Source organism: Rattus rattus, chromosome 12 (assembly GCF_011064425.1).
Source record: "Rattus rattus isolate New Zealand chromosome 12, Rrattus_CSIRO_v1, whole genome shotgun sequence".
NCBI lineage: Eukaryota > Metazoa > Chordata > Mammalia > Rodentia > Muridae > Rattus > Rattus rattus.
This window is the reverse complement of record NC_046165.1, coordinates 47,027,863-47,300,484: the sequence shown is the minus strand read 5'-3', so window position 1 is coordinate 47,300,484 and position 272,622 is coordinate 47,027,863. Positions and strand designations below refer to the sequence as shown.

The window sequence follows — 272,622 nt, the reverse complement described above, 5'->3', positions numbered from 1 at the left end:
TATGTTATTTTTTCTTATATAACACATATAGAACTGTTCTATATTAGGCTCTTTTCTGTTATTGTAACAAAATGCCAGAATCCTAGTACTTTTACAGAAAACAAATTCATTTAGGTCTCAACCTTGGTAGAAAGTCAAAACAGCACAACTCCTGCTCAGGTTGAGGATTCCTTACAGTTTCCTCTCATGGTGGGTAGCCTCATGGTGGGAACAGATTGTATTGTCAAATACCAAGTCAAGGAGCCACTGGGGATGAATTGAGCCCTGAGGAGAGCTATGGGTCTCTTCTGAGCGTATATCACTGAAGAGATAAGGGCCTGCCACTAGGTCTTGTCTCTTAAAGGCCGTATGACCTCAGCATCACCACAGCAAAGACAAAGCTGCTGGCAGACACATTCAAGTCCTGGCAAACTGGGACAATGTTTTCCTCATGTAGATTCAGTCTCAAACCCTTTAGTGTAAGCATCCTCTTATGATTATGTTTTCCTTGTTTTCCTCTCTTTAGAGGTGGTTCCAGTTCCCGGAGAACCTAAATCACCTTGTTGGCAGGGATGGGACTCCTGGGTCAAGTGCCATTGTTTAAACCTTCGTGACGTCCACAGAAGTGTACTCCAACTGGTCTCAAGCATCATCTGGTTGTGCTGTACCTGCAGTAACTCGCTGCAGTTATGGTTGAGGTAAAATGTTCTGTTTTTAATCATGCCTCTTCACATCCAGTCACTTGTCTGGTTATTTGATTTGGACAACCACAAATCCCCTCACCCATTCCACTCTCGTTTTGGGTGTGCTTGCCAGCTTCCATCTGACTGAGAACTGTTGTTCTGTCCTTGTGTTCAGCTACTCTGATGTCTGCTACAAACTGACTCTTCCGTGGTTCTTCCTGCTTTGAGAGACTCAGCAAATTGTGTCTTTCTCAAAGCTACAGTCTTCCAGAGCTGTGACTTGTGGGTATTATTTCTGCTGTGGACTTTAAGCATCCTAGTATGGAGCTCAAAACCAGCAAGGGGCCTCCTTGTTCTCAGCAGCATCTGCCCTGAGCCTGCTAGGTGCTTCTACCTAAATGATTAGAGCCATGTAATAAATGCAAGAAAACAGTGGGAGGGAAAGAAACCTGCAATTACTTCCTCACAATATTAACTTTCAAAATATGTACTCTCTGGGCAAATTAGAGTTAACCAATGTGAACAGACTGGTATTTTCTTGAAAACCCAATTTTAGTAACAATAGAGGTTCCAGATTGCACGTATTAAAGGCAGTCATGACAGATATCCAGATGCTTTTATGGCTGATATAAATGACTCGGACATATTATCTTTAGACCAAGTCTCTTCCAGGCAATTGACAACTGCTGCTATTTTCCAATACACTGCATATCTGAAATAACACAAGCAAAAGCAAGATGCCAAGTGAACATAGTATTATCTCTGATTTATAGGTGGGCAAACACAGCTTCACACAAGACTTGCATAAGATATCATTGCACAGTTCAATAGGGACAGAGTTGAAGCTCAAAGTCCCAGTATATGTGCATGGTACTACAAGAAAATGATTAAGTAAACTTCAACTTAACTGTAATAGGCAATAGTATTTTTGTCTATATCATTTTGATAGACTATGGGAATAAAATAAATTTAACCAAAATTTTTATGGTTAAGACAGAACAGGCACAGAAAAGCACAAGTAACACTGCATGAGGGCCAGCCTCTGGAAAACATCTGGGTTAAGGAAAATAGCATTCAGTTTACAGATGTTGCTTTGCAGCCTTTTAAAGTTCACTTGGGAGATGCTACTCATACAAACATAGAATGGACTGTTCATCCATATGTACTGAGGGCCCATGCCAATAGGCCTTGGGACTGTCACATTGAGAGTCTATCAATTCAGGACTAATTGTAATTTGCTAGACCCTTATTTTTCAGTTGCTCATTAAGTATTGTTACTATTTTAATTTTCATTAATCAAGCTAATGATTGCCAAAGCTAATGATCAGAAACTAAATGTCACATGTCTGTCACAAATAACCCCTGCTATCTGAATATGTAATGCATTTCTAACAGCATCATTTTTGTCCTTTGCTGATAAATTTGGTAATGTCAAATGAAGACAGGTTTTCTAAATCACATTAGCTAAAGTATGACACTTTCTCTTTAGTATTATTGAATCCCAACCAAAACCAAAACCAAAAAAAAAAATTTGTATCAGATACTCATAGAAGAATAGATCCATCTACCATATAGCTAAGAAAAAGATGCTACACATTACTTTTTATTTTTTGTAATAGTACCTTGAAGTGGTAGCCATGAGCTCTAGCTCTGTAGAAAAAGGGAAATAGCACATGATTTGCTAATGACAGGGTTGCTATTTTCATAATCTTGGAAAGACAGAAACAAAGTAATGAGACTTCAACCGCCTCATTAATGAGAGGATACACTTCAAATGCAAAACCAGAGTTTTTGAGATAAATACTTTTTAAAAGGTTTCTTCTCTAGTATTCTTGGGCATAAAAATCATGTCAAAATTTGAACAAAAACCTTAAATTACAGAAATTCCCAGTACTGCTAGTGCACACAGTACAGATAGTTAAGAGGTAGTGCTAACACTCTGTCAACTAAGATAAATGTGCAAATATGTTTTAAATGTGAATAAAATACAGCACCTGCTTCATCTACTATTTGTGTCCTCTCAGCATGGCTTTATACAGGATAGACATACAGCCCTGGAAGAGGAGCTTCTGAGAGATGTTTCAGAGTGGTTATTCCTTGATTCTATAGTTCTTTGTTTATTTTACATAGAAAAACACAGCAGCTTTGACTTATAAATTTATTTTGTCTTCTTTCTTTTGGAGCTTTTTCTTCTTCAATTTTTATTAAATTAGGTTTTTCATATTTACATTTCAAATGTTATTCCCCTTCCCAGTTTCCTGTTCATCAGCCCCCTAGCCTCTCCCTCTCCCCTTCTATATGGGTGTTCTCCTCCCCATCCTCTCCCCATTACTCCCCAACAATACCCTACACTGGAGGTCCAACCTTGGCAGGACCAAGGGCTTCCCCATCCATTGGTGTCCTTACAAGGCTATTCACTGCTACCTATGCAGTTGGAGCCCAGGGTCAGTCCATGTATAGTCTTTGGGTAGTAGTTTAGTCCCTGGAAGCCTTGGTTGGTTGGCATTGTTGTTCATATGGGGTCTCAGGCCCCTACAGCTCCTTCAGACATTTCTCTAATTCCTCCAACAGGGGTTCCGTTCTTGGTCCAGTGGTTTGCTGCTGGCATTCACCTCTGTATTTAACATGTTCTGGCTATGTCTCTTAGGAGAGATCTACATCCGGTTCCTGTCAGCCTGCACTTCTTAGCTTCATTCATCTTATCTAGTTTTGGTGGCTGTATAAATATGGGCCACATGTGGGGCAGGCTCTGAATGACTGTTCTTTCAGTCTCTGCTCCAAACTTTGCCTCCCTATCCCCTCCTATGGGATAGGATACTTTTGTTCCCTCTTAAAGAAGGAGTGAAGCATCCACATTTTGGTCATCCCTCTTGAGTTTCATGTGGTCTGTGCATCTTGGGTAATTTGAGCATTTGGTCTAATAGCCACTTACCAGTGAGTGCATACCATGTGTGTTTTTCTGTGATTGGGTTACCTCACTCAGGATGATACTTTCCAGTTCCATCCATTTGCCTATGAATTTCATGAAGCCATTGTTTTTGATAGCTGAGTAATATTCCATTGTGTAGATGTACCACATTTTCTGTATCCATTCCTCTGTTGAAGGGGATCTGGGTTCTTTCCACCTTCTGCCTATTATAAATAAGGCTGCTATGAACATAGTGGAGCATGTGTCTTTGTTATATGTTGGAGCATCTTTTGGGTATATGCCCAAGAGAGGTATAGCTGGGTCCTGAGGTAGTTCAATGTCCAATTTTCTGAGGAACCTCCAGACTGATTACCAGAATGGTTGTACCAGTCTGCAATCCCACCAACAATGGAGGAGTGTCCCTCTTTCTCCACATCCTTGCCAGCATCTTCTGTTGTCTGAGTTTTTGATCTTAGCCGTTCTCACTGGTGTGAGGTAGAATCTCAGGGTTGTTTTGATTTGTATTTCCCTTATGACTAAAGATGTTGAACATTTCTTTAGGTGCTTCTCAGCCATTCGATATTCCTCAGCTGTGAATTCTTTGTTTAGCTTTGTACCCCATTTTTCAATAGGGTTATTTGATTCTCTGGAGTCTAACTTTGTGAGTTCTTTGTATATTTTGGATATAAGCCCTCTGTCTGTTGTAGGATTGGTAAAGATCTTTTCCCAATCTGTTGGTTGCCGTTTTGTCCTAACCACAGTGTCCTTTGCCTTACAGAAGCTTTGCAGCTTTATAAGATCCCATTTGTTGATTCTTGATCTTAGAGCATAAACCATTGGTGTTTTGTTCAGGAAATTTTCTCCAGTGCCCATGTGTTCAAGACTCTTCCCCACTTTCTCTTTGATTAGGTTGAGTTTGTCTGGTGTGATGTGGATGTTCTTGATCCACTAGGACTTAAGCTTTGTACAGGGTGATAAGCATGGATCGATCTGCATTCTTCTACATGCTGACCTCCAGTTGAACCAGCATCATTTGCTGAAAATGCTATCTTTTTTCCATTGGATGGTTTTGGCTCCTTTGTCAAAAATCAAGTGCCCATAGGTGTGTGGGTTAATTTCTGAGTTTTCAGTTCTATTCCACTGGTCTATCTGTCTGTCTCTGTACCAATACCATGCAGTTTTTATCACTATTGCTCTGTAATACTGCTTGAGTTCAGGGATAGTGATTCCCCCTGAAGTCCTTTTATTATTGAGGATAGTTTTAGCTATCCTGGGTTTTTTGTTATTCCAGATGAATTTGGAAATTGTTCTTTCTATCTCTATGAAGAATTGGATTGGAATTTTGATGGGGATTGCATTGAATCTGTAGATTGCTTTTGGTAAAATGGCCATTTTTACTATATTAATCCTGCCGATTCATGAGCATGTGAAATTTCTCCATCTTCTGAGATTTTCTTCAGTTTGTTTCTTCAGAGGCTTGAAGTTCTTATCATACAGATCTTTCACTTGCTTGTTCAAAGTCACACTGAGGTATTTTTATATTATTTGGGACTATTATGAAGGGTGTTGTTTCCCTAATTTCTTTCTCGGCTTGTTTCTCTTTTGTGTAGAGGAAGGCTACTGATTTATTTGAGTTAATTTTATACCCAGCCACTGTGCTGAAGTTGTTTATCAGCTTTAGTAGTTCTCTGGTGGAACTTTTGGGATCACTTAAATATACTATCATATCATCTGCAAATAGTGATATTTTGACTTCTTCTTTACCAATCTGTATCCCCTTGATCTCCTTTTCTTGTCTGATTGCTCTGGCTAGAACTTCAAGAACTATATTGAATAAGTAGGGAGAGAGTAGGCAGCCTTGTCTAGTCCCCGATTTTAGTGGGATTGCTTCAAGTTTCTCTCCATTTAGTTTAATGTTAGCAACTGGTTTGCTGTATATGGCTTTTACTATGTTTAGGTATGGGCCTTGAATTCCTATTCTTTCCAGGACTTTTATCATGAAGGGGTGTTGAATTTTGTCAAATGCTTTCTCAGCATCTAATGAAATGATCATGTGATTTTTATCTTTCAGTTTGTTTATATAGTGGATTACGTTAATGGTTTTCTGTATTTTAAACCATCCCTGCATACCTGGGATGAAGCCTACTTGATCATGATGGATGATAGTTGTGATGTGTTCTTAGATTCGGTTTGCAAGAATTTTATTGTGTATTTTTTGCATGGATATTCATAAGGGAATTGGTCTGAAGTTCTCTTGCTTCTGTTGGGTCTTTGTGTGGTTTGGGTGTAAGAGTAATTGTGGCTTCATAGAAGGAATTTGGTAGTGCTCTGTCTTGTTTCAAGTTTGTGGAGTAGTTTGGAGAGAATTGGTATGAGGTCTTCTATGAAGGTCTGATAGAATTCTGCACTGAACTCGTCTGGTCCCGGGCTGTGTTTTGGTTGGGAAACTTTTAATAACTGCTTCTATTTCTTTAGGAGTTATGGGGTTGTTTAATTGGTTTATCTGTTCCTTATTTAACTTTGATACCTGGTATTTGTCCAGAAAATTGTCTGGACAGATTTTTGAGTTTTGTTGAATACAGGCTTTTGTAGTAGGATCTGATGACTTTTTTAATTTCCTCTGATTCTGTAGTTATGTCTCCCTTTTCATTTCTGATTTTGTTAATTTGGACACACTCTCTGTGTCCTCTCGTTAGTCTGGCTAATGGTTTACCTATCTTGTTGATTTTCTCAAAGAACCAGCTTTTTGTTCTGTTGATTCTTTCTATAGTCCTTTTTGTTTCTACTTGGTTGATTTCAGCTCTGAGTTTGATTATTTCCTGCCTTCTACTCCTCCTGGGTGTATTTGCTTCTTTTTGTTCTAGAGCTTTTAGGTGTGCTGTCAAGCTGCTGACATATGCTCTTTCCTTTTTCTTTCTGCAGGTACTCAGCGCTATGAGTTTTCCTCTTAACACAGCTTTCATTGTGTCCCATAAGGTTGGGTATGTTGTACCTTCATTTTCATCAAATTCTAAGAAATCTTTAATTGCTTTCTTTATTTCTTCCTTCACCAAGTTATTATTGAGTAGAATATTGTTCAACTTCCATGTGTATGTGGGCGTTCTGTCCTTGTTGTTGTTATTGAAGACCAGCCTTTGTCTGTGATGGTCTGATAGGATGCATGGAATTATTCCTATTTTTCTGTATCTGGTAAGGCCTGGTTTGTGACTGATTATATGGACAATTTTGGAGAAGGTACCATGAAGTGGTGAGAAGAAGGTATATCCTTTTGTTTTAAGATGGAATGTTCTATAAATATCTGTTAAGTTCATTTGGTTCATAACTTCTGTTAGTCTCTCTATGTCACTGTTTAATTTCTGTTTCCATGATCTGTCCCTTGATGAGCGTGGGGTTTTGAAATCTCGTACTATTATTGTGCAAGGTGCAATGTGTGCTTTGAGCTTTAGTAAGGTTTCTTTTATGTATGTAGGTGCCATTGTATTTGGAGCCTAGATATTTAGGATTGAGAGTTCATCTTGGTGGATTTTTCCTTTGATGAATATGAAGTGTCCTTCATTATCTTTTTAAAATACTTTTGGTTGAAAGTTGATTTTATTTGATATTAGAATGGCTACTCCAGCTTGCTTCTCTTCAGACCATTTGATTGGAAAGTGGTTTTCCAGCCTTTTACTCTGAGGTAGTTTCTGTCTTAGGTAGTGTCTGTCTTTGTCTCTGAGGTGTGTTTCCTGTAGGCGGCAAAAGGCTGGGTCCTCATTACATGTCCAGTTTGTTAATCTGTGTCTTTTTATTCGGTAATTGAGTCCATTGATGTTGAGAGATATTAAGGAATAGTGATTGTTGCTTCCTGTTATCTTCGTATTTAGAGGTGAGATTATGTTTGTGTGCTTGTCTTCTCTTTGTTTTGTTGCAAAACAATTAGTTTTTTGCTTTTTTCTAGGGTGTAGTTTACCTCCGTGTGTTGGGTTTTCCATTTATTATCCTTTGTAGGCCTGCATTTGTAGAAAGATATTGTGTAAACTTGGTTTTGTCATGGAATACCTTGGTTTCTCCCTTGATGTTAATTGATAGTTTTGGTGGATGTAGTAGCCTGGGCTGGCATTTGTGTTCTCTTAGGGTCTGTATGACATCTGGCCAGCATCTTCTGGCTTTCATAGCCTCTGGTGAGAAGTCTGATGTAATTCTGATAGGTCTGCTTTATATGTTACTTGACATTTTGCCCTTACTGCTTTTAATATTCTTTGTTTGATTTGTACATTTAGTGTTTTGACTATTATGTGACGGGAGGAATTTTTCTTCTAGTCCAATCTATTTGGAGTTCTGTAGGCTTCTTGTATGTTTATGGGCATCTCTTTTTCTAGGTTAGGGAAGTTTTCTTCTATGATTTTGTAGAAGATATTTACTGACCCCGTAAGTTGGGAGTCTTCACTCTCTTCTATACCTATTATCCTTAGATTTGATTTTCTTATCGTTTCCTGGATTTCCTGTATGTTTTGGGCTAGGAACTTTTTCCGTTTTACATTATCTTTGACAGTTGTGTTGATGTTTTCTATGGAATCTTCTGCTCATGAGATTCTCTCTTCTATCTCTTGTATTCTGTTGGTGATGCTCACATCTATGACTCCTCATCTCTTCCCTGAGTTTTCTATCTCCAGGGTTATCTCCCTTTGTGCTTTGTTTATTGTTTCTATTTCTGTTTATAATTTGTTGATGGTTTTGTTCATTTCCTTCTCCTGTTTGGTTGTTTTTTTCCAGTAGTTCTTTAAGGGATTTTTGTGTTTCCTTTTTACTTGTTTACTTGTGTTGTCCTGTAATTCCTTAAGGGAGTTATTTATGACCTTCTTAAAGTCCTCCATAATCATGATAAAGTGTGATTTTTAAATCTTGATCTTGCTTTTCCGGTGTGTTTGGATATCCAGTGTTTGCTTTGGTGGGAGAACTAGGTTCTGATGATGCCAAATAGTCTTGATTTTTGTTGTTTGGGTTCCTGCACTTGTCTCTTGCCATCAGGTTGTCTCTGGTGTTACCTGTTCTTGCTGTTTCTAATGGTGGCTTGACCTTCCTGTGGGCCTGTGTGCCAGCACTCCTGTAGATCTGTTTTCCTGTTTTCTTTCAGCCAGTTATGGGAACAGAGTGTTCTGCTCTCAGGCATGTAGTCAATCCTGGCAGCTGGCATTCAGCTCTCCCTCCGTGAGGGCAGCAACCAGAAGGAAGGGTCCCGCCCCTACTGCTCCTAGGTTCCTGTGTACAGGGAACACAGGTGGTGCTAGGCATTTTCCTCTTGAGTTGGGAATGTGAGCAGAGAGCAGTCTCCTCTGGGTTCTGAGGGGTTTCTGCACCTCTGAGGGTTTAGCTCTCCCCCCTAACCCCACGGGATTTGGGTGTAGGGAGTTCTTTGACCTGTTCAGTTTAGATCCAGGCACAGATCTGGACTGTGGGGTTCCTGAAACTTGACTGCTCCTATACTCCTGTGCCCAGAGGCACTATGCAGTTTCCTCTTGGGCCAGGGATATGGGCAAAGGTGGGCAGAAGTGGCAGTCTGTCCTGCCCTGCAGTCTCAGGATTGCCCACACTTCTGGGTGATCAGCTCTCTCACCCACGGGATTTGGGAGCAGGGAGCTGTGGGCCGGGATCAGAGAAGTTCGGGCTATGGCAAGCTATTTTGTCTTCTAAGACAACAACTTTAAGTAGCCCACGCAGAGATGTACCAGATGTCAATACATCTACTTGGCTGAAAATATTTTCTCTTCATGTTATCACGGTACAACTGCTCTTAACAGTCTTCCTTTAGGCGAGGTTTTTCTGAGGACCCTTCCATCCCTCATATGCACTTTGTTTTTACTTTGCCAGACCATTAGATCACTTTCATTTTAGTTTGTGGGCCACACATTCCATTCTCAGAAACATTCTCTCACACACATTCTCAGAAAGCATCATCTTTTTATAGCCTTTCATTCGATTATTTCTCCTAGTCTCAATATAATCTATGCAGGTTCTTAATGATTAGTTTAACTCCTCCATACCTTTTTGTTTGCTTGGGTCTAAAACAGCACTTCCACACTCAGGCCTTGCCGGTTTCTGCCCAGCAGCCATAATTCGCAGTCTTCGGGTTAAGTTCTCCTTTTGGTACTCTGAAGCTTCACAGAGAGTTAGATCTCAAACACTGCAAGCACTGTCGTCATTTACAGCTGGTGTGGGCAGTGGAAGGTACCTCGACTTGAGGTGCTTCTCAGAGGAAAGCTGAATCACTGGAATAGGGTCAATGCTCTTCCCAGATCCCAGCAGCTCTGCTCTGATCCTTCTGAGCAGCCCCCACCCAATCCGTGCTCCTTTGCCTCTGGTTGCTCTTGCCTGAGACTTTCTTAGGAAGGATTTTACCCCAAGAAGCACTTTCCTGCAGCTTCGAATCTTTCTTCCTTCCCAGTCTTGCTTCTCTCACTGATTACTCCTGGGAAGGCCTCAAGAACAAATCACTACTCAAGAATTTTCATCTCAGGGTTGACTGTGGGGAATCCCAAGCTAAGTCACCTTGCAAAAATAATATCACACTGAAACCTCTATTTTTTTCAAAGCAGACTTGTTCTGTTCCTATGTATCCCTCCCCCAGGTCAGCTTCATTCACAACAGGAAAAAAGAAGATGAAGAAACAAGAAAATCATGTGGAACCCTGGAAATCTAATCACTGGCCTGCTGTTATCTGGTGTGATTTTAATATGATTTATTTATTTTAAGTAAAAAGGCAAGCTGACAGGCATTAACAGTATTATATGTAATTAATATATCAATGGAAGTATACTATTAGCTTTCAAAATAATCACTATTTCATTATCATTTTTAATATTAATGTCCTAAAGAAGTACCATGTTGTGACAGACAATAAATTAAATAGGTAGCTCTTGACCCTGAAACTCTAAGGTAAAAGCTTTAGTGTAGTTTCAACTGTGACAAGGTCACATGACTGTAGATAGATTTGTTAGAAAATTCATACAAGCATTTTTACAAAAAGGCAGTATTTAGGGAAAATATTCCTACTCCATTCTGTCTAGATGACAAAGTAAAACATGCACTCTCTCCGACACTGTGTCCTCATGTTCGCACGCTGGTTCTGTCTTCCCTACCATTTGAAATCAGTATTCGCTACTCCCAAAGCTTGGCTCTTCCATCCATAGCTCAGGAACACTAGAGTAACAATCTGGTGCTATCAAGAACAATGAACTCAGCAAGACACAGGAAATATGGATCTGTAGAGCAGAACTTCAAAAAATACCACAGCCAGGGCAACCAATATCATAGTGACAGACAACAACTCACAACACCTTTATCAATATTTATTGCCAACAGTACCGGATACATTATTGATATTCTTACGTCAAAATTTAATGTTAGAAATAATTTATCAATAATAATTTTTAGTGCTGTAGGAATGATTTTTTATCACTATATCAAGTCAATATAACCTTTGCACTTCTAAACCACAAAAAACTAATATTGCTAGTACCCAAAACCTCATGACATATATAGAGTTTAAAATTACATAATATCTATAATATACAATATAATTTTAAACTACTTCCTTACTAAGATTTCTCAAAATCTGTGGTGTATGTATATATATAAGTTAAAATTAGATCATATATATTAAATATATAGACTTTATAACAATTATACATGTAACATGGTAAAATTTTAAACTATTAACAATGTCACACAGAAGTGGAGAGCAGAAATGAGAATACACCTTGACTATGGAATTAGTTATGTGACCTAAAATGGAAGGCAGACTAATGTGAAGTATGCTTAAAACAGAACTGATGGAGAAGACATCCACACAGTTTTCTCATTACTCCCTCATGTTGTACCTTCTCTGTGTTAGGAAACTGTAGAAATAGATACAGCACATAACACACACACACACACACACACACACACACACACACACACAGTGGGGGAGGGAGAAACAGAGGGAGAAAACACTCAGTTAAATATAAACTATTCCTATTAACAGAAGCATTAGCCAAGCCTTTTTTGATGTTGGAAACACAGAATAAGAAGCAACTATTATGACACAGAGGTGACTTTTGAAGCTGTTTCAAGGAAGGCATAGATATCAGGCACAGAACAAGTGCTCTGATGTATGGTAGAAGAATGGATGAGCATCATAACCAGCCTATGGGTCAACTCATCTTGTTCCACAAATCCCCCAGCATTCCTCTGTGGCCTCTCCTCACCCAAATCTTACTGCTAATACTGAAGAGGTTTCAAATAAAGATTGAGTATACAATGCTTCTTCAATAAAGAAAGTAAAATACATTTTATGAGCAAATAGTAAACACTTAAAAACCTGTCAGCAGCCTGCCCTGCCATTCTCATTGTATCCTTTTCTACCCAACAAATAAAGCCTATAATTCAACCAAAACAATATTCTAGCTCTTGCATAAGCCATGTTCTCACAAACTATTCCCTGCCTGAAATTACTTTCCCTGCCACCTAGGGGTCAACCCCAACTCAGCCTTTGGGATCAAATCAATGATTACATCTACTATAAAGCTGAATTGCCATTTAGCAAGGCTCAAGTTCTCCACAATTTCACAGTTTAGAATTACCTGGAAATCTATATCATGATTTTGGGATAAAAATAACTGGACTACAGCCTAGAGAATTGATGTAGCCTTCTTGTTTGGAGTGGGTTAAGAAAATTTAAACCCTAAAATATTGTGCTTCACTAAAGATATTCTGGACTTTGCAGTGTAATGCTAAATAGACGGTAACACCCAAGACTCTGGGAGGCTCTGGGTTCCACCCTTAGTAACACACACACACACACACACACACACACACACACACACACACACAAAGAATGTGAAATCCAATCTCATCTACTTTCAAAGTCTACTTTTATATTTTTAGACCAAATTTTATGAACATTTACCAGTATAAAATGTCTCAGAAGAATGCCTCTTAAGAGAGTGAAATGACACTTGCTGGTAGCTCTAGTGAGATACGTGTGCTTAGAAAACCACAGGATACACATTTTATATTTCTTCATTATAAACACTTTGAAGCATGCTTTGAAGGGAATTTATTTAGGGAAAATGTAGGCACAGTACTTCATCCTTTCAAAGAGAAAACTGCAATGAACTCTGAAAATACTAGGAACAAACAGGACATTAGGGGAGTAAAAAGGAAGTTATTAAAAGTGGTAGTTGTAGTGGAATAGAATTGAAGACCCAGGGCACTCAAGTAGCAGGTCCCCTGAAGTCCAGACACCGCCTGGACCTGAAGGGAACTGGTCATCAGTTCTCTGCACCCAAATCCTGTGGGAGGGAGAGCTAAACCTTCAGAGGGGCAGACATGCCTGGGAAGCCAGAAGAGACTACACTCTGGCCACATTTCTGACTCTAGAGGAAAACAGCTAACTCCATCTGGGACCCTGGTGCATGGGGGCCCCAGGAAAAGGCAGCAAGGCCCTCCTGGTTGCTGCCCTCAAGGAGAGCTCAAAAGCAGCCCCCCAAGAGCCACTTCAGCCGAGGGACTACAGGTAAGACCAACTTTTTTGCTCCAAGCGACCTGCATGTTGGACTCAGGACACAGGCCCACAGGAACAGCTGAAGACCAGTAGACAGGAAAGACTACATGCCTGAAAGCAGAACACTCTGTTCCCATAACTGGCTAAAAGAAAACAGGAAAATAGGTCTACAGCACTCCTGACACACAGGCCTATAGGACGGTCTAGCCACTGTCAGAAATAGCAGAACAAGGTAACACCAGAGACAACCTGATAGCGAGAGGCAAGCACAGGAACCCAAGCAACAGAAACAAAGAGTACATGGCATCATCAGAGCCCAATTCTCCCACCAAAGCAAACACTGAATCCAAACACACCAGAAAAGCAAGATCTAGATTTAAAATCACATTTGATCATGATGATGGAGGACTTCAAAAAAGACATAAAGAATCCCTTAGAGAAATGGAGGAAAACGTAAATAAACAAGTAGAAGTGTATAGAGAGAGATCACAAAAATCCCTGAAAGAATTCCAGGAAACACAATCAAACAGGTGAAAGAATTAAAAATGGAAATAGAAACAATAAAGAAAGCACAAAGGGAGACAACCCTGGATATAGAAAACCAAAGGAAGAGACAAGGAACCGTAGATACAAGTATCACCAACAGAATACAAGAGTTAGAGGAGAGAATCTCAGGAGCAGAAGATTCCATAGGAGTCATCGACACAACTGTCAAAGATAATGTAAACGGAAAAAGCTACTGGTCCAAAACATACAGGAAATCCAGGACTCAATGAGAAGATCAAACCTAAGGATAATAGGTATAGAAGAGAGTGAAGACTCCCAGCTCAAAGGACCAGTAAATATCTTCAACAAAATCATAGAAGAAAACTTCCCTAACCTAAAGAAACAGATGCCCATAAACATACAAGAAGCCTACAGAACTCCAAATAGATTGGAACAGAAAAGAAACTCCTCCCGTCACATAATAGTCAAAACACTAAATGCACAAAATGAAAAAAGAATATTAAAAGCAGTAAGGGAAAAAGGTCAAGTAACATATAAAGGCAGACCTATCAGAATTATACCAGACTTCTCACCAGAGACTGTGAAAGCCAGAAGATCCTAGACAGATGTCATACAGACCCTAAGAGAACACAAATGCCAGCCCAGGTTACTGTATCCTGCAAAACTCTCAATTAACATAGATGGAGAAACCAAGATATTCGGTGACAAAACTAAATTTACACAATATCTTCCTACAAATCCAGCCCTACAAAGGATAATAAATGGTAAAGCCCAACATAAAGAGGCAAGCTACACCCTAGAAAAAGCAAGAAACTAATCGTCTTGGCAACAAAACAAAGAGAAGAAAAGCACACAAACATAATCTTACATCCAAATATGAATATAACAGGAAGCAACAATCACTATTCCTTAATATCTCTCAACATCAATGGACTCAACTCCCCAATAAAAAGACATAGATTAACAAACTGAATACACAATGAGGACCCTGCATTCTGCTGTCTACAGGAAACACACCTCAGAGACAAAGACAGACACTACCTCAGAGTGAAAGGCTGGAAAACAACTTTCCAAGCAAATGGTCTGAAGAAGCAAGCTGGAGTAGCCATTCTAATATCGAATAAAATCGATTTTCAACTAAAAGTCATCAAAAAAGATAAGGAAGGACACTTCATATTCATCAAAGGAAAAATCCACCTAGATGAACTCTCAATCTTAATATCTATGCTCCAAATACAAGGGCACCTACATACATAAAAGAAACCTTACTAAAGCTCAAAGCACACATTGTACCTCACACAATAATAGTGGGAGATTTCAACACCTCACTCTCATCAATGGACAGATCCTGGAAACAGAAATTAAACAGAGACATAGAGAAACTAACAGAAGTCATGAACCAAATGGACTTAACAGATATTTATAGAACATTCTACCCTAAAACAAAAGGATATACATTCTTCTTACCACCTCATGGTACAAAATTGATCATATAATTGGTCATAAAACAGGCCTCAATAGATACAGAAAGATAGAAATAATCCCATGCATCCTATCAGACCACCACGGGCTAAAGCTGGTCTTCAACAACAATAAGGGAAGAACGCCCACATATACATGGAAGTTGAACAATGCCCTACTCAACGATAACCTGGTCAAGGAAGAAATAAAGAAAGAAATTAGACTTTTTAGAATTTAATGAAAATGAAGGTACAATATACCCAACCTTATGGGACACAATGAAAGCTGTGCTAAGAGGAAAACTCATAGCTCTGAGTGCCTGCAGAAAGAAACAGGAGAGAGCATATATCAGCAGCTTGACAGCACACCTAAAAGCTCTAGAACAAAAAGAAGCAAATACACCCAGGAGGAGTAGAAGGCAGGAAATAATCAAACTCAGGGCTGAAATCAACCAAGTAGAAACAAAAAGGACTATAGAAAGAATCAACAGAACCAAAAGTTGGTTCTTTGAGAAAATCAACAAGATAGATAAACCATTAGCCAGAGTAACGAGAGGACACAGAGAGTATGTCCAAATTAACAAAATCAGAAATGAAAAGGGAGACATAACTACAGAATCTGAGGAAATTCAAAAAATCATCAGATCCTACTACAAAAGCCTATATTCAACAAAACTTGAAAATCTGCAGGAAATGGACAACTTCCTAGACAGATACCGGGTACTGAAGTTAAATCAGGAACAGATAAACCATTTAAACAACCCCATAACTCCTAACAAAATAGAAGCAGTCATTAAAGGTCTCCCAACCAAAAAGAGCCCAGGTACATATGGGTTCAGTGAAGAATTCTATCAGACCTTCATAGAAGACCTCATACCAATACTATCCAAAGTATTCCACAAAATTGAAACAGATGGAGCGCTACCAAATTCCTTCTATGAAGCCACAATTACTCTTACACCCAAACCACACAAAGACCCAATGGAAGTAAGAGAACTTCAGACCAATTTCCCTTATGAATATCGATGCAAAATTACTCAATAAAATTCTGGCACAAGAGCATATCAAAACAATCGTACACCGTGATCAAGTAGTCTTCATCCCAGGCATTCAGGGATGGTTTAATATACGGAAAACCATCAATGTAATCCATTATATAAACAAACTGAAAGAACAAAACCACATGACCATTTCATTAGATGCTGAGAAAGCATTTGACAAAATTCAACACCCCTTCATGATAAAAGTCCTGGAAAGAATAGGAATTCAAGGCCCATACCTAAACATAGTAAAACCCATATACAGCAAACCAGTAGCTAATACTAAACTAAATGGAGAGAAACTTGAAGCAATCCCACTAAAATCAGGGACTAGACAAGGCTGTGTCCACTCTCTTCCGACTTACTCAATATAGTTCTCAAAGTTCTAGGCAGAACAATCAGACAACAAAAGGAGATCAAAGGGATACAGGTTGGAAAAGAAGTCAAAATATCACTATTTGCAGATGATATGATAGTATATTTAAGTGTTCCCAAAAGTTCTTTCTACCAGAAAACTACTAAACCTGATAAACACCTTCACCAAAGTGGCTGGGTATAAAATTAACTCAAATAAATCAATAGCCTTCTTCTACACAAAAGAGAAACAAGCCGAGAAAGAAATTAGGGAAATGACACCCTTCATAATAGTCCTAAATAATATAAAATACCTTAGTGTGACTTTAACTAAGCAAGTGAAAGATCTGTATGATAAGAACTTCAAGCCTCTGAGGAAAGAAATTGAAGAAGATCTCCGAAGATGGAAAGATCTCCCATGCTCATGGATTAGCAGGATTAATATAGTAAAAATGGCCATTTTACCAAAAGCAATCTACAGATTCAATGCAATCCCCATCAAAATACCAATCCAATTCTTCAGAGATTTAGAACAATTTCCAAATTCATCTGGAATAACAAATAGCTAAAACTATCCTCAACAATAAAAGGACTTCAGGGGGAATCACTATCCCTGGATTCAAGCAGTATTACAGAGCAATAGTGATAAAAACTGCATGGTATTGGTACAGAGACAGACAGATAGACAAGTGGAATAGAATTCATTAGAATTCAAGACCCAGAAATGAACCCACACACCTATGATCACTTGATTTTTGACAAAGGAGCCAAAACCATCCAATGGAAAAAAGATAGCATTTTCAGCAAATGGTGCTGGTTCAACTGGAGGTCAGCATGAGAAGAATGCAGATCGATCCATGCTTATCACCCTGTACAAAGCTTAAGTCCAAGGGATCAAGGACCTCCACATCAAACCAGATACACTCAAACTAATAGAAGAAAAAAAAAATGGGGAAGCATCTCGAACACATGGGCACTGGAGAAAATTTCCTGAACAAAACACCAATGGTTTATGCTCTAAGATCAAGAGACACATGGGTTCTCATAAAACTGCAAAGCTTCTGTAAGGCAAAGGACACTGTGGTTAGGACAAAATGGCAACCAACAGATTGGGAAAAGATCTTTACCAATCCTACAACAGATAGAGGGCTTATATCCAAAATATACACAGAACTCAAGAAGTTAGACTGCAGGAAGACAAATAACCCTAATAAAAATGGGGTTCAGAGCTAAACAAAGAATTGATAGCTGAGGAATGCCGAATGGCTGAGAAACACCTAAAGAAATGTTCAACATCTTAGTCATAAGGGAAATACAAATCAAAACAACACTGAGATTCTACCTCACACCAGTGAGAATGGCTAAGATCAAAAACTCAGGTGACAGCAGATGCTGCCGAGGATGTGGAGAAAGAGGAACACTCCTCCATTGTTGGTGGGATTGCAGACTGGTACAACCATTCTGGAAATCAGTCTGGAGGTTTCTCAGAAAATTGGACATTGAACTACCTCAGGACTCAGCTATACCTCTCTTGGGCATATACCCAAAAGATGCCCCAACATATAACAAAGACACATGCTCCAGTATGTTCATCGCAGCCTTATTTATAATAGCCAGAAGCTGGAAAGAACCCCGATGCCCTTCAACAGAGGAATGGATACAGAAATGTGGTACATCTACACAATGGAATACTACTCAGCTATCAAAAACAATGACTTTATGAAATTCATAGACAAATGGATGGAACTGGAAAATATCATCCTGAGTGAGCTAACCCAATCACAGAAAAATACACATGGTATGCACTCATTGATAAGTGGATATTAGCCCAAATGCTTGAATTACCCTAGATGCCTAGAACAAATGAAACTCAAGTTGGATGATCAAAATGCGAATGCTTCACTCCTTCTTTAAAAGGGCAACAAGAATACTCTTAGGAGGGGATAGGGAGGCAAAGTTTAGAACAGAGGCAGAAGGAACACCCATTCAGAGCCTGCCCCACATGTGGCCCATACATATACAGCCACCAAACTAGATGAGATGGATGAAGCAAAGATGTGCAGGCTATCAGGACCGGATGTAGATCTCTCCTGAGAGACACAGCCAGAATACGGCAAATACATATGTGAATGCCAGCAGAAAACCACTGAACTGAGAACGGGACCCCCATTGAAGGAATCAGAGAAAGGACTGAAAGAGCTGAAGGGACTTGAGACCCCATATGAACAACAATGCCAAGCAACCAGAGCTTCCAGGGATTAAGCCACTACCCAAAGACTATACATGGACCGACCCTGGGCTCCAACCTCATAGGTAGCAATGAATAGCCTAGTAAGAGCACCAGTGGAAGGGGAAGCCCTTGGTCCTGCCAAGACTGAACCCCCATTGATTGTGATTATTGGTAGGAGGGTGGTAATGGGGGGAGGAAGGGGAGGGGAACACCCATATAGTAGGGGAGGAGGACGGGTTAGGGGGATGTTGTCCTGGAAACCGGGAAAGGGAATAACATTTGAAATGTTAATAAGAAATACCCAATTTAATAAAGATGGAAAAAAAACATAGTTTTTCAGAAAAAAAGTGGTAGTTGTGAGCTTTCTCTGAATATAATGTATATATTAACCATAAAGTAATGAATATTTCATATGACTCCATCAAGTGTCATGTTTTACTATGTTTCCATATACATAGGAATAATATGGAATTTAACTATAATTCTAATACATTTTTTCCATGTGACATAATTTATATATTTTCTAATTACATCTGTAGCAAAAACAATATTCCAGAAATTAGCCTTCTGTGCCAATTGCATTATTCTTACACCCTGAAAATAACTCATTCTATTACTTTTAAATATGCTTAATCTCTTCTGCAAATAGCAATATTCCATTAGCTAATGGTTTGAGGGTTGGGGTACTTTTTCTGAGTTTAGACTCTAGCAGAAGCCTTAACTATGTTCATTGAGCCTTGGAGACTAATTGTCTGTACAGAGGGATTTTGAGGCTTTCATTAGGATGTGTCCCAGATGTGTGAATTTTCAAATGCACTGTAGTATTATAGCTGCTATAATCACGGATCTCTGATGAATTATATGCACAGCAAGATGGAAAAGCAATGACTAACCAATCAGTAAGCCACACTATACTATGGCTATGTACTAACTATATACTATATTCCATATGGTAACTATATAATAACACATATATATAATTACTATTACCTATGTAATTGCTAATATATCTGAATTTAAACTTTAACACTATTAATATGGTGGGCATAAATAAAGTCCAAATATTACATATGTAAATAAAGAGCTATAAATATTGACAAAATATGAACTCATCAAGTGAGTGAAAAGGAAAAGGAGATTATAAAACATCCTGAATATATTATGAATAATATATATTCTACTTACTTTTACTAAAAACATGACTTTAAATTGTATTTTAAAGAGCTAGGAATTTAGGCCATTTGTAAGGTTTTTTTCTCTTGGTTGAATTTTCCCAATTTTTCTACCACACTATGTATGATATAACTTCTAGCATTTCTACCACATAAACTATGCCTCTTTAGATATATGTGGCCTTGACATTATCCTATGAAAGATGGAAACAAAAAGCACTTAAAATGTAGTCTGATCAGCCAAGTATGGGTATTATCTCTTCTTGGATTTCTATTAATATATCCCAAGGTTACCAGGTTTTTTTGGTAACCCTCTCATGTTGTTCCCCAACAGGTCATTTTGGCTTACATAGGGTTAACATTTTCCTGGCCCATAGAAGCCTTTGCTGCCCTGTGAAAATCTTACCAGCTCACCTTAGACATTTTGGAAGAGCAAATGGGGTAAAATCTTTGAGAATGTAATTTGGTTTAGGATAATGACTATTGTGATTTGAAATTAAATGTTGTAAATAGTAAAATACAGTTTAAGGATATTCTTTTTATTAAATTATTTTATTTATTTACATTCCAAAAGTTGCCCCCCCTTCCCTGTCCCTCCTCCCTGAGTTCTTCACCTGATTACCCCTCCCCCCAACCTTTGAGAATATGCTCCCCACCCCCATCCCACCTCACCCCCACCAGCACCCTCTTCCCTGGGGCATCAAGTTTCCAGAGGATTAAGCACATCCTCTCCCACTGAGGCCATGCAAGGCAGTCCTCTGCTACACAGGTGCTGGGGCCATGAACCAGCCCGTGTGTGCACCTTGGTTTCTTGCTTAGTCCCTGGGATTTCTGAGGAGTCTGGGTTAGTTGATACTGTTCTTTCTGTGGGTTGTGTCGCCCTCAGCTCTGTCAGACCTTCTCTAACTCCTCCATGTGAGCCCCCAGCCTCAGTCCAAAGGTTGGCTGTAAGTACCTGCCTTTGTCTCAGTCAGTCACTGGAGGAGCCTCTCAGAGGACAGCTGTGCCAGGCTCCTGTTTGCATGTACAACATGGCCTCAGAAATTGGGTCAGGATTTGGTGTGCACACAAGGGATGGATCCCAAGTTGGGCTGGTCACTCAGTGACTTTTCTTTCAGACTCTGTTCCCTTTTTGTCCCTGTATTTCCTTTAGACAGGAACAATTCTGGGTTAAAAAAATTGAAGATGGGTGGGTGGCCCCATCCTTCCACTGGGGTGCCATGTCTATCTACTGGAGGCAGTCTCTTCAGATTCTATCTCCCCACTGTTGGACAGATCAGATGACATCCCCGTCAAGTTCTGGTATCCTCTCACATCCCAGGTCTCTGGGATTTTCTATAGGTGCCCCCTTTCCCAGCTACCCACCACTGCTGCATATTTTGATTCATTCTCCTGGCCTTCTGGGTGTCCCTCCATCCCTCCTGTCTCTCCTCATACTTGATCCTGTCCCTCCTTTTCCCCTCCCCCACCACCTCTCACACCCAGGTTCCTCCCTCCCTCTGCCTCCCATGATTCTTTTGTTCCCATTCTAAGTGGGTTTCAGATATTCACACTTGGGTCTTCCTTCTTGTTAAGCTTCCTACAGTCTGTGAGTTAAATGGTGGGTATTCTGAACTTTTTGGCTAATACCCACTTAACGGTACATAGCCTGTGTGTGCTTTTAAGTCTGGGTTACCTCACTCAGGATAATTTCTAGTTCCATCCATTTGCCTGGAAAATTCATAATGTCCTCATTTTTAATAGTTGAATAGTATTCCATTGTGTAAATGAACCATATTTCTGTATTCATTCTTCAGTTGAGGTACATCTGAGTTGTTTCCAGCTTCTGTTTATTACAAATAAGGCAGCTATAAACATAGTAGAGGAAGTCTTTGTGGGGTGGCTGAGCATCTGTTGGGTACGTCCGCAGGAGTGGTATACCTGGGTCTTCAGGTAGAGCTATTTCCAATTTTCTGAGGAACCACCAGATTGATTTCCACAGTGGTTGTACGAGTTTGCAGTCCCACAGCAATGGAGAAGTATTCCTCTTTCTCCACATCTTCACCAGCATGTACTGTTCTTGAGTTTTTGATCATAGCCATTCTGTTTGGTATAAGGTGGAATCTCGAGTCATTTTGATTTGTATTTCCCTGATGACTAAATTGTTGAACATTTCTTTAAGTGCTTCTCAGCCATTCAAGACTCCTCTGTTGAGACTGCTCTGTTTAGCTTTTTACTCCATTTTTAAATTGGGGTATTCGTTGTTGTTTTTATTAGTTTTGTTTTTTGCTTTGCTTTGTTTTGTTTTTGTTGTTTTTGTTTTTGTTTGTAGTCTAACTTCTTGAGATCTTTGAATATTTTGGATATTAGCCCTCTATGGAGTGTAGGGTTAGTGAAGGTTTTTCCCCCCAATCTGTAGGTTGCTGTTTTGTCCTATTGACAGTATTGCCTTACAGAAGCTTTTCAGTTTCATGAGGTACCTACCATTGATCAATTATTGATCTTTGAGTGTGAGCCATTGGTGCTCTGTTCAGGAAATTTCCTCCTGTGTCCATGTGTTCAAGGCCGTTTCCCACTTTCTCTTTTCTAAGATTCATTGTATCTGGTTTTATATGGAGGTCCTTGATCTACTTGAACTTGAGCTTTGTACAAAAGAATAAATATGGATCAATATGCATTCTTCTAGAAAATGTAGTTTTATTATATAACATGTTCAGAGATGTTACATATACAGAGAGAGAACTCTTCCAAAAGAGTCATCGTGAAAGCTAACATTTGCTGAGCATTATCATGTGCTACAATGATATTATGAGGTAGACAATAAATATTCCCAGTTCAGAGAGGAGAAACTGCTTTATTTGCTGTGGTAGCCAGGTCTGATGTCACAGACCTGTAATCTCAACTACACGGAGGCTGAGGCAGGAAGATCTTCTGTTCTTGGCTTTCCTGGACTACAGAAAGCTTTCAAAGCCAGCCTGCGCAACTTAGTGAAGCCCAAAGTAAATGGAGGTCTGGTGGGTACAGTCCAATTGTTAGATCACTTCCCTTGCATGATCAAAAGTCTAGGTTCAACCACCAGTATGGCCAAAAAAATTTTTTTTGCCTTATCTACTCTTTAGTTAGATGGAAACATGCTTCCTATAAGAGGAACACAATTCATACTTTATTCTTTCACCTTAATTTCCAGTTTTCAGATAATATGATCATGTTCCAACAACCTACACGTATAATATGTCATAGTTTTAAAACATCATATGACCTCATTAATTTTATAGACTTGGCATTTTAACCAATGAGATGATGATGGTGATGATGATGATGACAACAGCGACAACAATGATTAATGTTCAAGTAGCCCTGTCTTTGACCAGTGAGGGCTTTTCCCAAGTTGCTTCTATGGTCACTGGATATGACCTCAAACTCTCCATATTTGACTTGTGTTAAGGAGTTGACAAGTTGTATAAGACATACCGTCCAGCGTCCTTGCCTCTGATATGCAGTCAGCCATTTTACTATGGCGCTCCTTAAGAAACAGAATTTAGAAACCATGAATGACCACTAAAGGGTGTCCATTAAAATAATTTATCAGTACTCCTAGCATCTTTCAGAAGGCAGATGTGGGAGACATCAGCATCTTGGGACTGAATCTTGTATTTATAAGGAAGGGAGGACATGGGCCTTGAATCTCCACATTCATGTTACAGTTGTGCTGGAATTATCACCCCAATTTGAAACTCTAAGCTGCCAACAATTACTCTTTTTCCCCTTTCTCCCCAAAGCCTCTGGAACCCAGCCTTGAACTTGCATTGGCATGAGTCTTACTGTGCTAGGAACACCTTATAAATAGAACCATCTACTGCTTGGCCTGTCTCATGTAGCATGACATTTTCAAGGCTTACATGTGCATTCGAATTCCCTTCCTCTTTAAGGCCGAATATGATCATATACCACATTTTACTTACCCGCTCATATATTGATGGACCCTAGGTTACTTCTGTGTTTTAGCCATTGGATACAATGTCCCTAATGAACATGGAGGTGCAAACATTTCCTTGAGCCCTGACTCCAACCATGGTTATATGTCTGTATGTGCCCCTCCCCCAGTTCACGTGTTGGAAACTCAGGCTCCAATGCGACATTGTAGAGGGAACATTTAGATGATGAGAACACTGTACTTATATGAGGATTAAAGGCCTTATAAAAAGGAGTGTCGTGAGTGGGCGAGGGCAGAGAGGTCTTTCTTGTGTCCTACTTTTGGGCTATGTGAGAATACAATCAAGATCCCTGGCCTTTATCTTGGTCTTCCTAGATACCAAGACTGCAAAACAAACAGTATTTCTTTGTTAAATTATCTAGTCTCAAGTATCATTGTAACACAAAGCAGACTGGAATACCAAGAAGTGCAGTGTACTCATCCTATGCTAGAAGATTCCCACAGGGTGTGCGTTGTTTTCTAAGGACCTACTATACCTTCCCTGCACTGGCTGCACCATTCATACTCCCACCAGACAACAATGTCTCTGGGTTCTCCACACCTCACCCACATTTATCTTCCTATGGCAGCCATCTTCATGAGTATGACACAGGATCTCATTGTGGTCCTGATTTATATCTCCCAAGTTGTGTTCCACAGCTTAAGAAGTGGCAGTTGGCTGTCTGCATCTGATAGACCCTGGGTTGCTTCTGTGATTTAGCCACTGAGCGCAGTGCTGCTGTGCACATGGATGTACAGAGTTGTTGGAGTTCTGGCTTTCAGAAGAGAAGCTTTGAGATGCAGTATTTGTTGTAGTTTCCTTTGAAGAAATGTATGTTCAAATTCTTTACCTATTTAAAAAATCAGGATGCTTTGCCATTGTTACTGCATTCTTACTAAGGAAAGTGATTTTTTTTTAATGTTTTCTCTCATTCTATAGTTGCCTTTCGCTTTGTTCATTGAATCCTCTGACATACCAAAATTTGAAATGTTTGTAATGTTCAATTCACCTATTTCTTATTTCTGTGCTTAGGTGTTATATCCAAGAAATCTTTTCCAATCTTTTTGCACAAAGCTAAGTTTGTATTAGTTTTTTTTTTTTCCTGAGACAAAGTTTCTCTGTGTAGCCCTGGCTGTTCTTGAACTATCTCTGTGGACCAGGCTGGCCTTGAACTCACAGAGATCCTCCTTCCTCTGCCTCCTGAAGGCTGGGATTTAAGGCATGTGCCACCACTACCCAAATATTTAGTTCCTTTTCCATGACTGGAGTAACATTAGAAGAGCTTACTGTGGGCTTACGTTTTCAGGTTAGAGTTTATGATGATGAAGCAAGCGGCAGTACAGGCAGCAGCTCACAGCTCACACTGAACCATAAGCAGGAGACAGAGAGCTCTAACTCGAAATGGTGCACAGCCTTTGCAAAGCTGGTCCCCCAGTAGCATACTTCCTCCAGCAAAGCCAGGCCACATCATCCTCTCCAAATAGCCACCAACTGCAGACCAGGCCTTCACATGCCTAAGACTTAAGGGGATCCTCTCATTGTAACCACCCTAGAGTTTGTCTGTCTTATACTTAGACCTTTCTTTCATTTGGAATTTATTTTTGTATGAAGTCTAAACTTAATCTGTGCATCTGTCGAGGTCATTTTCTCGGAACTATTTGTGAAAAGGCTGTCTTTTCCTTAGTAAATGTTCTTGGCACCCTTGCCCAAGTTCATGCACCTTTGAACAAGTTTCTTAATATTTACCTGGCCTCAGACTTTTCAAATCTGTAAAGCATGAGCCAGCCAGGGCTACCTAACAAGACCATGCCTCAAAAATACAAATCTGTAGAAATAAAATAGAATTTGTTACATGAAGTTATAATTTTAAATATGATAATGAGTATGAAAACTTGTACTAAAACTTTAATATTAATCACTGATGTTGCCTGCCACTAATCTACAACTTGTAAATGAAATTACAAAAGTAAAGAGAAATCAAATCAAGTCACATAACTAGTATGTGTCAGAACTGGAATTAAAACCCAAGCCATAATCTATTTTCATTTCAAAATTCCCAACTTTCCATCTCTTTAGTAAAAAGCAAGGATTGCTTGATGCTGACCTTAGAAATGTCTAGTGTAGATTACACTTGTGTTCACAGAACACTTTGATGAATAGGAACAGTGGTATTTAAACAAGGATTTTTGTATTTAGAACATGGTGCATGGGCTCCTCCCTAGCATGGTTTGGAATATTTTAGAGCTGAGGAGTCAGATAAGGCATAGTCTCAGAAGGGGCCACTGCATGAGTCACCAAGGTCTGTGGCTGGCAGTGGAGCAGAAGCACTGTGTGTGACCTAGTAGTGAGTGTCTTCCAACAGCACCAAAGTGGTACAGCTGGTCAGGGGTAGACAAGACAAGGCAGGCCTCTGACACACAGGAGCTGGGAAGCGCTGGCACAGGGGAATGGGTGGGGTAGACAGTGGGGAGCATTGATCCCTCAGGCCTTACGTTTCCATAACGGGAAGAGAATGTCCACACTTCTCCTCAGGAATGGAAACTACGCTGCCAGCTTATCTCTAATCTGCCTTTTTTATCTCCAGTAGAAGAGTGATTTATTTCTGTAGGGTTGTACGAAGGCTTAGCTTAGCCCGTGACTCTTCTGTAAGGCAGCCTGTACACTGAGTGCATTCTGGGCTGTTATTGTCAGAAAAAATTCAATATAACAAGGCTTTTGACCAAATATCTATCAACATGCTCCCCAGTCAACTTTGTCAGTAACAGAGTTAATATTCTGATTTCTAGTTCATTTTTAATAAATGAGACAGGGAACAAAAGGTTAGGAATAAAACAATTACTTATGGGTTAGCAAGATGTATCAGGAAAAAGACTTATTAGAGCGTGAGCTATCTGACCACAAAGGTGTTACTTAAATACTTACTCAGAGGAATGCTTATGGTAGCCTGTTCTTTCTTTGAACAACGTGAGCTCCGGAAACCCATCTGGAAGGTCATGATAATGTTGTCTCTCTTCTCCCCTCTGCATATTTAGGTGTCTTCCAAATGACCACTTCCCATCTCCTTTGGCTCCTCCTCTGGCCTGGTGATGCTGCATAGATTTCCTGCTGGAGTCTTTTCACTTTGACAGACCCCAGAGATGACTGTCTGGCTCTCCCCCAGTACACTCTTGGTACTTGAAGGCTCTCAGATCAGTGACACATTCGCTGGCCTACATTGCCATAGTTGTAGAACAAGTTGATTTCCCCTCCCCATCAAGAAGCTGAAAGAAGGATTTTCTTTTTCCCCTCCTTCTTTCTGTCTTTTACAAGTGCATGTATCTAAGGCTGGCCTTGACTCTTTACGTAGCAGAGGATGATCTTAACTCTGAATTCTCTTAAATCCATCTCCCATGTGCTGGGATTACGGGCATGAACAATCAACGTATTAGAGCCAGGGATTGATCCCCAATGTGTTATGCACACCAATGAACAGCAAACCAACTGCTGAGCGAGCGACACTCCTAGCCTTGAAGGGATGTTTCTAGCCAGTTTATAACCTTAAAAATTATGAGAGCCAACAAAGAAAATCTAGTTTTTCATGCAGGTACTTAAGAATAAATATTTTGTGTTTGTTTCTTTTTGTGGTACTGGGGATTGAACACATGCTAAACAACAGCTCTGCCACTAAGCTGTGTCCAAGCCTTTTTTGTATTTTTAAATTTGGGGACAGGGTCTAGGTTGCCTAAACTGGTCTTGTCTTCCTCCTGTAGCTGATGCAGTCAGCCTCCTGAGTAGTCTGGATTGCAGGACAACACCACTGGACCCATCTTAGAATTTTCTCTATGGGGTAGAGTGAAATGGCTTCCTCTTTTCTCATCCTAAGCTCATTCTTTTCTCCTCCATTCCTGCGGCCCCTCTTACCCCCTTTATTTCCTATCACTTCATCAGTAGTCTGAAAACTTCAAGTCACTGTTAGTTACTAATTGTCACAAAGCTGGCTCTGCTCACCAGGTATATTCTAGACTTTCCCTTGTCCTTGTAATGGCTGCAGAGGATCATCATGTCTTGATAGCTACTTCCTGTTCCCTTGATCTTCTCTGGAGGGAAAAAATCTGGGCATTTATCCAGTATTAATAACAGTTGTGAAGAAGCAAGAATCCACACCTAGAAGCATATTATGCAACTGTGTCACTGCCTTCCATTTTGTCTCTCAATAGCTGTCAAGTGCTACTGTGTCAACCGCAAAGAGCTAAGAGAACCAACCACACAAATCAACCCGTGAATTAAAAAGAAAGCTGCAGGTCGGGGACCTCTGTCGAACCCCACACCCATGCCTCCTGTCTTTTGCTCCTTCTGACTTACCAAATCTTTTTGATTTTTTTCAGTTACACATTTCTGAAACCTTAGAATGGCAACAAAATACAAACCTAGAAAATTCTGACAAAATTATTCTTAAAATAGAAAGATATAAAGAATAAAGCAGGTGGAAGAAATGGCTCTCCTTGGCTTGCACAAGTAGACGTTGGGAGCGTGGAATGGTCCTTTGACTTTAGGTCAGTAGTTGATGTACCTGCCCAAGACACATCCTTCAGTTAGTTAGGAATTCCTCTACAATTGTTTGCAAAGTTCCCTGTGCACTAATGGGTTAACGGCCTGGTCAGTGAGATTGGCAAATAAAAATGTTCATTCTTTGAATGATTCAAAAACACATTTTATAAACAAATTATGCCTTCTAAACTAGCTAATTTTTACTGATAAACTAGATGTTAGACATGTAGATTTTATGCTATTATCATTCCCATTGATTACCGACCAAAATATTAGTGTTCTAGTAGTGTTGAATGCAATTAAGCGATTTCAAATTATATAGGAGGGTACTCTTTCTTAATGTGAGTCATTTTATCCTAATGAATCCATTATACACACATTTATTTGCCATTCACATATACCCCAGACACTTTATGTACTAGGCAAGATATAGCGGGAGGCTGAGAGCTATCCCACGCTATTGTACTCGATGGAAATTCACATCTAAAATCCTGGCAATGGCGCAAAATGGGCAGTAACCCAGTTTGACACAATCACTGGCCTCATCATGGGCTGGGCAGGACATCTGAGTGGGTGAGTGTGGAGGAAAGGCTCTAAATTCTGTCCAACTCACATTCCCCTAAAAAAAAAAAAAGAATCTCATCTCCTAACTTTCATTTTACCAACAGTAGATGTTGTCTGAAATGCTTTGGAAGACAGGGAATGTGGGCAGAAAGTCTCAAGGTTGTGTTTTAGTGGGACTTTCTCTTTCACACCAGTTTATAATTTATACATTAACTAGGCAAGTTCATTAACGTGTTTTGGGAATCTCAAACCTTGAAACTTTAAAGTAGCCAAGGACTCTAGTTATTTCCAGAAGATGTCAAAAGTAGGTCAGAGTGTAAGTGTATTGTTCATCGTGTTTATATAATTTATTTTATTTTATTTCAGGCAGTCCATGTCCCTGTTTGATTTTTGTAAATAACTGAACTCACATGTATTAATTTTTAACATGCAAACCTTCAGCTGGGATTGTGGGCCGAGTGTGAGGGAAAGGCAAAATAGGATCCCTTGACAGAGCACAATGTAAATCAGAAAGTAGAGTGTTTTCCATTTTCATGGGTAATTAGGATTACCCAGAAATGTTTAAAACATTAAGTCCTTGGCAAACTTACAGGCCAAATAACTCGAACTTGTTTAGGGAACCTGAACATGACCACTTTACAAAGTTATGTTTCTAATGCATAGCCAGAGCAGAGATCCACTGCACCAGATACGCTGGCCATTCGGTAGAAGGCGTGGCTATGACTTTGAGACACCATGAAGAATGGGCAGAGCATGTTCAAAGAATGAGATTGACTGACAGGTCTATGGAAGGGAAAGTCAGCTGGGCCATCCTGAGGAGTAGAAGAGGCTGCCGGATCTCCAAGTAAGAAAGGTTTGGTGTGGAAAGGGACTATGCCTGTCACCTGAGACATTTCCCCTTTGTGACTCTGCAGTGACAAATCTTCCAAAGACACAAAAGTCCTGCATGTTTCTAACTTACTACTTTGCACTGTTTCCAGGACTTTCGTTGTGTACTGAGTACAGTAGCAGGGGCTGGCTTTCAGGCTGTCACTCTGTCTTGCCTAGTTCACAAAGTGGAGAATGGCTAATCAATGCTAGCGAGCATGCTGACAAATTGTTGTTAATAAATTATGTCTGAGAGGAGATGTGAGGGATAAAGTCACATCACATGAGCTAATATTTACTGTGTACTTGTATGTGAGTTATTGGAAGATACAAATGGAAGACAGTTCCTATCTCTAATAAGAATATGTCCATTGGGTTGGAAAGCATCAATGTAAAGTGAATAATAATGCTCATGGTGTATTCTTTCCCAGATTACCCCGTGTGTGTGTGTGTCTGTGTGTGTGTGTGTGTGTGTGGTGTGTGAGTGAGTAAGTGTGTGCAGTGTGTGTTTGTGTGATGTGTGTGTGTGTGCAGTGTATGTGTTTGTGTGGTTTGTGTGTGTCGTGTGTGTATGTGTGTGTAGTGTGTGTGTGCAGTGTGTGTGTGTAGTGTGTGTGTGTGTGTGCGCGCGCGCGTGTGCGTGTATTTGTATGTGTGCACATGTAAAGGTTAGTTGACAATCTCAGGTGACATTATATGTGCCTCTCTTTTTTCTTTTGAGACAGTATTTTGTCAGCCTGGATCTCTGCCTCCCCAAATCTTCACACAAATCTTGAAGACTGCAAATCTTCACACAACTTGAGAGCTACTTTAAAGTGGTCTGTGACCATGTTCTAGCCCAGAAGGTATGTGTTATGACTTTGGAGAGAGGATGTTAGTACGGATACGCTTGACAGTGTGCTCACATGGATGAACTAGCTGTATATAGAGGTGCCCTTGGCCCTGGGGATGAGCACCTTTGCTACCGTAAGGAGAAGTTAGAGATACACCTGTTTTGCTGTCTTTCAGTGTATGCACCTATGTTTCCTAGGACAGTAGAAGTGGCCAGTTCCAATAGACCAATAGAGGGGGCTCTCTGCCACAAAGGAGCTTTTGTAGGCAGGGGACACGTTATCTGAAGAAGGCGATGTAAGTTTGAAAACACAGAATTGGATGCAGACCGGCCTGTCTACTGGCGGATAGCAGTGCATGACAACGTGATGTTTGGGTTTCCAGACTTTACCTGCTACCCTGTGGGCTCCAGTTAATTAAAAGCTGGCATTCTTAAAGAGATTAGTTGCCACAAAATATTCCCATCAAGATTGGGAATGAAAGGAATCAGCTGATAGGGAATGAAAGAAGTTTGTAGATGAGGAGTCTGTAAGGGCTGTACCTGGCCATGAGGACAGGCAGGTCTTGGCTGGGGAGTCAGCCAACAGATCTCGCTCGCCATGCTTCCTGGTCCAAGGACTGCCTTTGGAGACACATTCTGAAGAGTCCCTAGAACTGCAGCTGACCACGATGGAGACACCCCAGGATGGCCTGGCAGGTTCCTACTGGCTCAGACTCCCTGACATGGAGCCTGGGGACGCACAATGCTTTAGAGGACAGAGAGGCATGATGCACTAAGAAGGGCTTGGATATTACAAATTCCTCATTTCAGTGAACTCCCAAGGTGAAGCTGACACCAAGGCCCACAGCCAGAGAAGTGCTGTCCGCGGTGTTGAATGAGTCCTCTTGAGCATGAGTGTGATGACAGCAGGTAGAGACAGGCAGGTGCCCCAGCACATAGAGTTCCCCCATGAAGAGAGCTGGTGATGATACAGCCAGGTCTGCTATGATGCAAATATGGTTTTAACACAACTCTCAGGGGTCACATGTTATGAGCTTGGTCCCTTACATGGCGTTGTTGGAAAGTATCAAAGCCTTTAACAGATGAGCAACTCAAGAAGCCACTGGTATCCAAATCAGGTCTCTAGAATGGGTTGATACTGGTCCTGACAAACGTCCAACTGATCTTGTTGAAAGCAACATACAAGAAAAGAGCACAGGGCACCCATGTGCTCTCTGATGCCCCCATGATGACGACATCTACTATGGTGTTGCCTAGCCAAGGGGGAGTTAACAAGAGAGTAAACCAATGGAGTCATCTGCTTACAACACTGAGCTCAATGGACACGTTTACTTCATGAGCTCCCCAGGTAAGGTGTCTTACAGTGCAAGGAAGAAACACAAACAGCCAACAACTTGACTGACAGAAACTCTTCTTCTAACAGGGGGTGGTGTAGACTGAGACTTTCTGCATAGCTGAGGCTCCCTCACCAGGAATGCTTCTCCTTCCCATTTTCCTTGAAAAGAAAGGCTTTTTTTTGGGGGGGGGGTGCTGGATGTGGATCACACTAAGGTTAGAGATGCGACTCTTCAGCTCAGCAGATGGAATGGATTACTCCAGAAACCTGTGGGGATTTCTCTCAAGTTTTACCTGGTGATGCCTCTATGCAGGACAATGGAGTTTCCTTTTAGAAAGGGTTTCTAAAACATTACAGGGAAGTTCCTTCAAAGCAATTGTTCCATTTTTATTGCTCATTTCTTTTAGAATGTATTTATAAGAAACAAACACAGGAAAATGATCTTTAAGTAGTTTGAAATCTTCATGGATAGTAACAAATGTGTTTCCCCATATATAGATTACACATGGACACCATTAGATCATCTGGGAAAAAAAAAGTCGAAGTTACAGTCCAGTAGATGGCACTGTTTACTTCTTTTTACAAACTCAGAGTCGTCTGATAGTCCCTAAACTATTTGTTTTCAAAAATGGTATAGACCTACCCGGCCTTTCTTTTTAAAAAGCATTATTTACAAGAATCCCAATCATTACGTCTTTTCTGGATCCAAACTCGGCTACTCTGTCACAGTTTATTAACTAGAGATGTACTTAAGAGATATTAATCTTGTCTGAGGGCAGAAAGCATTAAACTTGATCATTTCTCTCTCACTGTTTCTAGAACAGCTGTCTTCTCCTCCTCCATCATCCCCCCCCCACACAAACACACCCCCACACTGCAGATGCCAGCTTAGAGAGAAGCCAAACGTGACTTTCAGGCCAGAACTGAACTCGGGCTTAAAGAAAATAGTTTGTGCTGAGATCACACCCAGCCACTCTTGAACATTATCTTGGAAACTTTAGAAGATGTTTATGAACCTGTTCCTGACAGCGCCAGATCTCATGGAAAGCAATTTACATTGGCTGTGGGCAGGACCTTGAGATCAGAAGGGACCAGGGATGAGCTTTGGAGTTTGAGTCTCAGCTCTAGTTGAGGTAGTCCAGGGTCTGGTAGTTAACTTCTCTGGAAAGCAGTTTTAGCACGTTTATAATTGTTATAGTACCCACTAAATCAGAGAGATTCGATATGCCACATATATATACTTAATAATTATGTATTATATAATTAATATAATTAATATTATGTATATTCAGCAGATACTCACTAATTGGCACTTGGCATTTTACTTTATTATACAAGTTTCATCTTCAATTGTCAGATTTGTCTTATATACAACGTTCCTCCAGAACATCATAAACTCCATCACTTCCACCAACAATAGTTTACTTCTAACTCTCCTTCAAGCTCTAAGCATTGCTAATTCTCTGAATTAGTTTTCTCATCATTAGCATCAAACCTATATTTTTAAGCTTCCTGGGCTTTAGTGGCCCAGGGAGGCAATTCAGTGAGCGTCATTTGCTGCTGAAGGTTAGAGCAGCTGTAGGCTGTGATCTTCCACTCAGCTGCCAATACTAATTTAATACAGAGAGGTGAACATATGGATAAAATGGGAGCACACTGTCTATTTTCTCATCCTGGCTTAAGATTATGAAAATTGTGTATTGTCTACAAAAGCTTGTATTCCTAGTTAGTTTCCCAACATGAGGGTACTAAATACATCAAACCGCCAATATATTCTACTATGAATTAAAATTTTATTATCTATCAGTATTCAACTTGATTAAAATTCAGAAGCAGAGCAGAAAGATTAATACAATGAACTGGAATATCCAGAAGCAAGGGTGGAAGCACATAGTGGAAAAAAATTCACCCTAACAACAACTTGAATTTTCTATATTTATCCGTGAGTATTTGCTTCACTTGGCTGTCAATTTTAATTGGCCTGCAACACACTGTGGTTCTAATATATTCAGAATTTCAATTGTTATCTTTTCCGTTTATTATAGTATCCCCAAATGCGGTCTATTCTTCACGAATAATAAAGGTTTCTCTTATTATAGGAATAAATAGCTTATTAAATCGACTGCTAGTTTTTATACGCAGTGACACCATTCTTCAGAGGTGCAAAAAGAGGGAACCTGTCTCCTTTACAAATTGTGTTTACTTTCTAAGAGCAACAATGATTTATAAAGGTTAGCCCATGGCTAATTAAGATGCTGTAAAGGTTAAAACAAAGACAGGTGTATACCAAAATGTCAGGAGCTTGCCACTGGTACTCATCTCTCCCCAGGGCCACTGTGTTTGGATGTCAAGACCAGTGTTAAAAAGAAAGATGCTGGAGCTGGGTAATTGGGGGGTGGGGGTGGGGTCACTGGATCCCTTTGTTCTTCTTTCCAGTATGGCCCCATTGGATAAATCCCCCTGCTTTCTGCTATGAAAGAGAGACAAAGAAAAAAGGAAGGAAGGAAGGAAGGAGAGAAGGAAGAAAGGAAGGAAGGAGGGAATATTCTCTCCTCTCCCCAACCCTCTGCTACACACAAGTATGTGTCTGTAAAATGTTGATGGTTCTAGAATTCGAGGCCTCAGAATATACCAGATAGAGCATAGCCCTGAGGGAAAGCTAGATCTGAATCCTAAGCAGATTTTAATGTTTATTTCTTTTCTTACATTAGCAACTTATTCCACCTTTCCAAATCAGAGCTTTGCCATCAATAAAAAAAATTAGATTAGTAATGCATGCCCTAGAGGAAGTGCTTGATGTATTTTATCATAATGACTAAAGATTGGAGATGTTTGACACTTGATTAAAAATTAACTAAAAGCAAAAATGGGCCTTAAAATCTGCATTTTAACAAGAAACTAGTTGGTAACAATTATTTCTTAAAGACTTTTTGAAGAAAAAGAAAAACAGAATCATTTGACAAATCATGTGTCTGTGCTCTTAAAGTTTAGCGGAAATGACATGGTTGAAAATATGAAATATCGTGAAATATGTCAGTAGAACACCAGTACACATTGTTAAGCGGCACTGTTTGCAAGCCAGGCACGTGTGCAACCCTATTAATAAAATGAGCTCAGACACACCACAAGTAAGCCAGCAAACATTACTCCATGCTCTATTTTAATAGAATTGGCTGATATTAATGAATTCAGATTTATTTATGCTACTATAAATTTATGCAGCATACATTACATATATGCCTTATGTGCGTATATGCTCGTGCATGCATATATCTATTGTTACTGTCACTGTCCACAAATTTCAACTGACAGGTGGCTAGTCAGTGTATGGTGACTAACAGGAAAGAGAAGTAAATATAAAGCATTTAAGGGGGGCAAAGAGGTGAAAGTTCCAGGCTGTTTCCCTGGCCTGATTCGATATGGGAAACTACTAGAATCCTCAGATGACTTTATTAAAGGAGTAATACACTTGAGCTACCATATCAGCACTGGCTGAATTAGCAAATTTAGGGCTGTACATTTTATAGTTTTTGGAAACATTATGTGGGCATGTCCTAAAGCCTTTGCTTCAGTAAGATTTTTGTCTGAGAGAAATGATTTTATAGATGACTTGTCAGTTTTCCTGGGGAGCAAACAGCAGAACGGAGCACAGGAGTGCCATGGACCCATAATGCATGTTGTGGGAGGGGCTTTGAGTGGCGGCAGGTGGGCAACTCAACGCAGAGTCTGAGAAACGACTCTGTGAGTTCAGTTTCCTCCATGCACTATTTTGAACAAAAAAAGCTTATCTGAATGCTACCCAAAAAGCAGCTCAAAAGAGATAACATGTACAAAAAGCATGCACAGAATGTGGGCCTGCTCCCCACATGGCTGGACATGTAGAACATATGCGGTTATCTGATTTGGGCACAATCGAGGATGGTAGAGCATTCTTACCAGCTAATAGGTGAACGTCAGCAACATCTAGTGTAGCTGACAAGGCTCCTGACAGTTTCCCGACACATCTGTGAAAGCCACTGGGAATGCCAGGACAGTCTTATACCTTTAACCATTTGTAACTTTCCTATTACAAAAGTTCAATGTGTCTGTCCAATACCCTTTGACGTTCACTGCAATACACAGCTGTCTCTCAGTGCTGCTGTACCTCTAGCAGAAGCAGTGGGCGTGGACAAGTATAATGGTCCCCTCATTATAGAGCACATGTGTTCTGAGATTGGTATCTGGGGTTTTCTGGGTAACAGAGAAGATTCAACAATAAACACCTGACACATTTTCTTAATGAAGTGAGAAGCTTAACTATAATTTAATAGCTCTTGCGTTTATCACATGCATTTTGCAAATTAAAATTAAGTTTGTTAGGACAATGGCCATGTATGTAAGCCAGTGGTTTTCAACCTGTGGGTACAGGAGTTGCCTAAGACCATTGGAAAACACAGATATTTACATTACAGTTCATAACGGTAGCAAAATTACAGTTATGAAGTAGCCGCGAAAATAATTTTATGGTTTTGGGGTCACCACAACATGAGGAGCTTTACTAAAGAGTTATAGCATTAAGAAGGTCAAGAACCACTTACCTAACCTATCAGCCACAGGTAGCAACACGTTGGGAATGACAGGCCTAGGAGGCGGTATTGAAAACTGACATTGTGAGTTTCATTAGATGCGGCAGAAACTTAATAGGTGGGGCTTTGGGGGATTGGGTGGCAGCCTAGTTGACGAGGATGTGAAAGCTTGCTATGGCTTCAGTAATTACTTCTTGAATCTTCCGACTTGATCATCATATTGATTGATTGAGCAACTATTTTCTAAGCGCTCGCTGTGAGCCAGGGTCAAAGTTAGATGGTGTCATATAAAAGCAACTAATGTATCTGCTTCTTGGCGGGTTCAAGACCCACAAGTACTAACTGAGGTTTCTGCCATACTGGTTAGGGGGAGTTATAATTTTCTGTCTCCTCTACCCATGGTGCCGGCTTGCCACAGGCCCTTGGGCAAGGCATTAACCATTACTTGCAGTTTTTGCTTTGGTTAAGGAAAGATAACAGCAGAACTGTCCATTCTGTCTGTCTGTCTGTCTGTCTGTCTATCTAATCTATCTACCTACTTATGTATCTATCTAATCTATCTATCTATCTATCTATCTATCTATCTATCTATCTATCTATCTATCAACACTATGATACACAAATGAGATAACTAATGTGGAAATTGCACAGTATCCATTTCCTTTTCTCCTTACAATAGATAGGAAGCCATTTCCACCTAGTCACCTCACATGGATGCTGGTATTTCTGAGCATTTATTGAACAACAATGCTCTCTCCTTGATTTACAGATAGAATCAGACAGAGCTCCTGCCCTGTGGTTTAAACTGGGAAAACATGCATGATAAAAATACTCAAAGAAGACAAATGCTGGCAGTGATCACTGATGTATCTATAGCAGATCTAAATGCTCTTCGAAGGCCATGTGCATTTCCCCCAGTCCTTAGGACATTTGCTCGGTGTGCATAAATACTCACACACATGATATAGACCCAGAAGAGATTAAAATCGAAGAGGATTAAGAGGAGATAAGGCTGAGTAGAGTGAAGGGTGTGAGACATGGGCCAGGAGATTCTCACTGATGAGTTCACACCTTGTTATCTGCCTCACATGTTAGTGAGTCTGAAATGGGGGTACACTGATGTAAGTGTGAGATGCACAGAAACTCGCCTTGCAATTGGGCTTCTTTTCTCAGACACTGTATCAAGTTGCTCAGCTTGTAATCACTTGTGATACTGTTATTTAGCATTAAACATACAAATATTCAATATTCTATTAACCGAAGCAACATTCCCAGATATGCCTGTATCTATACAGTGTCTTAGCTTTTATAAAATACTTTATGATAGCAATTTAATCACCAGAACAACTTTTAGAGAGGGGGATTGCCATCTTCTCCAGTCTGAAACTGTAAATGTTGGGGTAGGGGTTGGATAATAATTCAAAAGTAAGACTGAGAGGAAATGGATCGTGGCTGAACCCCAACTTGTGCCTTTTCCTCCTCTGGTCACATAACTCTATCAGAGTCTCACATAAAACCCTGCCATAAAGGAGAGGAGTCTGGAAATTAAATGTAAGAGTACATTTAGCACATGGGTTGAATTTTGAAATGTCATCCCTCTCGCCTCCCTTCCTAGTCTAGCGCAGGAATTTACAAGTCAGGTCCATTGGCTTCCAGAGAAGAAGGTCTAGTGGGATGCTTCCCAGGGCTGGTGGATTGTGACTCTATGTGAGCTTCTCTCCCAACATGATTGGCATGCCCAGAAGAGTGCCTTGGCGTGGCTCACCCTAAGAATTCCAAGGCATTTATTGTTAGCAGCGATGCTATGACGTGCACCTGGAGAAGAAGGTAGGAATGGCTTTAGAGACAAATGAGACAAAGTCATAGCTGATATTTCAGTTTCAAGAGTTACATAGGATTCTTAGAAATTTAATAATGATAGGCTAGCTGGATAAGACACAAACACATCCAATTAATTCAGCCTGGCTATCAACAAAACCTCAGTATCTCCTGATTTCAGCTTCGAGTCTTTAAACTAGATTACTGCACATCCCCTTTGCCAGAGTCTGGGTAAGAGACAATGACAACTACTGGAGAAAAGCAAAGCCCAAAATACCCTGTTGGGTGTAGACTAGCCTTCCAGGCTCCATTTATTTTTTTCTCTTTCTTTACAGTAAGAACAAAATCTCTAACAAATGGGAGATCTTATACTACAATAAGAATGAAATCTGTTTCTCCTCTTCTGGACTAGTGCTGCTATTCTGGAAATCTAAAATGTAAATCGCTCCACAAAGCAGCTGCTAAGGGCTAATTTCCATTCAAGTTTCAGTGGGTTTTTTTTTCCATCTATAATTGTCATAGGACGAAACTACTGAAATGCCCATGGATTAATACTACCAAAATATACCCCTATTACATCACTGTCTGGAGTTTCTATTCTATAGCATCAGAAAATTATCTGTCTAGAAAGGGTCATGACTAAGACTTGCACACTGCGAACGCACATGCGCATGCACACACACATACACACATATTTTAAATTTAGATTCCTTATGTGGTACTTCACAGAATGTGATGTTACTTCTTTTACGTCTAAAACATTATGGTTCCTATAATATGAAACTCGCTGAGTGATCATGGGTGATCATCACTATATGGCTTAGTCTAGAGTTTTGCAGTTTTAATACACTAAAGACCTGTGTCTTCCCAAGAGAAGGATTCCTAGTAGTTGACCTCTTAGGAGACTTACAGTGTGGTGGAGGGATAGAGGGGCAGGAATTGGACAGAAGGCAGAGGGAAGATGTGTACCTTCCCTGCTTGACTGTTCTCTTTCATATCTTGATCTATCTGAAAAATTAAATCCAGTAACATTTCCATTCTTCAGATTGCAGGTTACACACAGGATGTATGCAAAGGGAGATCATTATGATAAATAAATGGTCTCAGGTTCATTCAGTAGAATCCTTTTTGAGTAGAGAGGTAGCAAGTCAGGCTGATATAGTGAGGGAGAGAGATGACATTGAAGGAATACAGCATCTAGGCAAGTGAGAAGAGGGGTAGACACCACACCCGCTCACATACTTTAGGTTCGTGCCAACACTAGGAAGTGAAGACATGCTGAAGATTGTCTCATGTCTATACGGAATACACGGACACACGGACACGAAGTTATTCCTATTTTCAGATGAGAAAACTGAGGGTTGGTGAGGGTCAGAAACTTGCTCGAGTTCACATCCTGTAATACAAATCCAGTCCAGACTGATGATGATTGATTTTTTTCCCACTTTCATGCCTAACTTACCACTGAATATAAAGGTCTATTCTGGAGGCTGTGCGGATTAGGGTGAAGTGTATACAGTGGACTTTAGAACAACCACTGAAGTAGTTAAATAATAAAAACCCTTAATTTTAAAATTTTAAATTTCGCTTGAATTTACTCTATATCCTTTCTACCTCTTTCCCCCTCCAACTCGTTTATCTTCCCAGTCCTTCTCAAATTCATGACTTTTAAAAGTATTACTGTGATATATTATGTATGTAATCACATATATTATCTGCTGGTCTATTTAGTGTTGCTCCTATGTGTATGTGTTTAAGGCTGACCATTTGAGACTAGGTATCCTATTAGAGGACTTGTTCCTGGAAAAGACTGAATTAATCTCTTTCTCTCTCTCTCTCTCAGGAGAAACTAATTTTTTTTTTATCATTATAGTCAAATATGGTTTCATCATATTAAAGCCTGATTTTTTAAACAATGTTATCAAAGGGCATGGAAGTAAGTGGACTCTTTGTGCTTTCTGTTACCCAAATATCACAGAGGAAGGGTTTTTTTCTATGGCTTCTCACTGCTCTTGGACTTGGTTCTGAATCACTTGGCCTCGTTCTTTTTAACAAATATTCTATCTCTGCCCTGATCTTACTACTCAGCTTTAGTGACATAAATTCTTTCCAAAAAGCCTTTGGTTTGTCACTCTGAGACCCTTTCCACTCTGACATGGATGGATCTGTGCAAACCAACATGAAGCGCTCAACATAAGAAAGAAGAAAGATGCTTGGTTATCTGCCAGGGATTCAGGATTCAGGAAATTCAGGAAATCAAATTCTTTGATTCAGTACACATGACTAGTTTCTCTGATTAAGGCACAGCTGTGCCATCAATTCTTTGGCCTTTCTTTTGTATTTTAGCACCCACCAAAACTTTTCTGTGCATATTGTTATCCCTTGTATACAATTTCCAAGATACATTGTTTCACCACTTTTATATGCTATTCTATGAATTATATGAATGCAGTTCAGGATGACAGCTTACTTGCTAAAAACTCTCATCATCTACAGTATAGGGTGAATAGTCAGTTGACAGACGACACTGCTCTAGTGGTTTTGAGTGGGATTCTCCCCTATATTTTTGGCATTTGAATACTTGTTCCTCAGTTTGTGGCAGTGTTTGGGAAGGATTAGGGGGTGTGGCTTAGATGGAGGGCGTTTCACTGGCTTTCATCTTTCAAGAGCCACACCCAACTTCCAGTGCACTCTTTCTGCTTCCTGTTTGTGGTTTGAAACGTTGATCTCTCAGTTGCTGTGTCAGCCACCTGCTCCCTTCCTTTCACCATCATGGATTGTCAGCCTTCTAATAAAGCCAAATAACTCTTCCACAGGTCCCTCAGCCATGGCATTTTATGGGAAAGTGACCAAGACAACTCCTGTAGAGAATCCCGCCTGGTTTTCCTTCCTCCCCTCCCCACTTCTTGTCTCCCAGCAGTTGTTTAGCTCTCATTTTCAGAAAGGCAGCCAGATTTGTAGAGTGGGATGCTATGGCTTGAGGTGTCTTTATTTCGGGGACCTCTTGCCATCTATGCAATGAGCAAATTGCCAAAACTATAAACCTTGCTGCACTTTTTATTAAATACAATATTTTCCTGGGAAAAAAACAGAACAAATCAACTGCAAAAGGAGGCAGGTCCATTGGAATTTTAGCTGCCATTTGCATTAATGATTAAGGACCCTTTGCCGCCTCTCTCCATTTTGCCTGCAGCCACTGACATAATACATGTATTTAAATAATTCGCCACCCCTGAGCCAAATGTCTGCAGACCTAATAGATGGTGACTCCAGCAAGCACCCTGGTTACTTATTGAAATCAAGACTCTTTCCTGCTCATTCAGGGAATGCAACCCAAGTCCAAGGTTAGAGCTGGACCTGCTTTGGGGGGTGGAGGTTAAGTAATGCAAAGTATCCACAGAATGGCCAGAGGCCAAGGAGCACAGCTTGTGATTCCAGAATACGTCATCAAGGTAAAGTTAAACTTGTAGAAAACCATTAAGAAGGGCTCGTTGTGAGAAATGGTGAAAGCAGAGGCATAAAGAGGTAAGGTTTCAAGGATACCCAATTAAAATCCCATTTCCAAGGACTTGCTCAAGTAAGAAGTCCATCTTGAAAAAGAAAAAATTAGTGGGCATTTTAAGCTTTCTATTAATGTGTTTAACTTTTTTCTTTCTAATATGATAACATATAATGACTGCTGTTTTACTTAAATGACATTTAAAGAAAACAAATATAAACACATGTCTGTAGGTAAGGATAAACATTAAAATATGAAACATGATTGGCCCCTAAGAGGTCATGCTTCCACTTTTTTCCTATATATTTTTGTATTGATTACTTCTTTCTCCCATCGAGCACATCTGTGGGTAATGAACAGCTATTTTTTTTAAAGAAAGGAACTTTAAACATTGATATTAATCTGGAAAATGAATATCTATTAAATTGGGGGCCAAAATATCACTGGGGAACTAGAATCTGTATAATAGAGGGAAAAAGCTACAGTAATTAAAAACAGATGAACAGAAAAGCTTAGACTTTTGCAATAGTAGCAGAATTTACAGAATTACAGCACCTCTAGAATTACGGAATCTGCAAGTTCCTGCATGTGTCATTTTCTGCCAACTTTTGGGTTGTGGCAGTTTTCTTAAAATATCCTTGGAAAGGACTCCCAGAAGCCATCAACCCCATTCAGTGACAGTCCCGTTAAAGGTGCCACACTTGCTTCAGGAGCTTCTCAATCATGTCTGTCTTCCAAGTTTCTGCCACACACTTGCTGTGGAGCCAGTATTCTATAATGCCAGGGAACCCACCTCATGTCGCTTCATGTAATTTTCCTAACAAACCAATGAGGAAGGCGCTAGCCAGCTCGTGCAGCCTTGGCAACAGCATCACAGTAGGTGAAGAGTCTGAGGTCCCATGGCGGGTCACTGGTGGAAATGGGATTTCGATTTGAATCCCGTGCCATGTTCACGGTACACTAAGACTACCTCTAAAACAGTCAAAGGACCATCATGACAGTCCCCACTCCCGACACTCAACCTCCGAAGCCTATAGGAAGGCAGATTCTGTAAGTGTTCCATACACGGCTGGTTGGGCTTTCAACAGCTCTGACTGTGTAGCTCTGTTAATGCTACCCTTATACATGAGCATGAGAGGCATCCTCATTAAACTCTCTCCTCTGCTGGGAATTCCTCTTTTTATTAATTACTTGGAAATTCTATTCTTAAAAGTTACATTAACTGAAAATATTTCTGTGTTACTAAGTGAAAATAAATCGGGCAGGCAAAACATCAGGTTTCTGAAGGTCCTCGGCAGTACCGTCTATATGAAAATAATCCAGGAATGGATTTTTGGGTCTTCAGAGGTACATTTTAAAAAATGTTTGATGATACTACAAATCCTTTGACGGGTTAATACAAGCTGTATCATGTTCTCATCTATTCCACTCTGCCTAGGGATCCTCAGATAGGTAATCCATAGCTGTCCCTGTCCACAACATCCATTCTAACTTCCCAGCGATTTTCTTCGCACCTTCCGTTTAAGTTCAGATTATAGCAACGGCCCAGAAGTGGTGGCCATTTAAATTCATACTGTGAGGGAGTGTGCATGTGGAAATATGAGTATAGACTTGGCCACTAATGTTCAATCATTGACCAAATGGCCTACTTAACAACAGCTTCATTAATTCTCATTGGTAATTCAGATAGAAGTTTATTTGCTGCACGTGGCCTAAGTGATGCATTTTGCATATGTCCACTTACTGGTTTTTTTTTTCTTCTTTTAATTCTTAAGAATAATGGGAGTTGAACCGAATGCCTTAAAGGCAAAGCACCTCCCTTTCCTTGCTAACAAAGTGAGAAAAGCAGACGTGATTCTGTAGCACTCAATAAGCACTGATCTGTTTGTGCATCTCCTATGGACAAGTAAGTCACTAGATTGAAGCAAATCTCAAAGAGATAAAACAGCTGAAAACTGAGAGGAGAAAGAAAGATCCACTAAGTCAACAAGGAAAGCGCAGGCTTTGTTTGAATGAATTTTAAAGTGAGGTTTAATGAGTTATAAGTGCATAATTATATATACACACATACAATCTATTTATATATAATAAAATTTATCCTTTTGGTGTAAGAAGACAGGATGAGAGACTGGTAACCCCCAATTTGCCTTCCTTTAGCCATCATTCGACAATATGTAGTAAAAGGGCCCACGTTAAGTGTGGAACTTCCGCCTCCCCTTCAGAAAGTGTTTCCAGAGCTTCCTGACATTCAAACGTTGCTTTTCTTGGAGAAAGACTCCTGGTAGCTTCAGGGGATCTGTAACTCCAGAAAGCATTAGGATGCCCGGCGTAGCACGCCAACTGTACCGAAGAGCGGCACTGATGGCCAAAACAGAAACTTCTCCACTTTGGCTTCCAATAAGCTGTGACTTCCTCTCTGTTCTTTTTTTTTCCTTGTGGGATTTTTTGTTTTGTTTTGTTTTTAAGTTTCCTCATGATGTCTAACATCTGGTCAGAATTAAGTTACGACAGTAGTTTCTGTAATAAGACTAGGCTAATCCTAACAGTGTAGTATGACCCAGGTGACTTGAGCCCACTCCTTGTTCAAGGCTCCACTCTGCACCCAGCGGGCCCTGGATTTTCCATGCTGGTCCGGTTTTTTGTTTTTTTGTTTGTTTGTTTGTTTTTAATCATTTATAACTCAAGTGGACTAAGTGGTCTGGGACCTAATTCTAAGGGAAGTTACCTATATCCTTATCCTTATGCAAGCTCACAGCCACTAAAACCACAGCAGTATTTCAGTCCCTGACTTCTCCCTAAAGAGAATTTGGGGCACTGTGCTCCTAGCAGGAGGAGCTGACTTTGAAATTTACAGAACATCTTCTTGCCCTAATCTGCTGGTCTATAGGAGGTGGGGCCTTTGGGTTTCATATATGTATGAGAGAGAGAGAGAGAGAGAGAGAGAGAGAGAGAGAGAGAGAGAGAGAGAGAGAGGGGAGATATATGAATCAGGCGGTGTCTGTTCTCAGATGTTCCATCACAGCTCTGTGTTTCTAAGGTTAATGTTTGAAAGTTTTATGGCAATTATAGGAAAATGAGAGGAGCCATTATATTAAGGATTCTTTCTTCTTTTCAGGAATGAGTCTCTTTGCTGTGGTCTGTTCTTGCCTACTATCACTGTCTTGGTGGTGAAAGGAGATTTGAAGAAGTCTCCGCTTTGAGAGCATTCTTCCACTCTGGTAGGTAAGGCAATATAAACACTTGAAAACTGTCTTGGAAGACTTTGCCTTACGTCCGTGGGCTAGTTTGGCTGTCAGGGGTCCAGTCTGCATATTCGTTCCCAAGTTTTAGAAATTCTTTTCAAGGCAATGTCTTAAATATCTAACTTTCCCATTTAACCAAACATTGAGAGTTCCAAGATCACAGCGAATGTCTCTTATGAAGACTGTAAACAGAATGGCAGTGAAGCCATTGAAAGGGACCCCCTAAGTCAGAACAACATGGGGCTGGAGAGATGGCTTGGTGGTTAGGAGCAGTAACTGATCTTCCAGAGGTCCCGAGTTCAATTCCCAGCAGCCACATGGTGGCTCACAACCATTTGTAATGAGATCTGATGCTCTTCTCTGGTGTGTCTGAGGGACAGCTACAGGGTAGTCATATACATTAAAAATAAATAAATCTTTTTAAAAATGAATTTGGAGGCACCCAGATGAATCCTCTTTAATTTTCACTTTATTTCAGTTATATAGTTCACAGCTGTGGTATGACTGGCAAGAGTGGTAGCTCATGGAAAAGCCTGAGTTCAAAGGAATTGAAATTGAGCGTGGAATGTGAAATCGAGGACTCCTGCTTCTAAGAAGACTGGAAATACTTGATTGAAGGAAGCGATCCTGCAGTAGCAGCAGAATTAGCAATCCCCAGTGACCTTGTAAAGTATGTACGGGCCAGTGTTTAGCACCTGGTGTTCCTGACAAGAAAAAAACTGGCTTCTGACCAGCTTCTGGAGGCAGACAATCACTTACCATCTCCTTTCCTATCCTTTACTGCAGAAGAGAGTGTGCAAACTGCTAAGTACCTGTGACTCTGTGACTCGGTGACTAGGACATTTTTTGAGAGGTTAGGTGTCCCCAGGAACACAGCACCAAGTTCCTGAGTACTCTTAGCATGAATCTTTTGGTAAATTTGCACAATGGGCCAGTATCCTCTTATTTTCTTTCTTTGCACTGGGGCCCTGGCAGCCAGAGGGGAAAATAGCCGTTCACACAGGGAACTGGCCTAAGTTTAAATCAAGCAAGCCTAGTGGGATGGTAATGACATTCCCAGCATCCACGGTTCTGCCTTCAGGATATGTGAAGCTAGAAAACAATGTCATTCATTCAACATTTATAGAGAGCACACAATGTACAGTGGCACCGCGCAAGTACTGGAGGGCAGGCAAAGTGCAAAACCTAACCCCCTCATGAGGGTTCCTGCCAGGAAGAGCATGTCAACTGTAACACAGACCTTGCACTTTTGGGAAGAATTCTTGGGTGGATAAAGTCTGCTTACTTAAGATAAGCATGGAAAAATATACCAACAGCTCCATGTACCTTTTAGGAATAGGACTGATAAGTGGGGTTTTAACCATATTTTCTAAGGTGTTAGTGCGCTAGGAGATTAAGGTGTTCTCAGTTTACTTTGCATTACTTGTATATCTGGACAGTTGGCAGAATCTTAATAAAGAGAAGGCCAGCACTTCTATGTGAAAGTGGTTAACTTTGAGGGAAAGTGGCTTCCAAGGAAAACAAAAAGGTAACATTTTCATCTAACTTGATCCCAACCACCACTGAAGTATCCTAACACCCTGGGCACACCCTCTGTGCCCAGGTTCAACCTTAGCGCCAGATTGAGCAGTGCACCTCAGTATCCTGGAGTCTACTGCAAGTACATAGTTCCCTGCATCCTGGGTCTCCTGCCTGGCGCCTTCAAGGTCGCCATGGCAACCATGGGGTACCAAGACCAGTCCCAGAACGTCCAGCCTAGAAATCCAAACTGGCAGCGGTGGCACGAGCGAGTCACCTCAGCTCCTCCCCCGAGGGGATTGCGCGATCCTCTGCCTTGGGCGCTACTTGTGTAGCATCAGTGGCCGAGCGCTCCGCGGGCCCCAGACCGGCCGGGATCCTGAGCACGAGCGCGCCACGCCGCCTTCTCATCTGGTTTCTCTGCGGGGCCCGCAGCTCCTCCGGGCCAGACAGGCGTCCCATCCTTCCAAGGCTTTACGGATTTCCGGGGGCGACGAATTTTGCCTCGGTCCCTACGAGCATCTCTCCGCTTCGCTCCCCCGCCCCTCGCGACTCCCCCCACCCCTGGGCGCGCGCGCGCACACTCACTCACACTCGCAGGCGCGCGTGCGCACGCCCGCGCGCCCCGAGCCGCGGAGTCTCCAGCGCCCCTGAGCAGATCCCACTCTCCCGGGCGCTGCTACTCACACAGGCTTCTAGCCGCCACGGGGCGTCCTCTGTCTGCGGCAGCGGTGGCGGCGCGAGCGGAGGCTGCAGTCTAGCCCGGTCTGACTGCTCTGCGCCCTGGACAGAGTCCGGCAGAAGCGGGATCGGGAGGAGAAGCCGAGGCGAGGAGGAGCCGCGCCGCGCCCGGCGCTCGCTTGCCTCGAATCCCCGCACCGCGGCCCCAGGTAAGCGGCTCCGCGGCCCGCAGCATCCCTGGGGCGTAGGGACTCGCCGCCTAGGAGGGGTTCCCGGTCCCGCCCCCGAGGCGGCCGGGGAACAAGGCACGGAGGGGAGTGGGCGAGGGGGGAGGGGAGCGGAGCTGGAGGTAAGACTGGAAGGCGGCGGTGTGGGGGAGCCCCCTGCGCCCTTCCCCGACGCTCCCCGGGCTCCCGCACTTTTACGAGCCGGGGGTGCCCGGCGCCCCACACAGATGTTCTCCGTTCTTTTTATCGCTGGCCCGCCAGTGTCTGCTCGGGCTCCGCGCCTACCACGCACCAACCGCCTCCCCTGCACCTTGGACAGCGCATCCCGCCTCTCGCCTTCCAGGGACCGCACCCGGGACCCTGCCCTGCCCGCGCAGCCCTCCGGTTGTTCCCTTCTTTCCACACTGTCCTCCTCCTGTCTTGCATAGCATCTCCCCGCCTTGGCGTTCTCCACTCTGGCGCGGGCCAGAAACTTTCCTCTCTGCCCGATCTGCGCGAGGTACTATTGTTGTTATTTGTGTCTTTCCCTCTCTGCTGGAACTGGACACAAGGACAGGTCTTCCTCTGCGGGCGATTGCCTGCCTTGCCCAGTCCAAGACCGCACTGGGCAGCGGGACTTGGACACCCGACCGGCGCCTCGGCAGCTAGACGCCCGCGGGTTCCCCGCCTCTCTGGACACGTGCACTCCTCCCACGGACCCGGCCCCTCCCGGACCACCCTATGTCCTCCCCCTGCATGGCCACTGCCACCCCATAGGTTGGACACCCGGGATCGCGGGCTCTGATTGGCTGATCATATAACCCCGCCTCCTCGGAGGGGGTGGTTCTGGAGTGTTGTGGTTGTCATCCCGCAGCGAGCACATGGGGGAAGTGGGGTCGACAGGTGGGGAAGCCCAGCTCTGTGGCATAGGCATCCCCATGTATGTAACTGTAGTTCCTTCAGCTTGCACCCTTCACTTTACTCCCTCTCCTGCAGTCTCCCACTGTTATAACATTAAAATATTTTAAATTTTGTTGAGATTATGTTTGTTCAGTGGTAGCGATTTTTAAAAGCTTTAGGAGAATGCCGGAAACGAATGCACAAGAGATTCATGACAAACTGGGCTGCAATTTGAGTTTGGTTCTTTGGGGGAAGTAATGAAGAGTCATTAAGGGATATGAAGAAGGTGGAGAAAGGAGAAAGGAGAAAGGAAATGGATTGATGGCAGAGACGGTTGCTTATGAACCCAAAGAAGGAAGTGGTGGGTCTTTTGTAGGTTGCGACGTGAAAAAGTCCCTGGAGCTCTAGCGGGAGGCAGCTGCATTCTGCGGAAGACTGCTCTCTGGAAAAGTAGTAATTTTGTCTACTACTTAGGTCGTGATTAACACACTTTGCTTTTGTTTTGCTAGCGTTGCACTCTTGATAGTAGACTTATAGTAATAATGTCCGCGCACGTAATGGATATTGATTATTCTGCTTTCTTGTAATATGCAGATTTGCTAATGGTAATGAATTTCATCCCTCTAGAGGGAAGCATTAGTTAAAGTGCTTTTGAAATATGGTGAGACAAGACGGATGGGCACTGTGTAAAATCTAGAGACTGTCCTGACATTGTGCAGTGCCATTCCAGAAATCTGTACAAATGACTTTTATTTCTCTTCATTTCAAAGCCTGATTGCCTCTGGCATTTTCGAGCCCTAATTCCTACAGGCTGTTTTGATGTTGTGTCTGAACATCTTAAGAATATTGTAATTCTCATCTTTGTAACCTTGTCAATGCAAAGCAAGCGGCAAGGGATGCAGGGTAATGTTGACAGTTTTATAGTGAGTACACCATGTGTCATTTCATCTGTAAGCTGGTGAAATATGCAAAAGGAACATGGCAGGGCTGTAATTATCCAGGGACCCAGATCCTAACCAAATGAGAGTCATTCGAGGCTATTCCAGGGAGAGCAATTCAATTATGTTTAAGACGAAAACATTTTAAAGATTCCTATGTGTAAAGGGTACCACTAGTTGAATGGTCTTTGAACACATTGGTAGCACATGTTAAGTAAAATGGCTCCTTTAATAAGTGAGATGATTCAAAGGAGCTGACAAAGCTTCCCAATTTTTCCATTATATAAATAGGAAGAAGAGCCTTGCTCTCTGGAAGGCTTCACAATCAAGGGACAAGGCTTGACGCATCTGATACATCTGAAGTCATTGCCGTTGCTGAGAAAATGATTCTGACTGTGTTTTTATTTCTCTAGTTCATGCTCTGATTTTCTCACATGGCTTTAGATGCTGGCTGCAGGCCGACGAAATTTATATGTGTGTAGACTGGAAAAGAATGTGTGTGATAGCACAAACATATATGAGTATTGCAAAATAAATATTTATGTTTGCACGCAGTTATAAACTGATACATATAATTTTAGGGTACAGGCAATGCATTTATATTCATATATACATTATTGTCGGCCTCAGAAATTTTGCTCATCTCTTCTTGTCCAAAAGGTGGCCCTGTTTAAAACTGTAAAAACATTATCAGCAGTAGAATTGGCCAATAGATCACAGAAACAGACAATAGTATTTTGTTGCCTGGCAACCACCTACTGTGGATGAGAAACAGAGAAGTGACAGCTGCTTGCACATCCCAGTCCTCAACTGTGGCCAGGGGCATCGAAGCCCTCCAGGACACATATCTGCAAGTTTTACTTCAGACAGATGAACCCATCTCTTTAAAAAATGCCAGTAACGTAATTTTGAATTCTTTGGCTGTAATAAGAACTCTGAGGTGATGAAATGAAGCAGTTCATTTCTATTACCCCCTTTTAAGCCTGGTGTAAACAGAAAAACCAGAGTGGGAGGGAGGTGTATAACCTGCGCATTCTTCCTTTTAGAATCATTAAACATCGCAAGCACACGTTCACCGCTGCCAGGTGCTCTTAGGATGTTATAAAAGCTTGAGTTAGGTCCGTGATACCTAAGTAGATGGCAGCCTTTTACTGCTAAAAGCCAAGTAGAGAGAAACGCTCTCTAGCTTAGCCATTTAATTCTGAGCATTACTGAGGCACAGGAGGGATGCCACAGCCTGGTGACAGCCCACAGGGTAGCTTGCTTCCCTGGGATCCCCTGGGATGAAATTCCTTGATGATTTTCTCCCATTTCTCCTCCAAATTATTGGTTCTTTGTTCTTTTTTTTCCCCATTGGAATTTGTGGCCGGGATTAAATCAGGATACTTAGAAAGTACATAGTAATTACAAGTGAAGACCAGGATGGACACACTAGGCTAGGTAGGCTGTGGGCTGAGATGCGCTGCACACAGTTTAGTCTGCATTCAGCCCCATGGGCCCGCCTCCTTCCCACCACCTGCAGGCTCTGTGCCTTGCTAATTGTTTATAGTTCAGAACAATCTTTAATACTCTCCTATTCTGTGTGAGCATCCTAGTGTGTGTACATGCATGTACACGTGTGTGTGCGTGGGGGGGCACATGTACCTTTGTGTACAGGGTCATTCTCAAGCATAGGCGGATGTTGTTCTATTTACCCAAGTACTCTCCACTTTATTTTCTGAGACAGGGCCTCTTGGTGGACTCAGGCTTGCTGATTAGGCTAGACAGGCTGGCCCAGGAGCCCAAGTCCCAGGGGCACACTTGCCACCACATCCCCAGTGCCGGGACTACAAGGACCCACCATTTTAAAAACATTTTTAAATCTCTCTCTCTCTCTCTCTCTCTCTCTCTCTCTCTCTCTCTCTCTCTCTCTCTCTCTCTCTCTCTCCAACAAATTCAGGTCATTCTGCTTGTTCAGCAAATAACTCACCAACTACATTATCTTGTCAGTCCCCACGACATTTTTGACAGTGGTGAGATTCAAGATTGTGTTGGTCAGTTTGTCTTTCTGCAAGAATTCAGATATTACAGGCAAGCTGACAGATGACAGTAGCTGCCTTTCCTACATCGTAAGTGATCTAGGGCCTTTGGCGAAGAGGGAACTGGTTGCAGTGTGTCATATCCACGTCAGGGCTCTAGCAAAGCCATCTTTCCGGGTTCTACATGTTGGTGGAGGGCAAGTCTCTGCAGCTCTAATACAAGTTCTTCCCGAACTCAGCAACGATCGTGAGCATATCATCGGTGCAAACTTAGTCCACTTATCACGTCTAGCATTTCTACTAACTTAGGAACTGTCTGGTATACACGGCACGTTTGGAGGGTCTTCATGCTAGTAAAGGATCTCTATTCCCTCAGCCTGTTGCTGATGAGAACAGTAAACTTTTATAACACAACCCCCGGTAGAGGGATCAAGGTGGACAATTGGGGGAGCGACGTAGTGACAGTATTAAGTGCCATGGAAGAGGCATTTTCACCAGAAAACTTGCAGACTTGCAGGGCATGAATTGATTTGCAGCATGTTTAACCTAGCTCTGGAAGCCTGCTAGTAATGTGTTCTAGCCAGGGAGACTTTCAAACAGTATAATAGCTTGGCACATTTCAACTGAACTTCACTGATACAAAACATTTTCCATTGTCTGAGCATAGTTTGTCCAGGGCACGTACTTGTTTTGGAACTTCGAACATTAATCTGAATTTCAAGGTCATTTAAGGTGAGAAAAATTGTGAACCATTTATAAATGCATTTGCATAGTGTGATGTTAAATACTTGATAGCCACACACATTTCATCTGCTGGAATCTTGGAATTTTTGTCTCCTTCTATTTTCTTAGAGAAGATAATGTGTTTATAGGTACAAAGAGATCATACATGACACTTTATACCTCTTTCTTTTGCTGTTTCTATCCTTGTGATAGAATACAGCTAGTCAGTTTGCTATTTTCTTTTTAATGTGGTGAAGAGATGGTTTAAATAAAAGATGTTTACAGTTTCAATTTCCTTATGCCACCTTCTGCTCTTAGAACCCATAAACTCTCACCCACCCAGATGGGATTATTACAAAAACAAACAAGTAAATGCATAATCTGCCCGCCATTGTCACCCTCCAGGCTAGGCAGCCAAGCATCTCTTCCCAGTCTTAGGGATGTTTTTACCTCTGCAGAAGGATAAGTGCATATGGATTGAAAGGTCTATGACTCTTGTGGGCAGAACTAGTATTTGACTAGAAGATATGTGTGTGGTCATATTTGAAGTGAGGATTGTAGCAGGAAATAGTAAGAAGGATTTTCCATCCCATGCTAAGCCAGGCACCGGCAGGCCATGTGGCACCAGTGGGGTGTTCTCATCTCAGTAGACTCTCTGACCCTTTGCTCTCAAAATGTCTCCACCCCACTTACTAAGTTCCCTTGGTGAGTCGCTACCACACCAGCCACATGCATCCAAATTCCACATGCCCTGTACCTTTCTCTTGAACTCAGTTGAGTCGCCGTGTGAAGGAAAACACCACACAAACTTAGTTTAGAATCAACAGGTGACTCAACCGCTGGGCACAGCTACTAACATCATAATTAGTAAGCCATACTAAGTTAAATCCTCCGGTCGCAGATCCATCTAACATCCGGCTAACACCTCAAATCCATCTAACTGTGGGCCTCAGTCTCTTTTCTCCTTTCTTCCTCCTTCCTACCTGGAAGTCCCGCCTACTCCTCGACCAGTGATTGGTCCCCTGAAATCTTTATTCATTAGGGGAAGATCCATACTTATTCAAAAATTGGGGAGTTTTTCCCAGCTTTTTTGATAATACAACCCACTGTAGCACCTGGAACAGCATTCAAGACCTGCAGCACGGACTGGCAGGTGGAAGATGGGCCATTCGCCTTCCTTTTTTCTCCTTGTCACAATGCAAATATTTCAGTCATTCTCCTTAGGATATAGAGAAGACATGACTGTGATTTACTAGTAGCTTTTCTATTAAAATAATCTGAGATAGCTAACTTAGCCAGTGATAATTTGGAATATACCTCCCGCCAGAGTAAATAGCCAGGATTATTGATTTCACACAAATACAGCTATCCCTAGGGTAGAGCAGCTCTTTAAGGGCCCTCAGCGGCATAACAAAGGTTCTGGCTGTAAGTCCGAAGGAATACCTTATTTAGTTGGCACTGGAGGGTGAAGCTTTCGAGCTCCAGGGTAATTATCCAGACTGGAATGCGGCCAAGGGTTGGTGGCCAACATCTCAAATGGTGGGGAGAGAGCCATGGATGAGGTCTTTAGTGACTACAAGTGACTCAAGCCTGCGCTTTTGTCTCAGTTGCAAGGTGACACCTTGTGCATTTCGAATGCCTCAGAAGCCATTGTGCACCTGGGGGATAGAGCCCAGAGTCACTATCCAGATGCCCTTTGAGAAAGACCTTTATCCTGAGGAACCTTGGTGCTGGAGAGTGGATGAGGACCCTAGCCCAAGTTCTAATTGCTCAGGCCTTCACTTTCTCACTGCTTAGCTGTTTGCCTCCTAAGTAGGATTTTATTCCTGTCCGCATGTCAGTGAGTCTCTGTTAACACACAAGCTGATGGTTAAAGTATAGGTCGAGCATCCCTAGTCAGAGAGTTCATAGTCCACAAGGAGAAAATCCCACACCTGACTGACACCACGGGGTGGGGTTGGGTTGCTCTCAGGATGTGGGGTAAAGTTTCCTTCCGGCTACATGGATATAAAACATAACTGAATTTTATGTTTGGGTCTCATCCTTAAGATGTCTCATTATATGTATGTAAATTCACAATAATATTAAAAACTTCTGGTCCTGATTAGTTTGGATGGTGGATTTCAACCTAGGCCTTTTAGGCATAAGATACTCACTTATACATATTAGTGAGCAGTAGACATTTGTCTGGTCCTAGTAGTGAAATTGTACCTACTATTTTAGTAGGTAAGGGCCATTGTTTCTTTTTGGTCTAGGAGCGCCTTCAGTACCGTCGAGATTATTTCTTCTACAGACATTTACTGAGCACTTACTATATGAACAGTACTGCACTTATTATATGAACAGTACTGCACTTACTATATGAACAGTATTGCACTTACTATATGAACAGTACCGCACTTACTATATGAACAGTACCGCACTTACTATATGAACAGTACCACACTTCCACACTTTTTTTTTTTTTTTTTGGTTTTTTTTTTTTCCGGAGCTGGGGACCGAACCCAGGGCCTTGCGCTCGCTAGGCAAGCGCTTTACCACTGAGCTAAATCCCCAACCCCAGTACCACACTTACTATATGAACTGTACTGCACTTACTATATGAACAGTACTGCACTTACTATATGAACAGTACTGCACTTACTATATGAACAGTACTGCACTTACTATATGAACAGTACCGCATTTACTATATGAACAGTACTGCACTTACTATATGAACAGTACCACACTTACTATATGAACAGTACTGCATTTGGCCCTGGGGTTTATAGTGACTCTTAATACATCATTCCAGCTGTTTGGAGAGAACATTTTTACGTCTAGAAAATTGCACCAATTCATTGTGGTCTTTAGAGGAGTTGACAGGGCCCATCAAAGGTTTTGAACTTTAGTGGGATCTGTAGGCCCACCTCAAACCTGCCTGTTCAGAGAACTCTCCGGATGTGCTTGTCACGCATCAATTTGCAGATCCTACCAATGTGCAGGGGCAGTAGACGGAGTAAGCTTTATATCCAGTGTCATACACTGCATGCTCCTGTACTGGCTTACAGAATTCTTCTGTAAAGTTCTCCTACTCTCTACCTGAGGCTGTTTCCTCTCATGTACTGGATAGCTTGGTAGTGCCCTCTAGTAAACGGCCTCCAGAGACAAAGCCGAGCTTTGTTGTACCCCAGACCATGATGTCCATGATAGTCACAATGGATACTCTGTCCTGTGTCCTGGAGTTCCACCATGACACTGCTCCTCAGTAACCCAGGGACGCTGCCTGTTAACCTAGGGACTAGTGGCTGTGTCACTTCTACTAGTTTCCGCTAGGATCCTTTCCTACACAAGTAGCTTGTATCAGTTCCGTTCCAAGGCCTACTTCTGTGGAGACCCACACAGGACATAGCAGAACCCGTCTTGTTTCCCATGTGTTTATTTTTTACCTTGATGCAAGTTTGGGAGCTCAGTGTTGGGTGATAGAGCCCTCCTGAAGGCTATGCATGGATCTCAGTTTAGATTTGGAGCTTGGTAAGATCACCCTGGCAGATGTGTAGGTAATAGACTAATGGGAGAAGGACTGGGGGCATGGCGACCAGGTGAGAAGTAGCCCTGCCCTGGCAAGCAGCAGTAAGCACTTGTACAACGCTGGTAAGGAGCTCCTAGTCTGCTGTGGAGATGCAGGAGAAGGTAGGAGATGCAGTTTAATAGATGCTGCCCAGAAAAGTCAGCACCACCCAGACACCTGCGACATGTAGTGAGTTAGCTCACGACCATGCCCGAGGGAAGCTTCAGTCTTCCACCCTGGCCTGTGCCCCTGCTCTGCCCATCAGACTCAACAGCCCAGAAATGGCTGGGACTCTTTCTGTCTAGCTTCTAAGCACACTCGGGCTCTCGAGAGTTAAATTGTACAATTCAGGCATAAATAAAAGAAGACAAAAAGATAAATTGCTGAGTATAAATAATTCACCATTAGGTCATTAAAGGAGGAACATTAGATTTTACAGGAAGGACTTGGAGAGGCATAGAGAACAGTCGGAGAGATCTTTGACACATACTCATGTTGTGATGAATAGTGACTTTCTTTCTCCCTCGCTTGTGGCCAAGAAGTGATGTTCCTCCAGCATCAGGTTCTGGGCGAGGAACATGGCTGCTGTACTGTGTCTATTGTTCTCTCCATCTGACAGCAGATACTTTAGCTAAGTGAGTGAGAAGTAGCCGGGGTGGGGCTGGCTTTCCTCTTTTTGTTCTGCATCACGCCCAGCTCCCAACTGCAGTTTCTCTTGCCAGTGTTTAGTCCACAAGCTCCCAATGGAGATCAAGGGCTACTGAGACCGAGAGAAAGAAAGCGTAAATCCATAAAGGGAACTGTTTTGAATTAAATGCTTAATTATGAAACGAGCGAGTTAGAGCTTGTTAGATGATATGAAGTAAGATAAGGTAGGCTTCTAATTAGTATTGTGTGAATACTAATATTCTGCCTCTGTCTGAGGTAAGCTGAATAATCAAACAAGGGCAGCCTATCACCACCCTTTTCCCCCTTTTCTAAAGTGCCATTGAGTCAATGACAAACAGAGACCAAATTATGAAAAGCTAAAGAATAGGTCTGCAAAGAGCTTACCGGTATATGACTATCATGGAGAACAAATCGGTAGGACAGCAAAAAGTGAGCATCGTAGAGGACAGGGGCACTATGGGAGAAAGACAATGAAATACAAGAGGCCTTGCTCGTGGAGAATGTTGCACATATGTGGCTGGTGTTTGAATTCAATTATGCCTTTCACTTTAAGGTAACAGCGGGTTCACTACAGAGATCTTAGGTGTCTCTTAGCCAGATCCTGCAAGGTCAAAATCTTGTCAAAGCAGAGCATACAGTGTAGTCTTCCAGGCAGGGTGCTGTGTTAGTGTAATCTTGTACTGAGACTTCACACGGCTTTCTTATTCCCATGTGCTTGTATGACGCTCATTCCTTTGTCATTGGTTGTCTAGAGGTTGCTACATAGACAGGGCTGGCTGGCCTCAATAGTCAAGACCTTCCGTCTCTTCTGCCTCTTTTAGTGTTGCTATAAGAGTTGTGCACCGCCACTCGAAACTCAACATTGATTTTTAAAAGTCAGACCTTTTTTCACTCTAGAATTTTAGTCACTTGTCTGGTCTAGTCCTGGCTAAAGTGTAACAGGAGAAAGGTTGATATAGAGTAAGACCCCTTGGTGCCTTCCCACCCTGGGATTCTGGGGAGTGGCTTCAGGAGCCACCTGAACACATCAGGGATGCCAATTGCAGTGGCCTTGTTTGCTCCTGTGGCCAGTGCATGGCCCTAAGAAGGCTTCTGAAATGTTTGTCATAGAAGCTTGCTCGTGGAAACCCATCAGGATGCCTCTTCTTTTACTAGTACGTCTGTCCTTCCCTCTCCAGCCAGGTACCATACTCCATGTCTTTTCCTCCTCTTCTCTGTTTAAGAAGGCACTCACTCCTGCGGGCTACCTTTTCAAACTTCCAAGCCAGCAGGTGGGGAGCAGAAGTGAGATCAGCAAATCCACGTTTATTTCTGCTTTGGGCAGCATCCCTGATGGCAGCGTCCCTGAGCTGAAGCAGCCAATTCAGTCATGCTTCCACATGCGTTCTCTCAATCACACATGGAACTGCCGGTACAGAGCCTTTACCTTGTCTTCGGTACAATAAGATTCTTTGCATGCTACCGAAAGTGAAATGGAGACATCGAGCCAGCCGCAATCCACAGCCTTTGATCTACAGCGACTACAGTGACAATGATGCCCGACTGCCTGCAAGACATCTACACTAGTGCAGTGGTGGCCCAAAGCTTGTGGAAGTAATCAGCCAATATTTGATTTCACTCCATGAGATGGAACCCATATCTGACACTGTTGGGTGACTAAGAACCTAAAACTAGACAGCCTAGGGGACTTAGTGATAAAATGATTCCCAGTGATATTCTGCTGTCCTCAGAGTTCAGCACATTGTACAGTCATTGTCAGAGAAGTTGTTTCCTGTGGCAGAGAGAAACAAATACAGAGACCCACAGTCAGACATTACTCAGAGAGGGAGAGACCTTGGAACTCTCAGCCCTAAATAGGATGTCTCCATCAAATTCCTCCCCTGAGAGTTCAGGGAACTCTGCAGAAAAGGAGGCAGAAAGACTGTAAGAGCTAGAGGTGACAGAGGACACCAAGAAAACAGGCTGCAAATCAACACGTGCAAAGCTGGTGAACTCAGGGACTGAGGCAGCACGCACAGGGGTTCCTCTGTGTTCACTTTACAGCTCCCAGTTTAGCGCTTCTGTGGGATTCCTGAGTGCGAATGGACAGGTCTCTGATTCTCGTGTCTTCTCCTGGACTCTCTCCCTTCTATTGAGTTATCTTGTTCAACTTTGATGTGATGTCTTTTTAAAGTATACTTTGTAAAAAATGAACGAATGAACATTTAGCCACTAGGGTAAAGGTTAACAACGAAGTTTTTGTTTGTACCTGTTGGAAGAGTGGAGTGATACTGGGTCTATCAACCACTCCAGGGCAGACCTCATGTTCAGGAGTAGTTGACCAACATATAATGGGCTTCATAGTTGTTTGAATGTTTGTTTGGTGTTTTAGGTTTTTTTTTTATTTTTATGTGCCTTTATTTGGTTATAGTTTTTTCTTTTTTATTGGATTTTATTTCATTTACATTTCAAATGTTTTTCCCTTTCCCGGTTTCCCAGACATAAGCCCCCTATCCCATCTCCCTCCCCTTCTTCAATTAGGGTGTGCCCCTCCCCATCCCCTCCCCTTCCCCCTCACATTCCCCTACACTGGGGGTCCAACCTTGGCAGGACCAAGGGCTTCTCCTTCCATTGGTGCCCGACATGGTCATCCTTTGCTACATATTCAGTTGGAGCCATGGTATTTGGGTAGTGGTTTAGTCCCTGGGAGCTCTGGTTGGTTGGCCTGGTTGTTCTTATGGAGTTGCAAACCCCTTCAGCTCTTTCAATCCTCTCTTTAATTCCTCCAGTGTGGGATCCATTCTCAGTTCAATGGTTTGCTGCTAACATTCGCCTCTGTATTTGTCATATGCTAGCTGTGTCTCTCAGGAGACATCTATATCTGGTTTCTGTCAGCATGCCCTTCTTAGCTTCATCAATCTTATCTAGTTTTTGTGGCTCTCTCTATGTATGGGGCACATGTGAGGCAGGATCTGAATGGCCGTTCCTTCAGTCTCTGCTCCAAACTTTGCCTCCATATCCCCTCCTATGAATATTTTCGGCCCTTTTAATAAGGAGTAAAGCATCCACACTTTGGTCATCCTTATTCTTGAGCTTCCTGTGGTCTGTGGATTGCATCTTGGGTAATTCGAGCTTTTGGGCTAATATCCACTTATCAGTGAGTACATACCATGTGTGTTTTTCTGTGACTGGGTTACCTCACTCAAGATATTTTCTAGCTCAATCCATTTGCCTATGATTTCACGAAGTCATTGTTTTTGATAGCTGTGTAGTACTCCATTGTGTAGATGTACCACATTTTCTGTATCCATTCCTCTGTTGAAGGGCATCTGGGTTCTTTCCAGCTAGTTTTTTCTTTTCTCTTCTTTTCTTTTCTTTTCTTTTTTTTTTTTTTTGTCTTCTTGGTTTTAGGAGGTTTTACTGTTTCATTGGATTTTTGGGTTTTTGAGAAAGTACTTAGAGTGGAGTGAATAGGGAGGGGAGAGGGTCTAGAGGGACCTGGGATGGGAAGACTATGATCAATATTTAAATATTGCCTTAAATAATAAACAATTAATTAAAAGCCTCTCCAGACCAGCTGAAGGCTTGACACCCTGCACGCCTGTCATCTGAATAAGCAGCTTTCTCTTGTTTCCTCAGTGGGGAAATTTTGAAGCGATTTATTTCCCTAGGTAGACATCCCTCAGTTCTATAAAACATGGAGACAGTGCAAATCTGATAATCCTGTGTTCATATCCACACTGCTGTTCCCCACAGGTCCACCCCTTTCCTGGCCCTCAGTACTTAGTTTCAAAGTACCAGCTTCTCTTCATCGAGTAATTTGGCATTCTGGCAGTTTCTTTCCAGTGTCTGTTACTGTCTCTCCCCATTACCCCCACCCCTGCTAGTCTTTCCTTCTGCCAGGATTCTTTCGGACTGCACGTCTGTGAAAAACCCTTGGCATATCAACATGCTGGTTCATGACTCACTCGTGTGAGTATTCCTGGGCTTAGGGTCACACCTCTGCCACATCTGGGTTCACATGTGCTGGCATTGCACTTCTTTGTATCAAGATGTGTCTTATTTGTTTCTGTCAGACTCCACCATGTCTCTCCTGTAGAAGTGTGTGTGTGTGTGTGTGTGTGTGTGTGTGTGTGTGTGTGTGTGTGTGTGTGTCTATAACAACGCAGTGGGCAAGAATGAAGGTACGGATGCCTTGGAGAGAAGGGAACTAGGAACAAGGAGACTCCAACTGTAAAGAAAGTTACAAAGGCACATGAGGGGCCACCAAAGCTGGGACTGTAGTGTACTCACACTACCTTGAGGCAGGGGCCACAAAAGAGTGTCTTGGCATCCTGATAGAAGTTATTGGGGCAGTGACTGCTCAGGCCTACCTCCCCTGCAAATGCAGTCTTACTGTTTGCCAACACGCTGGTTCTTGAGCAGGTTTGTCCATTCTCTAGGGCTCCAAGTCAAAGACAGGGTTGGGTGTTAAGCCCCTTTACATAAAGAGATTGAGATACCTCCGATGAGATGCTCACAGGGGCATGAGAATCATCTCACGTGCTCTGTCCTTAGATGCCAGAAGCAGCCCACTGCCCTGCAGCCTGCATGGTGGATATTCTTAGAGTTAACAGTTATCTACATTGTCACCAGCCATACAGATGTGAGACGTAGAAAAACGCAAAACTTCCATAAAATAGTTAAAGGGTTGAAAGATGGCTTTTGGACCAGGCACTGAATGTGGCCTCCTTGTCTCATGGTGGGCACAGGGCTCGGGAGTGTTTTGTGGGATGGGCACATGGTTGTGAACACAGATGGATCACTTCGGAACCCGCCTGCAAGGCTACTTGCTTGCCTCTGCTCTCCATAACGATAGGAAGTGGTGAGTGCTGGGCTGTAGGTTGTGGATTAGGTGGCTCTGGGTGAGCTGACAGTGGAAAAGAAATAAGCTTATTTCAGATGAGCATAAGCTTCAAGGCAAGTAATTAAGACACACTTCAGCTTCATGGGAAAATTAGGATTCTAGTTAATACAAGTGCCGGGCTGGGAAGAGGCGAGTCACCCGCTCACCTGTAATCAACGAGCAACTGTTTAGTAACAAAACATCAATTACGCTTGCGCTGGTGTGGCTTTCTCCGCATTCTCTTTCTCCTTCATCTCAGACATGACTGAGTGCAGACTCCCTTTCCCTCTGTGACACTCTATGCACCTTTCTCGAAGACAGCCATGCCTATGTGAGAGAAAATACAGCTTCTTGTGCCATCCCCCTACGCCCCATTGTCTTGCCCATTCCACGTGTGTCTTTCTGCAGAGATGCACACTCACTTTCACGGCTACACAGTTCCATGCACTGCTGAGGGGACAGAGATTTCAAGTGGCCATCTCTCAGTTTTTGAGGCTCAGCTTTGACACATAACAGACAGTAGTAGGTGTTTGGAAGTCGGAGAGTCCACTGTTTCTGTTTATTGGTCAAAGTACTCACATTGTTGGGTGTTGAGTAGACCCTAAGTAGTTTCCGATTCTTAACAGCTGCTCATCAGAGTATTATTTTTTGACCCATGCATTTTAAATCCCGCACAGCATCCTGACCTAGCTCGATATTCCTTTTTGGGTAGGGATTTAATGCTTTTGGAGAAAAGCACGCTAGAGAGTCAGGGTGCCACAGGAATAGGTAGCTATCGTGCCAGATTCACACCAGATGCTGAGAGCACAGTCGTGAACAAAATAATCATTATTCCTTGCTTCCTGGGAGTCCATGGCTTCCTGGAAATGACATTAAACAAACAAACACAAAATAATTATATAATTGGAACCCATGATAATACTTGGAAAAGACCTGGTTTCTCTGCAAGAGAAATAAGGAGGGTGTCCGGGTCAGGAGAGCTGTTTCTGGGGGGAGTAATTTATAAATGAATGCCTGCAGGGAAGTCACGATTATCCAGGTAGGGAGTCCAGTGTGCGCTGCCCAGAAAGAGCTTAGTTTTTGGAAACTAAAAAATGGCCAGTCAGCATTGCTGGGCACCAGATATTGAGGGTGGACGGTGCCTAATGAGATTGGCAGTGCCTTCTGCTCTGTGGCATGAACTTAAGTCTTACGTTTAGTGTGCCAGGGAGACATTCAGACGATGTTGCTTTCCCTTATTTTTAAATGGAGATAAAACTCGTGTTAAGAGAATGAATCATTTGGAAATGAACAACACGGTTGTCTGTGGTACACTTGAGGTTGTGAAAGTACCCCATGTACTTCTTCCAAAGCATTTCACCTTCGTGCCGGGGAACCCGGAACTCAACAGTGACCAGAGGAGTTGAAGGGAAGCACTGAGGACTGGTGTCAGTCCACAGGACCTCTCTGGCAAGTTCACCGAGGGGTCAGCAGGGGAAGGACTGAAAGCAAGAGAACCAAGTTGGAGATTGATTTATGGAGTCCAGGGATAAATGATCATGGGCCCCAGAACAGGACACAGGAATAATGACTGTAGATAGAGGTGATCCAAGACAGGGTCACACAATCAAGGCTGATTATCTGTAAGGGATCGAACTGTTGTAATTATGTATGTCACTTTCCCAAAGGGCGCTCTCGAGCCCTACTCAGGCCTGTCTGGAATATCTGGTGAAACTATGGTCACCTGAGTCCACCTCAGACTCCTGATGCAGAAGGGTGGATGATAATTCCAGGAGTCTTACTGCAGTGAAGACGTGGGGACCAGCTCATTCCTTACTGAAGATTAAAAGTGGCCAACTGCCCATCTCTTTGGGACCGAATCAGTACTGGGTACAAAATAGGCAAAGGCATAATCACACCTAAACTTAGAATTCTGTGTGGGAGGAGTGATGCGCTTTAACTTGACCCCAAAGCTAAATATGCAAGACAAATGGATGGTTAGGTAGAATTTATTTTTGAACTCTTCCCCCCAGACCACTTTGATTCTCCCAGAATGCAACGGTGACTGAAAGGATAAATACAGTATAGCAATTTATTGTAGAAGAAACATTAGTGGCGGGAATTAACTTGTAAAACTTTTACCTTATCCCTGTAAAATTCCTGTTACTTTAAGGAAATGTTCATACCAATAAACTGATTTTAGAAGCTGGGGTTCTCTAGACTATCTGTTGGAGATCTTAGAAGCTATAGTAAAATTCACCAATAAACAAATCACAGTTGTTACCATGCCTTCTGTTTTCTGTTTGTCCTCAGTGGATTTTTCCCAATCCAGATCAAGCCTGCAACACTCAGTTGTCTGGAGGCTAATGGTGTTCAGAAATCTTTGAAATAATCATTCCCCAACAATTTATCAAATATGCCCAATGATAACTTTAGAAGTGAAACTCAGAGAGAGAGAGGGGAGAGACAGAGAGAGAGAGAGAGAGAGAGAGAGAGAGAGAGAGAGAGACAGACAGACAGACAGACAGACACAGACACACACACAGAGAGCATGTGGTCCCTTGGTTTGCTTGAAACCATTACCCTGGGAAGGCTTAAGTGACTGAAATAAAGATTTGCATCTTGTGGACACCTTAGGGGTTTGCCTAAGGAAGAGCGTGGCCACCCGGCCTCCTTCAGGGATAAGCTGACCTTCTCTGCCCAGTATATTGCCCTGCAAACAGCTGCCCTTTGCAGCTTTAAGTGACCTCCATAGTCCTTGGTCTTCTGGACACGGTGTCTCATTGTTCTGTGTATGCTGCTGTCTTTCTGTGTGAGGCTTCCTATATGAGAAGCTCCCTTTCCCAAAGAGGACACTTCCCTTTGGTCAGTGTTATTTCCAGTCCCTGGAGAGATGGAGAGACACTTGGAAACCTGGTTATGTCTGTTTTTCCCACATGTGTGCATTCAGCTCTGAGAGAGGTTCCATTGCTTCCTCATAGACCTTTATAGAGGAATAATATTTTGAGTGCCTGGCTAGTTTCTTTGTTATTTCTGTCTCCTGGAACATTTAAGTTTAGAGGGATTTTGGAGGCAAAGCTGTCCATTTATTTTGTCATACAGACAGAATCAGTAAGTACCCAGGTTATTTTCAAGTTTAATTTTCTCTTCACAAAATGCATGTCTTTATCAAATCAAATAAAATACTGTAGAAGATGCAGGAAGAATAGACTATTTCTCAGAAACCCCAGAGACAGCCATTGTTGACACTTTAGAAAAATTCTCCCCTTAGTGCCTCTGACTCTGCTGTGTGGAGGTGGGCGGGAGTGGGTGGGGTGTATGGGATTTACACCCCCTATGAACACTATGTACAAATAACATTGTAAACAAATTTTGATTTATAGGCTAGTCTACAGTCTTCTGTTTTTTCTAGTAAAATGCAGGCTTCATTTCAGATGTTAAGTAAAACATATATAATATTTGTATTTTTAATGATTGAATACTGGATGTTTTTTGTGCTAGTTTTATGTCAACTTGACACAAGATACAGTAACTGGAGGGGAGGGATCCTCAACTGAGAAAATACCTCCATAAATCAGGCTGTAGGCAAGCCTATAGGGTATTTTCATAATTAGTGATTGATGGGGAGGGCTCCAGGTCATTGTGGGCAAAGGCATCCCTGAGCAGGTGGTCCTGGGTTCTGTAAGAAAGCAGGGCGAGTTAAGCCATGAGGAGCAAGCCAGGAAGCAGCACCCCTCCATGGCCTCGCTCCCAGTTTCCAGCTTCCAGATTCCTACCCCGCTTGAGTTCCTGTCATGACTTACTTCAATGATGAACAGTGATGTGGAAGTGTAATCCAAATAAACCCTTTCCTTTCCAACTTTGTTTTGGTCATGGCATTTCATTGCAACAAAAGTAACCATAACCAGGACACCTTTCATGGTAAGAAGCAATTCTTGTGTCAAACTGGCATAATAATGATAATCTATTGAAAAATTCTACTGCGGTAATTTGGATTTTGAATGTTCCTCAAAAGTCCACCAGGTGCTAAAACATGGCTGCTTTCATTGCTGGTGAGTGGAGGAAGCTGGATAAAGTGTGGGTTCTTGCTTCTACTGCGTTGTGTTCCACGGTGCCCCTTCAACTTTAAAATTGAAACTACTAATCACACCTCGCTTTCTTGCATTCTAACTGATGGCAGAGAGAGGATGCAATATTGAGTTTCAAACAAAAAAGGCAGCAGCAAAACGGTCCACCTGAGAATTGCTGTTGAAATGTTTGGCGTTGCAAAGGGCTCGAATGAAGTACAACACAGACGGGAGACAGGGAGGTTAGCTCAACGGAGATGAGGACAGGCTTGCCTGCAGACAATGACTCTGAGTTGTGACTGTGCATAGGCAAGAATCTGGAAAGAGGCCAAGGCATACAAATAGACAAGATAAGAGGCCATGATAGAACACCTTATCTTATAGGTGTTCAAAAACTATAAATATGCTAAAGAAATACTAATAATTGCCAAGATAGAAAGGTTCATCATGCATCATTCAAGCATGCTCACCTCTGTGACAGAAAATTCGATTACAGGGTAGAGAATGGTAGAGTTTGAAAGGTGTTTGCACTTGTCTGCTGTTTTTAATTGGATCAAGTATGCTAGAATGACGTGGATTTAGCATATCCAACTCAATCAAAATGAGACAGAGGAACAGCATAGCTTATACATAAAGGACACCTTAGAAGAGGAAAAGGGGAAGCTTGCGTCGCCTGAAAAAGGAAGAAGAGGAGGAGGAGTTGGAGGAGGAGGAGTTGGAGGAGGAGGAGGAGGAGGAGGAGGAGGAGGAGGAGGAGGAGAAGGAGGAGGAGAAGAAGGAGAAGGAGAAGGAGAAGGAGAAGGAGAAGGAGAAGGAGAAGAAGGAGAAGAAGGGCTTCAAGCAGTTTCATAACACATCCGGGCCCTCTGACATGTAGAACATGGAAAATTTCTTTGCCAGCATGGGCCAAGAGCTGTGCCCCAGCTCTCTCCGCCTCCCTCGCCCATTCCATCTCTAATCGCTGGATGCCAGGTGGAGCCGGAGGGCACTGACAGATTGAGTGGTCCCGGTGAGTCTCAGATTGCATCTGGCAGCAAGTGCCTCGTTCTCCACAGGCACCCGTTGGCTGCTACACACGGCCTGTGTAGTGGTCTCGGCCATCGGACAGCTGATTCTGAGCCATGGGGGAGAGCACAGAGCTTTGGCGAGTGCTGTATATGGCAGACCCTGCTCACTGTTAAGGGCTTCAGGGGGATCTTGAGAGCATTCTTTCCCACTGACGCCTGATGAACCCATTACAGAGTGTTTGCTTGTAGTGTCTCCTTAGTCGCCTTTACTGAGAATGGACTCCCTCGGCCAACTGCACTGATCCTTGGAAACTTTCCCTTAATGCACGCTCTGCACTTTTCTGTCCTAGGCTCCAGGCAACTGCAGCCTGTCCCTTTAGCCAGTTGCTGGGAATAGCTGTGAGCACAGATGCTGCTGTGGCCTTTAATAAAAGGCAGCCAAATAGATGCAGAGTAAAGTTGAGCTTCCTGGGTGCTTCCAGTCCCAGTGTTAAAACAACATGGGGACAGAGCAGAACTTGAGCTCGCGTGCTGCAGTGGTCTTTGGTGTCCAATGGGTACATCCTCATCTCGTTATCAGAGATGCCGTTACAGACTCCCAGAGCTCCAAGTTTGTGCCCACATCTCTTTAGTCTCCAAATCTTAGCATGAAATCTTTAGTACCCCAGGAAAGCTAAATTAATGGTGAGTCAGAGTAATTAAGGCAGAGTAAATAATCTCCAAGGTTCTCACTCCCCCGTGAAACTAATTTCAAATCGCATCCTTCATGTGTTAAAAATAGTTCTCTGCTAATTCAAGATGCCCATGCACTGTGCTGGTGAAGTGCACTCCAGTTCTGTTGAAAGGATACAGATTACAGAGTTATTTTCAATTGGGCACTTTTTTTTTTCCCAAGAGAGGCATTCATTTTGGCACCAGGAAAGCGTGGATCTCTAGGGGTGAGCCGAGAGTTGAACACAACCGATGGGCCAATGAGCTTACCGTGACTTGTCGCTGGAACATCCTCTTCCTCCTTCTAGGGAACTTAAGTTAATAAGAACACCTTTCTGTCCATTGGTGAGGTTCATTCAACTTCTGCAGGGGTTTTGATTAGCCCCAGCTTGACCTTGTCTACTCATTTAGAAAATAAGTATCCAGGCCCCACCCCCACCCCTGGGGATGGTTCTGTCAGTAAAGAACCCACTGTACAAGCATGAGACACTCTGTTTGGGTCCACAGAACCTGCCTAAAAGCCGGGCTTGGAAACGCATTTGTAACCTCAGCACTGGATATAAGGTAATACATATATACAGTACATCTCTATATCTCTATTTATCTATTTCTATCTATCATCCATCCATCTATCCATTTATCTATCTATCTATCCATCCATCCGCCCATCTATCTATCTATCTATCTATCTATCTATCTATCTATCTATCTATCTATCTATCTATCTATCTATCTATCTATCTATCTATGGATCCTTAGAGCCCTTTGACCAGTTAGCCCAGCTAAATCACTGAGCTCCAGGTTTAATGAGAAACTCTGCCTCAAAAAATAAGGTTGACAGCAACTGAGGAAGACATTTGACATCCATCTCTAGCCTCCACATGTATACTGCATGCACAAATGTTCATACACACACACACACACACACACACACACACACACACAGTCCCAAATGAGTCTATATTTTGCTCCAGTGAGCAATGGGAATGTTGGCATTGGAACATACTTTTTGTAGGTGCCCAAAAATCCTCATGAGCTACAAGTCCACCACTGCCTCCTTGTTCGTGTTTTAGAGGTCAGCGCCCAGAAGCACATCTCATGGATGGGTGAGACATGTGCATTGCCCTGTTGTCTTGGAGCCTGAAGGGCTGGGTGAAGGCTGGCATGACCTGCTTCTTCCGGTGGGTGGAACTCTCCAGGGTGTGCAGCTGTGGTCTTGATCAAGTGAGCAAACTTTCTCTTTCTTTGTCAGAGTCTCAGACATGAGAGCTACCCATGGAAGGGAGCTTTGATGCATTTCTTATTCGTACCGATTCCTAGCTTCGGCACCAGTTCACCTCGGAGAAGGTGAAGCGCCTCCTCTTTTAAATTTCTCGTTCCAACAAAACCTAAAGCAAGCGTAGATACGGGACATGTTCAGGGGATACTAACTCCTTTGGGGCAGGCGAAGACAGTAGACGCTGTAAGCTACGGCTTCTTAACATCTCTGTAGACATCACAACCATTGTGTGCATTTGCACAGTGCCTGGAAGTGGAACCGTGTCATTCTTTTATTGTCACCAATGAAGTGGGCACTACCCCTTCCATTTCAAGGGAGATGACGATGCCCTTCATTGATTCATGTGTTTATATCATACATATTTACCGTGAATGCTCCCTCATGTTATAGGAGACTAGACTGTACAATGACGACCTTGTCCTCTGGGAGCCTGCAGGCAACAGGAGGGAATGGACAGCCGTGAGGAACAGCAGCAGCAAGCCGTCAGTTACAGGATGTTAGAAGTGTTCACACAAGAGCGGGAGACTGATGCTCACCAGGGAAGGTGGACTGCCATTTATAGAAGTTAAGCCTGGCTCCAAAGGGGCTCTCGTGTAAACAAAATCTGAGACACAGCGGCGATGGGTACTGTGTGGGCAGAGTAGGATGAAGTAGCCAGGACACCGGGGACCTGAGAAAGGCCAGGGTGGGGAAATTTGGAAAGGTCATGAAGCTTATAGGGGACAGAACCTGGAAGGGACAGTATTTTCTGCGCCCCGGTTGATGAGTCTCCTTTATCGTAGGGTCTTCATGTAGCCCCCCCACTACATCGCGAGTCCATTCTATACAGACGCATTGATGCATGTGACACGTAGGGATTTCACCTGACACACTTATCCCATTTAGCCAGAGGCATGAGCTTGTAGTTTGGTCAGCGTAAGCCTCTGTGTGTCTCTACGGATTAGTTCAGGCACTGTGAGGAGGGCTGGACCTGAGTGTGCTCAGCTGAGTGGGGAATTTTTGGGGCAGGTAAAGCAGGTGTAACTGTAGCCATCCATAAATAGGTGGCTTGTTTCCGCATGCCCTCCCCTGATTTTGAGGTCTCTTAGGTTATCTGTATTTGGTGCCGAGAAATACAAATACTTGAGTAATTAATTTGAAGGTGATGTGTTTGAGCCGATTCTGCTGGTTAAAAATAAGGTTTGGCCCACAGAGATGAAGAAGTGCTAGAGATAAGTGAGAACAAGGTAAGGAAACTGTGGGGAGGGGAGGTCCAGCATGCTAGCTGTTAGCCGAGATCATGGCTTAAAAGCAGGCACTTTCCTTGGGTCTTGTACACTGTATGCGGTGTAAAGAACAAACCTTTCCATTTTTTTTCCCCACTGAGAGCCATGATGTTATCTCTGTAATTGAAAATAATCTTCTAAGGTTGCTCTTTAACTGGGTTTACACAATCCTCTTTCAAATCAGCTGTTATCTGCCCTTACATTTCACAGTAAATGCTGCTGTCTGCACAGCCCCTGCTAACAAGAAGATCAAGTGTAACTCTTGTTGTTTGGAAGCAAGCATTGCCTCTGTAATTATCCCGGCCGGCTCTTGGCTGTGCTGTGGGGAGTGGGTTCCTTTCTGAGCATGTGCGACCGACCGGGGCTTCAGGATTGAGTGGAAGTCCCAGATGACGGCAGTGTCGGCTCTCTTGGCTGCCTTAAGGATTTCTGTAACTCTCCCAAGCCCTTTTGTAGCTTTATGGTTAGACATATTTTCATAGCTGCTTCAAGGTTGTTGCTGGGGTTAGGGCGGCGAGGTAGGTTTTGGGAAATTTTTTCTTTAACTTTAGCAGACGACACATAGATGAGAGTACTACGTTCCCTGTTTATGCCTCCACTGACCTCATTTCAGCAAAGCTAGAAGAAACACCATGCTTATTAAGCCGCACCAGACAGGCTCTGGATAAATGGTGGTGAAGGAGGCCACCATTAAGGTGCGCTGCCAGGGAGCACTGTGCAGAGAGGGGGACGTTCCTCTGGGATTCAAGAGCGCACCATGTTTTTGGCTGCTGAGGATACAGATTCTCCAAGAATCTCACATGTCTGTATAATACTGTAAGTCTTCCTAGACAGCACTCACATGTCACTGCTGTTATAGCACTTCAGTTGCATGATTAAGTTTTAAAGGGACTTTAATTCTCACTCAGCAGCCTGTTTAGTGCATTCTCATCAAGCCATAGCTACCGATTGCTCACTTCCTTAAGGAAGATGCCAGTCAACAGCCACGTCAAGATAACGGTGCATCAAATCCTGCTCAAGTCAGAGCACCAGGCTGGGGTGTCACCGGAAGTTCCTGGCGGGTGTTGCTAATGACACTTTGGGACATGGTTTGAGGATGGAGGGAAGGACAGAATGGGAGGCAGACACTGAGGGAACGAGTGGGTTCTCAGGTTTCGGTTGGGATGTTTGACTCGGCGCTGTTGTAGACTGAATATTTGGGTCTCATTACTATTTCTCAACATCGTGGGTAAATAGTAATGGTGCCTTTAGGGCACTGATCGAAAGTTTGGAAGTGATTAGGTTATAAGGGTAGAACCTTCATGGGTGAGGTTAGTACCCTTTTCGAAGAGATCCAGGAGAACACCTTCAGCCCTCCCATCTTGTGAGGATCCAATACAAAGGTCACATCTGGGGTCCAGGAAGTAGGCCTTCACCAGACACTGGCCATGTTGGTACCTTCTCCTTTGACTTCTTAGCCTATTGAACTATAAGAAACGAATTGCTCATGTATGTAAGTATCTATACACTATTCCCTTGTAGCAGGGCAGGCTAAGAGAGAGCCCAGCTTTTCCACTTGACACCTGTGTGACCCCCTCCAGCAGTCAAACCTAAACATCCTTGGGTGAGAAATAACAGGTTCAAATCAAACACAAATGGCCCGAAATGAATTTTGTACAGATCTGAGAAAAGATTCATTTAGTACATGTGCATTGCTAATAAACAATGGGTTTATGAGCCACCTTAAAACTAAATACTTAGCCATTTTAGGCGATCTATGGCCTTGATTAATGCCATTAGTGGGATTAATTGAGAATTGATTGGCTCGCTCAGACACCGTCCCAATCACATTAACAAAAATATTATTCCATAAATACTTCATGTTGCACATCAGAAGCTACTTACCGGGGTGTGCTCTTTAAAGGAAAAGCTGATGTGTGTTCCACCTCTGTGGAATAGCATCGTTATGACCAGGAAGCACTAAGAGAGTGTACCTCCTGCTTGATTCCCACAGCTGGCTGCCAACAGGGCCGCCTCAGGGCTGTAGGACTCCACTGGAGTATTTACCTCCATCTGGGAAGTGCACGCTGCCAGCTCACATCTGTGGGAGGCAGGGGCCCACGCTGCGCCTGTGTCTTCCCTCTGTGTCATGTACACAGCAGCTCCCTGCTTCCTTGTATCACCACTCTGAAGACTTGCAGGAGCAATCTTAGTTCAGTTCCAATTTTTACACCATGGTTAATGGGACTCCCAGAAAGAAACTCAAATCTGATGTTAAAGGGCGGTTTCTGTCCCTCGTCTTTCGGATACCACAGAAAAGTGAGACTTGGGGGTGCTTTAGAATCCCCCCAACCTGCATATTCCTCTGTTGAAGACATAGGGAGGGACTGAAGGGTCCTCCTTTATTGCTTGTCCAGAAGAACTAAAGAGAGTATCCTGTCAGAGGAGAGATAGACGCCTTGGTACTCAAGTTTAAATACATTGTCCCACGGCTGCTTTAATTTAGAAGTTTCTCACTTGACGGAGATGAGGCCAGCGGAATATGACACAGCTCAACAGCCGTGTCTGTCTCAAACACACCCATTCACGCTGTGTTATTCTTCAACGTGTGCCAAGAAGTCCAGCTTTTATTAGACATTTGGTGAAGAAAAAAAGCACAAAGGGAGGACGTGCACGCAGTAGCTTTGCCAGAATTGTCAGTCTGACCCAGAGAAGGGCGGAAATGAACGCCTGCACTTTCCAGATGCACGCCTGGATTGCTCTAGTTGTCTCATTTCTCCGTTTCCCTGACCACTTGGAATGCCATTCTCAATTCCTTCCCTGTAGGATTTGGAGTATGTTGCCTCTGGAGGGCAGAAAGTGTCAGAGGCTTCGCTTACAGTATCAAGAACATTGTGGTCACTGGAGTCCCGCAATGCAATAGATACAAATTGGGGTTGGGGGTGGGGCTCAGGGTCCGGTGACAGAGGAAGGCAGTCCTAGCGGAACTGAATTCATCTAGAAACCATTCACTTGGTGGCACCTTTGCAGGGAAACGGCGAAAGCGAATGTGCAGGCGTGGACCCTGGAGCAGACCGTGTCGTTTCTGCGCAGGTGTGCAGGGTGTGTGCTGTGCTGTCGGGGAACGGTGCATCCTTCACCACAGAATGAGAAGTACCGAGTTATTCCATTGCCTTCAAGCCATTGCAAGGTGTTAGAGGGGGTAAAAAGTCCATCTGGTGATGTAGACAGATGGGAAGACTTCCTTTATGAAGTTTTAAATACTTTCTACACATTTTGGTACAGAGTAAAGATAGTTTTCTTCAGAATAAAAACATCTTTACATTTTTTTTAGCTTATTTCTGAAGAATTTGCTTTCCTTGCCTCAATTTCTCATCTGAGAAAAAATTAGATTTCTAATCTGCAAGTTTTATTTCCTGGAAAGAAAACTAGGCTAGAGGGAGGAAGACCCCCAGGCTCTCTCTGTGACTTGCAGCATTTGGGTGCTCTGGGTCTCAGTATTTTCCTTTATCTCAGTGACTTAGGAGAAGTGACACAATTGGACAAATGTCTAAGCCTTCCCTGTCCTAGAAAGTATGCATAACCATATCTGTAATTGGCGTTAAGGCTCGCCGCCAGACAGGTGGTTCTTGTTTTCTCTGCTTTGTGATATTTGTACTTCCCCACCAAAGCCCAATACCCCTTTTCTACTGAGAACGTTATCCGGAAATCCCACACACTTGAACTTTGTTTCAGGCAAGGGGGTCTCTAAATGTTAAGCTTGTATATCGTAATGCCTGTTGGTTGGGTCCCCTTGGAAATACTCATTTTTACTCTTGCGTATGGGCCACAGGGTAGCTAAAGAGAGCAGCTCTGACTAGGGGAATGCCAGATGCATCAGGTAGTGTGGACAGTGCCCAGGGGGAGCATGGGCCCTAAGGCAACAGTGCCTCACTGAGCTAGGGGTATTTCATGTTGGGTCAAACATGCTGCTATGCACCCTGGGCAACATGGATTGGTGCAGAGGATGTGACAGATGGCATTACGGGGCATCAGAGAGAGCTCTGCTCCTCTGCATACATCAGGTTGGTTCAAAGCCTTCTCAGCATGTATATGTAGTGTTAACATTCATAGCAACTACCGGGGATACCGGGATCAGCGCAAATTATAATCATGTGTGTATTATGGTGATACAAGACAGCATATAGTAGGTTGCCTTTCAGATGGGTTTGATTCTTAGAAGTGTAAAATAAAGTTCCAAGCAAATGTGATATATTCTAGCTTTGTAGAAAATACACTTCACCAGGTCAGGCCACTTGTTCAGGGTAGCAGATAAACGAAGGGATTTTTTTTCCACTTCTAAAATGGCCAACAAGGAGAAATAAAAAACAAGACTAGACCGGACAAACTCTGTGCATGTCCCTGATGTACATTTGCAGGGCAGAGTCATACAGTAGCTTTTGAGTACACGTCTCCATGTCACTGGATTTCACCATAGCCTCTCTGTAACAAAACCTGTTCATTGTGCACGTTGTGATAAGTAAGCACCTCTGTGTTTATCCTGATTGAATTTAAGGCTTGTGAAGTCAAGGTGGTCTCCCTCTGGCTTTCAGTGATAGCGTTAACATCTAAGATAGTGCCTGGCACAGAGAAGATGCTTGGTGATTTTCTGTTGAGTGATTGGTGGGTGGGTGCGTGGATGGATGGGTGGATGGATGGATACGTGAATGAATGGATGGATATGTGGATGGATAGATGGATGGATGGATGGGTGGGTGGATGGGTGGATGGGTGGATGGATGGATGGATGGGTGGATGGGTGGATGGGTGGATGGATGGGTGGATGGGTGAATGGATGGATGGAAGCAGCATTGTCTTCACCCTGGATAAAGACAGCATCCACTACCTTGCAGTGTTAGCCTTTGATATGAAGTTTAACAGTGGTGTGTTATTCCCCAAGATAGTCGTGTCTCCATCACAATGAGTTTAAGAAAAAAGACATTTCTCTTATTTTTATCTTTTGAGACAGGATTTCTCTGTGTCCCCCTGGCTGTCCTGGAACTCTCTGTAGACCAGGCTGGCCTCGAACTCAGAGATCTGCCTGCCTATGCCTCCTGAGTGCTGGGATTAAAGGTGTTCATCTCCACCACCCGGCCCAAAAGAAGACAATTTTGAAGCACTGAGATTGTTTCAGTAGCAGGAGGGGTGAAAAGTTTAAAGGAGTTATTAAGTTGTGCGACTCTGAGATTCTGTGGTTTAAATATACATGCAATAATCTATCACTGGCATATTAGAGTCTGATCAGCCCCAAGCTCCAGTGTCCATTACTTCCTGACATGTGACTTTGTTTCAGTCTGTAGCTTCTTGAAAGATAGAGTTGGTTTTCTCAGTGCTCTGGTCTTTGAGCAAACAGGGTCCTTTCCCTCCTTCTCAGTGTGTTCCCTAGTTAGCATCCTGCACCACAAGCCGCTCTTGCTCCATCACTGTTAGGCCCCAAAGATTCACCTGTTCTTAAATAGGTTTTAAAATTTTAGTTAGACTATGCCCATTTGCTCTCCTTTTTGATTGCTACTCATGGTGTCTACACTAATACCTATTTGTTCCCCAAGAATGTGGTAAATATTTCATTTAGTCATCTTATCTTAGTCCTGTTAAAAGTACTATCTGTTTTATGGATGAGAACACTGGGGCTTAGGGTGGGTCAGTAACTTTCTCAGAGCCCTCCAGGTAGAGTTTCAAATCAACTCTTCTTTAAGATAACTGTACAGTCACAATCAATTAAAGATGCGGAAATATCCTGAATCCTTTTCTTACAGTCTCCAAAGATACAGTGTGAAATCACAGTCAGGTGCTGGCACAGTTCCGTCAGAAGGCTTTCTCCCGTTACCTTCCAATGCCACACCCATCTCTCCATCTTCCTGCCCTTCTTGAACCACATGATCCTTGCAACCTTGTCTTCTAATTTTCTCTATTCCAGGATGTCACATAAATATGCTTTGTAATCTTTGGGATTGGCCTTTAAAAAAAACCGAACTCAGCATCACTCTCTGATTACTCCTGAAAATTGTAATATGTATCCATAATTTATTTCATTTTATTGCTGAACAGTCCAGGGACGATAACGATGATGGTGGTGGTGGTGGTGGTGATGATGATGATGATGGTGATGATGGTGATGATGATGATTTATGACCTCAGGGAGGAGGCAAGTGTGAGAGGGTTTAGAAGTTCCCAGCAGTACTCAGGCCTGCCAAGTTACTAACACAGCAACCTGGAAAGAGGAGCCAGGCTTGGGAGACTTCGACATTACATCCTCTGACTCTAATTTGGTATGTTTCCCCTGGCATCTGCCTTTCTCTGTCTTTCATTTTAGTGTCATTATTTTAGTGATAATCATCTGGCTACAGGAATCCCACTGAAAATGCTCACACTCCACCTGAACTCCTATCACTTAAGGAAGAGCCTTGCAGTTCCTGGGCAATATGAGACAGGGGAATGACTTGCACTCTGGGGTTCTCAACCATAGTTTTCTTTCTTTTGTGTCCTGAAAAGACAGGAACCTAGTTATGTGATGAGAAGAGGACCACATGACCACTGGATTTGCTTGTGTGGGGAACACATGCAGCAAAGAGTGGTGTATTGAATAGTTCAGCAAGCATCTTCCATAGAGGCAACCAGAGCAGCAGTGCATGCAGGTATGCGGGAAGTCAGCATGGGGTGCTGCGGAGGCTTGTGAGCCTGGAACCAAAGAGTACCCACTCGAACTGCAAGGAAGTAGACAGAGAATATACTCAGAGCCTTAGTCCTGTTTCTGAAATGGCAGGTCTAGATTCCTATACAGGAAGTATGGTCATAATAGAATAAGAAAAATAAGCAGAGCCCAACTGATAGCAAAGCGCAAGACATGCCGGTCTTAAAGCACAAAGCATGCTGGTCTTAAAACAAAGCGCAAGGCATGCTGGTCTTAAAACAAAGCGCAAGGCATGCTGGTCTTAAAGCACAAGGCATGCTGGTCTTAAAACAAAGCGCAAGGCATGCTGGTCTTAAAAAAAAAAGCACAAAGCATGCTGGTCCTCCTAGAATGCATCAGTTGTGGTGAGGGATTGCATTACTGTACATTTCAGAAACCATTACCGGAGGGACCATACACAATCAATCTTTAAAGTTTTCCCAGATCACTTGGCTTATGGGCTTAAAGGCTCACTCAGACCATCAAAGGCGCAGACATAGAATAGTGGAGGCAGTCTTTCTGCTCATCTTTCCTCCGGCAAATGTGTTCCCACAGCATACTTTTTCCTGAGAGTGGTTGTGATCAACTTTCTTTGTCTCCTAAGGCATTGAGATGTTAATCTTAATTCTTATTTCCAGTGTCCTCTGGCTGGGTTGCAAGATACAATATCAATATATAAAAATCAATTGTGTTACTATATACTAGCAGTGAACAATCAGGCGCTGAAATAAAAAATGCCATTTTACAATAGCACCAAGACTATGAAATACTTAGTAATAAATCTAATAAAAGATTGCAGCTGGGGTTTGTACCTCAGCAGGAGGATTCGGCTAAGCATCCAGAGGCGCTGCTTCCATTCCCTGGCAGTGCCGAAGGAAAGAGTGGGAAACCTGTACACAGAACCACACAGTATTTACTTTGGGGGAAGTTAATGAAACTCTAAATTAATGAGACAGCACAACATGTGCATGGCCAGAAGGCACAAAATTGTTATGATGCCTGGTTTCCCTAAATGGATATATAGAATTTGTACATTCCAGGAGGTTTTGCTCTCCCAATGATGAATCTGAACGGCCATTTGGAAATAGAAAGAATCCAGAGCCCCCCCAGACAGCTTTGGAGAAGGTAGGAAATGCGGAAGGCTGAGTCTCTGACCTTAGGCCTTACTGCTCTGAAGCAGCAGTAATCAAAAGAGCTTGGTACTGGCGTCTTAATAGACAGACAGACAGCAGAACAGAAGAGAGAACCAGAAATAGGCCCACAACTTTACAAACTGAGTTTAGACTAAAGATGTAGAGACAGTTTGGAAAGGTTTATTTAACTAATGAAATGAGTAAGTTTCATGTAAGATTGAAAAGTTGAGCATAGAAATAAACTAAGACATGATTATAAGACTTAAAACTGTAACTCTAATAGAAGACAGCACATGCTTTGCTGGGTCAGACAAAGATTTCTTAGATATAACCCAACTGAACAATCAATTATAAAACAAGTCGAAACATCACCAAATATTTTCAGGTTGGGGGGGGTGGAGCTTATGTGTCTGATTTTGCAATTCAGAATATTAAATCACTCTCAAATTTTAGCAAGAAAACAACCCATGAAAATGGGCAAATGATTTGAATAGATACATTGCTAAGGAAGAAATATGGGTGTCACACGTGCACAGGAGAAGCCGCTGAGTAGAGTCAGTCGTTAGGGAAGTGCAAATGAAAGCTCTGTGGAAATCATACAATAGACACATAGAGAGGCTGAGATTAAAACAAACCCTACTCAATGTTGACAGGTCTATAGAGGAAATAGAACTTTCTCTCGAGTGCTGCTAGTAGTAATGGAAATTGCCATGTTCATTTTCGAACACGGATTAGCAGTTTCCTGCAAAGGAAACATGTACCTGTCACCTGATCTCCCGTTTCTACATATGTACTCCAGGGGAAAGAGAACTTGCCTGTATGAACACTTATACGTGACTCTTCGTAGCAGTGTCCTCGATAATATCTGCAAACCTCAGTCAACCCCACTGCCCATCAACATGGAAAAGGTTAATGTGTAGCAGTAAACCCACATCCGAAGACCCCAGCAATTAAAGGATTCCACGCAACAATGCGGATGAAACTAAAAGAAAAAAATTGCCCAAAATATGAAGGCTACCTACAGTATGCCTTCATATCGTCTGAAATGATGATAACCTGTAATATTAGTAAGGAAGTCAGAGGCTTGTGTGGGAGTGGGGAAGGGCAGAGGGGTGGATAACAAAGAGAACTGACGGCTTCCGATGGTGGCTGTGTTCATTATCGTGGCTGTTGTGATGGTCTCACAGGAAAACACACTTGGGAAATTTTAGGAAAACCTACACTTTGAAGTGGGAGTTTTGTTGTGTTTGTGCTATTTTTCCAAAGAGCTGTTAAAATTGGTACTGTCAAACGCCGTGGCGGCCAGGAGACCACAAGTGCACTAGGGCTTTGTGTAGGTGCTCCCCTTACAGCTTTGCAGTGGAAATGGCAGTGGCTCAACTGAGAAGGCTGAGCGAGCAGCATTGTTGACACTGGCACAAAGATAAGATGCTCCAGGCACAGAAGCAGTGCGCGGAGGTTGAGGCAGTGATGGAGGTGGGTGAAGCCAGAGAAGCGGAGAGGGGCCAGACTTCACAGTTCATCCTGTCATCCTGAAGTGTGAGGATATCAGCCCACGGGCACAGGAGAGCTGCTAAAGCGTGCATCGGAAGAGTGTCAGGTTACGTATATGTTCCAGATTATTCTCACGCAATATTCATGATGAGTAAATAAAAACAAGATTTTAATTAAGCATATTTCCATCTATAAATATTTCACTTGAAAACTTCTTATGTAATTATTTTGTTTGAATGGAACTCCAAAGAAACTCGTATGGACAATGATGCACCAAATGCCAGCCCCATAGCTGCAGGCCTGTGGATCTACAGTCTTGGTTCTCCTGGCCGCCTCTGACCTCAGTGACATAGAGGGCACATTTTTCAGTCCTCCCCCAGTAGCCTTTTGTCACAAGTTTTCAGGTCAGAGATCTTACCCAAATCTGAATTGTGAAGGCGCTCTGCGCAGAACCACATCAGAAAGGAGCTGAGGAGCAAGCTGGGCCCCCTGGAGGGTTGGAAACCATCTCAATGTGGTTGGATTCCAGTGCTGCAAGCTCTGTCCCTAGGGTGCTGTGCAAAGTGCCCTGTAGCTCTGGAAGCCAGCATTGCAAAGCGCTTCATCCCTGAGCTTGGATGATGCAATTGGGCACCATTACAGATGCTGGCGTTACAGTGCAGGCATGGCCACTGCAGAATGGAGCCCTCCGATGGGTCACATCTGCCCGTCTCCACCCTGACTACTCTACTGCCTGCTTGTGCACTAAATCTGTGCTGTGCCAAATTCTCCACTTAATTTCCTTACAAGATACAAAGCTTCATGTATCTCTCTCTCTCTCGGGATTGGCCTTTTAGCCATGTGTATTGTAAAACAGTATCTGCAAAGGACACCTCTCTATACATCTGGGAGAAACATAAAGACTTCTTAAGATTCATCACCTTTTAATTGTAATTTTAAAAAAAAATCAGATCTAGTGTGTGGATGTTTGGTGATTTCCGGGTATGATGATGAGTGTAATGGAATTTTACAGTGTGTTGGAATTTTCGAGGTATATAATTTTTGAATATCCATTATCTTATATATTAAGAGAAGTGGAGACCACACACAGCAAACACTTTTGCATTTGTAAAGCTATAAAGCAACAAAGCAACAAGAGCTAAAAGCTGAACCTGTGAAGTAACAGCGAGGATGTCTTCACGCCATGATTTTGCCATGACAATGTAATTATTCAAATACCTGAAAACTTGGAGAAACAAAGTGTGTCTTACCACTGTTTTTTACTGTTATTTTTTACCTCAGAAAAATGACATCATCAGCCTCATCCTCAGAGACCAGTGGTTAGCACAGGTTTAAATTAAGTCACACCCACTAATTGCTGATTGAGGGGGAGGGCTTGTCCCCTGCTGGCAGCCAGCTGAGGCTCTGCTCCTGTTGTGTTGATGCACAGGACCTTGCTGTTGTCAGGAAGTCCAACCTCCCCATGGTTCCTTTCTCCAAGGTGAGTTCCAGCAAGGGAGAACATCAACATCAAGTGTTTTCCTGGAAATAGTATCACTTAAACAACTGACTCCACTTCCTGTATGCTAAATATCCAATCACATTCTGGTTCAAGAAAGGTGAAGACATTGTTCGTAACTTGGTGGGATAATGACTGTTATAATAACTCCCATTGCAATAATAATAATAATAATAATAATAATAATAATAATAATAATAATAATAATAATAACAATAAAGTGCTGTGTACCAGGCACTTTTCCATGTCCTTTCCACATGCTTACTAATTTGAACCTCGTAACAGCCCTGGGAGGAAAAGACTCCTGTTTGCCTGATGATGTGTGATGTGAATTATTACCTCAGAGAAATTAAGTCATGGAGCTTGGAAGTGGAAGAGTTAAATTCAAACCCACGCAGTCTGTGGTTAAGACTTGGTGTTCAGAAGCAATCTGCTGATTGCCTCTCACAGTAGACTCTCATAAACAAACAGTAGTGAAAACACTCTACGTGAAGACTCAAGTGGCATTAGCAACTAGAACAGTGGTGCTGTGATGAGAATTGAGTGTCCACAGCGTGGATTTGGTGCCGGGTACTTTGCAGGTACTGTACAGTGCTCCGTGTGTATTGTTTTGTCCTCATGTTGGTTGGTCCTCATCACATAGACACATCTGGGAAGTGGACTCTTAATGGAAGGAGCAAACCCCCCTCCCTCATAAGATTGGCCTGTAGGCAAGTGTGTGCAGTACTGTTTTGATTAATGACTGATTAGTCGAAGCTGGAGGTCCCAGCTCACAGCGGGGTGGTGACACCCCTGCGCAGGTGGTCCAGGGTTATTATAAGGAAGCCAGCTGAGCAAACCTGGAGAACAAGCCAGTGAACGGTATTTCCTCATGGCCTGTGCCTGAGTTCCTGCCTCCAGTTTCCTACCTTGAGTTCCTGCTCTGATGTCAATGATGGAGCCTCAGAGCTGGAAGGTGAAATAAACCTCTTCTTCCCCAGGTCGCTTTTGGCCGGCGTGTGTTTTAATCACAACAATATTTATTTCACCACGCAAATTACTGTCCATCATGGAGAGAAGTCAGAGAGACTATGAAGGAACGCCGCTTACTGGTTTGCTTTTAATGGCTTGATCAACCTCCCTTTTTATACGGCTCAAGACTACCACCCTGCTCCAGAGGACTGGGCCTTCCACATCTATTATGAATTAAGAAAACACACTTCAGACTTGCCTACAGGCAATCTGGTGGGGACGATGTTTTAATTGAGTTTCCTCTTCCCAAATCACTCTAGCCTGTGTCAAGTTGATAAAAAGCCAACCAGGATAGGGGCGTATTATCATCCTCGTTGTGTAAAGGAGAAAGCAAGGGTTACAGTGGTGAGTTAATAATTTTGATTTAGGGCTCAAACCCAAATCCTCAACAAAAATGTTTCTTTAAAACCCTATGGTAAAAAGTAATAAAAATAACTCAAGTCAGACTATTGTATGAGCAAGTTGCCTATTTTGAAATATAAATTGTCCAATTAGGTTTGAACTTTATAAATATGCAAAAATATATACTGTAGTTCTATATACATAAATTCTGTATATCCTATATGTATATATATCAGAATGTTTTGAATTCATAAGCAGTGCTTTCTTTTCACATCTTAAATGTTGTAAATAATGGCCTTGGTGACTTCAATGCTTGGACCGTCCTGTCAGGAGTTAGGGTTCTTAGCCTCTTGTGCCATGGCTGCTGGAATCTGTGGCCACTTCCTCAGAGTGACATATATATATATATATATATATATATATATATATATATATATATATATGTTGAATAGGGAGAGAAAATGAAATAGTTATTAAACATTAAAACATTTGTATCACAGCAACATATGTTCCTTTTCTGTTAGTGCGTGTTAGATCTTGTGGTCAGCATACTAACCCCCATAACAGTGCTGAACCTAGAGACTATTCTGACATGCTCACAAGAACTGCAGTGAGATATGAAAATATCCATGGCTTGTGCTGGCGACAAACGTACCCGTGCGCCTAATACTGCCATGGATGCTTTGTTGTCTGGGATCATAATTGGAATTCCAACCTGGGTTTAAGTGCTTCCATGAATTCTATCCATGGGTCTCCTCAAGCTTACAGGACAGTTTAACCAACTCTGGCTGGCACTGCTTAGTCTAACGTATTTCAGGGCAAGGTGTGCGTCTTGGTGCGCTCTTTGCATTTGGATCTTCATAACGTTGGTGTCAACCTTCTGAGTGGCTTTGGAGTCCCTTACTGCATGTGGCTCTTGAGGCCAAAGGGTGCCCCAGGACTGATGACACAGAAGTATTCTCTGCCCGGGTTGATGGGACCTGCCTGCTCATGAATTATAAAAATGCAGCCCAGCTCATCACTGGAGCTTCTGTTTCTGAGAGAAGGCACTAGGTACTGTACATACTTTAAAGATGGGATGGGATACGCTGACCAGGAGGCTTGCTTCGCACAGCAGTAACAATGGTAGCGGTTTGGCAGAGGTGTTGAGGTGAAGAGGAATTACAAATTAAGTCACAGATTAATTACAAATTAAAAGCGGGGAATAGATGCCTTTCTTCACCCCCTTGTACATTTATAGTATCTTATGCTGCCGTAGCATGCTGATCTATGGATCCAGAAGCATTATGGAATATCTGCTTCTTGTCAAAAATCAAGCCGTCATCGATCTATCCCTGGACTCTCACAATTCTTTGAACTCTACCTGCTTGTCCAGAGGAGCAGCCTAGGGCACGGTGATATGATGTGGCTGCCGGGGGAAGAGGCAACCATTTGCATCTTATATCACTGGTACTGCTTACTTTTGCCACCACTTCCAACCCTCTGTCCTGGAGGGGCAGACCCAGTAACTAAATGGTTTAGCTGTTCCATTTCCAGGCAGCATCTGGGACACTGACTTGACTAACACGATCTATAAAAATGGTAATTTTTCAACAGAAATTTGATAAACTTGTTAAGGGTAGATTAAGTGTATCCTGGAGTTTGGGTTGCTGTCCAGAAGGAAGAAAGTGATTTTCAGGTTAATGGATTTGGAGGCAGATTTCTTTGCGTTTGACTGGCTTTTGATAAATTGATCATACAGTAGGAGTTCTCTCAGAAATTCTCTGTCTGCTCCTGTCTTTCTGCTGTGCTGTTTTTGTCGCTGTTGTCCATTACTTTTTAGGCTCACTTCTTTTTTAACCATCTACTTCCTCTTTCAGAAGTCCTCTGTCACATATTCTCACATCATTGTGCTTTTGTGCATAGTGAAATATTTTCTCTTGTGTCAGACAGTGTTCTTGTGCCTGCTTCGAGTTGTCGTGATTGGCTAATTGCTACCTTGCTTAGAAACTACCCTTCTAGCATTACAAACATTGCTATGAGTACATATCTTCTAAACTCTTATAATTATTAAAAAAATGTATGTATGTGCTCGTGCATGCCTGTTGGCGTGTATGTATCTATCGCTCTCTCTCTCTCTTTCTCTCTCTCTCTCTCTCTCTCTCTCTCTCTCTCTCTCTCTCTCTCTGTGTGTGTGTGTGTGTGTGTCTACATTAATGTTAAAGCAAATTTCAAAAGAAAGTGATTATGACCACAATTCTATTATTTACATCCCATGGCTATGATTTCTAAATATTATCTGCCGCATTCTACCTTTTGTGTGCCTGGATTTATGTCTGTATCATTTGTATCTTGCTGTCCACATTTACCATGTTGTAAGCACTTTCCCACATTGATACATTCTCTTGATGTCTTTAATGGGGCTATACCGATGCTTTGGCTGATTCTGTTGCTGGCTACTCATGGTTGTTACTCTATGGCTTGTCTCCATGGTGCCTCACCATTTCACGTGCCCAGTTTTCCTCTCCTCTTAGTACAACATCTCTCTCTCTCTCAAGAAGCTTTCTTTTCCTTTGCTCTTGGAAAAAACCTCTCCAGATGCTGTGGGCACCTTGCCAGCCCCTCTGCGAGGGCTCAAGACCCCGTGCACGCTACTGGTTGTAAGTGCATGATGATCATTTGTGAGTGTGAGTGTGCAGAGTGTTCTTGCACTAGCAACTGTCTTCACATCGCAGTTCCTCTGCAAATTCTGCCTTCTGGAGAAAGCACAAGCCCTCTATAACGTTAAGACGGCCGGCCGTTGTAGATGGAATTTATACCCACAGCCATTCAGGCAGCCTGTGAGGTAGACAGTTCAGCACCAAGGAGAGTGACTGTTGCTCCAACTTGGGTTCAAGGTCAGGGGAGGATTTACTGTTTAGGCCTCTGTGGTGCTGTTGGCAAGATGTACTCTCTCCATAATAGATGAAAAGCCAAGCCCTGAATAAGCAAGCTTTAATAATGGTGAGAGCACTCTTAGAGCCGTGCACTGAGGAAATATTAAAGTTCACACTCCTGTAGCTTAGGCCTAATTGAAGCAAACAGTACTCATATTTACCTCCGGGTTGTTTGTTTTAATATCAATTCCTGGAGTGCTTCATCGCATGTCACCCAGCCCTTCACACACAACTGCTTAGCAGTCCATTCCAGTGTCCTGCCTGCTTTGTGTCTTTCTTCCAGGCCGGAGGACAGATTTACGGTTTCCTTTGTGTGCCTTGGAAATCCTCGGAGTGGCATCCTCGCCCCCTTTCCCGTGTACATCCCAGTGCTGGAAGGCACAGCCTCCTCATTAGCTGTTGGTTCACTGGGGAAGAAATGACTTCAGGGACTTATTAGGGTGAGCTAAACCCTTTTTGTCTGTTTCTATAACAGGTTCTTAGAACCATGACAACGGTGCCCAGAACCTGTTTTCCGAGAAGCCCTGGAGTCTCAGGCTTTTACTGGAAGGGAACATTAGCGCGTGCCCTTCCTCGTGCCCTATGGGCTGAGATTTTCACTGAGATGGAAACATTCTCAGGGACAGAAAGGAGTGGAGAGTGCTTTGTTCAGGGGTGAGAAAAGAACCTAATACAGACAAGGGATCCACAGTTCCGGGACTCATTTATTTCTTTCCTGTCTGTGGCAGCCCCTGCCTGGCACCCCCACACCCTGCCTGAGCCAGAGGAGGGCAGTAAATCTCTTCAAGGGACACTAGAGCTGCAGGGCTTCTACCAGTGTCCTGGGATGAGCTCCTGGGCTGTGCCCTGACCATCTTCTCGAGGGCTTTAATAGAGCTTGAGGATTTATGTTGAGAGCCCCCCTGGGATGGACCTATTAGAAAATGTAGCACAAAGGATGCTTAGAGAGTTTCTGAGTTAATAGAAAACATAAGACTCTGTCTTCCATTAGACCTTGGAGTGGAGCATGATGGGAGGGTGCCTGCATCCCACTTGCCCTCTGGTCTCTTCTCTGTGCTTACTGTTTAGTTACTTGTTTGCCATTTTGTTTCTAAGGAGCAGCGATAGCATTAAAGTACATTCCTCAATCGAGATTATTAAGGTAGCCTCCTGATTACCTCTTCAGCTCTCCCTTCTCTCTCCCCAAGCTGTCTGTCGCCAGCAGCCAAAGAGATCATGCCTTTCACTGACAGAAAGAAATCAGAGTGTGTCCAACCTCAAAACTCCAGCTGTCAGCTTGAAATTCTTCCTGAGACACCGTAGCAGTTACTTTTCTGTTGTGGTAACAAAACATTGTAGACAAGGCATTTGTAGGGGGAAGAATTCATTTGCGGGTTATAGTTCCGGAGAGGCAAGAGTCTACCAGGCAGGAAGCGGCAGATGTGGCGGCGGGAACAGAAGCTGGGCGCTCTCACATCTTCAGACGCAAGCATGAAGCAGAGAGAGCAAACTAGAAACAGCCTTTTACTCTCAACTCCTTCTTCCAGCAAGGCCACACTAAACTTTGAACACTGACCAAGCGTTCAAATGCCTGAGACCATGGGAGACATTCTCACTCAAACCACCACACACATTCACATCCGGTCTCTCAGATGAAGCTCGAAGTTCAACTTGTGGAACATTTAGAATCTTAGCCCCTCCCCATCACTCTCCCATCCTCCCTAGGGAGCCAGCACTGTCATCACGCCTCACAGGGAGTGGTAGTTAATTGTCTGTGCTAACTTGACTAGGCCATTGGTGTCCAATTAACTGTCAAGGTATTTACCAGGAAAATTCTCTCTGCCTGATACTTCTTGTCTCCCACCCTGGACCACTGTTAGGTCCTTTTGTGCTCAGGCCTTTGGGTTTACTGGGCCTGTATTACTGGCTTTTCTTGGGGGCGGAGGGGGTCAGCAACTTAACTAGAATGTTATAGTATCAGCCTGTCATGAAGGAAAGGATGTTTGTCTGTTGTTGATTACTAGCATATCCCTACCACAGTGAAGAACCCTGGCAGAAAACAAGCACAGGGAGAATATTTGTTGAATGAATGGGTTGTGTAAGAAGGCAGTGAACAGCTGGTGTCAATTCATCTACTTTGTTGGAACTGGGGAAACTATGACAGACGCGGAAAACAATATAGACTCAAAAATGTGCCCTTGTAGACTGGTGAGCACAGTCCATAAAGGGGCAGCCCTATTTCACCGTGATGGCGGAGATTGGGACCCTGGGTGCTAGCTGAAAAACAGCTTTGAACTGAAGTGGAGGAGAAGGGGCGCTTAAGCAGAGGCGGGCAGAGTTTACCACACTGGTTCTCGGCAGTAGTAATTGAAGCAAGTGCTAAGCTGAGTTGCTGATCCTTGAAACTACCAAGAATACATGAGAGTTTCAGAACCTTTGGGACAAAGTATCATCTACATATGCTCGCTCTAACGAGATACCGCAAGAAGGAATCGTTCACACAGAACCCAGGGAGAATGAGCCGCCATCTTGCTATCTCTCTCCAGCATGAACTTCCTTTGTTTTGTTTTGTTTTTTCTAATACATCTTAATACACAATTCAAAGGCTAGTGGTTGTAAAACACTCCTGTCTGAGAAGCAGTTATTAAAAATGTTGTTTCTTTTCAAATGTGTTTGAGACATGGGGTATATAATAGAGATGACGTCAGCCCTGCCTATTAACCTTTGTAATTATAAGAACTAGCTCTAATGTGTATACAGCAGGAGAAAGGCAGCTTACCTTAGAAGAGATACTTTAGAATGAGATGCCTGTCTTCATGTCATGTTAAAGAGGTTTTCTATAAATGATTATGTGGTCTATATAATTGGCTACATTTATGCCTGTAATGTTGAATAAAAACTGCTTAAAGACTTTTACATGTAAAAGACTAGGGCCAAATTTAGAAAATTGCTGTCTTCTTGGTGGTTTCCTATATTGTGTACTCTTGGGGACTAGGTAAAAGGGCTTTTAACAAGAAATGGTGCGATGTTTTTAATGGTTTACGATTATATTTGGAAAAATAACATCTTTAGAACAGCATTTCCCTAGCCATTTCACCTAAAATACACAGAATTTGTAAAGAAGCTAATTATGATGATCAGTTCAGGCCTAAAGTCGAAATCCTTCCAAAGGAACAGAATACCGATTTAAAAGCGTAGTCGCCATTTTCTTCCTGAACTGGATTAAGTGAAGCTGAGTGCCTGGCCTATGTGGGGTGTGGGAAAGAATGAGAATCCGACCTCATATCTGCCTGCGTCTACTGTGTAAGGCTCCACTGTGTGTTCAGTAGGACTGGAAAATTTGATATACATGGATTTTAAATAATAAAAGTCAAATAGATTTAAGGTATCCACCAATTACGGTGTTTGTGATGACGCCTATGTTTACTCAGACGTCTAGCCTAGTTTCCTTCCTTATTGAGTGAGTCATTACATGTACTTACGGTAAGTATGCATTCTAGGTAAAGCGTGTAGCTTGTGCCAGAGAGTGTTGTCCGTGGCTGGAGAGATTAGCCCTGAGGAAGTCTGCCTCTCTATTGGAGCAGTTCTGCAAAGAGCTCCGCCACTCGGCTTGGGTCCTTGTTCCTAATGCTTGAGATGTGTGAGCCTCTATTACATTTGGAGCCACTGGGTCCAGAGTGGTATATATTCCCATTAGCATCCAGGAAAGAGCAAACGTGGAGGACCTTGGAAAGCAGAAATACCAATTTAACTTATTATTCCAAAGTTGATCCTTGATTCTGGAGGTGTCTCGACTTTATTACACACATCGTTGACTTGATATTGGAAAGCACAAGATACAACAGGGAATGCATTTGCTGGTCAGTATTTTTTTTTTAAGTATAAAACTGGCTTCCACTGAAATCTGCAGTCTGCAGAATGGATTAGGCCCGGGTTTAGGAATATACCTTCTGGTTCACTTGATTCATCCTACTTCAAGTTGTCTGTATTAAGGCTCGTCAAAGTGGTATTTCAGGAGTGAGGTGCAGGAGGACTTTTGGGGTGGGAAGTTAACAGCCTGTTTCATCTCTCTTCGTCTTAAATCTGGCCTCCTTGTTGTCTCCATGACTGAATATTACAATGTTCAAATCCACTGAAGTTGGAAAGGCGTGGTATGGGACCGTGGTGGTGGTGACTAACATGAATTGTATACATGTATGAAATACTCAAAGAATAAATAAATACATTTTAAAGTATTAATTTAAGTGGTACAAAGTATTTCTCCAGATAAAATGTAGCACTTGAGTTTGTCCACAACTGTTTGAGCAGGAACTTATGACAATTTTCCCAGAAAGCGTAATCATCAGATATGGGTCTGCAGTCACACGAGATAGAACACTTTTATTCCTGGCATCAAGTTAGGGCACGTGTATCATAGTATTTCTGAAAATCAGTAAAAGTTTTTCATCCGGAGAATTGTTTAGACTCATCTCATGCTAGTTTTCAAAAGAGAATTCTTAGTTTCGGCACACTAGACACATATCCTGGTGTGTAGCCTTTTCAGAGGGAGTGTGCAAGGCAGCGTGCTTTCTGTGCTGACAGATTTTGATGAGTTTCATTGTCACAACGTGAGAAAAATGCAAGAATTTTTACAATCAAGCTCTTCATGTCTTGTGGCCTACATTAATAATTAAAAGATCAATAAATGCACCATAGCAGAAGTTTCTACACAAGTATAAATGTGTACAATTGAATCAATAAGGTTCATTAAACGATGTTCCCTGCAACCAAGCTGACTGAGAGCACGCGGAGTGGAGTTTTAAAAAGAAAAAAAATCAATAAAAGGAGGGCAATGGAAGAAGTCAGTCCTGCAGATGGGTTTCCATCCTCCTCCTCTTCTACTCAGTCTATGGTGCTCCTCTTCTGAGAAGTTAGGAAGCACCAGCCTTCCAGGAGCCCTGCTGTGCTCAGAGCAAAGCGTACAGCAGGCCAATGTTTTAAGCTTCGACTTTCAGTAACCTTTCTGTGTGTCTGCCTGTGTCCGTGCATGCATATGTGTGTGTGTGTGTGTGTGTGTGTGTGTGTGTGTGTGTGTGTGTTTGCATGTGCACACATGTGTATGCCATAGCATGTGCACACATGTGTATGCCATAACAGGCACATAGAAATCAAAGTCAGACTTCAAATGTCAGTTCTGTCAGTTCTGTCCTTCCTCCATTAGGGTCTCAAGGATTGAACTTGGGTCAGTCAGTTGCAAGTGCTGTTGTTACCCATTGAACCATCTTGGCCCACGTTGAATATTTTGACTTAAATGATAATTTTTTTTCTTCCCCATATTCTTCCTTCCTCCCCCTCTTTTTTCTCTACTTCCTCTGAAACAAATCTGGTTTTAGCTGGGATGTTTGAAGAATATTACAATCAACAATGCCCTTCCCCCCTCTTAAAGACTGAGCATCTTGTGAATTGTAGTTTTATGGAAATGCTGCCCAGGGCATGGTTGGCAGTGGTGTCTCACAGGTGTATCATCAGCACAATTTTCTTATCTGTAAAATTAAGCTTCAGAGATCTTTAAAAATATAAATAACAGCAAATTCTCAGATCTCGTCATCTAGAATATTCCCCCATTCCTGTGACCATATCCCATGTTCCAAACCTCGTGAACGAGCACCCCCTTCATGCCGCATTTTTAATTGCTCTTTTTTCTTTTTCTTTTCCTTCTGTTTTCTCACTCTCTGGTGATATCATTAAACGACAGTTACTATCTATGTACTCATACCCACAGAGTTAAAAACAGGTTCCCGTGGGTTCTGTGGGTCTTAGCGTTCTAAAAGCCACACAGCAAGGGTCTGAGGTTGACCACTGGCACTCTTGGACTTGTCTCACTGCTTCCTTAGGAGGGAAGGCAGGGTGACGTCCTAACTCCCAACCTCACCTTCAGGCCTGAAAGAGTTGAATGGCATTAGATCTTTCTGTCTTTCATTTGATGGTGGATATAATGTCTAATATGGAAGACCCTGAGCATCCTGGGAGATAGTCCACCCGTCTGGAGCGATTTCAGTGATGTTTTGCCTGAAGGTAAGTGACATGGAGAGCCAATTCTTGGACTGATTTTCTGAGGGTTCCTCTTAAATGAGGTGGTTTCAAACAGCAAAGAAGTGTCCCCACAGTTTTGGAGGCGCTGGGCCTGAAGTCAGGTTTGCAGGGCCATGCTTCTCTTGTCACTTAAAGGAGGGAATGCTTGCTTCCTCCTGCTGGTTTTCTGTACACCTTGGCCATCCTTGGCTGTGCTGCAACCCTTGAGTCCCTGACTCCATCCCCGCAAGACATTCTGTCCACTGTCTTTTCTCAGAATGGCATCAGTCCTGTTAGGACCTGCCTAATGACCTCACTTCAACTGCATCTTAAAAGACTATTTCCAAATACAGTCAGATCCAAAGGAACTGGACGTCAGGGGTCAACGTATTTTAGGGGGGAAGACAGTTCAACTGATAAAATTTTCTGAAATTTTTTCCCCATGTTGAAGATGTAGGAAGTCTTTGTGTGAGAGGGTCAGCGGCAGGATCAGCAATCCCAGCAGTATATTTGGCAAACAATTTGTCTGTACAAGATAAAGCGAGAAAGCTTTTTAAGAGAGTGCTTTCGGTGCCTTGAAAACCTGGGTATTCGTTTTTCTTTGGAGCATCCAGACAAAGTCAAGGCTAAATCGCCACATCGGGTAGGGCTTACTCTAATGCCTTTTGATGCTTCTGACATGTTTGTAAAGCCCAGGATACGTCTGTGCATAGAGGTTATTATCTCCTAGTTCTTTGTGTGGAAAATAACTGAGACGACGGTGCCCTCCAATAGCACAGTCACTGTGCCTGCTATGAAGTGGTGACCATTAGGGCTCGGCACTGCTTCTGCCGCAGAAGGCATTTTAGATACAATTTACTGTACTTTTTCTTATTGTTATCTCCCCAAGTAGTTGGTACACAATTATTTGAAATATATGAAATCTTTACTTTTTTGTTTTGCAATCCCATAATACTTAGACCTCGGCGGGGTGGCTCTGTGAAGACATGAACATGTATCTTTCAGTCATGAATTAAGAATGCCAGAGAGGGACAAGACCCAGCTCGGAATTAGCCCAGGCACTCTCTTTTTCCTCCAAGTGACAGTGCAATTAGGTATAATTCATATCCGAGATGTGAGCTGTGACTGTCTGCAGTGTGGACCATGGCTTCCTCACATCTGTAGCAGATGGACAGGTAGGGAACCTGTTTACTCCTGCTTTCCTGGGGCAGAGCAAGGGCAGAGAGTATTCAGTGGCTGTTAACAGCCAACGCTCAGAAACTTCGTCGGCCGGTACCACTGCCTGGCACGATTCCCTCTCTGAACTTTCTGGGTCTATCCTATCAATTCTTGGGATTTGTGTTTGAGAAAATCTTGTAGCAAGAGTTAACAGGGAACACATTTCAGTACCCGTTCACTTTAATAGGAAGTATATTGCCTTTTTTTTTTTTTACAGGATAGCTCGTGCTATTGGTTCCTATTGAACATGAATTCAGTTTTACGTTTAAAAAAAAAACCGTAGGTGGCTGATTGGGAAGTCACTTTTCTGATGCATACATTTTAATGACTTAGCATAAAAATGAAGCTAATTGCTTGAGAATTCAGTTATAGAGGCTTAAATTGTTTATACGTCAATTTCAAATAGTGGTCTTCGGTAATAAGGATTTGAGGTTACAACCTTCTGAGTAAACTGAGTGGGATAACCACACATTCAGTGTCATTGTGTCCTTAGTCATAGGGAGTGTGGGAAGCCAGTCTCAAAGTCATAAAATAGAGGAGCATCCCAGAGTTCACCTTGTCCATCTGATTTCAGGCAGCTCTGTCCCGTGGCTGGGCGAGGCTGCATGAGACGAGCTGAGAATGTGCGTTTTGGAGTCTGCGACTGCAAGGGGCATCAAGAGGGCCTGGCAGGGCTACAGGCTTTTAAAATTATCTTCAGATTACAAATGGCTCCTGTAAGGTTTGAAGTGAATTCTGATGCCGTTAATATTGATTTTAATTTTCTCTCCCCTTTCCTTCTCTGCTTGGGATAAAATGTTAATTAACTCTCACCTGTGAAACCCGCATGACTCACGGTGCTTGTTTAATTTAGATTACAAACCCACGGGGCAAGATTCCTTTCTTTCCTCTGCAGTCCTAGGGGCCCCAAAGGCAGAAGCGCTTGTTCTTGTGCATTGTAACAGTCCTGCTGCTCTGCCAGGGTGCTGTGTTCCCGGTGTTTACAGAGAAGTGAACAGCTCACGTGCGTGTCTTGTTTTACTTTTTTATTTTAAGCTGGAAAATATTTTATTTTGCTTTAGGCTGGTTAGACGGTGGCTTCATAAGGAACACCAAGCTAGATACTAAACCGAAGTGGAGTTTGAATGCATTTTGAATTACGTTATTCTGAGCCAAAAGCAACTGCACCTTTCAGATAACGTTTACTTTAAACATTTCCAATCTCCTTTCACTCCAGGGTAGTTAGGAGTCTCCCCACACTGGCCCCCTACTTTATTCCCTAAGAAAAGAGACAAACAGGACTGGTGTCGAACTTAACATGGCTTGGCTGAGGATAGGCATCATGGAGGGAGGACAGGTGGCTATAATATTTTTCTTAGACATATCTTTAGCAGGAAGTTTGTAAAAGAAAAAAACCCAGTCATTTAGTATAGTATGGAGCATGACTTAGAAGGGAGGCACAAATGAAAATAATTCATTCCAAAAAACCCCCCAAAACACTCTTTTTTGAAATATCTCAGCAGAGAAAAACCTCTTTATTTAAGACAGACTTGGAAAGGCCAGCCAAATTAATGAAGTTAAAATAAGAGTAATTTGGAGCGTGTAGTAATTTGAAGTGATTATCCAGGGCCATTACCTAGAACTTGGCTGAGTCCCGTGGCATGGAGAGGAACCCAGAGAGAATGCGTTTGTCATCTCCCCTTCTATTCTACAGAAGAACGGCACCTTCTATTCACCCAGGAAGCAGACTGTGCTAATGCACTCTGCTAGCAACTGGCCAAGCAGGTGAGTCACGGCCCCAGGGATGAGATGGGCCAGACAGAAGGGCTGAAGCTACACTGAAGATCAACAGCAGGCCCGGGGGCACAGGCACACTGACTGAGGAGACAGAAGCTTCCAGGGCAGGTATCGCCAAGTTGAATTCTACAGGATGATGCGGGATGAGGAGCAAAATCCCTCGGTGACTGAAGGGAGAGACTAGAAGATGGGGAGTCCGCCCATGCTGATGGATTAGAAAAGCTAATCATTGAAAATGACCTTTCTACCAAAAGCAATCTACAGATTAGATGTCACCCCACTCCAGATTCCAGGGTCACCCTTCAAAGACAGAAAAGCAATCTAAAAATGCATGTGGTTTGGCTTTTCTGTCTTTTTGTTTCTACAGTCGGCTCCTCAAGTCGAGAGGACACCCTTGACATTGTAACTCGGTTTCATTTGCCTTCCCATTAATTTTGAAAACTTGATTCTGCTTTGAATGAAATATGGGCTTTGTAGCAGTGGAGGGAAGACTCATGACAGAGAATACTCAGTGGTCTTAAGCTCGCCTTACATGCTTTCCTTTGCTACTGCGAATTGAATCTAGGACCTCGAGCCTATGAGCACTTGCTCTGCTCTGAGTCACACCCCGCACCACCAGGATTCTTTGATTAAGGGTGGTTTTTAATGCCAGTTTATTTTTAATATATATATTTACCACGCAGAATGCTACAGAAAAGTCTTAATAAATAGTTGAAAAATATGAGGTTACTAGCTACTAAGGTATTTGAATATCTTTATTTTTGCACACCATATAAGAGTTAAATATTTTAAGTGCTAAGTGTGTTGACATTAGGCATGTTTCTTCTTCATAAAAATGCAAGGGAAATGTTAGCTTAGACCTAGTTAAATTATCCAAAATGCCACATTTTCAGAGTAGGAGTACCTACGTTTTCTATAATTTAATCAGAAGATTGGTATTTTAATCTGTGTTAAATAGATACTTGGTTCAGATTCATAGGTCATCTTAGCATATGTAATTGTATACAGAATATATATAAGGTGAATGTGATCTGGGTTATATGAATACAGAATACAGAACAGTAGATTTCTTGTTCTTCATTTAGCCATTTCTTGAGGGAAAGCCTTAGGCAAAGCAGGTGGCCTCCCTGGGCCTTAGTTCTCTCATGTAAATAAAGGAAAGGGAGAGAAGGGGAGAGAGTGAACTAAGTCACAGAATTTGTGGTTATTATTCCTTTAGAAATTGAGTCTTGACACTTAATGGAAGCTCACTGTGGTAACGCAATATATAGAGATGAGGTGTAAGGTTAAGTTAGGGTAGACAATAGTATGGCTGTTTTAGCATCGATTATTTTCATGTCTCTGAATTTCATCTTCTAGCCTAGTGGGTCTCAACCTATGGGTCATGACCCCTTTGCAGGTCACATATCAGATACCCTGCATATCAGATATTTACATTACAATTTATCAAGTAGCAAAATTTACAGTTATGGAGTAGCAATGAGAGTAATTTTGTGGTTAGGGGTCACCACAACATGAAGAATTATATTAAAGGGTCACAGCATTAGAGAGGTTGAGAACCACTGTTCTAGCCAGCTAGAAATAAGCTACCACCTCACCTTAGTTAGAAAAGTTATAATAAAAAGTAAAATGACAATGCTGGTGAGGGTGCGTAGACACGCCCATGCAGCACGGGTAGGGACGTCACTGGTCTAGTCTCCTTGTGAACAGTTGGGGATGCCCCAAGTAACTAAGGAGCAGGCTGTTACAGGATCCGAAAGCTCTACCACTGGATGCATATCCAAAGAAGCAAAGCCGTTAGACCAGAGAGATGCTCCCGTTCTCGTGTCTTCTGAGCTATCAGTAAAGTAGGGAACCAGCCCAAATGTCCGTTCATGCATGTGTGTATCGAGAAAAGAGCGAGAGTACCAGAAAGAACGAAAGCCTTATTTGCCACAATATCCATGTTGGAATGGGGGCTCAGTTACTGTCAGCATAATAAGTCATAGAATGGTAAATGGTTCCTGTGCTTGAACTCATGTTTTGAAACTAAAAAGTTTATCTTACAGAGGAACAGAGTGGACCTCTGGCCATTAGATCCTGGTGGGGGTGAGTAGGAAAACACAGAAAGAGGGAGGACCTCTTTCTGGCTCTTTATCATAGCAGGGAAACTATTGACTAAAATAATTGGTGTGTTATATTCAAACCGAGTGAATGAACCCGAGGAGGAGTAATCAGGAGCTCAGCTGGCTAAGGAAAGGCAGAATCTCGTCTCTTCCTTCCCAGTCGCTTAGAGTGTGTGCGTGTGTGCGTGTGTGCGTGTGTGCGTGTGTGCGTGTGTGTGCTGTATGCAAGTGTGTGTTTTCTCACATGCCCATGCATGTACGTGTATGTATGTATGTGAGTTTTTGTGTCTTCATGAGTTGGTCAGAGGTCAGCTTCAGGCGTGGATCCTTGGGAGCTGTCTACCGTGTATGTTTTGAGGCAGAGGCTCCAGAGTTTCACTGGAGCCTGGGGCTTGATGATCAGGATAGGTTGACTGGCTAGCAGGCCAACAAGCCAAGTCTTCGCCTCCCGAAACTCCAGGAAGGGGATGGCTGTTGGTGTCATAGCACACTGCCCCATGGACTGGAATAGGTGTCTGTGTGTCACATAGAGGCCCAGTGCCCTCACCGTGCAGAAGAGGGCATTGCATCCTCAGACACTGGAGGTTCAGACAGTTGCCAGCTGCCATGTGGGTGCTTTGAATCAAACCTTGATCCCCGGGCAGAGCAGCCAGTGTTCTTTAACTGTCTAGCCATCTCTCCAGCCCCTCACTGAATTTCTCAATGACACTACATACCTTCCGTTTACCATTTGAGAGAACAGACATTTGCTTCTCTGCCTTTTGGCCAAGATCAAGTATAAAATTATTTTTCACAAATATGCATGACTGAATTGTAAATGGGGCTCATTTTCCCCCTGGCCTGTTTTGTAGAACAAGTGTTAGTGACCCATTACCCTAGAGGAATTAATAGTCACATAAATATTGAGAAGTCCTTCGTGTTCTGTTCTCTTAGACTTTCTCAAATCATGTATATGCTCCAAAAACTTCAGTTGTAAACTTTTTTTAAAAGCTCATGAATAATACCTGGAAGTGGTAGCACACACCTTTAATCCCAGCACTTAGTGGGCAGAGGCGGGCCAGCCTGGTCTGTAGAGTTTGTTCCAGGACAGGCAGGGTAAATAGCGAAACCATGTCTCAAAAAACAAAACAAAAATGAAAACAACAAACAACAACGAAAACAAAGCAAATAAATAAAAAGTTTAAAAATGAATTCATGTGATTTTTATTTTTTTCCATAATCTATTACCATCCTAAAGAGTTCATAGTTTACATGTTAGAAAACACATCCCATAGTTTGAGCTGTTCAGGTGCTCTCCGAGGCCTGGGTAGGGGGGTAGAGGGGTTAAATTCGAGGAGAAATTCACAGCAGTGACTCATGCATGTATCAACCCCAATGGATGTCTTCATTCAAGGCCTGGAACACAAGCCATGACACCAAGCTGCACCACCACCACCACCACCACCACCACCACCACCCCCTCCCCATCCATCACTACCTTCCACAGTATTATATCCCTGCAAAGCCTTTTCCCTGGATATATACTGTCAGGTTTGTCCTTACCATCCAGGAGATGTCTCAGGCTGCCGAAAGTGCTTTCTGTTAAACCTGACAAGCTGGAATCCATCCCTAGCATCCCATGGGAAGGAGAGAACCATCTCTCACGTGTGTGCTGCCGAATACACACATGCACGCACACACACACACACACACACACACACACACACACACACACACACACACACACACTAACTGTAATAAATACAAACCCTGTGAGTCAGCCTTTCACCAGTTTTCTTTGTTCTGAGATGAAGCCCGGAAGAAGCCAGCCCTGTGGCCGTCCGTGGATGTTAGTCTGGTCTGATTCATAGGCTCCGTGTCTCCTCACACCTCCTACCCCTTCCTTACGTTTCTCTGGGGACAAAAAGGTAAAGAAAGACCAAAGAAGAGTGGCGGAGGGGAAAGCTGGGTTATTAAAGCCCAGAGGGCGTTAGATTTCAGCATCTGGCACCGTGCTCTTTAGTACGCTAGAAAACCTTACATTTTTCTGTAGTTGAAAATTCTGCATAGGAGTTTTGGGTTCAGACATAAAATGGTTAGGAACTGGTTATTTGTATATTCATCTAACCTTTAAAACACTGATTTATTTAGCATCAGGGACTCGATGGGCAAACACTATATACAATATATATGTATTATAACTTCATTAGTAAATTCATACTTAAAACTTTCAAAAGTTGATATTATTTTATGTGGTTTCCAATATTTGATTAATGATGGTGACATTAGGGAGAGCGGGGAAGAGTGCAGAGGGACTACCTGGTACTTTTACACAGCCATCACTTGATTGAAATTTCCTTTTGTCAGACTTCTGCCAGCCTTTCTTCTCCATGCTCGGCTTCAGTAGGCACATGCGAACTTCAGAGCTTCCTTTTGCTGTTGCCTTCTGTTCTTGCCTTTGGCTCTGTTGATCTCGGGGAAGCTCGGGTTTAAGCAAACTTGTTAGAACAACTTGTAATGAGTTCCGGCTTGGCTGTGTTGTCTGTCTGCCAATAGAGAACATAAATTGTCTCCATTTTTATTTAGGTCTACCTTGTGTCCAGGATGGAGACTAGTCCAATCTGGGATGCCCCTACAAAGGCAGGTTCAGATGGATAAGTATTACCTCTAATTGCTGGATTCAGAGGAAGGCATTGTTCTTCAATTCCCAGCTTGTTTAATAGATGTGCTGAGGAATTTGCTCTCGAATGGCTACAAAGAGTATGTAATTTAAGTCCAATCGTAGGGTGCAGGGGCATTTGCCATTAGTGTGCAGTCCAAGGTAGTGTTATGTGCTCCAGGAAGTAGCTTGAAAGCGTTGACATGTATGACAGGTAGGAAACAGCCTAGAAGGGCAGGGAGCTTGTTTCTGTAAGACTTTGGCTGATAGACAAACATCAACCTCTTCTACCTAAAGACAGACATTTCTTGTAGGTGAGGTGGCACTGAGGCAGATACCAGCCACTGAGCCTGATGACCAACCCCACACTGTAGAAGGAAAGAGACAACTCCTGTGAGTTACCTTCCACATCTTCATGTACACCAAAGCATTTGCACTCAGGAACACAGGGACACGTAGGTACATGCCTATGCACACATGTGTACTCACACACGAAATGAAAAGTTGTAAAAGTTCCTGGATTTAAGAGATACATGTATTCATATCTGACCCCAGTAGGATTTCTGCCTCTCCCACTGAGACCAGTTATCCTGCCCTTGCACATTTGTTGAGTGAGGTAGGTGCTGGGCAAGTGTAGCAGTTCATTCAAGCTCATGTGTGATAGACCTGTCACGGAATGGGAAAATTTAAAACTTACAGAACAGTTTGAAATATCAGTGTTCTTTGTCGTCTTGTTGCGTGCTTCTTCTGTTTTGCTTTTTTCCTCTCAACTTTAGGCCATGCCTTTTCCCTTTTTGCACCCATATGTGATTTTCTTGAAAAAGTATTATTATAGTGCACTCCTATAATCGTAGCGGGCATCTTGGAAGGTTAGAGCATGGAAGTTGCTGTCTATCGCTGAGGGCTGGTGCTGAGCACCAAGGAGCTGAGGAGGAACAGCAGAGAGCATCAGCTTCACTCCTCTGTGGAAAGCTCTTGTGAAACATACATGTGTCACAGGAGACAAAACATACGTCCTTGTTTATGCAGTTCTTGCTGCCTAACTTCTGGGAGAGGAGCATGGTGTTGGCTGAGGCCTGGTGAGTTCTTTTGAGCTTTATGCTTGGACTACCTCCCCGCCGGATTTACGCATGTTCACCTGTGCATGCCCACGTGTACAGACACATTCACACCAACATATAAATTAAATGACATGCCTCTGTACTGCCTTTTAAAGTCAAGTCATGGGGCAGGGGATAGGGCTTAGTGGGTGACATGACTTGCTGCTCTTCTACAGGACCTGCCCTGGGCATCCATGTCTGGTAGCTAGCTGACCACTGCATGGAGCGCCAGCTCCAAAGGGTTGGGGTGCTCTTTTGGACTCCATGGGCACTTGGATTTGTATGCGGGCATACCCACAGACAGACCCATAAATAGACATATAATTAAAAATAATAAAAGGCTGGAGAAATGGCTCAATGGTTTGGAGGCAGGGACTTAGTGCTCTTATCTGGTCTCTGGGGGCAACCACACACATGACATACAGTTAGACAGAAAAAAACCAAACACATATTCATAATAAAAATTAGAAATGCTATTCACAGAGGGGGTCAGGGAGGTGACTCAGTGATTCAGAGCAGTGTGTTCTTGCAGTAGTCTTAGGCTCAGTTTCTAGCATCCACATCAGGATCCCATAATTCTTGCTACAGACAATCTGACACCTTCTTCTGATCTTTGTGGGCATGAGGCAGGTAGGTGGTACACATACATGTATGCAGGCACTCACACCTACACATGAAATCAAAATGTATATAAATAACTAAAAGAAGTGTTAAATAAATGCCAATCATAAAATCAATAGTTTATTCTTTCATTCAAAAGTCAGAATGGTCCAGATGTGCTAAGTGAACATTTAGAGAGGTGTACAGTTCATCCCCATGATAATTGAATTTTCTGTAAGGAAGGTCATTTATCGTACCTTTGTCTGGCCAGACATGTCTGATCCCTCACCTATCCAATCTACCCACGCTCCCATGACGAGATCAATAGGTCCACTTCTCTCCGCATTTCTACAAATGTCATGATGTCCTTCACACCTGAGTAGGATTCTGACAACACCATCTGTACTTTCGTTAGACATTCATCAGTTAATACAAACCCAGCCTCACTCGAATTTGGAGCCATTGTGAATAGTGTAGCCATGAACATGACGGTGCAAGAGACACACTGTTGTGTTGCCTTAAAGTTCTCCAGGTGTGAAATCAGGAGTGGAATACTTGGTCACAGGGGAGTCCTAGTTTGAGTTTGATTAGGAACCTCCATATTATCCTCTGTAGTGGCTGCACCTGCTTACATTCCCATCATGGTGTGTGTGTGTGTGCACACACACTCCTACACCACCAATACTTCCACTCACTAGCATTCGCTACTTACTTCCTTGATGCTACCCATTCTGACAGGAGTGAGACAGAATCTAAAACCAGTTGTAATCTGCACCGTCTTCATGACTAAGGATGTTGAACACTTTCTTAAACACTTACTGCCCATATATATTCCATCTTTTAAAAAGTATTCATGTGTGTGTGCGCGCGCGTGCACACGTATGCATAGGAATGTCCACATGTGGCTATGTGATTGTGGAGTCACCTGCAGACACTAGAAGAAGGCACCAGATCCTGGGAGCTGCCTGACGTTGGTGCTGGGAACTGAACTCTGGCTCCTGCAGGAACGGTACCTTCTCTTAACCATGGAGCCAAGTCCAAGGCCTCTTTCCTTTTTCTTTTGAGATCTGTCTATTAAGTTCGCTAATGCACTTATCTATGGAATGTTTGGGGGCTTTTGTACTTAATGTTTAGGATTTTAAAATTAGAATCCAGCTGTTATCTCTCGTTGGATATGTAGTTGGTAAAGGCTGTCTCCTTCCTGATGCTGGCTCTCCCTCTGCTGATGGTTTCCTTTGCTGCATGGGAGACTTTAATTCACTGCTGTCCCGTTTGTCAATTCTGAGACCTATTTTCTATGCTGTTTGAGTCCTTTGCAGAACATTATTTTTGCCTCTGCCCAAATCTTCAATTGATTTACTTTGAGATATTAGCACAGGCAATGTCTTTGACTGGAACTGGAAGTCAGTATATCAAGTTAAGTAACCTAGACTCAGTAAAAAATAGCACATTGTTTTTTCTTACTTTTGCAATATAGATTGTGTGTGTGTGTGTGTGTGTGTGTGTGTGTGTGTGTGTGTGTGAGAGAGAGAGAGAGAGAGAGAGAGAGAGAGAGAGAGAGATACTATAGTTGAAAGGGACTTGAAATGGAAAAAAAGTGGTCAACAAGCTGAAGGGCCCAAGTGAGGGACACCTTAGTCCCACTTGGGAGGAGAAAAAGCAACTACAAAGGGGGAGGACAGGGAGGGATGGGAATGGGGTTGGGGAGAGGGGAATATGATCTGGTATTGGGTGGGGAAAGGACTGAAAGCCAAAAAAAAAAAAAAAAAAAAAAACAGGTGATCTCTGGAGGAAGGAGGTTTGGAGGACCTTCTAGAATGTACCAGAGACCTAGGAAGTAAGAGATCCTTATGACTCAAAGGGGGAGACCCTAGATGAAATGCCTTATAGTGGGGAGAGGGAACTTATTGAACCCACTTGCAACAGAAAGACAAGGCATCAAGTGAGGGATGGGGTTGCTATCCCACAGTGAAAGCTCTGACACATAATTCTTCCTGTTTGAAAGAACTGCAGTGATGGAAATGGAGAAGAGCCTGAGGAAAAGAAGATCCGGTGACAGGGACAAAGGGATCCAGCTCAAGGGGAGGCCCCAAGACCTGGCACCAATACTGAGGCTATGGGGCCCTCACAAAGAGGGACCTATCATGTCTGCCCTCCAAAAGACCCAACAAGCAGCTGAGTCAGATGCAGATGTGCACCCAACCAATGGACAGAAGCTGCTGACCCCTCTGGTTGAATGAGGGAAAAGCTGGAGGAAGCTGAGGAGGAGAGCATCCTTGTAGGAGGACCAGCAGTCACAATTAACCTGGATCCCCAAGATCTCTCAGACTCTGGATCACCAGCCAGGCAGAGAATATGTGCCTAACCCTCAAGAGGCTGGAGGCCCCCAGGGAGGTTAGCTGTCTGGTGGGGTGGGTGGGGTGAGGCATCCTTGTGGAGACAGGGGGTGGGGGAGGACGTATGTGGAACAGTCAGAGGATAGCCTGAGAGGGGAATAAAATCTGGAGTGAAAAATTAAATAAATAAAAAAAAAGAAAAAAGAAAGATGGAGGAGGAAAAGGAGGGTCCCAACGCAGATGACATGAGAGCAGGAGGGACTCCTTTTGCATTTTGAGGAAGGAAAAGGACCAACAGGACAGGGAACGGGAATTGGGCAGAGTAGCTGGGATTAATATCAACTAAGTTAGTGAGACATGTGAATTATCCCAATGAACATGCGTTTGTCTGCTATCTTAATAAGACCGGGGGTAAGGTCGGTTTCCTGTGGGTGTGCTTCGTGCTGCCCCACTTGCAGCCCTGCAGACTTGTGCTGACTGACAGACTTCTTCCATGGGACTATGGAGAAGCTACGTGTGTGCAAATTGCATGTATGGCGTGCGGAGGGCTCTCTTGGGAGAAAAGGTAAGACTGAGCTCCGGAGGGACAGACAGACAGAAGGAAGAAAGGAAGGGTGGATTAGTTGAACATAAATTGGGACGGCTCTGCATTCCTTAGGTTCATGTTAGTCTTTAGTTGAATCGCCTCCAAGTTCTCCTGCTGGAATCCATTACTGAGGCGTTCCTCACCACTTTCCATCCGGTCTGTGCTTCTTTCTTCCCATCTCCTGTGTTCCCACTGTTGTGCTTGTGCAGGCAAAGCAGAAACACAAAGAGGTTGCACAGACACAGTGCTTCACCTTTGTGGTATGATCCCACTGCCAGGGACAGAGGAGTGCCCAGGGGTTGGGGAACTCCCTTCCCTTCTGTCAGTGCTGGAACCACCAATGGAACAGATAGATGCCAAGGAGCCGGCAAGGAAGCAGCTAATAAGAGGTGGGGCGTGTGGAGGAGGCCAGGCCTGCTACAGCAAGCACTGGAGGCAGCCCGTGGGCAGGAACAGGGCCACTCCCGTTTGTCAGCCACATGTGCTTCCTTTCATGTGTAAAAGCCTTTTGCACACATTTGATTTATTTAATTGAAAGGAACTGATGGAGAAGCAAAGCCGACAGTTCCATCTGGGCAGTAACATAAGAAACATGAAAAATGGACCCCAGGAATATTTTCCTGGTGTTCACAACATTATTTAAAAGATCTAATGTGATGTCATGTATGATTTATGTGGTATGGGTGTTTTCCAGCTGCGTTTGAAGCAGATAGGTATTAGAGTGTAATATATTACGTTGCTTCAAGTATCAAAACTGCTCTGGTGATGTGAAGAGATAAGGTGTTGTAGTGCTGATCAGATAGCTCGGAATAACTGTCTGCAGTAGTAAGGCTTATATTGGGACATTTTTATCCTAATGAAATATTCAGGATTCTCACTTGCTTCCTCCTTGTAGCTTGAGGGTTTCCTCTAACTCTTTCTCTTATTCATTTCCTGTCTCCCTCTCTCCTTCCCTCCCTCTCCCCTTGTCTGTCTCACTCTTTGTCTCTGTCTCTGTCTCTCCTGTGTGTGTGTGTGTGTGTGTGTGTGTGTGTGTGTGTGTGTGTGTGTGTGTTTCTCAAGGCACCTGTATAGGTGCTTTAATATCATCACCAATATGAAGGAGAGGCACAGACAGCCTGGGATCCCATTTGGAGCTATGATGTCATTTCCTTTTTAATTTTAAGTATCTTCAGTGTCTCTCACTTATTTGTCCGTGCTTTCCTTTATTTGAAAAAAAAATGTGTTTCCAAGGCACGTGTGCTCATGGAGTACTTTGTCGGGCAGAAGATTAAGAGTTTAAAGCGCTTTTAGGAACAGCAGAGTCGTCTGTCTTCCAGTTCTTAATTTTCAGTTGGAATTTGCGATGATGTCATCTTGATGTAATCCCAACAGGGAGCGTGCGCTGCACTTCCGCAGCTCCCAAGTAAGCTTTAGAGACCGGGAACATTTAGGCGATCATCGCAGCTTTGCTTGCAAGGATCTTGCTTTGAGTTGTGTTCTGAGCTTCAGTGCTGGAGAAGTGCACAGTAGCCCAACCGAGAGGTTCTCACGCACCTGCTACACTTCAGCGCCCAAATGTGCCTTTCCTAGATGGAGCATCAGGATGCTTCACCATTTAAAAAAAATGCACAACATGTCTTTCTGCAGGACAAAGATGCTCCTGACAGGCCTGTACCCCCTTTGGCCTGCTGAGGTAGGGGCTGAGGTCCAGGTTCAGTGATCCTGGAGACTGAGTTCAGGAGCCTGGCTTCCTTTCTGTGGAGGAGCACAAATGGGGAACGCTGGCAATTCATACTCTAGGGGGAAAACCCAGCCAAATACCTTTCCCTCCTCGCCTTTTTAAAGGTTCCCTTTTATAGTGATGTCATCGTCCTGGGCAGACACAGCGTGTCTTTTAGGTTTCCTCGTGGTCCAGATGGATGCTGCCGTGTTTGTGTGAAAAGGAGGATGCTATTTGGGGAGTGTTTCACATTCAGACTGGGATTTGTAATCATTCTCGTTTCTTTTTAGCATTTGGGTAAGATGTGCCCAGTTTCTCTGAGTCTTGGAATTTGAACTGAATGCAGCAGAAGGGACATGCTTTTGTGATCACGGACAAATGAATATTCCTCAGTCCCCTCAGGAGCTGTGTGTGTGTACACGACGGTGCGTGTGAAGTGCTCTCACAGTGTCTAGAGCGTGAGAAGCACCACATAACATCAACCGATGTTACTGTTGCTACCTCACGTCCAGTCTCTATCTGGCACTACATCTCCCTTCAAGCTGGTTTTCAGTATATGTTCATTATCTCCAGGGACAAACACGATTTATGTATTTCTAGACAGGTCTGTATTTGCTTCTTTGGGAATTCTTGTTCCTGTTGGTCTTTCTTCCATTAGTCACTAAGGTTTCTAAGAATTTGAGACAAGGGTCATCTTGGCTGCCTCTGCAGTGCTGGGATTATAGTACTCATTACAGTACCTTACCATGCCCAGGCCCCTACTGCACCCTCACAGAGCACCACTGAGTACTTCCCCAGCTCGACACTGCATTCCACGTGTGTGTGTGTGCACATGTGTGGACAGAGGCTGGGTGTTTCCCCATTCATTCCTCACTGTATCTGCTGAGGTGGTCTCTGACTAGGCCCAGAGGTGAGTGACTTGGCTAGACTGGCTAAGCAACGACTCCCAGAGATCCCCCTGCCTCTGCTTCCCCAGGACTGGGATTATAGATATGTGTTGCCACTGTGCCTAGCCTTTTATGAGTGGGCTGAGTATTGAACTCAAGTCCTCATCCTTGCACAGCAAGCACTTTCCCAGATGAACTATCACCCCACCCCACCCCACCCTACACTTACTCTTAAAATTATGCCCTGTCTGTGAAACACATTGAACTCCTGGTCCTTGTTATGGGTGTGCCTCTTGGGATTTTCTTAGCTCCTTCAGGTCATGCATAGATGAGGTCATCCCTTATCTAGCCACTCTTCTGGAGATACCTGGTTACATTTTTAAACATTAGCACGTACATAGAGCAAGCATATTTCCAAATTGCTTTTTACCCCACCATCTTTTGTAGTACTTTATTATCTATATTTTCCAAAAGGGAAAATTGAGACTCACTGCCCGTTCCCTCCTGTTCAATCACACAGCTGCTGCTGACACAGTTGGAACCAAGTACCTTCTGATGGGCTCTTGTCTATGTCCCTGTCTAAATTCAATCCTATAGCTGTATAGCTATGGTACATCCACCTTGGCACAGAAAAGGGGACAGCTTCTTAATCGTTTGGTATGCACTGTATCCTCCTGTAGCTAACGAACACTGAAAGTTGAGCGAGCACAAAATAGTAGCATGTGCTGCAGTCTCTGTAGCTCTGCGCTTGAAGCGGACGCCCGGTGTTCCGAGCCAGCCCGTGTTAGGGCCAGCTCACTAGTGCCTTTGCCGGGTCTGAAACTGTGGGGGCTCACGGAGTCTTCTCAGACTCTTTGTTTATGGTAGGCTTTTATAAATTTAATCCTTTTGTTCATCAGTATAATTCAAGCTAGAGAAGAATTTAAATCCTAAGTAATGACTTTGAAATTGTTTCAAATGAATGTAGGGGGCTCTAAACTTGTAGATGGAATTCCAAAGCTGATGCAATGAGAACACTGTACTGTATCATCAGTCGTTTTTATTTCACTTAATGGGATGTCCACACTCTACCTGCTTTTTTCTGCTTTGATACAAAAAGGAAAGTGAAATGTGAGCGGCCCCGCCTTTCTGCTGTGCTCTCTGGGACAAGCAGTTAGCTACTATTTAGAATGTAGTTGTCTGTCCTTTTCTCCGTGTGACAAGCAAGTTCTAGCTCAAATGGGAGGCACCCTCTCAGGGCTGTCAGTGTGCTTACTCTTCCTCACTCACACAATGCCCACATGCCTTGGAACTCTATTGTTGTGGGACACTGAGAAATCCACATGCAAACAACGTAGAAAGGAATGGTGGATGCGTGAGCTCCAGAGTCCTCTGATCACCACACGTTCCTGTGTCCTGACAGACCACAGTCATGTAGCACACATTTGAGAGGATGATGGCGGAGCATAACCAAGAGTGGACCACTGGAGGGTGGGGCTCTGCGTGGCTGTGTAAGTCACGTCTACCAGGCATCCCTGCCTCGTGGAAGACCAGTTAGGCATTTCAGGTTGAGCGTCCCTAACTCAAAAATCAGAAATTTGAAATGTCCTGAAGTAGAAAACATTTTCAGTGCTAACATGAGAACACAAGTGGAAAGATTTTATACCTGACTCGATGTGACAGGCCGTAGTCAAAATATAAGCACGCTAAAAATATTATAAGCCATTTCAGGTATGCATATGTGATACATAAATGAGTTTCATGTTCAGACTTGATTTTCATTCCGAGATGTCCCATTACGTGAATGCAAATGTTAGAATGTCTGAAAGAGTGCAAACTTCAACACGCTCCTCTGTAGCACTTATTAGTGATAACCAAGCCGTCCCAGGAAGATAGAACTGAGCCATAATTAAGGGTCTGGACCTCTGGGAAGGTTTTGAGGTGAGAGTGATGTTTCAGTAGGCAGTAAGGGAGATTGTTCATAAAGATGGGGCATTGAAAGGGCTCCCGCATGAGAGACAACCTGTGCTATCCCCAGAGGGAGACCAGGGCAGACCAGGTGGGTTCACAGAGCAGCTGCAGTCCGGGGCAGCCTGGGCAAAGAGAACGTGGTCTGGATATAGATCCTTTCCTGTGTTTATCTACTGTGTGCAGCCTGAGGATGTTGAGTAAGGCCCTTGCTTCCTCCTTCTTATTTATATTGATTAGGGTCTATAAATCTACAGACACAGTCCTGAGAGAAACATCAGGTTTATATATGCGATCTTTCAATAATAACCTTGGTAATTTATATTAACTTCAGACAATTTCCCCCCAAAATGAAACACTATTAATTCTCAGTCTCACTTTTAGAATGCTTACAGTTAGGCAGATAAATCTTGATTTCTGTTTTCAAGGGTGTCGCCTTGAGGAGGAGATTAGGCGTACCTGATGCACGTTCTTTCCTTTCTATGTGAACTTGGGAATGTTGCCCTCTGGTCTCAGAAGCAGCATGCAAGTTCTGGTATGTTCTCTGTCAGCCCGAGAGAGGCCACAGTTAGCTTACTCATCTGGATAGGCTGCAAATTGGGAAGGAGTATAGTCCACGAGGTGGTAGATTCTGTGGCCAAAGGAAGCAAGGACTTTAGTATGTTGGCTGGTCTCTAGGGTGCTGCATGCTTTGTTTATATGGTACGTGGTCCTCCAAACCTAGTAAGCTACATTAGGCTCTGACGGTCGCTTCTCTGCTTCTGTGGCAGTGTGGGGGTGTGTTAATGTTAGGCTTGACTGTGGGTGCCTTATGACTTAGTACATTTATGATGTCTTCCTTTTGTACCCGTGAGCTTCATGTGTTTTGGCCCTGTAGCCACTGCATTGTGATCTCTAGGATAGGAAGAAGCCAGGCTCCACATTAGCCACTCAGCTCTGAGGTAAACACAGGGGCAGCTGGAGAGCAAGGCAGAGCCTCAGAAAATGAAGCTCATGAGAATGGGTGCTGGTGTGAGTGTGTGTGTGTGTGTACGTGTGTGTACATGCACTACAATTCAATGAGAAGTATGAGAATAGTCTTACCACTGGGTGGCTTAGAAACCCTTTGTGGAAATCTTTATCCGACATTGATCTTGTCTTGAAGACAGAGCTCCTGTGGCCTAAACTCCACCCTTGAGAACCCACCTCCAAAATTCATGGCACTGGAACTGAAATATGTAATACATGAATTAGGAGGAAAAATTCAGACCATAACTTTTTGATCCCAGAACTCAAACTGTATTTCCTTCTGCTGCCCCATTGGCCCTATCTCTTAACTTCTTCCAGCATCAAATTTCCCTGCTGCTGTGAGTCTGAACCAAACAGGTTACATTCCTCTGACCAGGCTTACAGCAGACAGTCCCTTCTGACAAGGGCAAATAGGAAAGGGAAAGAGAGGATTGCAGGTACCATGTAAGCCTTAAACCTTGAAAATAATCCTGGAGTCGGTTTCTCGGCTTCTAGGTACACAAGGGTGTGGATTGGTCCCTGGAGGCCCCAAGTAGCTGTTTAGTGCAACCCAAACTTCGGTTTTCAGACTGAAATTCCATGTCTTCAGCTTCCCAAGGCTGATATTGCACACTGGTATCTCTACATTTTGGGGGGGGTCTTGGGGTAGCTCTTGAGTGATAAATGCCTGCAAATTAGCACCCCAAGGATTCTGCCAAGATTCCACATGATCCACTTGAGCCAGTATGATGGGACATCCAAAGAGTATGATGCTGAGATTTGACTGCCTTGAGCAGAGAGCCTAAGACCCCATAAATTCCCTGTACCCCTTCCTTGAAATTGCTGTGCTCCAAGGCCCTGCCTCCCCAGACTTAGGTTGGGCACAACGCCCCTTTTTCCCTATCCCTGCTGAACAGTGTATGTCTCTTCTCTCTGGGTTAACCCATGCTTCCACTGCGTGCTTGGATATGCACTTGGGTTTTCTCCCTTATCAGTAGGCCATTTTGCTTACATGACCTAACTGAGATCTTCTAAACTTCCGTCTTCTCCTTCCACGTTTGTAAATATCATCTTTAAATCATTCTTTATCTTCTACTGTTTCACTAGAAGTCATTAAAGATACAGCACAGCACCTACCTTGAATGGTCTGAGATTTCTTCTCCTCACTCCCTTGGTTCACCACTCTGAACTCCGCCTACCCCTGCAGTCCTAGTCACACATACATGACTCAGCCAAGACCTTTGCCACACTATGACAGGAATGATGATCCCTTCAGTTCCCAATACTCGCCCTCCATCCCTTCTGAGCCCTCATCAGCGTGATCTGTTCATATTTCCGTCAGTATTCCCACAAGCACGTGGGGGATCACTAGGATGACGATAGATTTTCACCGGAAATCCCTTGTCTTCTTACTGGTCTCAGCAGCAGCATCCCAGATGTTTGATTCCCAGAAATCCTGGACTTTTTCAGCATCCACTTCAAAACTACGTCAGCCTCTGCCCAGCATCAACCTCCAAAGCTGCTTCTGCATTTTTAGCCCATAGAGCTACACCCCACTTCTGTAGAAATAGTTTGGTCTTAATCTGTTTATGATGTGAAGGGAAATATCTAGCTTTGAGTAGTTTATAAGGAGGAGACATTGCTCACAAGAATAGAGGCTGGGAAGCCTGAGAAGGTGGCTCTGGCATGTGGTGAGGGCTGACACGGCAGACAACGGAAGGGCACGCATGTGAGGGTGGACTTGCAAGGCCTTTAAATAGTAGTATTAATCCAGTAAACTCGTCCTCCACAGCCTCACTTCCCACCACTGTTGCATTGGGTATTACAATTCAAACACATGAATTTTACATTTCTTTGTTACCACAGCTTTCTGTTAACTCGTGGACAGAATCCTATACAATATCAACCTATGTGGGACACGACCTACATCTTTATTTTTATATAGTATTTTGCAGCTTTCAATACAGGGGTCTTTCATGTTTGTCACACTTTTTCCTTCTTAACATCTGAAAATGCTGTTGTAAATGGTATTATTTCAGATGTATACAGCGACTGACTGGTGGTATATAGGCACAGATGTGACTTTTTTGAACAGAAGCCTGCACCTACTTATGCCATATCTTCATAAATGTTATAAGTGGACAATATTTGAACGTACATTTAACATCCTTACCTTCAGAACATCACCGCTTAGCGAAAGACACTGTAGGGCATTGGTTTTTGGTCCTGGTGGTCACATGGTCAATTGAATGGCTTGCTATCACAGCCCAGCCTCATAAGGAACTTGGGGAAAATGACACAAATCCAAGTCCTGTTTGTCCTGAGCTCTGATTGTTGCTGTCTTGCTGTACCATTTGAGAGTTGGAAAATTATCAGGACAAATATCTGTTTACTTTTATATCCTCTAGTATTGCCAAATAAATTTCATACGCATGCGCGCGCACGTGTGAGTGTGTGTGTGTGTGTGTGTGTGTATGTGTGTGTGTGTGTGTGTTTGTGCCTTAAATTTTCCTCTCTCAGCAACTTTGATGGTTTGCTGCTGGAGAAAAGGAACAGCCAAAACTAGTTTTGCTTGTTGGCTTGTTCTCTTAAGCCCGTCTGGGATGGCTGTGAAGAAATGGGAAGCGGGGGTCCTTTCTGACGGCAGGGGGAGTGCCTGGAGGATAGAGGTGTTCACAGTGACAGAATAGGATCCATAAATGGCTTTCACGTAGTCTTGGGTCCCACGTCCTTCCCACGTCTTCTGTGTTCTTTGTAGGTTTTCATTCATGACTTTGCTAATATTCGTCTACCTAATGTTTTAAGTGTAGAATGTAGAAATGGCTTTGCGTTTTGGGTTAAATACTGCACATCCCTGGGAAACTATTTTTTAACTCTTTTTGCTAGTCTTGGTTTGCAAATGCTTTGTTAGGAACTCTCTACCGTTCTGTGAGTTATACTGATTTGCAATTTTCCTTTCTCCCAGTGCTGCTGCCGTGCGGGAGTATTGGGGTAATAATAGAATTGCTGGATCATGCCTTTTCTTCTTTTTTGATTTATTTCCAAGAATCGAGATTGGGCTTGCTGGTCTTTTTGTTGTTTGCCTTTTTTTCTATTTCATTTCTTCTTCTTTGTCTTACTGCTTCCTTTCTCCTTAGCTTGACAGCATAAATCAGTGACACTAAGCCTTTCTAATTTCCTAAGTCTTAAAAACATCTTCTGATCATTACCTTAGGTATTTTGACACATTTTAATATATTACTAGTGCTCAGTTCTGTGTTTAACTTTGGTTTATGACTTCTGTTTTAACCCTTGGGTGATTTCCCAATATTTGGCACATTGCATTAAACTTCTGAGCTATGTTACTGATTTATTTAAAAGATTTATGAGCAGATAATATGCTTTATATGCTTTGAGTTTCTCTCTGACTGTTTTATGTTCACATGTATGATCTATTAAATTTTCTTCTTAACATAATATTTTTATTTTAAAAGCTCTTTTGTGGTGGGACTAGAGAGGAGCCTGGGTGCTCAAGCACTTTTGCAGAAGGCCCAGGTTTGGTTCCCAGCCCCCAGGGCAGATGGCTTACAACTGCCCGTAAGTCCAGTTCCAGGAGATCCTATGCCATCTTTTGACTTCAACAGGCACCCATAGATCTCTCTCTCTCTCTCTCTCTCTCTCTCTCTCTCTCTCTCTCTCTCACACACACACACAAAACACACACAAAACTTTTTATTCATTTATAACGCACATATGTGTATAATGTTCTTTGATCAAAGACTTCCACCTCCATTACCTTCTCTACTCCCTTCTCCCTTCCACCAAAGCCCATCTGCTCATGTCACTGCCTTCAGCTCCTTCCATGTGTTTTCCTTGTGTGTGAGTGAGAGCCATTGGCTTTAGTTAGAGCTGGCTGTATGAGCAGGGGTCAGGGGCTCTTTTCCTTGAGTGGGAGATACGTTCCAGTAGCTATGCTACCGAATCCTTTCAAGTTTGTTTTTTATATCAGTTCTATTTTGCTGAGGTAATATCCTACACATCTGAATCAGTTTTAGTAGGCAATGTTACCGGGGGACTCAGGGTTCGCCTTTGAGGTTCTTAGTCTCCTTAATAAGAGAATGAAAAAGCAGACCCTGAAGGAAACTGGATGACTATTTTTAAAGAGTGAAAGAAAAACGAGAGCAGGGAAGGTGTAAACTGTGCAGCTAGGAGGAAGAAAGGGATAGAGAGGGGAAGAGAGCTGTGTCTTTTGAGTTAAGGTTGAAGGAGAGAGGGGCATATCCTTCAATCAAGTTTGGCAAGCAGCTGTAGAAAGGGTTGTGTTTATGGTCCAGTGTGACCTTTCAGAATCAGGGAGAAACCCTTACCATGTCAAGGAAAACAGGGCAGAATCCAAAAAAGGAAAAAAAGGAAAAGAAAAAATTGTGCTTTTTGAGGTAGAACTCAGAAAAGATAGGCGGGCTTAGAGCTGTGCTGCCCAGTGGGAGCTCTGTAAACAAGTACGGGAAGGGAAGGTCTGCGAGGTGTAAGTGCGTTGTCCTACGAGGGGATAATTCTTCTTTCCCGTGTCTGCCACGGGAAACCCATTACGATATATTCTAACCTAAAATTAGTGAAAAGATTAAAACAAGCATTAATTAATTATATAAAAATAAGTAATGTGGCCAGGTTAATACTTTAAAAGGGTAGACTTCGACAAGTAGTTCTAGAAATAAATAAATGTTACTTTACAGTGATAAAGAGTTTTTACTGTAGTTACAACACCATTTCCTTTACACAGTATAGCAATCCAAAACACGTATGCCCGAGAGTTTTAATTTATGGTAAAAACTGGCAAAAATGCGATTTTAAACCTTCCTTTCGAGGGAAGTGACAAAACAATATGGACACAGTGGATCTCCACAATGCTCAGTAGCTAGACAGGGAAGAAGCCTTGGAGGGCACTGAGGGTGGACTCCTCCCTCATGGCCAGCCTCTCACCTCAGCTTCCCTAGTAACACCAGGAAGGGAACCATAGTCCCTCCTCAGGATTTCAAGTGTCATAGGAAGAGGTGGAACTAGAGGGACTCTGTTGAGCCCCACTAAAGGAAAACGCATTGCTCCTGGTCAAGGAAATCTGTGACTGCTGGCTTTGGTAGAAACATCACATTCTGGGCTACTCCAAAATTTACAGCATTAAATATGGTTGGCTCCTCCCCTCTTTCGAGAGCAAGTCCAACTGGGCTTGCCAATCATTCTGCCTTGAGGTCACTCCTAGGGAAGGAAAGCTGATTCACCTGAAAAATCAGGTTTAAAAATCGTATATCGTAATGGGTTTCACCGTGGCATCTTCATTCATGTGTGTCATGCCTTTCCTTCTTTTCCTCTCCAGAACCTTCCTCCTCCAACTGTTCACATGTTTCTCCATGGTGAACCTCCTTCTGTCTTCCTATGCTGCAGATTCCGCTACTGTATTTCCTACCTCTCTTAAGATTTCTTCCTGCATTCCTGTTATCTCCTTTCTAGTTCTGTGTCTCACGTACACATACACACACATAATACACATATAAATACACGCCTAATTTTCAATGCAGGTGCATCATGTGAGGGCAGACAGCGCTGTTGGGTGTGTTTCTTATTTCGATTAGCGTGAGGGTTTCCAGACGCATGCATTCTCATTCATATGTTGATTTCATCATCTTTATGGCTTCAGAAAGTTTCATTGTGTCTCTGTGTCATGTTTCCTTATTCATTCAACTATTGGCAGATATCTAGCTTGGTTTCCTCTTCTGGCATTCATATGTATATATACATACATACATACATACATATTTGCATACATACTCCTCCTATCTTGAGTCACCTAACATTCATTTTCCAGACTGTGTAGCTGGCTCTTGACTGTGTATAGTATAACAATCTCTGTTTTATAGTTGTGGTGTTTCCTAGACATAGTTAAAATAACTACTGAAATTTTTCTTTTATAAAATTTAAAAAAATCTTATTTTTTAAAGACAAATCTATTATTTATTTAATATATATTAGTGGTCTGTGTGCATGAATACCTGTTTGCCAGAAGAGGGAATCATATCTAATTATAGACGGTTATGAGCCACCATGTGGTTGCTGGGACTTGAACTCTGGACCTCTGGAAGAGCAGCCAGTGCTCTGAACCGCTGAGCCATCTCTCCAGCTCCTTGAAGTTTTCCTTTAAGTGTGCAGCCTGTGGATTTGGTTCCCGTTCACCCCTTGTTCTTATTTAGAATGATGTTATCTGGGGGCTGTTTTCTATTTACTGCCTCCCCCCACCCTTGTTTCTCTTTTCACAAAATTTACTTTTGCTTAAAGAATATTCATTCCATTTTAATATTCTGTATGATCCTCCTTCACTTAAGATACTCTTATCTTTTAATATCTTTCCCTTTGTAACTTCATCCAATTATTATCTAGAATCTTCCTTATAAAAACAATCACCTACTCTTTGATGTTTCGTCATCTCTGCCGTCTTGGTAGTTTAGAATTTTAGTTCTTTGTTACAGAAGACAATTCTATAAAGTTTGAGCATGGGTCACCGAGTTTATTTTAGCTTACTATTCTGTTTCATATTGGATAATGCTTGCTTTATATAATGTTTCACTAGACTCAGAGCTGCTGTTAAAAATAAAAGGTGCGAACCTAATAAAGAGATCGCTCTAGGGGAGGGATGGGAGAAAAGTAGTGAACAGTGTTTGGCTGCTGGTGGGTTGTTTTTGGTTTTGGTTTTTGCCATGATGTGTGTGTGTGTGTGTGTGTGTATGTGTGTGTACATTATGGGAAAATAAATCTAGGTTCTTAACTCTGAATATCTCATCTGTTTGTTATTTTGCATTAAGATTGGTCAGCCGCTCAGTAAAAATCTATCAGAAAAGACAATTTAGATTTTTCTATAGGACTGAGGAACAGGTCCCTTATGGACCTTCTGTCAACAGAGAGGAAGACAGATAATGCAGTACTCTCCGCGCGTCCTAAAGAAACAGCCAAGCACAGTTCTGGGGCTGCCTGTGTTTGTGGCCTCAGAAGTAATGTCCACTCAAGGTCTTGGCCGGACTCCTAGTTACCTAGAGTTGCATGGGTAAGCAAGGCCGAAGTATGCCATAAGGAGGAAAGGCTGGGATGGACGAAGGGCTTATTTCACTTGTGCTCCTATAAAAGAGGGATTCTGTACACTATGCCCAGGGACTGGAGGCATATGGAGAGAACACTACATACTTCTCTCCGCCTCACCATACACCCCTCCTCAGGTCTCAGGTTACCCATGGTAGGCAGTTCCTTTCTCCTGTTAGAGCAAAATACTTTGGCCTTGGTGATTTATGCAACAGAAATTTGTTGCCCACAGTCAGAGGCTAGCCCTTCTGTGACTGACAGCAGCACCTGTACTGTCCCTTGAGAACCCGTTTCTCCTAGATGATATCTTGTCTCTGTTTCATACACAGAAGGGGTAAAGGCGCATCCCTGATCTCTACCTCTCAATACTCAGTTCCAACATACGAAGTTGGCTGGGGTGGGGGCGCAGACAGAGCAAAGCGTCCCGTGAGATCACGCTCTCCATCTCCAGGCTTGCTGGTCAGTAGTTTCCTGTCTGTGCCTGTCTGTGTCAGGCTTAGTCTGAAGAACAGCATTAGCCGACTGTTTTAGCAGCAGATAAAAAGCTCCAATCTGATTTCCTTCCTACAGCAATGGAGAATGACCCAAGAGCTGTAAACTTAAATAATTTCATCTACAAAAAGAAAAGAAAACGAAAAAACAAGCTCTCTTCTCTTTGGAGCTGGGATGAGTAAAGCGCTCATAATTCTGTTCCCTGGGGGTTGGCTCTGTTTGTCCTCTAAATTGGTTTGCAACTTATAAAGAATATTATTACCGATCCTTTAAGACGCCTATATACTCTCATATTATGCTGATCAAATGTTAGCAATATTTTGATATCAGTATCAGTGAAAAGAACATAAGTGAGTCCGTGATGTCTTATGTTTTATACCCACCTACCTGGCTAGATATATAGATCTCTGTCTGTACATATTACAACTTAGACCTAAGAGGAGTTAGGCTGAGTGAAAAAAATCTAGTCTCAGTAAGTTTCATAGTGAATAAAACTTATTATTGAATTGACAGTCTAATTTTCCAGGACTTTGGGAACTATGTAAGATGGGGAAACTGAAAAATACTATACATGGACATCTATACTATTTTTGCAACTTCCCTTGAATTGATAATTATCTCAAAATAAAATGTTTAAAAACATATACAGGCATTGACAATTTCAAGTAAGATTTAATAAGTCAGGGGATGAACTGAAGCCCAGAAAGCTGACATGCTGGAGGACCCTTTTTAGGAATAAATTTGGTCTCTGTTTAAGTCACGATACAAATAATTTAGGAACCCCCCTAGACTGTTCATTCAATAATACCAAAGTTCCATTGGTTTCTTCTAGAAGATTGTTCATGCAAATCAAAACCTTTAAGTTCTTCTGCTGCTAATGAGAATGAGATGGGCTTGTTAACTGCCTTGCTGTTTGCCTTAAAATCTGAGACTTAAGAAACTAAAATTCGTGTGTGTGTGTGTGTGTGTGTGTGTGTGTGTGTGTACATACATTCTCATTTAGTAGTGGCTCTAATAAACATCAAGATTCCTTCTATAAACAACTTGGCAGTTCAGCCGTGCAAACCATGGTTACTGTCTGTAATTCCTCTTTTCTGTGTGGGTGTGACCTGCCTGTCTTCACTCCCTAGCAGCATTGTAGGCTCCAAACCCTAAATATTCAAGATACGAACTGCGTTTTTCATTCTTGAAATCTCTCTATGCAAACCCAGTAGCATTTGAAAGCTAATCTCCCTGTGTGCAGAGTAATTACAGCAGAGTAAATAATCTCCAGTGTTCGGATTCCCTTTGGAAATGGTCTAATATCTTATCTTTCAAAACTAGTTTTCAGTGCGTCCAAAAGGACTAAGAAATTTCCTTAGTATTCAGAAAAGGAGTAACTTGAAGAATAAATACTCCAGAGTCTCTCTCCAGCCACTGCGATTGTCTGGGGACATTTCCTCAGCCTATGAAAAGCAAGCTCTCTGTTCCTTTCCTTTTACCTAGCCTAGGGAGAGAGAGAGAGAGAGAGAGAGAGAGAGAGAGAGAGAGAGAGAGAGAGAGAGAGAGAGAGAGAGAGAGAGAGAGAGAGAGAGAGAGAGAGAGAGAGAGAGGGAGAGGAGGGGGGGGGGGGGAGGAAGGGAGGGGGGGGGAGGGAGGAGGAGAGGGAGGAGGAGAGAGAGACAGACACACACAGAGACAGAAACATGCAGAGAGAAAAACACATAGAGAGAAATAGAGATAGAGAAACAGACAGCCAGACAGAGAGAGACATACAGAGACAAATAGAAAGAGTGTCATAGAGAGAGAGACAGATATAGAGAGAGACACAGAGAGAGAGTCCTTTGTATAGCCCACATTTCAATTAAGAATATGTGAATTGAATCAGAATTTTTTGTGGGCACAAAACATGATGTTTGTGGCTTGTGAATCATTCTGTGGACAACTTTTCTTTCTCTTAAATCATTTCTATAACAAAAACTCCAATATTACAGTAAGGGCTACCCAGCTTCCTACAGCACATCATGTAGAAGCCTGAGTGATCACAAAGATGATTATGTCCTGGGATTCATGTGCATGTGAGGGGGGTTATGGTGCACACTATACACATGCACATGACATGTACATGTGGGCCAGAGGGTAAACACTGGGTGTCATTCTTCAGGGCACAGCTACCGTGTTTTTTTTTAATTTTTATCTTAACCAAGTCCTTGCACTGGGACGTGTTTACCAATTAGACTCTGGATTGGTCGGTGAGCCCAGGAGATCTGCCTGTGTCTATCTCCCAAGTCCCGGATTTACAAACACGTGATATCATGCCTAGCTTTCTACATGGATTCTGGGGATCAAACTCAGTGCCCTGTGCTTGCACAATAAATGGCTTACGCACTAAGCCATCTCCTCCACCACTTCACTGGAATTTAAAAACATGTTTATTGATTGACTGGTTGATTATATGTGATCATATGTATGTGTATATGTTCACATGCCTGCTTGCTGTGGTGCCCCTGTTGAGCTTAGAGGACAGTTTTTGAGAGTATGTGCTCTCCTTTTATCATTTACCCTTGGATCAAACCCAGGGTGTCAGGTTTGGTGATAAATGCCTTCACTGGCTGAACCATCTTGCCGGGTCCCCTGCAGGGGTTTTCCAACATCCACACGGCCTGTGATGTGTGTCCCAGTGTTCATACAGGTTGCAGGAGGAGTCCTTTCGATGTTATTACCCACATTCTATGGCAGCCAGTGCCCAGGCTGAATTCTTTGCTTATTTATCTGAAATGTTGCATGCCAGGCCTCAAAGTACCAAAGCAGTTCTTGGCTGTCTCAGCTCTGAGCTTGTTTTTCTCATGGGCTCTGTACAGTGTATGGCTGGAAGCTGTGGACTTCAACTAACTTTGGAGCTAGAAGGAGAGCCTCTCAGCCTCCGTGACTCATGTTCTTTCCATAGCAGGACTGTCAGGAGACATGTTGTTTGGAACAAACACATCTTTCATGAAGTGTGCAGAAGACTAGACGTGCACTGCTCACAGTTTTCAGCCTGTTGCAGATCAAGATGTGAAGAACGAAAAGTGTAGACTGCAGTGTTTTATTTGATCATGGTGTTAAGATTTTTTTTTTTGCTCTGACTTTTCCCTCAATAAAATAGGAGTAGAAAACAACTATTCATGCCTCCAATGTTGTATTTCAGTTACATTTTAGCATTTGGGAATTTAAAAGATGCCTTTTTTTTTTTTTGAGAGTCATGCACAGTTTGCACACTTCTGTAATTGCAGAATTCTCCAAGTGCAGACAAGAGGATTGCAAACACGTGCTACACAGGAGTTCAAGACCAGTCATGGCTACAAAGAGACTATTTCAGACCCCCTTTCCCCTAAGATGATTTCTTTAAACAACTTAATTTAAATTGTGTGAATTTGAGGCAGCATTGTCTCATATCCACCAACACTCATGCTTTTAATTTGTTGTGATTTTTTTTTGATATTTTTCTGATTACACAAAGAGCTATAGTCTTTGGAAATCTATGTTTCCAATTTCATATAATTAGTGTCATTAATAAAAGTTTTTAGATCTAGGTTAACTGTTACCTTTTGATGGTATTTATGTAGAATGCATCATTCACAATGGGTGCACGAGAACCTCAGACTAACAAGCAAAGTCTTCTTCTTTCTCTTCCTCCTTTCCTTCCTTCCTCCTTTCCTTCCTTCTCTCTCTTCCTCCCTCCCTTCATCCTCCTCCCCCCCCCCTTCCTTCCCCCTCTTCTTTCTTATCCTTCCAGATATATGTGTCTTGGAGACCCACCTTTGCCTTCCTCCACTTCACAGACTCAATTCCTCTCAGTTCTGAGACTTTCCTGAAAGGACAGGAAGAACTTACTTCTTTGACACACGAATTCATTACAGTAGTATGTGGGAGCCCACTGCAGCCTCCTTCCTATGCCCACTGCAGCCTCCTTCCTATGCCCACTGCAGCCTCCTTCCTATGCCCACTGCAGCCTCCTTCCTATGCCCACTGCAGCCTCCTTCCTATGCCCACTGCAGCCTCCTTCCTATGCCCACTGCAGCCTCCTTCCTATGCCCACTGCAGCCTCCTTCCTATGCCCACTGCAGCCTCCTTCCTATGCCCACTGCAGCCTCCTTCTTATGCCAGGTGCAGAGAAAGGGTGTCTGGGCGAGCCACGGCGTTATGCCAGTTCCTCCGAGCTGAGCAATCTGTTCATCTTGATGTGAATTAGATCCTTCCTGAACCGCATTCCTTTGCACTACTTGGCCCTTGTTTTGGGGTAGATGCTACTCAATTTCCAAATTAGTAGCAGGTGATCTGCTCTCAGTCTTTCTCAGTGGAAATTCCTTCTGTCATGTGTCACAGGGAAATTTAAAGCTGCTACCTATCAGTACTAGGTAAGTAGGTTAAGCCTAAGTTTATGATGTCCCATGGAATGTTGTAGCTGGACAGTCACCAGCCATCACTATTACTCCTAATATTGGATCAGTTTTCCTAAATCCTAACCCTGTCTCAATTGGTTTCCTTTGCAACCCCAGTGGCCAGAGTGTCCTCCTGGTGTAGGTCTTAAAACAGGCACATTTTCTTCTCCCTCCTCACCATTCGGAAGGCATCAGCAATGGCATCCTATGGGAAATAACATTTCTTAAGCGCATTTCTAAAGTTTGGTTTTGTTGGCCTAGTGGGTCCCAATCTCAAGTCCCTGATATATTAAACATGATATATGAGTAACATTGATCCATCTCTCTTATCAACTTCTCCTCCAGAGTTTACGTTGGTTTTGATAATGGTGCAGCCATTTTTCTCATCTTCTACACCTAAATTGGAGCCATGTTTTTTTCTGTCAACTCCTTCACTTTTCGCAGTCAGCCATCCATTGAAGGTTGGTTCATCTCAGGCACTTTGGTAGCTTTTGAAAAAGTCTTCACACTTGTTTATTTAGTCATTTTTGTTTGAATGGTTCCCTAGGTGGGATGGAATTCCTCCTTAATTTTCCCTCTAAACCTTTGTTATTCATTAAGGGCCAATAAAATTGTTTTCTGCTCCCACAAATAATTTTCCCTGTGATGTGTCTGGCTGAGAATACTCTTTCTGAAAGAACAAACAAACCCTACAATATGTTCTCCAATTATGCTTGTGTCTGTCGAATTGTCCTGTCATAAAGAACTTGGGCTCCAGATATTAGAGTCCTGCCACCCCTGCACAGGTGTTTTATTGGCACAGGGAACCCCACTCAGATGTCCTGAATCACCTCCTAAATGCCGGCATTGCTGCCGCCTAGGAATGGGCAGCCATGCTGTAAGCCTTACAGTCATGCCTCCGTGCTTCTTCAACTCAGGTAAACTACTTCATTGTGTTTACATTAACACACAATGACGAAATTTCTCACTCTTTAATAAAGTGATTTTATTCGCATTTAGTTTTCCCCCAGTTGAACCTCACCTCCAGGAAGAAGAAACGCAACGAGTTCAAATTGCAAAGAAAAAGGCACGCCACTTTAGAAAACAGATTGACATCCACTCACAAGTTCTTCAGAGACAGCTGAAAACCCATCTCCCTATAAACGCCTGATCACAAATATTAATAACAGTGCTCACTGTTCCACGATGGAGAAAAGTGTTCATTGCCCCCGTATTTATTACCCGATGACAGAATCTACAAACTGTGGTACATCCATACAGCAGACTTTTATTTGAACATTTAAAAAGCAAATGTGTAGGTATTGCGTTATGAGTGAACCCTAAGCAAACAGTGAAGCTGGCAACAGGTGACAGTGCGTTGTATGATTACATTTGTATGAATTGTCTAGAATACCTAAATCCGTGAAAAGTAGTTCAGCTCCTGTGAGTTGTAGAGCTGGCATAGAAAGTAACTGCTAATGAAGTTTCCTTTTAAGATGATGAGATTTTAATGGGATTATATGGTGTTTTAGTTAAGTTTCTATTATTCTGAAAAAAATCCATGACCAAAATTAATTTGAGGAGCAAAGGGTTTTCCACCCCCCTATCATTCGACAGTTCCACATTTCAGTCTATCACTGAGGGAACTCAGGGCAGGAACTCACACAGGGCTGGAACTTGGAGGCAGGGGCTGACGCAGAGGCCATGGAGGGGTGCTGCTGACTGGCTTGCTGTCAAGGCTTCGCTCGGCCTGCTTTCTTATAGCACCCTGGATCACCAGCCCAGGGATGGCACCACCCTAATGGGTTGGGTCCTCCCCCATCAATCACATACCTACACAAAAAAGCTGCATTACAGATTTGCTTAAAAGACAACCTTATGGAGGTATTTTTTTTCAGTTTAGAGTTCCTGTTCTAAAATTACTAGAGCTTTTGTCGAGTTGACATAAAAGCAGCCAACATAGATAGCATGATAACATCACTTCTCTTAAAAGCTACCAAAGCTAAGACGCGTTGAGTAGAGTGAAAGCCTGGTGCCTCTGCCTTCCCTCCGTCTGTCTCCTTTAGTCTGGATCGTGCCTGTACCAACTAAGAGATGTCGGTGACCCTACCTGCTGTAATTTGGATTTGAAATGTCTCAGACAGCTCTTCCCAAGTGTTTGAACATTGTTCTCCAGCTGATGTAGCTTTATAGAAATGTTTTGGAACCTTTGAGAGCAAGGGCCTAGAAGGAAGGGGTAGAGCTTTTGGAGTTGGGCCTTGGTAAGTTTGGCTTCCTGTCCTGTATCTGCTTCCTAGTCCATGAAGGTGTGAGCAAGCGACCTACATTCCTGCTATCATGACGTCTCATTATGATGGACTGAACCAAACTCAAACAAGCCCATTCCTGCTTTGGTAGTTTCTTGTCAACCCCACCCCTGTCTCCCCCATCCCATGCACGTTCGTGCACATGGGTGCCACAGAAGCACACTAATTACCAGCTCTGAGAGCATAGAAATAAATATTTATTCTAAGCATACTATCTTCTTGGATTCTGTGGACAGGAAAAGCTCAGAGGACAGAGTGCCCACCCTCTGTAGGCTGAAGGGTTTATCCTGGAGCAGAAGCAATCATTTTGCAGGAACCAGATTGATTGTTTAGGTAAAGGCAAAGGCTCCAGAGACCCTCTGAAGAGCCATCACTGAGACACTGACTCACCAACTCTTGCCTTGACCATGATCGTTCATTATGCACATCTCTTTCCCTGTCTCTAGTCCTCCTTTCTAAGCTCATGCCCCAACCCTAAAGATGGATTTCAAGTCCCAGGCCATCCTCCTCCCAGTGCAGTGATTCAGCTCATTCCCAGTTTTCACTATTTCTCATCTTTATCATTTTTATATTGGGAAAGGGGGCTGAGCCTAGCATGTTCAGGTGGCTGGAACAGGTGCTGTTGTCCCCAAACTGTGGCTCTTGCACAACTTCGTGAGGATAGTAAATGAAAAAACAAACAAACAAACAGACAAAAAACCATTTGAACTGTACACATGAAAGGGCAGATGTTCACTATATATGTATACACACACACACACACACACACACACACACACACTGTATGTATGTATATCCTTTATTAAAGAGTCAAATGGATAAAACTTAGAGCACTGAGTCATAAACAGAAAGTGCTTGACTCTACTTTGTCCAATTATGGAGTGCCAGCTTTCCGTGGTCAGGTCAGTTTAAGCATTTTACAAGGGAGGAGCGCGGTACAAGATGAATGGTTCTGCTTGATCCCTTCAGCCTGTGGTAGGGCTAAGGGGCACTGTGGGGAAGGCAAGCTTCTTCCACTAACAGTCTTGTGTTTCAGGGAATACACACCTTCTATCAGATGTGTCTTTGTGAACATTGCACTCTGCAGGTGTGAACTTGAACTCCCAGGAACGAAACCCACCCTGTCTGAAAGGTTTTCTAAGGCAGATGAGAACTAGGTCTGGCCTTCTGTCTGTCACTGCCAGTATATGTGGTCATAGGAAATGTCAATTTTGTTAGAAAGGAAGTTTACACTATTTCATTATTCCCTTTCTTCTGTAATGTGACTGTCTTGAAATCGCCAAACTGAAGTCTGGTATAATTGCTAGATAGAGCCTGCCCCTTTAAGACAATGGTTACTCTAAGCAACCAGATTCCACAATGTGAAGAAACTGCAATTACTACAGCAACTCTCTCCACAGGAATCAGAACTAAGAAGCCATCTGTACAAGGGTGTCAACAGCAGCCCCTATTTGTACTCCTCAGCAGCACCCAGGTCTTCCATGACCTTTGTCCTATATGACATGCTATCCTATATGACATGCTCTCCTATATGACATGCTCTCCTATATGACATGCTATTCTATATGACATGCTCTCCTATATGACATGCTCTCCTATATGACATGCTCTACTATATGACATGCTATCCTATATGACATGCTATCTGATAAATCACCTGTTGTGAGCTAGTTAGGTGTCCTTTTGTTCAGGGATTTCTTTGCCTGTCCCTGTCTCTATTTATGACCAATTCCCTTTCCTCCCTCTTGCTGTCCAAGTTTGAAGGGGAAGCCTATCTGATCTTTTAAGGTCCTGTTATACCGTTCTTTCTTTTTTTTTTAATTTTATTGGATTCTATATTTCACATCATATACCCCATTCCCACTCGTTGCCCTGTCCACATCATATACCCCATTCCCACTCGTCACCCTGTGCACATCGTATACCCCATTTCCACTTGTCTCCCTGTCCCTTCGTATCTGCCCTTTGCCCTTATAGCATCTTACCTCAAAAGAAAAATGATAGAATTAAAATAAAATAAAATTTTGTCATGGAAGCTATGGTGTATCGCAGTGTGTCCCACAGTATACCCTTTTGTCCACACATCTTTACTTGTAAATGTTCACTGCAATGCATCACTGGTCTGACCCCAGGCCTCTGGCTTCTGCTACCCCATCAATACTGGATTCCTCCTGTGTTATGGAGATCCTACAGTTTGGATTCTGCAGTACCAGCAGATTCTAGATGGGGTAGATGTTGGGGTAGGCCAAGTCAAATCCTTGGACCTGGGCCTGGGAGGTAGCTGAGTTGGTCAGCCTGCCAACTCTCCCATGCCCATACCGCCAGGGCGGGCTCTCAGACACCACCCCAACTGGCTCCCTCAATGCCTCAGCCAACATGGGGCCGGGTTAGCTCTCCTGCTCTCCTGTCCCCATGGCTTCAGGTGATGACTCACGACACTCAGATCAGCATTTCCCCTTCAGCAGACCACAGATATCCATGTGGCTTCTCGTGGCAGCCCAGACTAGGGACAGCCACTTGACCTTTGGCAGTAACTCAGGCCACAGACATCTACACAGACCCTAGCTGCAGTAGGTTCACAGAACCAGACTTGGTCTTTGGTGGCAGCCTGGGCCAGGACCTCACCATGGCCTCCTTCTGTCTGCCCATTCATCACTGCCGTCAAGTCTTCAGTGTCCGATCCCCTTGGCTTTGCGTTCTCTTCCATCTCCCTACAGCATACATACGTCGTCTTTCCCACCTCTCCATTGCACATTTGTCCAATTGGGTACCTGGCTGGGGCGGGCGCATGGGCACCATGCTGTTCTGAATGTGTTGTCTCGTTCTAAGCTCTCCCAGTCAGGCCAGGGTCTAATCACTTTATTCTGGATGGATAATTAAGTGTCACACACTTCCCTGAGCCAACTGCTGCCAATCCATTATTCTATTTAACACCGATACTGAATAATACAACAAATGAAATTATTAGTTACAAATGAAAAAAATAATAAAATTAATATTAAAACCCAACATTTCCTAAAATTACAACTAGTTATAGTGGTGCTATCAAACTGGCCAAAAGAAAAAGTAGAATTTAAGGATAAATTATCTTCAACACTCCAAACAGCAATTACAACATTTTATGAAGCATATGTAACTATAGACACAAGAGAAAATACAATCAATCGAGTTAAAAAAAAATAGAAAATTTTTGGTTTTGCCTGTTTCTCTCATCCTCTGTCATTACTTGTTTAAACCACGCCTAAACACTATTCTTGATTATTTTAATTTTGGGTTAAATACTCCTAATGTGTTTACGTTCTATATAACTGCTATATCAGATATATAGAATTGCGTGGGTCAGTCCTGGATCGTGGTAGCTGATGGATGTAAGGGATCCACAGGTTTATTTTTAGTGGATTTACCAGCCACCCCTAAAGACTTCTTTCCCGCCCAGTTAGCCTCATCTCTATTAGATGCCAAGGAACGCCTCCCAAGCATCATGCAAGATGTCCGCATGCTCACCAGGGGTGTATCTGTTACGTTTCTGTGATAAAACACCATGACCAAGGAACTTACAGAAAGAAAGGGTTCATGGTCTTGTGTTTTCAGAAGGCCACGAAGCCATGATGGCGGAATGAAGGCTTGCCAGGTGGGGCCGGAAGCTGAGGACTCACATCTTCAAACAGTATGTGAGAAGCAGAGAACTCAAAATGTGGGAGTCTTTATTCCCCCCAAACCACACCTCCCAAACCTACCCAATAACATCGCCAACTGGGAAGCAAGCATTCGAGTGCCCAAGGCTGTGAGGGACTTCTCATTCAAACCACTCCAAGGGGGAACTGTGAAATACTTAAGTTAGACGTTCCACAAGGCCGATGGACTTACTGGAACGTCATGAGATTAGGAATGTTGTAGTTGTAGAATCAAATCAACCTAGGCTATCTGTAACCCTTTCATACCCTGTGTTAAACAGCTCTGCGACCTAATTTCTGTACTTGTAACTGTTAGATAAATCCCTCTAAAATGGACTAACAGATCCATTGGCTTCTAGCAGCCCAAAGGTTAAAAATGTCATCAGCATCTAAGGCCTTTATCCTGCTGTGAACCTGCCCAATGTTCTGCCAATGTATTCAAAAGGACCTTGACTTACAGCTTTCGTTTGTTCTTTAATTGTAAAGGTGTCGTGAAACTTCCTATGTTGGAATGAAGTATTTGATGTAGCATGAATCTTTGTTCCTGAGTTCTAGTCCTATTTGGCTCCAGAGTAAGCAAATCTGGCTCCCTTTAGGGTTACGGCTTGTTGACAAGTGCCTTGGGATGGTTGAGTTTGAAGTTTGGACTTGTTCAGGATGAAGCCCCAGCAATTCTTCTAGTGCTGAGAATAATGTGGGTTTGTGCTCATTAGCGATTGTATTCCCCTCAGGGGTGCTGCTTGTGTTTTCTAGTCTCTAGAAACAGGATGCTTGCTGGCCATGCCTATGCTCCAGGGTGGCTTCCATTCCTTAACCGCAACATGTTAAAGTCACCAACGTAAAGGGAAGGATTTTAATGAGCCTGCTTTGAGGGTAAGGATGTTCATCAACGTTGAAGACTGTCTCAAAGATGAAGGAGAAATTCCGTCTTTCATCAAACAAGAGATTTGTGAAGCTGTATCTACAGAGGCTGTGGTCAGAACCTGAGTGACATTGGAGAAGTTGGTGTTAGGACAGAGGCAAGGGGTGACCTTTGGTGGGCCTATGCCAAGGTTTGCTGCTAAGAGATCATGCCGAGAGAGAGAGGGAGGGGAGAGAGAGAGAGAGAGAGAGAGAGAGAGAGAGAGAGAGAAAGAGAGAGAGAGAGAGAGAGAGAGATAGATAGAGAGAGAGAGAGAGAGATAGAGAGAGAGAGAGAGAGAGAGAGAGAGAGAGAGAGAGAGAGAGAGAGAGAGAGAGAGAGAGAGAGAGAGAGAGAGAGAGAGAGACAGAGAGAGAGAGAGAGAATGGGAGGCAGAGAGAGAGAGAGAGAGAGAGAGAGAGAGAGAGAGAGAGAGAGAGAGAGAGAGGCAGAGAGAGAGGCAGAGAGAAGGACTAAGATGGTGAGGCAGGGGAGAGAAGTAGAGTAAGAGACAGGGGCAGAGACAGAGAGAGGGACAGATACAGAGATAGAGATGGTAGGGATGTCCCAGCCCCTTTCTGTGTTGTACCTGTCGGCAGCGGATGATGATGTAAACTTCTGCTGCTGTGTCCTGAAAGGCAGGCTGGAGTGGAGTGCCTAATGTACACCAGTTGGAACATTGCAAGTCCAGAGATTAATTACTGATTACCTTGGGCTGTCTTTAACCCCCTTATACGACCATGTATTGGCCCTTCTGCATGTGACCTAACGTCCTTGCTTGTGGCTGTAGGTAAATCTTGATGTCTATGAACAGACACCTCCGTAGCTTCCATCATTCCCACCACCAAAAACGTCTGTCCCCTGAGCCATAGAGGAGAGATTTACCCCCTGCTCTGACCATCTTCCCGCATACCAACATTTGGGAAGTTAGGGTAACCATGTGTTCCTGGGTATGATCATTTGCCTTTGACTCCAGAACAAACTATTTCGTATTCCGTTTGAGTTGATAGCTGTTTTTCATACACTGACAGTCACGGAGGAAAGGTACAAATGGGTCGGGTCTTAGAATGAGAGCAGGCAGAGCAGTCTTGTTCAGTGTCTCTGTTTCAACCCCTCTTCTGAAATTAACTGTAAATTAAAAGTCATTCCTGTGCCCGTGTCTCGGTTTATAAAGACAGTGGCCGTCTGGAAATATCACTTGAGGGAATTCGTTATCCTCATTTTATGGTTCATTGACCCTCTGGTGGTCAGTTTTAAAGAAAAATCGAAAGACCAAGTGAGAGTTCATCAGAGGACAGGGCACTAGCTAGACAGCCTAGACCAGGGGTGGAGGAAGCAGTAGAATTTAGGCTATCTTTGCCTCTGAAGAGAGTTCTGGTTTGCAGTTCCTTATTACGTATCACAAATGAGCACCTTACTTAGAATCTTCATGTGAGAGTGTCACAGACACTAATCCCCTTTGATGAGCAGCTTTGGAACTGGACCGATGGATTCTCATGGTGGAACCAGATCATATCTGTTCCCCAGCCTCAGCCCAACTCCTAAATAATCTTAGGGTCCCCATTCTTGAGAGGAGGCTGTTAAAAAAATCCTTGAAGATCACCGATGACAGGCCCCTCCCTAATGGAATCTATTTCTGCCCTTGGGTGTAGACATGGCATTCTAATCTGCCTCAAAGGTTACAACATTACATATGGTTGTCTCCTCACTTAACGTCTAATCCATCTGGGCCTGTCAGTCACCTGGCCAGGAGCTCAACCCTCTGGAAGGCTGCCGCTCTACAGAGATGGGAGAATAATTACCCTCTTAATGAGGTAATGCACTTCGCCTTTCAGGAACACCACCCTTGTAAGGATTCTGTCATGTAACACAGCAGAAACTCCCACTTTTCCAGATCCTAAATCAGAAGGTGTAACTCTTTTTCTTTTTTCTTCCTGTTGCTTTCCTAAGCATACTTTGGGCTCCCTCACTCACCTAAGCCGGTATCCAATGTGGCTGCTTCCACTCTTGGAAGACTTGCAGTTTCCTGCCCTCTTATTTTTTCTCTTAAATGCTAATAAAAAGTGTCTGTGGACTTCCTTCTGAATCTATTTTTAAACTATTTTGTGAAAGGGGAAACGAACCCAAAGAGGGGACAGCAATTTCCTTGTTAATGTATGGTGCCCACTATGGGGCTCCCCAAGGTTTCTGCCCAGAGGAAGACTGGCTTGGTAGGGACCAAAGCGACTGAGGGTCTGGGCCAGGGACTGCTTAGCCAGAGCCACTGTGGCTGGGCCATGTAGACTCAGTCAGCAGGAAACATGGAGGCAGAGGAATGAGGGTTAATTCTGAACCTAAGAAGTAGTCGAATTTCCTAAATTCGGGGTTATTAGACTGTGCTATTCTGCTTTTGTTTTGCTTTCCAGCACAGACCATCTCCATAACAAATTAGTCTTTCTTCCTTTTTTTCATTTTTTTGGAGCCTAATTTCCATGATTTCACCATATGGAAACTGACTTTTAAAAAGAACTTGCTCCATTGAGCAAGCTGGGTACATTTTTCAAATGTTTCTTGACATTAACAACTCTATTTCTCAATTAGCAAAGGGAATAAAGTTGATTATGCATATCCACGGGGTGACAATTTACATCTGATTAGCAGCTCTAAGGTAAACATTAAAAGGTCACTATAAATAACTTTTACTTCTTTTGTTCTCAGATGGACCAGTCAGTCACTGAGGTCCCAGCTTCCCCCTGCTCCCCACGGATGATTGGTAAAATCCTATTTTTAATATGGTACCTCAGCTTCCATTACAGTCAGACCTGTGGCACTTAAAGCTTAGTCAGTTGCCATTTTGGTGGGTTCGGTTGTTTCCCCCACCTTTCTTCTGATACCCATCTGCTTTAGTGAGAACTTGTAATGAATCACAGACATAAAATAAGACACGCTCAGGCTTGCAAGCACATCCTGATGACCCATTCCTGGATCTTTTCCTTAAGCCGAAAAGGCCACCTCACCTCCTGTTATGAAACCAATCAGCCAGCGAGTACAAATCAATTCATTTTATGCTCTGTGGAATTAGAATAGAAGCTAACTTTGGAGGGGAGCAAAGAAACATGACTGAAGGAAATTCTGAGTGAACATGGGCTGTTGCCGTGGGCATGGCCATGTCAAGAATCCCATAACCTCAAACTCAGAGGGACAGCAATCCCGTCCTCCAGGGACCACATGTGTTGACAGCGAGTCCAGATAATGTCCACCATGGCTCCCTCCTCCCAGATATTACATCCTGAAGATTGTTTCCTTGCAAAGCCTGCTTCTGCTGAGATTAGCTAAACCTGTCTTGTTGATCCAGCCGTCTCCTTGTTTACCTGCCCCTTGTTTATCTGTCTACCCTGCCTTTCTCTTTCAGCCATAAGCAATAACGCTGCCTCTCTGTAGAATATGCACAGAGTTTGCTAAGACTGAGGTTTCTCCCAGTATCCAGACCGCTCAGTCCCAGCTTTCTATCTATGTGTGCGTCTGTCTGTCTCTTCTCCATTCCCTCCTCACCTCAGGGATTCTGTCCTGGAGCCATGCAAAATGCAGCAAACTGTCTTGTGCATGAGAATGACGCAGATAAGGGCACTTACAGTATTAGTTTAGAGGGGCATAGGTAGTCCTTAGAATGGGCTTCTTTGCAGTTGCTGTAATTAAGTTAAAATGGTAACCCTTCAAGTCATATGGTCTCTTTCAATCTGTGCATATGTAGACAGATGTTTGTCATGTTCACTCGCATGTACATGTTTTAAATAATGGCAACTGTTGATAATGACTCTTGATATAAATATTAGAATTCTGGGACAGTATAGAGACAGAAGAGAGCAGAGTCAGCCTTCAATAGTTTATTAGCTAAATAAGAGTTTATTAACACTCACAGTGATGGGCAGCCTCTCTCCTGTAGGAGAATTAGCAGTCTTGCCAGGGGAACAAGTTTGCTGGGACTCTTTATTGGGGTGAGACTCAGGGCTGGGAATAATGAAACCATTACAGCTGTAGGAGGCTATCAGCCACTCTGTCCACCTTTCCTTCCTGACATTGTTTGCTCAAGGACATAGAAGGCAACTTGGGAGAGAGGCTGTCTCAACATATTTTTCTCTGTGTGGTGACCAAGAACCAGAAAACTGGTGAAAGGCTGGAGACCATCTGCGACCTCATAGGAATCCTGTCCTATAACCAAGGCACTTTGTAGGGATAGACATGCTGGTTGTTGGAATAAGGTTGGCCCAGAGTGTGGCACCATTCGGAGGTGTGGCCTTAGTGGAGGAAGTATGTCACTGGAGGGGCGGGCTTTGAGACCCTCTGCCTAGCTGCCTGGAAGCCAGAGTTCTGTTTGCCTTCAGAATAAGATGTAGAACTCTGAGCTCTGCCAGCTCCATGACTGCCTGGATGCTGCCATGCTTCCTGCCATGATGATAATGGACTGAACTTCTGAACCTGTAAGCCAGCCCCAATTAAATGTTGTCCTTTATAAGAGTTGCCTTGGTCATGGTGTCTGTTCATAGCAATGAATACCCAAACTAAGATACATGCTCTTTGTAAAAACGATCATACAACTTCAAGCGTGTAAAGAAAGAAAGGTTTGAAGAAAGAATTTTCATTCCCACTTCTTAGAGAAAATAATATACACTTTGCTAAATATCCTCCTAAGAGACTTTGCCTTGGTTTTCTTATTCTTCAGAGCATGTAAACATACTTATTTTAAAGAAGAACTATATTATTTTAACCCAAGTTTTGGAAAAAAAATGTAATGTGCATCATTGATTTAGGGGTATATGATATTACTATTAAATAACAGGATTAGGCTCACTGTAATTTATTATGAAAGGGCTAACTGTAATTGTTTGGGCCCCCTGTTGATTTAAATTGTTTACTAGGCTGCGTTAGCATGAAAATTCTTAGTAGTGGTAAACACTTTCTGTGAGATTTTTATCAGTTCACTTTCTTACCAGTAGGGTCTAGGAGTGCCGGCTTCGCCTTGGCTTCTTTAACTCCTCAGTACTTCTGCATCCTTATTTCCCTATCCAATCATCATGGAGAATGCAAATTTATTTTATCCTGATGTTGAAGTACATTGGCTAGGGTTGGAGACATTTGTGTGCTTTTCTTGTCCTTTGGTCTGTCTTTCCTAGCCACAGGTTTTGGAGTTTTACAGGGGCTATTTATTATTAGAGAGATTAGCCCTCTATCAATTAATTCAAAATAAACTAGGTACTAGGCAATGTGCCAAATATGCATTCTCCTATTGATTACTGTCTTTTCACTTGGACTTAAAACATTCTTTTCATTGAAGAGATATTTAATCAAATGTATTAATTTATAGCATCAGACTGAAAAAATCATTCCTGGGAAAAATCTTGTTACCCCAAGATTATAGAAATTGTCCCTTAAATTTTATTTCAGTTCTGTGATTAATTAAACTAGTTGGAATTAATCTGGGAGGTACATAGTTGGTACAGATCATTAATTAATTTCTATATTCTTATCCTAACACTATCATTTTAATCCACAGTTTCTCCACTTCCCTCATACACAAAGTTCCCATGAATCTAATCCCACTTTCTCTATTTCATTCCATAGCTCTCTATCACCATTGGTTTATTCAGAGAGTCAAAGATAGATAATCAAACAGATATTAGCATTGGCTGGTACAAAGATAGACTATCAAATAGAAATATTAGCATTGGCTCGTATAGTTACCCAAAGTGTAGAGAGTCCTGGGAGTAAGGCTTGCCGCCACTAGGAGGTAACTATGAATGAAGTCTTGGTGGATGTAGCAGGTAGGAGAGAGAGAGAGAGAGAGAGAGAGAGAGAGAGAGAGAGAGGAGAGATGGAGAGAGAGAGGGGAGAGAGAGAGAGAATGAGAATGAGTGCGTGGTGGGTGTGGGTAATGAGGAAGTGTGAGCAATAAGAACTATCTGTCTGTCTGTCTGTCTGTCTGTCTCTCTCTCTCTCTGTGTGTGTGTGTGTGTGTGTGTGTGAATGATATGAAGCACAACAAAAAGTTGGACTGAGTTTGCTTGTATGATATTTGAAGGATTCCTCTTGTTGCATCATTAATGTAGATTTAGTCTGAGGCAATACCGTGTGTTTGAAATAGACGTGAGATACCAGCTGATTTGTGATATAGATAGGACTTGGGTTTTTTTCACTGAGGATGAATTGGAAGGGTTTTTAGAAGAATGACCTACTCAGGGATTCTAATGACTAGAAGTTTCTCTAGTAACATTGTAAGTACCTGAACTAAGACGGGTAACAGAAGAACAGCAGTAGGTGAGAGACGTCTGGTGGTTGCTTACAAGACTGATGAACAGCAGAGGGGGGAGAGCGAAATGGTTAATGCCTTCAGTTCCCAGACCGAGATGGAAATGTCTTGTGAAGAGCAAGACACGGTCAGCTCGACTCCTTCAGGGAATGACAGCTATGGAAGATGTGACTAAACAAAGTTGATTGGTGCTCAGCCCAGGTGCCAGTCTAGACAGTAGATTTAATGTTCAAATAGAGAATATCACACTCATTCATTCATTTGACCAAGTCCCCAGGCCGTGTACACAGCACCTTGTCCAACTCCCGCCCTGTGAAACACTAGCTGACAAATTCCAGACTGTTCCTCACATTATTTACCGTGGGAGGGGGAAACTATGGTTTCCTGTTCCATACATTATCTGTATCATCAATGGACTTCTAGATGTACTTAGCAAATGAGACTTGAAGCTTGCAGACTTTGAATAATGAAAACCCTATAAAAGTTATAATAAGAACTTATTATTATAACTTAGATGCAGCTGATGGAAGATCTCATTTCAGAAGCCAAGGCAAATGTAACTTTCCAAAGGTTTTCTTTGGTTACACGTATTTCCTGTCAAATAGAATGAGTTAATTTTGCTAACTGAGACGCTATCTCCAGTTGTTAAGCGCATACTCGGTCTAAGTAATGACTGGAGAGGAATATAAGAATAATATAGCATGAGTGACTTGTGCTACTGAATTGCTGACAGTGTCATTTAGAGAGGAAATGTGGGCAGTATCAACACTGTCTTTAATTTATATTTATTGAATTTCTTGGTTGTTTGAAGTCAGGCTTATCAATACACATACATGGTCAGATTTCATACATTAATAGTTTAAGCTTGACAACAGCATATCAGTTTTTTTCTCCTTTCTGTGTACCTTTTAGACTGATTTTTTTAAAAAAATCTGCTTGCCTTTTTTCTCAAACTTATTTATAAGCAAGACTGACTATTATTCCGCCAAAATGAATATTCTTGATGTAGAATTCTCAGAGTCACCTCTGTACGTCAAAATCCTTGTGCTCTCAAGAGAAAGCAGAGGGTGGAGTGGTGTACACTACTCTCATGTTTGACGGTCCAATGTGCCAATGAGGTCTGGGTTCTTATCTTTCTAGCCGAGTCCTGTTGTGTATAAGAGTCAAAAAGAGATCATGGAGGCCCTTATACGTCACCCTGGGTTACAGACTCGTATCTATTTTGTAAAGATGGAGCAAGGAGCCACAGGAGCTAGCATCTTTCCTTCAGCCTTCTCATTGTAAATAGGTTTAGGTTGAAAGGAAGAGGCAAAGACTGAGAAAAGAAGAGAGCAGAGCATGGAGACCCACATAAGAATGGAAGCAAAACAGAGTTCCATTTTCATAAAGAATTCTGTAAGTCCAGAGAGCATGTGTATACAGAAACAGCACACGTTCACCATTCACCATCATGTTAATATTCTTGTGTGTGTGTGTGTGTGTGTGTGCACGTGTGTGTAGGTTGGTTTATGAACATAAAACTGAATGAAAAAATGAATGCAATGATAATATGGCCCTGAAGCAGTCCATTTGCATGAGACTGAAAAGCTGCTTCAATGAAATTTGTCTCATTTTTCATCCAAATACTGGAAGTACCCAACATGTGTCAGCTTGTCAGAGAAGGACTGGATGCTTAATGATTAAATTTGTACTCACTTTTACATCTGCCCACTAAGCATCTTGGACAACCTTCTGGTATTATTTCAATTATTATTCTGATTTCCTGCATCCTCTTTTTAATCTCATTATTTTTTAATTTTCAAGCTCTAAACTGGGTCTCATGAGCTTAGTCTCTTGAATTCTTCATTGTCGTCTGAATTGTTTTTTTATCCATTGTCTTAGTTACTTTTGTCCTGCTGTGACAAAATACCATGACCAAGACGGAAAAAAAAGTCTAATTTGGGCTTTCGATTTCAAAGGGTTAGAGTCCATGATGGCAAGACAAGAGCTTGGCGGCTGGAGCAGCTGAGAAAATGAACTCTTAGTCAGCAAGCATGAGGCAGAAAGATATTGGGAATGGCTTTGAAAGCTCAAAGCCTACCTCCAGTGACACACATCCTCCATAAGGCCACATCTCCTAATCCTTCCCAAACAGTTCCACTAGCTGGAGACCAAGTATTCAAACATATGGCCCTGTGAGAACCATTCTCATCCAAACTACTACATTTATTCATGCCTTCCTGGTTTTCGAATATATTTTTTATTCAGGTTCTAAGCACTACCAGCTGTCCATCCAGATATACTCTACTGTTTATTTCCGAAGCACAGCTAATACTGTTGTTTCCTAGATTCTCATGCAATGGGGTGTGGCCGTATGTATAAAAGCTCTTTGTAAAAATCTTCTACAACTGCTTCCGGCTCACTTTCTTCCCTTTTGTTGAATGAAATGTATGCTACTATTTAACAAGCTCCTGACACCATTGTCCTCCTTTTCTTATCTGAATTCTTTGTTTGAATAACTATGTAGGAATACATTTAAATGCATTACTAAAGTCATCCAGTCTTGCTGATTTGATAATATAACTTAGACCACTGTGCTGGCTAATTTCTTGTCAAACTTGACATAAGCCAGGGTCAGCTGAAAAAGGAAACTCAGTTGAGACAATGCCTTACATCAGATCACCCTGTAGACAAGTTTTTGGGAGGACTTCTTGATAAGTGTTTGTTCTGGGGACTCAGCCCACTGTGGACCATGGTTCTGGTCATGGGCCTAGTCAGGTGGTTCTGGTCTGTTCAAGAAAGCAGGCTGAACAAGCCAGGTAGAGCAAGCCTGTAAGCCCTCCACCACCTCTGCTTCAGCTCTTGCCTCTAGATTCCTACCTTGAGTTCCTGCTCTGACTTCCTTTCATGATAGGCTCTGACCAGGAAAGACTTGCAATTCAGATAAACCCGTTCCTCCCTAGGTTTGCTTTCAGTTATGATGTTTTATCATAACGATAAAAGACAAACTGGGACAACTCCCTTATGACTACTTCAAGTTACTTAAAACCTCATTCTTTTTCTTTGGAAGCAAGATTGATGTGTCTGCTCATGCGGTGTGTCTCGAGTGGTTCTCTTCCTCCTCTGTGTTGTCCTGTAAGTGGTTGCTATGGCCATCCAGATGTCCGGGCTCCAGACCGGGAGCAGCACATTGCTGTTCTGGTTGCCACATCCTTCACTGAGACTAGAAGTTGGCATTTGTCAGCCTTGAAACAAAATCAACCTCTTGGTTTATTCCCCCCCACACACTTAATTTTTTTTTACTGGAACAGAATTCTTTCATTTGTGTTTTCATTTTTCTTTTTAGATATCCACTTTCTAATTAACATCAGGAGAACCAAGTAATAGTTCTGGAAATCATATGTTGACAAGGCTTAACCATTTCTTATCTGGTCCTACTTAGAAAGTGTTTTCCAAACCTTTATTTAGTCAGTTGCCAGAGTCTGTTAAGGCCTTCTAACTATTCTCTTGAACTCATTGACATCTTTGTATGTCCAGTCTTACCTTCAATTCCCCATTTGGAGTGTGAAGATGGTACCCTACTTGGCCCCCCAGTGTATCTGGTCTCATAGTCTTGCAATCAGCTCTCAATTTGGTGGCCAAAATAATCCTGTCCAAAGGAAATCCTTGAGAGTCTTCTTGTAACTGTAATTATAGAACGCCCAAGCCAAATGTCTTGGGTCTCTCTGAAAATCCATGAAAAATATAGCTGTCTTGATTAACTGCCCCCCACCCAATGATTAACTGCCCCCCCAATGCCTTTTCTTTGCCCTTAGAAGTAGCAGAAGACTGAGTTCACTTTTTACTTAACCTCTCCCTCTTCTTAACTATCTACCGCTATGATTATAATATACTGTGTTCTCTGGTTCTTCTCTCGCCTCTCTCATATTATGATTATTATTACTAATTTATTTATTCCATGTTTTTGTTTTTGTTTTTAAGACAGGGTTTTTATGTATATCCCTGGGAGTCCTGGAACTTGCTCTATAGAACTCAGAGATCCCCTTGCCTCTGCCTCCCGAGTGCTGGGATTAAGGACAAGTGCTATAACATCTGGCTTTCCCCCCTCATATTCTTAACTGGGGAGCCTCACACACCCTTCTAGGGTGAAACATAACTTTGTCTAGGAGGCCGTTCCCTCCCTCTGGTCAGATTATCTCCTTCCTCTGCGCCCTTCAGCTTCCTGGTTTCCCTGTAGCTGCTCCTCTTCATTCATCTTATCGCTCCTCTCTCCTTTCCTCGCCCTTCTTGCCAACCAAAGCTTCCACCAGAACCATGTCTGCGTAGGGTCTTCCGGGTCTCCAGTGCCCATCATACTTGAAGCACAGCAGGTCATGGGCAACGCTGTGGAGGGCATAGCCAGTCACACTTCCTGGGCACAGCCAGTCACACTTCCTGGGCATAGCAAGTCACACCCCCCCCCATTTGCCAAATCTTGTTAAAGTAAATCCTATTATTTAAATTACTTAGATCTAAGGAAGACAAGTCATAAACCTAGCTGGCTTGATGGGTAAATGAGACATATAAAATAAGAAGCAAAGGAAAGTGTAAGATATGTGTGTGTGTGTGTGTGTGTGTGTGTGTGTGTGTATCTCACCATCCACGAAACTTATCCATTAAGTACCCAAACATCTCAAATGCCTAATCTTCCTGACAGTGATCCTCCCCAAGTCTAGTGCAAATCATCTCCAGTCATAAAGCACAGAGGAAAAAGACTTTTTTTTTTGCCATAAAGAGAGCCCCCAGGGCAAAGCTGTCCTTTACTCACGCTTCCATGCAGCCTTCCATTTGTTTGTTTAACAAATGTTTGTTAAGTGTGATCCAGATGCCTGGAATAGAAATGTGAAGGGGAAAGGAGCTATTATATTAGTTGGAAAGCAGACACCTAAAATCTAATTATAGGACAATATAGTAAGCACTGTAATTAGCAATTTGTACAAAGTAGTCAGGGAGCACACCGGGGGGAAGCAAATTCTGCCCTCACCTGCTTCTGGCAAGATGAAAATGGAAATGCAGGCACACGTTTTTTTGTGGCGAGCGCAGGAGATGGGTGAAGGTTACCCACAGCTGTGCGTCTGTTTTGGCTAAGTAATTTCTCATAGATGGTATGTTGTTTTTCCTTCTGAATTTGCTTGGCAGATGGAATAACTCACTGCTTTTGGGCCAGAAGCAGAAGAATTTCTTAGACATTCTTGGATGAGTCATAAAAGAAAAGACAGACATTGTTCCCATGATGTCACTCCTTCTCCCCAAACCTCCGAGGAGGTGCACAAGAGAACTCAGTTCCTGGGCACTGACGGACCCCTTGAAATAGATAAATGGAGATGGATCTCACTTGAATAAGTGTGGTGCCACATGGGCATGACACAGCCTCTAAGGGAACTTGGTTAATCAGAAGAGCCGTGTGGTTGAGGACTAGCCCAAACCGTTCAACGGCTCAACAGTAAGCAAAGTAACAGAAAGGAGCTGACTGACCTTGGAGACATGTGCCACTTTTTAAAGAGTGTGTGTGTGTGTGTGTGTGTGTGTGTGTGTGTGTGTGTGTGTACATGCCTTTGTGATTGTGTTCACATATGTGTGGGTGGATGTGAACTTGTAAACGTGCACGTGGAAGCCAGAGTATCTCACGGAACCCTGAGCTTGCAGATTTAGCTAGTTTCCAGAGCCAGCTTGCACCAGAGGTCCCCTGTTTCTACTTCTTGAACCCTGGGATCATAGATGAGTTGCTGCTCTACCCATCCGGCTTTTTAAGTGGATTCTGGGAACTGAACTCAGGTTTTCACAGGTGCATTACAAGTTCTTTATCCGCTAAGCTTTTTCCCACCTCCCACTCCTTTGGTCTTTCACCTCTTTCCTCCTCCATTTAAATTTCTCAGAAGTAGCTTAATCCTGGTTGAAAATTTCTTTGGATACTGATAAGCCAAAATAATTGGTAGTCTGCGTTTCTATCCCATTTCTGCCATTTACTTGGAGAAACCGGAGTGAACTCCTTTAGTTCACTAAGCTTTGATTTCCTCATTTAAAACTAATCAACTATGGCGTTAGTTACTTTTCTGGTCCTTGTGACACAACAGTTTAGCAGAGCTGTTTATCTGGTTCACATTTCCAGAGGAAACAGTCATGGTGGAAAGAGAATGGCGAATAGTGAATTCTATCCACGGTGCAGGAGCCTGCGGTGCAGTCTCTGCATGTCTTGGTGGGTTAGGAAGCAGAGCACTCTGGATTGTAATTCCAGGGAGGGTGATTCTCAGAGACACGTCTTTAATGTCCTAATCTTGCCAGCTAGGCACTGTATGCAAAGATTCCACAATTCTTCCTGGTCAGGTTCTCAAAACATGGCCCTGTAGGGGCCATTTCTCATTCAAACCAAAGGCTGTTTTGAGGATGAAATGAGCTAGTGAGAATAAAGTTCTGAAATATTTCAAGACCATCTAGGGTTATCTTTTGTTACAAAGTCTCAATAGCTAAGCCTTGCTTTGATTCCTTCCCTGATTAGAAGATACTTTTTTTCTTTGTCATTCCATTCACACAGGAACAAAACTGCAAAAAGATTATACTAGAGACCCACACTAAGAAAGGAAGAAATTTCCCTTTCTTAGATGCTTGGTTGTTTTGGTCTATATTGGCTGAAAATTCATTTATAACTAAGATTTCTCTTGTTGTTGTTGTTGTTGTTGTTGGTGGTGGTGGTGGTGGTGGTGGTGGTAGTGATGGTGGTAGTGATGGTGGTGGTACTGGTGCGTGTGTGTGTGTGTGTGTGTGTGTACATATGTATGTATGGATTTTCTAAAAGATTGGGACAATTGTCTTGACTCTTGAGCAGGGCCTGTCTAATAGATGATAGGCCAGGCCAACGCTTGAAGAACATCTCTCTCCACCTTCAAAGTGTCCTGGAGGCAACCATGGCTGAGCTCAGAGTAAAGCTCACAATCTTAAAGTCAGATAGAAACAACTAGAATTACAGATGCATTAGTATTTCCCCCATTCACCAGCACCTTAGTAAATACACATCCGCCATCCCCTAATGCTTTTCTTCCAGAACTTTCTTTTGAATTAAAGCCTTCCATAGAGTCCCAGCTAGCAAGTAGAGTGACTCATTTCTCCATTATGTAAGCCATTAGCAGATTACTGCTCTGGACCTAGAATGCCTTGCTCTAGGGGGTAGCAGCAAGGTGTCCAAGTGACTCTCAGCCATGTGACATTGACTCACCTGGGTTCCCCAGAGAACCCACACTTAGCTCAGAGTTCTGACTGAGTCCTGCAGGGAGACCTCATTAGCATCACAAAGCAACCCCTTTCCTCTAACTTCCTGGCAGTCTGCCTACCCCAGGGAAAAGGGAACTGTGGAAGAGGAGGTGATTTGCAATTACCAGGAAGTCAAACTCCTTGCAAAAAAGAAAAATATATGCAGATTGACTAGCTCTGGACATCAGGAAATGTGCAGAGACACAGTGTGGGAAATGTCATCTGCGTGAACTTGAAATTTGAGGCAGGCTCCTTGGCACTAAGTCCTGTTTAAAGCAAACACCGGAGAAAATGACCTTGGGGATTCTGGGAAATTGAAGAAGAGCAACATGATTTCCACAATGAGGCCCAAAAGGAGAGAAATGCTTAAAGAACAGTCATTTCTGAAACGCCAGAAAGAGACATCCTGGATGCTATTTCTTTGAAAACTATTTCAAAGCTCAAATACTTACATATGTGTTATTTAGCTGTGATCATGAATTTTTTTCTGCTGTGCTGTGTACGATGCATGCATTGTAATTAGGTGAAACATGTTGTTTCCCCCAACTCTCTGTGACTGAATGGAGCTGCAATGCATGGAGGAATATTGACTTATTTAGCTCTTAATCCTTTCTCTCTGAGGAGGTCATATCATCTTGTGCAAGAGATGCAAACCTGGGAATTCAGTTGCGTCTAAAGATTGCCTGTTCTCTGTAGGGCGGCAGTCCTCGGAGGAGGTCCAGGGCCTCAATCACAGATTATTATCTCCCAATGATTGCTACCACTAGAGTGGATTAGCAGTGCTAGTGGGACCGAGGATGCTGGTTTAAAGGCCATTTTGCTCACTATTCCTGACTACTCAGAAGGTCATCAGGATGTGCTGCATATTAGATATATGTGTGAGAGGAGGCTTCCTGGAATCCATTTTTTTAACCAGTCTTAATTTGTACACATTCTTCTTTCTCTTTGCTTCTTTAGTTTTGTGTCCTATCAGGTAGCACTGGTAAAGTCCTTTCTTTCTGGTCCTTTGGTTCCTCAAAGAAACCCAGGACAAATGGCTGAGACGCCTGTTTAACACAGCAAAGCAGATGCTGGCCAGTCTCTCCCAGCATCACCAATGCCTGTTGGAGTCCTGGCTCTTCTCACCCTGAGCTCCACTGCCTTCCCCCAAATTCTCTTACATAACCTCAGCTCCCCCTCTTTCCTCTCTTCTCTCCCCACTCTGCCCTTCTCTCTCCCCATGGCCTGCCTGGTTCATTCTGTTGGCCTGATTCAGTCTGGACCCTTCCAGTGCCTTTGGCTGTTCTCTCCCTCATATCTACAATAAACCCTCTCCTTACTCGTACCTGAGAGGAGTCATGTCCCCATTATTCATTCACTCAGTCACAGAGATGCACTCATCAAACACACAAGAGTCAAGAACCCTGCATTTCCTGACTGCTCTTATCAGTCATTAAAGCATCGTTTCTCAAAGAACTTCAGGCGCAAGCAGACAGCTGCATCAGTAACTGGAACTTAAGATACAAAACGATAGACATGTTCAGGTGAGAGAAATACGGTTCCTGATGAGAGTTTTATGGAGTAGGTGACATTTACAGTGCCCATCCCCGAACAATCATCCGGGTTTTTGAAGTGAGGTTGTTCCCTGCCTAGATGTGCATCTTCATCACTGGCTTGAGGGTCATCTCTGGAGAGACAAAAGAAGAGCTCTTTGTCCTCAGCGTTTTGTGACAGAGTTCAGGGACTGACACAGAGTGGGAATCTCACACATACTCATTGATTTGGCTTTGTGCCAGAAGTATTACATTGACTATTTTATTTCTTTTCTTTTTTAAACATTTATTTATTTATTTATTTATTTATTTATTTATTTATTTATTTATTTATTATACATAAATACACTGTAGCTGTCTTCAGATACCAGAAGAGGGCATCAGATCCCACTATAGATGGTTGTGAGCCACCATGTGGCTGCTGGGAATTGAACTCAGGACCTCTGGAAGAGCAGTCAGTGTTCTTAACCGCCGAGCCATCTCTCCAGCCCGACTGGTTTTTTTCCCCCCTAATAGGGAAAGTGAGATGTTACAGTCCGAATGTTCAACTCTGTGGAAAAGCAAAAGGTTGTCTTTGTCCAGTCGCCCTGTGTAATCATCTTTGAAGAAGTTACCTGCTTCATCCTGGGATGAAGGGGAATCTCCTAGGAAACCACTGAGGTTGGTCTCTTTTGCGATCCCAATGACTTTTCCCTGGTTGTGCTTGACTCTTGGTTTTGCATCTAATTATGAAGGCTGAACTGAACTCAAAAATAGCCAGCACCATTAGTGCGGAGAGCTCAGGTGAGACCTAGTACTCAAGGGATTTCAGGACCTCTCTTTCTAAAGCTCGGTTTTACCCAGGCTTGCTTAGGTCATCAGGACAACACAGTAGGGTAGTCGCTTCTGGATTCTCCCCTTTCTTCCCACCCCCAGATCCCACAGCTATGGATTAATCAGAGGCCATTGTAAAGCTGTGGCTCTCAGAGGTCTTCTGGCCTTGCACAGCGTCCTCAAGACTACACACACCTACAAGAACCTCCAAGTTTACATAGCAGCCAGTTATCAGAGGAAGCTCTCCCCCAAAGTGTCCGCCACTGGCACTGACCTTGTTTGCTTATTTATTGCTAATAATTCCAAAGATGAAGGCTGAGGTACCTATTTGATTTGATGTCTCACATTCTCCCTCTGAAATTAAGTTTATTAGCTAACAATTCTATTCTATTAAAAACCCAGGCTTCTCTTCATAAGCATGGCAACTAGCCATTACATGAAGAGTTCTCCCTGGGCCCAAAGCAGACCATGTAAAACGCCATCGCGCGAGCCAAGCTCTTCTCTAACACTTCTTGTTTTCTTTTACAGAATTTTGGAAGTAGCTTAAGTCTAATGGGTTCCCTCAAGATCTCAACTCCTGTTACATTTACATATAGAAATATGGAGAGAATGAGTTGCTGCTTCTGGCTTATTATTATTATTATTATTATTATTATTATTATTATTATTTTCTTTGGAACTATGAGAGGTTGGCCCAACTCTTCAAACTTCGAATGTTTGCTTTTTCCTCCTGCTTTGGAACATATCCTGCTTTTCTAATGGTGAATTTCATGCAAGAACAACATCTCTGTCTTAGCTAGCTTTAACTGTCAATTTGACACAGCCTAGAACTTCTGAGAAGGCAGTTCTAATTAAGCGATTGCCTGATAACATATTGCCTTGTATGCTGGACTGTGGGTTTTTCTCTTGATTGTTAATTGATATAGTAGGGCTCAGCCCACTGTGAGCGGCACCATTCCCTTGGTAGGTGATCTTAGGCTGTATAAGAAAGCCAGCTGAGGATGAAGCTGAGGAATCTAGCAAATTGCATTCCTCCATGGTTTCTATTTCAAGTTCTTGCTTGAGTTCCTGCCCTGGCTTCCCTCAGTAATGAATATAGCCTGGAAGTGTCAGACTATCCTCTCCTCCCCTAAGTTGCTTTTGATCATGGCATTTGCTTCATGAAACTAGACCTATCTACAGTTACAACTACCCCAGGAAGCTGGACTGTGTCAGCTATGACAGAAAGATAAAGACAATCAGACCCATACAGTAAAGGATAGAGCCATCTGGAAAACACACACCATATATGACTCCAATAAGCCTGCTTCACATATGTTCAAACTGTCCAAATCATATACCTCCTTAGACCTAGACCTTGGAACTAAGGTATTTTTTGTGGTTCAGATTCATATGTTCCTGCTGTGTAAGCTAGTGTGGGAACATAGCCAGAGGCTCTCCCTTCATTACAGTCAGTTCATACATTTAAGACTCACGTGGAGAAGCAAATACACCGTCCATGGTCCCAGGGAAAGGGAACGGGGAGGGTTGGAACAAGCAGAGCTTTTCTGCTTACTTTTTGCTTCTACATGTTTGCTTTAGATTCTTATCTTTAGGGCTCTAATATAACAACAGAAAAGCAGAAATACAGGCTCTGTTTTTAAAACATGACTAAAAGGCTCTGGCTTCAGAACTTTAATTTTCCATGTGCCTCGGAGGGCTCGGCAGAAGGAAACATGGCTGCATAGGTGGCCATGGACTGCTTTGGGAAGCCTGCTGTGGAAGGACCTTTAGGAAACGGATATGATGGCTGGCTGACCAAGTCTGTGGGCTGCTGTTGGCTGTTGGCAGCAATGGGAAGCTCAGTTCTCCCTTGGAAAAACCATGCTTTGAAGTCTGTTTTAAGGAGAGCTATATCTTAAAATATTAAATACTTTCTGTCATAAGCATAGGCTGAAAGAGTAGCAATGAGTTCCAAAGCTATCATTTTTTTTTATTAAAGGTCTCCTGATGTGTGTGTGTGTGTCTGTGTGTGTGTGTGTCTGTGTGTGTGTGTGTGTCTGTGTGTGTGTGTGTGTCTGTGTGTGTGTGTGTCTGTGTGTGTGTGTTAATCCAAGTAGGTCTGTTTATAGTTGCAATCTGGCGTCCTATTATTGGGTGGGCAGGACCTGTCCAAGCATAGAAAAACTTAATTTCAGGCTTAGCCAGCAATGAAGTTAATAATAAAACATATTTATTGAATTTAAAACAACAAGATTCTTGCTAATTCATTTAAAACTATTTCCCAACATCTTCTTCCCAAGAGAAAAAAATTATGTATCTGCCAAATGGGATAAGGGCCAGACAGACTGATGCATTCCCCATGTCCTGGAGGAGACTGCAGAGAATGGACGAGTCTAGCTTCAGCCTCGTTTGTACCATTGTACAACTGTGCGATCAGGGAAGGCCTGGGTGTCGCTGTTTTAATTTTTTTCATGGATAAAAGTAAGAGGATTAGATCTGGTGAGTTCTGTGGGCCCTTCTACATCTATTAAACCTGAACATGTAAACAGCAGGAAGATAAACAGAGAGAGAGGGAAAGAAGTAAACATGGGACCTGAGGCTTGAGGAAGGGCATTTTCTGAGAGAAGGTGTTGACTCCTCTCCCATGCAGGTCTTCCCCACCCATCTCATGGTGATGAGAACCAAGTTTCCCTCTGTGCCCCATCTCTCAGTCTCCAGTGTTTGTTTACGATTCTCCCACATTTCCATCTTGCCATCCTTCCCTGTCTCTAAGGTGTAGTTGGGGCTTTTCAGGATGGTGCAGGAATTATTGATGAAGCCTGGAATATACGCTTTTTGTGTTATGTTTTATTCTGTCTCCTAGGATTTGCTTCTGTTATTGTTTCTGTCTTACTAACTGTGAAAATGATTTATTTTTAGCTTCTGGGTTGCATGTTTGTGATGACGACATTCATGACGGTGAGACTCACGCCGAGGACTTCTCCCTAATACGCTCACCTGTTTTTAATGCTACATGACATTAAAAACTCCCCATGACAACACTGTAAGAAATTTACTCTGCTTATAACCATATTCCTGTAAGGACCCTGGATCAGGAAGGCTAAGGAACTTGCCCAGGTTTTACACATAAGCATAGGAAAACAAAGATCCAGTTCTAGGTAACCATTCTCAAAGGCCAACAGCTCTTAGACACTGTGTCTTATTGTACTTCTCTAGGCAGACGTGATGTATTTTATTCCTTTTCATATACCCTTTGCAATTGGTGCAGCATGCACGGAAAGCATACTTTGTGTAGAATTGAATTAAAGAAATACCACCCAATCCAGACGCCGACTGAATATGGCTTCCTGACTAGGCTTTCCAGGTCTCGGGTTTCTTGGGAGAGAGAATCTGTACTCATACCACCCTCAGGTGTGCATGCTGAGCAGGGACACACTTATGATCTGAAGGTGCCTTTACTGCGAACTTTATGAATGCATTTTATCTGGCAGTTTCTGGTTTAACAAAACAAGGTTGGAGTTTAAGGAGGTCCCATTGAGTTTTTGATGCAAAAACTACCTTATCATTTGCACAGAAGTACAGATGAGTTAATATGCGAGCCAAGTAGCGATTGGCAGAACAGATGGCACAAAAGGTCACTGAGAATTGTGTTCAGTCATTAGAACAAAAGGAACCTGTAAGGATCTGTTTGCCTGAGTACTACTGACTTATTGTTGGGATACAGGAGGCTTTTCAATTATTAAGAGCACATGACACAGGAAAGAAAGATCAATATGTTTATACTCCTAGCTCAATACCTTTATTGGAGGTGTGTGTGTGTGTGTGTGTGTGTGTGTGTGTGTGTGTGTGTGTATGACGGGGGAGAGAGAGAGAGAGAGAGAGAGAGAGAGAGAGAGAGAGAGAGAGAGAGAGAGAGAGAGATAAGAGATAATTTTTTTATCTTTGTTGCCATGGTACAAAGTATCTTCCCAATGAGATAAATAACCCATTTAGTGCATAAAATACATTGTTTATTCATTATATTTTCGTATCATAGCTATCTGATAGTCATATTTTCAGCAGTTCCACCATCTGGAAACACACACACACACACACACACACACACACACACACACACTTTCAGGTATAATTGAGCCCAGTTGCCTTACTTAGCAGATGAAGAAATAAATACAGCCTCAAGCAAATAAGGGGCCTAACCAAGGATTAGCAAAAACTCTACAGATAGGAAATAGCAATTACACAATTTGTAGGCTGTTTACTCTGTCCCTGCACTTTGTGACTATTCTTGAGATCTTTTTTTTTTTTTTTAAATGAGAGAGCAGACTTGGTGGTGAGAGGGGTCTGTGGAGCCCTGGTCAGTGCACGTCGTCTTCCAGGAGGCTACAGCTGAGAAGCACTGTTCTTGGTGATTCTTTGAAGATGGCAGTGGTGTGAACTTCCTTCCCGGGGAAGACACTGCTGCCCGTGGAAGGCAATGGCACGGGAGAACACAGCACAGGGATCTGGCAGCATTCGATTGGAACAATACTAGTGATTTTTTTTTTAATTCAAGGGATGCCTTCTTGTATTCCAGCTTCAGATCTAAGGTGATTTTGATAGGTAGCCATAAATCAGAAAAGGATCTTCTCTCTGCCTGTTGTTTTAATATAGTACTCAGGAGAACAAAAGGACATTTTGAATGCTTTCAGATATCAAGAATATTGGTGTCCAAAAGAGTGAGTTTCAGTTCTCTGAGATGTTTACCCCATAGTCATTGTCATTCCCTGGACACCTGCTGTGAGTGACAGCAGATCTCTAGACCATGAACAGACAAGTGTGATGTTAGTGCAGAGAAAACTGTCAGTGCAAATCAACTTAACGTTCGGCCATTAATTTTAAAACAGTGTTTTGTATATAGGAAATACCATGATCAAGGCGGTTGCTTCTGTAAGGAGTTATGGGAAATGTGAGAAAGGGGGGGAAGATAAATAGCTTACATGAAATTCAGTCATCTAAGACAGTGTGTCAAGTCTGTGGCTTGATTTTTATCTGGCAGAGTATTCAATATCATCCTCACTGCCTATGGGGCTCTTGGAATCGGGAAGCGAGGTCATTTAGCCCTGATGACATAGCTGGTAAGCAGCCTGACCTCGGTCTAGATCTGAGATTTTTCAGCCCAGGATAAGTTTTATATGTATCCGCTGCCTGTGGCCATTCATCCTCCAGTTGACACAGAGTGTACGGGTTCATTAGTTTCCTCACGGGCATGACAAAACACCAACAAAGGCAGCCCAAGGAAGAAGAGTTAGTTTTGGCTAATCACCTTAGCAGAAATCCTGGTTTGCTGTTTCATCTGTTCTGAATTAGAGAAGTCCAGATGAGTGAAAGGCATAGGATGAATTCTCTGCAAATTATGATGGGGTAATGCCATGCAATACCTACAGTGAGTTGAAAAATATCTAGAGCCAAAAAGCATTTCCTATACCTACCCACCGTCGTATATCGTAGCTTAGTGACGGTGTTCCTCAGTGGATGGGAGCCATGATGCTCTTAGTCCCATAGGACATCATGCAGGGAACATCCAGATGCAACATTGTATATCATTTCACTCCATCATAAATTGAACCACTGTAAGTGAAAGATCATTTATTCACAAAGCAAGAACAAAACAGGTGAGCGGTACACTCAGGAAAGCACAGACCCTCAAAAAGATTATGGTTTTGAATGCAGTTTCCTCCCCCATGGGAATTTGTGCATTGTAAATCCCTTTGTCTCTATATTTATCTAATAGCACTTATGCCGGATTGTGAGCATGGGAAGACAAGGGAGGTAAACGGTGCGACTTTACAGGTGCTTCACACTATGTACAGGGATCTTCACAGTGTCAAGTGTCACAAGAAGAAAACAGGACATTCAGTGCGGGCTCAAACTGACGGGAAGAGAGAGACAGGGTGCTAGAGGTGGTGGCTTTCATTGTGAAGGGTGAAGAGGAGTAAACATTTTCCCTACTTATGGCACCCAGCTCTCTCTATTGGGAATGGTAGGCGCCTTTGCACCATGAATCCTTTTGTTCCCCACAAAGCCGTGAGGTCACTTGGAGATGCCCCACGGCGGTGCATTGGCTTCCATCTTGGATCCTCCTCCTTTTGTATCTGCTCTGTTTTCTTTCCACCATTCCTGTTTGTGTGCTTGTTTGCTCTCCAGGCCTTAATACGTCCCAAGGACCAGGCTCTTTAGGTCGGATCCAGTGCTGGCCTGGGTTAGTTCCAGTTAACCCTCTCACTCTCACCAGCTCCTGTTCTTTCTCTGACTTTGCCAAATGAAGAAAGAACTTTAATGTTGGAAGAGGGTAGAATTGGCACACTATGTGCCCCAGCAGTGCAGCAGTCCCTACAGGGCAGAATACAGGGAAATATCATCCGGATGGAGACTCTTGGCTTGGAATCCTGAGAGCAGTTTCAGAGGGTGTCCACCTGATGGTTTCTCTCATGTCAGGGCAAACTCCGGTCTCATAAAAGCATTTGGTTAGGACCATCAGTGGTAGAGGAGTTGGAATTCCTCCTCATTTACAAGAGTGCTGCATGCTTAGCCCCAAAGAACAACGTTTCTAATCTAGACTAGAGGTCACTGTGCGACTGGCCAGGCTTCTCAAATTCCTGTCCCCTGGGCCCTCTTCTTGGAGTCTTCTCAGTCCAGTTCTTGTGGGAACCAGTAACTGTTGTCTCTCTATGGGGCTGTGATTATAAGGAGGAGTTATTGGAAAATACGGGTGAAAAGCTCCAGAGAGAATCATACAAATCAACAGGAAATCAGACAAGCCCCAAACAGAGGGACAAAATGCTTGACTCACAGGGCAGAGGTACACACCCCCTCAGCCTTTCCTTTCAGACTACACAGTGCCTACAAGGTGGGCTTCCTCAGAGCTTACGAGGAACACCTGGCAGGTGAGAGGTGGAATGTTTTATTTAAAACATGTCCATGTTGTGTGTGGACAAGACAGTAGACTCTCCAGGCTCCCCAGGCCTACCCCCACAATGTTTGCTTTCTTTAAAATGAACTGAACAAGCCTACACTATTAGCAGGTTCCAAGTTAAATCTGTCTCTCCTATAAATATTACAGAGACCGTTGTTCTTTTTCCTAAAATCTGTTCAAGTGGTTTTGTTTTTGTTTTGTTTTTGTTTTCTAAGACAGGGTCTCCATATGTAACCCTAGACCTCACCAAGTAGGTCAGCCTGGCCTAGCACTCACAGATCCTCTAGTCTTCATGCTGGGATTGAAGGTTTGTGCCACCACGTCCAGCTTGTGTTCCGTGTGTTTTCTGTGTGTGTGTGTGTGTGTGTGTGTGTGTGTGTGTGTGTGTGTGTGTGTCTTTGCACTTATACATGTGTGGAAGCTGGGGGACAATCTTAGCTGTCCTTCAGGTATCCACTGTTTCTTTTGAGACAGAGTCTCTCAGAGACCTAGAACTCACCAAGTAGACTGACTAGTTGGCTCCTGAACCTCAAGTATTCTCTGAGCTCTGCTAAATTCCAAGATAGCAAAGGCATGCCACCACACCAGGCTTTCCTCTTGGGCTCAGGGAATCCCAGTCAAGCTCAGGGGATCCCAGTCAACAAAGGAAGCATTGTAAGGGCATCATCATCTCCTCAATCCTGCTTCCATTTCTCTTTCTGAGACAGGGTCTTGCCATGTTGCCCTGGCTAGACTAGAACTGCCAATGAGGACCAAGCTTGCCTGCAACTCATGGCGATCCCCCTGCTTCTGTGTTCACAGTGCTTGCTTACATAAAAGGAGTGTGCTAAGAGTTTAGGCTTGTTCCGTTCCTCTAGTGTTCTCTGAGAAAATAATTGGTAAGAGTTCCAGGTGGCGGCGTATATTCAAATCCCATGAGGCCACTGAGTCCTGGTGTGAGTCCCTTCCCATGTGGATTTTCCATCTCTGCGTTCCCCGGGAGGCCTTTGCACGAGCATGCGAAGTAGGAACCTGTTGTTGATAATTAAAATGTCTATTTAAAAACCTGTGCCACCCTGCACCTTAATATTTGATTTTCTCTCTGTGAGGCTGGCTTTGGTGCTAATGATTTTTTCATTTTTCTCAGCCACATTTATGGATTATTTAACTAGCATCTATGGCAGACCAAGACAAAGGCAAGAGGCAGAGGGAGGTGGTAGCACTGCCCCTCCCCAGCCCTCACCTCCTGCTGGAGTGTCCCCACACCAAGAGCAGTGCCTGCAGGCCACCCTGAAAGAAATGCAGAGGTGTGTGTCCTCACGAGGAAGCCTGGCCTCCTCCTCTGTACTGCCTGTGAGACCCCAGGAAGATTCTTCTCTTTCCCCTCAGCCTCCTTCAAGTTCCTGGAGACAGTGATGAGAACAGTAATCCTTCCTCTCTGTTCCCTGGAAAACTGGTGAAATCATTTAAGGTTTCCTTTGAGTTATGTGTGGTGCTGCAGTCCTTTAATCCCAGCACTTGGGAGACAGAGGCAGGTGGAACCCTGAGTTGGAGGACAGTCTGGTCTATGTGGGGGAGTTAACCAGGGCCACACAGAGAAACCCTGCCTCGGGAAGCTAAGAACAAAACAAGACCAAACCCAAAAAATCACTATATTGAAGTTACATACACGTGACCACATATATATGCATACATAGTCTCACGCACACGTGTATATAAATGTACACACACACACACACACACACACACACACACACACACACACACACACACATGGAAGGGTGCTAGTTTTTGTCATTTGACACAAGGGCCGTCTGGGAAGAGGGATCTTTAGTCTAGAATATGCCTTCATCACACTGCTCGGCGGGCAAGCCTGAGGGCTGTTTTCTTGGTTATTGGTCAGTGTGTGAGGACACATCCTCTGTGAGCAGTGCCACCCCTCAGCAGGTCCTGTGTTACAGGAGCAAGCAGGCCGAGAAACCATGGAGAGCAAGGCAGAGAGCAGCATCCCTCCATGTTCTCTGCTTCAGTTCCTGCCTCCAGGCTCCTGCTTGGTCTCCTGACCAGGCTTCTCTCAAGGCTAGACTGCCATGGGGTCTGGTAAGCCAAGTAAGCCCTTTCTTCTCCAAGCTGTTTTGGTCTTGGAATTTCTCAGAGCAACAGAGGGTGGACTAGAACAAGAGGGGATGAAGCATTCAGTGAGCTCCCTGACCCATCCCCCCTGCAGCATCCACACTCACAGGGCAGATTGACACACCTCGTTACCACAGGTCAGTGGCTCATGTGAGGGTCCCTTCCAGGGGTTGCACAGTCAGGGAACTTGGACCCGTCAATGACACACAGCTACCACCGTGGTGTGACACAAAATAGTTTCTGCTCTTAAGTCTTCTGTGGTCTGCCCGTTCATCTGTCCTCCACAACGTTGGCAGCCATCACTGTCACGTAGCCTATGTAGTTTTCTGCACTGCCTTCTTTTGGTTGTGAGCATGAATTCAGCATCTTTAAATGAGCTTTAAAATTCTGCTATGTTCCTTTTTTTCTTCCCCCTTGGCTTGACTTTAAATTTACATTGTATTCAGCCAACATCTCTGGTCCTGTCCCTGTGCTGTATCTTCTTCATATCACTTACTGCCCTCGGATGTTTTTACCTTGTTTGCTATCTGTCTCTCTCACCAGAACCCCACTTAGTGAGGATGGCGTTCCGGTCTGTCTTGGGTCTGGGTGCTTGTACCATAACTAGAACTAGAACAGTGCTTCTGCATAGTAGGTGCTCAGAACTTACGCTGTGAGAGCTGCATGCGCGTGACCCGGACATTACTTCCCTTTGGCTCTCGTCTTCTCTCCTGCTTGGTTTTAAAGGTGACAAACTCTTTTATTCATTTTGCTCCAGATTTCCAGATTTTGTTCAGGGGATGAAGCAGAAAGTCATGTTAAGTTAGAGCCTGGGAATTATTTCTTGTTCACCTTTGGCTTCTGAAGCTCCGTGGGTTGTCCTCTGGATTTAATGGGCCCCAGGTGAAAGGCAGTTTGAAGCTTCGGTGGGAATCGGTCACACGGCAAGAGAGAACGAAGGTAGTAGAAAATGATTAAGGGAAAGTAGCAGAAAAGTATGTTCTAACATTTATTGAGTCTCGCATTGTATTCAACGCTGCTGTGTATAATATAAAAAGCGAATTAGGGGACAAATCTGATATAAAATGGGCGAGCACACACAGCACAGAGCACCACAGGGATGTGGGCTTTTCTATGGATGTTTGACTCATTTACCAAACCCTAGTCTGATCAAAATATAGGCTCGTTGTGGAGAGAAATAATACAGTCACTGTTTGTGGCTCAGTGGTACCCCCTGGGGGCACAGAAAGGCTCTCAATTTCATTACTGGTTTTGTAAGTAACTTTCTTTGCTGCTAACAAGACTTTCTGGGAAAGGCCAAAGTGATGATGCTGAGTTAATGTTCTCATTAAAATGTTAAAGAGGCCTTATTCATGAACGACCGGCTCAGTGCCTGCCTTATCCTTGTAAACTATGAAAATGTGTGGTGATCTCTAACAGAGGGTTCCCCTGGGTCCTCTGTCACCAAAAGCCATGCTTAAGCAGGGCTTGGTGGCTCCTGGACTTGAGAAGTTGATCCCCCATACGGAGTCATCCAAGGGATACAGATGTCAAGCATAACGCAGATTGTATTTCTGGGGAAAAAAAGTTTTCTGGAGTCTTTATTGGTCAGAGCTTCCTTACCCGCTCATAGGTGACAAAGAAGTCGCCCAGGTAGCGGCTGATCGTCTCTGGTTTGATCTCCACCTGGTTGAAGGCCTTGCTGTTGTTCATACCCACCATGCTGCCTACCACCTCTGTCAGGATTATCATACCCCTGGGGCGGGTCTTCACCTCCTAGGGCTTGCCCATGGGCGGCGCTTGCATAGCGAGTTCTTCCTCCTCCTCCTCCTCCCCTCCTCCTCCTCCCCTCCTCCTCCTCCTCCTCCTCCTCCTCCCTCCTCCTCCCTCCCCCCTCCTCCTCCTCCCCCCTCCTCTCCTCCTCCTCCTCCTCCTCCTCCTCCTCCTCCTCCTCCTCCTCCTCCTCCGTCCATGGTTCAGGCCTCGCCTCTGTGCCACCTCTGTCACTCGCTGTACAATTGCATCAGCTGCTCATAGGACACACCCAGCAGTTGGTCCAGGTCCACACTGCAGTAGGTAAACTTGGCGAAGTTCCCCATCTTGGTTTCCTCTGCTTCAGTCATCATGGTGGCTGCACGGGGAAACTGTTTTATAATGATATTTAGATAAGACTGTAGAATGGTGTTTTTCATACAAGTAGGAAAGCATACGACTGGAAAACTCAAAATGAAATTAGAAAGCGTCACTTGTTGGATGATTACAAACGTGAGTCTCATGGTTTGCACCTGAGACGGAAAGTGCAGTTTCGAGGGAACCGACTAAAGTAGCATAGAAGGTCTAGCCTAGGTTCATGGCTGATGTTCCTCAAACAAAAGACACAAAAATAAAGATAGTTTTTTTTGAAGTTTGTATGTCATAGTGGAGACTTCATACAACAATGACCTCAAACAGTTGTTATGCAGGTGGGTCTTGATGTCACCTGTTAAAGAAGTGGGTTGTGGAAAAGTAGGTTTGGGCAAAGGAGTGTGGCCTACTGGCAATCAGTGGAAGGAATTGTGCAATTGACTATGCTGCCAATAGGACACACCCAACGTCTTCTTGGTCTCCCCATTTCTCTGTCTCCTTTCATTTACATGTAGTGAGTTTACTTTCCATGTGAGGGTCTCCTGCTTCACTAGGTCAGGAAAATCTTCCCCAGGTTCTAGTGACCAGATTCAGACAAGAAAGACAGGAGGGGTGATGGCAGAGACCTTCCTGCCCACACAGTTTTCTCAAATGCAGGGTCAAATGCAGGCTGTGCCCTCAACCTTATTGTCAGTAAAACTGGTGAGCTTTAAATATTTAATTCCACCTAGGTCAGACTTGTGTCGAGGTATGTATGTCCCAGGAGCTGTCAATGCATTTTCTTTTTTTAAAAAATGAACTTTTCGACCATGTGAGTGCCGGGCACTGGTAAACTGTTTCCAGTGTGAGAACCAGAGACACTGTAGGTCTTGACAGAGGATGCCACAAGGTGGTGACTTGCTCAGCTTCTGCATTGCCTTGGTGTAGGTGTTTGATGCTTCCAGCCCAACGACGATATGGATGTTCGAGTTAAGAAGAACCTCTAATAATTTCTGTAGAACCTCGATGCTGCACAATGAAAAGCATACTTTTAATCACAAAGCAATCAGAGTAACGTGCACCAAGCTTGCAGGTGGGTGCTCTGCCTCTCGGTTGGTTGACAAGGCATCTTGCAGTCACTGGGACACTGCTCACCTGGCCCCTCCTCCAGCGTGGGGTCCTCACAGTTCTGTCTGGCATGGCTTGCCCATTACCTCCTTACCATCCACATCTCCTCCCTTTAGCCAAAGTGGGGATCCAGTAGTTGATGTGGTCTGTGGGGAGTTTTCTCTGTTGACTGGAAAATGCCTGTGTGTCACATTCAGTGTGTGGTTACCCCTCCCCCCCTTTGTAGGAATCTAGCTGTGTGATGAGACTGCATGATAGGAGGTCTGAGCAAAGCATGTTGAAACACACAGGATTTACTAATGTACCTCAGGATGCTGTATTATTTGATAATGTTTGTCTGCTTTTTAGATTCTTTTTTTCAATTTTCACATTTATTGTTTGAATGTTAGCTGTCACATCTGACTGCTCAGTGTGCCTGCCCAAAGCAATATTTCCCCTTCTAGTGCAAGTCGTATGCTTGATCCGATGTTGTATTTATAATTAGATGACAGCGCCAAAAACCTAAGGGAAGTTTTCCAAGACCATTAGTGTGAATTAGCACTTGCCTCAACTAGGCTACCTTGAAACTTACGCCGACCAGCGTGTTGATTGCTTGGTTTTGAACCCACTTATCATTAGATATTTAGGGACCATAACTTGTGCCAGGGGTGTGTACTGTGTCCAGGGACTGCGATACAAAAGGCCAACCAAGCAGATTTTGTCTGATAGTTCACAGTTTACTGATAGTTCACAGGTTGTATATAAAAGAGTGAACCACTTCAAGAAGACCACAATGGCTTCTCGGCAGTTTAAAGCTGTACGTGAGATTGCCAAGTCGCAGGCTGTGCTATGGAGTTCTCTGTAAGTGCGTTTGGTATGAGATGTAGTGCTGGGTGTTTCTCTATCACACTCAACCTTAATCTATTTATTAAACTGCACCTTGGAAGGCTTCCTGATGGGACAGTAAGGGAGGCTTCCTGTGTGCCTTATTGTGTCTTTGCCAAGAGGCACTTCTTGAGCTCCTGCCGGCCTCATTGAGCTGTCTTCACAGGGGATGGGACAAGCTGCCCTCCTCCCAGGAGGGTCTGGGGCCTACACAAAGAGAGATGAGATTAAAGACAGGATTGCTTTCATGGTGCACCTAGGCGAAGGCAGAGAGTGACTGAAACCCTTTGCTTAGCATACGTCACCTTCTTCCTGCTTTTAAGCACAATGGCTAAACAGTCTAGATTTGTCCTATATTTTTAAATGCCAAGAAAATGCTAAGCTGATGGGGTTTTTTTGTTTGTTTTGTTTTTTTGTTTTTGTTTTTGTTTTTTTGTTTTGTTTTGTTTTTAAGAAAAGTCTCCCTGCCCCAGCTGTTGACATGGCACAGGTTAGGAGGATCTGAGAAATCCACGTATTTTGTTGACGGAAGAGTCCAGCATTGTCCCTGTCCCTGTTAAGCTCTGCGTTCAGCCGGGCTGGCCATACTCTAATAACAGCGAGTCAGCTCTGTGAGAGGCAAGAGGGCATAGAAGAAGAGAACAAAAAATGGGGAGAGCAGGGGGGAGGGGGAAGAGGAAAGGATGCACACGAGATATCTGATGTCCCCACTTTCTCCCTTCCCTGTTGACAGAAAAGACAGGTTAACAAAACAGTCAATTGAATGGGGTATATATAGAGAGAGACCAGGGCAGGGATGGGAGGGCAGCTGGAGGTGGAAAGGGAACCAGAGAAGGCACAAGAATGAGTGAGGGGGAGGGAGAGATAAGAACCATTTAAATGCAGGGAGAAGAGATGTGCACAGAGAGGGGAGCGCACGCTCCGGTCATACTGAGAGCCCTCAATGCTCCCAGTGGTGCATCTAGCAAATAGCCAGTGTCCCTTGCGGAGGACATTTCCCCGACTTTTGTATTAACTTTAATGCGATTCCCTTTATGGTTCCTGTATGACTGGCTGAGGTTTCATTGACACTGTCTGTGATCAAATGGCATGGAGGCACAGTTCTGTTATCCCTTGCTGGGTGCCTCAGACTTCTGAGTCGGTGCTTCCTGCATTTGATGTTTGCTATTCCTCCTTGTCTACAGGTAGGAGAGTTAAAAGGGGGGAAAAGCATACCCCAGGGCTGCCACGGTTACGGCTCATGCATACAGATATTCAAAGACGCTGAAAGACACATAGGAAATCGCAGTCTGGTGTTTTCTCGAAGTAAGGGAGTTGACTCTTTCCTTTCTGGTTTGGTTACATGCCCTGATAAGCCATACACTGTCCCTTCCGGAGGATCTGTAATTTGTGATGTAGCGTTCACTGCAGCATGCCTTCGGACAGCTGGCACTGGGCAAGGCACTTTCTAAGTGGACGAGCAGACCCAGCGCATACCTTCCCGTAAGAGCAACCAAGCCATTGTATAATTCGTTTTCCATCTTTTGGCTCTTTGGATGACATCGCTTGTAGTCAAAGAGCTTCCCGTTGTTGCTCACACTCAATCTGTGTGTCCTGGGAAAGGAAGGGAGGTTAGGCAGCAGCAAATGCAGGGGTTAGGAGATTTATACCCTGGCCCGTAATGAGACTGTGGACTTCAAATCCGGGACGCTGCACACTACGGTCCTAGGGACCACAAGCAGGATGTTCGAGGGACTTTAAAACCCAGCTTCTCAGATATCAGTGTGCTTGGGAGCCTTCCAAAGGCCTCATGAGACTGAAGACTCTCCTGCTGTCTGTCTCTCAGTGGGCTCTCCGTCTAGGCTGGTGCTATTGAATATGCACCATGCTTAGAAAAAGAGGGCTTTGAAATCCTTTCTGGGAATTGTGTTTTAGTCTCTCTCTCTCTATGTCTGTCTCTATCTCTCTGTCTCTGTCTCTCATATATATTCATATATATTCATATATATATACACACACACATACATATATGTCTTTCTCCTCCTTATCTACAGGTAGGATGGTTTATTATTATTATTATTCCCCCTATTATTATTATTATTATCTGCCTCCCCTACTTTAGGTATTATTGAGGCCCTGGCTCTAACACCAGACTCAATATGGCAAGCTTTAACAGCAAGGGCTACTTTAAAGCAGAAATATTCTGTGAAAGATTGACCGCTTGCAGGTTCTGTCTACGGTGAGCCCTTCACTGTCATTGATTGTTCCCGGGTTAGCATGGTGCAGGGCCCTTCCACAAGGGCATTCAGTTGGAATGGGCCAGGGCTAGAAAGGACAGCATTCAGCTCAGGTTCCTTCCTCATGTGAAACCTTGCATCAGCTTGGAAATTGATGTCTGAACTTTCTCCTAACCAGATGGCCTTTGTTTTCCAGGTCCTTGGCAGCCAGCACCACAGTGTGTTGACAATACGAGGAGAAGAGAGACAGAGAGAGCGAGAGAGAGAGCGAGAGCTCACAGCGCTCAGGTAAACGGTCTGTAAGGCACAGATGATGAGTAGGACTTATGTCGGCATGTCTCTGTGTGGGAACTGACTTCATCCCGTAGCCTGATGTCTCTCTCTTAGGTGTCTGTCGCCCAGCGCTGTTTGCTTCAGGGGTCAGTGATGTAACTAACTCATGGGGCGCATGTACAGGAGGAGGCTCAGCAAACCGAATGTGCTGAAACACAACAGCCATGGAGGCCGTGGACCACGTTCTACAGAGCAGATGTAGAATTTCTGCTATTCTCCTCCTTTTCACTTTATCAAAAATCTACCTTTTCAACGTTAATATAAATATGTAAATACCAAAGACTTCAATTTAAGGTCTTTTCTTTGCCTCCTTATCTGAAGTTGTCCTTCTTAATTTCCTTTGACTTTTTTTTTTTTTAAAGATATGCCTCACAACCTTGATTTGTCCAAACAGGTCACTAAGATTAGTTTTCCATTAACTTTGGCTGCCTTCTTCCTTCCTAATCATCTTTTCAGAGGATTAAAGGTCCCCACTGGAGACAGACCATCTCTTTCTCATATGGCCTTTGTACCTCTGACATAGATGTAGAGATCCGGTTGACTGAAGCGAGGCACCATCAGGAACCCTATTGACCATGGCGGTTTTTGATGCTGGGTTTGTTCTTTGGTAATTTAATCTATATCATTGTCTCAGATCTTGAAGCTATGCGTCCACAATCAAGGTGTGCTCAGGGTTTCTTTCTGGTGTTGTGAGGAGGAGTAAGTTCCAGCAGGAGATTCTAGTCATTTCCTGGCTTATAGAAGGCACCTTCCACCCTCTTCGTTTCCCACCACAATCCTTCTAAGCCTGTCTATCTCAGGGTGATTCTAATGGCCCACTCTGAAGTCCATCTTCACTAGGGGCTGCAGAAGCAAATACAGGGGCTTTTCTACCTGTTCTGGCTCCCAAATAAATACGCAGAGACCTCATATTTATTATAAGCTTCAGCACTATAGGTGGGCGGATATTCTAACCCTTGTCTGCTCTAACCCCTTATGGCTTCCTGCTACCCAGACATGTGGCCCTTTGTCTGTTATCTTAGTCTTTTCCTGGCTGCTCCTGCTCCATCAGTGACCTCATGGCTACCTCATGATGACTCTTCATGGTGCATCCTCGTGGCTAATCCCTTCTCCCTCTGGTCCCTCACCAGGAACCCCTCTCTCTGGGACCGGAAGTCCGACCTCCTCTCTCCTCTGCCCAGCTATTGGCTGATCAGCTCTTTATTAACCAATCAGAGGTGATAGAAAACAATTTTTACACAACATTGAGACAGGAGATGCTTGACAATGTCAGTATCTGGACGCAACCAGATCTCTGGTCACAGCGATCAGTATCTGAATACACAGTGCATAAGACCATCCCCCCAACAAGGGGCCCCATTCCTAAAGCAGGTTACATCCATTCGTGTAGGACCTGTGATTCTCTTAGAGGGACAGAATTCAACTTCAGTACTGTCCAAGGGGTACTTCTCTTAGTCTCCCCAAATGAGTTTAACAGTCTGCTTGCTGCTTAGTATTGATGGAAGGAGTGAGAGACCACATCAGTCATGACCAAACTGAATCCACAAAAAAGCACAGCGCACTTATCCAAGAGGTCTGCAGGCATCGTACCCGCTCTTAGCTAAGGTGAACTCTGTTCCGTGTAGTCCAAGTTAAGCAACGGTATTACTATTAACATTGGTGCCTCTTTGAAAAAGTTTCATAGAGAGTGAATTTTAAAATGCACATACAGCTCCTGGCGTGAGCCGTCCTTGCTTCTCTGATGGCATCCAGGCTGAACGATCAATTTGCATACTGCCTCCATCAGTCCCTCAAGATATCTTTGCAGCCAATCCAGCGCAGTTTAAATCATAGCTGGGCTATTCTTCCTTCACAGATGTTTCGCTTTGCACTCATTAAGTCTAATGTGCTGTTTCCGAGCTCTAATTCATAAATGCTATCCCGAAGATGAGCTGCCCTCGCAGCATCTTCTCCCATCCCTATGCTTCTTCAGCTCAAGTCAGCACAACTCACCCTGTCAGCATTCAGATACGGACATTGGTCAGACATTAAGACACTGGTCCTCAGGTAAAACCCAATGGCTCTGTTTACTCTTAGAGCTGTTTATTTGTGACATCTCCCCTTCCTCTTGGCTCAGTGCTTTCCATTCAAGTCTGCAGGTGTAGAAGAAAATTAGCTACAAAAACTAAGAGGAAGCCTCCTGCCGAGAAGAGTAAAAGACTGGGGACAGAGTTTTCTCATTGGAAGGAGTGGACAGGTTGGGAGATCTGTGCGTTCTCTTACACTCAGGATGAGTGCTGTATGGAGGTGTTTTAAGGCGGTAGGCCATATCTAGATGTGAAAGTTCTGCTTCAGGGTTCCTGAATGCCTACCCTGCAGGCCATTGGAAGCCCTTCCGTGTAGGCATTGCGAGCCCACAGGAGTTTCCATGTTCTTCAGGGTAAGGATGAGGATGAGTCTGTCCCACAGCAAGCCTTGGTTCCAACAGAATTAGATTTCCAAGCTGGAGGCAGGTAGGGCAGTGTGAAATGGAAATACAGATCCGTGTTAGCCTCTTTCCTACCAGTGTTTGTCTTTAGGAAGTTGGTAAATCATACAGCGGTTATTTATGGTGCGTGTGATGTGTGCAGGCATGGTCCCACCAAACACCGTGGAATGCATAGCTTCATCTGGCCTCCCCAGCTGCTTTCTTCAAGACTTTACTGCCGTTGATTTAAGGACTTCCGTAGCCTTCCGTGTGCTCTTCCCTCGCTTGTTTCTTTGAAATGTCTATATGGCTTCCTTAAAGCGAAAACAGCCAAATCTGCTTTAGTCCCTCAGTGATCCATCTGGGTGATGTGGGATGGCCCTCTGTGGCTGCAGGTAGAGCCTGGTGAGCAGTTACGTGCTGTTTATTAAACTCTGACGAGCTGGGTGTGAAGGGCTGCATTGTGCACTACGAGGGCAGCAATGTTCTAATAGTTCTCATTTTAGTAACTGAGCCATTTCCTGTGGACCTCGGTACTCCTCTGCTGTGGAAATAGCTCAGCTCTCTTTGTTGCCTACTCTTTCCTCTGCTACTGCTTTTCGGCATTCTTCAGTTTCGCTGATCTAAGATTAGAGAACTTAACACAGGACTCCATGGGATACTAATATTTGTCGCTAGCTCAGATTTAAAAACCGAGTAGTCATGTTTATATTCACTTAGTTAATGATTAATGTTGGTGGAGTTTAAAAGACAAACCTCTTAAAGGCTATTTCTCCTATTACAGGAGGTACCCCAATTTAAACAGGTGTCTGTTTTGGGGGTAGTTTCTCACTGTGCAGCCCTGGCTGGTCTCACACTTCCTGTGTAAGACAGGCTGGCCTCAAACTCGGAGAGAACTAGTGCTTTGGCTTCTCCACTTCTGGCATTCAAGGCATGTACCACTATGTCAGGCACAAATCATATTTTGAGCCAAGTTTTTATCACACCTTCTTATTTCCACATAAATAGTAAAAATGGGAACCTAAGTATATGCTTTCTGTGGGTTCGTCTTTCTCCCATGGCACCCTCTTTGTTTCATTTAAAATCTATGAGCGAAGCAATCCTGAGTGGGAAAGCTCAAAGCGGGGAAGAAGAGCAGAGGGCTTGGCTCAGACAGCTCAGAAGTTCGGCAGTCTCCTCCATTCTCCTCCATCTCTTGATGTTTCTTGCATGTAGCTAGCGCGAGGGTTTGTCCAGATCCTGTAATCCATGTTTTTACAGTGTCCCCTGCCCACTCCCCTTCTTCCCTCTTCTCCCCCTCCTCCCCTCCCTCCCTTCCCACATCCCCTCCTCTTCTTCTTGACTCTCTAGGCTTTCCTCACTTCCGCTTTCCCTGCTTCTCAGTTCATCCATTCACGTATGCATTGCCTTTCTGTCATGTACCAAAATGGCTCTGGGAGAAAATGTTAAGCATGTTATCATTCAGATGATGACGGATGGCCATGCAAAGGCCACCGGTGCTATGCAGCCATATACTACGCATGTTTTCCAGACAGGAAGCAGGCCAGAGAAATTGGCTTGAGGGAGTTAGGGAATGTTTTTATAGAGAAGATCATAAAGAAGTGGAGATTGGAAGACTAGAAAGACGTTGCCATGTGGGTGAGCATCGTGGAATAAAAAGCATTCCAGAGGAGAGGAGATGGAGCTGCAGGGAGCTGGGGATGCATATCGTTAGATTATCCCTGGAGCATGCAGAGGGACGGAGAATGGATGAGGCTCTACCGCACAGTGGATATCGGATCTAGCAGGTCCTTTAACACAGAGGCAAGTCTGTCTGTCTGTCTCACGGAGCACCCAGCCTTTACCTTCCACACATCCCTCACATTACAAGGAGACTGACAGTTCATAAGGTCTATCCTCTTTCTTTATAACCCTCAACTCACTGTTTCCAAGGGAAACCCAGGCCCCCCCTCACTGTTAGTCCCTCCATTAAGTCCCTGTCCTCAGGGAGACTTGCTGAGCTTCCCACAGTGCACTTCCTACCTTAGTCCTTCTGCTTCCATTTTCAAAATCCCCCTGTCCTTCAAGACTTCCTGTGATTTGTTTTTTTTTAATGGAAACTTTCCTCCTGACTGATTTTTTTTTTACCCCTTCTGAATTCCAGGATAACTTTCAATGACATCTCAACCAAAATTTCCATATACTTCTTCAAGTCACAAGCTATTTTTCCCAATGCACAGTACTGCACCCACATGCCGAAGGGGAGGGCTTGATACCTTTCGTGTAGTCTGTCTGTGTGGAAACAGCAGCTTCTTGTGTCTAACAGACAGTGCACTGACGCCTGCGCAGAGAACGGAGGGGAACAGAGTTCCTGTAATTTGTGAGGCTGTTACTGTGATTGATTAGTTGTCAAGGGGAAGACACAGCGGTTAATGTGTTATCCATATGCAGCTCTTGCAGGAAGAATAACTGTCAGTGGAGGCACAAGGCCTGCACTGAACAAAAGGCAGGCATAAGTGCGGAAAGGACTGCAGGTTTAGCTGGAAATCAGATGAACTTCCCTGAGGTTTAGACATGGGAAGAGGATGCCCAGCTATTAAGCCATGCGGTAATTGTCTCTGACACTGAGTAACAAATGACTCAACAGGTAAGAGCACCTATATTGTATTAAAAGTATAATATGAAATGATCTCCGGAAAACTTGATTCAATTTCAGCCTTCTTAGTTACAGACCTGGAGACAATCACAGACTCCAAACTGTACTTGTGAGGCCGTGCTGCCACTGAGCTCAGAAGGCCATAATCCCATTACGCGAGACTTTGCAAAAGGGTAAACATGAAGAACTGCAGAGAGATATTGATTAGAGAAGTAATATGAACAGGACTAATGGAATTAAAGTAATTGAGGCAATATTAGGCCTAATGGACCTTCTCCCTCAGTGCCCTTGTTCCGCTTTTGCACTGAGTTGACTCTAAAGTCGATGGGACTGTGCTCATCGAAAAGACATGGCAGAAGAATGAAGGTTGCTGTCTATAAAAAAGATCAATATGTTGTTCTTAAGGACGAGCATCGGCCACTCTGGGAAATCAATTAGCTGGGATATATTTTTTTCTTTAGTTTATAACATAACGAAACAAAGGACGAGATGAGGCTGTGCCTTAAACATAGTAGGTCTCAGCAGATATTTCTGGATGGAAGGCTATCAGGGATTTAGTTTAAAAATGAGTTGGTGCAGGGCCCATGGTTGGTACCAGTTCCCGTGTTCCTTTGTCATGGCAGCCCATGTCTGCAGTACTGTAAATGTAGATTACTCACTCTCATTGATTCTTGCTTTGAAATGACCCCTCTCACAGCTCTACAGGTGGGGCAGGCCAGCTTTCGTGACCTTGTGTCTCTGAGTCGTTAAGTAGCTTTTTAAAAATCCTGACGTCCTAACTATGCTACACTAAGAGTTTTTTTTCTACATTTTGAAATATCATTTTAATGACAAAACTCCCTATTTAGGAAACATCAGTGCTTTCTCCTTATTTACAAGGCTCTGGACTTTTGTTGTACGTTAGAATGAATTTTCTGCTGCCATTCATTAAGAACTCTGCCACTCCTTACACTTAAATTAACCGCCACCAGTCCATGCCCCTATAAGGGGCAATAAATTTGTTTTTCCTTGTATCATTGAAGTTTGGTATATCCGTTGTTCTATATAAAGTCTTCTGTATACATACATAAATACATACATACATACATACATACATACATACATACATACATACAAACATGTACCTATGTACATACGTACATACAATTAAAGCCAATTATCCTTCAGGCAATAGTGATTTGGTTGCTATGTATTTTTTTGTTTTGTTTTCTTGCTCGCAACATGGTGAGAAAAAGTTATTTCAGTAGAATGAGTGGTGTTGGGGCCCAGAGAGTCACAGGTGCATAATACGAAAGTTGATTTACCTGTAATAATTTCAGTAACAATAGTGTTTTCCACCTCGTTAAGAGTATAACTTTAACACCTGAACATTATTCAAGGGTGAAGTTTTCTATCTCCTTTCATAAGAGGGTAGAGAACTAAAGTATTTTAGAAACATCTCAGCATCTTGAAGATCCACTTTGGTGAGCAATGGAGAATCTTCAGACGCTCAGCACAGCTGTGTTTTGTGTAGAAGGGTGTTTCTTGCTCATGAGAAGAGGCCTGGTGCACATAGTCCCAGATGGTTGTGTCATAGTCTGCTATGCGTGCTGCATCTTCTGCAGAGAAGTGTCTGGAACCCTGCGTTCTCAAAACGGAATCGAAGCCTTCTTTCCTCCTTTGTGTTGGCTCTTAGCACCCTATTGTTTTGTCTGATAGTTTCCTCTGAATGTTTTCTTTTTTGGCCAATTACAATGCAAAGAACTCTTTTCCCTTTGAGAATATGTTTATTTCCCACAATGCACGGCCCATTGTTGGGGCAATGTGATGTACGATTATATAAGAACGTGTAGTTTCCACATTGAGTTTCACCCAAATGCCCCAATCTCTTCCTTCTAAACATTGGGTCTTGTCTTCATGTTGAAAACAAAATTGAGTAATCTCAGTGTTAAAGGGCTCTCAAGGCCCAAGACTCAACACTGATCCAGAAGTTTAAGGTTAAAGCTAATTATGGATGAGACCCAGAAATCTATATACAGCGAACTTTATCTTTTAGTAAAAGCCAAGTGAGAAGGTGAAATTAAGGACTATAGCTTGCATATTGCATTTTACGAGTTCACTTAATTCTTTCCTGGTGTCTCTGTAGTGTCCTCTGAGGGGAGTCTGTAAGAGCGCTGTGTGTGCAAATGAGTGGGTCTCTGCTTCTTGTGCTTTCCTTTGGGCTCTTTTCCTTCTGTTGGTTATGCCCTATTCCAATATGGTAGGTTTTGTTTTATCTTACTATATTTATTATTATCCCCTAGAAGCCTGTTTGTTTGCTAGTGAGAGACAGAAAGGGAGTGGATCCAGATGGGGGTGGGGATGGTAGGAGGAATAGAGGGAAGGAAAAACAGAATCAAGATATTATTAAGAGAACAAAATCTGTTTTCAGTAAAAGGACAACAAATTTGAAAATTTAGCCCTCCCCCCAAGAGATGAATACATGTACATATGTTATTCCAGACCCTTCGAGAGCATCACTGAAATGACTTTTGAGGGATGATTTTTAAGGGAACACACGTGGAAAAACAAAGGAGTCAGCAGATAATGAAGGTGGATGTGTGGTGACTTAAGGGCTGGGAAAGTGGAGTTTTAATCTAGCAGAGGAGAGCAGAGGAAGGTATCCCAGTTTCGGAGTGAAAACGTGGAAAAGCTCATATCTGCGAGTCACGAATCCCTGAAAGTGAAGGGGAGAGAGGGCGTGGTCAGGAGTACTGTTCAAAGGCTAACTCTGCTTAGGTAGATAGCTGTCTCTCTGATGCTGTGAGAGAGGGAGGATGTTGTTGTTAAAATATAAAAAATAAACATGCTGTCTTTTATCCCCACTAGGTCTACACCGCAGTGCCCCAAGATATCTGCTAGACATCTAAGTTTCAGTCAGCAAAGCGTCTCACCCGTTTTGCTCCATCCCATATCACACTGCCCAAGGCCTCTCTCTGAGTCTGGCAGCCATCTCTCTACCCATCCAGTTCCCAAGGCAGGTTTCCATGCCAGAAACACACATCCCCACTCCACCCCACACTCCCTAACACTTAAATCCACACATGAAAGAACACACAGCACAATAACCTCTGATCCAATTGATAAGATATAATTGCCCACCTAAACATACAAAGCCCAGTACACATCCATCCCTTAAGAACATTCATAACAACCTGTAATACACAGAGCAGAATCTTAACGTCAGCTTCTATTTTCTCTCTGCTGTGGCTACCCTCTCTGTCCTTCCTGTCTCTTCTCTTTTCTGTTCCAGTCTCCTCCTCTTCCTTCAAACTTCTCTCCCGCCCACCCTTCCTTCTCATCCAATGACAAGCCTCCTTCTATCCTGTACCTGCCCTCACCTGTGTTTTACAAATTCAATGGGGAGAAGGTTCTGGTGAAGTCACCTGAGTCCTGAGTAGTGACTAGGCAGCTGTCCTTGGGGCAGTGGAATTAGCATCAAAATACAGATAACTCCAGGGCAAACCACAACAGAGGAGATATCTTTATGCCTTCTATAGAGATGATAAAACAGAAGATTCTGGACTGGATGATATGAGATATCAAAGGAAGCTAAAGATAATGTTTAATTTAATCATAAAACCCAGAAAATAATATTGACTTCCCAAGTCCTAAACCCATAGCATCTCCTTACTCCTTCTTGTCCCTAGCCTGTGTGCCCTGAGGAGGAAATCAATCCCCTTGTAGAAGACTGTGGAGGATTTCCCTAGCATCTGCCTTGAAAATAAGTATCAGGATTCTAAGGTGAGGGTTTCTTAAAGGAAAAGCCAACAGAAGTACTCCTGAGACTTCCCATTCAGGTTCCCGTTCTCCACTCTTAAAAATCAGCCTCAGATTATCGGCTTTAAATACCAGGGGTCATCAGACATAAGGAGAACTTCTGTCCCGAGAGGCAAAAGCAGGCATGTACTCAGAACAAGCAAACTTGGAGAATGTAAGAAATAGTCATCTGAACAACAACAACAAAATCTCCAGGGAGATAAAACAAGTGTTCACAGCCACGGAACACACAGAGTTTATAAAGATAATGCTAGGAGACTTGCTTAAGGAGTTAAATATAGAAGACAGCGTGCGTGCGGGTGTGTATACACACACACACACACACACACACACACACACACATTAACCAATAGGATGTGTTTGTGTTGTTGAGTATCCAAAAATAGCAACATCAGAGGGAAAGACCGAAGGGTGAAGCACTGAAAACTATCTAGGGGGAATTTAACATTTTCTATAACCAACATAAGAATTTGGGGATAAAAAGAGAAAAAAAAAACATGCAATCTTAAAACTTTATAAATCTAGATGGTGTTCCAATAAGTGGCAGGATCAGCTAATACGCAAAATCTGTCTCAGAAATGGCACCAGATGGAAAAAATACGGAAGGGGAAGGCAGAAGGCCCCAGCCAAGCAGCTGGGCTTGAGGTCAACTGATCTGAATTGTAGTGGCTAGAGAGATTTGCGGAGACGTTGGTGATGGTGGTGCAAAACCTGTAACACCACTTGCGTGCCAGCACCAAGAGAGGAAAGAGCTGGGAAGGCTTTTGGAGGAAACATAACAAATTCACAAAGAAATTACTCTAATTAGATAAAGCAATGATTAGCTCTGGGGACCACCCCGTGGAACACAGGAAAGGCAAGGATATGTAATCATGAGATGCTGTTTGGCTAGACCCCAGTGTCCTCTCTAGAGCCCCGTGACTTAAGCATGCGTAATGCAAGTATGGCGGGGTCTGTAAGACTAACAGAAATAATCTATTCACATTTTTAAACATTTAATTACATTTAAGCCATCATGTTGCATTTGTGCACAAGTATGCAAATTTGTGTGTGGCGTGTACTTCTTATGCAGTGCATGCAAAAGTCACATGATAACCTGGATGAGTCCGGCCTTTTCTTCCATTGTGTGGGTCCTAGGGATTAAATTCAGGTCATCAGAATTTTGATGAAGATTTTAGTGATTCTTTCTTCAGACTTGTTAGTCACCGTTGTGGTTTGGATTGTAAATGTTCCCGGAGAGTCCATGTGTGGAAGCTGACATCCTGCGCCTCTGACTTTAATGGAGAGGACAGAGCGTTTAAGGCACATGGGGTATTTGGTGGGCAATAATTGGGAACGTAACTGTATGGGACATTGGGACCCTGGGCATAAATCTTTTCTTTTTGCTTTCTGGCCACCGTAAGGTAAACAGCCCCTCTCTGCCGCCTGTTCTCACCATGGGGTACCATAACACAGCAAACCTAAGGCAACAGGGATAACTCTTCATTGACTGCAACCTGTAGGCTGATCAATCAAAGTAAATTCTCCTTTTTAACTGGATAACGACAGGTATTTTGTTACAATATCATAAACCTGACTGACACTGTCAGTGTTGGTGAAACATTATACAAGTAGTAATTTAGAAACAAAAGCTAACTTATCACTGTTCCAAATTCTTCAACAGTTAAAATTATAATAAAAAATGTGATAGGCTCGCCCCTTTCTTTGCTCACCAAATGTGACCCAGGACTATGACTATAACAAGATAACAGTAAACCCATAGATAGGTTAAAAGATAACCTATAAATAGTAAGCATCATCTTTTAGCCAAAGCCAGAGGGGAAGCTGGAATTAAAGAGAACAGTAGTGTCCATTTTATGACTTCACTTAATGACTTCCTGTTGTCTCTGTGGTGTCCTTGTGGGAAGGGACAGTCACTCTGGCCGTTTATTAGCTGTGAAAGAAGAAAGGCCTGCATGTGGGTATCACTGTGGGAGGGTCCTGCGAGCAATGCCCATTTGGTGCCCTTCGTATTCAGCATGGAAGATCCAAAACAATGGCGCTTTAATTTGCCGCTTAGGTAATTGCCACTGATTGGTTCTCATTTTTCTGGCTTCTAATTTGTCCTCAGAGCCCTCACAGGGGTGCTGTGCTTTTAGCCTGAGGCCTCTGTACCTCATCTTTCCCTTTGTTCTCCAAACCCTCACTTTGCCTCACCCTGTTTCATTTCCTGAGAGGCCCAGAATAATGCATGGTAAGCCCTGAATAATTTGGAGGAATCTGACATGCCTTGATGGCGTTAAACCGCTCAGAATCCTGGGAGATAGCCCCAGCTACATTAGCAGAAGATTAAGTCAGGTGAACCTTAACGTCTTAATTTTTTAAAAAATTTACATTTTTACTGGTGATGATTGAGCAACATTGATATTCTCCTGCCTGCGTTACTGATTATAATTGCAAATGCTTGCTAAAAATTCTAGAGTGGCGTCTTCCTGCTCCTTATGGGCTAGGGCATTATTTTCTTTATTTAATGGCTATTAAATATTAAAAACACCCTGCCAAAAAATCTCCATGACTATATGTAACAAGTGCACACATCCCAATGAGAAGTGCAATCTCATATGTGTGCCTAACACCCGTTCTCTTGGAATTATATTCTAAGAATTTGACAAGAAGTCTGAAAGTTTGAGGGGTTTCTCATTGGAGACATCACTATGAGAAAAGGTGATACTGGACCAGGTCAAGGCAGCCATTTTCTAGCTAGTGGCTATCACTTGGCATCAGGATTTGCTGGATGTGAGCACAACGGAATCTAAATCAGGAGAGCTTCAAAACCACAGTCAGCTACTGATTGGGAGATGGGATTGAGGACAGTCCCTTTGCCAGTGACAATTGGAGGGGTGTCATTTGTAATCTTAAAGGAGGTTGGTACCAGGTGGGCGACTCAAACAAGAACATGAGCCTAGAGCTACAGAGCGGGAGCTGGGGTTTCCCCACTGCGTGACATGTAGATAGGTACCTGAGGCAGGGGGTGGGGGCTATTTGGAAAGAGGAGGGTGGAGTTGCACGTCTCAGGTGGAAATATAATTTAAAGAGAAATACTTGGACCATGCGAGCGTAAATGACGTGATGAAAATAGCACTTGGGATTGTAGACTATAAACAGCTTAGAGCAGAAGACAGCTGATGCCGTAGAAGATGGGCTGGAGGGAGGAGGTGACAGGCTCCTCTCAGTGACAGGGTGACGTAAAGGTTGATAAAGACACACTACAGATAAGTTAAGGCTGCATTGTTAGCTGCCTTAGAGAAAAGCCTATCTACCAGTCTGAAATTATCTAATTAACTGAATTTAAAACTAGAAAGAAAATGTCCAAACGATTATCCAAAAGAAATATTCAAAAGCCTTCTAGAATAGACTATTTCTCTTTCTATATTGAATTGTCACAACAAACCTGTTTGCCAAAGACAGAAAACTGACAAAATCAGTTCTCTTTGGGATGCCATCCTAACCCTTCATCTTCTTCCAAGGCTCCCAGAAGATACCCCTGGCAGCACAAATAACACACAAATAACTCCCGTGATAAGGTCGGAGGTCAGGGAAGGAAGAGTCTGGGAATTACCTGTGTGCACAGGTAATCAGATGCAGGTGCATAGATAAGCCTTCCCTCCCCGACGCCCCACAGAAGGAGGGAGGCAGAGCTGCCTCAGCAAATATTGTGAACTGCTTCAGGGAGAGTCCAAGGACAAAAGACAGGAGTGGTTGACATAGCGTTAAACCATGATCTTGCTTGCCCAAGCTGTAAATGGATATTTACTTCCTTAGAGTAGGTAGTCTCATTTGTAATTAATTCCAGGCTCTAGATGAAGGAGCACTGTCATTTGTTAAGTGTAACATCCATAGAAAATTCACAGCATTAAACACAGGAAAAATAAAGCGACAGATTGGCATGTGTGAGCATGTGTTTGATTACCAGAAAAATTTCCATGAACATGTCACATGGAAGCCAGAAGTTTCACATCCCCTGGTGATGGGGTCACCGAAGGTTTTGAGATGCCCAATATGAGTGCTGAGAAACAAACTCCACTCTCGAAGAGCAGAAAGTATACTTAAGTTAACTGTTGAGCCATCTCTCTAGACCACGCCATTATTTATTTTTAAAGATCTCTTTGTGTATATGTTATTTCTCCATGTGTGTATATGTGCCTGCAAAGGCCAGCAGAAGGTGTCCCATCCCCTGAAGCCAGAGTGACAGGTTTCATCAGACTCCTGGGAAGTATCCTCAGGGTCCTCTCGAAAAGCAACAGGCTTTCTCAGCCACAGATCCTAGAACTGACTGAATTTATTTAAGTGAGTGTCAGGTAGGAAGCTTTCAATCCAAAGTGAAAGAATCACTTAAACCAGGAAAGCGTTAATTTTTACATTGCAATTAAAATCATTCAACCCTGACCCACCTATCAACGTGGATTATAGTCCCCATGTTAAAAAAAATCCAGACAAGGGGCCCCAGAAATGGCTTAACCAATAAGTGATTTTCAGAACTTGAGCTTAATTTCCAGAACCAATATGAAGACTAAAAGCAAAACAAATGCAGAGGTCTGGGCTTATAACCCCAACTGTGCAGAGGGAGATTGACAAATCCTGGAGGCTTGCTGGTGGGTAGGCAAGCCTCACCAAAGAGATCCTGTTTCAAACAACAAGGCAAATGGTTCTCAGGGTCAGCTTTCTTACAGCTTACGCATATACCAAACAACAACAATAAAAACTCCAGGGCCCCTTGCATTTTATATCAGTAACTGTTCCTTGTTCAAAAAAGAACCTACTAACCGTCTGTTCCTCCACCTATCTATATATATCTATACACTGCCTAGCATGTGTGTATAAATTATGTGTGCACGCCAAACCTATAAACACAAGGTCGAGTTTGAGGGAACTGGTAGGTCCAATCCTCAGGCTAGATCAGAGTCAGGACACTCTGGCAGAGGTTGGTGTTGCATTGGGTCTGAACCCTAGAGAGGATGAAGGCAGGTTGGGAGCCTGTCCTGGGTTTCCATGCTTCCGTCCCAGAGCACAGTGTCGTTGCCTTCTGGAAGCCCAGGTTTTGCACTTACTACTTTCACTTGCTTTGACAGGGCTCATTCACATAGCCAGAGTCCCTTCCTTTACCTAACCCCAACTGATCGCAGATGTTCCTAACATCAACGAAGCACTCAGGGAGAGACCAGAGAGATGGCTTAGCGGTTAGCAGCCCTTGCCACTCTTGCAGAGGACCAGAGTTCTATTCCCAGCATCCACGTGGGCTCTCACAAACATCTGTAACCACAGTTCCAGAGGCTCTGACACTCTTTTGGCCCCTGTCTCCACTATATGCACAGAAATTGCAGGCTCTATACCCATAGAGTATATACCCCAGTAACGTGTGGGGTGTGGTCAGCCCCCAATGCTCACAGAGCCCCGCTAAGTCAATGCACAACTTTTGCAGCCTCATAGCTCTTAATTTCATTGTGCAGAGAGCAGAGCCGGTTGTGTTTTGCCTGGTTCCTCCGTGTTGTCACCTTTACAGCAGAGTTCTGGTTCTTTCATTGATACAAGCAGTGGCAGTTTTATTGATATTTTAATTTTTCTATCAGATCTTAACTAACAGAAAACCCAGACAATGATAGCCAGCCTCTTTTTTCTGCCTCATGCAACACCAATGGCTTCATCCGCCTCATCTTAGGAAGTGATATGTGCATGGATTACGTGAAAATGGGGCTTTTGTTTTGTGACAGGGTCGTATGCGACCCAGGCTGCCTTTGAATTCAGCATGTAGCCAAGAATGACCTTGAGCCTGTGATGCTCCTGGGACACAGTGTACGTAGTATGAGGGATTGAGCCCAGGGATTCGTGTGTGCTGGGTGGGCACTTTGCCAGCTGGGCTGCTGTCCATTCCCAGCCTGGGTGATACAACTTCTCACAGATTCTATGTTATTGACTTCTGGAGTTCTGCAGTGAGACCGCTCAGCTGACTTTGTGACAGTCACATGGGATATGGGGAGTTAATATTTTCTGGGAAGAATTTTAACATTAGAATTTACTGTCTTTTGCACATATAAATTTGAAACCTTAATGTTATGCACTTCTGGTTATTTGCATTTAATATGCATGCAAATTCACAACGTATACTATACGCCGAGAACATAATTTATAAATCGGTACTTTCCCTGGTTGTTAGCAATTTTGGCCGCTTTAAAAATTAATGCTTTGAAGAAATATATGTTTGCAAATTTATTTGTAGTATCTTTAGTTTCCTGAGGTGGAGGGGGAAGCATTGTATGATCTCTACAAGCAAGGCAGACATCTGCTGTAATGTTCCTGGTGTTTAAAAAGTGATGCACAAAGGGAAATGTTGAAAGCGCTTTTATTTATCTTTCCCGTAAATGGGTTAGGATTAGGTGTTAACCAAGGTTTGCTTCCACCAACAATGCTGAATAATACGCGTTCCTCAAGCACGAATGCAATGTGAGCGCCCTCCTACAATTGGGGGTGAATCGCTTCAGGGCCGAACACATTCTGAGTAAGAGAGGACATATTCTAATTCGAAGTTCCCAACATCATCTAGAGCAAGAGCATCCCAGAGAGGGCTCTAGGGCCTCTCAGGCTGCCTCTTAGCCCTGTTGTCTTGGCAACTAAAACACAGCCATCCATCCTTTCCCCAGGCAGGGAGCTCCAGTCATCCTTGGTTCCGCAGTGACCTTTTCTCCGCCCCCTTCCAATCTGTTTTGAGGATCTGCCATGCATCTCCAAGGCGACTTCGGATTTTTCTCTTCCCTGGACATCTTCAACCAATCACCCGGCTCTTTTCTTTCCCTTTCTGACCATCGGAACCTTATCACTGCATGCTGGCTGCCCAGGTTCTGGCCTCTCCCATCAGTTCACAGAAAGGTCTCCCAAGACCTTCCTGTCAGGGATAGAAGTCAAGTCCTGTCAGACCCTGGGGTCACTTTGTCTGCAAGGCACAGATGCTCGCCCTTGCAGGCAGCAGTCTGTTCTGGTATCCTAGGGGAGGAGGTTGTGAGCCTCTTCTCTCTAACACAACGCCTTCATGATTTAGTTGCCTTTGGGTCCCTTGTCTGCCAGAAGACTTGCAACTCTGTGTCTCTAAGTTACCTCCTCCTCCTCCTCTCAAAATCACCACTCTACAGGTGGTAACAAACAAAGGTTCTCAGCTGGCGCGTTCTGTGGGTGGCCGTGTCACCACCACTACATGATCCTGAACTTTGTGTCTGTGTGAACCAAGTACTCATGCTAAGTTCAGCTGCCCTGTGGGCAAGGACTCAGTGTAGATGAGAGCATCTGTAGTCGTGCAGCCTGGCAAAGGGCAAGAGTCCTGAATTCATGCCTCTCTTCATCTTGTGAATGAGTGCAGAGCAGAGATAATGAACCATGGGGGCAAGATGTCTTCATTTTTCCTCATTCATTTGTGGGCCCGGGAGGCTTATCGATGGCTGTACAGCTAGGTATACTGCAGGCCTTGACCCAGAGGATGCTTGACAGTCAAGACACGTCAAAGTTAAGCATCCTGCTGATGAAGGACGACATCAAAAGGGAGAGCCACTGTACTTGTTTAGAAACCAAGAACGATATGGAATCCTGCTTTAGAGTTAGAGGGCAGTGAGGGATGAGTTTGACGCCTAATACCGAGTGAAAATAACCTAATTATGTGATAAGGGCATGTAGACCAACTCTTCTGCAATGATTTCTCTTCCTGCTCTTTCCCCTGGCATGTGTGTACCCCAACTCCTGCCTCCCTTCTTCTCTTGGTTTCCCTTCCTCCCTGTACCTCACCTCTTCTTTACAAAAACGAAATCATAATGTTATTGTGACTGGTTCAGAGATGCATTTCTTTCCTGCCTGGTAGTGTGGTGGGTAAACCCAACCCCTGAGCTCCCGTGTGTTGAGAGCACAGTGCCCTCCCAATTGTCATAGAGAGTTTATGGGTGTGAAAGTCACACCCTGAGAGAGTCTGAGAACCTTGACTACTTGTGATCAGGCATATTCTGATCACTCCCATGGCTTAGTATAACCAAGATGTTTGATTCGGGGAGGGATGGGTTCTGGCACATTACGTGGGGTCCTTGGCAGAATGCCTGAAATGAGGCAATCTTCTGGAGGGTCTGGATGACAAGGAATCAATGGGTCCGGATTCCTCAGTTGCCCTAATTAGCACCCATTAACCACACAGCCAGCAATAAACACCCCTGCATAACACAAGAAATAGGGGTGCCCGTGCTGTGACCCTAGGAAATATCCAACCACTTCTTTAAGGCTTAAGGGCCAGGAAACAAATTTTTTGGTTTTGTGTGTGTTTGTTTGTTTTGAGACAGGACTTCTTTGTGTAGCCCTTGCTGTCACTTGGTAGACTAGGCTAGCCTAGAATTCAGAGATCTGCTTGCCTCTGCCTCCTGAGTTCTGGGATTAAAGGTGTATGCCACGTCATCCAGCACTAGGGCTAGGGGATTCTAAAAATATATTTTTAAAGAGTTGTTCATATAAAGAGTATGCCACAGAGAAATTTGTGGCCTGGAAAGCTAAAAATATTATCTGACCCTTTACAAATAATGAAGAACTTAGCAGTACCTGTAAGCTGTTTTGGTGCAAAAGCAAGGGCCAAGGGTGGAACTGTGTTTCGTGGTGGCTGGGCCTCGAGGTTGGTATCCTGAAGGACATTATTTGCCAGAGAATGTCGTGGTTGTACTGATACAGATTGTATGTGGCACATTGGTCTAGGTCTGTGAAAGAGAGGGCACGGTGGCTAAGCTGGGGGGTAAGGCCAAGACCTTCTGCCAATCTGTCGATGGTACTCGGAGGATCCTACCGGAGTCACAGCACATGTGAGCACCATACGCAGACAGGGTGGTGGTTTTCAGTTCACACTGTGTTCTGTAGTTTACAAAGTGTTCCTCATTTTGTAATTGTGAGAACCCTTTGAGGCAGGAAGAACGTATGTTAGCGTTGACCTCAATTTATAGGGAAAAAAGGATTGATCTCCAGTCTGACAAGTGTCTTCTTCAAGGTCATATAGTTATTATATAGTGGAGCGGGAAATCAAATCCAGATACCCTGGCTGTAAGACCTCAGAGGCAATGAGTTCTCCCTGCTCAGTGTCAACACCACGTGCTCGGCACGGAAACATTCCTGCTCAGTATCGATTCAGTATGCTGGAAAGTTCATTGTGTTAACGTAGGAAACAGCAGGGGAGCTTAAGAGCTGGCAGGAACTGGTGTGCCTCAGCTCAGAGTGCTTCTCATGCAGGATGATGAACATGCAAGGAGCCTTCATCAGATATAAGAGGCAGTCTGCACTGTGCCAGGCTGTCCAGGCAAATATAGAGATACGGGGTGGCGGGTGGGGGTCAGGGAGTCAACCCGAGGATTCTCTCTCTTGCATGAAGAACCCGTGAAAGAGGAACTGTGGGAAGTTGCAGGGTCTGATATTCCAATCTTCTACTAAATGGAAACTGTTTTCACTCTCTGACCACACATGTTGGACCCAAGCGCTGCTCAGTAAATAAATGGAGTGCCCTCCTTTCTGCACTCGTGATCACTTATCAAAGACTGTAGTCCTACGTGATATGATGGAAGATAGGACTCTATGCCACTTGCAAACTTGGGTCTGATTTGGCATCAGGATTCAGTGTGAAATGGAGCCAACTGAGGCCCTCAGAGACAGTAGAGCTCCAGGTCTGACCCTGAGCAGCAGATACAGCCCTACAGCCCGTGTCACCGTAAGTGCTGAGGCCCAGGGAGACTCATCATGGGAACCACAAGCATCCTTTGCAAGAACTCTAACTCCATCCATATTCAGCTAAGGACAAGAGCAGTCCTGCTGCGAGTGATGGCCAGGGGCTCTGGGACAGCACTGCCTCTGCACTGTTCATAAAATATGCTAAAACATAAAGCCTTCAATTCATGTTTGTGAAGAGTCTGGACAGGAAAATGGGAGAAGCAGTTCTCGGCGTACTTATCCTCGCAGCCAGAAGTGATATCAATTTTTAAGCGTGGTACATCTTGTCCCTTGCGCATTCTTAGGGAGGCCAGGTCATCGTTGGGCTGCTGTCTCGCACACTGTCCTGGAGCTCGCCCGGCCAGGTCATCGGTGGGCTGCTGTCTTGCACACTGTCCTGGAGCTCGCCCGTCTGACTCCTCACACCTTTCGGATGTTAGCTCATGTGTCACCTCATGGGGAGCCTCATACCCACCCAGTCTGGGAATCCTGCCTCCTGAGCTCTTGCCTTGGTGTTTTCTATCTCTCGATCCTGTTTTATTTTCTTCACGGTACTGATCGCTGTCAGCAATTAATTTATTGGTGGTTGTTCAGTGTCTGTTTCTTTCCTCTGGATTGGGAGCTCGGTGGGAGTGAAAACCGACTGCAACTCTTTGATTGTCTGTGGCGTTGTGAGCACATATAGTATCTGACCTTTGAGTGTACTCAAAAAACCCCACTGGGTGAGTGGAGAAATGTGTGAATGGATGGATGAATGAATGATTGAATGAATGAGTGAATGAGCAAATTCATGTTTCCTTGTTACATCGGCCCTTAGTGTAGTACCTAGCATTCTAGCATTGGCATCTTTCTCTAATGGGAGAATCAAAAGAGGCTACTAGTTATCCGCCTTCCTATGACAAAATAACCTCAGGAGAAGCTACTTAAGGGTGGAAGGATTTTTTTTTTTTTTTGGCTCACAGTTTGAGGAATACATTCATTCCATCACAGCAGGGAGGTGTGGCAGTGGCAACAGTCCCAGCTGGGGCAGTCAGAGTGTCAGGCAGCTGGTTTACATCTTGAGGGCTCAGGAAAAATGAAGTCCACAGAACTAAGGCTGAACCATAAGGCTCAGGCTCACCTCACCAGAGAGCTATCTCCTAGAGTTCCTGCAACCTTCCTAAGCCGTGCCACCAGCTGAGGACCAAGTCATGAGACAAAAGAGCCTGTAGAGGACTATTCCACAGTCAACCATACAGAGGCTGTCCTTGTTTTCTGGTGTTGTTACCACAGTCTCAGGCTTAAACAACGCACTCTTATGTGCTGGGTATTTTCTAAACGTCAAGTCAAACACAGGTCTAAGTGTAAGTGGCTCTGGTGCCCCATTTCTTAGGAGAATCTGAGGAAAAGAATCTGCTCTCCACATTGTAGAGGCCACTCACATTCTTAGTTTGTGGTACTCATGCTTCTTCAAAGCCACCAGTCGTTGGCCAGGTCTTTCACATGAGTTTCTGGTCACCCAAACATTTCTCTGTCTTTAGGGACTGAAGAGGTTAGATTGGTATTTGTGGGTAAACTTGGGTAATCTCCAAGATCTTTACCTTAATCACATCTACTAAGTCTTGTAGACTCCAGGGGAAAGATTCTGGTCATTTTGTGTGGATGTGTGTGTGGCTTTCTTCTTCCACATGGAAGAATGAAAACAACAGTGTAAACAATAAAACAAACAAACAAACAAAAATACCCACCAGCAGCAGCAGCACAAAAAACAGTGTAAGTGTGCTCAAACCATGGCCTGCTTTCTTCTTGTCCAGGATATTTATTTGTTGTAGGAGAGAGTCTTTCCAAGCGAATATCCACTCAGTGAGAACTAATTATGAACCTTGTCGAATTCCTCTTGACGCTGTTGTTCCTAATGGCAAAATGGGCTGTGGTTGTATTTGGTTGGACACGGAGCCCAGACTGCTAAAGGAAATGACACCAGTGGCCAATGTGTCCAAAGAAGGACTCAGTGGTAGCTGTTGTGATAAAATGGTTTTGAGAGATGCTGTGTGTTTGTTTAACCCTGTCTGGAGAACTTTGTGTGAGGCAGTAATTACGATCACCTTGTAGTTAAAAGTACTGTTTTGTTCTCATTTCATAGACGATGAAACTGTGACACAGGCGAGTGCCTAGGTAGCGACTGGGCCAAGATTAAAAACTACAGGCAACCTGGCTCTTGACCCTGCTCCTTAACCATAGTGCCCACTCTTCTTCTCATTGGGAAATTAGCAGTAGCCAAGGGAACCCTTGAGAGGGTCGGTGTCCTTTTGAAGAACAGAGCCTCAATTTTTATGCACATGTGTACATGGTTAGGGCTTCATGGTTTCTACCTTAGGGATCCTCATAACTCTGATCAGAGATAAACACTTGTCCCCAGGGCCTGGAGATGCAGAAAATGTCTTTACCTGAGAGGTTCAGGGAGGAAAGTAACTGCTGAAACCCCAGCCCAGCAGTGTCCTCTGTATCCTACACCCTCCTAAGGTTTCTTTAGACTTCTGTGTCCTGTGACATAGAGAGAAGTCTTGACCTAGTTTGCTAGGCCTCGGCCTGGGTCAGCCACTTCAATACATCGACAGCCACCCTCCCACCCAGTACTTGTCCGTGAAGAGGGAATCTAAACACTGCTCGCCTGTATCTCTGGCTTGAGAGAGGATCAAGTGGGCACTGAGAACTGCCCTGATAGTTATAAGTACTCACCGAGTAAATGGGGTGAAGAGGGGAGCAAACATCATAACCCCAGAGCCCCGATGCCGGCTGGCTTTCATCAGCCTGAGCTGAGGTGGACAGCATGATTGAGATGGGAAGTCATCTCTGCACAGCTTCCCAGGGAGACTGACTGACTGCAGGAATTTTACAGGTCAGTCCGTGAAAGCATGTAATCTGTCAGGGTGGAGGAAGGACAGCTTGGTCTGGCGTAGATACCAGGACTCTAATGATCCAGCTGTGGGGGCATAGGGTAGCTGGGCAATACCATTTCTACTTTTTCTTTTTTGATTTTTAACCTCATTTTAAAAGCTGTTTGACAGGTTCATACATCCATATAATGAACTTTGCTCATGCCAACGTTTTCCTCCTTCTCCCATTGGTATTCTTCTCCCTCTCACAGTTTGATGCCTTTTTCCATGTGTGGCCCACTGAGTTTAATTAGTTACTTGCATGAGTGTGAGTGGAGGATATTCAGTACAGCAAGGACAATCTGTGTTTGTATCACTGGAGAAAGTGACACCTTTCCCCCAACAGTGCCAGGTAACGTGGGGCCTCATGCACCCCCATAATGGAATTCTGTGCAAGTCTTGTGCAGATAACCACAGCTCCAGTTAATCCTTGAGTACAGTGACTATGTCCTATTCAGAAACCATCACCCTCTCCATCTCAAATTCTTTCCATCTCCTCGGGCGAGATACTCTCGGAACCTTCCTTGTTGGGGCCCAGCTTTCTGCCACCTTATCCTTGGCACTTTGGTCAGTTACGGGTCTCCATATTAGCTACAACTGCTACAGTATTATGTAGCATGCCATGCCATCCTTGTTGGGGCCCAGCTTTCTGCCACCTTATCCTTGGCACTTTGGTCAGTTACGGGTCTCCATATTAGCTACAACTGCTACAGTATTATGTTTCTTTCATGAAGGCAATGCTGAACTATTGGTGTAAATATGATATTTCAACAACAAGAGGTGTTTAGCAAAACAACAGTAGTAGATTTATTCCTGGGGCCTGTGAGGTCCCCAGTCAAGGGCTGCTGACTAGGTTTACAGAACCAATCATGAGTTACCTCCTGTGGAGTGGGCCTCAAATTTGATTGGATGAAAGTTGGTTGCCCCCATAACTGCTGTGCCACTACGACACTAGAAGCCACATCTTGTCTGATGGATCATTCATTGTCACTAATGAGTTCAGAGTTGAGTCAGACTATTTATGACTTAATTGTCTTTCCTAGTACCATGCATAGCACTTTCTGGAATGCTGAAGTCTAGCCAACATGGAGGAAGCTTCCAGCTCAGCTGCAGCTTGCCTTCTCTAGGACATTTAACCAAATTGTTTAGTCTTTTCAGCAATAGGGTCTTATCATCAAGTTCTACTCTCCAGACATTTATTGAACGGTGATGTTGTACTCAAATATGTTTGAAGCTGATTACTTAGGCATAAATGACAGATTGAACTTAGTGAGTACCTCCAGGTAATTATTTAAGTAGTAAGTTATAGGTGCCCATCTATTGGACAGTTTGGGATACCACCTTGCCTTTGGTGGTTTGAATGAAAATGGTCTCCACAGACCCACCAGGAGTGGCACTATTTAGGAGGTGTGGCCCTATGTGAGTAAGTGTAGCCTTGTTGGAGGGGATATGCTACTGGGGGGTGGGGGTGGGGTACATGGAATTTGAGGTTTCAGAAGCTAAAGCCAGACCCAGTAGCTCACTCTCCCTTCCTGCTGCCTGCCAATCCAGATAGAACTCTAAGCTACTCCTCCAGCACCACGCCTGCCTGTGTACTGTCATGGTTCCCACCATGCTGATTACAGCCTGGATTTCTGAACCGTAAGTCAGCACCAATTAAATCCTTTCCTTTACAAGAGTAGCCATACTCATGCTGTCTCTCCAGAGTGTTAAAACCCTACTGTAAGCTAACAAGCCTGTAAGTCAACAAGTCACATGTAATGACATGAGTCACAGAACTCCTGGAGCAAACACAAAGGATGCTACTGTTCCCGGGACAATAGGCAGGATGAGCCTCTGTCCTTTCATTGGTCCCTTTGTTTCCTAGCTCTTGGGGTAGGGCTCAGTGGTCCAGACCTGGTGGATCTGTGTCACAGCTGAAGATAACAAAACGACCTTTAGAAAAATCACCAGTCATATAAAAAGGAACTGGCAAACATGCCCAGCATTTACCCCAGAGAGGCATCCAGCCAAGAAACAGCCATTTCCTTGCCTGAAGGAAGATAGGGGCGCTACCCTTATGGGTTCTTTGCCTTATAAACATTCTTAAAAAGGACCATTGGGACAAATAATGTTACAAAATGAGAATTGCTTCCCAATAGAAACTAATACACAATTAGCTTTATTTCTAATAATTATTTTTCTTAAATATAGAGTTGTATCAGTGAGTTGATAAAATCTGAACACTGAGTGTGGTGATTTGAGTATGCCTAGCCCAGGGAGTGACACTATTAGGAGGTGCGGCCTTGTTGGAGTAGGTGTGCCGTTCTGGGCTTGGGCTTTAAAACCCTCAACCTAGCTGCCTGGAAGCCAGTCTTCTCCTAGCAGCCTTCAGATGAAGATGTAGAACTCTCAGCTCTGCCTGCACCATGCCTGTCTGGATGCTGCCATGCTCCCACCTCGATGATGATGGACTGAACCTCCGAACCTGTAAGCCAGCTCCAATTAAATGTTGTCCTTTGTAGGAGTTGCCTTCCTCATGGTGTCTGTTCACAGCAGGAAAATCCTAACTAAGAGACTGAGAAAAAAATCCTTCTCTTCATCTGGAATTCAGGTTAATAATTTGGGATTAGTATCCAATCAAACTTGTTTAAACAGAAACCAGTTTCTATAGCCCTCAGAACTTCCAAAGAATTGGTAATTAAATGTCATTTTAATGAAAAGTTATTTTCATGGAATGTGTGAAGGGCGTGTAATTGTCTCTCGTCAAATGAGAGCAACGAAAACATGAGTTCTGTGCTCTGACAATGGATGATACTGATTGGTGTTATGTGAAGATTTTTGTTTATGAAAATGTAACCTTTCCTTTGATTCCCATGGTAATGTTCTAAGAAAATCCTTAATAGGAAAATTACTATTTAGTGTGCAAATTCCTTTACATTTGATTCTTCAATTAAGTCTCAAAATGAATCGCCTTTTTAAATAGTCACCATTAAAAATAAAAAACCATTACTGCCTACTCAGTGAGTAGATGGTAATAAACTGGCCCCAAAGGAATTGGATAATTCATCAGACAGTTAGGCTCAGGGTTTATTTTTTAGGTTGAAACCCATATAAAAGTTGGAGGACTCACATTTCATCAGGAGTTGGTATGGCCCTGTGAACATGGCTTTACATGCAGCTGCGTCTATGTTGAGCTCTCCCATTTCTTAGTGCAGCAAGCAATTCAGCCGAAATATCTGAGTATCAGCTTTCTCATCTATAAATTGTAGATAATGATTACTACATCATGGAGTAGTTGTGCATCCGGCATGAAATAAGTTATTTGAGGCTGATGTATTCCTTTAATAATGTAAAAAGAATATTGAATTCAGTTCAGGACCATTATAAGATTTTTTTGATTACTTTCAGCTTGGGTGAAGCTTTAAATTCTTAGTTAAATTCCTTTTCTAAAGCACTCATTTATTGTCTATTATTTTTCTAGTTATCTAGGTGCATTGGGGAATTAAAATCATCATTTAAAAATCATCCCCTGGATATCAAAAGCTCATAAATTGTTAGATGCTAATGGGAAAGTCAAGAATCGGCTCGAACTTATTATTGTAGGCGTGCACAGAGCTGTCTGGGGAGACGCAAGGGCTGCTTTGAATTCCCAGAGTAAAATGCTTTGCAGAATTTAAAATATGTCACTCATATAAAATTAATTCAATTATTTACCAACTACATACATACTAATCAGAGCTGAAACTATGAACGACCACAGGGAAGAATGGCTGGTTACCTCTTTGTACAAGTATCTACACCGAGGAATAATGACAGCAGGTGTGCTTGTGCATGTGCCAGTGTGCGTGTGTGCGTGTGTATGTGTGAGTGTGTGAGTGTGTGTGTGTGAGTGTGTGAGTGTGTGTGTGCATGTGTGTGTGTGTGTGTGCATGTGTGTGTGTGTGTGTGTGAGTGTGTGTGTGAGTGTGTGTGTGCATGTGTGTGTGAGTGTGTGTGTATATGTATGTGTGTGTTTGTGTGTGTTTGTGTGTGTGTGCTATGTGGTGTGTGTGCGTGTGTGTGTGTGGGTGTGTGTGTGTGGTATGTGTGTGTGTGTGTGTGTGTGTGAGTATGTGTGGTGTATGTGTGCATGTGTGTGTGCATGTGTGTGTGTGAGTGTGTGTGAGTGTCTGTGTGCATGTGTATGTGAGTGTGTGTGTGTGTGTGCATGTGTATGTGAGTGTGTGTGTGGTATGCTCTCAGCTTTATGAGAAATCAGGATCTGAATATTTAAAAACTAATTACAATTAATTAAGATGACTAAAAGATCTGTGACAGGCTGGGATTCTATTTTTATCACTTTAATCAATCTCCAATGAAAAGTAGGGGAGAGGCTTCTGATGTGTGGCTTTAAAGCTTCGCAGTGGGGATGGGATGAGCAGGCACAGCAAGAGGAAGGAAGAGAATTAGTTTCTTAAAAGAGCGAGAAATTCTGTGACCTCTAAACCAAGAGACGCACAGGTCAAGGCAGACATGACAGAAAGTGGCGAAGAGAAAAGGAAATGAAAGTTAACCGTGTTTCAGGAGATGGATTGACAGAGGGCAGATAGAAGGTGCCCACTTTCCATGTGTGATTGCCATTTGCTGCTCCATATTGTCATGCTAACTACTGTCACATGTGTATATGTGTATACCCATAAAGATATGCTTACTCATACACGCATACATCAATGCAGTTGATCTGTGTTTGTTTCGATGTGTATATGCTTAATACTTCTTCATACTATATATAAAAGGTTAAATGTTTAACTTAGTAGATGTTAGCCTAAATATTCCCTACTTGATAAATATCACTTTATTCCAAGGCATTTAAAATATTAGCTATTCCAAAGGGAAAGAACAATTTGGAAACTATGTCATTGTTATCCCCAACTTCCTGTTCACAGTAGCCACTGGATCCCGCCTGACTCTATTTCTGTTTGTTTCTGCTTACATTGAATGGGCATCGGCCTTCCCTGGGTAGGATGCCATGTTGGATCTGTGGTATTTACACTGATCATAGTCATTATCAAGGTCTCTGAGTTCACTCACAGACAGTAGGCAGCAGGGACAGAGAGACTACTTGCCCACCCCATTCCATACTAGCCCATGAGAGAGGAGCTTCAGAATCAAACACTTGCCCATAAGAACCTTGTTGTGCAGTGGGGAAGCTCCCATGGTGTTGAGGGAAGATGCTCTCCAACATCACGGAACTGTAATCATTTACTATGGAAGGTTGTGAAATGAGTTCCTCCTCCTCTTTCTCTTATTGCATTTTTCTTCTTAGACTCTGTATGTTCACATGCACATGCCTTTTTAGACAAACACACTTATATATAAAGAAGAATACTGGGCACATGTATGAAGAGCTAATTCTGGGCTCTGTTAGACAGGAAAATGGATATTCCAATAAGTAGTGTTGTGGAGGCCACAGCAAGTCATCCACACATAGCTGTGGGGTCAGCATTTTTTAGATAGTATCTTGGATGAGTAGTTAATTAAGTAAAGGAATCCAATCCCCTCAGAATCTTGGGGAAATTATGCCTGTGCTTTCCCCGAGAACAGGGAGGCAAATTGGTCTGTGATGTGATACGGCCATCTCTGGGCTTCTGCTGACTTCTGCTTCTATTTGAAAATCTTTTCTGTTTCAGTGACCTAAGTGTCAGCGATGCCCATTGGTGAAATTTAATTGCCTTTCTAAAAAATATCATCTTTCCCCCCAATAATAACTTCAGTTTACTAGTAATTAAAGGGTAATGTGTTGGAAATGTTTTTGTTTGAATTCTCCCTGTTTCTCACCTTAGTGATGTACTTGTTTATCAGTAAATGACTGACTCAATAAGGCAGGTGTTTCTGTCAGCCTCACCAACTGCTAGTGATTCAGTCTGGGCATATTCAGGACAGGAAGTCCAGTGAAAAGTAGGAGTGAGGCTTGTAGGCGTGTGTGTGTGTGTGTGTGTGTGTGTGTGTGTGTGTGTGTGTGTGTGTGTCTGTCTGTCTGTCTGACAGGGGGTGTGTTTGGAAGAGATTAGTAATAATCTTTATAAAGAACCATTTGTATAATCTTTTGAAAAGAGGTTCAATTACTTAATGATACACACACACACACACACACACACATTCTTGAGAAGTTTAACAAGTCTCTAAAACTTTTCTTTAGATATATTTACTTTATTTTGTGTGTAGGACTATTTGCCCATACGTATGTATGCTCACCATGTGCGAGCCTGGTTCTCACAGAGATCAGAGGAGTTCATAGAACTCATGCAACTGGAATATTCCTGGCTGTGAGCCACCAGGTGGGTACTGAGGACTGAAGCTGGGTCTTCTGCAAGAGCAACAGGTGCCCTTTAACTGCCGAGCCCGCTCCAGCCTTGAGCAGGCCTTCCTTTGTAAAGTCAGGATGATGTCTAATGACCTTACAGCGGTCTACATAATGCAATGCACCACACAAAGCACCTGGTACATAGTTAATATTCAGTTCATGTTACCACAGACACTGATCAGCCTGGCCTTTGCAAGTTTTGAGCGTCTTTTAGGACTTTGTCAAACAGGAAAGCGTCCTTCAATTTGAAGTCCCCTGGGATGCACAGTGGACTTCTTTTTTAAAGGTTTGCTGTTGTCCTGTGTTCCCTCCATCCATTTAACTGCAGTAGACGTGACTGAAATCCCACTGTCATTACTGAGACCCACAGGCTTTGAGATCACGACCATGTCTTACTTCTTCTTTTTGGAATCATGCTCTAGCTAGAGAAGGTACTTAGTGGATTAGAACAGAAGTGGTGCCATGAAGTCTGGGTTTATTTATTTCTTATTTGCTGAAAGATTTCTCAGGTTGCCTCCCTGGACCCAGTAGTTGTGAGGACCCTAATGCCACATTTGTAGACAGGTAAGACCAGTGACTAAATTCTGCCGTTGACTGTTCTAACTTTTTTTTTTAATTTCTAAACCAATATCCCTTAAGTATATAATCAGCTGGTATTTAGTAGAGACATAATAACAGAAATGATTTTTAGTTAATCAAAATATATACTAATGGACTAAGTAACTCATTTGCTGTCTCTGGCCAAGGCAGGATCAGTGACACTGTTGATTTTGCTGTGGATGGTTCATGTGTCTGCATGTTTTCTAAAGCAGTGATTATGGGACTGACTAAAGGCTCTAAATCTCTGGTGACAGTGTATCTCACTTGCTTCCTTGAGAGCTGCGCTCACCTGGTCTGAAGGCTTTAGCAAGCCGTGATTGGTACTGAGTTAGAGGGATACGTGATACCAGCAGGCTCTCACTGGATAGGTGGGTGGGGCACTGGCTTTGCTCCCCTGGAGAGCGAGTGGTGCATTTGCATCTTGCAGGTTATATAAAGCATCGCGATTAAAGTCGGTTAAATTTGTACTCAATACTCGACATTGTGAAAACTGGCTCTCTAGGAACTGGCCCCGTTCTCTGAGCCTGTGCGTGAAGGATTTTTGTGTACCAAGCATCTAAGAGAATCTGTTAAGTGGCATGAAAAAAATGTATATTTCCTCATGTCTAATTTACCATGGATCGCTGGGTACAATAACTGTGTTAGGGGAAAGAACAGAATGTAGCCATATTTAATACAGATACTGGTAATAAAGATCCTTCATTTCTAAAATGTTAAAATATTTAAAAAAATGAAAGCAGCATCCCAGAATTGCATGGAAGTAGACAGGACAATGACTGACCTGACATTTGCATTTTCCTTAGATAACAGTTTTAGTAGACTCTAAACTTTTAAAAGGGTATAAATTTTATTACATGGATTAAAACCAGATTCTCTTTTTAGAGGGCCTATACTTTAATGCAATAAATTTAGACAAATATATGAAGATAGACTTGGTCGGAATATATTTTTGGATAGTCATGTTAATTTTAACAACAGATGACACTTTTACTTGAAACTATAGTGAAAAAAGTCTAAATAAATCACTTGAAGATGGACAGTTTGCTTGTTTTGCTTCGTTGTTATGGTTTTGAGACAGTCCTAATCTATATAGTTCATGTTGGTCTCAAACTCTCAGTTCTGTTCTCTCTGGCTTCATGGTGCTGGGACTGTAGTCATATGCCACCAGACCAAGGCATGGGGCAACTGTTAAAGCATGAAACTGCACCAGGCAAAGCTCAGGTTGTCGTGGTTACAATGAGGCCTGCTGGGGAGAGATGATTGTCAATGCCAAAGATGTGGCACTGGTCCCAACTCAAATTGTCCAGTCTGCGCTGTTGACTTTGACACGTTAGGTATCTCGGACTAGGACCGTCTTCTGAGACCAATGCAAACATTTTAAAGGAAATTTGGTTTCTCAAGTTTTGAGCAATAGCCATAAACAAAATTGCAGACATCTTGAAAGTTGAAAATTTGAACCTGTGCCCTCCATGGCTTAATCACACAATGTCACTAACATCAATGAGGCTTGTTTTTCTTCTTAAGCCTGCTCTTTGGATGCATTTCGCCTGCAAAGAATCCTTTATTAAACTTGAGTCATCTTATTCTAAATATAGACTCACCTCTCCACCTCTCCCTCCCCGTCCAGAACAAGTTATATATAGTATGCAAACAGATTGTGCAACAACCTTGGAGAATAAAGTACAGAGCCATAAATAAGTGAAGACTCGGTGATGTTGCTGGGAGATAGATGGTTTAAAAAGAAGACACCAATGCAACCATTTGTTTCTGTTTTCACTTACGATGCACTGCACGGATAGCAACATTTTGGGTTTAGCTGGCAAGAAAGTTTATTAAATTAGAAACCAGCTCCTTAAATTATAGTCTTTGCTAAACCTCGGTGCATTTAAAGAAACTCAGTGAATTAAAGGGTCAAATATTATAGTTTTCTCTAAGAGACCCTAGACACTAGTGATGCCAGTGTGAGTTAATTCCATTTCCCGGAGTGAGATCTCACTGTGTGGACACAATGTACCACTTTGGCTGAGATGTTATTTCCAATAAATATGGAAATGATGGCTTCCAGTGCAGTGGCCCAGTAGGAAGTCTCAAGGGAAATAGCTTGAAAGTGTGTGTGATAGATTCGAAATTAATTCTTACCCCCTTTTTGAAGTAGCCAAACCATATGGACAAGATGTATCATTATTTCCTGGCCATCTAGAAGGAGGATAAAATGTAGCCCTATTTTCTAAAATGAGTCTGCAGCAATAAAATCCTGGTCTACATATCTTCCTCAGAGGGCAAGTGGAACAAAGCAGGCTCTGGTAGCATGAGGCAGCCCAAGCCGGTGGTGGTTCTAAGGGCCACTTACTCTTCATTCTGCCTCTTGTCAGTCCTGCTGCTGCCTCAACTTTTTCTGACAACCCAGCAGAAAATGGCAGAGGGTGTGTGTGTGTGTGTGTGTGTGTGTGTGTGTGTGTGTGTGTGTGTTAGGGTTTTATTGTTGTGAAGAGACACTATGACCAAAGCAACTGTCATACAGGAATACTTTTAACTGGGGTTGGCTTACAGTTTCAGGGGACTGGTCCGTTATCATCATGGTGGGCAACATGCTGGCATGCAGGCAGCCATGTTCCTGCAGAAGGAGCTGAAAGTTCTACCTCTTGATCTAAAAGTAGCGGAAAGGAACTAAATGTGTTTCCCATTCACTGGGTGTAGCTTGAGCATTTAAGACCATAAAGTCTTGACTCTACAGTGACACGCTTCCTCTAACAAGGATATACCTCCTGCAGTAAAGCCTCATATCCAAGCATTCAAACACATCAATCTATGGGGGTCATACCTGTACAAACTACCATATTCCACTTCCTGGCCCCTATAAACTTACAGCCATAACATAATGCAAAATGCATTTAGTCCAACTTTAAAAGTACCTATAGTTTCTCACAGTCTGAACAATGTTTAAAAGACCAAAGTTCAAATTCTCTTCTGAGACTTATGTAATCTCTTAACCGTAGTCCTCTATATCATCAAAATCAAAAAGCAGATCACGTACATTCAACATATTATGATTCAGGATATATATTACTGTTTGAAAATGTACGGAAGGGAGCATACTAAGGAAATAGTGGACCAAAGCAAGATCAAAAGAGAGCTGGGCAAACTGCAAATATCTCCATGTCTGATGTCAAAATGCTCTTCAATATCCAGCTCCTTTCGTCTTTGTTGACTGCCACACACTTCTTTCTCTTGGGCTTTATCCACTCCCTGTGAAAAGCTTTCCGTGGCAGGTATCCCATGGCCCTGTCATCGCTAACATCTTGGGATGTCCAAGGCAATCCAGGCTTCACCTTCACAGCTTCATGCAATGGCTTCCCTGGGCCTCCATGCATGGAAATCCCTGTTACCCACGTGGCCTCAGCAACTTTGCTTAATTTCAGAGGTTTATTTCTTGAATCCCAAATGTGATCAAATGGCTGAAGCTGCCAAGTTCTGCTACTTGCTGGGTCTGGAACATGGCCCCTTCATTCAGTTACATCTTGACAGACCAGCTTTCTGTGTTTGATGGTTTCCTTCACTACCTAAACCTGGCTGTCATGGAATCTGCTCTGTAAACCAGGCTGGCCTTGAACTCAGAAATCTGCATGTCTCTGTCTCTTAAGTGATGGGGTTAAAGGTATACCACCATGCCTGGACCTAAGCTTTCTTTGTAAATGTAAATGTTTCTTTATTTCTTCAGATGAAGTGATGAGATGAAAGCCATAACCAAGCTGTGTGAATGCACAGCTTGTGTCAAGCCCAGAGCATTTCTTTCTCTGTTCTAAGTACACGTAGACCTAGGCTTGTAAGCTTCTAGCCTCCACACAATCTAATCTTCCATACTGACTGATTCAATCTGGCTTCATTAGTCTTCTGAGCTAATTGCTCTGCCTGGCCTCATACTAACTTTGGCAATGCGTTCTAATCTTCTGTCTTCTTATTCTCTTGCTCATTCTGTCTTTACCTGTGTCTGGCTTGTTCTCTTTGCAACCAGTCTCTATAGAACTGTCCCCATAAAACTGCCATATACCACACACACACACACACACACACACACACACACACACACACACACACACGCACACATCAATATACCACCTTTTTCTCTCTCCTGCTGCTCCTAAGTATCCTCTCTTTCCTGTGCTGTTCTTCTGTGAGTTAGGTATGTCTGACTCATTCTGTCAAATCATTTTCTGATTAATTACTTTGCCTGTCCTTTACTTTCAAACATGGCTATTTCCTTTTACAAACTAACCTTGCCTTCATTGTTAGGGATTTTAAATGTATACTAAGGGTGTGCACACATTTATGTTCCTGCCAGATCATATTGTGATCAAGGGTCTATCTCTGTTACTGCCAGATCATATCTTTGGATGTGAGCTCTTGCCAAAGCAATAGTGTTGCTGGACTGAAATTCCTTTATATTTTTAAACTCCGTTCATTATATATCTTTATAAGCATGGCTAGTAAGCCTCAAGGTCTGGATTAAAGGCATATGCAGATCAAACCCCTCATCCCACTTCAAACAAAAGCATGGTCAGGCCCATCACAGCAATACCCAGTCCCTGGTACCAACTTCTGTCTCGGTTTCAGTTTCATTGCTATGAAGAGACACAGTGACCAAGGGAACTCTTGTAAAGGACAACATTTAATTGGGACTGGCTCACAGTTTCAGAGAATTAGTCCATTATCATCATGGTGGGAAGTATGGCAGCATCCAGGCAGACATAGTATTGGAGAAGGAGCTGAGAGTTATATGCCTTGATCCAAAGGCAGCAGAAGTAGACTGGATATGTTTTACACTAGACATAGTTTGAGCATTTGAGACCTCAAAGGCCTGACTCCACAGTGACATACTTTCTCCAGCTAGGTCACACCTCCTCCAATATGGCTACACCTTCTAATAGTGCCACTACCTATGGCCAAGCAATCAAGCACATGAATCTATGAGGCCAGCCCTATTTAAACTACCATAGTGTGTCTATGTATAGGTGTGTACAGCTGTGTTAGTATGTAAAGGTGTGTGTAGGTGTGGTTTTCTCCTTGTCAAGTCTCTAAGATGCTTTTCTTAAGCTTGGGTTTCAAGCTAAACCTATGCTCTCAACCTTGACAACCCATGAGAACAAAGGTGAGTGCAGCGTGCAGGTGCCTGTCATCCTCACATCATTTATGATGGGAACAATGGAGAGTGCAGCGTGCAGGGTGCCTCTCATCCTCACATCATTTATGATGGGAACAATGGAGATTCGTTTACCATATTTGTCAGTACCTGAGAATACAGGGTTACACAGAGCCATTCCCACACATGAGAATACAGGGTTACACAGAGCCATCCCCACAGGTGAGAATCCAGGGTTACACAGAGCCCTTCCCACAGGTGAGAATCCAGGGTTAAACAAAGCCATTCCCACTGGGTCCTGTGCTCAAAGGCACCTGAATATGATATTGACTTCTTCCCTAAGAACCATTGTTTCTGGTTGTCCTATGCTCTTTTATTATTGTCTGTGGAGAATACCTCTAGCCTTTAATCATTAGTCCACAAGTCTGACAAAACATGCAAGAGTCACCCTGTTTTGTTCATTTCTAACCACGGGTGAGATAATTTCATTCAGAGTTCATTCATAGAATTAATAGATTAATGAAAAGAAGTGCTCCTATGGGCAGGTGACTGTGGATAAACGTTGTAAGTCCTGTGCATCACGACCGCTCGACTTGTGGGAGGAATGAGGCACTGCTACATTCACTAGGCTTCCCTAAGCAGCTCCATTAGAAGGGCGACACTTCACTGCATACAATTCTGTTGCTTGTGGTAGCTGGCTCTCTCCCGCTTGTTCCAATGTGTGAGATGTCCTTTATTCCCAGCCGCCATCTCTACAGTCACAATTCTCATTTTACAGATAAGAGCCCCAAATTTGAAAAGTTATAACTTGGTCAAATTCTCAGGCTGGAAGGTGGCAGAATTCCTGGTCCAAGCCATCACTCACTGTCCCGTCCCCTGCTAGGCATCACCCACAGGCTTGCTTGCTCTCTCTTCTCTTCTGCTGCCTGTTTCCCAAGCAGCAGCTTCCCCCTAATGATTGAAGGCAGTGTCTCTGCGACTCTCCAGTGCCGGGCTCTCCCCTCCCCTGAGCTCCTTCAGACTAGTCAGCTTGGCAATCTGCCCGAGGCTTCGCTTTGCTGTTGACCAGTGTGTTTTACACAGGACTCTTGCAGAGCAAGCTGGAAAATTTGAACATCTCTTTTGGATGTGAATAATTCCCTTCACGTTTGCTAAATAACTGGAGCACAAAACTATAGGAAAATTTTTATTGAAATAGTTTTTCTCAGGGATGAATCTCCAGACTGGTTATCCAATACCAAGTGGTGAGCCCTGAAATCATATGGACTGAACAGTTTTACTTAATTAGGAATAAACATTCATATATATGTTACAACAGCTAAGGAAGTCGAGGCCATGAATTTGTGAGAGATCAAGGAAATGATGTAATTACATTTTAATTCCAGAAAATAGAGAAAATATAGATTGGATATCTCCAATTGAAAAATTCACGCTAATTTACGCTGGTATTATACCACAAGTAGAAAATTCTAACCTTAATCTAATATGTTTGAGGCAGGAAGTGCATTAAATAATATTATATATATAATTATGTTCAGGATTTATATGCAAGGTGTGTGTATTTGTATATGTATATGTGTCTCTCTGTTTATCTGTCTGTGTATATTTATATATGGATATATGTTTATATGAACACACACACACACACACACACACACACACACACACACACACACACAGTTTCCCCAAGTCTGAGAAAAACAATTAAGGAAGCAAGTCTGGTCCTAAGCACTAGGTATAAGGGAAAGTCAGCCAGTGTTTTAGGGGAGCCATAGAGTGTTGTGATGGGAAAGCTGAGGTCCTGGATGCTTAAATGATGATGCTGGAACCTGCTTGTTCAGGGCTGGGCTAGCCCAGATGTCCAGTCCTGTGACAGGGCCCCTGTGCCCCTCCATGGCCAGACGTCTTCCAAGACTTTACTAGCTGGCTTCTTCAAGCTGTCCTGGCTCTTGCAACTCTTGCTTTCTGTCCCTAGGATTGAAGTCAGGGTGAGAATTTTATTGGCTACTGTCAAGACACACAGAAGCACGCATGTACATATGCACAGCCCACAGGCAGGCAGCAAGGCAAAGCCATCCTGCCCCCTTTGGGTTGTGCCATACTATAAGCAAAATTCACCAGAATCCTGACATACAACATATTTTAACTGATACTGAAAATTCTAAACATCATTTCTCACTTCCTATGTGTAGACACTGCAGAAATATAGGAACGGCATGTGTATTTCCATATTTAAGATAAAGAGTAGAAAATACCATCCTGTCACTGTATCTTTTCAAAAAGACCCCAAATGCCATTACTTGTTCTTTCGCCGCCCCCTACACCCCCGGCGCCGCCCCCCAGTTTCTTTGCAGGGAGCCTCGGAAGAAGCTGGGTCTGTTGTTACAATTGCAGTCTTGTTTCCTATAATGGGCACTTGTTTAAACAAAGAAATACTTATCAGGGGAAACGATAACTGTGATAAATTGTCATGGCTTTCATGTTTCCTTGCTGTTTTCTGCTGCTGATAAATCAGTCTGAACAAAACGGAGCTGCGTGTCCTTCCCAGAGGAGCCTCTTTCCCCACTGATTATGTGTACGTTCCCCCTTGTCTTGGACCCTATCCATTTGTTCCACATCCCAGGTACTAATCCCCCATTTGTTCCTTACTATTTACGCATAAAGATTCCGCCCCACGTCCTTTAATAGTTTACTGCATTCGCCTTTCTTCCTCTGCGTCTGGCATTCAAAGCCACTGCCATAGAAGTGCGTCCCTGTTCCCTGCACAGAAGCCCTACCCACGGGAGAATCAGAACCCCCGAGAGCGGCCACGCTTGATTGACAAGCAACAAGTGTGTGCACCATGGTGTTATGTACACACACACACACACACACACACACACACACACACATACACACACACACACACACACACCCCTCTTGTGTTTACAACTCATTGTTATAGAGTCTTGGACTCTACTTTTAATGACAACAGAACATGTTTACAACGTCTTCTGGCTGCCAGGCCCTGGCTCAGCCTCTCCTAATTTTCCACTTAAATGCCAGTGCTGATACAGGAAAAGACAAAGCACTATACGTGAAGAATGAGACTGGAAAGCTTTTGTGGTATTCCCAGAGGAATTTACTTGATTACAAGGCTGGTAGAGCTGAATTGACAATGACTGTCACCAGCTAACACTGGTTTTCTGTGCAGTCAAGAGGCCAGCCAGCTCCTGTGGCCAGTGCTTTTTAGAATGCTTGGAATTTGTAGTCTGTCTTCTGTCTGGTAACTTTCACTTCACTGTCTTCGTAGACTGTGACTCCCACAGCAGATGACCGTGTTTGGCGAGCAGTGGTGGAAGGAAGAACAGGTCCCATGTGAGTAACTGGGGATGCCTTCTAGTCTTGGAGTCTGGCCTTTCTTGGGCTTTTGCTTTGTTTGTTTGTTTATTGGTGAAGGTTTGGGATACACAGACAGGCAACGACAGGTGGGAGCAGGAATCCGTCACTTCAGTAACTTACTTTATCTGAGACGAGTGACAGCTAACTACAAAGTACAGAGACCTCAGGGACGTGAGCAGGAGGACCCACATGCCACTTAGACACCCACACATCTTAATTCTCTGCCAGGTCAAAAATAAAACACAGCCTCCTGGAATGGTGACATGAGTGTTCATTGAAAAATAATTGAATGGAAAATAAAGAATTTGAACGTGAAAACAAGCTCAGAGTAAGAAAACAACATACAAATACTGTGCCGGTTTTATTTTGAATATAATACTTGGTTCCAGTGTGGATGTGGCTCTATTTCCCTGAGTAATTTACCACTAGGACTTTGTACAAAATGCTTTTCCATCTTTCTACAGACTCATGCTTGTGAACTAGAGGAGGCAAACGCTAGTGACCTAAGGCGCCAGAGAGGCGAGTACAAGCTGGGAAAGCTGTCGGCCTTGTCTGACTTCCTCTGTCCCAGGAAGGAAGTGTTCTGAAGCCCACTAGGTGGTTGCTGGGGGTGTGTCAGTTTGCCTCTGCATCCAGGTTTACCTGTAGTGGCATTTCCCACTCCGAAAGATAGCATTGTGCTGCCAGGAGCTGCAATCCAGGAATCTGGATTTTAGCAGTATACTCTAAGAGAAAATAAAGTAAGACATATGTATAAGAGGATATGAATTATGGTGTTAATGGAACTGTAACAATGTAGAAACTTAAATGTCCTCATATAAAGGAATGTTTAAATAAATTATGGCCCTTCTAAGGTGCAGTGTTGTTATAGGCATTAAAGACAAGCTTTTTAAGGCCATGTAACAGAATGGGAAAACATTATCATAAGTGAATAAAGCAAAGATTTCCCACTGATATTTATGATATGAACTCATTTTATAAAGAGAAAAAAATCGCTGTGGAAGAGACAAGAGCAAAGTACCCCTTCCACCTGACCAATAGTAATAGTTGGATGAAACCCGAAGTAATGTTTTTGGATGACATGCGAAATAACATTTTTTGTGTGTTTGTCATTTTTTTCTGCAAATACTGTCCAGTGAGCAAATACCAGGATATTTTATACTTGTATCCACACAGCTCTTTAGCATTCCAATGAAAGCTCACAACTAAGTGATCCTTTGCCTCCTCCATGCACATGTGTGTTCTTGTAAAGCTGGACCTTCAGGTTTTTGATTAAACAGAAACGAAAGCTTCCGGGGTAGGCTGAATGGATAGTGGGATGCTTTAACTGGAAGAGTATGTCTTTATCACATATCTTAACACAGTAGGACATTCCTCTTTGACTAGGGTTGTTCCTGTCTTGGTCACTGCATGCTTTGCTTATACCAGTGCTGACCGTCTTATGAAGGACTAGACAGACAAGCTGAGGAGCTAGGACGTGATCTAGTGAAGGGAGAGGGCAGTGCAAAGGCGGGCAGACTCTGTTTGCTGTTGACTATCCAGTGTCTCAAACTGGGGTCTCTGTAGATGATGTCCACGGTATTAGTACACTTACGGCTTCCTTGAGCTAATATTAGCACGGCACCATTCAGCCTTTCAGTTCAAACACCCTCCTAAATACAAAACAGACAAAAAAAAAAAAAAAAAAAAAAACCCATAGGCTGAAAGGAAAATAGGGAGGCTTGTGGGTAATCCCAGTCAAATGTGACAAGTGTGAAGAATTTCTTAAAAATCGAATACAGCACGATGTGGATAGAGTTAATTAAAAGAAGACGGCAGGAGTTAGAATAAAATTCTCTCCTTAGAATGAACAGTTGGTAGCGTGGATTTTTGTGAGTGAAGGGGACTTGGAAAAGCTCACCAGCAGCTTTCAAATTAAATAAATGGGGCAACTAATCAAAGAAGGAAGCATCGACTAGACACTCGCTTATACACTCAATTACTTTTTATTTATGCTTCAGTTTCCTGTAAGAATTTCTTAAATTGGCTGTGAAGTAGCTGATGTGCAGCCTTTATAACCTGGACAGATCTGGTGTGAAGGGAAAGCTAAGTGGTGGCGTGCCGCTTTTCAGAGAGGAAACCATTAGCACGTAGTGGTATGGAGTCTGCGGAAACGAACTGGTGATGTGATGGAAACGTAAAGGCCAATTAGCGCGTCCATGAAAATCAATTAGTTAGCAAGTATCAAAATTAAAAACATATATTTCCAGGTCCTTATAGATGGGCCTTGCCAGCTTTTCCTCATTGGGAGGCCATTAAAAACCCTTATAGGCCAAACATGAGCATTCAAATGCCAGAGAATGGAAGAACGCTTACGGGTACTGGAGGATTAGCTGAAAGTGAGTTCCCAGTGATTTACCCACTCTGGCACTGCTGCAGAAAGCCTTACCTTCATCCGGGGCCACAAGCTCTCCTCTTGAGAAAGCCAGTTAACCTGATCGGAATCAGTAGAAAAACCTACACCAAGACACTGTAGTCGAGCAAACAAAGCAACATTCAAGAAGGGCTTTTGACAGAATAAGAGAAAAGCAACACTTTACCTGTGAAGTAAGCAGGAGGACAGTGCCCTGTCCACCAGAAACGATGGGAAGCAAAGGGAAGTGGCACCGCACGCCACGAATTCGCATTAAAGAGTAAGAAAGAAGCAACAGTGCTGAGCCAGCAAAATAACCATCAGCGGTGAGGGTAAGCAACAGCCCACCCGGCCGAAAGACACAGCAAGACAAAGTAGCACAAAAGAAACAAAGAAAGGTCATGGGAACCCAGGAAGGACGAAAGAGGAGTCACCAGAAAACATGGCCGAATGCTATAAGCGTCCCCTTTCCTTCTGAGCCCTATACGTTTATGTGTGGTGTTGAATTGATGATGATGATGGTGGTGATGGTGATGGTGATGGTGATGGTGATGGTGGTGATGATGATGATGGTGATAGTGATGTTGATGATGGTGATGGTGATGGTGGTGATGATGATGGTACTCCATCCTGTCTGTCTGAGAAAAAGTCGAAAGCTGTTGAGTGTATTTTATTTGAGAATGCAGAAATATCAAGACAAATAAACTTTCAGACTTCACTAATGTTGGTAAAAGGCTACCAGTTGTACTATATCTGTTTTGTACACATATGCATTATATCCAGAGTAAGCAGTAGAAATTGTGCAAAGAAAAACATTAAGAAAATGTGGAATTCTACATTACTAACCCACTTAAAAACACACATATACAATAGAAAAACATAAATGTTGGAGGAAATACGATGGTAGACTTAGAACCAAGCAACAGGAGAGAAGGGGTCCAGAGACATGGTCCAGTGAGAGCGCTGACTGCTCTTGCAGAGGACCTGGCTGCAAGCACCCACATGGCCGTTTACCTCTCTCTGCAGCTCTAGTTCCAGGGATCTGATCTGAAAGCCGTCCACTGACTTCATGGAAGTGAGCCATACATGTAGTGAAAGAAACATACATGCAGGAAAACAATCATACCCATAAAAGTGAACAATTTTTTTAAAAAAGAAATACACTGTATCTGTATGTGTATGTATGTGTATATGTATATGATGTATATGTATATGTTTATTTCCAGCATACTTTGCAGGCAGGCTACTATCGTAGATCAAAGTGTTCACAGCTGGGTTCCTCTTTTTGTATCTCTTTTAGTGGCATGAAAAGTGCCTTCCTAAGCTAGCATAGAGGGATTCCTGGGGGACCCCTTTACCCAACAACTCAATTAGATGTAACCCATACCAGGTCCTGGAAATGTCATTTGGTGACAAGAGATTTCTGGGTGGAGTTCTGTCTCCGCCTTATTTGATGATGTCATTTAGTATGCATGAGTGACTTTAAAAACATGAGAGGGTTTAGATGATCGATTTCATCTCACTTGTTAGTTTTCTGTTTAGAATTTTCTCTCTCTTTAAAAGAATACATTTTAACATAATGGTGTGTGTGCGCGTGTGCGTGTGCCTGTGTGTGTGTGTGTGTATGTGTGTGTGTGTGTGTGTGCGTGCATGCGTGTGCGTGTGCGCGCGTGTGTGTGTGTGCGTGTATGTGTGGGTGTGTGTGAGCATTGACGACATGAAGGTCAGAAGATAGTACTCAAGAGTCAGTGCTCTCCTTTTACCACGTGGGGACTGGGACTCAAGCTCAGGTGCTCTTAACTGCTGAGCCATCTCACCACCCTCCCCTTCTACTGGGTAATTATTTTTCTAGATTATGTGCTTCTTAGGAATTTATCTTTTTCTTCTAACATTGCCTTCTTCATTTGCGAATAATAGCCTCTTGACATTTTAATTTCCGTAGCTTCCCTTAGAATACCTTTCTTTTTTATACTGCATGTTCTTTTTGTCTCAGTTCACCTAGGTCATTGGTTCTCAACCTGTGGCCCATGGCTCCTTTGGGGGGGGGGTGTCACATATCAGATATTTACATTAGGGCTCATAATAGTAGCAAAATCTCAGTTATGAAATAGCAATGAAATAATTTTATGGTTGGAGATGTGGAACTTTATTAAAGTGCTGCAAGGTTAGGAAGATTGAGAACCACTGAGCTAGGCAAAGATTTCTCAGTTCTGTTGAACTTCTCAAAAAGTACTTTTACTTTGTTTTTAAAATATTGTCATTGGGAGATAACTTACATATGAGAAAATGTCTTCAAAGTTATAAGCATGTATGTGCGAAGTTGTGCAACAATTATAATAATCTGGTTTTAGAACATTTTCAGCAACACGCTGATGGATTTAACATCAGAAGGTAGTTGGTTACTCGCCTAATGTTAATTTAAGTCCTGCTCCTCAAGGTGAAACCCATATCTGAGCCAAGAACTTGTGCCTAGACAGGCCATAACCTCTAATGGAGAATGTAGTACTGTGCTGATACATGGGTATCTTTTAAGACTGAATCCTAATGGCTCATTACTCCCATGGACTAATGCCCTCTCAGCTTGCGTTAGACAAGCTTCTATTTGCCATAGATGGTGCTCAACACAGAGACCTTCAATTCTCTGACCAAACTGCAGAGAATAAGAGACTACAGAATGCTTAGCTCTAAATGGGACATCTGGGTCACACCCTTCCTCCCAAGGCTCAGGGATCATTGTGGAAGGGGGAAGAGAGTGAGTCTTGGAGGCAATGATAAATACAAGGAAACAGTATTTTCTGGACACAGCAGGGCAGCTGCAAATGTGAACTTACAATGATTGTTACAGCACGGCCAAGCCCTTTGTAAGCTTAAGCCAGACCAAGCTCTAGTATGGAGAAGAGAGTGGGCATGGAGTCCCAGACCGAACTGAGGAAGCATTAGCAGTTGCTAGCTGCTGGAAGCGGGAGAGTCCATTTTCCTTAAGACTGGTGCCTTGGTAACTCAGCCATACTCCAGAGGATGTCATGCTTCCAAGAATATGTGGGCAGCGCAAATTGAACCTGATAGATGAAACTAAACAAAACAAAACAAACGACACAGAAGTTAGGGAACTGGGAAGGGGACGGAGGGAGTGAATTTGATCAAAGCACAATGCACTACAAATTTTTAACATACTTATTTTTGTTTATAAGTCTGTTTGACAGTGTGTGCATGCAAATGTGTGTGGATACCCAAGGAGGCCAGATGAAGGCTCAGAGCCCCTGGAACTGTAGTATTTACAGGTGATGGTAAGCAACCAGGCATAGGTTCTCGGAAACTAACTCTGGTCCTCTGCAAGAGCATCACACACTCCTAACCATCTCTTCAGAATCAAAACCAGTTTTCAATTGCTTAGATATGTAAGTCCAGAATAAGGTAGCTTTATCATAGAGCTAAGCATCATGTCATTGTAAGTGAACGACTTGTTTCTTGCATCCTGTTTATGACACCTAGTTCTATAGTGTGGTAGACAGCACAGTTTGTCAATGTAGCTAATTTATCTTGAGAGTCATGGCATTAAAATCTCAGTGAGAAAAGCACTAAGAAGATGGTGTCTACAATTGCTTCAATAAAGCCACCTTACACGGAACCTATATATCTAAACAATTAGGGGCTGGAGAGATGGCTCAGTGGTTAAGAGCACTGACTGCTCTTCCAGAGGTCCTGAGTTCAATTCCTAGCACTCACATGGTGGCTCACAACCATCTGTAATGGGATCTGATGCCCTCTTCTCGTGTCTGAAGACAGCAACAATGTCTCATATATAAAATAAATAAATAATTCTTTTAAAAAATTGGTTTTGGTTCTGAGAGATGGCTAAGTGGTTAAGAGTGTTTGCTACTCGTGCTCTGATAATTAATTAGTGACTAGACCAAAGCTTTTATATAAACTTTATCTGAGGAGATGGATTAATTTTAAAGTATACATTACAATCAGTTCTTGGATAACAACTTTCTCAGGAGACATAAAATCTGACCTCAGTTTTTTCTTTTTTAAATTTTCAAAATGTTATTTCTAAGTGTTTTTGGGAAAAAAAATCACAGCCTTCTCCTTGAAGTTAATTTCCCGTTTGTAGTCAATAACAGTTGTTTAAGCTACCCATCATGTTATTTCTGTTCACTTAAATCTGTGTGTTGGTCTGTCTGTCTATGAGTAACAGACCAATTCCATTCCTAATTCTCCATGTTCATTGTGTCATCTTAGAAGCCGAGCCCAGGACATTGTGCACGGTAGGAAAGCACAAGCCCCTGCCACAGAGGTACATCTGCAGCTCTCCCACATTCTCCATCAGGAGGGAAAAAGCTCTTGCTGTAAATCTGTGATTTCTTTGCTAAAATTCTTACCTGTCAGACGGTCTGGTCTCAGTGAGATCTTCTCCTCCGCCTGCTTGTTAAGAACATCTTATCCAAGGTTACAATGTCTACAGGCCAGCTTCTAGAGCAGTCGAAATGGCTTTCGTCTGGCTTCCTTTCCAGTGTTCATCCCACATCAGCTCTGCTCATGAAGTGCATTTGTAAGAACTCTTTAATAGCATAGCACTAGAAATCATATGTACAGATGGCCGTGGGGGCTCAGATATGAAAGAGTTCAAAAACCCTTCAGAGTTAGTGAAAGGGGGGGAGGAAAGCATTCTGAATGTGCTGCCAGACACTCGGGTAGCACCGAAAGCATGGGCAGGGTGTGTGCTCAGGAGCCCGGTCAGGATAGGTCGGCACGCGATGTAACACTGCAGAACTCAAGAAGAAGCAGGAGATACCGTGCCGGGGTGAGCCCGTGCCTCCAGACAAGGCTCCCAGCCGTGGGATGGCTTCACTGTACACGTCATTGATTGTTAAGTCACACCCTGTGGTTGCCAACACCATTGTGTAATATGACTTTGCCCAAGAAGCATTGTTGAATTGGAATATTGGAACAACTTGCTCTGTTGAAAGAAGTTGAATTACGTGGTCGAACATGTTTTTATCTGAAGCAGCTAAAAAAATGCTGACTTAAGATATTTAAAATGTAAGAAATTTGTGTTTCTAATAAGTTTAAGGAGTCAGCTGTACGTCAGGAAGTAGTAACATAGGTCTTCATAGTCATCTAAGTCGACCTGGGGGTGGGAGGGAGAGGGGGCATGGTTCGTGACTTGATTTCTCTTATTATGAAGTAAATCTGAAGTGGCCATGGCATTCAGGCATCCAGAGGACCCAGCATCAGATGTATGACAGAGGCGTGTTTGCAATTCTTTCTTCAAATCCTCCGTGTATGCCAGGCATGTAACACTAAGCGTTTACATTTGAGGTGTGTTCTAAGCTTTGCGACTCTTGATACCTGACAGATGGATTTATGATTCTGTGTGTGTGTGTCTGTGTCTGTGTGAACCAGAGCCAAGGTGGGGCATCCTGGGCTGGAATATTACTGATCAAAATGGAAAACCGGGTGCCTTCTAAAGTGGCTTCCCATGTATTTTACCCCAACATTTGTAAATCAAACTTTAGCAAAGCTCTCTCAAGGAGCAAGAAATGACTGCCTTGTCACACTCACTGAACTGTGTCTGTAGGGCGTTTTTACACTGGTTTGAACATCGCTGGCAGCATGGAGCTCTGTTGAGCGTTTTGCACAGTGCTACAACAGCTTTGCCATTGCCCTGCTTTAAAACTGTCTCGATTTGACAGCTCATTCCCCGCTGAACTCCGTATGCCCACTTGTATTTTATACAGGTTTGGTTTTTGGCAAGGAAGGATTTATTTTTAATATCTACCCTAGGAAATTGTTACTTTTTTCCTAACAGTTTGCATATTCTGGTAAATACTAAATGAAAATTGAATAATAAGACTGTGGGCTTGTGGGAAATGTTTTAATTTGGAAGGCCTTTGCAGTTTCATCTGTGCGAGCTGCCTGCGCCCTCCTATGATTAGCCAATGCTATCCCACAATGCACGATTTAAGAAGAGTGAAATGAAGACCCAAGCAAGTAAATATATGATAGTCACTGTGTAAATAACTCTGTGTTCTTAAGGGAAAGTAAAAATTCTCAAAATTTACTTAGTTTAGAACGTGTCACAGAGTCAGTTTGAAATAGTACCGAACCTTTATTCATCTGGGCATGTTGGGATTCGAGCTCCCTGAGACAATTTTATTTGTCTGTGGGGTTTGCGTGTATGAAGGAAGGCATGTGTTTGAGGAGAGACGGGAGCAGGGCGGGAGGTGAGGGAACAAACACAAACATATACAGTTCCCACATGCATGTGGTCGGCAGGCTCCTTGGTTGAAGAGCTGCAGCCGTTCCTCGTGTGCAAAGTGCTGGGAAACACTACATGAATGCCAGGGGCACTTTGACTTTCTCACAACACATCGGAGGCGATGTCGGACCGTTCCCGGATGGGCAGAGCAGATGGTTGATACCATGTGCTGAGAACAGGCATTTTGCTTTTTGTAATATTTGGAAATCTGCCATGTTAATTTGAAATAGGTGAAAATGTTAACAGAATTGTTCACAAACCCACGAGAGGCTAAAACAATTCCACACCGTGGAAGATTGAGATTTATTTTCTGATAAAACAGCTCTACGAATACTATTTACAATTCAGACAAACTGACGTAAGTCGTCCCTAAATGTATGGGTGGTGCGCATGATGAAGTAGAGGGGACTAATGCTTTTCCTGCTTTAGTAATGGCCAGTTTCAGGATTTGTGTTGTTGTACCTTACATTAGTCCTTATGCCATACCAAAATAATAGTCACCCATTTTCAATGAAATTGTAATTGTTTTCAAGTGTAAATGATTGAAAGAAAATGGTGAGGTCAGTGTTAGAAAGAAGAGTGATTCTTTTTTCTTTTCCTTTTCTCCTTTTTCTTGGTTATTTTATTTATTTACATTTCAAATGTTACTCTCCTTCCTGGTTTCCCCTCTGAAAACCGTCTATTCCCTCCCCACTCCACACCCCCCTGGGCTTCTATGAGGATGCTCCTCCACCCACCTCCCCAACTTCCGCCTCACTGCCCTAGCATTCCCCCACACTGGGGCATCAAGCTTTCACAGGTCCAAGGGCCTCCCCTCCCATTGATGCCAGATAAGGCCATCCTGTGCTACATATGTGGCTGGAGCCCATGGGTCCCTCCATGTGTACTCTATGGTTGGTGGTTCAGTTTCTGGGGTGTCTGGTTGGTTGATATTGTAGTTCTTCCTATGGGGTTGCAAACCCCTTCCGCTCTTTCAGTCCATCCTGTAGCTTCTACACTGGGTTCCCCATGCTCAGTCCGATGGTTGGCTGCAAGCATCCGAATCTGTATTGATTAGGCTCTGTTAGAGCCTCTCAGGAGACATCTATATCAGGTTCCTGTCAGCAAGTACTTCTTGGCATCAGCAATAATGTCTGGGTTTGGTGGCTGCCCAGATGGGGCATTCTCTAGATGGCCTTTCCTTCAGTCTCAGTTGCAGGTGTGAGGTTCATGGAGAAGGTCCTCAGGTGTGAGGTTCATGGAGAAGGTCCTCAGGTGTGAGGTTCATGGAGAAGGTCCTCAGGTGTGACCTGTGCTGTACTCTATGACTGCTTTGCCTTTCCTATTTGAGTCTTAGACTGTATGCTATTGACAGGAGCCAAGTAGACAGCATCAGGATGGTGGTGATGCAGTCTCTGGAAAGACAAAGTCCCTTATCCATGATAGTGCAACTCAGACTCAGCTTTGTTCATTATGCTCAAAAGTAAACTATCTACAAAAATATAAATGAAGATCTAATATCTATTTTATTAAATTTGAACCAGTGGATAGAATTTATGAACACAATACAAAATATATTAAAGATATTTTTCTGGTTTCAGATATGTGTATGTGTGTGTGTCTGTGTGTCTGTATGTGTCTGTGTGTGTGTTTGTTTATATACATGTTTACTTGCAGGTATATGTGTGTTTATATACATGTTTACTTGTAGGTGTGTGTGTGTTTTATATACATGCTTACTTGCAGATGTGTGTGTGTGCGCATGTGTGTGTGTGTGTGTGTGTGTGTGTGTATGTGTGCATGTACATATGGAGCCCAGAGGTGGATGTTAAGAATAACACTTCATCCCTACACCATATTTATTGAGGTCGATTCTTTCAGGCAATCCCAGAGCTCACTGAAGGGCTAGTCCACCTAGCTGACCTGCTCTGAGTGTCCTCAGGCTCTCACTTTAGAACCGCTTCCCCATCCACCCTGCATTTCCTCGAGCTCTGGGAATTCAAGTTTTGGCCCTCATGCTTGTATAGGAATCACTTTAACCACTGAGTGATCTCCCCAACTGATAAAGGACTTTTCAGATATCATCCTACACAGCTACAAATGAGTTACGTAGGCAGAGACAAGTCTAACGAATATCTCATGCAGAAGTGCAAGGGAGGAAAAAAGACTTTCACCCATAGAAAGTCACAAATAGACAGAAGCCAATTGTGACCTGTGGGTTTGCTGGCCACGAAGGTGGGCACTATCTCTAAGTATCAACGTGATCATAAGAAGGCTCAGAGGCAGGGGAAAGCGTTGGGTGAAAGAATGGCCTATCGCTTGCAGGGGATGTTGAATTTTGTGTGATTAATGGGAGGTGAGCGGCTCACATCCGTGTTAGCAAAGAGTCATCTCCAGGATTGGCTGTGACTGGGGTTCCAGCAGCAGAGAGCTTCTGTGGCTGCTGCCTGGTACTCGGTGCTGGCTTGGGCCTCTTCTGTGCTTCTGTACATGAGGCCTGAGGCAGATCTGTAGTTCATGTGTGGGATGAGGGAGGATAAGAAGGAGGGGTGGACATTAGGAGTATGTCTGTTTATTCATCCATCTGTCCATCCAGGCATCCTCCCACCTGTCTAATTCAAGAAGCAGACAGTGCTTCCAGCTAACTCTTCAGTGATCAGCAGCCTCAGTCCCTGTGATGCACTCACTTCTAACTATAGCTCTGTTCAGTGCTAGACCTCAGAGCACGTTCATAATGATGCCCCCAAGTCACCAAAACTGTATAGCAGCCATGATGTACTTTAGTGAAGGTGTACACTGGCCAAATACACTCTAGAAAGATGTTCATCCAGCCATTAAATTGGTGATGTGTTGGGAAAATAAATCGTTTGTTAGTCATTATTGTATCTTTGACATCTAGGACATTTTATATCATATATATGTATGTATATATGGACACATACATGTATATGATATATATGTATGTATATGTATACATACATATATATGATATAAAGTGTGTGATATTTGGCGTATAGATTGTAACAGGAATGATTTAAATTTCTGGTTGGTCATATTGTGTGATATCTAGACTCCTCCTTTCAGAAATGTCACATTACTGTGCCCATGCTCTTACCCATCATCCACCCTCAAAAGGAGATGGCACTTTCATGTATTGAATCAGGAAATCTGATGCTGAGGATGAAGTTGTAGCTCAGTAATGGAGCTGCTTGCTTAGTGCATAGGACTCTGAGTTCTATCCACAGCGCACACACACACACACACACACACACACACACACACACACACAGAGAGAGAGAGAGAGACAGAGAGACAGAGACAGAGAGAGACAGAGAGACAGACAGACACACACAGAGAGAGACAGACAGACAGACATACACACACAGAGAGAGACAGACCGACAGACAGACAGACAGACAGACAGACACACACACACACATACACACATACACACACACACACACACACACACACACACTATTAATGAGATGTCTTCAATAATGAAGAAGATGTGTTTAGAAAAAGCATCCGTGCTCCTGGCTTTCACAGATGGTCACAGCACCTGCCTGACCTGGTTAGCCTGAATCCTTCTGCAATCTCTGTGCTTACGGTGAGATTTGGCAAATTGACACACAAGATTGACCCTCCATAGGCCTTCCTTACCCGAGCTTTGCTAGGACCTCCTCACATCCACCGTGGTCCAGCACTTATCCTAGAGGGGACTAAATGTTTCTCCAGTAGAATGAGCATCGTCTGCTGCTGAAGGGGCCGTGGGGTCTGGAGTCTGAGGATTGTAATGTTAGAGACTGGCAATTGTGTGAGCTTTGGCTTCCATAGTGGTAGCATGCGTATTGTAATGTATGTACTACAGAATTATTTAGTTGAGGCATATGAAACACTGTTTGGTGTCCTGGGAATTTCTGAGACTGATGTTCTCACGGGGCCAGGGGTGTCTGTGTTCACAGCCACCTGTGACAGTGTTGCTCCAGAGCACATATTACATGGAAACCATTGGTGATAGTTGAAAATTATAAGGAGCTTTTCTTGCAAATAAAACTCTTGTTTTGAACACTGATTGCTCCTGGGTAGGGAAAAGCACATTTGAGAAGGAGCCTCTGTGTACAGTAAGTGCGAACTTCATCTTCTTGGCCCACATAGTCCAGCGCTCTGATGCCATCATTTTCCTCAACCCTCCTACCTTCCCCATGGAATCCTCCCCTCCTCCACAGTGTTCCCCAAGCTCAGCAACACCCCCAGATTTCCATCTAAAGCTGATTAAAGTGCCATTAAGACTTGTAAGTGGGCCAGCAATGTCCTTTCAGAGACAGGCGTCTGGCTCATCTGAGTTGGCTGTTCTGCACCGTAAGGATAACAAAAGTCCTCTGCAGACTCTTGTCAGCCACCTCTACAGGCTCCCAGACTGCCCTTGAGCCCTTACAAAGAAGCATATTTAGAGGAATCTCGTTGGACATTTCCCTCAGTTTGAGCACGTTTCCTAACTTTACACAGCCATATCACAGCATCTTTGGTTTAGTGTTCGCTCTGGGAAGTTATGGTGAGGGTGAGAGGCCAGCCACGTTGTCATTTTCCCAGTCTACTCTTTTGCTGTTTCTTGGTTCAAGGGGTGCACAGAAGCTGGGCCACCCTGGAAATTCATAGATCAACACATGACCCACATAGGTAGAGTAAGCCCAAGGGCACGTATGTGTTTCTTAACCATAGAACATTCTTGGCCCAATCCTAAGAGCAAAGGTTTGATATTCTAATGCAATTTTAATTTGATTGAGTATAGGAGATAGAAAAAAAATACTAATTTAGCTTGTGCTTTTCTTACTCCTCCTAGCATCATAGGTTTATTGCCAAAAGCATTGAACTCGGCCTTCATGAAGCATATTTTCTTGTCAGAGGGAAACCAGGAGAATCATGGTCTAACCAGCCTTCTTAGAGAAAAATCATAATATTAGCAATTTGGCTCTGAGATCAAACAAAGCCTAATGTCTAATGTTTCTTGATCATAGCCAACTCTAGAAATGATTGTGACATCAGTGAACAAGAACTAAGAAGTAATGGGTCCAATATTGTCATGGAACGGGAGAGAGATGGGCAAAGCAGCCAGTAAATAGAACAAGAGCGTGGGATGTGCTTTAACACAACATTCAGGGAAAGGATTAAAGGGCTTGCAGGGGGTGGGAGCCATCAGAAAGAACCTGGGTAAATTCCAGAAGGAGCCAGCATGCACATGTCTAGGGGGAAAAGAGGTCAGTGCATCCGGAACAGGAAGTGTAAGGTATCCAGGCCTGTCCTGGGAAGGGCTCACAGGGCCCTGGTTGGTAGGGTGAGATGGGAGACTGGGCAGACCAGCATAGGCTGAGCAGACTTCTAGACCAAAACCCATCTCCTGAGAGCCGCAGTAAGTGGGGGCGACCAGGCCATACGCCAGGTGAGGTAGAAGCTGATAGAGGTCATACAGGTGGTAATCCAGAATCCAAGGCCACGATTTGGTCCAGGGTGGGAATGTGTATTCGGAACCTGGGTTTCTGTTGTGTAAGAGCCAATGTGATGTAGAGCTATGTCACAGGAGGAGTCGAGTCAAGGAGGGCATCAACACTTCGGTGTAGAGTTAGGCAGACCTAAGGCTTTGTTCTGCATCTGGAGGCCCCGCTCTCATTTCTGCCTTGTTCATGGGAATGGTCAGTGAGGTCCACAGTGGCAGGTCCATGTCCCCATTCTTACTCTGTTGCTCTTGCCTGGTACAGTGTCTGCTGCACAGCTGGTTCTCAGCCCATGCCTGTCAAATGTGTGTCCTTCCCCTCCTCATGATCCACGATCTCCGTAAACCTCTATCATCTAAATGGCAGCCCCAACTTTACATCCATAGAAAAGGGAAACACGGGGTTTCTGAAGTTTGGTATAGCCAACGTTCAGAGGATATCACCACATCGAATGCATATCACAACTGCCCATGTCACTTGTTCTGTAGGATGCTGCTGGAGTTTGGAAAGCCCAGGAAGGGCTCTGGTTTGCAGCAAACATAATGGATGATTTCTGCCATTTTCATGAAGACTTTGTCATTAAGAGTCGATTGTTGAATGACTCTAAAGTAAAGGAAGGACTTTATGTCTAGAAGTAAATTCCAGCTAGTTCCCTCTGCATCACTGCAAATAGAAAGGCTCTGTTCCGAGGAACTGCCCTTCTGCTGGTGTTACTTACTATGATGATTGCTCTTCTAAAATTCTGGAATGGGAAGGAGGACCGTGGTGGTGGGAAAGTAAATGAGCCTTGAGTGAGTCATGCAGGAACAGACATGTAATGAAGACCCCAGCTCGCCCAATAGATCCTTTGTTCCTCTGCCCCAGATTTCCAGGTCTGTGTTAATGTGACCTGAATGGTGGCTAAGCTAGATGTAGATGTGTTGTGGCGTCTCTCTTTTTTCATCTTTAACAATTAAAAATCTCCTTTTGAAGGCCAATGACTGAGTTTAGCTGGGAGTGAGAATTTGGTAGAGAACAGTTCTGAGGTTTGCAGCTTACCCAGGTACCTTTGCAGGTAAATGTAGAAATGCTACACATTCTGCAGAGGGATCCATAGGACCAGTTGATAAGAGTCTGTCAGGGGATGGGGACTAAGGGATTTGCATGAGTGTGCAGAGTTTCCTCATCTTCTGTCACAGCATGGGTCTCCATCTCAGCCAGTGCGGGCATAGAAAAGAACAGATGCAATTTGTTGGTGGTTTCTACAGTTGAATGTTTAAGAATATGTTTTTACTTAATTATAGTAATTATGGTGTGTGTGTGTGTGTGTGTGTGTGTGTGTGTGTGTGTGTGTGTGTGTGTGTGTGTGTGTGTGTCCTGGGCCAAGTCCCTGGGGAAGCTGATCTTGAAGCATCCTGTTGATCTGAGAGCAGGAGGCCTGCAGTGCTCCTCACTGAAGGCCACAGTAGGCACACCTTCTAGCACGTGCTAGTGAGGCTGAGTGTGAGGCTGAGTGTGACAGAGACGCAGGCACAGATCTGACGTTGCTCAGGCTGATGTCCACTTTTTAAACTGTAGACCATGTTTTCTTCTTGGGCTTATCATGGAAATTATCGAGTTAACAAGTAGAGGCCAAACTAAGGCCTGAATATCCTAACCACCTTCTATGTAAGGTGACAGTCAGACATTGCATGACCTCCGTCAGGATCCATACTCTCTGCACACAACCTATTGTACTAATTAACCTTTTGAACCAAAGCAAGTTAAAAAAAAAAGAACAATTCAGAAATTGCTGCTATATTACCTGCCATTTTCAGTGGGTTTTGGTTTTTGTTTTGTTTGTTTTTTTTTTTTTTACAAATGTAACTCCTTATATGAAGATGCCATGCTTGAAACCGCTTATGTTTACAGACTAATTTCTCATAGTGTCCTACTGGGCAGCCACAGTGCAGTTAACCTCTGGCATTTTTCCTCGCTGACAGTATGAACCCTCTGTGTAAAGAGTTGCTGTACTCCCCTGAACCTCAAATTCCAGACTTCAGAAGGAGCAGGCATATTTGAATGGGCGTAGTTGTGCATCTTTGACGACTTTCATCTGCCTTCTTTCCTTGCATTCCATATCTCTCCCCCAGCCCACCCAAGAGCAACTGGACCTTGTGTTGCTAGGGTCAGTAGGATGGGACTGCAGCCACCTGCCCACTCTCTGGCAGCCGCTCTGCTGACTCGCCTTAAAGCTTTAGAGTGTTTCAGCCCTTTAACTTGGGACCCTCTATTTCAGACACATCACAGACTAGACATCAGGAGCAGCATCCTTAGTATATGATGGCCTTTCAATAGGCCAAGACCTTCTACTGAGGTGGCCTAGTGGACTGTTTTAGATGGCGCATGTGTGCATGCAACAGGAACTGGTCCTTGAGGGTGCGGATGCTGCTGTTTTCTGACCCAGTCCTTTCTGAGTGAGGAACTCTCTGTGTAGTTCATCCTAAATTTCCCTCTTAAATGATCCAGGAAAGGCTCCTTGACTTCATTTCATTTTAGGGGTTTCACTGCAGACAAAGTGACAAGGATGCTGAGAACATGGCAGCTGCCTCACAGACCCAGAGGGCCCAGGAATCCTGTCTGACCCTCCCCTGGCTCACGTCATGTGAATATTTCATTTCCAAGCCTACCAGTAGATAAGGGAGTATGATGCTTTCCTTGCTTTGGTCCTTCTCCCTAGAACTCTGTCAGCCCCGGGGATATATTTCAGATAAAGGAGTAGAATCCCTTTGTTGCCACTGATGAGCCCACAGGTAGGAAAGTGACACAGCCATTCATCCATGGCGGCAGTTTCCAGCAGATGCTCTGCCACTGCTCTCTGTGGCAGCAATTATTAGAAACATTGTAATCCAATCACAAAAGCAGGGTTTTTTGGAATTAGCTGACATTTCTCCTGTCAATAGATTAACAAAACATTGCAGCTGAGCAAGTTTCACGATGGTTACTGATTTTTTTTTTGAGAATGTCAAGTATGTAAAAATACTTAGTAAAACAATTTCTAAAAGCCTATGGAGATCTGACAAAAATGATAATTATGAGGCAAACTTCTATTGGAGTGAGATCTGTGCCGTGCTATAGGATTGCTGACTTTATCAGATTCAGATTTGACGGTCAGAGAGTTTGCGATAAATATTACCATTCTCAGGGCTCTGCCTCTGCAGAAGAGAAGAACGACCTAGCAGATGTCAACACATTGCCTTAAACTGGCTTGGCTGCATCCTGGAGGCTATGTTTAGGAAAGTCTTAATCCACTCACTCATCGGCTCCCTCCCTCCATGTTGTGGAGAGTTTTTACTACATCGCTTTGGCTCAGGGCGGATCGCACACGTGCACCGCCCAAGAACTATCTTTGGATCTTAGAATGAAAGACACATCAAGCACATTAACTTATTTTTAAATGCCCTGGCTACCTTAAAGACTTGGCAGTCCTAAATATTCCCTTGATGCCCCGGGCCCAATTGGGGAAGTGGCCAGTGGCTCTCTTCCCTTCCTTCCTGTGTCCTCTAAGTGTCCCTCCCTGTCCCCTGCCATTGGCCATGGGCATCTTTATTGATCTATCAAAAACCAATTGGGGACAAGGATCTTCAGTGTCTGGACACTCAGATTCCCAGTCAAATCAAAGCATTAGAACCAATAACACCTCCATCCCTGATATATTTTATTATCTTTACATTTTCAGCATAGAGTAATCTCTATCAATATGTCTTGCATCATGATGTAAAACATACTGAAAATCCAATCAAACTAGCTTCAACAAATTAACTTTAATCACATAAGAATAGATATTAGCATTTCCTAATTGATGAGCAGATCAAGCTGTTATTTTTCCCCCCTGCAGTTTTGTTTCTTCTCTGTTTTATACTAAAAATGTGATAATGGCATTTTAAATCATCTATGAATCAAACCACTGGAATGTTCCCATGAGTCATTCAATCATGTGTTTTTACTTGTCGCAGATGCCCAACATTTTAAATGACTATAATATAAACTAAGAAGAGCTGATTGCCCCAGTAAACATATTGATTAGCTGGCATACATTAATACAATTCTCGAATCCAGAAGTCAGATTTAAGCTTTCTCTATACCTTGTATGCATTGTTGGATTCCTTCATCATCTCATGGGTGGTGATTTGCTCAGGTGGGTCATTTCTCAGCTAAGATGCATAATTATGAACTTTCTGATCACACACCATAAAATACATGCAGAGCCTTTTCCTCTCTGTCTTTTCAGACTTGATTCTTTTTTCTGCTTCAGCCTGCTTGCATGAACCCTCCTCCCACCCTACCTCCATTCCTTGGGAACTCTACTTCTTGGTGCTGAGCCAGCGTCTCCTTGGCTCTATTCCGCCGATCCTCTCGTCCTTCCCTTACTATGTGGGATTTCCCCCACGGGCCACAGTGGACTGTGATTCAAGTAGGCAGCTTTTACTATCCTTCCTGCCTTCCATTCTGGTTCTTCTAGAATTATTTTCAGTCCCTGTCTGTACAGCCTGTCTGTAGGAATCCCTCTTCCTACCCCAACTCCACTCTTTGAGAACTTGAATTCTTGGTGTAAACTCCAGGCCCTAACTCTTTCTATTGCTTCTCTCAGCCTTTTCTCTTAGCCCATCTTCATTCTGTTCTGTTTTTCAATGAAGCTGTCTACCAGGAACCACACACCCACCACACTTGCCAGGGGTCCAAAGTAGATAATAGCAACCAAAGAATAGACACCAAGAAATACCTCAAACATCAAAACCCCAAATATCTAGATGCCTGGGCAAAAGCATAAGCATGGACAGTCTAGACAATTTGCCTCCTCCAGAAGCCAGTAAACATTGCAATCATCTCTGGGAAATGCAGATTAGTTGAAGAAAAACATAAAGGCTTTAAAATAGCAATTATAAATATGTCCAAGGACATTAAAGACTACACAAACATGTGTTAATGAAGACCATAAACAAACAGTTGAATGGAATAATGAAATCATTTCAAGACATAAATGTAGAAATAGAATCATCAAAGAAAAGCTAAACTGAAATAAAAGTAAAAATGAAGAATTTAGAAAGTCAAACAAAATCCTCAGAGGGAAGCCTTACCAACCCATTACAAGACACAGAATGGAGAATTTCAGGTCTTGAAGATGAGATAGAAGAAAATCTTACATAAAAAAAATCAAGAGACAAAACATCTAGGACATCTGGGATAGATCAAACATCTGGACATCTGGAAAGGATCAAACCTATGAATAATAGGGATAGAAAAGGAAACCCAGGTCAAAGGTCCAGAAAATATTTTTAGCAAAATCATAGAAGAAAATTTCCACAGTCTAAAGGAGGTTGCCTACCAAGGTACAAGAAGCATACAGGACACTAAATAAATAGTACCAAAAGGAAGAAATCCCATGTATCACATAATAATGACACTAAACAAATAGAATAAAGGTTATCAAAAATTGCAAGAGAAAAAGAAAAAGTAACTAAAGGCAGACTCTTCATAATAACATCCGACTTCTCACTGAAGATTCTGAAAGCCAGAAGCTCATGAAGGATGTTCTCTAAACTCTTAGAAACCAGAGATGCCAACTTAAGACTACTACACCCAGAAAAGCCTTCAATCACAGTTAAAGTAAAAAGAAAAACATTGCATAATGAAACCAAATTTAAGCAATTTTTGTCTACCATCTAGAGCTAGAAAAGGTACTAGAATAAAAACTTAGTCTGATAATGTTAACATCACCCAAGAAATCATAAGGCATAAGTAATTGAAGAACAGTAATTAAAAAGGGTAGGGTAACAACAAAGTGCCAGTAATCAATAAACACATCTTATTGATAATTCTCAATATTAGTGATCTCCATTCTCCATTGAAAAGATACATAATAACAGAATGGATTAGAAAATAGGATCTATCTGCTGCATCTAAGAAACACACCTCAACATCAAGAATAGACATTACGGTGGCAAAAAATTATTCTAAGTAAACAGACCCAAGAAGCAAGCAGATGTAGTTACTTTAATAGACAAAACTAGAACTAATCAGAAGAGATTCTTATCAAAGGTAAAATCCACCAAATGATATTACAATTCTAAAAAGTTATGCCCAATACACAAGGGCACCCAAGTACTTAAAAGACGCATTGCTAGTAGGTCACTTCAAAACTCCATTCTTGCTCATAGACAGGTCATCCAGTCAAAAAAGTAAACAAAGAAATAGTTAAATAATAGCACATACTGAATAGTCCTAACAGTTATCTATAGAACAATTCACTCAAATACAAAAGAATGTACCTCTTCTTAACATTTCATGGAACTGTCTCAAAATTTGAGCACATATGCAGACACAAAGTCTCAATAGATGTAAGAAAATTGAAATAACTACATCCTATTTGATCATCATTGATTAAAGCTAGGTATCAACAGCAATAGAAATAATAGAATGTACACAAATTCATTCCATGTGAACTTACTATTTGAATGAAAAATGAGTCAAGACTAAAGTCAGGAAAGAAAGAAGAAATGTTAGAATTGAATAAAAATGAAACACAGCTTATGCAAGTCTATGGTGCATAAAGAAAGTGGTTTTAGCAGGTAATTTCATAGCACTAAGCACTTGCATCAGGAAACCGGATAGATCTCATATTAATACTTTAACAGCATATCTAAGAGATCTAGAAGAACAAGAAGAAATAATACTGCCAAAGACTAGAAGGGAAGAAATAAACTTTTGTCTGGAATAAAGAATATAGACAAACAACCAAACAAAAAGCAATAAAAATAATTAATGAAGGGAAGAGTTGGATCAACTCTTGGAGAAAATCAGCAATCTTGACAGACCCTTAGCTAAATTAAGAAAAGGAGAGAGGAGGCCAAAGTTAATAATTTTAGAGATGTTATTACAGAGAAACCAAGAAAATTCAAAGAATCATAAAGACATACTTTAAAAATATGTATTTTACCAAATTGGAAATTTTGCCTTACCAGAAAAGTGTATCATATACCAGATTACCAACTCAAGTTATATCAAGCTTATATAAGCAATTTATACAGTGGAATAGAATCAATAATTAAAAACATCCTAACCATAAGAAGCCTAGAGGTACATGGACTTAGCTCAAATTTTTACTTGATCCTTCCAAACAGAATTACTGCTAGTATTCGAATTCTTGATCACTGTCCCTCATTTGGTTGCTTCCCATTCCCAACTCCCTCACTTCTTCTCTCACAGTGCATCATTCCTGTGGTGATAATGTACTGCCATGAGTGTAGGCAAAATGTTACTTTATAGAAGTTTTATATAGCTGAAATGTACTATATTTTACTTGTTTATGAAACTCCACATTATTTTCTGAGATTTCTCTTGTTTAGTGATGTTTTATGTTGGGTGTCTGGGTCTGGCCTAATACTATTTTCTGTTAAAATTTGGCTTCTCCCTCTAGCCGCACCTGGTGGGAGGCATGGAGATGTTTGGCCTGGGAAGGGCTGTATCTAAATACATTCATGGGTCTCAAACCCTGACTTTCTGAGCTTAAGACTTAGCCTGTGGAATAGTAGATACCGAGCCCCGTATCTTCAGCCTCTGTGTGACTAAAGACATCTGTTTATGTCGTGTGTCTATGGGAACCATGTAGATTGTTACGTCCAAGAACAAGAGCTTAAAATTAATATAATCGGTCTCTGCATTAAGAGGAGACAGCTACTCAGAAGTGACGTTTTTAGGGGGTACATGGGGTGGAAGCTTCAAACCACTGCCTTATTTTCTCATATTGGTGCAACAGGCCATGTTTTATAAAACTAGTGATCCATATTACAAGCCTGAATTTTGACCTTATTGTTTTATTCTTTTAAATATACTTTTATTTAAAAGTATATTTACTTAAAAGTTGATCTGAGAAAGTAAAATAAATAAATTTACATAAATTAATTGGAGCAAAATCTGAGTTAAGATTTTTTTCCCCAAGAGCTGCTTAGATATGTTTTGTTGTTGTTCAGCTTGTACTTTTTCACTTCAGAGTTAAAATTTTGTTTTGTTTTTCTGTTTCTCTCTCAGAAGGGATAATAGCTTACAAGGCCCTGCTGCCTTCAGATGGGCCTTTCATATTATCTTCTTTACATACTCGGTGGCTAAGAGAATCAAAGTAAAAACCCCATGACTAAAGCCACATGGTCAAGTTTTATCAATGGATAGTAGAAGATTAATTACTTTTATAAAGAACTAAATTATTGCGCACCCATATAAATATGGAACAAGTTTAAAAATAAAGGCAATTGCTAGAGAACATTGTAGAACCTTGATTTGAGTCTAATGCTTCTAATTGTAGATTAGGAGCATCAAGTTGAGCTATACTGTCCGTGCGTGAGACAGCTCTTTGTAATCCTGAGGTTTTTATTAGTTCAGGAAAAGCTGATAGACTATCCTAGCTGTCATAAAGGGTAGAATTGACATGTAGGCATTTTGCAGGTAAAAAGCCATTCTCACCTGCCACTCAGGGATATAAATCAGCAATAGAGGGCTGTTATCCAAGAGGCAGACATGATCTGGAATTACATTAACCAAAAATGCAGGACATGAGAGTCATTAAATAAGTCATGCACTGTGTTCAACATTGATAAGACACATATTAGAGTCTAATTTTCAGCCCCATATTTTAAATACACTATTAGGAAACTGGAGATGGTCCAGAGAAGAGGAAAGAAAATTATTTGAATGTACAAAAATTTGTCCATGCTGAAAACCGAGATTAATATTTTATATAACCAAGAAAATGAAGCCTATAGGATAGAATGGAAGGAGAGGTGAATAGGTCTCCATCTTTGGAATAACTGGGAGTGACTTTTGCCTGTGGCCTCAAGTGTGTCATTTAAGGTAAACTTTAGCATTAGAAAAAGGAGTCACAATACAAGATTCAATTCTTCTATTTCTCAGATCTCATACTTGCTTACTGCACATATAAGAGTCAATGGGAGCATGACATCAAACTATGAAAGACTTTTTTGTGGGGGGAGAAAGAAACATAATTATAATCTTGCTATTCACAGGGAGCCAGCATCTTCAGACATTATCATATTTATGTCTTGGAAAATTTAGTTTGATCTAGAAGTGCAGCATTGCCCAGGCCGAGGTTGGAGAAGAGTGGCCTGGGACAAAGAACTAGGGATGAACCACAAGGTGTGGACCAGCCTCTGGGGAGGAGTATACGGAATATCAGGTGCAGGCCGTGTCAGCATTCGTGAGTCATGTGACAGGGTATGAGGGACAGTGATAGACTAGTCAGGGTTCTATGAGGTTGTACCATAGATCAGGAAGAGGCTTGGTTGGTCTATTTATTTCCCATAAATCCTCTTAGAAACTACTACAGACATAAAGACCTTAAAACTGAATAGCTGTGACTCTGGAGGTCAGCAGTCTGAAGTAGATTTCTGTGAGCTAATATCAGGGTGAGCTGGACATCATGGACAGGAGTCCTTCCTAGTCTCTTCTCAGCTCTGGGAGGGTGTTCACACTTATTTTCTGCATGGTTGCTTTCTATCTTCAAAACTAACAATGATGGGAAGACGTGCTTTTCACACTGAATCCATTCCTCACTCTGTTGGGGTAGTATGATTATGTTGAACCCACCCAGGTAATCCAGTATAAGTGCTCCTGACCTGGGATTCTGGTATTTATCTGTTACCCAGTTCACCATAGCTGAGAATGAGACATTAAAGTTCATGCATGCAATCTTGTCAATAAACCATGCCAGCCGGTCATCTGGTTCCTTTCTGAATATAAAGATATTTTTGGTTGGAAACATGGATTGACTGGAGATGAAGCCATATTGAACAGTTTCAGTGAGAGAAGATGGAAAGGGGAAATAGTCATGAGAGGTCCTTACTAGCGAACTTTTAAGTTTGTCACCTTGGTCCCAAAACCCTTAAAGTATAACTCTAGTATTACACATAAAGCAGAATTTTGTCATTTCATTGGTCATCATTGCTTTCAAATAGTGCCCAGAATAATGGGATCCTGATGAAATTCCAGTTTCCAAGAACTCGATATAGAATACAGTCTTCTGGTGTTTTTCTAATGTCAGTGTGTCATGTTAAAGCTTATACTTCCTACTCTTGAATATTCTGCTTCTGGAAAACCTTGGGTGTAGTTCTTACAGGACTGTCACCTCTGGTACGCAGTACACTCTGAGAAGGTGACACTCTGTGTCTGTCTCGCGTGCTTATACACTTTTACTATGGTATTAGAACACAGGTCAGTGTTTGGCGTTGATGAGTATGTCAGGAGAATGAGTGTAGGCTGAGGGGAGCGTATATGGAAGTATTCTTTCCACACAGCAATGCAGGGAGGCGAGCAGGCCCAGCCTGGTTCTTCAACTCATCCTCACACACTTCCTCCCACCCCTGCCCCATGTGATCATAAGTGATGGTAGGAACTCTTTCTGGGCTTCAGCAGTGGCTGTTGTTGCCAGCTCCTCCCTAGCTGGAGGTAATTAGAGTTCCTCAGTCTGGGGTTGGAGCAGGCTTCACGCTGCCATAACTCCGCCTGCAGCAGGAGAGAGGAACAGACAGTGCCCGCGCCCTGCTGGTTTTCAGATCCTGCGTTTTCCCCCTGTGCACCTGCAGGCACATTTCGAGGAAAACCCACTGCTCACAAATCTTTGCGATACTTTGAGTTCTATAATCTGAGTTTTTATGTGTTCAATAAACCAAATGTCCACATATGGAAGCATTTAGACTCGGAGTGCTTCAAATACAAGAACTCTCTCAGAGTGAGCATCTTGTCTCAGAAGAGAGAGCCTTTATGCAAATGTCCGCAGTGCTGCTGTAGGAGTAAGGAAGTATGAGGTGGCAGCAGGAGAGAGGCTCCTGACTTGGGGGAGAATCCATCATGAGGCTTTTCTTAAGAGTTTACATTTAAATAGGGATTTTACTCAAATGGCAGATTTTCTTCCAACGAACTAGCTTTGACAGTGCTGGAAGTTGGTTACGTAGGCTACTGAAGTAGAAAATATATCAGCGGCTTTACCCAGCACTGGACTCTCCCTGCTTCTAAACTGACCTAGAGGCAAGACGCAGGTATTGATGCTGTAGTGGCGTGACCGTTACGGTAACCAACAACCTTCAAGACTGGATTTGAGGCCTACATCTTATGAGAGAATTTCATGCCTTGGCCAAAAGCCCCTGGTGGAGAGGTCAGAAGGCCCAGGGTAAAACCTGTTATTGTTATTTTGATAAATAGTCATTTTTGCCAAACTTCCTTCTAAGTGTTGACCTGGCCTGCTATCTACCGTGTACAGGGAAACTTCCTTTGCAGTGGTCTACAGCCATTCAAAAGATTCGTAACCGATTAAAGTGCTGAGAGAAAAATGAGACATCTTACACACACAAACACACATAAACACAGACACACACACACACACACACACACACAGAGACAGAGACAGAGAGACAGAGACAGAGAGACAGACAGAGAGAATTATTACCACCACCACCAAGTCTCAGGGAAACTGAACTAGTTACAAAATTATCAGGGGTCTGGATGTGAGAAGCTGTGAGGCACATGGTCATCCCCAAATTATGGGGAAATAAAAATTTTTCAGAAGATTTGATTTTCATATCATAGTGATATGAGAAGGCTTATTTAACTGTGGGGGGAGTTTATTTTTATTTGTGACATCTTGTAGATTAAATTTTATACTCCTCTTTGACAGCTACTAAATAACAAGGCCTTTTCTGTTTCCAGGGATAGATATGATATAAATCACCTGCATGCATGTATGTATTGTACATGTGCATTCATACAAGAACATTCGGATGGAGGTCACACTAGGTTTGATCTATCATTTTAACTGGTGTTACCAGTCACTTGCGAGCAGAAGGAGAAGCGTTGTCTCCCGTCAGCCATTGTCTTCTGTGTTCCCTCTAACAGTCCCTGGCAGCTTTGACTTGCAGGTTGGAAGGTTCTGAATTCTGCATGGCTGCCCCTTACACTGCAGGCAGTTTGGCAACTTCACTCCCAGTCGAGACCAGATGAGTCTTCCTCTTTAGTCTGATCAGCTAAAGCTAGGACAGTGGCGGGCAAGGACCACACTCTGTCTGGACTGCTAAGTTAAACATGTCTCTTATTTTCTATTTACCCCTTACTCATATGTCAAGACTCTCCAAATGGTTTTGGGAGGTAGTGGTCATAAGAACTCTTTGTCCTTCCTCCCAATATAGTGAATAATTCCTTTAGGTTTTTCCCTATTAAAACAAGAACAAGAAAAAAAAAACTCTTCTACCAGAATATTAGAGAAAATATTATTTGTAGTCAAGAACCACTGCTGTTTGGAAAATACATTTAAAAAATCTTTTCCTTACTCATTTAGTAATTCTACATGTCAATGATAGATTTTTAAATTAAATATTAGTACAGGGTCAGAGTCTTGGCTCAGGGGTTAAGAGTGCTTGTTGTTCTTAGACAGGACCCAGGTTCGATTCCAAGCACCCACACAGCAGCTCACAATATCTGTAACTCCAATACCAGGGCTTCTGGTGTCCTCTTCTGATGTCTGCAGACCCTGGGCATACACATAGTGCAGACATGTGAGCAAAACACTTGTGCAGACAGAATAGACAAAGTCAAAGTGTTTAAATTGTACATAGAAAATTAAGTTTCTGGCCCTAGAATTAAATAAAGCCAGTGACAGTAGAAGGACCCATTAAGCCCCACAGAGTGCTAAAATTACTTACGTCTGGTTCCCTGTCCCCTACATTCTGCCTCATGCTAAGGTGCATGATACTATACGGCATACGGAATAAACCCACTTATCTAGAAACCTTAAAATAAGTCCATACCTCATCTTTCAGCGCGGACTCCTCTAACTTTTCTCACCACCTGCTGCAATTAATCTCCCAGAGGGCAAGCCACATTAAACCGGCAAGCTCTTGAATGCCAACAGAGCTTACCAGAGAGCGTGTATATGCGAAAAATTAAAACTTCCCAAGGTTCCAGATTAAACACCTACAAACGCATGTAAATAGTGTATCCACGTAGGACTAGAGAGCGGAAAATGTAGAAATCATTCCTCTAAACATTAGTCCTATGGTTCCTTGAGTTCTAAATGCGCTTACTAAGACTGCGTGCGCACATCCCAGAGTATGGCAGCACTGAGGAGCTTTTGGCTAACTCATCAGAATTTGAACGAGCCCCCCCCCCAACCCCCTCCAATTCGTGGATAGGATTTGAAACAGCTTAACTGAGGCTAACACACACTGACATCCCGTCTTTTGTAGGGTGGTTGAAAATGACTTTCACCGCTATAGAAAGGAGAAGAAGGGTATATTTTTAGGAATTCACCTGAGCATACAGAACTGTTCGGAGAGCAGCTATTCTATTCCGGTCAGCTCCTGAAAATACCCCACAGAACAGCTGCTCCAGATCCACTGTGTTCAGAATTAAGTCGTAGGGCTCTGTTAATACCATGTCGCATTATTTGTTGATGATAAGAGAGCTTTTAGCCATTTACAGTTAAGAGGGAGGGGGAGCTGAGGGCTGACTGACCCTGCACACATAGACCAGTAAGAAGTAGCCTAGGATAAAATCCCAGTGCGTAGGAAAGTTAATGAAGACTGCCAGGTATTAATCTCTCCTGATATGCAGATGGCTTAGGACTATAGTTTATCTCAGAGATGTGAGTATCTTAGCTTATGTCATAAGACGATCTAGAAGCCCATTGACTGTTTCTCAGTCTGCACCTACACTGGCTTTTCCCAGATTGCCTATCTTTGCAAGAGGGATAGTTCCCGGATCCTGGATGGGTATCCCTGCACACACAGTCATCCCGCCCTACCCTCAGCCTCTTCGCTTGTCACATTGCTTGTCTTGAGACATGCCATGAGAGTCTACTTTAGAATGTCTGTGGGAGAGGTTGACCCTTTCCTTTCAGATGCTGCATAAAGGCTTCTTGGAGTCTGAATAAATTCAATTTCTTCCTTCCCAATTAAGAGCCATAGCACTGTTTGCTCAGTTTTGCTCTGGATTAGTTTAGTCTCATGTAAAGACCTCGGGGTCTTTGAATTTTCTCTCCTCTAGCCTTAGCTGGTTGTCTTTATCATGAACCTTCAGTGCAAGCTTAACTCTGTTTCTATTTCAGGCCTCATTTAGTTTCTTTCTTTTAAAAAAAGTATTCATTTTATTTCACATGCACTGGTGTCTTGCCAGCATGTCTGTTTGTATGATGGTGCCAGGACCCTAGAACTGGAGTTTTAGACAGCTGCGATCTGCCACGTGGTTGCTGGGAATTGAACCTGGGTCTTCCAGAAGAGCAACCAGTGCTCTTAATGAGCCATCTCTCCAACGCCTTTCTTTCTTTTCTTCTTCTTTTTTAATTAAAAAAGAAATACTTATTTAGAAACATTCAGAATGTCAACAAAACAGCTGCTGTTTTCTCATTTTCTATTTTCTTTTTTGTTTGATTTTGCAACTACGGGGTGGCATTTTGTTAACAGAACAATGGTTATTTTTGTACAAGCTGCATCAGAAACAACTAAAGGTTAAAAAACAAAACTAGTTTTCCCATATCTAACTAAATTGTGTGCTGTGCACCAACAAGAACCTGCTTTAAATTTCTACACCGATTTACAACCCCAAGGCAAGTTTAGTGGCTACTGAACATACCACCAAGCAGGGCTAGCTAAAGTCACAGTCGATAGTTTATTAACTATTCTTAAAGGAGGAGGAAGAGAAGGAGGAGGAGGAGAGTGTAGTTTAAAACCAAATCTTGCACACCCTTACATTTCAATGCTTTTTCTGTAAAGGGATAAAGGAGTGAATTGCCTACAGGGGACTGAAATGCTTTATTGGCAAGAGGAAACCTGCACTAGAACCACCTTACTCACCACCTGCTTCATCCTCCTCATTTGTTTGGTTTTCTTGCTCTTCCAGTCCTGACCACCTGCTTTCCCCCTCCATCGTGCTTCCCTCTGGTTCTCTAGGCCTCAATACCCTTTCCTCTTTCTTTCAGCTCAGGAGCCTCCTCACATGGCTGCTTGTCCTCGCAGAGGGGCTGCCCCACATCTCTCCCAGTGTCTTTGTAACATCAGTAATGGATAAGCAAGGATGTTCTCTTTTGATCTGGGGGTGGGACTCAGAACAGAACAGGAAGAAGGCTGAAGGAGGCCTCTGTGTGCTTTGGGGTCCTTGTGCTTCCCTTTTGGTCTCCCCTTTGGGAGACGTAGGTTCTTATTTCTTTGTCACAATGAGCCTTGTCAGCCTTTTCCATGTCTTCAAATTTCCACCTTTCTTCTGCAGACAGGTCGTGCACCTCTCTGAGCACTTCCTGGGTGTTTCTCGTGCTCCTCCTGACACGTTTGCACAAATAACTCCCATGATGATGTCGTTGCCTCTCAGCTTCTTGGGATCTGGGCCCCCTTGGCTGTGTGAAGTTGGTTTTCCTCTGTGAGGCACAGAGAAGTCCAGTGTCTGTCTAGCTCTTACTGGTCCCATTACTGTCTCTGTGGAGCTCAGTGTACTACAGTGGCTGTCCAGTTCCCATTTCCATCCACCATTGATTTCTTCTGTTCTCTTTGGGAGACAGAAGCATAGGTCCCTGTGGTGAAGGCCAGCAGAAAGACGTTGGCCCCGTTGTGAAAACAGTCCGCATGTTGGCCCTGTTGTGAAAGCAGTCCGCATGCATCGGCCAGGTACTGGAGGCTAAAAGCCTCTTGGTTTACATCAGATGATGTTGGTGTGTGTTTTCTGGCCTCAGGGTACTGTATTATCACGGTCATTGGAGCTTAAGGCTGGAAGAGTTGGAAGGGGGATATTAAAGGTCAGAAAACAAAGTGGCTTTCTGATGTATGAATCTTCTTTGCAATGTCTCCAGGAAATATGGAATTGTCTGCATTGAGCATCTCTGCGTGCAGATAACTTATTCCCAGAGCCAGTTGTTTCTCTTGCAGATAGAAATTCTTAAGTTCTCCTAAGCCACCACTCCTTGTCTATAACCTGAACCAGACTAGAAATAAAACAATGAAACTAGAATTCCTATTTCCTATTGCCTCTGGCCTGGTGTGCTAACTTAACTTTTGGAACCAATATAAAGAGGAGGAGGAAATGAGAGTAAAAATGACGCCATATTAGGTACCTGAATCTCTCCTGCATCATTAACTTATGGAAGGTGCCTACTAAGGCACGGCACACATAGCTATTGAACATAAAGCTGAGGCCAGAACATGCCGGATGTCCTCCTGCAGAGAGAGAGGTAACCAGAAAAAGTACCCAGATAAGGGAGAAGGCATAGGTGGGTAGTGACCAGAAAGCAGAAAGGCAAGTTGACTGGATTGTGCCCTTTGGGTGGTCCTTTCAACAGGACGCCTTTCTGAAGAGGTGATCACTGTGGCCACTATTTAGTATTCCATCCATTATCGTGAAGAATTGGGTGGCTGGTTCCAGAGCTGCTCAGTGACAGAGTGTGTAACATGTATCACGTGCAAGGCTAAGATCAATCCCGAGCACAGTGTTGTCAGGCAGCACGAACGTCTTTCCTCTCTTGCCTTATTTTATTGGATATGTGTTATGTTGGAACCATCTCTTGATTGAGATAAATTTTGTTGAGATTTTCAGGTCTTAAGTGAGGCCAACATATCTTCAACTTGATGGGCCACCCCCTGTCAACCTCTTGCTCATCCAAAATTGAGTTTTTACCTCCGTATCTTTCTTATATTAGAAACCTAATGGTTTCAAATGGCTATCTTATGTATTAGTTCTTTCTCTGTTTCTCTCTGTAATGACACATCACCCATGTCTGATTATTGTATTGCCTGTAGAATTCATTGATTCTCTGCTTCCCATCCTCCCATTTCTTTAGCTTCATAATTTAACCTGTCATTGTGCCATGGCTTCTGTGACCATGGAGGTGACTTGAAGGATTCCAGTTTTGCTTTGTAAGAACTATTAGGGTATGGACCAGGGAGCAGAAAGTCACCAACTAACAGAGGATGAAGTCAACCAGTGATAAAATAAATGAGCTGTGGGTCTAGAATATTCCCTGCAAGGGTTGCATGGTTAAAACAAAAGCAAACCCTACTTACCTGTTGACAGACAGTCGAAAGTCTTCAAAGACATCTTGCTGTCATTTTGTCCTTTCAGGATTTTCTGGACACTCATTCTGTTACCTGCCTACTTCCCACGTGGCTCTCCACCTGCTTCCTGAGCAGCTGTGGCCCAGATCCAGTCCTGTGACACAGGGTTCCCTATGTGTCGTGACATCCCTGAACCCATATCTTTCTGTACTAAGCTCTTTGAGGTTTGGGACAGGGACCCTGCCATCCCCTTCTTTGTTTTATTATTGTTTGTTATTGGGTTAAAAGTCGTGTCACACAGAAGTGGCCAACTGAAAGTGAGTGGTTCGGCGACATTCAGTACTTGACAGCGTTGTACAGTCACTACTCCCAAATATTCTCACAATCCCAGAAGGAAACTCTATCCCTGCTTGGCAGCTGTTTCCTGTTCCCTCCCTCCCCGGTCTCTGGCAAACACTAGTTGTTACATTTATATCCTTGGTGGTTTCCAACATACCTTGCCAGAATAAGTCCTTAACAACTTTCTACTGGAATAAAATAAATGGATTAAAAATTCCAAAGAGAGAGCTGTCTGGATTTCAAGTGCTTAACTCATCCAGACAAGGCTGGACTGACCACAAGCCAGGCCATGCGCTGGGGGCAGGGCACAGGAAGTGAACAGTGTAGCCGCATCCTTGCTGTCATGGATACTGTAGAGTCTGATTCAGAGTTAGATAGTAGAAACATTATGTGCTTTGCTCGTGATATTTAAATTTTCTAGTAGCCAAACCCATTCATTAAATGCTGATGCTGTTAAAGTTTCTGCAAACTAGAAGCTGAAATCAACCCAAATGTACTTTCCAATGGAACTGAAGAGCAGGAGGCTGGTGTTTGGGCCCAATGCTCATTCAGAGCACCGGCAGGCTGCATTCCTAGTGGAGCAATGCATGCTAATTCTGCCAGATTCCTGGTGAATTTTGCCTCGAAGCACATTTCAGTTTGAACAAGGCACATGTATTAGTTACCTTTCTCAGTGCTGTGAGAAGATACCCATCAAAATGACTGGAGGAAGGCTTTGTTTAGGCCCACAGTTTGAGGGTGTCATCGGGCATGCTGGGAAACTTTTATCACCAAGAAACTGAGGCAGCAAGTCACATGCTACCCATAGTCAGAAAGCATAGAATAATGACTACCAATGCTCAGCTCACTGTACAACCCACTGCTTATGCAGTCCGGGAACCCCCACCCTGGACTAGTACTGCCTATATTTGTGAGGTTTCTCACCTCAATTAACCTAGTCTAGAAATCCCTATAGAGACGTGGCCAGAGGCGATCTGGATCCTGCCAAGTTGGCAACTAGCTGGAACCACCCATTTTGTGGTTTCAGTTGCTACATGTGGTCATGTTCTCCCCTTTGCTCCATATAGTTCTTGGGAGTTGGTGGGGCACTGAAAATGTAATTTCTAGCATGGTATGTGTCCAATAAAAATACAGAATTCTACAAGACCATACTCTAGAGAATCCAATATCATTGTAAGTTGTGGGAAGTCTCTGAGAGTAAGCAGAAAGCTCTGTGACAAGCTGTGGTGGTTTGAATATGCTTGGCCCAGGGAATGGCTCTATTAGGACATGTACCCTTGTTGGAGTAGGTGTGACCTTGTTGGAGTTGGTGTGTCACTGTGGGCGTGGGCTTTAAGACCCTCATCGTAGCTCCCTAAAAGCCAGTCTTCTTCTGTTTGCCTTCAGAACAAGATGTAGAACTCTCAGCTCTGCCTGTACCATGCCTGCCTGGATGCTGCTATGCTCCTGACCCTCTGAACCTATAAGCCAGCCCCAATTAAATGTTGTCTTTATAAGAGTTGCCTTGGTCATGGTGTCTGTTCAGTTGTAAAACCCTAACTGAGTCAGAAGTAAATTGGGTCTTAAGAGTAGAGGGTGAGGTTACATACACCCTGCCACTGTCTTAGTTTTCTTTTCTTTTTTTTTTTAAAGATTTATTTATTTAATTTATGAGTACACTGTAGCTGTCTTCAGACAAACCAGAAGAGGGCATTGGATCCTATTGCAGATGGTTGCTGAGAATTGAACTTAAGACCTCTGAAAGAGCAGTCAGTGCTCTTAACCACTGAGTCATCTCTCCAGCCCCATGTCTTCATTTTCTGTTCCAGTGACAAACACTTTGACCAAGGCAACTTAGAGAGGGACATGTGTTATTGGGCTCACGGTTTCAGAGAGTTGTAGGCCCGGATGGTGGAGCAAGGTATGGCAGCAGGAACAGCATAGAGCTTACGTCTAGATCCGCAAGTAGGAGGCCAAGAGGCATACTGAGAATGGAACCAGTCTTTTTGAACCTCAAAGCCTGTCTCGAGTGACCCTTCTCCGCTAACAAGGCCGAATTCCCTGAGTCTTCCCAAACAGTTCCACCAAGTATTCAAACATGTGAGGGTCTATGGTTCTCACACTTCCTAACACTGTGACCCTTTAACACAGTTCTTCACGTTATGCTGACCCCCAACCATAAAATTATTTTCATTGCTATGTCTGTAACTTTGCTCCTGTTCTGAATCGTGATGTAAATATCTGTATTTTCCAGTGGTCTTAGGGCGACCCCCGTGAAAAGGTTGCTGGACTCCCAAAGGGGTCACAACCTATAGGCTGGAAACCACTGGCTTATGGGGCCGTTCTCCTTCAAGCCACCATACTGTATCTCTGCCTTCAGCACCCTGTGATTGAGCTGTACCTATCTCAGTAGGATAGAGAAACGTTTGCATTTGGAGTTCTTAGACTTTGCTGTTCATAAATCCCTACTGTTTTTGTTCTGAACCTTTCTGAGGATTGCGTTATGTTGGAGAAAACATTTCCGTTACTGTAGTTTCTGTCACAATATATCCATTAGCCCAAATAGTTCAGTTGAGGAGAATATGAACTCTAATGATTCCTTAGGGTGTTTGTTGTTGCTGTCATTTATTTTTGTGGCTTTAAAAGTATTATTTAAAATGTAATGCACTTCTGACCGCTATTTTCAGGACCCTTCTCCCCCAGGCCCTTGCCTCCTGAGCACGGTAAAGTAGATAACCTCCCTCCCACCTTCAACAGCAGTGTCACAGTCTGGCTGGTCTCACGGGATGAATTTACAGCGAAGAACTAGAATAAAATTTCCTCTGACCTTCAGGGGCTCTGTTGAGCAAGGAAAGCCACATATGACATTTTCTAAGTGCCTGAGGCACCTGTGTGTCATTCATCTGGTGGCAGTCCTCATCCTGCCGCTCTGGGCCGCTGGGACACACGGTTTCTTCTTAATAACGGCTACATAAGAGTACCTTGTAATTCGATGCTCGCAAGAAGAGTGTACAGACAGAAGGGCCACCAAAGGCAGAGCCACCTCTTAGGGACCATTAATAAAACAGATCCCAGATGGCGGGAAGGTGTGCTGGAAGGGTGCTAAGGAAATCCTCGGAGTCACCAAGTGACTGGCTCTCCTGTTCCCACAGCCTGGCAGGGGGCCCACACACAGCCACCATGTAGTTTCCTCACATCCTCTGCTTGGTTTTCTGAGAACTAGGTACTTCGGGGCAACTTCGTTCTCCACTCTGCCAGGTAAAGCAGCTACTGCCTGCTTCCTTTCCCAAGAACCACTTAGAGATGAAAGGTCAAGATGCGACCAGACTCTGTTCATTCCTCAGAGATCCTGGGTGAGCCTGAGTCTCCTTCAGGGCATCTTCAAGGTAGTTCTTTCTTAGTGACACTTAATATTAAAAGGCAGCTGACTCACTCCATTCTTAACCTCTGTATGTTCCCTCCCAATATATTCTTAAATTATAGCCATTTTAATGTTTAGCCGTATGTGAACTTTAGTTCAATCAGCAGTTTTGAACAATCAACTCCTACACTATGCCTGGTCTCTTTCCCAGGATCCATTGCTGCTTCCCTGGCTGTTGTTCTCTTTGCCCCAGCGCCAGCCTCTCACCAAACCGGCAGAGTCCTTCTACCTTTTGTCCTCACACATTGTCTATGCTCATTCTCATCCTGTGCCCCACTGTGAAGACACTCCCACAAGGGAAGGAAACAAAATATACATCTCACTAATAGGTCCATGTCCATCCCTGTCACACATCCCCACACGACACCTCGTTTCTGGGATGGTAAGAGTAGCAGGCAGGGTGTATTTCCGTGTCTCACCACAGATGACGATCTAAATGGCCTGGTCCTCCTCACCTGGTGTCTCTGCCCCAAATCCAGTCTGTGTGAGTGTCTACACAGCTCTTCTAGCCAGAAGGACACCCTGTGATGAGTGTATCGGTCTCTTTGCCGATCCCTCAGGCTTGATGGGTGTTTAGAGAACACGACGCTGTGGTTAGGTTCAACAAGGAAAGTGAAAACACATGCTTTAGTCAGCCGTGGGGGTTTCGGGACTCTGAGTGTTCTTCTATCTCTCAGAATTTCAGTTTATAGTGAATTACAGGAAGTGTGGTGCGCCCGTGAAGTCCTTCCCATTACCCGCCTCTAGGCATTGACTTTAGTGAAATGAATGTGTCACACACTGGGGGTCAGTTAACTGTGTGTTGGGAAGGCTCAGGCTGGAAGGATCACCCCATCTGTGGATCCTGCTGACAGCGCTGCGCTTTCTCTAATTGGGTGTGGGAAGCTGTTTGGCAGTTCACTTTCACTTCCATAACCCCTGCCCACCTGCAGGGTCTGTCACGTGGTCTCTCCCCCTGCCCCCGCCCCCCACCCCGCCAGTTTGACACTCGTATTATTACTTCCTAAATAGCACTTAATCTGTCATATGGGGTATTAGCCTTGAAGATTTGCAGCCCATGTTGTAATTTTTTGAGGATGAAAACTGGTCAAGTGACAGGAGAAATATGGTAGTTCACAAGGGAAATTCTTTGTGAGTTTCATTTTCAATTCTAGTCATTTATACCCTTGTCAGTGACTTCATTAGGTCAAGGACTCTGAGGCATTTTGTACAGAACTGGCATGTGTTCCGGTGACTGTGGTACACATTTTTAGAATCTGATCAGTGACTTTCCTTCCTGTTTGGGAGAATCGTCATTTTCAAAGAAAATTAACATTGCACAATGAAGTTTGCCTCAGGAGCCCCTTGAGCTAAATTCTGACTCTCCTCCCACATTTACCCCAAGTCTGAGAACTCCACAAACTTGAGCCAGCAGCTTCGAAGGTCAGGCAGATGAATTAACTTCCTCATCAGGTCAAGAGTTCTTGGATGCTGCTCTTTTACGATTAAGTACTTGTATTTGTCTGATAGTTCCCAGACATCTGAGACAACGTGCCTGTGCCATGGATTTGAATAGTAAAGTTCCCTTCCTTCCCAGAATAATAAAAAGAACATCCAAGTTCATGTTGATTGTGGACCCAGAAAGAAACTTCCATATCGCTCTGGGCTTGCCTGGGTCCCAGCCTTGTGTTGTCATGCTACCAGCTCACATGGGGAGTAGTTGGTCAGCATGGAGCAGATGCTGGTGGGAATTAGGTCAGCAGAGCAGCAGGGTAGGCGAAGGCTCTCACTTCTTGCAGCGACAGCCTTCACACTTCCTTTATGCTAATTTTGACAGTGACACCTTGCTCTGAAGCATGAATACATTCATTGCCCTGAGGTTCGAAATCAAGAGGTAAAAGTCAAACTGGCTCCTGAGGATTTATAAAATGCCACCTCCTGGTTCCCATAATCCTCTCGCTATTAAGGTGTGGGATAGAAAAAAAGGGACCCGATATAGGAGTTGTGAGATCTCACATAGGCCTTGCTGAGACTTCTTGCTTGTAGATGCCAGAAAGGGTGCTAATTCATCGGACCATCCGTCCTCTGAAGGATATCACTCTCCTAAGAGAAATGGGTGGCAGGAGGACATGGGACAGTGACATTCAATGAGTCCTTGTCACCAGCAGTCATTAGCATGCAAGCCGGCTGTTAAGTTTCCTGTGTTTTATGTTATAGTCTTGACCAAGGAGGAGCTCCTGGAACAAAAGAAGCAGTTATTATCACACACGCGTTATTATTTCTCTCTGGAATGCTTTGTATTTTTAGCACCAATGAGATCTTTCTCTGTCCCAGTGTGCCTCTAAAAATTTAAAGAGAATCAAAGAATGCATAATTTATATCTGTCCCAGAGGCAACCGAGTGACTCACTGGTGTCCATGAAGGAATGACTTTAAATTTCATGTCTTATGCAAGAGGTGATTTTTATGTGAAAACGGCAAGAACTGGCCTCAGGGGTCTCTAGGTAATTATCCGTCTAACAGCGGAGAGAGGTTCCAGGGGGATTATTGCTGAGAGCAGTGCTGGATCAGCTATGCCCTGGTGAATCATGGTGAATCACGGTTGCCACAACGGAACACATAGCAACCATTGCCCTGCACAGAGCACACCTCACTCTAACCCCCAAGAGCTCCACTGAGGCTCATGTGTCTCAAAAGGCAGCTGAGTCTAGATCTCCTGTGGAAGAATTCAGGGTAGGAATGGCTGTGAGATGGCTGCTTTTCACAGCAGCCCCTCAAACTTGTTTTCTTCGCTTTGGTCCCCAGGGCATTCTGATGCCAAAGCCAGTGAATCCAGTAGTCCTCGCCTCCCCTCTGCTGCCTGCGTCGTGCCAGGGCCTCCTCCCCCAAACCCCTGGGCATATGGAGTGCTGGATTCGGAAAGGCCTTAGTGGCTTCGAAGAGATATCAGACTCGTATTCTACCATCCTCAGCTTTGTAAAACTTTGTTTTATTCTTTGAGCCAATCTAGTTTTAGCATTTCATGGCAATTGTTTTGTTCTCTGGGAAAATCTGGTGCCAAGGAAAAAAATCATACAGGCTACCTAGTAAGGGAAGGAACTTCTCTAAGCAAAAGAAGGCTAGAAGACCTGGGGACACTTACATTTGAGCTTGATTTTTCCATTGCCTCTTGTTTATCAATGTGTTCTCTCTCTCTCTCTCTCTCTCTCTTCTCTCTATATATATATATATATATATATATATATATATATGTGTGTGTGTGTGTGTGTGTTTGTGTGTGTACATATATGTGTGCGTATGTGTCTGTGTATATATATATATGTATATGTATATGTATATGTATATATGGATAAATGTACTTTTGTTTCCATATGGCAATCTTTATTTTTTACCAGAGAATTGCCTTGATAAGCCTGTGGTCTTTTAATAAGTGAAGGGCTTTCTGGATGTCAGGTGCCCTATCCCCCTGGATCCTGTGTTCTTTTTGTCTCTAGGATGAGTTTAATTCCTGGCCCCTATGCACAAAGCAAACATCTCTCAACCAAGGACTGGAGGTCTTGGGTTCCTCCTCCCTTTTGTAAATAACAAACTTCATCAAAAATGATTTTAAGCAATAATCACTCAGCCCAGCTTCTCCATGAGTTCAGATGTCGTTAAGCAAAAACAAGAGTCAGACAAATTCTATTTGTGTCCATGAGGACATTTGTTTTCAATATGGCCGAACTGGAGAATGTGGTACACATGCACACTGCAGCCGCTCAGAAACGGAAGACGCCTCAGCCATCCACCAAGTGGAGCTGCTTAGCCCCAGTCCCATATCTGGGAAGCTTGTACAAGGCATAGGAGAACAGTGGGTCAATCCTGTGCAGCTGAGGAGTTTATGGTAGAAACGGACACACTCTATTCTTTGAAATTAATCACTAATTCTCATAGAGAAATGAAAGCAGAAACTATACCCTTTACAGAGCCTATTTTGCCTTCCTTCTTGGGAACTAGGAGGATGGCTATCCCTCTCAGTACCGTCATGGGTAGTGGAACAGCTTCCGTCCTAGTTCTTGTAGAGAGCCTGGGATCCACCTGCCTTTGCTTGCTTGTGAATGCTTCTTACCCAGTGCACATTTCTCTTCCCATCCACTGCCCATGCTGGCAGGCACGGAAGGCTTCCTCCATAGTCAGAGTCTCTATGTTGAGTCTGGATGAAAGCCAACCATTTACCCTGACGCAGCTGTTTTACCTGGTCCTTTGCCTCCACAGATAGAGCTGTGAGTCGGCCCTGCTCTCCCCTGAACACTCTTCCTTATAAACTCTAGGCCACCGTGTCTGCTTAGCTTTGATCCATGTGACCATCACGAGACACTAACCTGGTTGATGCCCATTCTTATTCTAAATCCCCATGCCTTTGGTACCTGAGGCCTCTAGACTCCACTCTATTATCCCCTCTGTCATTCTCTTTCTGTAGTTTCTTCAGAGCTCCTCACATTTTAGACTAAATGTCACATAAACTATGGGGTTCTTCCCCCACCTCCTTTTCCTGTCTTTCATTACATCCCCATATCTACCACTGGCTTCCAACCCTACCCATGTATGGATGGATCCCAAATGTCTATCTTCAGCTCAAACCCCGTGTTCAGCTCTTGTTTGAGCTTTCCAATTTTATGTTTTTTTCCCTGTGGCATATCTAACTGGGAGTTTTAAATTTAAATGTTTTCAAGTGAAACAAATTATATTTTATGTTATAATCCTTTCCTATTTTTCATTTCCTTTCTTGGTTAAATTCATCAATATTCCATTTGCTTCCTAAATAGAAAGTCTTGAAGACATCCTCAGCTATTTTTAGCTCCTTGAACACAATGTTGGATATTAAAGAAACAGACACCTTGTAGGAGAGCCATGAGGATCAGGAGTTCAAGGCCATCCTCAGCTATATGTCAAGTTCAGTACTACCTTAGGCTACACATCTAGCCAATAAATCAATGAATAAATAAATTGATAAGAAAAGAAAGGAAGAGCAAAGAACATTGGGACAATGCTAAATACTTTGCGCATGATAAGTTTATCGACATTAGTGTGAACTGATTTTAAAAGCATATAGTTACTTATGACTATAGAACTAATTATGGGAGAAGCATAGACTATATGAATTAGTCGGGGTTCCCTAGCGTCACAGAACTTATGGGATGTCTCTCTTTATTACATCATTTATTGTAATGGCTTAAAGCCTGTAGACCAGCAAGCCCAATGATGGGCAACTGTGAATCGGAAGTCCAAGAATCCAGCAGTTGCTCAGTCCCATGAGGTTAGTTGTTTTAATTGGTCTTCTGGAATCCTGAAGAAGTAGCTTTCAACAGATGTGCTGGCAAGTAAGTGCAAACAGGCAAAGAAGAGTGAGTCTTCTTCCAATGTCCTTATTTAGGCCTCCAGTGGAAGGAGTGGGCCAGATTAAAGGAGTTACCATCGTGCCTGGTTCTGAAATGCGCTTTGTCCCAGGCTGACCTTGAACTCAGAGATATGTTTGCCTCTGTCTCTTGGGATTAAAGGCGAAGACTACCTTGCCTGGGCCTAAACTTTTTTCGTGGCCACTAAGCCCCAAAATCTCTATGTCAAGATCCTGTAAGAACCTGTGTCTTCCGGCCTTAAGGTCTGGACCGCAGGCGTTCCCTGCATTTCTGGATTGTAGTTCATTCCAGACGTAGTCAAACTGACAACCAGGAACAGCCATCACGATACCTGAGAGAAGGGAATGATTAGCTTTTTTCTGGGCATGGTACAGAGTAACTTATGAACTCAATTTCTTAAAACCATGTTTGAGTTTTCTATTTTTATTTATTAATCATTTTATTTGCTTACATTTCAAATGTTATCATCATCACCAGTCACCATTCCATGAGCCTCCCTCCCCAGCCCTCCCCTTTGCCTCTAAGAAGATGCTCCCCATCCACCCACCCACTCCCACCTCACCTCTCTAGCATCCCCCTTCTCTGAGGCATCAAGTCTCCACAGGACTAAGCATAGCCCCTTCCACTGATGCCAGATAAGGCAGTCCTTACTATATGTGTAGCTGGAGCCACGGACCTGCCCATGTTTACTCATTGGTTGGTGATTTAGTCCCTGGGAGCTCTGGAGGTCCAGTTAGTCGATACTGTTGCTCTTTCTATGGGGTTGCAGTCCCGTTCAGCTCCTTCAGCTTTTGCCTAACTCTTCCACTGGGGTCCCCAGGCTCAGTCCAATGGTTGGCTGTGAGTATCTGCTTCTATCTTAGTCAGGTGCCAGCAGAACCTCTCAAATGACAGCCATACCCGCTCCAGTCTGCAAGCACATCTTGGCACTATTGCCAAGGGACATCTGGAGTGTTTCAGTTTCTTATCTATTATATATTATAAAATAAAGCTGCTATGAACATAGTGAAACATGTGTCCTTGTTATAAGTTGGAGCATCTTTTGGGTATATGCCCAGGGGTGGTACAGCTGGGTCCTGAGGTAGTACTATGTCCAATTTTCCAAGGAACCGAAAATTTATTTCCAAAATGGTTGTTCCAGCTTGCTATCCCACCAGCAATGGAGGAGTGTTGCTCTTTTGCCATATCCTCTCTTGCAGCTCCTGTTGCCTGAGTTCGTGATCTTAGCCATTCTGACTGGTGTGAGGTGGAATCTCAGGATTGTTTTGATTTCCCTGATGGCTAAGGATGCTGAACATTTCCTTAGGTGCTTCTCAGCCATTAGAGATTCCTCAGTTGAGAATTTTTTGTTTACCTCTGTACCCCATTTTTTAATTGGGTTATTAGGTTTTCTGGAGTCTAACTTCTTGAGTTCTTTGTATATTTTGGGTATTAGCCTTCTATCATATGTAAAATTGGTAAAGATATTTTCCCAATCTGTTGGTTGCTGTCTTGTCCTAATGACAGTGTCCTTTGCCTTACAGAAGCTTTCAGTTTCATGTGGTCCCACTTGTTAATTTTGATCTTAGAGCCTGAACCATTGGTGTTCTATTCAGGAATTTTTCCCTTATACCTATGTATTCAGCATACCTGGTTTTATGTGGACATCCTTGATTCACTTGGACTTGAGCTTTGTACAAGAACATAAAAGTGGATCAACTTGCATTGTTCTACATGCAGACCTGTAGTTAGACCAGCACTGTTTGGGGAAAATGTTGTCTTTTTCCCACTGTAGGGTTTGGCTCCTTTGTCAAAGATCAATTGTCCATAGGTGTGTGGGTTTATTTCTAGGTTTTCAATTCTATTGCATTGATCTACCTCTCTGTCTCTGTACCAATACCCTATAGTTTTTATCACTATTGCTCTGTAATTCAGCTTGAAGTTAGGGATGGTGATTCCCCCAGAAGTTCTTTTATTATTGATAATCATTTTCAATATCCTGAGTTTTTTGTTATTCCAGATGAAATTGAGAATTGCTCTTTCTAATTCTAGGAAGAATTGAGTTGGAATTTTGATGGGGATTGCGTTGAATCTGTAGACTGCTTTTGTTAAGATGGTCATTTTTACTCTGTTAATCCTGCCAATTCATGAGCATGGGAGATCTTTCCATCTTCTGAGGTCTTCGATTTCTTTCTTCAAAGACTTGACGTTCTTGTCATACAGATCTTTCACTTGCTCGGTTACAATCTCACCAAGATATTTTATATTATTTGTGACTACTGTGAAGTGTGTAATTTCCCTAATTTCTTTCTCAGACTGTTTATCCTTTGTGTAGAGGATGTCTTCTGATTTGTTTCAGTTCATTTTGTATCCAGTCACTTTCCTGAAGTTGTTTGTCAGCTGTAGGAGTTCTCTGGTAGAATTTTTGGGGTCACTTATGAATCCTATCATATTATTTGCAAATAGTGATACCTTGACTTCTTTCTTTCCAGTTTGAATTGCTTTGACCTCCTTTTGCTGTCTAATTGCTTTAGCTAGAACTTTGAGTATGATATTGAGTAGAAAGGGAGAGAGTGGACAGCCTTGTCTTGTCCCTGATTTTAGTGGGATTGCTTCAAGTTTCTCCCCTTTTAATTTGATATTGGCTGTTGGTTTGTTGTGTATTGCTTTTTTTTTAAATGTTTATGTATGGGCCTTGAATTGGGGAACTTTTCAAGACTTTTATGATGAAGGGGTGTTGTATTTTGTCAAAGGATTTTTCAGCATCTAATCATATGATCATGTGATTTTTTTCAGTTTTTTTTATGTATAGTGGATGATAGATTTCCATATATTGAACCATCCCTGAGTCCCTGGGATGAAGCCTACTTGATCATGGTGAATGCTTATTTTGATGAGTTCTTGGATTCGGTTTGGGAAAGTTTTGTTGAGTAGTTTTGCATCAATATTTATAAGTGATATTGGTCTGATGTTCGCTTTCTTTGTTGGGCTTTTATGTGGTTTAGATGTCAGTGTAACTGGCTTCATAGAGTGAATTATGTAGTGTTCCTTCTGTTGCTACTTTGTGGAATAGTTTGAGGAGCATTGTATTAGGTCTTCTTTGAAGGTCTGATAGAATTTTGCACTAAAACCATCTGGGCTTTGTTGTTGTTGTTGTTGTTGTTGTTGTTGTTGTTGTTGTTGTGAGATTTTTAATGACTGCTTCTAGTTTCTTAGGGCCTATGGGACTGTTTCGACGGTTTATCTGATCCTGATTTAACTTTGGTACCTGGTATCTGTCTAGAAAATTGTCCATTTTCACCAGATTTTTCAGTTTTGTTGAGTCTAGGCTTTTGTAATAGGATCTGATAATTTTTTTAATTTCTCAGTTTCAATTCTTATGTCTTTCTTTACAATTCTGATTTTGTTAATTTGGATGCTGGTCTCTATACACTTTAGTTAGTTTGGCTAAGGGTTTATCTATCTTGTTGATTTTCTCAAAGAACCAGCTCCTGGTTTTGTTGACTCTGTGTATATTTCTTTGTTTTTAATTGGTTGATTTCAGCTCTGAGTTTAATTATTTCCTGCTGTCTACTCCTATTGGATGTAGTTGCTTCTTTTCTTTTTAGAAATTTTCAGATGTGTTGTTAATTTGCTAGTGTATGCTTTCTCCAATTTCTTTATGTAAGTACTCAGTGCTATGAATTTTCCTCTTAGCACTGCTTTTATCGTGTCCCATAAGTTTGGGTATGCTATGTCTTCATTTTCCTTAAATTTCAGTCAGTCTTTAATTTCTTTATTTCTTCCCTAACCAAGTTATCACTGAGTCGAGAGTTATTCAGTTTCCATGCATATGTGGGGTTTCTTTTGTTTTTGTTGTTCTTGAAGAGCCTTAGTCTGTGGTGATCATATAGAATGCATGGGATTATTTACATCTTTCTATATCTTTTGAGACTTCTTTTGTGTTTGATTATATGCTCAATTTTGAAGACAGTATTATGAAGTACTAAGAAGAAGGTATTTTTTTGTTTTACGTTGAAATTTTCTGTATCTGTTAAATGCATTTGGTTCATAACTTCTGTTAGTCTCTGTATGTCTTTGTTTAGTTTCTTTTTCCAGGATCTGCCCACTGCTGAGAGTGGGTGTTGAAGTCTCCCAGTATTATTGTGTGAGGTCAATACTTGATTTGAGCTTTAGTGACTTTTCTTTTACAAACGTAGTTCCCTTGCATTTTGGCCATTGATTTTCAGAATTAAAAGTTCGTCTTGGTAGTTGTTTTCTTTGATGAGTACGAAGTCTTCTTCCCCATCTCTTTTGATTACTTTTGATTAAAAGTCTATTTCATTGGATATGAGAATGGCTACTCCAGCTTGTTTCCTGGGACTCTTTGTTTGAATTTTTTTTCCAGTCTTTTAGTCTGAAGCAGTGCCTGTCTTTGTCACTGATGTGTGTTGGTTGTGTGCAACTAAACTCTGGCTCCTGTTTATGTGTCCAGTCTGTTATTACATTTCTGTTTATTGGAGAACTGAGTCTATTGATGTTGAGAGATACTAAAGGTCAATGATTGTTGGTTCCTGTTATTTTTCTTGTTAGTGGTGGTATTATGTTTATGTGGTTCTCTTCTTCTGGGTTTGTTCTAAGATGATTAAGTTTTAGGTTTTTCTTGGCTGTAGTTTTTCCTCCTTGTATTGTAGTTTTTCTTCTACTATCCTCTGTAGGGCTGGATTAGTGGAAAGATATTGTTTAAATTTGGTTTATGTCATAGAATATCTTGGTTTCTCCATCTATGTTAATTGAGAGTTTTGCTGGGTATAGTAGCCTGGGCTGGCATTTGTGTTCTCTTAGGGTCTGTATGACATCTGTCCAGGATCTTCTGGCTTTTAAAGTCTCTGTTGAGAAGTCTGGTTTAATTCTGATAGGTCTGCCTTTATATGTTACTTGACCTTTTTCCCTTACTGCTTTTAATATTCTTTCTTTGTTTTGTGCATTTGGTGTTTTGACTATTATGTGACGGGAGGAGTTTCTTTTCTGGTCCAATCTATTTGGAGTTCTGTAGGCTTCTTGTATGTTTATGGGCATCTCTTTCTTTAGCTTAGGGAAGGTTTCTTCTATCATTTTGTTGAAGATATTTACTGGTCCTTTAAGTTTGGAATCTTCATTCTCTTCTATACCTGTTACCCTTAGGTTTGATCTTTCTTGTGTCCTGGATTTCCTGGATGTTTTAGGTTAGGAGTTTTTTGTGCTTTACACTTTCTTTGACTATTTTGTCAAGGTTTTCTATGGTATCTTCTGACTGAGATTCTCTCTTCTATCTCTTGTATTCTGTTGGTGATGCTTGTGTCTATGACTCCTGATCTGTTCCCTAGGTTTTCTATCTCCAGGGTTCTCCCACTTTGTGATTTCTTTATTTCCATTTTTAGATCCTGGATGGTTTTGTTCAATTCCATCACCTGTTTGGTTGTGTTTTCCTGTAATTCTTTAAGGATTTTTTTGTGTTTCCTCTTTAAGGGTTTCTACTTGTTTACCTGTGTTGTCTTGTATTTCTTTAAGGGAGTTATTTATGTCCTTCTTTTCTTTTTTTTTTTTTTTTTTTTTTTGGAGCTGGGGACCAACCCCAGGGCCTTGCGCTTGCCCCAGGCAGCGCTCTACCACTGAGCCAAATCCCCAACCCTATTTATGTCCTTCTTAAAGTCCTCTATCATCTTCATGAGATGGGATTTTAGGTCAGAATCTTGCTTTTTGGGTATGAGGGGGTATCCAGGGCTTGCTGTGGTGGGAGAACTGGGTTCTGATGATGTCAAGTAGCCTTGGTTTCTGTTGCTTATGTTCTTGAGCTTGCCTCTTGCCATCTGGTTATCTCTGGTGTTAACTGACCTAGCTGCCTCTGACTGGATCCTGTCCCTTCTGTGAGCTTGGTTATGGTGGACCTCCTGGGATTCCAGCTGTCTCTGGGTATGGGAGGGAGACTGGAGCACCTGCTCTACCCTGGGTCGAGTGTGGGCCTAATGGAAGATATATCTCTGTCACATCAGGGAGGATCTTGGGTTTTCTTAAGAAGTTAACTAATGAATATACACGAAAGAAAGGAAACCACCACAGCATTCGCAATATTATCGTATAACCAGGTTCATTTGGGGAACATGTGATGGTGGAGAGCCGTGGTATGAAGCTGAGTACAGCTTGTTTGCTCCTGCTAGACAGTCCACAGTAGAGGAAGAACAGTGTGGAAAGATTGTTCCTATTCTGGTAAAGTGGTTTCAGTTTTTAGTCAAAGTGATTTAAATAGGCATTCCTCTGAAAGCTAAAGGCATTGAATACTTTGAAATATTTATTGTCCTCTTTTGCTTCTTTTAAGAAATGTATGTTCAGTTCACCAGTCCATTTAATCAATTGGAAGATTAGGATTCTCTGTCGGTTTTTCATAGTTCTTTATGTATCCTCCATACTAATCCAGGTCTGAGGAGTAGCTGGCAAAGAGGTTTCCATTCCATAGGGCGTCTGTTCACTGTGCTGACAATTTCCTTTGCTGTGCAGAAACTTTTACATTCACACAATCCTATTTGTCTGATCTTTGTGATATTTCCCTCATTACAGAACCCTTTCTCAAAAGATTTCCCCTATGCTCCTATGTTAATATGTCATACCTCAATTGTTTCAGCCTCCCCTGCTCTATACTCTGGCCTTTGATCCATTCAGAACTGAGCTCCTTACAGAGCGAGAGATGCAGATCTGCCTTCATTCTTCAAGTGCAGATCCAGTTTCCCAAGAAATGTTTGTTAGGAAGGATGCTCCTTTTCCAACCTGTGTTTCTGACACTGTTGCCATTGCCAAATGAGGTGGGTGTAGCCGTGTAGTTTATTTCTGGATCCTCTTTTTACATATTTCCCTGGCCTGCACGTCTCTTTCTGGTTCAGTACCACGGAGTCTGTTATTTGACTCTGTAGTAAGTTCCAGTTGGCATTGTCTACTTTAACTATCCTAGAGTTTTGTGTTTCCATATGGATTTTAGGATTGATTTTTCTAGTAACATAAGGAGTATTGTTGGAATATATGTGCATTGAATATATATGGCAATTTTCTTAATGAATACATTTCCACAACGTTGACTCTGACATCTTTCCATCCTCTTCAGTTGCTTTCTTCAGTGTCTTCAAGGTTACATGGTAGAGGTCTCCTACCTCTTTGCTTAGGCTTCTTCATGAGCATTTGGCTTCCTTTCTGAAGGTACAGTAAACCGGGTGTCCTTCCTATCTTCTCTCACAGCAAACTCATTGGTATATAGAAAATGCTGACTTTTGTATGTTCATCTGGCATCTTCTTCCTCACTGAATACTTTAGTCTCCCTGTGGGATATGTAGAGTGCTGACGTCTAAGGTCACGCCATCTGCTCCTTGACTTCTTCCCTTTCTCTTTGTATCCCTTTGATTTCTTCCTCTTACTGCTCTAGGTCATACGTCAAGTACATATTGAAGGACGGGAATTTTTTTCTCATTCTAGATTTCAAAAGAAATGCTTGGTGTCCCGGTATTTACTAGAATGGTGACCGTGCTTATTTTAAATATGGCCCTCACTATGTTTAGATCTATATCTTCTGTACTAGTGTTTGCAGAACTTTACCTGGACTGTCATTCAATGTCTTTTCTGTTTCTACTGACATGCTTGTGTGATTTTCTCTTTAAGTTTGTTTACATAGTTTATTAGATTTATTGACTTAAAGAGAGAGAGCCAACCTCATGTCCCTGAGATGATGTAGCCATTCCTGATGTATTCTTAATATCAGTTTGCAAGCATTTCATTGAGAATTTTTATGTCTATAGTCACCAGAGAAATTTCTGTTTTTTTTTCTTGTTATGTCTTTATCTGGCTTGTGGGATATAGTTTAATAATAACTTTGCAGGATGAATTTGGTAGTGTTCCTTCCTGTTGTAATTTTCAAAACAGTTAAAAGAAGTCTTAGTTCTTCCTTCAGAGGTTAGTGTAATCCACCAATCAAGCTTGTCCTGGACTTTTCTGTGTGGGAGACTTTTAAAATACTGTTGCATTTTCATTGCTTGTCCTTAACCGTCTGTTTAAATTGTTTATAATTTCTTGATTGTATGTCATAAGTCATACTTGTTTAGGAATTTGTCTAACTCGTTTAGATTTTTTTGGCTTTGGAGAATATAAGATTTCAAAGAATTGCCCCATAAATCTTTGAATTTCATTAGAAGTCTGTTGTTGTAACCCCCTTGTCATGTGTAATTTTGTTACTGTGCACCTTTACTCTTGTTTAGTTTTACTAGGAATTTGGGAACCATGGTCATCTTTTCAAAAGGCCAACTCTTTTATTGGCTGAGTTTCTGCATTGTTCTTTCAGTCTCTGTTTTATTAATTCCCCCCTCAGTCTATTACTGATTGCCACCTGCTGCATTTAGGCCAGGCTGCTTCCTCTTCCTCCTCCTCCTCCTCTTCCTCTTCCTCCTCCTCCCCCTCCCCCTCCTTCTCCTCCTCCTCCTCCTCCTCTTCCTCCTCTAACCTTACATTGCATGGCTATATTATTTATTCAACTTTTTTTTAATGAAAGCACTCATAGCTGTGAACTTCCCACTTAGAACTAACTGCCTTAGCTGTGTCTGCGAAGTTGCTCTCGTTTTTACTTGGTTCTAGGCATTTAACATTTCCCCCTCTCATATTCTGTGGTTGGGCATGGTGGCAAAGGCCTTTAATTCTAGCACTTGGGAGGCAGAGGCAGATGGATCTCTCTGAGTTTGAGATCAGCCTGGTCTACGTAGTCCAGGACAGTCATAGTAAGATCTTGTTTCAACAAACAAACAGAAAGGGAAGGGGTAGTGAATTGTTCTACTACAAGCATTTTGTTGTTGATGCTGCTGCTTCTCTTGCTGATAAGAAAGGGATTGCTTTTCTCATTTTTTTTATATTTCTTAATACTTTTTTTGTGCCCAGAGTATGATCAGTTTTGGAGAGTAGATACTGAGAAGAATGTGCCCCTTCTGTTGGATGGACTATTCTGCAAATATGTGTTGAATCCAGCTAACCTTTGATATAATTTATCTTTCAAGTTGCTGGGTTTGGTTTTGGCAGTTTTTAGTTCAATTAGAGTTATTACAATGTCTTCAGGAGATTGGCGTTAAACAGTGGCAGCAACAAACAAGAAAACAACAACCACACAGCCAGACACAATACAGACATCAGCAGATCGCAGGGAGCCCAAACCCAGTGTAGAGTCTTCATCACAGCTCCTGCTTCTATGGCTTCTATGGAGGAGGGGGAAGAAAGACCATAGAGACAAAGCACCAGGAAATCTGTGTGAAACAGTCTCTCCCAGGAAGGACCACACCAATAGGAGAACAGAAGGAGAAGTGGCATCTTTCAGGGATGAGCCCCCTTTTAGGCTGTCCAATGCAGACTAATCAGTCTTGAAGCCACATACATACCACCAACAAGGACAGACCCAGGAGGTTGTATTGATATTTATTTGTGCACAGACATACACACATGTAACAATAACCAAGAAAAGAGGCCATTAGCTTAAGAGTGAGTGTCAGGGGAGGGGCCTGATGGCGGTGTTTAGGAGGAGGGAAGGAAGAGGGAGGAGTGATGTAATTCTATTACAATGAAATACACATTAAAAATTAAAAGCACTTTTCCATTGTTGCTGTGTCACCTCTCTCACCTTTCACACCTTTTATTGCTTTATGAAATCGAGAGCGTACTATTTGGTGTATATTCACATTTTCTCTCTTTTGGTAAATGTATTGACATGCAGTGGCTTGAGGGGTACTTTATCAGACATGGTATAGCTATAGCAGCTTATTGGTGTCTCCTGTTTGCACAGAGGCTGAGATTTAGCTTTTGACTCTCAGTGTTTGGTTCTCTTTACCAGTATTGCCCAGTGCATTTCTGAAAGGAGATGGCAAGACCCTGATTTCCATTTCACTCCGTCAGTTTGTCCCTTACTTGGTGAGTTAGAGCGTTTGCATTTAAGGTTACTGTCGAGATGGGTTTGCTATTTTCTAGGGTTGCTTTGTTCTGAGTTTGTTTTAGGGTTGTTTGAATTATTGGTAGCTGTTTTCTTCTGCCACTTTTAGTATTAGAGGTTTACTGGATTGGGAATTATGATCCACTCAAGGCTCCTCTGCTCACCTATCCCTTTCAATATCTGTAGACTTCTCTATTCTGTTGTGCACGAAACCGTCTTCCTTTTTTCTCTGTGTATAATATTCCTTTACACATCTTCACTGTTGGTGCAGTTTTCATAAACTGACTTTATTTGTGTTTGTCTTGTAGTACTTTTATTTTTCAATGATTTTAAGTGGTAATTGTCCTGGGTATCATGGTCTTTGTTGACAGGGCTTAACATATATCATTCTATGCTTTCCTAGCTGTTAGGGTTGCTGATGGGAAATCTTGTTACTGTGATGAATTTCTCTTGCATGTGAGTTGGTGGTTTTTCCTTTTAGTTTTGAGTATTCTTTTTTTTTCTTTTTAATTTGTTTGCCTGATTTTTCAAAGATGCTTTTCCTATGATAGGTCATAGAGAGGTTCTTCTCCAGTCATGTCTGTTTAGAGGCCCGTTTCTTTCTCTGTGTTTGGGGATTTTCTTCTCTCACTTTGTTCAGTGAATTTCTTGCCTTTAGACTTCATCTCAGTCTTCCCTCCTTGTGCAGTGGGTGGTTTTTATGTGTTCCGAGTAGACCCTAATTAGATCAAGGAAGTAGGGATCCATCAAGGACCGGCATGAGCTAACAGTGTGGACAGAGAGGAGGAACAGTAGCCTGGCTTAGAAAGGGGGAAGGTGAGTGGGAAGGGGAACTTTAAGAGGCCATCAAAGTACTTCGGATGTAAGTGATGGATGGGATTCTAAAGAACACGCTCACGTTTAAGACATAAGGCTCATCAGTGTCCATTAACTGTTTCTCGGAGTTTGATTTTACGGCATAGCAGCATTCTCCCAATGGCTTTTTGAAATATAAATGTTTACTATCTACACGCGCTGTGAGCACATGGGACTTGACAGACCATACCTGTGGATAACGGACATCATAAAAATCATCACTTTGTACTGTCTTCCCTGCCCAGCCTTGTCATTCCGAAGTCAGACCTTTGGATAGCCAGCACTAACAGATACACCTTGGCTTTTGAGTGAAATGTGTCTAGTCTCATCAGTAGAATGAGTTTTAAAAATCTGATGATCGTGGGCAAGAAAACAACAGTTATAATAATAGTCACGAACTGGCAGAACCATCCAGGAGCTTGACTGACAGCCCACGCAGAACGATAGGACCCGCCCCCACCTCGGAACAGGTGTGGAATTGGCGTCTGCAGCAGGGACACACGGTTTTAGGACCTTGGTTCTTTCTTACATGTGTATTTTGTCTTAAACTTAGTATTGCTTTGACTCTTAGAAGTTCAAGGGTGGGGGGGAGTGATCCATCTAAGGAAAATGTTTCTGGGTAGAGGTTGTTGGATGGGCACACTGATTTAGTTAAGATCTGACTTTCTCCCATCTGGTGACTGGAGTGATCAGCCCCCTACCTTCTTGTGGGAACCCTCTGACATGGTGGCCGATCAGCTTCCTTGGCACAGCAAGAATTTTCAGCCAGGTTTAATGTGTTCTTAATGCACGTCATTCTCCACAGATAGTATATGCATCCTGTCCTTGCGTCTGCTCAAGAAGGTACCATGTACACTGGGCTAAGAGAAAATGGCTTTTGAATTAGCTTTTCAAGGCAAAACATTTATCTGACAGCTTTTACCAAAATATGTGGCTATAGTTATATGCCATCCTATCTAAGTCAACTTTATAAATAACAGTGCCACTTGTCAAAGAAGTGAGAAAGGAGCGTTGTTCTACCACAAAGGAAGATTCATCGCCCAGGGATTTTTCATATTATGTTTTTCAAGTACAATAGATCAAACTTTTTATAGCGGGGAATATTTCTGTGTTTTTTTTTAAGAGGCCCAAAGTAAACATGTTTAAATGTCAGAATGCTTTAAAACCCAAACAGGCTGTATTCTCATTAGAGAGCAGCCTAGCTGGAATTCATAAATTGAAATATTCTGCCATAAACAAGAATCCTGGGAAAGGCATGTGTGCTCGTCCATAAATATCAAGCTTTGGGTTTTGCGGGAAGTTACACAATCAGAGCCTGATGCGTGGTTTCCTGATTTACAAATCTACTTTTAAACGCCATTTCTTCTCCTCGGGGACGGTGGGGAGGCGGTGTGCAGATTAAGCCCTGACCCCTTCCTCAGGAGAAGACTCTTCTGCTCTTCAGTTCTGTGTCTTTAAATTCTGATCATTCGCGACTCTCATGTTCCTTCTTTTTATAAAATTAATTAATTAATTATTAGGGCACAGCTAGACAGAGGTAAAATGATCTTTGAGAGTTACATTAATCATTTCAAGTAATTAAAATTTTTTAACAAAGCGCTTTAGGCAAGCAGTTTATTAGATACAATTTTGTTCATTTTAAAACATTAAATATTTAAAAGTACGCTAGAATGCTAGATAAAAGAGAGAAAGATAGAACTCATTGGGCTGAAGACCACATTATTTTTAAAACAAAATGAGATTTTACAGAAGGAACGTTAGGCTGGGGAGATGGCTCACTGGGCCATGCAAGCTTGAGGAAATGTCTGCGAGTCCCTACAGCAGACAGAGCGCTGGCTGGGTGAGATGCTCACATCCGTAACCCTAAGGCAGTGAGGGAGCTGGAGTCAGGGGAATCCCAGCATCTCACAGGCCAGCTGGCCTTGGGTATGCAGTGGGCATCAACCAAGAGACCCTGTTCTAAGCAGGATGAAAGGTGAGGACCACGATACGCTGCCCACTGGTCTCCACAGAAGCACCCGGCACACCCACACTTATACAGATACACATGCACACACACACTCATGCACACACACAAACACACACACACTCATGCATACACACAGACACATATACAGAGAGACAGAGAGATAGACACACATGCACACACACACCCATGCACACACACACACACACACACACACACACACACTCATGCATACACACAGACACGTATACAGAGAGACAGAGAGACAGACACACATGCATGCATACATACACACACTCATGCATACACACACACACACTCATGCACACACACATACACACACACACTCATGCATGCACACACACATACACACACACTCATGCATGCACACACATTCATGCATACACACACACTCATGCATACACACACTCATGCATACACACACACACTCATGCATACACACAGACACGTATACAGAGACAGAGAGACAGACACACATGCACACACACACATGCATACACACACACACACACACGCACTCATGCATACACACACACTCATGCATACACACAGACACATATACAGAGACAGAGAGACAGACACACATGCACACACACACACATGCATACACACACACACACACACACACACGCACTCATGCATGCACACACAAATTAAAAATATGAGTGCTGAGGGAGTTCTTTCAGTGGTGCAACACTTGGCAAGCAAGTGCAAGGTGCTGAATTTAGTCCCTGGAATTGGGACACCAAACCCAACAGAATGCTGGTGCAGAGGTGACACTCTCAGTGCTGTCTATAACACGTGTCATACCGTAGCGTGTCTTAGGGCACCAAGGTCACTTAGACTCCTTATGGCTCATGCTCGCTTGCTTGTTTTCCCTCCTGGCCCCCACACACTGCACTGAGGTGGTGGGAGCACACACATGTGCTTGACCCCACCCTTTCACTCTGCGGGGATTTATGCTTTGCAAGTCTTTCTGTATAAACATGAACACTGAAGCTCATGCCATGTAAACAATCGGTGCATGTCGGCAAATTACTGAACTGGTTAAAGATCTCGCCTGGGTCAGCATTCCATCGTGATAATGACAAGTGAGACAAGTTAACTTGTTGAGGAGGGAACATGTTTCTTTTGGATCCCAGTTGTGGAGTCTTTAGAGCCTTGACTTGTTGCACCTGTTATTAGCACTTCTGACGAACATCTGGCAGAAGGGTAAGATGAGATCATCTCACATCTGGAGCCAGGGAAACAAACAAACAAACAGACAACTATGAGGAGCAAGTCCCTAGGGATCCACCACCCCGCCCAAGGGCCCCACCTCTCAGTCACCGCAGCCTGGCAGCTTTAGTCTGCCAGCGTGAGCCTCTGGGAAACATCCAGCATCCACGCTGCAGCCTGTGCCTGTCTCTGAGAGCGGAGACAACACCACAGCTTCTAGGCATTCTCCTCTTAGCGGATGCCAGCCCAGGTAGCTCAGTCCCTACGTTCTAACCGTGCACCTTTGCCCGCAGACACAAACGTATTCCACAAATACCCACAGTTTGCTTGGCATCGCTTCAGCTGCCAAGGTGATTTTTTTCAGTTGCATTCCAACAGAAGACAGACACGATATCAACATTGAGAACGACAATTTATATACTCTAAGACCATAAATAAAATATATTTACCCTCGATAAATCTTTCTTGATTTAGAGCTTTCCTGAAGATCAAGTAAAATAGAACTCATGTAATAAAATAACTACAAAATTCACTTGCCTCTTGGACGGTGGCTTTCTTTAAGAACTTGCTGTGCTTGAAATCTCAAAAATAGCTAAAATTTGTAAAAAGTGGAACAATCAACCTTTATGAGAAAGTGGTGCGGTGGCTGAGAGCCAGCTCAGTGATGAACAAGAGGACTGCTTCTGCAGAGGACCCAGGTTCACTCCCCGGCAGCCACTCAGGACAGTTCACATCCGCCTGTATCTCCAGTCTGACGTTCTCCTGTCTTCCGTAGGCAACTGTACTCACACTGTCACACACATAACGAAAGTGAAAATAAAGTCTTTTTTTTTTTTTAAAGAGAAAGCACTATGGCATCACAGCAAAGTTGACTTTATTATTTTGAAAAAAGTTTTAAAAAATCTGTTGTCAAATACCAACCGGCATATTAATTCATGCTAATAAATATCAAATGAAGAAGTCGTGTAAATGTTGACATCCCCAGAGCAACTCATTTACATTCTGCATTTGTGTCAGGAAGCATAACTTTAGCACCAAAAATGTGTGGCTGAAACGCAAGAAAGCAGACAGTTCTTAAATTTCCTAATCCCAATGACCATCATTCCTAAGTTACATGCTAGTGTGATACTCCTGGTAGTTACAAACATTTAAAAACAAGGCCAACCAGTGAAACAGAAACAACAAACAAACAAACAGTACTGTAAAAGGCGAGAGTCATTTTCACCACCAGTGATTTTCAGAGAGACCCCAAGGATCCTTACTGGGGTTGCTGTTCACATGTTTAAATCTCAATCCCGAAAGGCAGGAAGGTACTGTTCCAGCCACTGCCTTTTTCCAACCCTCCCTCCCACACAACCCCTTCTTGTTTTGCTGGAAGCTCACTCTTTGATTTGTTTTTGTCCCGCGTGATTTTGTCCACTCTGACAATCTGGAAATTCAGACAAGATAAGGAAGCCGAAAGCAGGTTTTTTTGGTCCTCCTTTAGCTATAAGTTTTGTTGACAAGGGTGGACATTTCTCAGCCCCAGCTCCCTGAGTGTGATCCTTGCTGATGCTAAAGCTCGGAGCCCCTAGTGATGCTTTCTTTATAGAACCCTTTCACTCTCTGTTCAGTGAGCACTGGAATCCAGACACACACAGACACACACAGACACAGACACACACACACACACACACACACACACACACATGAGAGAGAGAGAGAGAGAGAGAGAGAGAGAGAGAGAGAGAGAGAGAGAGAGGGAGAGAGAGAGAGAGAGAGGCGCAGGGGAGGGTGGTCCAGGCCATAGAGCCAGGAGCCAGGGAGTCAGGCCTTACTTATTCCCAGAAGCAGGAGACTGACCAAACCTCTCAAAGCACATAACCAGAAGCACTCACAATTAAGACGGCAGTGAGTTTCGTCAGGAATGAATTTACCTTTACTCACTCTCCAGCTTGGCTGACCTCCTCTTTGTTCCCTTCCCAGCCTCAACCTTCTGCTCTTGTTGTTTCTCTGTTGGGTGAGCTTCTCTTCTAAGCCACCAGTCCAGGTATGGCTTCCTCAGAGAACTCCCCGACCCTAGGACAGTGACCTCTCCTGTTTTCTTGCTGGTGCCCTCTGAAGCAACTTTAGTCACCCACACGCTCTAGGCTGTGCCCCCTCTCTTCCTGCAAGCCTCTTGGCCATGCTGGAGTGGAAGCTCTGGGAGAGTGGAAGAGAGTGGAGACCTCGCTGCTCTGCGCTCACCCGGTGCCCCTCAGATTGGAGCCTCTGGTAGCATCCCTAGAAAGCCTGTGTGAAGCTCTGCATTTGTAACAGCATCAGGACCACCTCCCCGGTGTGATGAGGGGCTGCAGTGAGAAGCCGGCAGGGTTCTCCGACCTGTTTCTGTGAGAATGCTTGTAAAACATTCCATGGTTAAACTTCAGGGAGCAGCATTCCTTCCTTCCTAAGGTCAGGATTAGCTGTTCTTCCAAGAGCAGTTGCTTCCATTTCCTCCGTGAGAGGCACTGTCTTATTTAAAGGAACAGAAAGCTCCTTCTGTCCTGGGATACCTGGGAAGCTTAGAGGTCACACAGTGTTTCTGTTGACACCCTTCTGTCTTTAAGGGCACCTGGCTCTTTGCTTAGTTAAAGCCTCTCATTCCTACCCTGTCACCTCCCTTCCTGTGTCTCTTGACTGCTTCTTGCCATGGGCTGTAGTACTTCCGTGTCTGCCATAGGCCTGGTAGACAACATCACATTCTCATCCATGTTGTTGTTTGTATCTGTGATTATTGTGTGGATGGACAACATTTATTTGAAGCTCAGGTGTGCCTCTCAGGGGCTTCTCTCTACATAACTTTTATTACCTACAGCAGACCGACCACCAGGCTGCTCTTTGTTCTCTGTCACCCTTGCCTACCACCATCCTGTGGATGAGGAACGAGAGGCCACAGAGGAAACACTTACCAGTTAGACAGTCAGAACCTGAAACTTGCAGCCTGTCTATAAAACCTGCGATGCCCCTCACCTGCTCTCATGCACAGAGCAGGAGAGTCCCTTTGCCCTGGGCTGGTCCCGTGGCGTTCTTCCCATGCTAGTGGCAGGTATGAGGAGGCTCCTGCATGGAGCCCGGCCAGTAGGTGATGGCGCTAACACACTGAGCCCTGAAGGAGACGGCCCGGCTCCTCACTTGTGAATTACAAAGGTAATTCCAAGGACTTGCTGGACTCTTTAAAATAAAAGAGCGATTTCTAGATCCACCCTTTGGTCACACACTTGGAAGGGAAGCCAGGAAAGAAGAACAAGACAGCGCTTGGTAACTTCTGAGTGACTCGAGATACACCATAGCAATGGTGGGTCACTGTACAGAGGGTGCTGTGACTCCATCAAACTTAGGAGAGATTCACTACTGAGTTCTGCTGACCCTGTTACATAAGCCACACATAATAGCCGGTCAGAGCATACCGTGACTGGGAACAGGCTAATATGTTTTATAGGAATTAAATTGCCTGTATGAAGCTCGGGAGTAGCTCAGTAGGTAAGCACGCATGAAGACCTGGGTTTGCATCCACATAGAAGTTGGATGTGGGCGTGTTATACATCTAAGCCCAGCGTTGTAGAAGGCAGAAACGGGGAACTCTGCACCTTGCCCGTCACCACCAGCCTAGCTCCATAGACAATAGGAATCTCTGTTTCACAGAAGTAGTTGACAGTTGTAGCGCAGAATATCAGAAATCTTCCTCTGGTCTCAGCTTGTATTCATAAGTGTGGCCCCATCTGCGTGCATGGCCACGTGCACACCCGTGCCCCTATACCACACACATATATAGAACACAAACGCACATACACTCAAATAAAATGCCTTTCATTCTAGATGACTGTCTCTACTCCCAACCAAACCAAAGCTGTAGTCAGGTGGAAATTGAGACAAATACTCTGTAGTACCTGAAACAGGTGATGACTAGATTTCTTTGAAGGGGGTCTCAGATGTATCAACTGACAAAATCCATCAGCCCAACAGGAGAAAACAGGAGTATGAATGCATAATTCAAAGGAAAGCTAGTATCTGACAAGCATCGCCTTATTAATGATGTAAAAAAGATTTTACAATTAAAAGGCAGCATTTTCAATTGTCATCTGATGACGGTTTAAATGGCTGGTGTCATCTCAGTGACTAAGAGCCCCCTGCTGTTCTTGTGGAGGACCCTGGTTCCATTGCCAGCACCCAGATGGCTCACAACCGGATGTAACTTCCCTTCCAATAGATGCAGGGCCCTCTTCTGGCCTCCAGAGGCACTGCACTCACGTTCTGGTTACACATATATTCAGGGAAATCACTTGTACACATAAAATAAAAAAATAAATCTTAAGCCGTTGATGCCACCTAAAAATAACCAGCCACACTTTTGGAAGGAATGCATGTTGGGAAAATATTTTCAAAGGTGCTTCAGTTGCATTTATCCCAACACTATAGCTATAATTGCACTAAAGTACTTTGCATGTGTTTTGTAATAGTCAAGACTTGGAAGGAATCGCAAAGTGTACCAGCGAGGATACAGATGGTAGCGTATCTGTTCGGCATGATGTGGTGTAGCATTGTATTGGTGAGACTTTCCCTGCTATGGTAAAATTTAAAGAAATAATTTAAAAGGAAGGATGATTTATTTTGACTCAAAGTTTCAGATGTTTTAGTCCATGGTTGTTTGAACCCATCCCTGTGGGGCCTGTGATATGGCATTTCATCATGGTGGAGCACGGAGCATGTGATGGAGAAGCAGACATTTCATGGCATTTTGGGAGGCAGAGAGAAAAGTCAGGGGTCAAGATGCAGTGTTTCAGGGAATGCCTCAGGGACCTATTTCCCTCACCTCCATCCACTTCTTACTTTAACACTACGTCGTCATCAGGATCCATGGTTCCAAGGATCCATTGGTTAAACCACAGTCCTTGGCATGGAGACACTTCCCTGAAGTCCATCATCTGTGATTCAAGCCTTCAAGTCAAGACTGTGTTAGAGACATTTTATACTTAAACTCAACAACCAGCCGCTAAGCAAAACAAGCCGGTCTGTGCCAGTCGTAAAGAGCAGCAGTGCAGAAATGTTCCATGTCGTATAAGCACATTTAAATGGAAGGACAAATGCTTCCAAAGAGCTTAAACAGGTAGCAGAGACCCACTCCCAAGTATACATTTATCTACGTTTGTGTGTACATGACTGACCCTGCGTGTCTGCATGTATGTGCCTGAACATAATATCGTTTACCTTGATTATTTGGAAAGTGGAGCTGGTGGGAATGAAGTTGGGATTCCTTGGCAGGTTTTAATTTTTTTAATTAATTGAAATTTCTGGTTCTGCCGTGTAGTTCTTCTGAGAAAAGCCCTGGGGTATGCAAGCTTGACACCCTCACTACGGAGATTTTATGGTAGTGTTTCTAAAAAGATGGTTAACAGTTATCCTGTTCCTACTCACAGCGTGTGTGATGTCTATTAGATATCAAACTTCTTGATTAAAACCTCATCAGGTCTGCATTTTGCTAGGCTCGTCCCCACAGGATGCCCCTCTCACGTTGCTCTGTAGGGTAGGTAGGTGTGGCTCCTTTTCTACTGTTTCACCCCTGCCAACTTTCAAGAGGGTGTGGTGCCCACCCGTATGTTCTCTGCAATTAGGATCCAGCTGTGTCGATAATGGTTAGTTACTTGGGATTGGGGTAATTCACACCCCCTCCCCACCGATACAAGCCGCACGTTTATGTAAGTACTTATTTCCATGAGATCAGTCCAGTGAGTTTGGTTTGTCCGTGAATTGCATAGGGTCATCCCCACCCTGTGTAAGCTGTGTGTAGAATGCTGGGTTCCAGCCCTGTGCGTAAAGAGCCAGAGTTAAAAAAAAAAACAAAAACAAAAACAAAGCAAAACCCTGCCAGAAGAGACCTAGCACTGAAAACCAAAGCATGTGTGGTATTGGGGGAAAGAGATTGGGGCGGCGAGGGGACTTAAATAAGAGTGCCTGTGTGTGGAGGGGGTATTTTGTGACCCATGTCCTTTGTACATTGGAGGGGTCAGCAGGCCAGAGGCCATGTCTCATGGAGTGCCATTGACTGTGCCCTTGTTCTGGCCCAGCTGCGTTCTGCAGTCGCTGGCCAGCGCACTGGATGGGAGTGAGTTTGCAGTCTTAGCTGCGAGGGAAGTGCAATGCGATGGCAAAGCCCCTAATATCCGATTTTTACCACACGTGTGGCACCGTTTTGGTTAGCCAAGTAGTCTACAGAGATAAGGGCATAAGTCAGAAAGGTGAAAGAAAGATGAGCCTTCTCATGTTTTGGAGAAAATATAAGTGGTTAAAAAGGGGAGTGGGGGAGCTTTTATCATAAGAAATGTCTGCCCAAAAGACCCTGTTGGATGGCTACTGAAGTCTGCTAGTTTAAATCAAAACCAGGAGCTTTCTTATAAAACTGTATCTCTCATTAATCACCGTATCTTTTGTTTGACTTCCTATCTAAATTATTCTACCATCATTAATTTAACATTCACATAAACGTTGGGTGCAGAGAGAAAAATAATGAATGGTCCGGTTCCTGTCAGATGAAAAGTTAGAAGTGTCTCCTGTCACAGAGGCAACAGTAAGGCGAGGAAGTCTGAGGAAGCTGCTAGGGTAAGTGGGTGGCTGATTCATCGTGGTCTGGCAGTGAGCTGTCCCTGACACCAGCACAAACCTTGATCCATTCCAGAAACATCCTGGCTCGTTCCAAGCACAGGGCTGAGATGCTGGGGCAGCCTTGCCATGCCCCAAGGAAGCGAGCAGCCTGCTAATCGTTTTCAAATTAACTGCTGCTCAAACGAGGACACCCAGAGGAATGGTTGAAACTGAAGAATTCTCCTTGCAGGTCAAACACTGGCATCAGTGCATCTTTCGGGGTCTCTGTGTGGAAAGTCTCGCAGTTGTCAGAAAGGCACTTATGGAGATGATGTCAGAGCAAACCTCATACTGAGCTGATCACCTGGAAAAGTACTTTGTAGGCTCTTTGAGTGATCTTCTGGGCAGTTCTGCTCCAGGCTGCTTTCCCAGCACCCCGAATGGCCCACGGCACAACCCTCCAAGCAGCACCGCACACATGCAGCTCTCACAGGGGTGGGGATGTCTCCTGCCACCGCCTCCAGCTTAACTTCTCATGATATACTGCAGTGGGGTACCTGACCTCAATTGTCTTGAACTTTATAATGTGGGAGATACAAAAAATGTCTATGCTGACTGGTTTAGGTGCAGCCGCTATGGATTCTTCTCACCATTCTTGATTTCCCACCTCTAGTCGCAAAACAAGACTTCTGCTTTAAGCCTTGTCCTTAAGGCTGCCAAAGCCAGCAGGTGCTTGGCTGTGAAGTGACTTGGGATGCCGCCATTCCCCGTGATGGATGAGGCAGGCTGGGTGCCGCACCTGAAAAGGAGCAGTGATCCCTGCTTCACTGCTGCGTCTCCGCCCACGCGAGAGAGCTCGCCTGTATAGTCAGTCATTCCTGCTCTGGCTCCGGAGTTCTCCTCCCAAAATAACCATCCTGCTGGAATCCCTTCCCTGAAGGTGTGACTTACTTCTCACTCTTCTAAAGGCCATGTCCCATGATAAACAGACACCCTGCGAGCCGAAGACTCATATCAGGAAGCAACCCCACCCCCACACCCACCCCAAGTCTTCTCTTGGTCACAGGTGAAATCTCATTTGACTACACTGCCTGTTCCGGGATGTGGAGCTGGAAAAAGCATTCATATGACTCTCCATGTCGCTTCCGTCCTAGGAAAGAGGTTCAAGGCTTGAGGCTCAGAAGGTCCCACCACTGTCCTGACTGTTGGGGGAGGATCCACCCATCATCTGTGGCGTCAGTTCTCTCTTATTTGGGCTATGTGCGTCCACAAGTTTCTTGTACTGATTGGAGTATATGTCCCTCTCTACCCTTATCTCCTCAAATCACAACCAGCCAGTTCTCTAACCACCTCCCTCTGGTGAGTCCTTCCCAGACAGCCTAGGTTATAATAGAGGAGTCTTTCGTAAGTCTACCATGTTCCCTGTTGATATATAAGCAGTGGTGGCCCTTCTTCTGTTGGTCACTGTTTTTATCACAAGCCAGACCTTTAGCTAGTTAACTTTTGATGTGTGTTTGCCTCTCTTAAGATTGCCAGGCTTTTCTGAGGTTAGACACTTCTGGACACTTTTCAAAACATATAATTATCATCAAGCCTGTCTAATACTTAAGTGCTCGAAAATATTTGTTCAACTTAAAAAAACAAGCCTTAATTAATCACAAATGAACACTTTGAGTTGATAGGAAGCTGCTAGTCTTCTAAATGTATCTTAAGACCAGAGCTCTTACTTCCCAAGGTGGGGGAGAGCCACAGTAAATCGAACTCCCAAGAAAAACTATTCTAACTGAAAACCACAGGGACAAAGCAAAAGGGAATCAAAATATTGTGTGTCTGCCCCCATGCCGTCTCCATAACTAAGGACAGACAACACCCCAAGGGATTGGCTGATTTCTATGGTAACACTCTGCCAAATGGTAGTTTGGTTTTTACTCCATGTAAGAAAAGACAAACAGAAAACTGGACCAGCAAATGCAGAAACCTGTTTTGTTAATTTGTTTTCCTGGGACCATCAGAGACTTCAGGAGTGATTAAAGGGTGAGAGAAATTCATTGCCGTTCACCTCTCCTGATACAAGGAGAACTCGCTTCGGGACACTTGGTACCATACAGTGAGTGTCCATCTCGACCCAAGTGCTTTTCATCTTAGGAAATGGTACCCAGAGGGCAGGAATTTACGAAATGTAAGTGGAGGGCGGTGGAAAGATTGAGAACCATTGGTTGGGTGAGGAAGTCAACTGTGACACCAAGTTGTCCTCTACTTTGCTTTCTCTGCTCGCTCTGTGCCGTTTCCAGAAAGCGGTGTGTCATCCGTAGCTGCGGTGGGGCAGATTCATGCATAGTTACCAGTTGCAAATTAGGAAGTGCAGCCTGAAGGAGGACCATGCTTTGTCTTTCTGCCTTTCTTCCCTCGCTGATGATGCACTGCACTTTATACACCCGGGACTCGGAGACTGCTTCAGGAACTTGTCATATCCCGTGTATACCAATAAGGTCTTTGTGATTTCAATGGAGTTTTTATTTTCCAATTTAGAAACTTGTAGGGGAGACAGACTGGGGTTTTTCCTTCATCCTGTGTCAAGGCTTTGATACAATGATTTATTAAGGTACTAGTCGAGATATTGATCCTGCTAATAGCTTCTGCCTGGCCTCACAATGTTTTACATTTTCCCCGTCTAAAAGACCATATTCCCTTTCTCCTCATCTGATTGACCATAAATGCTTTGGCCTTTTCCTCAGTAATTATCTCACTCACCAAGGCAGTGGGTAAAAGTCAAGTATTTATAGACTAATTAGTGAAGTCAACACATCTAAATAGAATGTTTTGCATAATATAAGGAAGTGCTAGGGAGTACTGTGATATTAGCAAAATTTGGTACACAGAAAGTGGGGGTGAAAAGACATGGTTAGGGACACACACGCTCCAGGTGGTAGCTGTGTCCTGTGTGACTAGAGCACAGCCAAAGACAAGCTTTCTCAAGGCACTGTTTCTTGTAGCATCTCACTTTAGCCTAATTTCCTTGTTGTTTTATTTTGTTGTTGTTAATTTTTCTCATGTTTTTAACTTATCAGTTATGAAAGCTTTAGAATGTTAGCAGGTTCTGAGTCTATTTCAGGTTTATTCTGTTTTTAGATTTTATTTTAGGGGTGGGTGTGCATGTTCATGCATGTGTATGTGCACATGTGCCTGAGTTATGTATGTACACTGTGTTTATACATGCAGGAGCTTGTGGAAGCCAGAAGTGGGTGTCAGATCCCCTAGAACTGGAGTTATAGACACTTGCAGACTGCCATGTGGGTGCTGGGAATACCCACTTCCCAACACACACACACACACACACACACACACACACACACACACAAAATCCTGTACAAAAACATTAATTGCTCTCGACCTCTGGCCTGTTTCCTCAGCCCCAAGATTTATTTTTTTATACTTTATTATCTCATGATAAGGATGGCATCGTTAATACCATTTAACTCTTGGTAGACTGACCTGACAAAAAGCAAGGAAAAACCATTTCCTTACAGGTAAAGCTCCTCTGAACTTGGTATCTTGAAAAGTAGTTATTCTCACCAAATGTATAAGGAGCTTGGTTTTGAAAACAGGCAAAGTGCCACTGGTGTAATAAAAAGTACGTTGGGCTAGGAGTCAGGGAACCGGACTCAAGGTGCAGAGAGAAGGTAGCTCAGCACAGATGAGGCACTTGCTGCTCAAGCCAGAAGACCCAAGTTCAATCTCTGGGACTCAGGGAAAGGGGAGGAAAGAATTAACACCTGACAATTGTCATTGGACTTTTACATGTGTCCCATGACACATGCTCACCAGCAGATTGCACACATGATAGACATCATATGTATGCACATGCACCACAATAATAAACAAACTAACACACATTTTTAAGGTTAAAAAAAACACCAAAGAACCCTGGTTTTCATCCTTCCTTTGTAACCAATATCACATGTTCTTTGGGGTACCAATTCCTTTGTTTTGAAACTAGAGATACAAAAACAAAACAAAAACAAAAAACAAACCATTATAGAAATCAAAGCTGATATTGAATGCTAAATTACTGTGTAAAGTGTATAGAACTATAAAGAAGTCGCTTTTTAAAAATAGTCTGGAGAGATGGCTCAGTGGTTAAGAGCACTGAAAGTCCTTCCAGAAAACTAGAGTTTCATTCCCAGCACCCACATGGCAGCTCACAATTGTCTGTAACTCCAGGACCAGGGAATCAAACACCTTCACACAAACATACATGCAGGCAGAGCACCAGTGGGCATAAGATAAAAATAAATCATTAAAGAAAAATGTACTTCTTTAAGATAAAATAAAATAAAAAGCATTTACAGTGGAATGGAAGCCTGCTTAAGGTTTTCTTTCAAGGTAGATGTAGGCAGCTTGCACCCCAGAATGCTATTAAGTTAGTAGCATTGCTCGCTATTCGTACGTGTGTTCCCTCTGGTCGAGAAGATGCCTGTGTGCCCTGTATACGTTTTGGCAGAGGTGGAAAATCTTACTAGAGTCACAAATATGCAGGAGTGTCTCAGTATGTAGATACGTGCGATTGTTCCTATACCCCTTCCCCACAAGTGACATTTGTACAGTTGGATAGGTACTGTGTACTTTCTTACAGTGTGCTGGGTCTAGAATGAGGACCCGTACAAACAATAAAAGCGCGTGCCCACCTTCAGTGAAGATCGCCACGCCTTCCCCATATCGTGCTTTCTGATTGGTCAATGTCCCATACATCTTCAAATCCCCCTCCTTCTCATTCTTCGCAGGGAGTAACAATTTGCAAAACCAGAGGCCAAAGCAGGACTGAATCCTACAAAGGAGAACAAGACAGGAGTGACCAGCCACTATCCCAAGAGGCCGGTGAGTATTCCAAGCCACAGAGACGAGAGCTTCAGCCCAGGGTCCAGCCCAGGCTGCTTTAAAAACATGGCTTCCCTGTTCCCACCTTCCTGCGTATCCCTTAGACAAATGGCGGCCCTGCATTCCCTGCACCTGTGTTGTTACTACATAGGCTACTCAGTATCGGTTTCCCAGTTCGGCAGGAGCCGTTCAGTCCTGAGTTAAATCTAGGGCTTGCATTCAGTTGTGCTGCCTTCCTTGTGTCTTTCATCCCGCTGGGTGTTCCTCTTACTCATGCTTAAGTTCCGGTGGCGTCTTTAGGTTGCCTCTGACTGCTCGAATTGCTTCATTTATTTCAGTGACATGCAGTCCTTCTCTCTCTGCCCCTATTCTGCCTTCTACAGAAAATCCCAGGCTCCAGAATCAACTTCTCTTCCTGGGTATTCCAAGATGCGTAGTTTTGTTGTTTTGTTTTGTTTTGTTTATGATGGTGGTGGTGGCAGTGGTGACAGTGAATGATTAAATCAGGACAAAACCACATCCCTAAACTAGATAATCATAAAGTTTCCAGCGGACAGAGCTCCACCCTTAACTAAGGGTGTGTCTCTACTCTGAAGCTAAGAATCTTCAAAATCAGTTGGCTGAGGTACGATTCGTTTCTTCGTTTTCTTGGCAGAGGACTGAGTCCCTCCTCTTGCCTAGATATGTGTGAGGTCAGGTGGGTCTTATGCGTGGGTTGGTCCTTCTGCACGTAGTTGGAAGTCACAACCTTTCAGTAATGACCTAGGCAGAGAGTACTGTATCCACTTTATCATGGATTTATTCCCAGAAGTGTCCAGGATCTTACTCAGCGGATCCTGTAGGAGTAACAATCTCAGTAAGTGGGTGGGGGAGGAGAGTTGTAGAGATGAAAGAGAGACAGGAGGGTGAAGGGCAGCCAGAGCTTAACCTGAACCCACAAAGTGTCTTCTGGCCCTGAGCCTCTGTGTAAAGGAGAAAGGGAAGGAGCTGGAAGAAGGGCAGAGGAAAAGGGGAGGAAGCTCTTTGAATGCAGTAAAAGCCTCCAGGCTAATGAATATGTAATGAGGTGTTGTTTATCTCCTAGACTGGAGGTGAGCCCTTTTCCTTGGCTGCTAGGATTTTCAAAAATGAATCAGCCTGTGGCCTCCCTTGTATGCCCTGCTTCAGGACATCAGAGAAGTCTCCCTTGGCGAGATAGAGGCTGTCAATAAATACTTCAGCACTTTCTTTTTAAGCATTTGCCTGCCTAAGTCCGAACCCTCAAAGAGGGTTTTCTAGAGACCAGAAGTCTACTGGAACAACAGGGTCGAAGGGCCTTGGCCCATCGGAGAAAACTTGGGGTATGGGGACAGATTCAGGCCTCGGGGTCTGAGGTAGGTAGAGTTCTAGGCAGGGACAGGCCACCCAGGCAGGCCAGAAAGACACTGAAGTTCAAGGAGGCTCCGTGTGTGCGTGCCTGTGAAGAATTGAAATGCCCCAACCTAATTGAGTGCCCTCTAACTGGAAATGCTTTCATTCTATAGCTCAGGGGCATCCACGCTGGCCAAGCACGCTTCCCTGCTCTGCCTGAGGTAACCATGGAAGGGTCCAGCTTAGGGAATCCCCAGGAGGCTAGAGCAGCAACACTAGCATCCAGACATTGGTGTGATTGAAGTTGCTGTAAAGGCGCTGTGTGCTCGCCTGCTCTCTGGTCCTTGCATCATCGAATGCAGTCATTGGGAATCACAGCTCCTTAAATCTAACTACATTGCAATGTCCCTTTTTAGATAAAAGTGGCTTGGGTATATAACAATGCATCACAGCTCTGAAATATCTGTAGCATTATAAAAACAAGCATGCCACGTAATTGTAAGAAGACAAGCCCCCAAACCATGTTTAACAGTTCCTTCCTGAGGTCTCATTACTGGCCTCTGTCAGCCCTATTCCCTTAGGTGAGAGTACTTGGAGCAGGAGTTGAGAAAGCATTTCTTGAAGAGAGAAAACCCTCTAGTTTTACCTTAATTAAACCTCACCTGTAAAGTCTGCGAGATGGCTCAGTAGGGAAAGGTGCTTGCCGCTTAGCCTGACAGCCTGGGTTTGATTCTAGGTCCGCACAGGGTAGAAGGAGAGGACCGATACTTTGCTATTTAATCTCCTTATGTTCACCATGACACAGACACCCACACATATATCATTAATGCACACACACACCTTAATAATAATTGATTAAGGTATACAAAGGCTCCCTTGTCTATGGCAATTCAGGGATTCCTGAGATGTTACTGGAATGCCACGGAATTATACCAGGAGCCTACTATCCAACCATCATGGATTACTTATGGTCTAAGTCTACACACACACACACACACACACACACACACACACACACACACACACACACACAAATCAGTAGCCATATTTTATGATATGAAAGCCTCAGATAGCACAAGCTGATGGTTTAACTTACTGTTGTGGTATGGCAGAGGGTTTACTGAACTAAGATGATGAACTCTCTTAAGGCAACACAAAGCCCACATTCTCTGCCAAATAGAAGTATCTGAAAAGAGCTGTTAGGGTCTTAAGGAAAAAGTTACTGTGGTATCCATTGAGTGTGTGTGATAGTGGAGAAGTCAATTGGCACCCTAAAGGCCTAATTCCCTGAGTGCTATACCAAGCTCCCTTGAGTTGCATGTACAACCCCTTCCAACCTCAGGAATTAGGTGAGCTTTGTCTATACTAGGGTATAAGGTAAGGAAGCTGTGTAAGCAGAACCCTTGAAATGCCTCATTAGGAACAGCACACTTGACTCTCTGTCTCCTTGTACTGTCCGGTAGGAGACCCTGTCTAGTCCAAGTCCTCCCACAGCTAGAGTCCCAACTTACATTCTTACACGTGGGCAACAAATTCAGCATTACACCTATACCCTGAGCCTCACACCTCAGTGTCAGCCTCTCCTGAAACTGAGGACATGACTGTGGGCTTCAAAGCAGCCTGAAGGGCTTGGCTATTAGAGTTCAAGCTCCCACGGTGGTCCCGAAACCTGCGATTCTAGAACTAGTTTCCAACAGAAAGACATCATTTATATCATTTATATGATGAGAGGCTCAGGGCACACACATGCCAAAGCCTTCTCTAGAATCTCCATAGACAGTCAGAGTATTTAAACTAAATTTCAGCCATGTCAAAAATAAAACGTCATCCAGAAAGTCACGAGTCACCGTCTCCAGGCTGTTTTTGCATGAATCGTCTTTGCTCATAGTGGAAGCAAAACTTCTGTTTTGGTGAAGTGGGGAGATGGAGTGGAGATATAAATGAAATATTATTGGTAATAACAATCATGGTTATTTCACTAGCTTTGGGGTTAAACACAAGGATCAGTTCTTCTAGTGGACTGCCTTTACCCATTCATGGATTGCATTCAGTAGGCTGCTATTCCTGTCTGTGTTTAGGGCTTAATGGCTAGCTAAAAATACATTGCCACCAGCCCAAGATCTGCAGGCTTGCTCCCTCTCCCTGCAGATCACTGGGAGGCCCTGGAAACCTTGGGGCCACCCATACCGTAATGCATTAGCCCTTGGATTTCTTGGCTAAGTCTGTCCATGAGTCCCCCCTCATCTTTCTGTCACTTAGAACTGGGATTCTCTGACTTGAAACTCAAATAATTCCAGCGATGACTTGGGTGGGGCAATCTGCAGGGGCTAGGGATCATTTCACTTGTAAGAAATTTTGTTATTTTTTTTTTAATTTAAGAAGAAATGATGATACTTTCTCCATAGTTTGCTTCCTCTGAAAGACCTCCAGAAGCTTCAGCTTTTCTGCCATAGGTTTTATTTGACCTTTGTGATCCCCTGGCCAGTCTCTTGGGGAACGCACAGCCCTACACATGCAAAGCAGGGGAGAAACCACAATTTAGAGGATTCATCTGCCTTGGGCAACAGCACTGAGGGTCAGGGCTGACTTGCGTCTTCTGGGGTTCACGGCCATGTCTGGTTATTAGCAGACCCCTCCTCCCCCTTCCTGAGCTACCTTTCTGGAGGTTTGCTCTCCTTTGGCCCTAGTATGGGTTTTGTGAGCATCTTAAGCTACAGAAAAGTAGTTCAGCGGCTATGGTTTGTAATAGATGATCACGGTTGTTAACTCAAAGGAGTCAATTCAGATAGTAAAACTTCCTGAGTTTCTTACAGGCCAGATTTCCAGGCCAGTATCCCCTTTGGGCCGGTGTGACTCAAATGAACCACAATGGCACCTGCGTTGAACTTCTCTGGTGACCACATAGCACATTCACTTTCTGCTCCTTCTTTTTGATGTCTATCATTTCTGCTTTCCAAGAAGAGACAGCGTTTATCTTCACATCGTTAAGGAATGTATTTAAAGTTTGTTTTCCTTCCACGGGTATCTTGGCCTTTGCTGGCAGCATGTAATATGTTACTATGTTCTATAGGGCTCCTTGGCTTCTGTGAAGTCATTTCATTTTTTTTTTTTTTCCGGAGCTGGGGACCGAACCCAGGGCCTTGCACTTCCTAGGCAAGCGCTCTACCACTGAGCTAAATCCCCAACCCCCAAGTCATTTCATTTTTATCTTTGTTTTGTTTTCTATTAAGGAAACCAAAGAAGACAGAGTCTTAAGAAAATGAACTTGACAAAAACCAAACACAAAAACGGGTGGTGGTGATGGTAAACCCTTCTCTTCTAGAAGCAAAATTCAGGCTTTGTTACACAATCTTACCACCCAGTCAGTGGACGGACCTAGGCAACGTTCTCTGAGCTATCAGTTGTCTGTGTCAGCTCCGAGGCCAGAAGATGCGCCAGGCTGATCCTTCTGTGATTTTATGGTTGGCTGAGCCAGCTTAACCAACAGTGCTGCAGGCAGTGCGGGAACAATAAGCCACAACAGACCCCAGGGGAGGCCTTGACAGCTCACACAGGAAGTGGGTGGTGGCCCTGCCTTTGTTTGTGCTTTTGAGTGGGCACAGGCTTCTAGGGAATCCCGTGACAGTGGGACCCAGCATACCCAGTCCAGGGATTCTCAAGGAAAGAGAGCTTATGGTGTTTTATTGACTCTTTCCTGGATAGTGTTTTTCTGTTAAAGTCATTGAGATCATAGGGGTGGGTATAGCTGTGAGACAGCTTGTATTTTTAACAGTTGGTTCATTTAGAATAAATTGTCTCTTTTTCTCCATTGAACCACAAATATTGAGACCGAGGAGATGGGGACAGGGCATTGCTGTCAAAGCTTGTGGCCGTGGGTCTTCAGAAGGTGCCTGAGCTGAAGATGCACAGAAAGGACACTGGTTTGCTTCAGGTCCCTCCTTAAACCTTTCCCTTTCCCTGAGAGCAATGTGCCAATTCCCTTCTTACCCATAAGCCCCTGGGCCTTGTGGCTGTTTGTTTTGTCTCTTACAACCTGAAAGTCTGTTCTATAAGGGCCGAAAACTTACTACTACATTCCCAGGAGCGCAGTATTTATTAACTCACATACTATAGGGTTTCCATCAAAACTGAACGCTGGAACTTTAAAGACCTGCTTAAGTGAGGGTCCAGCACCGTATGTTTCACGTAAACAATTTTTTTTTTGTCTCCTGTCATTTAAGAGAAATTTTCATCCTATCAAGATAGCAGGGTGTGTAACCAGGATCCACTTACTCCCCTGGAAATAGGGGCAGAGAGGGAGGAAATGTCACAGTTGGAAATCTGCTGCAGAGCTGGGGATGAGACTGGGGAATTGCATTTGGAGGGGGGTGTGAAGATCTGAAGCTGGCATACTGCTTCCCTGACCTACATGGCAGGTAGGGTCCCAGTTGGGGGTTCAGACAGGGGTGAGGTGGTGAGGGAGGCTGTGGGAGGAGCTGTGTGCTCTTTGAGAGATGGGGCAGTGAGGAGGGGGGAAGCCCCCGCAGGTGGTTTGCTGTAGAGCTGGGATGAGACTTGGAGATTGGATGTGGCTATTTAACCCCCTCTCCGTACCTCTCAGGGTGCCTGGGGCTCAGGCCAAGGTGTCTACCTTCATTGAGTCAGGTGGAAGGAGGGAAATGTGCAGTTGGACATCTATCACCTGTGTAGAGAAGATATGATAGCGTCCTTCTGTCCTTCTGCGTCCCCAGGGAGCCTCTGCCCTGCCACACAGCACAGACACGAAAATATCAACAGCACCTCCGAAGGGTCCTGCCTTTCTCTCTGTGGGACTTCAATTTTCTTTCTTCCTTTCTGTCTTTCTTCCTGTCTTTCTTTCTTTCTTTCTTTCTTTCTTTCTTTCTTTCTTTCTTTCTTTCTTTCTTTCTGTCTGTCTGTCTGTCTGTCTGTCTGTCTTCCTTCCTTCCTTCCTTCCTTCCTTCCTTCCTTTCTTTCTTTCTTTCTTTCTTTCTTTCTTTCTTTCTTTCTTTCTTTCTTTCTGTCTGTCTGTCTGTCTGTCTTTCGTCAGTCAGTTAGTCCGTCTGTTCCTCCACTCATCCATCCATTCCTGCCATTTGCCAGAACGTAGGGAGGAGAAGCTGGCGATAGTACCATACTGTCAAGGTGACCCCCTCACAGGATCCGGGGCCTCGGGCCCTGGAGTTTGTTTAGGAGCCTCCTTTCCTGGCCCCACTGAAGCATCCTCTGCTCCTCTGGGGCCTGCTGTCTATGGCATGAGAAAGGAGGCAGAAGTTGACAAAGATTACTTTCATGTGATTGTTTAATTGCAGGATAGTCAGCAAACGGCCACCCTAGGTCAAATGGAAAAGGGCCCTGCAGACAATTGCATGGTTCCCATTCTCACCTTGAAGACTGTGTGGGGAACTTCAGTGGCTTCACACACTTAGGGACCCTTTAGAGACAGCCATCATCTTACTCAAGTCCAGGTGGCCTGTTTCGCCCAAGGTCTCACTTTGTTTTAATCGTGTCTAGAATTGCTTTGGGATGGCAGAGATATGTTCAGAGGATGAGTCTCACCTCCCCTGGACCCAGTTGTACTTCTGGCCAGCGGGGGGAGGGGGAGGTCATATGAGAGGTGATTTTTGGAGATCACCCAAGGGGGCGGTTGGCTAATGCTTTAGTGGACAGACCAGTGGGTGATGATGGGGTGCTGTCTATACACTGATGGTAGCAGAAGTAATGTTTTTCAAAGAAACCAATTACCGGCTCTACTTAAGATGGCTCGCCGTAAGCTTGTTTTAAACCCAAACTGCTATTCCTTCTTCTCACTTAGTTCTTTTATCTGAGGATAAGCAAACACATCTTTCTCTGCCTGGGCTCCAATTGACCAGCAGGTACCTTCAATTATTACTTCTTCCCCGAGCCAAGTAACACACATTGCAGTCCTGCCCGGTAAGGTGACACTTACTGATGAAACTTGACTTTTTTGTCCCAGTGGTAGCTTATTGTTCCTTGTGGTTCTTTTCATGCTTGGATCTCTACCCCCGTATTTAGCAAGCTCCTCAGAGCACAGCGATCAGGCACACTGTTATTTGGGCAATAAGCTCACTGTGTTGATTCCTGTCTGCTTTTACCAAGCAGCATTTGTGGCTAGGACCATGCGCTGGCCCCAAGGGGAAGAGAATAGAGGAACTGTGGTCTTCCCATCAGTGGGAAACAGGATGCTTAGATGTCAAGGCCAAGGGGCAGTTGCATACCCAGCCTCTCATTTTATCAGAATTTTTAAAATCGAATGCCTAACTTTTGCCCACGTTCGACACCAATCATCTTTTGCAGTAACTGCGCCGACATGCTAACACTAATTTTCAGCCAAGGGAACTGAGGCTCAGAGCAGGCGAATGTCTCTCTAGGTCTGCAGCACAGGGAGTTTTACTCGCTGTGCTCTTGTGTTTCAGTTGAACTGTAATTTAGATGGGGATGTGTTTCCAAGCAGAGCCATCCCAGCCACCAATTGGTAAGGTCATCTATGAAGGGAGAGATGACCGTGACAGTCTTTAAAGGTGCGGCTGTGGCTAAAGGATGTGAAGACGGTTAAACAGAATCAACGTGAGGAGTGGGAGATAACTGGGGATTTCTGGACAGCCAGAATGCACCTTTTCTTCTCTGCTCCATTTTTAGTAACAAAAAAGTGAAAAGAAAATAATCTATGCTTTATAAGAAAGATAAAAATACAAGCAAAAAGATGGCCAAAGATCTTTAATGTAACAGTCCTTACTGTTGGGAGGAGGGGCCAGGGAGACTGGATACTGCACCTTGGTGATTCTGGACTATAAGCCATGGTGTATAAACATTACATAGAACTCAATGCCCACGCTGACATATTCCTATACGATATACTAATATTTTGCAATCAATTAACCTCCCAGGAATCTTCTCCTTTCTCTTCATACCCAGGAGAACCATCTTGATGGCAGACAGCAGACACTGTAACCCTGCCTCTCTCAGTACCCTTCTTCCTCCCACATGTCCATGTCTGACAAACATGCACCTTCTCACTGGAGACAATCTGTCTCCCCAAATTCTTATGCTGACATCCTAACCACTGAAGTAGTGGTGCTGGGGGGTGGGGCTTTGACATGTGATTTGATCCTGAGAGAAGCACTCTCACAAATGGTAAAGAGTTCCAAGGGCGCACTCTTCCCTACTGTTCTGTGGGAGGACCCAGCCTGAAGTCAGCTGTCTGTGAACCAGGAAGCAGCCCCCCAGTCAGGCACTGAGTTAGCCAGCACCTTGAACTTGAACTTCACAGCCTGTCAGTTATTGTTTATAAGTCCGTGCCATGGCAACCAAGATGCACTGACCCCCCTCTGCTCCCCAACAACCACACACCTGTGCCTGAAACCCTGAAGACCTTTGGTGTCCCCACAGCTGCATTTTGTAGCTGAGAGGTGTCTGTCCTGGTCATTGGTGCTGTGCAGTTTGCGGTGCAGAGGGAGTTTCCACAGGCAAAGGAAATCTCTTTTAGGGAGACTTTTTGACATAATCTTCACAGCTAGAAAAACTTGCATTGTGACTTCACAGCCTCCTAATCCTATCAGAACGTTTCCCTTTATATTTTGCAGCTCCAGATTTGAAAACCTGGGTGCAGTCTGGGCCCTGTAAGTGCTTTGTGGGTTATCATTTCCCAACTGTAAATTTGGTTTTTATCACAGGAACGCCTCTTTTGAAAGCGGTGGTGCTAGGATGTTCTATTAAAGAGAGACACAGAAATTGTCTTTCTCCAGGATTATCTCCTTCGATTTTCTTTTTAGTGTATGTGAAAAATGCAAGGGCACAAAACTTCTGGCTTTACTTTCTTTGGAGGCAAATGTCAACCTGGCCTGAGCCTTGGGGTTTTCTGACTGAATTGTGTCATGCTCTCTGTGAGAAGAATGGCCTGTGTGCACTCTTCAGTTACACTTGAAAGCGTCCTCATTAAAATTACAGAGAAGAAGATTAAGGAAAGATTGAAGAAGTTGGCAGTATGAGGGATTTTCAAGAGCTTGCATTTTTTCAAGGGTATTAAATGTATGGAAATAAGATAGAAGAATAAACAATCAATTTGCCAAGCGTTCTGAAAGTCCTGGGTCTGACGGTAGATAGCCGTTTACCACCGGGTACTTCCGTTAAGGCTCTGGATGGCTAAAACTCACAGCTTTCCTCCCGGAACCCATCTTCTTCCCTAGGCAGGCACCGTGAGGGGCTCTCCCTCAGAGGCCCGCCGCTCCATCTGGTGGGGGACAGGAGGCTACTGGAAGACTATAACACTTCCTTATTATCTGCTCCACTCTCTTCTTGGTTTTTCTAGTCCATTCTCATTACAGCAATTTCAGTTCAGTAAAGGACTAGTCGTGTAGGTTGGGTAGAGCACTTGCCTACTAACAACAAAACATGGGTTTAGTCCCCAGCCCTGGAAGAAGGTGAGAGACAAATTCGAGGAGGACCTTGCCCTGGGCACTGGGAAGTATGTCTCCAATGGGGTCTACAATTCCCAAAAGCAGCACAGGATGCAGCTAACACCACTTTTTCTTCTTGCCTCTTGGTCTCTTTTCCATTCCTTCATGAGCATCTCTCATCCCCACCAGGGCCTTCCATATACCTCGTGTGACAAGTATCACAAGTTTTGTTTCTTTAAAAGGATCACCTTGGGAGACTACATGTGTATTACTTATTTCATACAGAAGCCAAAATTCTTTGAGTTTAAGAGCTTTACGTCATGTGACTTGGGGATGATCTTCAATGGAGACATGTCTAATAACATGTTTTTACTAGAACCAGTGTTGACTGAGAACATTGTAGCTTCCAGAGTACTTACACAAATTTCATTTAAATTTGGTTAATCCGCCTTTGGAGATGGGAAGACGATAGACTTAAAACCAAATATGTTAGCAATCATATAAATTATAAATATGGGCGATACTCCAGTTAGATCACAGTCAGATTGCATATTCATTTTAACCCTACTTTCAAGAGCTACATCTGGAATTAAGTACATTTAGAGTTCTATCTAGAAACAAGCAAATAATCCCCAAAATGCAAGCACTAAGTTCTCTCACATAAAGGAGTCATAAGACTGTTAACACCAACAAGCCTTGAAAGAAATACCTGTCATAAAATTATATAAATATAAAATTATATTTTCTAACTCTGAAAGCTTGACTTCACATGGAAGTTAAAGTAATCCAGGAGCTTTACTCGGTGATTTCCAAGATCATTAAAGCTCAGATTGCCAGACCCGAGAGGAGAAATGAAGAGCTGTAAAGATAGGAAGAGATCCTGATTTCTTTCACTGATTAAGCGTTTTGTACAGTAAGCATTTTGAAAGTTTGTACAACCTGATACACTAGGAATACAGAGCCACTGAGCACACAGGTACAGAAAATCACATCTTCTCTCGTACGTGTGGGCTTGGCTGGCTAGAGAATGAAGATAAGAAATCAGAAAGCATTGGATTTAAGGAGAAGAGTTAAATTTGACCATGATTCTGTCGAGCAACGCTACTTCTGAAAGTCATAGTAAAAACCTTAAGTACTCCCACATTGGAAAATTTAAGTTATGTTTCAAACTAAACAATGGGTTGGAAAGGAAATTGCAATGCAGATTCTCAAAAATTTTATATGATATTAAAATTTTGACAGATAAAACATTTAAATGCAAGTAATGCCATCTTTAAGG

General features: G+C 43.2%; 1 protein-coding gene across 1 annotated transcript; it reads left to right on the top strand.

Moving 5' to 3' along the window:
* Positions 1 to 31,886: 31,886 nt before the first annotated feature.
* Positions 31,887 to 158,813, top strand: LOC116913163. The gene is made up of 3 exons (XM_032917369.1): positions 31,887 to 31,947; positions 46,913 to 47,467; positions 158,707 to 158,813. The coding sequence occupies exons 1-3, from the start codon at positions 31,887 to 31,889 to the stop codon at positions 158,811 to 158,813; spliced, it is 723 nt and encodes a 240-aa protein (XP_032773260.1).
* The last annotated feature ends 113,809 nt before the right edge of the window (positions 158,814 to 272,622 follow it).

Excerpts from the sequence above, each read along its gene's own strand:
- LOC116913163 (XM_032917369.1), top strand. The coding sequence starts at position 31,887 with ATGGAGTCATCTGCTTACAACACTGAGCTCAATGGACACGTTTACTTC. Across the intron at positions 31,948-46,912 it reads TTACTTCATGAGCTCCCCAG|CATCAGTGGCCGAGCGCTCC; the intron begins GTAAGGTGTCTT and ends CTACTTGTGTAG. Across the intron at positions 47,468-158,706 it reads TCCCCGCACCGCGGCCCCAG|GTCCTTGGCAGCCAGCACCA; the intron begins GTAAGCGGCTCC and ends TTTGTTTTCCAG.